The following is a 288,358-nucleotide window of genomic DNA, read 5'->3' as shown; positions in this document are numbered from 1 at the left end:
TGGGCTAAGGCATGCAACATAATGGTCTATTTGTAGAATAGAATCCCGCATCACATACTTGGGATGAGGACACCAGAGGAAGCTTTCTTCGGTAAGAGACCAGATGTGGGTCACTTCAGGATCTTTGGCTCATTGGTATATTGCCATGTTACAAAGGATGTGTGGAAGAAGCTTGATTTGATGACTGAGTTGAGGATATTTGTGGGGTACATTGATACACCTCACAACTATCAAATGTACTTGCCTACCAGTTGGAGGATAGTGGTTTGCAGAGATCTCAAGTTTGATGAGTAGAAGGCCATGCGAGCTTCCCTTGAGAGGGAGCTCCAACTACAGGTTGTGTATGAACAATTGGTTCCTAAGGAGGAGGAGCCTCTGATGCGGAGTAGCCACATGTAGAGGTTCTAGGAGCGGAGACATCCACTCAAGAAGAGTCTTCCAGAGATGGATGGAAGCACACAAGAGAAGCTAACAGATTGTTGGATGATGTGAGAGAGAATTCAGTAGCACCATCTTCTCTGTGCAGATAGAGGAGGTCACCGGAGAGGTACACTAGATACATGGCCCTTGCTGGGGAATGTGTTGAGACCGATCCATCTTCCTTTGAGGAAGTAGTGCAGCAGTCGATTTGGGATAATGCTATAGTGGAGGAGTATGACTCCATATTTTGCAACAATGTTTGGGACATGGTTCCAAGACCGGAGAATAAGTCAGTTGTGAGTTCTCATTGGCTTTACAAGGTAAAGAAAGCTACTGATAGTAGCGTGGAGAAGAATAAGGCAAGATTTGTTGCCCGTGGCTTTTCACAGGTCGAGAGGATCATGTTGTTACAGTATATTTCCACAGAGGAGCAAGATGCTAACATTTTGACAAAGGCATTGTCAAAGTGTAAATTCGAGTTCCATGGAGACAAGATCGGGGTGGAAGATAATCCATTTCTTATTGAGAAGGAGTGTTAAAATATGGCAACAAGAATATTCCAATTTAATTTGTCCTTGAATTAAATTGTGAATTAAAATTGAATTTACTCTTAACAGCAACTTGGAAATAATTAATTAATTTATTTTAAATTAATTCGTTGGAGAATTTCAAGTTAGAAGTATTTCTAAAGTCATGCAAGAGTTATCCCTTAAATTAAAGAGATAAGATTGAGTTATATTTGAGTTGTAATTAGTTAACTTAGTTTACTGAGTTAAGTGTATTTAAATTAGTTCCAAACTGTTTGAGGAACTAATAGTGAGTTAACAGTCAGTTGATGCATTAATGCACTCAACAAGTGCTACTCCAGTTAACTGAAGATTTCCTCATTGGAAACTCATGCATGTCTATTTTGAGAAAGACCCAGTTAAGATTAATGTTTAGGGACAGTGTACTATTAGTTTCATGTGTTTTCTCATGGAGAAAACTCATGCATGCAGTCAAGGATTCATCCCTGAGGATTGTGCAGTTTTGAAGGCTTGATTTTCCAGTTGGTAATAGGCTAATCATCCACAAGGAGTAGCACAAAGAAATAGGAGCTTTGAGGGTAGAGAGGAAGGATGGAGAGAAGCCAAGATTTCCTATGAGCATCTGTGGGGATTGTACTGAGAGCTAGCTAGCTGTGAGAGCTAAGGCTTTGTATAATTCCTATGTATTTCCATAATGGATGATAATACAATAGTGTGGGGTTTTTATTTGATACTTTCCCCAAAGTATTTTCATGTGTATTGTGCCATTGATTCTTCTTCTTCTAGTTATATTGTTCAACTCGATCTTTAAGCTTCTGTAAATTGATAGTAGAAGTAGGTTATAGTATTTTTCTTTGATTTAGCATTATCGGGTAAACCTATCACAAATTTTCTACAAGAAAATGGAGCTTCGTTCCACATGATGGGCGACAAAGAGTTATTTAGTCATCTAGAGGAGAAAGATCTCCAGATGCATATTGAGATGGGTGACAATGAGAAGTATAGTGTTACTGGATTGGGCACGATTACTTTTTAGAGACAGCATGGAGCTCCACTTTACTTGGAGAATGTTATGTATTCATCCGGGATGAAGAAGAACTTGGTATCCGTTGCCATGCTTGAGGATAGAGGCTATGATGTGATCTTATCAAAAGGAAAGGTGTTCCTTTGACACATAGCCACGGGAAAAGTAAATAAGACAGGGATTCACGGGAAGAATCTCTATAAGATGGAGGTAGAGGAGTGTGCTTCTTTGAGCACAAAAGCAGGAAGGGTGTAGAGCCAAGACGTTGGCGAGTTGTGGCACACATGATTGGGCCACTTCCATCAAGGGTATTTTAAGATATTGTAGTAGATATCTACCGATATTCCCAAAGGTATGCTTAAGCAAGTTGATACATGCAATGGGTTTACGTTAGGAAAATACACCAAGTCTTCCTTTCATGACAGAGACAGTCGAGCAGAGGCTATTCTAGAATGAGTCCATTCAGATGTCTGTGGACCATTCTTGACAACAACCACGGCTAAACACGGGTATTATGTTATATTTGTTGATGACTATTCTTGCAAATATGGATATTTTTCATGCAGAAAAAGGATCAAACTTTCACAAATTTTTATGAGTTTAATGCATTGGTGGAGAAAGCATCGGGAAAGAAGGTTAAATATCTATGGAGTGATAACAGTGGTGAGTATGTCTCAAATGATTTTAATAACTTCTATGTAGTGGAAGTGATTAAATGGGAGTTGACGGAACCCCATAACCCTCAATAGAATGAGGTGGTCAAGAGGAAGAACATAAGAATAGTAGGGGAAGCAAGGGTGATGTTGCATGATCAGGGCCTAACACTACAATTGTAGGCTGAGGCATGCAACATAGAATTTTATGTTTAGAATCGTAACCCACATCAGATGCTTGAGCTGAAGACACCAGAGGGGGCTTATTTCAATAAGAGGCCAGATGTTGGTCACCTTAGGACTTTTGGGTCATCGGTATATTTCCATGTGACCAAAGATGCACAGAAGAAGCTTGAGGCTACAACAATGTTGGGGATATTTGTGGGGTACACTGATACACCTCACAACTATTGGGTGTACTTGCCAACCAGCAAGATGATAGTGGTTCGTAGGGATGTCAGATTCAATGAGGAGAAGTCCATGCGAGTTTCCTTTGAGAGGGAGCTTGAGATACATATGGATGAGGATATGTTAGCTCCTAAGACTAAGAAGACTTAGATTGTTGTGGAGTAGCCACATGTAGAGGATCCAAGAGTGGAGACATCCACTCAGGCAAAGTCTTCTATAGAGGGAAGAAAGTGCATCAGAGAGGCTGATAGATTGTTAGATGATGCAAAGGAGAATGTGGGAGCACCCACTTCTTAGCACAGATAAAGGAGGTCACCTTAGAGGTACACTGGACACATTTCTCTTATGGGAGAATCTATTGTGACAGAGCCATGTTTTTTTAAGGAAGTAGTGTAGTAGTCGGTTTGGGTTGATGCCATAGTGGAGAAGTATGACTCCATACTTTGTAACAATGCTTGGGATGTGGTCTAGAGACCAGAGGACAAGTCAGTGGTGAGCTCTCGTTGGCTTTACAAGGTAAAAAAAGATACGTATGGTAGTGTGGAGAAGTGTAAGGCTAGATTTGTGGTCCATGGATTTTCACAGGTAGAGGGGATTGACTATGATGATACCTTTGCTCCTGTTGCAGGGTACTAATCGATCAAATCTATATTGGTGCTATTAGCAAAGATGGTTTGGAAGATACATCAGATGGATGTGAAGACAACCTTCCTTAATGGAATGATTCAGGAAGAGGTGTACATAGAGAAACCTAAAGGTTTTGAGACCTTTGACCCTGAGTTGCATGTGTAATGGCTCAAGAGAGAATTGTATGAGCTGAAGCAAGCACCCTGTGCTTGGTACACCATGATATATAGCTACTTCACTGGGTTGGGCTTCACAAAGAGTGAAGAGAATGTGAACTTGTACCACACAGTGGTGGAAGGTAAGTTGTTGATGATTTTACTTTATGTTCATGATCTCATACTGACAGGTGATGATCAACTGATCAAGTCTTGTAAGGAGGACCTTGCATAAGAGTTTGATATGAAGGACATGGGGCTCATGCATTACTTTCTTAGCATGGAGGTATGGTAGGGAGATGGGGTTTTTTTTGTGTCTGAGGACAAGTATGCCAATGATATACTTGAGAGATTCCGCATGGAGAGAAACAAACCCATGGAGACTCCTCTAGAAGGTAACTGGAGGAAGGAGGATGCTAGTTTGGGAGAAGTAGTTGAAGCTATTGTTTATAGGTAGGTTGTGGGTTCACTCACGTATTTTCTGAACACATGACCAGATATGTGCTATGTAGTTAACCAACTTAGTGAAGTGATGTTTAGGCCTACCATGCTATATTGGAAGGTAGAAAATCACGTTTTGAGATACCTCAGGGGCACTTCTCAGTATGGATTATGGTATAGATATATAGAGGGAGTGAAGCATCAAGGCTTCAGCAATATAGATTGGGTAGGGAGTCCATCTGATAGGAAGAGCACATCAGGAGGTATATTTAGTATTGGGTTAGTGGTAGTTTCTTGGTACAACAGGAAACAAAAATCGGTTGCATTCAGTTTAGCAGAGGCATAGTACATGGTTGTGAGTCAGGCAGCACGTGAGCCCATCTGGATGAGGAAGATCCTGGTTGGTTTGTTTGGTCAGCAGATGGATCCAACTGTGATTTACTATGATAATTTGAGTTGTATCAAACTCTCTGAAAATCCAATTTTTCATGATTGGTCCAAGCATATTGATATCTGATATCATCATCTTAGATATTGTGTATTGAGTCAGATCGTGTTGTTAGAGTACATTCCCACAAAGGAGAAATATGCTAACATTTTGAAAAAGGTATTGTCAAGATGTAAATTTGAGTTTCACAGAGACATGATTGGGGTAGATGATAATCCCTTTCTTGTTGAGAGGGAGTATTGAGAAATGGTAACAAGAAATTCCAGTTTAATTTGTCCTTGAATTAAATTGAGAATTAAAATCGAATTCTATTCTCATAGAAACTTGTAAATATTTAATTATTTTTAATTAAATTAATTAGCTTAGGAATTTTGATTTGGAAGTCTTTTTCTAGTCATGTATATGTTCTCCCTAAGTTTTGGGGTCCAGTATGACTTTGAATTGAGTTGGAAATTAGATCACTCATTTTATTGAGTTAAGTTTAGTTAAATTAGTTCTAAATTATTTTTGGAACTAATAGAGGATTAACAGTCAGTTGGTGCACTAATGCATCCACTAGTGCTACTCCAGTTAACTGAAGATTCCCTCATGAGAAACTCATGGATGTTAATTCAGAGAAAGATCCAGTTGATACTAGAGTGCAGGAACAATGTACTATCAGTGGTATTATTTACTGGAGTGTAAATATCATGCATGCATAATAGATTGATCCTATGTTTGGATTGCACAATTTTGGAATCATGGATTCCCTTTAAATACAAGTTATTCATCCTAGGAATCACACAAGATATTAGGGGATTATATAGTTGTAGAATAGGCTAAGGGTTTGGCTTGAGCTAGCTTGTGAGCTGAGAGAGTTGAGCATACTTTTGTGGAATTGTTCTAGTGAGAACAAACTTTGTATCTTCACTCATATTTTTGATATATGAAATACAAATAGTAGGGTTTTTAGCAGTGGATTTCCCCATATACATCTTGTGTTATGTGCCATTGATTTATCTTCTTCTTGTTCTTCTTGTTTTCATTGATCTATTGGCTTCCCCTGGTTGAAATTAGAAGTAGATTCTTGTCCCGTGCTTTAGTACATTGCATGAGCTTGTGAATCTACAGGATTTTCTACATACTCATGTCTGTAGGTTGAAAAAATCTATATATGGCTTAAAGTAAGCACCTATAGCTAGGTATGCAAGATTGAATGCATACCTATTGAGATTTGGCTTTACCAAGACAACTATAGATCCTAACCTATATATCAGAGTGGTCCAACGGGAACCAATTATCATACTTTTGTATTTGGATGATATAGTAGTCATAGGTGTAGAGCATCGAATTCAGGAATGTAAGAAGCAGTTAGCAGCTAAGTTTGATATGAATGATATTGGGATTATGCATTATTACTTGGGACTAGAGGTATGGTAGAAGCCATGTGAGATATTTGTGAAGGTAAATATGTGATCAAGATACTTCAAAAGTTTGGCATGATGGTTAACAAGCCTATGATGACTCCTACTTGCTACAAATAGTTGATTGGGTCCTTGATGTATCTGGTAAATACGAGACTAGATATTTATTTGTAGTGAATGTCCTTCTTCAGTTTTAGATGGAGCTAAAACATGATCATTGGATTGTAGCCAATCATATCCTAAGATATCTATGTGGAACTATGCATCACTACCTCTGGTATACTAGTAATGAAATCCAACTCATGGGATATATAGATTCATATTGGGGTGGCAATGAGATATATGGAAGAAGCAAAATAGGTGGATGATTCAACCTAGGATCTTCCATGGTCTCATGGATGAGTAGAAAGTGGGATATCATTGCTTTGAGTAGTGTCGAAGCTGAATATGTTACAATAAGTGAAGTTTTTCCGGAAGTTATTTGGCTCAGGAAGTTATTATCATAATTATTTGAAGGACTGCCAAGCCCTATACAGATACATTTTGATAATGAAATTTGCATAATATTGATGGAAGACCCAATGTTTCCTTCTAGGACAAAGCATAAAAATAATAAGTACAACTACATCAAAAGCTTGGTACGAGATTGGGTCGTGGAGCTGCACTATCTACCTAAATATGAATAGGTAGCAGACATATTGACTAAAGAGTTACCAAACAAGAAGCTTGAGTACTTGAGAGGTAAGTTTTTTTGGTGGCCATCTCTTCCCTAATTGAGAGGGAGTGATATTGGATAGTTATTTCCTTTATGGGTCGTGCACTAGACCATGATTAATAGCCATAAATATTAGTGAAGGCCATAAAGAAATAATGGAGTATGGGGGAATGGATAAGCATATTAGATTGATACTTCTTATGGATTATAAAATCCAGGAAAAGATGTTGTTGACCGTGTTATCACAAAATCATGTACTGATGGCTGCTATCAGTTAGACTTTACATAACTACTTCAGACCAGACTCTTGGCTAAGGATTAGCCTCCCTAACCTGAGAGGGCTCTCTCAAAACAAACTACTGATTGTGATTAACACTAAGAGGGCTAACTCTTGAAATGAAAACTTAATAACATGCTGGTTGGATAGACAACATAAGATTTCTTCCATTGGGCTCATGGAGTCAAACACCATTTCAGTAAACCATTCAACTACTCATTCATGGAAGTCAAGGCATGTAATGTTTAAACACTCAAAACATTTTGCAAATGAACCTCAACTCATAAATATACACAGGAAATCTGAGCAACTAGGTGACTTCAGAGTGATTGTATATCTATAGAGCTGTAAAACACAAAGGATAAGACAAAGCCAGATACATCTTGAGCATTTGAACAAAGTATGAATCTTGAGAAGAAAAAGTAGTCTATTATATTCCTGCAACAAGTCTTTTACATAAGCCAATATAAAACTCTGTTTTTTTCCAAAAAACATCCAACCCCTATTACATCCCAGTTTGATTCATATATAGGACTACATGCTTAACCACCTCGAGCTTCCTCCTCCAGCATGAGGGGAGCATCGAAGGTTGCTATTCACTATCCTTATCTACTACATAACTAACTCATTAATTACATGATAACTGAACTGTAATTACAAATGGTCTTCATTTACTCAAAACCCAAAATATGTCCTCCTCGTAGCATGATGTTTTTCTGAGTCTTGACACATGTCCTCTATCTGCTTTGGTTGAGGTATCTTGGAGGAGAAAACACTAAACGAGCTAGCTTTGGATCCTTGTTGCGCACATGGCTCATTAATTGACCAAAAGATGTGCTTTGTTTTTACGGTCTCTGTCTCCCAACATTCTTCATTTCTTAAAGAACATGTCCCCTGCTCTCTAATTCCTCATAAACAATGCATATCACCTTACTCTCCAATGAGTTGGAAGCTTTGTGAGCTGAACAAGTGTACAAACAAAAATCTCCGATAACCTCAACAGAAACCCTAACAATTCGGTCATAAAGTACCTTTAACGAGACTTGAGCTAAAAACAAAACATTTCACCTTTTCAAAATGCACATCTGTCATTCTCTGAATAGTTAGGAGATTCTTTTATGGTTTCCCTTATGTCTTTGAGGCTTTCTCTTCAAAAATTTGCTGACCTCATCATTAAATTCCTTGTTTTTATTATAAAACTGCACCTACAGCAGTTTCGTAGCGCGCTACGAAACTGCTGTTTTTACCAAAACAGAATGCATTTGCACTAAAGCTTCCTTTGCTTGAACTTTTAACTTTTCAAACCTCCTCTACAGGTGCCAAAAACTTAGATGACTTCAAAATAGTGAAACTCAAACAAAATTGACCAAAACTGAAAATATCACCTTTTCCTTAAATCAATGAGCTAGCTGACCTAGCTGCATCTTCAAATTTGAAACCTCCTTCTTTAAAGCTTTGTTTTTAGCTATCAGAGTCAGGTTCATTTGTCTGAGGAGTTTAGCTTGTTTTAGAGCTGGGACAGTCCAAGTATATACATCAGCCACAGAGTCTGTCTGACCCATTAAGTTTCTGCTGCCCTTCAACACAGCTCTTTTATAATTGGCATACCTAACTGCACGCTCCTTAGTCACATTTTTGGCTTTGACAATTTCTTCTTTGGCTGCTCCCACCTGATCTTTCATGGCTGTCTTCACTTGACTCTTTATGGCAATCACATTTCCTCCTTGGGTGATGATAACCTTCTTATTCTTGTCTTTATGTTTGACTGCCTCCACTGTTTTTGTCAATACATCAATTACCTCAGTTTTGGTGACTTTACAGCTTTCTTTGCTTTATGCACTTTCTCCTTTACAGCTTCTTCTTCTTTATTCCCTTTCTCAGCTTCTTTAATTTGTTTCCTCGTAACTGGCCTTCTTGGCTTGAACATAAAGACCTCACTAGGCTCATCAAACCTTAATCTTTTCGAAGCTTTTGACTTCTTAGTGCTCTCAGGAGAAGATTGGGTCAAATCAATATGCATGGGTTCAAGATGCATTAGTTCTCCCTGTTCAAATTCAATAGCCTCAAGTAGGTCACTTAGACTGGCCTTTGAAATTGGACTCTCTTCCACAGCTACTGATTTACCTTTCTCCTTGCTTAGTTGACCCCTAGTTTTAACTCTTGATGCTTTTTCAGATTCAGCTGATCCATGAACCTCCTTCTTTTGCTTGACCTTTTCCTTTGATGATGACTGAGGTGGCTCTTTAATAACCAAGGGTTTGACTGGTTTGTTCAACTGAGATTTAACTTTCTTTTTCTCACTAGCCTCCTTCCTAAGCTCAGCAATAGTGGGTTCCTCCATCAATTCTTCTCTTTCTCTGAGTGGCTGTGGGGTGAGGCCTGTCTTGCTCTAGAACCCGGCCATATAAATGAAAGAATCCCAATCCCTACCAATCTTCTGCAAGCCATCCATCACTAACAGTTTAACTAGGCCATGATGAAACAGTGATGACTCACAATCATCCTTCCTCAATTGAATTTTATCACACATTTTACTGAGGCTTCGAAACAAGTAGAATGGGAGATCTATAGGTGCTTTACCCGTGAAATGCAGCAACAACTTGAAATGATATGAATAAACTTTGTTATACCTACCCTCACAAGTTAAATATTTTTCAATACAAGTAAGAAGCATAGCATAACTCTCCTTAACATAACTTCTAGGTACAGCCTTGGTCAAATCTTCATTCACATAGGCTTCCTTCAAGAATATTTTACAGGGGCTCATATCAAACTTGAAATTTTTGAACCACTCCTGGCCTCCTCTAGGAATCTCAGTTACCCTAGCAATAGCCTCTGGAGATACTAGGAATTCTAACATAGATACTTTGGAACTCAAGCCTGTAAAATTCAATGCAAATTCTTTTGTTACCTGAGTGTGTCCTCCCTTCAGCTTTTCACAAAAACTCCAGCAACCAACGTCTTTGAAGGCCTTTTTAACACCTTCCTCCCTTAATGTCAAGTCTAATCCTTCGAGTTCTGCCCTTTGACACCTTCCTGACCGATGCTCTTTTTTCTCCATTACGCCTTGAAAGCTTTTGCACACAGTAACACCGGCAGCTTCAACTCAACAAGCAACTTGAAACTTTAGAACACGGGCTCCCTTGCAATGCAGCTCTCTTGAAGAAGAAATTCGGGCTCGTTACAATTCAAATAGCTTAACATATAAGCTGGCCGCTTCAAGTAATAATAATAGAACATCATGACACAACCATGCATGACAAGGACATTTAAATGAACTTAATGTGCATGACTCTGAACCTATTGGTGGAATGATGCCTCGTAATTGTTTGGAAGGTACATAAACTGACAACAATCTGACCGGACACAATGACTCATCCCTGGACATGACAATTTAAGAATGTGCGCTGCAAAATCCCGAATCCGCGATTTCGTAGCGCAGACAGTTATAATTCAGTGACATGTGCTGCGAAATGGCTGGCGCTACGAAAAGGCTAAAACATTACTACGCTGCAAAATCAGCCAATCAAACAGTGCTGCGAAACTGCGAAAAGGTGCTGCGAAACTGCGAAAAGGACAAATGACACATACGAGACAAGACATATCTTAATCAATCATGATGAAGGATGACTCATGGTTTTGAAAATGATTCTCAACAATATCATTGAAGAACATGACCCCTAAGTGGTAAGCATAGGAGAACAACCATATAACATTCATTTTTACTCATGAAATTTTGGACTTAACTTATATACATGCAACTGCAGTTCTCAGTGATAACAGACCGATTCTCTTTGAGGATGAGGCAGAGCATCAGAGATAAGAGAGGTTGAAGAGGATCAATATTCTTTGAGGATTAAGGTTTGGAAATCCAAGATAAGAATTGTCCTAAAAGGACATACCCAATGAACATCTTGATGGGGTATGTGCCTTAGAGGTAGTGTGTCATCTCATGTAAAGCCTCCCTACATAATGCTCTCGAATAAGGATGAGCTTGTCTAGTTAAGGCCTTTAAGGAGAATTTTGGTTATGATAAAGATGCTTAACAAAATATTCCTTATTAATCAAACTCTTCCAATGAGAATGCTTCAAGATTGGGATTTCTTGTGCCATGTAATGAAATTATGAATACCTCCCTAGTTAAGAGGGAGTGTTGAAAATTATAACTAGGTTTGGTCTTCATAATGACCTAATTGTAATCATGAAATTGGATATTCTTTATGAAGAAAGAAAAAGAAATTATAATTTATTTTTGAGAATGGGTTTCACACTCAAGTTTGAGTCAAAAGAATGTTCTTCTTTCTTTTAGTTTTTCTATGTGTTTCTAGGTCTTTCTAGAATAATGAATAATATTGGTCATGTGTCATAGTCCCATTTGGACCTATTGTAATAAAGAAAGATATTTATTTTATCAAGAAAAATCCATTTTGTATCCCAAGATAAGCTGACCCAAGAGCAGATCAAGTTGGCCTAAGGAAGGGATATTCCACCCCTCAAAAAGGCTATAAATACAAGGAGATCAACCTCATTTGTAGCACTAACTCAACACAAGTTTGAATTGTAATATCAAAGGAGAAGAAGAGGAAGAAGGACAAGGAAAAGAAGGAAGAACCAAATTTTCTTGGGCTATATTTCTCTCTCTCTCTTTATCTCTATGTCCACATGTGTGAAGCTAGGGTTTATGTGAAGTTGCAATTGCAGGAGGCCAAAATTATAGGACTAAAATTTTGAGGAGTAGTTGCAGGGGAAAAATTTGGAGGTGAAGTTATCGTAGATTGAAATTTCAAAGCTGCCTTGGAGAAGATATTCCTAGGGAATGACTTGGTGCTTGGTAAGATTGTTAGATTTGGTCTTCGGGTGTTGGAAGTCTCTTTGTAAGTAGATTCTAAAGAAGAAAAGAGTCATTTTTTTGGGTTTTCACCTTGGAGGGGTTTTTCCCTAGCTTGGAGCCTATAAGTTGTGTACTTTGACTTGTTGTGATCTTCATTGTTTTGGTAATTGCTTGATGAAAATAGATACAATGAAGTCATAAAAGGCCAACTCATATCACAAGAAATTATCAAGTTAGGGAAAATAATCTATAATACATAATTCTCCTAATTTTCCAACACAAAGTAATCCTTTATGAGAGTTAAGTTCATATGGGGGATATTAACAATAAGTAGTTCCCATATGGAAGTACAAATAATTGACACATCATTGGTAAACCTAAATGGAATCACTCTAAGTTATTACACTTGTATTAACAAAACTTTGGAATCAGGGACCCAAAGCATTGGAAGAAAAATGAATTTACCTATGGGAGGTGGTTTCCTAGAGGTTAAGTCCAAGGTCTATGCATGGAAGTGATGGTCATCCGTAAAGTAAGGATAAATAGAAATGGAAGTACAAATTAATATATAAAAAAAAATTAGGGATTGTTAGTAAAATAGTGCTATAAAAAAAATTACATATAGAAATTGTGAATACTTGGAATAGTGTATGGATGTGGTACTTAAGAGAGTTTAAAAATACCATAGTAAATAATAGAGTGTGGATCAAAAATGCAGACAAACGTAGAAAAAGGATGTTGTCTATAATCCGAAAATAATTCGTGTGTGCCAAAAATTAATCAGTGTAGGGACCCAAACACAAAAAAGTTGAAAAATTGAATCTATCTTATAATTTTTTTATATGGAAGTATGTACATAATGATCATTGTCTTTATTTTTAAAGATTGAGAAGAACCAAAAGGTATTGTATTGTTACTTATGAAATCATTGTGAGCCATAAGGAAGAAATTGATAGATGTATGTTATGGAAGTTAATTATGAATTACAAGAATTCTTGCCTGCATATTCAATAACCCGTTTAAAAGCACTAATGCACCTTAAAAGACTAAGAAAGTTTGGAACCTTCACTATGAATACTCTGGTTTGAGAGTATAAATACATAATAAAATGTATGAAATATGCTCCATAGGGGTGTAAATACTTGTTGAAAAGGGTCAAGAAGAGGGTAGAGAACTCTATATTAGGTAGAATAAAGTATAGCACAAACACAAGAGGTACCCAATGTTAACATGTGCTACAAGTAAACTAGATATACAAAATATCTGCATCAAAGGAAAAACATATAATATCAACATAACTCAAGTATGAGCATGCTAAATGTTGTGACTTATGACTATGACTAAATTTCCATCGCTATCATGAGCATGTTTGGTCTTAAGGACCGATAAGACATTGGAAGAATTAATCATATACTTCCTTAGAAAAGATATTAAAAAATAAATAAATAAATTCCAAAAGAAAATTTGTGTGACCTTATAATTGATTAAGGAATGTCAACAATTGATTTATTTGTAGCCTAAAATTTCAGTTACAGCAATAGGAATAGATTGAAGAATGATGACACAAGCATGACCATTGTCATTTTCATGGAAAAAAGTGCATGAAAAACAAGTTATTGTGGGATGTAGAAGAAATTGTAGTTTAGAAAAATCATATAAAAACTTCAAAGTGTTGGTTATCTAGGGTAAAATATCATGATAATTTATGGGGACAACAGAAAAAAACAAAACAAAACATTTTGAGACTTTCCAATTAAAAGTGAGAGTGAAAATATTATGTTGGTTCCTCCCAGAGATACAAAACCATTAAAGCATGTAGGAATAGTGTGATAAAGATTCAAATGATGTTTATAGCTTTACACAATCATGGGTAAATGTGAAATTGATCAAGACTAGGGTTAATAATGAAAATATGTAGTTTCTTAAAATAAAATTGGAAAGGAACCTAAGAAGGGAAATCAATTTTTGGTCGACCTTGATTTGAAGGATGAACTAGTAATCCAACCTATATGGGAATACAAATTGGTATTGATGATTTATTGAAAAACCATTTTAATTGATTTTTTTATAGTACTGCCATAAAGAGAAGAGGTAAGTTCAACGAGAATCATCATGATTAGGAGTGTTGGATAATTAAAAAATAGTTAACTAAAGATTGAATTGAGTTGATGCCACAAAATAGATTGGTGGATGTTGATCATATTTATGAGAGAAAACCAACAAAATTACAAATTCTTTTGGCTTGCAAACAACTAGCATGGAAGAAAAAGTTTATCACTAAGAGGTATATCCATGAAGAGAAAATCCCTAAGCCTAGCTTTTTATAGTTAAGGTATCATTTTGTTGATTAATATAAATGTTGAAAAGATGTCCTAAATTGATGAGTATAACTATATTGTATTAACATAATGTGTGTGAGACAATCGATATGCATTCAAGCAAAAAAGGTAAAAATAGCATGGCTGTACACGAAAGAAAAGATGCATAGAAATTACATCAACTCCCTGCAATGCAGGATGAAAAAGGGCCAAAATTGAAGGAATGTTGCAATGTGAATTCTTGGTTTTGTGTTAAAAGAGAATAACAAAGTAGCCAAGATGGACTTAGCTAAGTCCACTTGGAAAAAATTGGTAGTATTATAGAAGCCTTGAAAATGACAAGAAAAAGGAGGTTATCCTAAACCTTACTAATGCATGATTAGTGCATATGCAAAAATTGAAATTAAGATAAAATAATAGTAATGCTACCTAGTGTGACAAGCCACTACTTTCTATTTGTTATAAAAGGGAAGAAAAGTAAATGGTTCTTGAAATGTTATTGTCACTATGTAAATGGTGCAAATGGAAATATATTCCCATAGTATGGAATTCACAGTGGAACCATGCGGTAGGGTCCAAGTTAGTTTTATTAGCCATTGGGTAAGTAAAAAATGATTTATTGCTATTATTGATGTGCTTATGTTGATGCTACTAAATTTTATTGAGTGCAGATTGCTAATCCTTGTTGTGTTCATGAATGATAATTGATGGTGCTTGTCTATCATGGATGAGAACATATTGTAAATCGAATGTGAAACTCAGAAAAAGTTCATTTAATCCAAAATTTGAGCTATTGTTCAAAGTAAAGTGCATTAGAAGCACTTTGCTTGAGGAGGCCACCTCGAAAATGGAGGAAGAAGTGATGAATACTTCTCCTATGTAATTCCAAAGAAGAATGGAATTTGAGACACTAAGGATGGTTTCCCTTTTAATGGGAGGGGAGATGTAATACCCTTGGAAACTCTATTTATGACTTTTTTTTTTACCTTTGGTTGAAAAGTAAAGAAAAAAAGAGAGAGAGAAGATAAATGACATATGATAAAATATTGTGTTATTTAAAAAAATGGTAATGAATTAGAACTTATGTTACTATATTAATCCTCTTAGGAAAAAGTTAAAGGCTAACACAAGAGATTAACCCCTAAATGTCCAAAAAAATAGTTGGAGTTGGTTGTGCCTAATGAGGCAAAAATAAAACAAAGAAAATCCTCCTTTTGTCAGCTCTCTCGAAAAAGAAAAAGAAAGAGAGAAGAAAGACATTTTGTTAGTCCATAGAAAAATACATGGCTGGAGATAAATGCCATGGTATGGAATCTGTTGGACTGGGGGTTGTGGGAGATAAAGACTAGTAGAATCCATAAAAGTTAGCAGGATATTGCTAAGGGTTTAAAACCTATAAATATTAGTAGGAAATTTCTTGGGATTTAGGAGGTGAAAATCATAACAATTTTTGTAAGAGTTTTTCCTAAAAATTTGGGGATAGCTCAGGAGGAACCAATGAATGTTGGGTGGATCTTGAAGGTCTATGAATTTTTCCAAAAAATATTTAGGTTATAAGAGTAGGGTAAGTTTATGAGTAGAAATCTCTGCGAATATATGCATTATCTGGAAGGTTTTATTATGTTCACTAACTGTATCTTTTGTGGAAAATGGGTATTCATGGGCACATAATTTTGTGTAGTGGAAGAAGATAGATATGGAATGTTTTGTGGGATTAACTATGTTATTATAATGATATCATGGTTGCAGGTTTCTAGGAGACAAGAGCAGATAAGGAATTAGAAAAAAATGTGTTATTGGTGAAAATAGAAGAAATGGGAATTGGTGTTTATTTCATTAATGAAAATAATAATCTATGTATTAAATAAAATGGATGAAAGGGAATCAGACCCTAGAATACCTACATATTTAAGGAAGCTAGGGAAACAATAGCAAGAAGAAATAATTTTTGCTTGGAAATGAAACATTGTTTAAATGAAAAAGAGTCTTACTCTGTCACTAATTATATAACTAAAATTAAAGTAAAGTTACCGAATAACATATGGTGAGTTTGGGGTTTTGAACCTAGGTTGAGACCTCAAATCCATAAAGGAAAAGATTCAATCAGGGTTTCATGGAGCTGGTCTTGAGTTATGTAGGATAGGTCACAAGAAGCAAATAATTTTCGTTAGTTACAGGTAACCACATTTGTCCTCGACTATGTAATATGTGTAAATATGTGTAAATACATATAAGAATAGTTCATTTGTTTATGTGTGCATATTATAAGAGTAAGTGTGTCAATGGAATTATACAAAAATATCCTTCCCAAATATTGTATGCTTGATAAATAAAAACAATATATTCAATGCTAACTAGTAAACATTAAATTATAACAATCTATCCATGTGTACAGAAAAAAAAAAGAGAGTCTAGTAAGAGACTTATTCATCAGTTCCATTGGTAGGTAAAGTCTACAGTATAAATCGATACCAATATTTGGTTATGTCTTGCAACAAGTACATATGATAGTGAAAAATAAAATAAATAGCCATATGGGTTAAAGTCTAGCCTTCGAGAAGAGGACTTGAGGAAGGGAACCTTAAGCATATACTCAATTAAAAAGCAGTAGAAATATTGAAGAAAAAAAATTGCATTATACACTTTAGTTTGGGGAAGCAAAAACCCATTTTCTTTCCTTCCAAAAGCCCTAAGGGTTGAGAGGACTTTGGCTTCAAAATAAAGTCTATACTGTAAAAAAAATAGGTACAACTTAGAGAGTTTAAATAAGTGACATGTATGGATGTAGAAAGAATTATACAAAAGCTTCAAGATTCTAAAATAAAAGGAAAATTTCCCGAAGTTGATGCCTTATTTGATGAAACCTCCAAAAACCCTAATACTGCGAACAGACCCAGTACAAGAATGGTGAATATTCAGAATGTAGCAGCTTAACCAAGCTTTGATATTGAAAAATATAGCCATCATAAACAACTAGACATAAGAATTTACAAGATTAGAACTTGGAACCAACCTCAATGATCTTGAAGAGAGGAGAAACAACCTCAGTGAATTCCTTTCATTGCATGTAAAGTGACATACCTATAACAAAAAAAAGACAATGAATGGAGGGTTCCAAGTCAAAAGAATCTCTTTACTTATAGACTAATTGGGACTCTGCACTCGTATCCCATTTTACCGTGCAAGAAGGAAAATGAAAAAACAGGACGTGGTAAATCAGGGTAATTAATACACCCAGAAGAAATAATGTATAGTGGTTTTGTGCAAATATATACTTGAACATTTTCCACCTGCGATTTTGGCGTAAGCCATTGATGTCTTGTGAAATAGAGACAAGACATATATGTTGAATGAGGTCACCCAAAATCCCTTGCTCTGACTGGTAAGAAAACCTTTCTAATACATCATGATGATTAATAAATGAAACAAATTCTAATCAAAATGGAAATATAAGTTATAAAGGAATTCCAGTAAGATTTTGTTTGAAGAATCACATTTACCTTCAAGGTCACAACATAATTGAGAATATATGGAATATAAGGTATCCATCGGAAAACCCTTGAGAAACTTGGCAAGGAAAACCATAATGAAAGAGTTGGCGAAGGATTAAATGATAGGGCTTGCAATTGGAGAGTTGAGCTCTCCACCTCTGGAAAGATAAGTGCAAATGATGCAGTGCTGGTAGGAGGGGCGTAGGTCATTACCCTAATCCCTAACCAAAAAAATTTACTTTTTTTTTTATCCATCCTTTAATCCATATCGTTGGATTTTCAACATAAGGCACCGAAACATGGGAAGTGGGTTAAATCCTCCATGTATAAAGGCCATGTGAATTAAGGATGAGCTATAGATAATAGTTTTCACAATTGAAATTATGCATACTCGAATCACTATAACCTTGATGGCGGGTATCAAATGGAAAATACATAAACCATTATACATATAAACAAGAGGGTTGTGAATCAATAATAATACTCATAAGTATATAATTTGAGCCTATGTATAATCATAAACATTTTATGATTGCAAAACAAAAGGTTAATGCATATACTGTTTATGATATACCATTAGGTCTATAAATTAAAAAGAAAAAAAAAACACTATAATTAATTCATAAGTGTGGAGTCTAGTTAATATTTGGAACCATAAATGTGTTTTACAAGTATTGAAAGATAAACTAATTTATGTACACCAATATGAAAGAATATAGGAAGTATAATGGTCATGCATTAAATATCATTAAGCTCCAAATATACCGAAGTCAAGAGGGAGAATTTTGGTGTTTCAAAAAGAAAGAAAAGAGTGCTATTATACTGGAGTATACTTGTGATCAAAATTGTAATTACAAACCTAAGTTGACAAAAGATGTCAGGTTTTCCTTGCAGAAATTAAAAAAAACCTCCTCTATGTGATTGAATTGTTGTTTTTCACACTTATGATTTAGTTGAGCATGTAAAAGATTTAAAAGTTTATTTTTATGCTATGTTAGATATGGTGTCTTCATAAAAAATGTTGATGTTACAAAAATAACCATGTAACTTGCCTTTAAAACATTCAACTCACCGTAGAATTTATGTCCATAATGAATAATGAATAGGTCTAGTTATGGAACTGTAAGAGCATGTCAAGTTACTACAAATACATTGGAAACAACCTTCAAGGATATCTTTCAAGCATAAAGGACATTGATATAATAGAGTAGGTCATTGTATTAATTCTTGCATCAATTTTTCTTGAGTGGTTTTCAAGACTATGAGTGAACAAGTCACTACTTGGTTCAGTACTTTTCAATGACAAGTATGGTTTTGTTACACAAATGCTTGCATCCTAAATCCTAAGACTCCAGGTTACCCAAATGTGACTAGTATCCATAATCATGACTCTAAGGAGGAATAAAAATATTGAATGTAAGATGAACGAAGTCTGGAATTTTACTTATTTTCAAGGATAATTACCATGATGTAAGATCATGCAAAGTTACCCATACTAGTTTTGTTGTCAACCATAGCACAAGCAATTATAGTCTCACCACTGTAATTTGGAACTAGTGTGATGAGAGAGCCTTCAGTCAAATCTCAATTTTTTAAAATTATTAGCACCTTACGAAGACTAATAACTATCTCTAACTAGAACAATCAACACACATACAAAATCAACCTTCCAAAACATGAAAACTATAAGGATTTGCAATCGAGATTCCATTATTATCACAACACCAAGAGTATATATATAGAGTGGAATACTTAACAATGATAGAACAATTATCATTAGATATATTGCATAATTGAAAATGTCACAACAAATACAGGGTACTAGAAACATAAAATTATGTCATCAGACATACAAAATAGTTTCATTAACCAAATAGAGAAGCAAGGATTTATCCCTGCTTGTGAAATAATAAGATGGAATCACAAACCCAAAAACCTAGGAATACTTTACTGGAAAAATTGGGAAGGAAAGCATATGAGGTAACCATGTCAATAAGGCCAGAGAAGAAGAAGTAAACCTTCATTATTCCACTCAGAACATAGGTAGTGCTAGAAATAACTTACAACAATCAAAACAAAAGCATGTCACTGTAATATGAGAGGATTTTCATGCTAGTTACCATTGGAACATAACCAATACAACCACACATTATTGCAATACCTTTAAACTAATGTCAATAACATATTTGTCAGTTATGTAGATGATAAAATCACAAACTTGCCTCATACATCAATAACATCAGTTTAGATGAGTAAATGTAACATATATTCATTTTGTTTGTAGAACATAAGAGTTACTTGTTGGCTTGTTGGGGCTTGACCTAGGTTTGGATTTAATTAGCAAAAAAAAATTTCGGCAATAGTCTGCGGAGTGCGAACTGAGGTCTCACCCGAAGTAGTATGGGGGGTGTTGGAACTAGGTTTCTGCACCCTTGAGATGTCTGAGAGGTTGAACTGGTCCAACTTCACGCAGATTACTTCACACACTTTCTGGGCCTTCGTGCCCTCATATACTCACCTTCGCGTAGCCCTAAATAGGGGTTGTGCTGTTGGAGTAGATCTCTGCATTATTTCCCCAAGTTTCGTTTGCGATGTTACTTATCTTCCTACACCAGTTAGTTATCTTCGCGTAAATGGATGCCTTACATTAGATTTATTTATACATCACATTCATATGAGTTTGCGCAGCAAATAAATAGTACACTTGCAATTTATACCCAAAAATACATTAAACAAGAAAAGGTACATGGAAATATGATGAAACTTCTCTTTATTAATGCTTCCAACTGTTACAGACTCGACCTGCCCTGCACACTTAGCTGCAGGGGTCCATGCACTCTGCTACAGACTACTAGGCCTCTGTGCACTCAGTTGCAGAGCCTTCTCCTACTATACGACCCAAAGACACACTTTTAACTTCAACTTAATCTTTAATACTCATCATGCTTCTATTCTATTTTCTTCCTTAACTATCTTCTACACTTAGAGCCTCGCTTTATTTATACAATCCCATGGTCTACGAACCATGGGTAGGTTTATCAAGCTGACATTACATTACAAAAACAAGGGTGGATAACCCTGTGACTTTGTTATGACTTCGCGCTTCGTGCCCACAAATCGTGGAGCTTTTACAAAGGACTTGGTCAAAACTTGGGCTTTAAGCCTCAAAACATGCCTTGGGGGGGTTCCATGCCCAACAGGCCCCCAACACAAACATCATGACTCGTCCTCGAGTCACTCTATCGGTGTAGAGATCTTCGCATGGAGTCCCTCCAACTATGCTCGAACTGCTGCAAGGTCGGAAGCGCACTAAGCGACTGTCTGTTGAATCTCCTGTACCCATTGTTCTGAGACCACAGTGTCAGAACTACTTCCCTGGACCTGTTCATGTGTCCCCTGCATTTGTCCAAGCTTGCCTTCAATTGCTGTTGTGATAGTGAAGGCCTCATCGATCCAAGGTTGAATGCGTGCCTTCAGGACTGCTTCTTTGTGTCGTGTTGCATCCACCTATTCTTTCAGCACTTTAGCCCATTGCATGCATGTGAGCCTTTGAGTGAGGGCCACCATCTGTGTGTTCCTTTTGACACCTTCATACCATTGTTGGAGCTCACATGCCTCTGTCTCTAAGTGCTAGATGTTGGGGTCCTCCTACAAACTCATGAGGACTTCAAATGACTCCTCCAACATTCTGGTGCAGTCCCTTACTACACTGCCAATCTCGTCTAGCCCTGATGAAATAGAGCTGGTGCGTTGTTCTCTTACTTCCAGAGGGGTGGATGGTTGTGCCTTCAACTGCAGCTCTGCTATTTGAATGTTCAACTCCAGCTGAACCTTGGTCATTTCTTCCCACGCCTCATGCACCACTGCTTCTAGTCTATGGATGTGCACCTCTACTTGTGCGTCTGCTAGGATGGCCAGCTCAAGGACCATCTGACAGGTTTCTTCTAGTACCTATACCATTTTCCTGTTCTACAACACCACTTCGTCGTGCTGCAACCTCAATTGCTCCATGTTGATCTTTTTCTTGCTTAATACTTGTAATGCGTCACTCTCCCTAGCCCGTAGTTCTAGAGTAATCTCATCTTGTAAAATGTATAGCGTCTTTCGTGGGAGCGCAACCATGTTGATCCCAATACCTTTGAGTGAGATAATTGTAAGCTTGTTAGCTTCATTTGTGGTGACCAGTGCCCCTTCTGGCAGCACGATGGTGTTTGCTGTTCGAGCATGCAACATTTTCTCTAGTGTAGTTGTCCCTACTGCGAGGCTAGTTGAGGGGGTACCAACCTGAGGAGTGCCACCTGCAGATCCTACAGCTGTGATCTTAGGGCCCCCAACATAATTTGGTTCTCTTGTGCAAAGTTCTAGAGGGTCTCGGAGGTGATATCACACACCATCTTGCTGATGTCGTGCAAATCACCCTCAGTAAGGGTGATCAGGTCAATAGACAACTTTGATGCCTTGACCTTCTTGCGTGGCCCCATCCACTTGGTTGGGCGCTGACGCTTCAGTTGTGTTGATTGGGTTTGTGGGTCTACGCCATCCTACTCTTCCTCTGCTTCCTGCCCATGCGAAGGCGACTTTTGGCCCTCGTGCGCCTTCTCGGATGCCTCCTATGTTGTTGCTGCTACTGTGGCCTTTTTCTATTCTGCCACTGTCTGTGCAGCATCCCGCACCTCCTGCACTTTTGCTGCCACTGCCACTTGCCTTCTCATCTCTGCCAACTCTGCCATGTGTAGTTTGGCCTCATCTTTCTTTTTTTGTGCCACATACTTCTCCATTGCTACGATGTCTGGGGCGCGCCAATTCAATGGCCATGTCTCCAGTACATCAAAGATTACATTGTCCATGGCTACAAAGGGTATCTCACTCCATTTCTTAGCTAGGTCCTTGCGTGCTCTGATGTATATATTGTGGAGGTATGCTTTAAACTCTGCAAAACTTTACAAACTGTTATAGATAGTGGGTGATAACCACGGCTTGCGGTTAATCCCCATCCTGAGGTTCATTTCCATGAACACCCAGAATATCTTGTTGTCACGGATCCAGTTTGCATCCTTCGTGGCCCAGAGCGAGGTGTACTTCGCGGTCTCTGGAATATCTCTATTAATTGTGGGGAACTGATTGTCCTCCAATAATTCCCCTGCCATGAGCACTATGGACAGTAGAAGCCATGCATAGTGGAATGTTCTGCCTTGTTCCTGGGCCTCGTGACAATTTTCCAGGAACTCCTTACAGAGGAACTCGGACCAGTTAAACTGGACCCCGTCCATGCACTACTCAGCAAGTGCTACCACAGTCGTGGGTACCTCATCCCCACAACACTTATGCATAACTTTACTTGCCAGTATTTGGGTCGCCACTATTACTGATTTGTTGCTGATGTTGGATATGGTGTAGCCCCTTTTCTGCTTCTCCAGTTTACATTTCTTCTTCATGGCCTTTGTGATGGCCAAGTCACTACTCTTCCCCTCCGAGATATCCAAGGGGTTCTCTCCTTTGCATGGGAGCTAGGTGATGTGGTGAGTTAAGTGGTCCATGATGGGGATGAGTTCCTCCAGCTGCAAACACCCACCATGCACTAGGCAAAGCAGCTGCCCGATAACAAAAGATTTTATCGGGGCAAGGTGGAAATGCGGTGCCTAGAGTAGGTTTAGTAGCCCTACCTTTTCCACTCCACACAACCACTTTTGTGGCTCTAATTTGGTAACCCCTGCCATGGTGTTCTGCTTAGGCTTCATGAACTGCATGCTCTCTAGGTGAGGGAACTTCTCATGGTCAGTGAGATCCCAATATTCAAATTTGAAGCTAGGGACCCATCCCAGGTGTGTGCCTTCAAAAATGATGTCATCTGGGAGGAGCAGGGTCTAGAGAGAGCACTTTCTCTCTTCAAGATCCTTGGGCACTTTAGCCTTCCCCTTCCACGGGGGGATATAGGTGGGAAACTTTGTTGGAGGGTGTGTAGGCTTAGTTTCTTCCTCCATGCCTTCGTCTTCGTCTTCTACGATGATAAGGTCCTTCAGGTCTTCCTCCTCCTTGTCGGTTTCTATGTTAACGACTTTCCCTTTCTCCTCCATTGTTAGCCTAGTGCACAACGGGTTTCATAGGGACACACGTACGGGAACCGTCGGCTGTTTGTCTTTCTTTTGCCTTGGCATGTGCGGTGATTTATGGATTTCCGCCACAACCCTACCACCTTCAGGGGCATCCCCCACAGTCAGGGCCAACGCGACCTCTTCGATGGTCATCTTTGCAATTTACATAAATTCCTTAGATGCTGCCATAATGTCCATCCAGAAATTTATCACTTGCGTAATTGGAGTCTCAATCAACACTTTGCACAGGTCAACCAGGGCTTTGCTCAGAATGCTCGGGGTATACAACAGCTCAATTCGCAAATGACCAAGTGTTATTTGTTGGGAAAACCCTTTGTAATTTATAGCGCCTTTTGAATTTGAATTTGACCGCACCCCTCAAATCCGGTTCATTAATGCTCCCTTGGCAGCAAATTTTCCCAAATCTTCCACATAAATCGCATCTTAAATGCCTGCTTCCCACTCCATTTGATCTCAAGTTGAGCATCACATCGTGAATAGTGACTTCAAAGGTCACTTTTTGGCCAACACGTGCAAAAGCGCACCCCCCTTGTGTGGTTGCATACCTTGTGACACCTTACTCCTGTGCACAGCTCCAACATTGCACAGCTCCCTGGCAGAGTAGTTTATAGTCCCGCACCTCCTTTCAACTGCCTGGAGCACTAAGACTGTACTTCCCATGGCTAGTCAGGTGGTCGTGCCATCTGTATAGGGTTTCATCAAGTCATCCATCACTTTTCTCGGAAAATACCCACCTTTTATTATTACTGGCAGTGTCGTGCACTTTATCATCTGCAACTCATCATCATGGTTTATTTGTGTAGTAATATGCAGTCCAAGCCAAGGCATCAGACTGATCAATTCGTGGCGATAGTCCCCAAATTTGTCAGCGTGATCGTGCGCACCCTATTTTATCATCCTGGTCTTCTTATCGAGAAAATATTCCTTTATCTCATCCTCAAGCTTCTTGACTTCCACTTCCACCCGAGCGCTTTTCTCCCTTAATCACACCCTTTCTTTCCCAAGTTCTTGGAGCCTAAAATTACCCTATGGATTTCTTCCTCAGGTCCCAAGCGTTCTACTTCATTCAGCTATGTGATCCCTTCTTCCAAGGCTTTGCGAATCGTCATATCGCGTAGTGCTTCCATGCATGAACTAGGCATTTCATGCTCTATGGAGATTATAGCATTCGCTTCATACTCCAGCCTCAGAGGTGCCTGCATCATTAGTTTCTTGCACGAGGTCTTATAAGCCCATAGAACTGTTGGTACGCACAGGTCCCAATCAGTCCATTACACATTGTGGACCTTGTTCATTGCTTTGCATACTTCTTTAAAGGCTTCTACATGGATAACCATCTGTGAACTTGGTCTCTCCATACTCCATGGTTCCAACCAAAGGGGTTGTTCATGCCATTGCCTTGCCCGTACATGCTTACTGACTGTGTCTCCTAATGCGAGGACTATGTGCATCTGCACAAGTTTTGTACCATATTCCTATATCCATCTAGACAGGTGGGCGCGCAAACCATTTCATCCAGAAATATTGTTTGTTAATCGCATCTGAGGCTTCCCAAACTGCATGCTCATCATACTCCTGTATTCGTGCCAGTCTTCGAAACTTCTTTTGTGCATACCCCACCACTTTTTGGGTGTAGCGCACGGTACCCATTTCAAAGCTTCGAAACGTTGCTGTTTCAACACTTCTATTTCAAATCTGCTTAGGAAGTCATCCACCTCACTTAACCCATCATACGTAGGCAGATCCCTTATCTCCATTGGTATGCAGCACAATGATCTCATCATCATGTTACAGTTCAACGTGGTTACCTCATGTAATTGGTTCGGCAATCATTATATCTCCTCATCTGAATCAAATGTGCAGGAGCTTTCACATTCCCATGAGATTCATCCATCCACAGTTGGGTTTACCCAATCTTTCTCTCGCGCGGTTATCTTGTAGATTCAGTCTAAGTCGTTGTCGCTTTCATAGTCATGCGTTGGCTCTGTGTAGCGCGATCCTTCTGCGGGGTCCACAGGTACAGCTATGCTCAGAGAATTTTCTCAAATATCATCTTGTGATTCTTCATATTTATCACCCCATTCATGTTAGTGGCCCAATCTATTCCTAATAGTGTAGGGTAGGGATTGCTATCATCAACAATCTCTATCATTTCAAAATTTGCTAGCATGCTTACTCCTTCAATATCCGCTATGATTCCCTACAATATTCCCAAAGGTAGGATCTTTTACTGTTTTTCCATTCACAGTTGGATAGGAGACCATTGCAGCGTAGGCCTTCCCATGCACTCCCATGTCTACATCGACAGGACGTTTTCATTCGATCCTAGATCCAGAATCACTTGGTCCATCTCATATTCTCCAATCTACGCAATCAATATCATTTCCCTTCTCGTTCATGTCGTGTTCTTTCCAAGCTTTCAGACTACGTGCGGTTCTCCTGGCGTGGTGTTGGTGCATCTATTTATGAGTTTCTGTAGCCCCTTTATAGCCTTGCTATTGCAGAACAGCTTCATGCATGTTTCCAAGAACATTGTGAGCATCAATGGGTCCATTTCTGGCTTTGGTCTGTCTTTACTTTTTGAAGTAGAGGCATCAACGAAGCTCTTCTTGGATTCCATGAAGGTTTCCTTAGCACGCTCCAAATCAAACTCTAGTTCCTTCGTTGGAGCCTTGTGAACCCAAGTACTTTCTTTAGGCTTCTTTCCTTTGTCATCCCCTATCGTATTTCCACTTCGGAGCACAATATTCACATTAGGGTCTTCCTCGCACGGCTCAAACCTCATCATTTGCAGATTCTGAGGTAGGAGAGGTTGGAGTTCTCCTTTATCCTGCAACCTCGCTATTAGTGTGGAACAATCCTCTGTCTCATGATCAAATAATATACAATAGAAGCATGATGGTTGTGTTGGATTCGTAAAATCGCAGGCATAATGTCTTGGCCCTCCGCAATTATAACATATCAGTTGTCTGCGAGCCCTTCCAGGTCCTCCTCCACCTTGGCCTCGTTCATGCCCTTGAAATCTAGTTCGTGCCAACCCTGCATTCTAGTCAAGGGGTCGCGTTTCAGTTTGAACTCTGTAGGTAGGAGTCTGATCCATCATCAGTTCATAACTTCTATAGGTGCACTCATCATATCCCATTGATATATAGAAATTACAAAACAATTGTTGTGAATTTTGCATGTACTTCTGCAATAAATGACAGTTATCTGTAACATGCTTTCCTCATATCTAACAAATCACACATCATAATGCATGAGCCATGCTCGGTCCTGCTTGTGCCTCTGGTCTTAATGGTATTGGTCCTCCTCCCTTGAGGTAGTGCACGAACACTGGGCATTGGTCCTTTTCATGTCCCTGACCCTTGCACTTTATGCACCATACCTCGTCATGCACTTCTCGGTGAGCCGTCCTATCTTGCTTCAAGCTCTGTAGGTCAAGGCACAAGTTTTTCAACTATGCATGAATCAGTTGAACTCCTAGGTTGGGATCTTGTATCAGGGTCTCGTGCAGTCTCATCACAATGTCCAAGGCCTTCACCTGAGTTTTTACCCTTTGTTGTGATAGCGTGTTCCTTAGATGCGACGTTAACGATGCTACAAACCATTCGCGGTGTTGGCCATCCATAAATGTCTTGTTAGCTTCGCGAATTGTGCACTTCAGTCTCTAATCTAACTGCCAAGGGGTCTCTCCTGGTAGCATTGTGATTTCCTTGAACCTAATAATCGACTGCGCCTCTGACTTCGGCCTACTGAATTCTTTGTTTAGCGCAGTTTGAATATCTACGATCCCTGCATTCAAATTTTCATTGGAATGCTTAATGTACTAGGTCAGCACATGATCCTAGAGCGTGTTGACCAACGTCGCTTTCTCTATATTTTCATCCATAACTCCCTGTGCTTCCCATATATATTTTATCATGAACCAAAACTGGTATGGATCTTCACTTCCTACTCCCTTGAACACTAGCAACTTTATCACGCTTGCCATACTGACTCGTGGTGGTGGTAGAGGTGGTATGGGAGAAGACAAGGGTGAAGATGGTGAAACTGGCTGTGGTGTGGGTGGGGGTGGTATTTGCAAAATCTTCTGCCTTATCAAATTGATCGCACTTCTTGATGAGACATCCACGAGCTCTTCCTCACCCACTCATGGAGGTGAAATCAAGGGACCAGTTTCTAGTTCTTCATTACCTTTGTTTATGTAGATTTCCAACTTCGCATAGCCCCAAACATTGCATGACCTGCTTTTCACACAATAGCATTTTAATCCACGTGTTCAAAAATTTAACGTACTTACCCGCAGTCCTTTGAGGAAGCATCATTCTACTTCATTATAGCTAACTGAACTATCTACCACGAACTTGGTGACAAATCCTCCTATAATTCGATCAAGCCAGTGATCAATAATGCGCGCTATCTTATTCTTCGATGCTTCCAATCTGCACACCAATTGTGGAGTCCACACAATAGGTCTATCGAGTTTACACCTTCCTTGGCTATCTGCTAGCTTCGCGATCCACTCGTATAGCTCAGTAGGGAAATATGTGAAGAAAATTTCATGGATATCTATGTATAAGTATTAGTGTAACCACTCTTCTTTTCATAGTCATGGATTCCTGTTCTCCTGTGCCACGAACTCGTGAATCTTCCTATCCAACCAATCTTCAATTCATTTCTTTATCAGATTCCAGTGATACAACATTAGACATCTCTATGCAGATCCCAGTCTCAGTGACGGAACCATTTGTTGGGTTTTTGGGGCCTGACCCAGGTTCATAGATAATTAGCCAAACAAATCCCTGTACTATTGGCCCTTTCAGAAACAATCCATGGAGCGCGGACTGAGGTCTCACCTGAAGTAGTATGGGGAGTGTTGGAACTAGGTTTCCACACTCTTGAGATGTCTGAATGGTTGAACTGGTCCAAATTCACATAGGTTACTTCACGCACTTTCCGGGCCTTCATGACCTGATATACTCGCCTTCGCGTAGCCCTAACCAGGAGTTGTGCTGCTGGAATAGAGCTCTGCACTGTTTCCCTAAGTTCCACCCGCGAACTTGCTTATCTTCCTACACCAGTTAGTTATCTTCACGTAAATGGATGCCTTACGTTAGATTTATTTATATAGCACATTCATAAGAGTTTGTGCAACAAATAAACAATACACTTTCAATTTATACCCAATAATACATTAAACAGGAAAAGGTACAAAAAAATATGATTAAAATTCTCTTTATTAATTCTTCCAATGGTTACAGATTTGACCTGCACTGCACACTCAACTGCAGACTACTAGGCCTCTGCGCACTTAGTTATAGAGCCTTCTCCTACTCTACGACCCAAAGACACACTTTTCACATCAACTTAATCTCTTAGAATCATCATGCTTCTATTCTATTTTCTTCCTTAACTATCTTCTACACTTAGAGCCTCACTCTATTTATACAATCGCATGGTCTGCGGGCCATGGCTTTATCAAGTCGACATTACATTACAAAAACAAGGGCAGACAACCCTATGACTCTATTATGACTTTGTGCTCTGTGTCCACAAATCGCAGAGCTTTTACAAAGTACTTGGTCAAAACTTGGGCTTTAGGCCCAAAAACATGCCTTGGAGTGATTCCACGCCCAACGTTACTTATCTTAAAAGCTATTGGGAAATTGAGTCTAGGACAACCACTCTCCACCCAACCATAGACAAGTTGCAACTAGTGATCACTTTCACTTTTCACCCCTGATCTATGTTATAGCTCCAAATCTCACTCTTGATGTTTGTGATGCCACACTTCTGGCCTAGGGCAACCCCTCCTTCCAGACCTGGTCCAAATAATTAAAAAACAGTGTTTTACTCCCTATATGCGACATTGCCCTGAGCTAAACACATGTGTACATGGGTCTGTGTATATCCAACCCGTGTATATGTCTTAAAACACTTAAAAATTTCAAATCTCCTTAATTTTGGGCAGAGATCGTGGGTTTTACCTATTGATTACCTATTAGTGCCCGTGGCCCAACTATTCCCAACGAATTCCCAACTAAAAAACTACTTTGGGAGAAGTATAAAAGGCTTCAATGGGAAGGCCTAAAGGAGGATAAGAGAGAGAGAAAGATCACTCTACTCAGATTATCCTTGACCATGTCTGAAGATCCTTGTGCTTCCAACACTTCCCCCATTATAGGAAAACCTTGTTTCCTTGTGTTATGATGTCTTTCTATTACTTGAGATATCTTGGAGTAATTCATGGAAGGAGTTTGTTGAAGGCTTGAGACTGGATGAATCCGGAGGACAGTTCCACTTGGAGCTTGCGAAAGGAAGACTCAGGTGAAATCATTCCTTTCTGTACTTTAGTTATCTATAATAAAAGAAACACTTTTCTTGTTCCTGATACAAATCTTCGTCATGTTTATGATATCAATGTTATGATTCACATATGAATGGTTGTTTTAATTGTATAACTAACTACCTTTCAATATGCAATTAAGATGATTTCTTTATGATGCTTGGTCAATATACTGGTGTAATTTCTGGAATTAACTATTTTGCAGGTTGAAGGACTAAAAGGAACTCCAAGAGTGTTTGGACCCTGGCTGGATCTTCCCAAACGAAGGACCCCCAGGTGCACCTCTCTTCGTGTAGTATGTAATTTGAAAGAATAACTTTGGTGTAAATCACATGTAGACATCCATTTGTTGATGTGTTTCGAACCAACTAGTGTGGTTCATCGTCAGGACAACTTGTCCTGACCATGAACCACACTAGTTGGTTCGAAACGCGTCGACAAATGTATATCTACATGTGATTTATGCCGTAGTTATTCTTTCAAATATTATGGATCACAGAAGCCTCAATTCAACTATAGTTTGTTTATATTAGCGTCATGGTTGTGTGGAATGTGTGTTTTTATTTGTAGATAACCTTCAATCTGTTAGGGTATCAACCCAAGACCCTAGGGGAATTTATCCCTTAACAAAATTGGTGACTCTGCTGGAGAGGCTGACTCAAGCTAACATCCCTTGAACAAAAACATGACTTAATGTGAATATGTGGCAGCATATGATGACTCTGTATAAGTTCGTCATGCAGGAGGCACGAATGAACCCTGAATATGATTGGAAGAGATAACCAATCGGGGGAGAACTGACTCAATAACAAGGTTAAGGCATACCTAAGTCAAACTAAATCCCACCCAAATGGAGGAGACTTTGTTTTGAGCGCTTTGTTCAAGGGCGATATGAATGACTCTAACTACCAACAATAAGTGGAAATATTGTCTCATTCCCGCTCTTTTTGGAATATTTAATTTTTTTGTCTTTTTCTTTAAGATGGAAAAAGAATAAAAGAATTCTATAGTACAGTGGAAAGAATGAGTGTCGGTGAAACAGATGATCTAGTTCCTGGGATTGGAACATTCCTATGCTTAATGCAGGGAGGCAAAAATTGGTCAAAGACACTCAAAGGTGTGTTCCTTCCATGGTTCAAGGTGTACCAAGTTGCAAAAGTCAAGGGCATGCAAGTTTGATTTTGCAGTCGTCATGGTCAAAAGTTGGCTTAAACATGAGTCCAAGTGAAGCCGGCTCAAGGCCAAAAGGTGCAAATGGTCAAAATGCAATGCAGTAGTACAAATCAACACAAAGGAGCCTCTAGGGTATAAGGCCAGAACGAAGCAAAGAAGCAAAGAGGAATGAGTCTTCATCACATAAGTCATGGTGGGACTAAAGAGGACTCCCGAGCCTAGGGACAAAAAATCAGCATGAGTTCCAAGTGACAACAAGGTACTAACTAGGGCACCCATGATAAGGTAGGCTCTACCACACAAGTCATGATACTTCTAAGCAATGAGAAGGTTTTGCACCATAACTTGGTGGGGTCAATCCTAAGGCCAAAATGGGAAAGGAAACTAATAAGTGCACAATGCAGGCAGAAAAACCTAACCTATATGCCAGTTTCGAGAACCAATACCTGTCAGAACAGACCAACCATAAAAATTTCCAAAGGAGAAATCTTCCAAGTTCTGTATACATAAATAGGAACACTAGACAAGAAGTTAATACATCCCACATATAAACTTCATATAAAATCTTGTGTTATAGAATACAAAACTTGAAAATGAGTACCTTATGGTACAGGGAAACACACAACCTTGCAGCTTACGCATAATGGTTCTTCTGAACAAACCCCTTCTAGGGCTCAGGCCAAGGATTCCTTTGGTAGTCAAAACACATGGCTTCAAAGAGTTCCTCCTGTGAAGGCAAAACAAGTTCTGAGAAATCATGAGAACTACAAGGGTAAAAAGAGGGAATTAAAGGGTCCCATATCCCTATAGGAAGAATCTCTCGGTCAACTGCCAGTACCAAGTCCCAAGAAGGAGAATAATAGGTCAAAGGATCCTTCTCAGAAGTGTTTGAACATTGAGGATTCAATGCCACATAATTGACCCATGGCGAGGTAGAGTCTACTTGAACACTTGGAACAAACCAAGGGGTATTTTGCAGTAAGGTCGAATTAGGGTGGTAATTATTAGATGCAATTTGATCAATAGTGACAATATTCCCATTATGAGGAAAGCACATTACTCGAAAGAGTGAAGACACCACAACATTCATAGCATAGACATAATCATGCCCAAGTAGCATATTAAATTCTAAAGGGCTATCAACCACCATCATATCGATTAAGACAGTCTTCCCACCTAAAGTAATAGGCAATTGAGGAATAACACCCATAGATTCACCAGGTCTTCTATCATAGGCTAACAACTGACTCTGAGCTATCAAAAACTTTAGGGAACCCAAAGCTTTCCAAGTCAAGGAGGATATAATACTTGCAAAGGATCCTTCATACACCATACATTGATAGAAATTTGTGGAATTAACTCTGACCTTTATTTGGAAAGGTGTAGCGGAAGGAAGACGAGGCTCGACAAGAATATCCAATCAAAGGAAACACTCTTGGAACTTGGAGGGGGAACATTCGAAGCAACCGGAATGCCCCCTATACCAGAAGACTCTATACTAGAGATCAAACAGATTTGCCAGGGTATCAACCCAAGACCCTAGGGGAATTTATCCCTTAACAATCTAGATTCCAAAGAATGAGGGGTCTTTTGCTTAGGGATCAAACTCATTGCTATTTGAACCAGGGATTCTAGAAGTCCTCCCACCTCCACTTACGAACTGATTTGTAGTCAATAAAATGCACAGTGATTCTAGGGACATGTTGTACCCACATTTCAGATTTCTACACTATGGTTCCACCCCAACTTGGGGATTCCAAAACCCATAGTAAAACCAAGCTATAACTAAGAAGTCTACTAAAATCCCCCAAGAATTTATAGGAAAAATTCCTCCACCCCATGCCTTCGAGAACTTAGATAAAACCCATCTCCTTCTAGTGGATATCATAGAATCAAGAGGTTATTAGTCCCTCACTTGGAGGTGATCTCCTCCCGACTTCTTTCCAACTGATAGTTCACTTTATTTTATACTCTATGTTCCTCTTATCTCTTTTGATTTTTCTCCTTATCCTACTCTCCATTTTTTCCCCTTTTCCAGATCTTTCCTCCACATTGTCCTCTCTCTCCTTGTTTTATTATTCACTATTCAAATGCTTTGTCCCCCTCCTCTTGCGTTGTACCCAAATACTCAAATCATGTTTTCCATACTATTTGAAATGTCTCCTTCAGACAGTGACTTCTTCCAACAAAATATTGTCAACCAATGAGAGAGGTGCCACCTACCTGCATGTTCCCCAAGTTGTTAAATGATAGTTAACTTTTTGCAGTGGATGGCCAACACACTTTACCAGCTAGTGACTTATCCATTATCCTTTTTTTATAATTCAATGTCCCTTTTTCCTTGTATAATTTTCCAAGCAAGCATGGGTTTGCATCCTTCTATTGTTGCTCCTTTAATTCATACATACCAGTCCATTAAACATACCAAATAGCCTTTAATAGATGTCAACAAAATCCAAAATTTTCCTACAACAATTAAACTTGAACATCCCAAGAAAGTAACCATCCTTAGTCCCTGGAATTAGTGTCCCTTGACTCAACACTAATTTTTTTGCTAAATATTTACATAAAATATTACAATGCATTCCACAATGGGAAAAATGAATGCGGAAATCACACAAATAATCCTTCCACTCCATGGCTCGACCAAGATGTTGTCATTATCCTTGGTGTGCAACATCCTCTACCCAGAAATCCCCACAAGTTTCTCTCGAAGTTTGATCTAGATTCTAAACAACTAGTTGAGGATCATATTAAAGCTTTTATACTAGATATTAGACAAACAAGTTTGTTCCACAAGGGTGTTGTTTGTAGGTTATTCCTATACACTTTCAAAGGAAAAGTTTCAACCTGGTACTTTGCGTAGTCCCCTCAAAGAATTACCTCTTGGGTACAATTTGAAACTACATTATTAGAGAAATTTGGAGAAGATAAAACACTAGAAGCCCTAGTCATGGAGTTATCAAATATGAAAATGGAAAATAAGGAAAAGGTAAAATATTTTAATGTAACTTTCCTTTCATTAAAGAACAAAATCCCTAATTATTCTATGCCTGCCCATAATTTAGTAGTTTCCTATTATGTTAAATATTTTCCAACTGAGATTGCTATGGGGGTGAAGAGGGCTGAAAAGGTCACTTTACAAGTAACATTCGATGAAGCTCTCTCTATTGATAAAGATATTCTAATATTGAAACCTAATTCTGACAAACATAGCGACCAAGCCTCATATTCTAGTAAAAAATCTGAATCATCATCCAAACAACCTAGTAAAAGGAAGGAAACATCTCCTTTTAACCTAGAAAGTATTTAGAGAGCTCTTAATAAATTTTCTAATCCTGAGAAAACTTCAACAGAGGGAACTTATAACACTCCAATTTCAAAAATTCTTACAGGAAACCATTTCAAAATAAACCTGATCCCCTAAATGAAGGACTTAATGTTGAAGGCTTATTAGATACAATACAGGGAATTATTGTTGAATCTGTCTATGATGATAATGACATAGAGGAGGATGAAAATGGTAATGAAGAAGATGAAAATCAGCCACCCTCCACCATGGGTCATTCTTTAGACATTTTGTATGAAGATATTCATGATTCAATCATCACAAATCAACACCAATATAACACATGTAGTAAATTCTAGGCTAAAGTCAAGAGCCTTCTCCTTCTGATAAGGTGAAGAACTCTAAAAGAACAGTCAGTGAATACTGAGAAAGATACTATTATAAATTTAAAGTATGATCCAATCAAAGATTTGAAGAAACATAAAGCTAATATCTCAATTTTTGAGCTGCTTAAAATTCCTTTAATACAACAAAGAGTTCGACAACACTTTGCTAGAAATTATGCTAAAAATAAAGTTACTCCTAATGGGAATATAACTAGCTTTGAAAGTACTTCAATTGATCATGTGTAGATTTTAAAATGACCTACAGAAAATTCTCCTTTGTAGAAAAGGAAAGCACCTCCCTTCTTTCTTACATTTGAGATATTTATCATAATGTTCATAATTGAATGATAGATTCAGCAGCCTCATCGAATGCCATGCCTCTCTTTGTATGCAAGAAACTTAATGCCCAAATTTAACCATCGAAGGAAAAGATAGTACAACTTGATAGAACTAATGTAAAAGTGGTAGGAGAAATCACTGATGTGTTGATCATATTGTCCTAAGATCACAGAGTTCACCAAATGGTTGATATAGTCATTGCAAACATTCCAGAAGAATATGGTTTATTCCTAACACATGACTAAATGAAACATTTAAAAGGGTATATGGATACAAATTTAACTCATTTATGGTTACCCTGGTAATGGGAACCCAATAAAATTAGATTTAACAAAAAAAAATACATGAAGCATGTTGTCACTGATATTGATGGTCTGAATGAACTAAGTATGTTCAATGATTCTTTAAATATTGATTTGTTTTTTTAGAAATTTTGTTATTGAGATTTCACCTTCTAAGAAATATGAACTTTTGATTGTTACTAACTTAGTAACAAATCATAAAAAACTTCTTGATGTTAATTCTGATCCAAAATGTGAACTATGGTCATTATATTTTGATGGATCAAAATCCAAAGAAGGTGTAGGTGTAGGATATTTTCTTTTGGATCCAAGAGGCAATAAAGTTTTTATTTTTTGTAGACTATAATTTGAGTGCACTAATAATATTGCAAAATATGAAGCACTCATACATAGACTTAAAAAGGCTATAGACCTTGGAATTAAATGTTTAAAGTTCTACAATGATTTTGAAATAATCATTAAGTAGGTAAGAAATGATATACACTGTGTTTCAACCCACTGTAGAAATTACCAAACCAAGGTATGGGATCTAATTCCAAAATTTTCAACATTTTATATTACTCCTATTCCTAGATCTCATAATCAAGAAGTTTATTTCCTGTAAAATGTAGCATCTAGGATAATTCTTGCTGAAGGATTTTAGTCTGATTCTTTTTATGTTGAAATGATGTCCAAACCATCAATACTTGATAATATCACTAACTAACATGTTTTTTCATCATGATCAATAGATAATTGACTTCCTACATTTTGAAGACAATTTCCATGCCATACTGATTGATGAGGTAACCCATGAAGAGAACCTGCAAAATTTCTCTTAGATTCAAAATCAATAGTTAGTGGAAGAATCAATTGATTTGGTAAACCCTACCCCCAAATCTGTTGTTAGGCTTGAGAAATTTTATGAATTACATGATAGATTAAGAAATTCGTTAATTGTAAAACTAATAGTTCAACTATGTAGTACAAAGTCATAAATTTGGGAACATAAAGTAAACCAAAAAATATTAACTTGGGGACTAATTGTACCTCTCAGGAAAAAGAGATTTGATCCATTTGTTCAGAGAATACAAGGATGTATTCGCATAGATCAATGAGGATGTCAAATTTTTTTACCCAAATGTTGAAGAAAAACTTGGTAAGTTTGAACCCAGAGTAGATGAAGTAATTCTTCTTGGTTATTCATCCAGAAGTAAAGGATACAAATGTTATAATAAAAGACTTCAAAAAATTGTTGAATGCATTGACGTTGTAATTGATGAAGCATACAAAAATCCGGAACACATGAAACCAACATAGGATTATGACAATGAGGGAGACAGTGAATGATTTCTTGTATCAAATCAAAATGATATAGAGGAAGAAACCAATGAAGCACTAGAAGAAGATACAACAGAGAGGGAAAAAACTCCATCTAGGTATGTTCAAAATAATCATCCAGAATCTCAAATTCTAGGAGAAAAAGGGTCTCAAGTACAGACAAGAAGAAATATTACATGGACATCGAGTTATCTTGCATTACTACCCTCCATGGAACCACAAAATGTAAATGAAGTTAGCAAATATGAATGTTGGGTTAAGGCCATGGATGAAGAACTTGACCAAATTGAAAAGAATGACACTTTAGAATTAGTTCCTAGACCTCATGATAAAAATGTTATAGGAACAAAGTGGATATTTAAGAATAAGTTGAATGAAAATTGAGAGGTTATTAGAAACAAGGCAAGACTTGTTTGTAAAGGGTATGCTCAACAAGAAGGTATAGATTTTGAAGAAAATTTTGCACCTGTTGCTATACTTAAAGCCATAAGAATGTTTCTTTCTCTTTCTAGTTTTCGAAAATTCAAAGTATATCAAATGGATGTAAAATCAGCTTTTCTTAATGGAGATTTAGAAGAAGAAGTTTATATATTGAGCAAGCAGAAGGATTCATTCTAGGAAATGATGCAAAACTTGTATGCAAACTCAAAAAGGCTCTTTATGGTCTAAAACAGGCTCCAAGGGCTTGGTATTATCGTCTTGACAAATATCTACAACAACAAGGTTTCACAAAGGTTTTGCAGAAAAAATCTTATATACAAAGATTGAAAATGGTAAATTACTAATTATTGTTGTTTATGTTGATGATATCATCTTTGGTAGTAGTGGAGAATCTATGAGTTAGAACTTTTCTTCGGTTATGCAACAAGAATTTGGAATGTCCTTACTTGGTGAACTTACTTATTTTCTTGGTCTACAAGTACAATAAACAAAAGATGGTATTTTTCTTTCACAAACCAAATATCTCAAATAGATCTTGAAGAAGTACGGAATGGAAGATTCTAAACCAGTATGTACTCCAATGGTAACAAGATGTAGTCTCAGTTCTAATGATGAATCACCAATAGTAAACCAACCAACTTATAGATCTATGATTGGAAGTCTACTTTATCTAACAGGTAACAGACCTGATATCATGCATGCAGTAGGAATAGTTGGAAGGTTCCAATCAAATCCAAAAGAATCACATCTTCAAACAGTAAAAAGAATATTCAAATACCTTCAAGGAACTCAAGACTTTGGTCTATGGTATCCTAAATATACAGATCTTACTCTTCATGCATATATAGATGCATAAAGGGCAGGAAATGTTGATGATTGAAAGAGAACTAGTGGAGGTGCATTCTATATGGGTTCATGGTTAGTGTCTTGGTTCAACAAGAAACAAAATTTGATTGCCTTATCTACAATTGAAGCAGAATATGTAGCTGCTACATCTTGCTGCACACAACTACTTTGGATGATACAAACATTGCAATACATTCAGATCACAAGTACTCCACCCATATCCATTCTATGTGTTAATACAAGTGCCATCAGTATTTCAAAAAATATTGTCATGCACTCCAAGACAAAGCACATACCGATTAAGTACCATTTTCTATGAGAACAAGTGCTTGAAAAAAAGTTTAAATTGGAGTATGTTCCCTCCAAAAAATAGGTTGCTGATATATTCACCAAACTGCTTCCCAGAGAAACATTTAAATATATCAGACCAAAGCTGGGAGTAGTTACTACATCATCTTGATGTTAAATCTAGTTTTTTAGAGGAAGGTTCATATACACGGGTTTCATGAAGGACAATTGTGTATATACATGGGTTTCTGTGGCTACAAAAGCATGTATGCTTTTCTGATAGAAAAACAGTGGGTCAAACTCTGATATGGGTTCTCAGTCTGATAGTGATGACTACAGTTTGATGATATGCTTTCCTCATTGTTTTTTATCTAACTGACGAAGATGCCTTGATGAATGTTTTGTTGACAATGCACAGGTAGCACATGTTCAAGGGGAACATTAGCCTTCTCAAACATTCTGCATTATGGGCATTATGGTTTTTGATTTCAACTCTGGTTTCGGATATTTATATCGATTTATGCATAGGTCATGTAAAAGATCTAGGGGGTAATATGTCTTTCTCTGTCATAGTCTATTTTTGAATGAGTCCTACTGGACATATGATGTAACCTTTTATCCCCACTCTGCAAGGGAAGGATTATGTAATAATTCCTATATTTCAGTTATGTATAAAATATTGGTATATCCCCACTTGGTTGGGTGGATGAGTTAAAATTGATATATCCCCACTTGGTTGGGAGATTGATGTATGTATGAGTCTTTGGTCTTATGGAGGTCATACTCACTCAGTTGAGTTATAGAGTCATGCTATTCTTCTGAAACATATCTCTATAAACTCTGCATGTGCTCAAGGGGAGCATGGACAACATAATGTATAAAAAAGGGGGACATTATCTTGGTCTACCCTTTTCCCTTGATGTCAAAGGGGGAGAGTATTTTGGTGTTGCTTGTTATCTTTAACAGTTTCTACAACTTGCAGTAATCAACACCAACATGGTTACCATCAAGTCCAAAGGGGGAGATTGTTGGCATTATGATACAAGTTTTTTCCTTGATGGCAACTCACTCATAGGTCAGTTCAGTTTTTTATCAAAGGAAACTCATAATGTAACAAATCATTTAAGAGATAACAGGGCATTGGTACAGAAGAACAGGAAGATGGAACTAAGGTCCACAAATCAGAATAAAGAAGTTGAAGGAAAAGTATGGTGTAAAGAAGTTTTGATATGTATATGCAGGTCCACTTTGTCAAATGAGCGTATACACACAGGTTCACAGAACAAAAAGAGCGTATACATATGCATGCACTTTCACAAGAGGAAAAGCATGTATACGTTGGAAAATCAGGAAATTCAAGAGTAAAGAATACCAAGGGTCAATACCATGGTAGTAGCCCACAAGATTGAGCGGAGTAACGATTATTTGATCCCATCCAAGAATACCATAGGTCCTAAGTGTTGTTTTGGTCCGAGGTATTAAGATAGGCCAAAAAATATATAAGGAGGAGAAGATCAAAGGGCCAAGGTGTGAAAGTGAAAGGGTTTCTCAGAAATACTTCAATCTGAAGTATATTTTATGTTGCAGGGGCTATGTTTGTGATATGATCTGAAATAGTTTGTGCATCCTTTATTCAATGTTGGATTAGGATCATGAACCCTGAAATGACTTAACATTGAATGATCTGATTTTGGTTGGGCTAGTTCTGATTGTGTATACCTATTTTATTCTTTAAATGTCATGATCTGGGTATGTCTGAAGTCTGGAATAACAGCAAAGTTATGAGTTAATATTTGTTGATCTATATGCTATTTTTCCTCGGTAAATGCGTGTATACATGTAGGTTCGACTCTTCCAAGTAGTGTATATAAAAGAAAAGCCTATTCTTCAGAAATGACTGATCTATCTGATCAATTTTGTTGTTTTACTTCTACCTATCAATGAAGTCTTTGTAGATCTGAATGTAAATCTGAATGCATAAGGAGTTTTGTGTCTGATTGATTTATTTTTTAAGTGAGAAGGGTTATCTCTACTACTTCTTGTCTAGAGCTTTGGAAATTGACAGTAGATGTTTAGTATATTGCTGGTTGGTACAGACTTGATTTAGAAAGTTCTATGTTCTAGTAGTTTTGAAGGTATATGAAGGTTTGGATAAAGGAAGTAGCATATACACGCATGTTGGGTTTAGTAAAGTAGCATATGGATTCTGATGTATGATTTTTGAGGTTGTAGTTGGTTCTAAACAATGATATAGGTTTCTAGGTTCAGCATAATGTTCAAGTGATAGTGATATGATTGTTCAGATTAACTGATTGTTGGTTGATGCAGTTTGAGTTTCAAAGTTTTTGATGGGTCCAATATGAAAATTTGATGAGACAAAGCCTTAATTTGTATTATTGTGTACCAGGAGCATCCAGTTTGAAAATTAATGAAACATGGTCCCTGGAGGAATAGGTAAGGTTGTAGCCTTCTGTAGACCAGCGCCTACGTACTAGCAAATACATCGGCTAGTGCAAGAGCTAGGGGGTTGTAGCTCCCTTCTAGTAGAAGCTGGAAAATGAGAGAAGGTCGTAGCCATCTGCAAGTGGGTGCCTCCATACTGGTATGAGTCTGCACTAGTACAAGATTGTAAATAAAGTTTCTTTATATTAAAAGAAGACAGAGACGACAATATCAAGGGGTTTTTCTCCCACATTGGGTTTCCACATTAAATCTTGGTGTTCTGTTTGTTTCTTATGTGTGATAGTTTATTATGTCTTTACTGCACATATTTACAGTATAATTAGGTTACTGATGCACTGATTAATGATCTACAAATGATAAATTTACTAAATACTAAGTTCTTTGGATATATGCTAGTTTCTCTAATCACAGTAGCGTGTACACGCAAGTTCACTTCACTGAAGTAGCGTATATAAATCTATTTAGGAAATGAAATATTATTGAACTATAAATACTGATTCAGCCCCCCTCTTGGTATTATTTCCATCAATGTAAAAAAAATTCAGTGTCTTTCTAGCTATTTTTAGATCTACTTTGTTTTCTAGAAAATTCTTGGATTTAGGTGGTTTTCCACATATTTTTGCAGGTCACAGGTACCAACCAAGCAGGAGATGACACAATCTAGGTGAGATCTACTGACTGAAGGTTGCAAGAGAAAAACACACATTTTGGGAACATTTTCGCATTTTGGAACACACATTTTGGCTCTTTTTTTTCATTCCAACTTACTTTTCAGGTCAGAATCCACATTCTATGATTCTTTAGAGTTTTTCAGAATTGTTGAATTTGCTGTGTATATACTGGGAAGGGTTTCTACTCTCTCCTGAGTCACCCCTAAGCCTATATTCTCTTAGTAATTTCTCATTGAGGAAGGAATTATCCCCTTAGGGTTTATAGTACACCTCCATCTTGTAGGAAGATATTGTCTGAGTTGAGGAGTCCAGGGTACAAGATTTTCAGCCGTTATTTTCCAAGGTTTTTTCCACTCTTTTACGACCCTTTTAGATAGGTTTATTCATCATTTTAATCCCTTTAGATTCTAGTGTTTCCTTCCCCCTTAGGATCCCCTTGAGTGCCCTATGTTTTGGAGCTTCTTGCCTATCCTTTGCAACACTTTTCACCTCTAATTTTTGTTGTTTGTCTATGCCATTTACAAAATATTAGTGCCTTTAGATCTCTGTCCCTTAGACATTATGTCCTTTGGCCATTCAGGTGTGTTTCAGTTTCTTATTTTCCATCTCTTTCTCAGCTGCTTGATAGCCTTCTTGGGTGGGGTTTTTTGTGCTTGATTTGTTTTTCATTTTACTATCCATTTTCAACATTTTGACAGTTTTCAACACTTTATTTTTAATAGCACATGGTATCATAAAACATGCTCAGTTAACTCATCCACTTGACACATCATTTTCACACAATCACACCCTAAGCAAATGTGATCTTGGTTAACACCTCCAAGCCAAGACTTGAAACAGTACACCTTAATAACTTAACACATATAGATGAAGCCCACTTGGGCACCAGGGCCAAAAAAATCTATGTAGTTAGGTGTAGGATCAGTGGGATAGGCTACAAATAATACCCACCGATCACTTACATTGTGACATAGAAGTTGGCATATTAGGGAGGTTAAAATACTTCACCATCCCACTGTCCAAAGCCAAATTGCTTCAAAAATCCAATTGAGACGGGGTTAGGCTAGGTCATTGTACAAGTGGTTCTCCTTGGGGCTACCCAACCTATGGTAGGGAATCCCATGAGGTGACTGATCACAAAGAAGATAAATATTTGATCACCTCGATGGGATGAAGGTAACCATGGTGAAAAATCATAAGAAAACATCCTATAGGATTGGCTGTGGGAAGCAGTTGATTCTTTACCACACCATCCTCTGGATAACTTTTCTTGCAGGGATGAGATTGTGTCAAGTAAGAAGTATTTTAGAAGGCCATATAACACAGTAGATTTAAGACAATTTTGAGGATGTAGATCACCTATAGGCTAGAGGTAATTTTTATTTGATATGAAGTGTTTACTTGAATTAGAGTAGCATATTAATATAGTTATTTTACACTTGGCACCATTGCACTAGGTGTTTTCTTGTTGTTTGTTTCTCTTTTGGTCCTACCATCACCCTTTAGTTTATTGTGTCATATTTGTCTAGGCATCATTGCACCCCCTAGGTGTTTATCGAGAAGACTTCATGGCCTTCACCCCCAGATTCCTTTAGGACATCTTACTCCTCCCATTGAGTTTGATTTCATCATGTTAGTCCTCCATTGAGTTCCCATACTGACTCTGGTTCTTCTGATTCCTCTAGTTCTTCCTCTAATTCCACATTCTCCCAACCCCGTAGTGTCACCATGTTAGGAACCAACGTGGGTGTGGTAAACCTATGTGGTAACCCAGGTGACCCCACAGGCGGAACCTCTATTGTTATGGTCACCAACCCTCCATTGCTCCCCTATATGGCTATTTTGACCTTTCCTGATTTTAGCCAACTCATCAATGACCCTCTTCTCCATGACCCCAATTGGCCTGCTATGCCTACCAAACTTCCTTCTGAGATCCCCAAGTTCGAAGGTAATCCTGGAGAGGATCCCATAAATCATGCTCTCTCATTTCATATGTGGCGTTCATGGAATTACTAGAGTTGATGCCAAGTGGTATGTGGACCAACCACATGCCTCCCATTACACCTTTATGACTCTTACCAAATATTTTTTGTCATACTTCCAGTTACCTCTTCGATTTGACACTATTACTGAACTTTTGACCTCTTTTCGTTAAACATCTGCCACCTCCCTATCTGACCATGTTTAAGAATGACATGGAGGATAAGCATGTGTAGATCCCCTGAGTTTGAGGATTGCATCTATAATGATTGTTTCCTTAGATCACTTTTGACCCCCATAGATAAATATGTCACCTCCCACTTCCCCAGTTTGAGGAAGAAGCGCTCTATGTAGATTTGAAATATGACGTCATTTATGCATAGTTAGGATATGTTTATATTGTCCTTATTGATCTGCCTCGACCTAGTTCTGATAATGCACTAGGGGCATCTCATGCCACAAATGGTATTGTTGGATCTATCTCATACCCTTCACCTTCACCATATGCTCGACCTCCAATGAGTTATGGTCAACCCCAGGGGGACCACTTCCTCTTACACGTATCCCCCTCCCAATCCTTCATATGGAAACACTTACCTAGTTATCCCAATGTTGCTACTAATTCTTTCTACCCATATGCACCGCATAGTGCTCCAGCCCCACAAGCACAAATGCCCCAGCAACGCATGCCTCGTCCACCTCTACCACAATAGCAACCACCTCCTCAAGGTCAAGTGTATGTTAAACATAGCAAAACTAATCCCCCCAACCCCAAGTGAAGGAATAAGGGGAAGGTAACTGGAACCAACCATCTCAAGGTAACCAAGGAAACCAAGGTCCACCACCTAATGGCCCTGAAGGGTGACCAACCTAATCGTGCAACCTAGCAATAGGGCAGACAACCCAAACAAAACAAGGTTCTTCTTATGAACAAACCTCGTGCTTGATTGAGAGTATTTGGCTATTATAATCACAAATGTACCCTTTTACTTCAGATGTTCCAAGCATGGGAAGATCAAGAAACTACTTCTGTAGGACCTCAACCCATTGCTCTACCTCCTCCCCCTCCTGCTTCATCACAACTGAATGTTCTTACAAATCCTTTTCCCCATCAGGGATATGTAGCTTCCCAGCCCACACAAGGTAATACAACTCCTCAACTGTCATAATCTAGCCTGAACAATTACAAGATCCTCATGATGAATTCTGACCAAGTCAACACCAAAAAAGTCAACCTTCAAAATCGGTCGCTCCAATATGACAAGCCCCCTACCAAGACAACGATTGATCCCTAACCCACACTTTCCACTAAGCCTATGTCATCACCAAATGACACCTTACAGATCCCTCTACCTAAAGTCAAGGTTCCCCTCAATATCCCCAAAGGTCCATTACATCGAAATACTTCTTCTAAAGTTGCCCATACCTATAGCATAGTATATGACTTGGCACAATCTCTTGTTTCAATGCCAGCACTAGAAGTATTCTAGACGTGACCATCCCAATGGAAAGCTCTTTTATCTTATTTAGACGTTGTGGATCCCTTTGATGATGTCTGATTGTCTTTGATGTTGAAAAAATGGAACATGCTCCTCTTCCTTCATCATTTTCCTTTCAAATACTAGCCTCCATAAAGAATGCCACTATTCAACAGTGTATCATAGATGAAGGCTCCTCCACTTGTGTGATGGCCACTAGTGTTTGGAAACAAATTGGTTCCCCTGACATGTCCCCATCCACCATCACTCTTCATGCTTGGTATGGACATACCTCTCAACCCCTCAGTTTATATTGCAACTCTCCTATCACCGTTGCCGGAAAGACAATCTTGATGGATATCAAAGTCATTGATTACCCCTTAGATTACAACATATTGTTGGGTCGTAGCTACACCTATGCCATGTCTACTTTCACATCTGCTGTCTTTCGCAAGATGTGCTTTCATCACAATGGAAATATTGTCACTATCGATCAGTTGCCTTACTGTTATGAAACCAGCTCAAGAAAAGATAGAAAAGATAGATCAACGCCTTAGAATTCAGCCTCTTCGAGGGGGAAACCTCCTTTACATTACATAAATGAACAATTCTTTGATGATACAAATGAAAAAACCTCCTTTCTATATATAGGAGTCTAAGGGTTCATAACATAATCAGAGCCGACATAACAATAATAATGTAAGGGCATAGTAATAACAATAGTGGGCTTCTATGGGGCACAATAGTAACAATATGGGCACTACATGGGTACATCAATATAATAAATGGGTTCTACTAATAACAATAAGGGGTTACACTAGTAGTATAGGGGCCTAACGTGCCCCTCACCTTCAAAAAGCATTGTTCTCAACGCTTGAGTAGTTCTTGATGCTTCTATATAAAATTCTTGTCCTCCCATGTGGAATCTTTAGCGGGTAAGTTCTTCCACTTGATGAGATACTCTGAAATTGATCGATTTCGTAGCTGTCAGGTTCTTGTTTCTGTGACTGCTCCAGGTTCCAATATTATTTTTCCTTCCTCTTCAATTTCTGGCAATATTGTTTGAATTGGGATCTTTTGCAACTTTTGAATAAGTGGCCATACTTCTTCATCCTTCTTCCATTCATCCCTTGCTTTTTTTATCCAATCTGGTTGGATAATATAAATAGCACAAAACAATGCTTCCACATCCTCATCCTTGAAGAGTCTTCCCCTTCGGTAAGGTCGCCATTTTTTAAGCGCATGTAGTATTGCCAACATTTCCTTCTCATAAATAGCTTGCTTGAGATGTAGCAATAAAAATACCAAATCACCTACATCAGAACATTTTTCACTACGATGTTTATCTACCTATTGTTTCGTTTGATTTTGCACCAAAGTGGTGTTATCCTTTAAAAGTTGGAGAACTTGTTGTTGATGCTCGATGTGATCTTTCACTACTTGAACCTTTTTCTTCTTGATATGTCCTTCTATCTCTAGAGTTTGAGGAGTGGTAATTTCTTCCAATCATTTACAAGATATGGTCAGAATCATTTCTTGATGCTCGATGTGATCTTTCACTTCTTAAACATTTTTCTTTTTGATATGTCCTTCTATCTTGATAGTTTGAGGAGTGGTAATTTCGAACAATGAATTACAAGATATGGTTGGATTCATTTCTTCTTTCTCGATGTGATCTTTCACTTCTTGCACATTTTTCTTCCCGATATGTCCTTCTATCTTGAGAGTTTGAGGAGTGGTAGTTCTTGCCAATGCTTTACAAGATATGGTCTGATTCATTTCTTCTTTTTCTGGGGTGGGGTCCTGGCATATATCTTCTTCTTTTGATGTTTCTTGATCCTTTTCTTCGTCCTCTTCATATTCTATGTAAAATAATTTCTTCTCAGCACACTTATGACCTTTAGTGCATTTGTTATCACAATTGTAACAAAGCCCTTTTTCTCTTTTTTCTTCCAATTGTTGTGGTGTAACCCTTGTAGGTTGTGGAAGGCTAGGAGAAACAACACTTCCATCTTTATAGTTGTGAGGGGTATGCTTCCTGGTTTCCATAATTTTTCTTTCCACTATGTCGCAAAGCCCTTTTACTCTTTCCAATTGTTGTGGTGTTGCTCGAAAGAAGGTGTTGCTCTTTGTACCTCATAATGTGCTATCATTTCCTCCGTGAAAATTGACCACGTAACAAGTTGTTTACGAGAACAAAGCCCTTTGTACCATAAAAATTGATCTGGTTCTAAATATGAAGATGCAATACATACCTTTTGTAACAGTTGTACACCATGTAGATCAAAATATTGCTCCATATGAAGTATCCAATTTACCGGATCCTTGCCATCAAACTTCCTCATCTTGCTTTTTCTTGATTTTAGGAGCTCGGCCTTGAAACGACTGTAACTCTATACTTTCAGATCTTTAAGTTCTAAAATTGTGATCTATAATAGCCCTCTGTGTCCTCTTTCCAATGCCACTAGTCTGATCCAAATTGGATTCTCTAAGAAAGAGTTATGCACAATCTCCCAAGATGACCTGATTATATACCTTTCCAGAAGAGAGAACTTGTATGAAATGCCACGTGTCACTGTTTCGACCTTTGGATCTGAAAAAGATATAAAAAAAACTAAAGACCGTGCTCTTTCTATAACTTCTTACGAAATTTCAATCCGATCCCCAGAGAGAAAGTTATGACGATTTTCCCTAGCTCACCTGTTTGGAATGTAATTCAGGAGTCAGAAAAAAGACCAACTTCCTCAGATCGTATCTCCGCAAATATAGAGCGAAAAGATCTAAAATTCGGACCCGAGGTTCAGAGTGATTTCTTCTCAAATGGGTTTTTTTGTGACTTCTGAAACGTCACAAACGAAACGTCATAGCGAAAATGCCACGATGACCTGTTTGGAGCAGCGAAACCCTAGAATCCAAAGCTCTGATACCAAATGTTATGAAACCAGCTCAAGAAAAGATAGAAAAGATAGATCAATGCCTTAGAATTCAGCCTCTTCAAGGGGGCAACCTCCTTTACATTACATTAATGAAAAATTCTTTGATGATACAAATGAAAAGACCTCCTTTCTATATATAGGAGTCTAAGGGGTCATAACATAATCAGAGCTGACATAACAATAATAATGTAAGGGCACAGTAATAACAATAGTGGGCTTCTATGGGGCACAATAGTAACAATATGGGCACTACATGGGTACATCAATATAATAAGTGGGTTATACTAATAACAATAAGGGGTTACACTAGTAGTATAGGGGCCTAACACTTACTATGACCCTTAGTCTCAAATTTCTCCTCATACCACTATCTCGTTAATGACAGGAAATCATACTATCACTTCCTTTACCGATGTGTCTTTTGGAGTCTATAAAAATTCCACGCCGCTTGGAGATTATTATGGCCCATTGCCTATCCCTTTTGAGACTAGCTCATCTAGTGTTTTCATGCTTCAAGCATCATGGACCACCAACAAGCATTTTGCTACTCCTTCAAAGCAACCAGCCCCTCCACAACCTCCTACTCCCAACTCAACCCATCCTTCAGGTGGAATCCCTTCAGGCCAGTTTTCATCTAATGGTATCTTTCATCGTCCTTTTCAATAGGGAATTATTCCCCTAGGTCTTAACCATCTAGGGGCATTTCCCCCATGCCATTTCCCCTAATAATAGATACATTTCTTATTCCCTCCTCCAAAAGTATTTTTTACCCTTGTTATGGCTACGTTGGGTCTACATGACATTACCTTAGAGATCCCAATTTGGTACATTGATCCTCCTGCAAACACTCCTCCCAATCAACTCAAACCTTACACAGCTTTGACCCCAGTTCAACATGTTTTTTCTTACCCTTCCTTTGCTTCAGTTCCACAACAACCTCAATAGGAATCCACTCCTGTTTTGAAAGCATCAGGTGAGGGGGGTAAATCCTAGAAAAAGGGACCCAAAGACAAGGCATCCAAACCAACTCCCACTCCTTATAAACCACCAAAGGTTTCTCCTCCATGCGCTTTGTGTGATGTTGTTGGAAATTCCAAAAATAATTTTCCTAAGCTCCCTCATATCAATATTTTTGTCTCTGATACCTTGCCTAACTCTAACATCCCTAAGGTCCATGTCACCTTACCCAACTTAGCTAAAAAGAGAAAATATTTATGCATGAATCACCCTTGTGCTTTATGTGATAACTTTGACCATTATTCCCATCACTATCCCTATCTCAAAGAATTTTGTGATACACTTCAAGTGCTTCACGATTTATATGTCACTCGTAGTGATTCCGCTTCACCTCTACCTGTAGATTCTGGTCCCATTGTTGTGCCAGAACAAGAGGTTTCCAAACCCACCATTATGATTCCGCCTCCTGATGTCGAGATGACAAATAGTTTCACTCATATTCTCTACCTATCGTACCCACCATTATGATTCCCCATCCTGATGTCAAGATGAAAAATAGTTTCACCCATATTCTCTACCTATCGTCTTGCATGGGATCGATATATTCAAACTCTCTTGGGGCTTCCTACTATGATTCAGTCGAACCTTCTTTGGAAAACACTTCAGTCTTAATATTGGTAGATGTTACATCTACTAGTCATCCATCACCTCCTTTTGATGATGCGCATGGGCACCTTCTCTCTCATGAATATGCTTCAGGTATCTCCTCTTCATCATGTGGTCTCTCTTCCTCTCATCCTCTCATCTTTCATTCCAATTAAGACATCATGGAAGCCATGACTACCCCTGATTATCCTTGGGATGATATGCACCATTGTGTGTACTTCCTTCCACAACAAACTCATGATCAATATGTTGTGGAGTCCAAACACTTCACCCATGGAGAGGTCGATTGGTTCCCTCCCCCCTTACTTCAAACCCAAGAATTCAAACCACATCCATCTTGTGGCCATTACATTGTCACCCAATGTTTTGGTAGGGGGCATCCACTTTTAGGAGTCTAAGAGGTAATTCTCCCCAACCCTCCTAGTGCATCTGATAGTGTTGACTCCTGTACCATTATTCTTCCCTACCTTGAAGAACCTATTGTAGTGGTTGCAACACCCTCCAAAATTTTGGCTTGCACTTAAATTTTAGAGCCTTCCTTGGTTTTTACTTTATGGTTGCAAACACTTGAGATCATTCCATGAGATCCCTTAAAGTCTTTTCACCCCTTTTGCTTGTTTGACCAACTATTATCTTTTCGCATGTTGATTTCTTTATCATGCTTGCGGTCCTATTCTAGTGATTTCAAAGGTTTTTCTTTGTGTGTTTGGGTTTTCCTAGTTACGTAAACATTGGTCACACTCATACACAAAGTTGTAAGCACTGTCACACAAGTTTCATCACGATTGTCCTTAGGTCTATCTCAAGTGTCGCACTTGTCACTTTTAGTTCTAAACAATCTCACAGAGGGTAATGATTTGTATTGTTGTGCAGGTGGCTTATGTTTTTGTGTCGTCAAAGTATGATAATTGTGTGATCATAATGTCAAGTTCCTCACAAGTTCAGTTGCCTCCCACACTTAGCCATTTTCCTGAAAATCCTTCTGACCAGACAAATCCGCTTCATCAGACCTCAACTAAGATGCACTGCACAATATCAACCATTAGTGATGCTGCTTTGCTACCTGGAACTACATAGTGCACAGAGTCTGTCCTCTATGGTAGTTCTATTGCGTAATCCCAGGGTTGTGAAACCTGCCTTGCATCCAAAAATTGCACAGAAGATGCCTCAAGCCTAAATTGAATTGTGCATTTCTCAGGATTAGTTATCAAACCTCCTCCCTGCATGATGGAACCCATCAATGCGCAAAGAATTGAGCCTGATTTGCCTCCCAGAACTGCGCAGAGGTGTCTCCCAGTGTCCTCCCTCATCCTAGACTCACTTCTCCAAGAAACTATGCATAACTATTCTATATGGTCCCTCTACTGCCCTGTCTTGTCTTCCCTTAGAAAACTGCACAAAACTACCTCCCAGGGTCTCACCTTGCAGCTGCCACTGATGATATCAACTACACATCTTGCCTCCAAGTGGCCTCTGTGCAATTTCTCCTAACAATGAAGAATGTGCTTTGAAGTTCAACAGTCAAGCCTGAGCTATGCACTCCGCAGTATCAATGACCAGTCTCGCTCCCTATCACCTGGAACTACACAATGTGTAGTTCCTGAGCCTTCTTCCTAGCCTGTCACCTGTCACGGGTCTAGTCCATGGTTAACAATGCATGCATATTAGACTAGGAGGTTTTGGATTTGATGTCGTCTCGTCATGAGTGAATTACAGGAATAGGTACATTGTTAGATCATGTCAAAAAGATGAAGGATATGAAGAAGGACTGAACATGCTTGAATATTTTCTTGTATTTGGATGGACAGAAGAAGCTCATCAAGAATGAGCGAAGGGAACACTGCAACCACTTTTCAAGGCTAAGATCATTGAAGACCCCCGAACATCAAGCCATGTAGAGGATAAAATAGATCACATCCAAGAACACATCCATCACTCAGCACCAGTAATAACTTGACATTTCCACCACAACCAACTAGTCCATGTCAACAGTGTCATGTCAAGTTGTTTCATGAGTTGTCAAGTCCACATCACCACTATGGGCCATATCTGTTGTAATTGAATGCAATGTAAAGTGAAATTCTAATGGACACACAAGAATATGAAGAGTCATGTCAGTTGAAAATTCATAGGAAGTTGAATGGTCATTAGGGTAGTCCAAGAGTCACAAGGGTCAAGCATCACCCTTGGTTATATATACCCCTCCCATTATATAAGAAATGACTTTTCACCTTGGCTCCTCCCATGAAGCACTGATAGTTTTCAGTCAGTTCTTTGAGGAGTGAGGATTTGTTCCAATGTCCCCCTACTAGGGCAAGTGATGTGTGGTGTACATATGTGTCTTGGAACTTTTGCTTAATTCAGAAGATTGTTAAGGCCAACACATTTTCATGCATGTTTTGTAGATGTTTGTAATACTATTCTTTCGACATTTCTAATTCATGTTTGTTTCACATGTACTAAGATATTTGAACTATTTCGATTGTTTTAGTACTTACTTTGTTGGGAATGTGTTGTATTGGTTATCACTGTTGTCTCATCCTTGTGGACTACTCCACAGGATACTAGACAGACCTTCCTTGTTTACTGGTTATAAAAAACATCACATCCATTGTGGACTACTCTACTGGATGGTGGACATGTCTTCCCTTGTACTTCAGTTTTAATGACTGTCGCACCCATTATGGACTATTCTACTGGATGCTAGACAAACCCTTCAACTCCGTGTGTGTCTCTTCCTGGGTGGTACTATTACCTGTCACTTAGAGGATCATTTTACTTTCCCCCTTTTGAGAGTAAGAGAACCTAGACACAGTTACATTGTGCACTCACCAGGCACACTCACCTCATTTTTTGAAGACACCAATGTAACACTCTCATATGCTGAAAAAAAAGAGCTAAGGAAAATCTCTAAGTAAATGGAAATTGGGCCATCATATAAGATGAGACTCCTACACCAAATGGTGTGAGGTCTACTTGGGACTTCATGATGGGGAGATCCCCTGAATGTTGGAGGATTTAACACCATCAACATTTCTGGCACTTGGAGGAGGGTCACAATTATTTTATGGCTGATTTTCCCACTGACACCCCTCATCCATCATCTGGTCAAGGGTGTAAAATTCACTCCATCTCCCCTACATGCAATTATGAAGTTGGTCATTTCTCACATCCTAGACCAGAATGTCAGATCCTGTATCATCATATTTGAGTTGTCTGTTCCATCACCTGTCAATCTGCAAAAGCTATTGGACGAATTCTGGGAGTGTACGCTCTTCCATTTTGTGTGTGGAGCATGATTATTCAGAGGTCTTTGTTTCAGCCGGATGTATACTCCAGGAAGTTTGTACACCCCTCCAGGTGGGGGGCGGGGGTCCGGGGCGGACCGATCCCCCCCGGATGGGGGGTCCAGGGGCCAGCAGTCCCCCGGTGGGGGCTTGGGGGCAGTGCCCCCAAAGCTAAAAACAAATGTAAAATTGCCTTGTAAGAGTATAGTAATTTCTAGTCAATCTGGGCCGTTCATTAGGCAGATGATCTGATGGTAGAACTTATGTTTAGTTTAGGGTTTTTTGCCCTAGAAGGCAACCCCTCTCTTTGTATGAGGGAATTGTATTTGAGGTTGTGTAATAGATGTGTATTTTGTGAGCGAGAAATAGAGAGGTGAGACTGACAGAGAAAATAGAGGATATTACAGTGGATCTACTGTAGGTTGTGTCTCTTCATTTTGCTAGATAATATAAAGGAAGGACTGGCTGTTCGAGGTGGACATAGCCCAAACTGGGTGAACCACGTATATCTATGTCTCTCTTGTTTTATGCATTTTCTATGTTTATATTTCTGCAATATTTTATGTGTTCCATTGCTCCGTAATATATAATTTTCTAACAACTAGTATCAGAGCCGAAGGTCTATTTGGCTGATAAACTCGCAGGAAAGAAGGGTTCCTCGCTCGAGTGGGAGCAATGGCAGAAGATGGTAAGTTTAGGGTCAAGAAATTTAATGGCCAAAACTTCTCACTATGGAAGGTGCAGATGGAAGATTATCTGTATCAGAAAGATCTATACTTACCATTGGGTGGAAAAGAAAAGATGCCGACGGGTATGAAAGATGAAGAATGGAACCTTCTCGATAGAAAGGCACTTAGAAAAATACGGTTGTGCCTTGCAGCATCGGTCGCCTTCAACATTTCAAAGGAAACAACAACATAGGGTTTGATTAAGGCGTTGGAAAAACTATATGAAAAACCCTCGGCCTCAAACAAGGTATTTCTTATGAAACAGTTATTTAATATGAAGATGTCGGAAGGTGGATCTGTTGCAGATAATTTAAATGATTTTAATATTGTTACAAGTTAGTATGTTTTGTAGGGGTAAACTTTGATGATGAAGTTAGAGCTCTGTTATTCTTGTGCTCATTGCCAGAAAGTTGGAATGGTTTAGTAATGGTCATTAGTAACTCTGTGTCTGGATCTAGTACTTTAAAGTTTGATGATGTTGTCAGCGCTATGCTTAGTGAGGAAATGCGACGGAAAAGCTCCGGTGAGACATCGGGAAATTATTTGAGTGCAAAGTCTAGGGAAGAAAAATGGAAAGAGGAAAGAGCTCAGGATATCGCAGTAAATCAAGGAAAGGCAGCTCCAAGTCCATATCAGGGATGGTGTGCTAGAAATGCGAAAAGAAAGGACACCTAAAGAAAGACTATAGATCTCGGAAGGGAAAAGAAAGAGATTCACAACAAGAAAATAATCATGAAGCAAATGTGACAGGTGAGGTGTTACAAGATGCTTTGATTCTTTCTTTCGAAAATATTACTGAGTCGTGGGTGGTAGATTCAGGGGCCTCATTCCATGCCAAACCTGATAAGAAATACTTTCATGACTATCTTCAAGGAGATTTTGAACAAGTTTGTTTAGGTGATGATAAACCCTGTAAAATTGTTGGAATGGGTAAGGTTCTTGTAAAATAGCAGAATGGAAACCAATGGCTACTAAAGGAGGTAAGGCATGTTCTAGATCTAAAGAAAAGTCTGATTTCAACAGGGCAGTTAGGCAGTGAAGGTTGTGTGACAACTTTCACAGATAAAGATTGGAAGGTCACCAAAGGAGCCTTGGTAATAGAAAAAGGCGAAAAGGTTGGTACATTGTATTTATGCAATGGTATTTCTAACTCTGTTAATGCTTTAACTTCCAAAGGAGCAGATGCAGCATTATGGCATAATAGGCTCGGACATATGAGTGAAAAGGGGATGAAGATTCTTCACTCAAGGAATTTGTTTCCGGGTTTGAAGAATGTTGATTTGGACTTCTGTGAGAATTGCATTTATGGAAAACAGAAGAGAGTCAAATTTCTCAGAGTTGGGAAAGAAAAGAAGAATGAAAAATTAGAGCTTGTGCACACAGATGTATGGGGACCTGCTCAGGTATCATCTCTTAGTGTCTCTCGTTATTATGAACTTTTATTGATGATGCAACTAGAAAAACTTGGATTTATTGTATTAAGAATAAATCTGATGTATTTGATACTTTCAAGAAATGGAAAGCTTTGGTTGAGATTGAGACAGGAAAGAAATTCAAGTGTCTTAGATCAGACAATGGAAGTGAATATTGCAGCAAAGAGTTTGATAGGTACTATTCAGAGCATGGAATTCACAGAGAGAAGACAATTCGAAGAACACCACAAGAAAATGGTCTGTCAAAAAGGATGAATAGAACAATCATGGCATGCAAGGTGCATGAGATTGCATGCAGGATTTCCTTTACAGTTTTGGGCAGATGCTGTAGATACTGTTGTTTATCTAATAAACAGAGGGCCTTCAAGTTCCTTGGATGGTGGTGCTCCAGAGGAAGCATGGACACATAAAAAGGTAAACTACTCCTTTTTAAAGCCTTTTGGTTGTGAGGCCTTTGTCCATATTGATAAAGAAAATAGAACAAAGCTTGAGGCAAAGTCAAAGAAATGTACCTTTATTGGATATGGTGTTAATGATTTTGGTTATCGCTTATATGATTATGAAAATCACAAAATCATTAGGAGCAGAGATGTAATATTCAATGAAAAGGTCTTGTATAAGAATTAGTTGCAGGAAAAGAAACAGGAAAAAGAAAAAAAAGAATGCGCAGTTCTTGATGAAATCACTGAAAATGTAAACGTGCCTGAAAATAATAATAATCAACAACCACAACAGCAACAGGCACCCCAAACACTGTTGGAAATAATACTGAGAGGGGGGGGGGGGTGAATCAGTATTATCAGATCAGATAAAACTTTTCAATTTCATACTCAGAAACATATACGCGACTTCAGTTAAGTGAACCCGCGTGTACACGTGACTGTGTCTAATGCAACTAGCGTATACTCAGAGATCTTATAATTCAATTAGCTTAATCTTCAGTAAATGCATCAGAACATTATTAAGCAATTTAACAGTAAACAGGTGCAGTATAACAGAACAGAACATCACACAAGAGCCACACACATGAACACCATGATATAAGGTGGAAACCCAATGTGGGTGAAAACCACCTGCTGCAATTCGTCTCTTTCTTCTTTAATGAGAAACTTCTTTTACAATGTACTGGTGCAGTCCTTTACCAGTACGCAGGCTACAACCTGCAAAGGGCTACAACCCTCTCTCGTTTTCCAACTACTTCTGGAAGGGAGCTACAACCCCCTCAGCTCTTGTACTAGCTGATCCATTTACTAGTACGTAGGTGCTGACCCTACATCCTTCAGGGACCACGTTTCATCAATTTTTAGACTGGATCCAAGAGTACAAAACAAACATAACTGCAATACAATCATCAACTTATACTTGCATCATAATTCATTAAACAACCCAATATTGAATCACTGAAACCCTGTCATCAAGAACACAGAACCCAAACCAGAGCCCAGAACTCTGCAACAACCACCAGAATCAGTAGCAACCTGAAATATCAAACCTTATCATGCATACGCTACTTCACTGTACCAAAACCGCATGTATACGCGCTTTCACCAAAGGAAACCCGCGTGCAGATCTAGAAATAGATTCTTATGCCTTCGCTGTCAGATCCGACCCTTGCCAAACGTCCCGAACAGATAACCAGCAATACCAGATCCTCTCACTGCGTCAGACACACAATGCATATCTCTTTGCCTAGTGATCTTCTCCTTATATAGCCTTAGGCCTTGTTCAATACCAAGAGCCAAAACCATAGAAACACAATACCATCAACCTCGAAACTAGGGATCAACACGTCCGTCAAGACATTATGGTCCAAAACCATAGGCACAACTTCCAAGGTCTAACCGCCACGGACCAAAGGTACTTTTCAACATACACGCTCTTTTACTGAAGCCAACCTGCGTGTACACGCTGATTCTCCTTGCTGAACCTGCGTATATCTCTTTCTTGTCCTGCTGTACTGAGATCTGTCCTCTGTGTCCTCTGATTAAGTTTCCATCACCTGTACCAACCTCTGAGCACCTGTACCAACCTCTGAGTGAGTTGCCATCAAGGACAACACTTGAAACATAATGCCAACAATCTCCCCCTTTGGACTTGATGGCAACCACCACACCAAGTCACTCTCCCCCTTTGACATCAAGGGCAAAGGGCATACCAAGATATTCTCTTCTTTGGTATACCTTCTACTGTCCATACTCCCCCTGAGTACATGCTGAAGATTCTGATTTGGCTCCCCCTTTGTATATGCCAAAGTGTACCAATCTATCCATGCTCCCCCTGAGCCGATGCAGGATCTAAGACCAGCCATTCAGATCTGTACCATAAGCATCAACCTGCAATACTATTCCTTTGATCAAACAACAAGATGTATCATTTAGTTTCATCAGCAATCCATAATGCCAACAATGAATTATTTGAAGTATATGCTCCCCCTGAGTGTGAGCCAACCATGACTGAACCATTTCCTGAGTCTGTTCTGCTGCCCCCTGAGCCTGAGCCAACCATGACTGAACCTGGGTTTGTTTTGCTGCCCTTTCTCCATATACGCGACTTTGCAGCCTGTAACTCGCGTATATACGCGACTTGCCTTCATTATATCAGCGTATGCAGGATGGAATACTGAATTTCATCACTTTCAGATTCCCTTGTGTCTGTTATGTCAGCTGACTGAGTTATGCCACACCTTTCTGTCTCTGTCTTCTTCAATTCCTGCAACTGTGATGATGTATGCTCCTCTTGTCTTGAATTTTGAAATCTGCTCCTGCATTCCCTTGCTTTATGCCCATAGTTGTTGCATGTATAACACCTTACATTTTTCATGTTCCTTCTATCACAATCAATTGCTTTGTGTCCATATGCATTGCAGGAAAAGCAATACCCTCTGAAATACCTGGGATGCGATGATCTTTCCTGAACCATTCTACTTCTACATCTGGCTGCAACATGTCCAAGATTATGACATACATAACATTCAACATTATTCAGTGGAGGAAATAACCGTCTATCACGTCCACAGTTAGGAGTAAAGGATCTTCCTTGAGGAATTTCTTTCGTTGGTTGTTCCTTGAGCATTTCAGATTTCTCATTAGAGTTTCTTGCCTCACCTTGTGAACTAGATTCACCTTCAACATATTCATGAAAACCAAGACCAGTCTTGATAGCAGGAGATCTTTGACTATTAAGAATATCATCCAAGACTTTAGAACTATCTTGAAATCGTAAAAGCTTATCCTTTTCTTCTAGTTTACCTTTCAAGATATTTACCTCAACTTGATGTTGTTCTTCCTTTTTCAGATACTGTTTCCTTAGGTCTTCTTCAACTTTTCTCCCTTCTTCCACTTGTCGCTTTAGTTTGATCACTTCATGTTCTTGATCTTCAAGATCTTCTTTTAGAGAGAGGATCTTTGATTCAAGTCTCTGAATAGTTATGCTCTGATATTTTGCTATATCCTGCAATTTCTCCCTTACCCTGGTTTCTGTCTCCAATTGCTCTTTTAATTTGGCAACTTCTTCAGTTTCTGCATTCTTCTTTTCATGTGCCATGAAACTTTTAATATCTTCGCTATTATTGGATGAAGCATTCTTCTTTTCATGTGCCATGAGACTTCTAATATCTTCACTATCATTGAATGAACTTTTAATATGGGTATAATGGCTTCTACCATCTTCTTCAGATATCTTTCCTTTGTTATGAGGGCATGTAGCAGCATAGTGACCAACTCTACCACATAGAAAACATTTGAAAGGTAGCTTACCTTTGAACCATCCAGTTCCCCGTTCAAGATTCTTGACAAAATTTACCTCATCTTCTTCCTCTGACACTTCGAATGCGGCCTCTGGTGGTACCTCTTGTCGCATTTCAAAAGCAGTTAAGATCCCGTGAAGCTGTGACATGGTGATTTTCTGCACATTCTCCTTTTCTTCTATGGCAGATACTTTAGAATCAAATTTATTAGACAGAGATCTCAAAACCTTTTCAACTAAGACGACTTCCTCAAATTCTTCACCCAGATCCCTCATACAATTCACAATCTCATCCATACGCAGGAAATAATTAGCTATGCTTTCATTACTACGCATCTTAAGAGTTTCATACTGGATTCTGAGAGTTTGAAGCTTTGCTCTTTTTACCTGATCATCTCCTTCGTAGCTTGTGACGATTTTGTCCCATATTTCCTTGGCTGATTTGAAATGCATGATCTTCATAAATTTTGATTGAGTCAAACTACTCAATAGGACAGTAACAGCTTTGGCATTGAGCTCATATTGCTTTTTCTCTGCTGGATCTGTAGGAGTTGCTGATGGGAATTTGTATCCTCCTTCTACGATTCCCCAAACTTCTGCTCCAAGTGATTGTAGATATGCAGTGGTTCTTATCTTCCAGTGAGTAAAATTGTTCCCGTCAAAGACTGGTGGCCTGATGTGTGCCTCTCTTTCTGGATTAGCCATTCTGATGGATCTTTTCCTTCAAGCGATCAATCTTCCTCTGAAGAACCTGGCTCTGATACCAATTGTTGGAAATAATACTGAGAGGGGGGGGTGAATCAGTATTATCAGATCAGATAAAACTTTTCAATTTCATACTCAGAAACATATACGTGACTTCAGTTAAGTGAACCTGCGTGTACACGCGACTGTGTCTAATGCAACTAGCGTATACTCAGAGATCTTATAATTCAATTAGCTTAATCTTCAGTAAATGCATCAGAACATTATTAAGCAATTTAACAGTAAACAGGTGCAGTATAACAGAACAGAACATCACACAAGAGCCACACACATGAACACCATGATATAAGGTGGAAACCCAATGTGGGTGAAAACCACCTGCTGCAATTCGTCTCTTTCTTCTTTAATGAGAAACTTCTTTTACAATGTACTGGTGCAGTCCTTTACCAGTACGCAGGCTACAACCTGCAGAGGGCTACAACCCTCTCTCACTTTCCAACTACTTCTGGAAGGGAGCTACAACCCCCTCAGCTCTTGTACTAGTTGATCCATTTACTAGTATGTAGGTGCTGACCCTACATCCTTCAGGGACCACGTTTCATCAATTTTCAGACTGGATCCAAGAGTATAAAACAAACATTACTGCAATACAATCATCAACTTATACTTGCATCATAATTCATTAAACAACCCAATACTGAATCACTGAAACCCTGTCATCAAGAACACAGAACCCAAACCAGAGCCCAGAACTCTGCAACAACCACCAGAATCAGCAGCAACCTGAAATATCAAACCTTATCATGCATACGCTACTTCACTGTACCAAAACCGCGTGTATACGCGCTTTCACCAAAGGAAACTCGCGTGCAGATCTAGAAATAGATTCTTATGCCTTCGCTGTCAGATCCGACCCTTGCCAAACGTCCCGAACAGATAACCAGCAATACCAGATCCTCTCACTGCGTCAGACACACAATGCATATCTCTTTGCCTAGTGATCTTCTCCTTATATAGCCTTAGGCCTTGTTCAATACCAAGAGCCAAAACCATAGAAACACAATACCATCAACCTCGAAACTAGGGATCAACACGTCCGTCGAGACATTATGGTCCAAAACCATAGGCACAACTTCCAAGGTCTAACCGCCACACACCAAAGGTACTTTTCAACATACACGCTCTTTTACTGAAGCCGACCTGCGTGTACACGCTGATTCTCCTTGCTGAACCTGCGTATATCTCTTTCTTGTCCTGCTATACTGAGATTTGTCCTCTGTGTCCTCTGATTAAGTTGCCATCACCTGTACCAACCTCTGAGCACCTGTACCAACCTCTGAGTGAGTTGCCATCAAGGACAACACTTGAAACATAATGCCAACAAACACTTGAAAGTGGTGTTAGAAGATCTACCAGGATAAGTAGACCCCCTGAACGATACTTTCCTTCATTATATTATTTATTATTGACTGATTCCGGTGAACCCGAATGTTATGAAGAAGCAATGCAGGTTGAAAGCAAGAAGAAGTGGGAGGTAGCCATGGAAGAAGAGATGGACTCCTTAATGCATAACCAGACTTGGGACTTAGTTAGGTTGCCTACAGGTAAAACTACATTGTAGAATAAATGGGTTTATAGGTTGAAGGAAGAAGATGGAGGAAAACAGAGGTACAAAGCTAGACTTGTGGTGAAGGGGTTTTCAGAGAAGAAAGTATTGATTTTGATGAAATATTTTCTCCTATTGTTAAAATGACTTCAATCAGAACTATTTTAAGTCTAGTGGTAGTTGAAGATTTGCATCTTGAGCAGTTAGATGTAAAGACAACCTTTCTCCATGGGGATTTGGAGAAAGAGATATATATGCAACAGCCACAAGGATATGAAGTGAAAGGGAAGGAAAAACTAGTGTGCAGGTTGAAGAAGAGCTTGTATGGCTTAAAATAGGCTCCAAGGCAGTGGTATCTAAAATTTAACAAGTTAATTTCTGAACAAGGTTATACTAGATGTCACTCTGATCATTGTGTTTATCTGAAAAAGCAAAATGATGGAAGCTATATTATATTGTTATTGTATGTAGATGACATGCTTGTTGCAGGATCTAACATGCAGGAAATAAATGTGCTCAAAAGAAAATTGGCAAATTCATTTGCAATGAAGGATTTGGGAGCTGCAAAACAAATCCTTGGTATGAGAATAACTAGAGACAGGAAAAATCGCAAATTAACATTGTCTCAGAATGAGTACATACAAAAGGTGTTGAAAATATTTAACATGAACAATGCAAAACTAGCTAGTACACCTTTTGCTAGCCATTTCAAACTTAGTAAGGACATGTGCCCAAAGACCGAAGAAGACATGGATTATATGTCTAAAGTTCCATATGCATCAGCATTTGGAAGCTTAATGTATGCAATGGTCTACACAAGGCCTGATATTGCACATGCAGTGGGAGTTGTAAGCAGGTACATGAACAATCCAGGAAAGGAACATTGGATGGCAGTGAAATGGATTCTTAGATACTTGAAAGGTACCACAAATCAAGCATTATTCTTTGGTGGTTCAAACATTTCCCTATAGGGATATGTTGATGCAGATATCGCAGGTGACAGAGATAACAGGAGGAGCACTATAGGATATGTATTTATTGTTGGTGTAACAACTGTCAGTTGGGTTTCAAAAATCCAAAGTGTTGTTGCACTTTCAACAACAGAAGCAGAGTATGTTGCTGCTACAGAGGCTAGTAAAGAAATGATTTGGTTACAAAGGTTTATGGGTGAATTGGGTAAGGAGCATGATATGGGTACGTTATACAATGATAGCCAAAGTGCCATTCATCTTACAAAGAACTCAGCATTTCATTCTAGGACTAAACACATACAACTCAAGTACCATTTCATATGATCAGTGTTGGAAGATGGAGAGTTGAAGCTGGAAAAGATACACACTAGCCAGAATCCTACAGATATGCTAACAAAAGTTGTAACGAGAGAGAAACTGAGAACATGCTTAGTTTCAATTGGTCTTCAAGGATGACGATGAAGATGAGAAATAACTAGGTCCAAAGAGAAGTCATTGTCCAGCAAATGAAGCAGCAGTGGAAGTTGCTACAATCATTCTCCAAGTGGGAGATTGTTGTGTGTGGAGCATGATTGTTCAGAGGTCTTTGTTTCAGCTGGATGTATACTTCAGGAACTTTGTACACCCCTCCACGTGGGGGGGTGCGAGGGGGACTTGTCCCCCCGGCGGGGGTCCCGGGGGACCAATCCCCCCCAGCTGGGGGGTCCGGGGGCCAGCGGTCCCCCGGCAGGGGTTCAGGGGTAGCACCCCCTAAGCTAATAATAGATGTCAAATTGCCTTGTAAAATTATAGTAATTTCTAGTCAATCTAGGCCATTCATTAGGCGGATGATCTGACGGTAGAACTTATGTTTCGTTTAGGGTATTTTTCCCTAGAAGGAAACCCCTCTCTTTGTATGAGGGCATTGTATTTGAGGCTGTGTAATAGATGTGTATTCTGTGAGCGAGAAACATAGAGGCGAGACTGAGAGAGAAAATAGAGGATATTATAGTGAATTTGTTGTAGGTTGTGTCTCTTAATTTTGCTGGATAATATAAAGGAAGGACTGACTGTTCGGGGTGGACATAGACCAAACTGGGTGAACCATGTATATCTGTGTCTCTCTTGTTCTATGCATTTTCTGTGTTTATATTTCTGCAATATTTTATGTGTTCCATTTCTCCGTAATATATAATTTTCTAACATTCCATATTCTCAGAGGAAGCAAAAGACTACCCCCATAGGAGTGGTAGTTTCATCTATTGAAGAAGCGATCTTCGCCACTCTTGAAGAGCTGGAAAAATATGTGGAGAAATAAGAGGAACCCCCAATATTTCAAAAGGAAGAAGAAGAAAACCTCTTACTCTTGGGCTCAAGTTCCGGTGGAGGAGGCAAAGGAGAAGGAAATGAAGGAGGAGGAGAAGAGGAAGAAAAACCAATAGATTCAGAGGAATAGTCATCAGATTCAGAAGAGGAGGAGAAGGGGGATGAAAAGGACAACATGGCATATCAAAATATGGAATGGATGACTCAGGGCTCATTGGCATTTCTAGGTGTCTTGCACAAGGTGCCGAGACACGTAGAGAATCTTATAACAAAAAATGGCCTTCACAAGACAATGAAGGGAGAAGATCATTTAGACACATTCTACCTACATTTTCAGACAATCGAGGTACGTTAGAATGGCATAGCAGCTATATGGTAACACAACCTTCCACCAAATTCCATCCAAAACTGGGGGGTGTTCAAAAGGATATTTCTTGAAAAAAATTTTGAAGACAAGACCCTCGCCATGTTGCTAAAGGAGTTGGGTAGTTTCAAGATGGATCAAAAAGAGAAGGTTAAAGATTTCAATCAAAGGTTTAACTACATTCTGCACAACTTTTTAGCAGACACTAAACCTCATGACTCCATCACCGTCGACTACTACACGTCTTCACTGTCGACCAATATTTGCGCAGTTCATTAAGTAAGATGTAAGAACAACATTGACAGAAAATTATGAAGAGGCTATTGTCGTAGAGAAAGACCTGCATGCTATTGGAGTTATTGTAGAAGACAAATCCACTAAGGACTCCAAGGAAACAGGAAAGAGGCCTCAGACCTCAACAAGTAAGGCTAAGGAACAGGAAGAAAATGACATTAAGAGCCTTACTCATCTCGTCAAATCCCCGACTACCAAATTTTTTGAACTTAAACAAAGGACAAGCGAGACAACCGTGCACAACATACCTTCCAAGTACCTAACAAAGAATAATGTATCTTCAAGCAACAAAAATAACCAACTGACCAAATATGCACAAAGATCTAATCTAGTTTTTAACCTTGAATAGCTCGCGATAGATTCATATTTCACATTTCACCATGGTAAGCACTCAGAAAGAACGTGCCTGGAATAGAATCGTAGAATGGGCAGCATGCTACACAATTGTCCAACACACTCACAGCTAATGAGCAGGCTGAGCCTAACACTGAAGAAGAATAAGATGCTACATCTGATGAAGCTCCAAGTACTGGGCATGTAGTAAACATGTATTAGTTTACTCGCACAACCTAGAAGACCACCACTGAGTAGGAAATTTTGAGTGACGGTTTGGCCCCAAAGAAAAAAATCGATATAAATTGAGAAGTCAAGGGGTCCCCACTGTGTTTGAGATACTGAGGGATAAATAAGATCAGATATGTTAAGGATAGTAGGTTTTCCAGTCAACTCAAAATAGAACACTCAGGGAAATTTCATGAAGACAACTTTAGTGAAAAGTGTTTCCACAAGCAGCAAAGACAAAAGTAGCCCACTGGAAACCATGAACTTAGTTCCACCCCTGGACACCTCAGTGAGTCTCCCCAATCTAGATTATAACATTGCAAAAGATATGTAGAATAATTGTGAAAATATATCCCCGTATGAGCTCACAAAAATCATGGGTCAATGAGACATTCTGCTACAAGCACTTGGGAAAACCTCTACAGGCGATGCTACCTCTTCTAGCAAGGGATCAAGTACGTCTCCTAACATGCTCACATCTGTGATCAACACATTTTGCATGGAGGAGGTGAACTCACTCTACCCACCATTGCCACTCTCCAATGCTAAGAAGATCAGTTCCCAATGGAGTAAGACAAGTGCGCAGATCATCCAACTAGACATAATATGTGTACCAACAATTGGTGAACTCAGGGATGTGATCATACGGTTATCATTTGACGGACAAGTTCATCAATGCATCAATATTGTAGTTATGAACATATCGGAAGCATATGTGGTATTTCTCAATAGAGACTGGTTAAGGCAAGCTGCAACGATACTTTTCCATGGATTGGTCACACTTATGGATTTCATATAAGGGTAGAAATAACCAGATCTAAGTATTGTCAGAGAGGTACATCAAACACAATGTGACTCCCATGGATGGAAAAAATGAACCCTTGGCTTTCGCGAAACTAATGTTGCACAATTGATCTCTTGAGAAATAGTTGGGATGCTATCTTACAGAGCCAACCCCTATCGCACTAGACACACATTTGGGTCTCCTTCCATGCCCAAATGGCGAGAATGAAACTTGCATAATAGTTTGTAGCAGTAGTAGCATTAGTGACAATAGTACTATTGCAATGAGCGGTCCCTATACAGATGATATGTGGATGATGTAATTTGACACAAGAGGGCTCTAGAGCCGGTTGTTTTTTAACAGACTCACTGTAGAGAAAACACTTAATCTCTAGCCGCTTGGAGATCGAGTGCACAAACAACACCGCCGAGTATGAAGCACTCGTCTTGGGCTTATAGAAAGCCATCAAGCTCAAAGTTGTTGTTCTAAAGTGGTAGGTGATTTAGAGATCATGGTGCGTTAGGTACATAACACTATACACTGTATGTGACCTCATCTTAAAAGTTATCAACAAGAGTTATGGTGAAGCAACTCTTAATTCCAAGCTTTTAACATTATTTCAGTACCACGAAGACGTAGTGTCACTATAGATGCCTTGGAAAACACAGCTGCTAGGATGGCACTGTTAAGGGATAGATTTTCTATTGAGATTTTCTATAAACCATATGTCTTGGATAACATCACTAATTTATATGTTTATGATGATGATCAACATATACTGCATTTCATGGCTAATGTTGATGTCTTCAAGGACATAACGATAGACGAGGACGAGCATGAACAGTCTTTGCAGAACACAACTGATACAAGAAAAGGAAACCTCATCCCCAAGGGTGTGGTATCACTTGAGGAGCTATATGAATTGTAGAACTTCTTTCAGGGACCTATGAATGCCAACACCCATAACTCTATGTTGTTGCATGAACAAATCAATTTGGGAATAGAAAAGGATTTGAAGTTTGTGACTCTTGGTACATGTTTTACATCACAAGAGAGGCAGGCTTTCAATCACCTTTTACCGTGATGTATTCATGTGGATGTACAATGATCTCAATACATATGACACACGAATAATTCAACACGTCATACCATTCAAGGAGAGGGCCAAGCATTTTCAGCAGAAGTCGAAGAAGGTTCGTCCATCACTCGAGCCCCTCATATAGAAAGAACTAACCAAGTTGTTGGATGCTTGTGTCATCTATAAAGTGAGACATTCAACATGGGTGTCCAATTTAGTACCTGCCAGAAAGAAGTCTGGGGAGATCCACCTATGTGTATATTTTCATAATCTCAATCCCGCCTCGGAAAAGGACAACTACCCAATGCCATCCATGGAGCATATACTGCATAAAATATCTAGATAAGAGATGTTTTCTTTTCTTGACAACTTTTCAAGATACAACTAGGTTCTGGTAGTAGATCCTGATAGACTTAAAACAAAATTCCATACCAAGTGGGGTATGTTCACTTTCTTCAAATTCCGTTTGGGTTGGTAAACACAGGTGCAACATTTCACTGCACAATGTGAATTGTCTTCGGTGGGATTATCGAAAAAAGCATGGTGGTCTACCTTGATGATGTAATAGTCTTCTTAAGACAATAGTTAGACCACGTGCCATCTCAAGAAGATCTTTGAGCAATGTCGTAAATACGGGATATCCTTGAATCCTAAGAAGGGAATCTTTGCAGTTTCTAAGGGTAACCTGCTTGGACATATCATTGCAAAAATGAGGATCAAGATAGATCTAGAAAAATTTCAAACCATCACGTAGATTCCCCACCCCATGAACAAGAAAACTATGTCGTCTTTCTTGGGGAAGATCAACTTCCTCAGAAAGTTCATCTCTAACAATGCACATATTGTGGAAGCCATATATGAGATGATCAAGAAGGACATAGTTTACAGTTGGGGGAAGACGAAAAAGGACACATTCACTCATATCAAGCAAGCAATAGCAGAGGCATCACTGCTATACAACCCAAACTTTAGCAAAGCTTTCTTGCTCTATACGTTTTCTTCAGATACTTCACTCAATGTAATGCTCACTCAGAAGGATGAGTTGAAGAATAAGTGATCCATATCCTTCATGAGTATGAACCTGCAAGGACCGGAACTCAAATATCCCGCCATGGAAAAATAGGCTTATGCAGTGTACAAGGTGATGAAGTATTTCAAGCCCTACATGTTGAAAAACCATTGCATTTTCATTGTGCCACACCCAACAGTGAGACCACTACTTGTTCAACAATAGCTGGGTGAGAGAAGGGAAATCTGGATGGCAGGATTACAAGAGTATGATATTTATATCAAACCAGTTCATACTATCAAGGATCATGGTCTTTGTAAACTAGTAGTAGAATCAATTCACACATAAGAGGAAGAAGGAAATATTGTAGGTTGGGAGTAAGAAACAAAGATGTCCAATGTTGAGTCAGCCCCTCCCACTTCACACGGAAACTCTTGCTACACGGAAGTGCACCAGTACCTTGAGCACAACACCATGCCCTCTCATTTTTCTATGAAGCAGAAGAGGGAAATTTGACAGAAAGTTTTATCATACCAACTGGTACATGGGGTGATTTACAGGAAGCACCATAATGGTATCTTGCTCAAGCGCATGGAGGCAAAATATTCAAAAAAGGTTTTACATGATCTCCATGACAGACCAACTGGGGGACACTTCGTGGGTAACACCACAACGCACAAGGTTATGCTGGCCAGTTTCTACTGGCCTGCATTATTCAAGGATGCACATGCTTATGCCTGCAAGTGTTCAGTTTGCCAGAGGTGGGACAACAAAAATTGAAGGTTAGCAGCCCCGCTGCAGCCTGTTGTAGTGGAAGAACCATTCCAACGGTGGGGCTTGTATATCATTGGGGAGATTTTCCTACATTCATAAAAGAAGCACTGCTATATTATGATCGAAATTATTTCACGCAGAGGACAGAGGCAGTTCCACTTAAACCAGTGAATGATTAGGAAGTCATCAACTTCCTACAATATAACATAATTTCCAGGTTTTGTGTTCCTACATCACTTTTTTTGACAATGCAACGTACTTTTCTTCGTTAAACTTTTATGACCTTGCATTAGAAAATGGTATTGTTTTGAAGCATTCTGATAATTACTACCCACAGGGAAATGGTGTTTGTCGAATCTATAAACAAGAACCTCATTTTCATTATCAAAAAGACCATTTACTCTGAGCAATGAAACTGGCACTCTGCTCTGGTGAATTGTTTATGGGCTGACCAAGTCACACGTAAGCCTTCTCTTAATACTTCCCCCTACTTCCTGGTATAACAAAAGGAAGCCATTCTCCCACAAAACATTTACTTGCATGCTTTCCAGTTGTCTCAGGAACCCCAAGGAAAACTATGTCTTTTAGTTTAGCGTAGGATGGACACATTGCACAAGTTAGAGGAAGAAAGGATAAAAGCAAAAGAAAAAAATTCACTCCACCAAAACCATATCAAGAGATGGTTCAATAGAAAGTCTACAGAGAGTACTAGCTTAGTGTGGGTGACATAGTTTTAAAGTGGCACAAAACCCACAAGGACAAAGGCAATCACATGAAGTTTCAATCCATGTGGATTGGTCCTTTCACAATCCATGAGAAGCATGGACAACACATGTATCATCTTCAATCACTTGACGAGAACATTGACTCTCTCCTTGTCAATGCCCAAGACTTAAAATGTTACTTTCAATGATATCGGGGGCCACACCCTATGCTATGTACACAGTCCTTTGTTTGTCTATTGTTTTTGTTTTCATAGCTTTCTATTGTTTTGTTTTTTTATGTGAATAAGTGTTGTTCCTCACTCCGTTTTGGCTTCTGAATGTGTATGTGGCTAAAGTTCAAAGAGTCTTGTGACACTGCAGCCCTTGGCTAGTCCTGTGTCCATATTCTTTGTATTTGGTTGTAACTTTTGGTTGATGAAGTCTTGATGGAAAATACAATCCATCTGTAAGGGGATATTTGGTCAAACCACGAAACTGTGTCCAGTCTGGGAAAGCTCATGCCTATACTCAACTTTTGCTTTGGTGTTTTCAAGCTTATCCAACTAGTAGAAACAAAGAAGGGGAAAATCTAAACAAGCAAACCTGAATCAGAAGTTTTTCTATGCTTCTTTGAAGGAACAATCTCTCAAGATCTCAATATGTCAGTATCCCTCTTCTACCCCAAAAATAAATAAGTGTTTATTCACAATTCTCTTTAAAAAATAAAAAATGAGAAAGAAAAGAAAGGCTTCCTGCGTAGAGAGGTGAAGTAGGAAAATCCATTGGGGTACTATTCGGGCTCATTGGCAGTGGAGCAATGCTTGTGTTCCTATGTGACTCTGCCAGGGTATTATCCTAGTTTTCTGGAAGCGGAGCAACACAAGAGATGAAAAAACTATACTTTGAAAATCTTAAGCTCATGATCTAAAATACCCTTCCCAATTTGAAACACTATGATTTGGATGAATCTTATGTTGTGTTCAACTGAGAAGGTGCAATGCGAACCATGTTTGCCCATGGTGTAAGTGGTGAAACCAAAGTAATCTGTATAGTGAATCAATACTCCCCAAAGGACCAAGGCCCTGCACTAAAAAATGAACCAAAATAGAGAAGTTGGTATTTAACTAGTGTGTCACCAAGTGTTGTAGCGACTGCAACACCCTCCAAAATTTTGTCTTGCGCTCAAATTTCAGAGCCTTCCTTGGATTTTCTTGATGGTTGCAAACACTCAAGCTCATTCCTTGAGCTCCCTTAGAGTATTTTCACCCCTTTTTCTTGTTTGACCATTTGTCGCACTCATGCACAAAGTTGTTAACACTATCACACAAGTGTTGTCACAGTTGTTTTAAGGTCTATCTCAAGTGTCGCACTTGTCACTTTTAGTTCTAGACAGTCTCACAAAGGGTAATGATTTGTATTGTTGTGTCTGTGGTCTATGTTATCGTGTCATTAAAGTATGCTAATTTTGTGATCACAATGTCAAGTTCTTCACAAGTTTACTTTCCTCCCATACTTAGCCATTTTCCTAAAAAATCCTTCCGACAGGAAAAATCTGCTTCACCGGACTCTGAATGAGTTGTAATTCATAGTCTTAGCCCTCAATGATGCTATTCTACTACCTGGAACTGAAAAATATGTAGAGGCTGTCCTCTAGAATAGTTTCACTGCACAATCCTAGGGTTGAGCATCCTACCTTCCTTCCTAGAATTGCACAAAAGATGTCTCAATCCTGACCTAAACTGCAAATTTCTTAGGATCAGTCATCAAGCCTCATCCTTTCCTGCTGAAACCCTACAATGTGAAGAGACTTGAGCCTGATTTACCTCCTATAATTGCGCAAAGGTGTCTCCTAGTGTCCTCCCTCAGTCAGGACTCACTGCTCCCATAAACTGTGCAGAATCGTCCTATTTGGTCCCTCTGCTACCCTGTCTTGTCTTCCCTTAGAAAAATGCACAGACCTACCTCCCAGGGTCTCACCTTGTAGCTGCCACTGATGGTTGCAACTAGAAATTCTGCCTCGCAGTGGCCTTTGCACAATTTCTCTCGACAATGAAGACTGTGAAGACCCCACAACATCAAGCCATGCAGAGGATAAAAGAAAACACATCCAAGAAAACTTCCATCACTCAAAATCAACAACAACTTGAGATTTCCACAACAACCAGCTAGTCCATGTCAGCAGTGTCCTGTCAAGTTGTGTCATGAGCTATCAAGGTCACATCACTACAATGGGCCATATTTGTTGTAAATCGAATGTAATTTAAAGTGAAGTTCTAGTGGACACACAAGAATATGAAGAGTCATGTCATTTGAAAAGTCATAGGAAGTTGAATAGTCATGAGGCTAGTCCAAGAGTCACAAGGGTCAAGCGTCACCCTTGGTTATATATACCCTTCCCATTGTATGAGCAAGGAATTTTCACCTTTGGATCATCCCATGAAGCATTGAGATTTTTTAGTTAGTTCTTTGAGGAGTGAGTAGTGGCTCCAATGTCCCATTATTGAGACTAGTGATGTATGGTGTACATATTTGTCTTGGAACTTTTGTTGAATGCAGAAGCCTATTAAGGCCAACACGTTTTCATGCATGTTTTGTAGATTTTTGTAAGAATATTCTTTCAACATTTGTAATTCATGTTTGTTTCACATGTACAAAGATAGTTTAACTATTTCAGTTGTTTTAGTACTTACCTAGTTGGAACATGTTGTATTGGTTATCACTGTTGTCTCATGCTTGTGGACTACTCCATAAGATACTAGACATACCTTCCTTGTTTACTCTTTATAACAACCGTCACATTCGTTGAGGACTACTCTGCTAGATGGTGGATGGATCTTCCCTTGTACTTTAGTTTTAATGACTTCCACATCTGTTTTGGACTATTCTGTTGGATGCAAGATAAACCCTTTTGGTTCACATGTGTCTCTACTTAGGTGGTACTATTACCTCTCACTTAGAGGCTCATTTTACTTTCCCCCTTTTGCAAGTAAGATAACCTAGACACAGTTACATTACGCACTCACCAGGCACACTCACCTCACTTTTTGGAGACACCAGTGTAACACTCTCATATGCTGAACAAAAAGAGATAATAAAAATATATAAGTAAATGGAAACCGAGCAATCATACCCAATGGGACTCCTACACCAAAAGGTGTGAGGTCTAACTGGGACTTCATACCGAGGAGATCCCCTTAATGTTGGCGGATCCGACACTAACAACAGAACCTCTAGAGTCCCATATCACTCCAGATCACTTGAGGGACGATACACTTAACCAATCCCACATATTACGTCAACAACCCAATCCATTAGACATTGTTGTTGTTCAACCATCGTGTCATCTAGGTGAGCATCAGTTCCTTATATCTGAAGCCACTCTTTGGTATAGTGACACCATGTATGCAAACCCAAAATTTTGTCCATTTGACTCATATATGTAGTTCCAAACAAGATTGGTAATTCACCATTTACTTTCTATTATTGTATCCTTTATCCATTCTTCCCACAAGAAGACATCCATAAAATAAACAAATGGTGAAACACATCCTCAAAATGTGTTTAGAGTCCAATATTATAAATACATTCAACATGTCCATAATATGATATAAACATACATACAAAATGTTGGGGCACCTATGCCCCTACATTTACTCATAATCCTTTAGAGGATCTGATGCTAGTCAAGCTAAATGCTCAAGTCCCTTATTCGAGAACTTGGAACACAATGGCACTCCAAAAAATCCTCTAGCTAGGAGGCATCATTCCCACCTGATCAGTCCCCTCCATCATCATATTTTGTAGGTTAGTATCTCATGCTTGTTGGAATGATGACACCCCTAGCCCCTTTCTCAGTTGATTATCATAAGTCTCGGCTTAGACCCCAATGATCTAAGTATGGTCCATTATCCTTTCATTCCTTGGATATTTTGTCCTACCGAACTTTTCGGCGAGCCATATATACATCACATATCATAGATTTTTGATACGACATCTTCAAATCTTCTACTCTATGTGATATCACACTTACCACCTGGTACCCATGTTTGACTTGGTGCATGAGGATGATCCTAGACCTTATCTAGTAGTTCATTCATGCATTCCTTTCTTACCTTGATTCTTCACGAGAAACCATCCTTCAAAGAATCATTAAGGCCATCTTTAGAAAAGTAAGGTCACCTACTTGAAATTCACAAATATGAATTCCAACGATTAGTTTATCCACTACAATCTCCTTAAGATTTAGGGCCTTCTCCTCCTCTCCAAATTCTCCAATAGCTCACAATGAAAATGGTTTGGATTTGGGGCCAAGAAACCCTTTTATAAGAAAAACCCTAGTTTTTTTATCACCCATTGCAACCAAACCAAAGCTTGGTTTGAAAATCTATCAACACCATTGGAAAACTCTCACCATGTTCTATAATGGGTCTCTATTTTTTTTTGGTAATTTGACACTTCACCAGGAAGCCACTTTTTCCTCAAGGTATCACTTTGTGGCCTATTAAAATCAAATTTCTTCATATGAGTCGTCTGTACTCTGATAGCAATTTACCTCTTCACTGGTAAACTCAAGTGTTGATTTTCATCATGAGTAACCATTACTCACTCATGTTTTATGGTCCCTTTTGGGCCTCCCCCATGTGGTAGCATCATTGAGTCACCCTTTTTCAGAGCATCCGAGATGAGTAACCCTTGCATCTATGGATTTTATTCTGAGTCCCCTTCCATCTTGTTGTAGTATATAATCTTTATTTGTGTCGCATTCATCCCATTGGGCTCATATTTGGCCTCCAGCTATGCTGCTCCATCTTTGAAAAGCCTTAGTCTGAGTAATTGACCATCCCCTCTAGAATCAAGTTAGTTATTACTAGGTCAACCATGAATACCATGCTCTAACAAGGGAAATCTCTATTCCACCTCACATCTTGTATCCTTCCATCATCATCCTTGGTGTCAGTACATCAATCACATTTACTATGACCCTCGTGCCTTTGGTGAGGACTCCTTATTGCCTCACCTTTGGCAGACCCTCTTCTCTCTACATCAACACATTTATTCCAAGAGAATGGTTTAGAGGGTAGTGTACCTTGGTTAGATTTCATCATTGTTTGGTGACTTGGATCAAGTAAAGGGAATCATCATTTCCATTTGACTTGGTTGATTCTCGTATGCTCGAATCAAACTCATTATCGCCTGATCAAGAATCGTATACTTGATGGTCCGGTGAACCAAAAAATTGTACCAGTCTTTCCCCAATATGTGTGAGATATCCTAGACCTCATGAGGGGGTGGCCATTTACGTAGCCCCTCCCCTGACCAGATGTCAACAGATTATGACCCAGCCTTAGATGCAGTTACATAGATTTGATGTGTTTAGTTTCAGTTGCTTGCAGCGCCCACAACATGCATGTCTCCTTCAGATGATCCATTCAGATCTTCAGAGCCCTTTGCATTCAATAGGGATTCTTTGGTTGTGATCCTCATTCACCATGTCAACTTGAGGGGAATTATGTCTCATGTACTCATATGTTATTGTGTTCAGTCTTGGCCTATGTTTTTCCAGGCACATTATGTATATGGGATTCCTTGTATCATTATACTCTATTATGGCCCATTGATGCCAACATATCATGTATCGTGTACTTTATAGCTGAGTCCCACATTGTTGGGCTCACCATTATTATTTGTACTAAGTTATCTCGACAGGTATGGGTATGCCTCCCTCGCCTCATTTGAGATCATGTACTCCAAAATAAAAAGGAGACTTATATCACATTAGTAGGCATTGCTCCCTCCATTCCTCTATCCTTCCTTGCATTGCTTAAACTCTCTCTCTCTCTCTCTCTCTCTCTCTCTCTCTCTCTCTCTCTCTGACTCCCCTTTGGTTTCTCATGGAAGTGTAACCTACAAAGTATTTTGGTCATATGATTTTCTCCTAACACTCATATGTTGGGGGGAAATATGTTATCACCTAAAAAATGATCACTGTTAAATTACGGTATGTTCTATGCTTAGAGAAGTTTACTTATATTTATTTTTATTATCCACAAATTAGAAATCACATGTACATTAAGTAAAGTGTAGATAGAACATTTAAATGATCAACATAAAACAAGCCAAGACAAGAGACAGAAAATGTGGCAACTAGCCAAGGACAAACCCCAATATGGGGAAACCATTTGATGAAATCTTATTTTATTTTCAATGATTCAGGAGAGAGAAATAGTACAAAAGTCCGATTTACATCAGCAACATCAGTTACATCAACCCTAAACTAGGGCAGTCAATATCTGCCAAATCGGTGGTCAAATCACCTTGATTCCTTCACCAAAAAATGTGGCCTTCCAAAGAGAGTTAGCTTCACCTACTGTGCAGTCCAGAGAGACAGAATGTTGGTCAACATTGGTCAAAGTTCCTATCTACAGTTGCAGCCCTAAAAACTGCGTCCCTTTTCCACACGTGTGAGAGATAGAGTTCTTTCTACGCAGGAGAGAGAACAGACTCTTTTTTGCATAGGAGAGAGAGGATGTAAGGAGAAGTGTGTGTCCAAATGAGGAGGAGACATCCTATATTTATATGCAAATTTTGATGTTTGAATCGATGCGTTTTTTGGGCTTCTGAGCCTACATAAGTTGCTGGCCAACTTTGACAATTAGTCCATAATCAAAATAAATTCATATCTCCATAAATACTTATCAAAATTGGATGATATTTAGATCAATCCTACACCTCTCGATGAGAGGAATCCAAGAAAAATATAATCAGCCATGAATAAGGTGATCCACATGAAGTTTGGCCCTAGTTTCCAATTTTAACACTCCCTCTCAACTAGGGAGAACTTCATCTGCAATCTATTGGACTGTCACTATTGTCCATCCATCAAATGCATTGTCTGGTATGGCTTGACCGTTCTTGCTTAGCTCTGCTTTGATTTTCTCTGGTCAATTCTTCTCTGCTTTGTTCAAATTATGAAGAAGAAAAAATGATTGAGGATGTATCATACCATCCTCCACTGACCCGAAGATAGTCTCAGAGTGTGTACCACTCTCACTGGTCCCAGACCAGTATCATTGATCCCAGATCAATGAAGGTTATCCTAGCATAGGGATTATGGTAGAAACAATGATGCATCCATCGATACTACTATGGTCCCTATCCTCATTTCCCTGCTCATGGATCAGATGAGAGGTACTTCCCATGAGTCCCAGACTGTATGGGTAGGATGCCTCGATAGGAGAACTAATCATCATGTCCACAGGAGAGCGAATCATCCTGTCCATAGGAGAAAGAATCATCCTATCCGTAGGAGATCAAATCATCCTATCCATAGGAGAGTGAATCATCATGTCCATAGGAGATTGAATCATCATGTCCAGTGGATGCCACAGAGAACTAATCATCCTGGCCCACAGGAGAATGAATCATCCTATTCCACAATCGTCATGGAAAACACACCATTTAGGTCCATATGAGAACTAATCATCCTATCCATAGCCACCACGGGGTGTCACAAGGGAAGGTTGAACCTTTTTCCCTGTACAAAGTGCACCAATAGGGGATGATGAGTCACCCTGTGGTCATATGTCGCTCCAACAAGTACCCTGCTCCCCCCCTGGAGCTTTCAGAACTCAGTACATCATACTTGACCCTCATCAGAGGGTCTCAAAATGATACCAAGTCATTCTCGGAAAGTGAGAAACTTGACCTTTCTTAGGGGCTTTGTCAGAATGTCGGTGACCTATTCATCTGTACCGATATGTTGGAGCCTTATTGCTCCTCTATGCGCCATATCTCGAATATAGTGGTACCTGATATCGATATGCTTGGAGCAATCATGAAATACATGATTTTTCTAATAAATGGATCTCGCTCTAGTTGTCACATAGAATCACGGTGGTATACAATGTAAATCCAAATAGCTCACTGAAGAGATTTCGCAACCAAATTTCCTCACAGGAGGCCATGCTAGCAACAATGTATTCTACCTCGGTAGTGCTCAGAGACACCGACTTCTGCTTCCTGCTCATCCAAGATATCGAGATATACCCCAAAGAGAAATAGCACCTAGATGTGCTTTTCCGATCCTCCACAATGCCTACCCAATCCACATTAGTATACCCAAGTAGTCTCACATTTCTGGTAGTGTATCTTAATCCATGAGTGATTGTGCCACGAAGATATCTCAGTAGATTCTTGGCACCAATCCAATGTGAGTGATGAGGCTCAACCATATGTTGGCTCAAAGTGTTGATTGCAAAGCATATATCTAGATGGGAGTTCACCAAGAACATCAATGCTCTGACAAGCTTTCGATACTCGATAACATTTCATAAAATAGGTTTGGAAACACTACCACTTAACTTCTTAAAGTTAAGCTCCATCGAGGTAGTTACGAGCTTGCAGTTCACCATGCCAAATCTTTCTAGTATCTTCACCACATACTTTCCTTGAGATAGTAAAATCTCCCTTGGTTTCTGCCAGACTTCAAGTCCTAGGAAATAGTGCATGAGTCTTAGATCTTTCAGCTCAAATTCAGAAGCTAGCTCCCTCTTACATTTCTAAATGAGAGGGTCTGCACCTATTAGAAAGAGGTCATCAACATACAAAACTAGTATGAGAGGTCTATCATCTTCAACCTTAAAGTAAAGGTTAGGATCGGCTTCACTCCTAGTGAATCCTAGCTTCATCAAGTAGCTATCGATCCTCTCATACCATGCTCAAGGTGCTTGCTTCAGCCCATAGAGGGCCTTCTTCAACCTGCACACATGAGATTTTCGATCTTAAATCTCAAATCCTTCGGGTTGCTCCACATATACCTCCTCTTTGATCAAACCATGTAAGAATGTAGTCTTGACATCCATCTGATTTAGGTTCCATCCTTGCAAAGTAGCAAGGGCTATGATCAAGTGGATAGTGGTATATCGGGCAACACGTGCAAATACCTCGTCATAGTCTATACCTTCCTTCTGGGAGAAGCCTCGAGCAACAAAAGTAGCCTTATACTTTTCCGTACTTCCATCAGTTGTGTGATTTATCTTGTAAAGCCATTTAGAAGTGACAACTGCCTTGTCCTGGGGTCTGGGGACCACATCCTAGACATCATTCTTCATAATAGACTCATATTCTTTAGTCATAGCATCCTTCCATACTTGATGTTTGATGGCATTTTTGAATGATGAAGGTTCATTTTGGATGATCGAGATCATGATAGTCGGGTATCCCTGATACCTGTTCAGCTTCTTACTTTCATGGAAGGTTCCACGAGGAGCTGTGTGTCCTTCAGGATCATCAAGTGTCTCCCTAAGCCATGAAGTCCTCTTCCTTGAAGAGGAAGGCTCAGGTGGAGGAGGATCAATAGGGTCCATGGGTTCTTCCACATCGGGCATTATTTCATCATCTTTTTCTTTCGGTTCCCTGGTGTTAGCTTCTTGAGAGCTCCTCATAGTAGGAAGATTGTTCACCTTACTGAGAGCCATATCTTCGTCAGAGTTAACATCATTACTAATCATGACTTCTCTTTGACTGGCTACATAGATTCTATAGCCCTTAGTATTTTCACTATATCCCATGAAGATTCCTTTCTTTCCAGATGCTCCCAAGTTGTTTCTTTTCTCTTTCGGCACATGAAAATATATAGGGCTTCCAAAAATTCTAAAATGAGATACGTCAGGTTTCTTACTAGTGAACATTTCTTCTGGAGTCTTGGAACCCAATGCTTGATGAGGGCATTTGTTTTGTACATATACAACGGTGTTTGCATCTTGGGCCCATAGAAACTTCGGAAGTCTTTGATCATGGAGCATAACATGGACAACTTCCATAATCGTGCAGTTTTTCCTTTCCACCACACCATTCTGCTCAGGAGTATAGGGTGTAGTTGTCTCCCTCTTAATGCTAGCCTCTTTGCAAAAGTCATGAAACTCATTGGATTCATATTCAGTCCCATTTTCAGTCCTTAGGATCTTGATCTTCTTTTCGGTTTGATTCTAGATCAAGGCTTTGAAGTGTCGAAACGAGGAGAACACTTCCTCCTTCTTTTTCAAGAAGTATATCCAAGTCTTACGAGAATAGTCATCTATAAAAGTGAGGTAATATGAATATCCTCCCAAGGAGTTCACAAGCATCATACCAGATATGTCTGAGTGAACTAACTGCAGTATATCAGAGGTCTTGCTTTGGCTTGAAGGGAATGGTCCCCTTTTTAGCTTTCCTTCGGCACATCCGGGACATACATCTTCTTGCTCTAATCTGAACTCGAGCATCTCGGTCACCATTTTTCTTACATCAGGTAGAGCTTTATAATGAAGTTGAGCAAACCTCCGATGCCATAGTTTGGAATGAAGGGATGTGTCACAAGACATGACATCTAGTGGACTTCCTCCGACCTGATATAATGAATCAAGTCAAAACCCAAGAGTGAAGGCATCTTTAATATTTTTTTTCCATACACGTACCTTACCATCACTAAAATCCACCTTGTATCCTTTGTCTTCCATTACCAAAATGGACACTAGGTTCTTTTTGAGATCAGGTACATATAATACATCCTGTAGGTGGATTGTATTACCTTGATTCAATTTTAAGAGAGGCATTACCTACACCTTTCATAGGATATTTCATATTATCTCCAAGGACAATTTCCAAGTTGGTTTCTTTCTCTATCAAATTATGGAGAACTTATTTGTAACCAGTGAAGTGCCTTAAGGCCCCACTATCAATAAGTGAACTTCCCAGCAAGTCCAGAGGAGAAGAGGTAGATAAATTAGTTGGTAGATAATATTCATCCTGCTTATTATCAACAATGTTAGATTCATACCTAGAATTTCTTGCTTTCTTGAATGGTTGTCCTCTTCCTTGATTTACAACACTCCTTTTACTTCGGCGATTTGACTTGCCATTTCTTTGATTGCCTTGAGAGGGATTTTGATCATCATCCTGGTGTGAGTTCCTTTTATCAGGACACTCCCTTGCATAATGACTTGGTTTATTGCAATGGTAACATCATCCTTTTCCACCCTTTGATCCAGTCTTCCTTTCGGATTTAGTCTCAAAATTGTTTCTTCTTTTAACATTAGAAGAAAAGGCAACATGATGACGTTTAAGTGTGGGCATTTCCTGTTCTTCCATTCTTGCTTCTTCTTGAATGCATCTAGCCATTAATTCCTCAAACCCAGGAATTACAATATTGTTGAGGAGAGTAGTCCTGAATATATACCATTCAGATGGTAGTCCTCCAAGAGTTGTGAGTGCCATTTCCCTGTCAGGAATTACTTCCCCAATAGATAGGAGATTGTTATTGATCTCGATGATTCTTAAGAAATATGCTTGCATATTTTCATCTTTGCCCCTCTTAATTTCCTTCAGATTATTTCTAAGAAACAAAACTTGATTTGCATCATTAACTTTAAATAAACTCACCAATCTATTGTAGATTTCCTTGGAGGTGTTTAGCTCAGAAACATAGGCCACCAAGTGCTTTTCAATAGAGTCCCAAATGATATTCTTTGCTTTGACTTCTCCCTTGGTCCATTTGTTCCTGGCAGCAGTGGATTCATTGATGGAGGCTCAAGAACTCTACCTCTCACATGGTCCAGCACTTCTTGTTCTTATAATGTAAGATCAAGAGACATCTTCCATCCATAGTAGTAAAATTTCTCATGGAGCTTGCCTTCAGCAGGGAAGTGTGATGAGGACCCCATAAATTCTTTTAGATAGCCTTTCCAACCTTCTCTTTGGTGATTACTCTTTCTCTTACTTGGGCTTTTTCTTCACCTCAGCTTTGATACCATGTTAAATTATGGTATGTTCTATGCTTAGAGTAGTTTACTTATCTTTCTTTTTATCATCCACATATTAGCAATCACATGTACATTAAGTAAAGTGCAGATAGAACATTTAAACAATAAAAAAAAAACAAGCCAAGACAAGAGAGACATGATGTGGTGGCTAGCTAGGGACAAACCCCAATACGGGGAAACCCTTTCATCAAATATTCTTTTATCTTCAATTATTCAGAAGAGAGAAATAGTACAAAAGTCTAATTTACATCAGTAGCATCAGCGACATCAACCCTAAACTATGGCAGTCAATATTTGCCAAATTGGTGGTAAGATCACCTTGATTCCTTCACCAAAAAAATGTGGCCTTCCAAAGAGAGTCGGCTTCACCTACTGTGCAGTCCAGAGAGATAGAATGTTAGTCAACATTGGTCAAAGTTCCGATCTACAGTTGCAACTCTAGGAACTACATCCCTTTTCCACACGTCTGAGAGATAGAGTCATTTCTGCGCAGGAAAGAGAAGAGACTCATTTTTGCTTTGGAGAGAGAGAGAGATTTGATGAGCAGTGCGTGTCCAAATGAGGAGGAGACATCCTGTATTTATATGCAAATGTTGATGTTTGAATAGAAGTTTCTGTTGGGCTTTTGAGCTTACATAAGTTGCTTGTCGACTCTCACAATTAGTCCATAATAAAAATAAATTCATATCTCCATAAATACTTATCGGAATTGATGATATTTAGATCAATCCTACACCTCTCAATGAGAGGAATCCAATAGAAATATAATCGGCCATGAATAAGGTGACCCACATGAAGTTTGTCCCTAGTTGCCAATTTTAACAATCACCTACCCATTCCTAACTAGGAGGATCGAAATACACCATGTAGGATTAATTTTACTATAGTAAAATCACTTTCACCATAGGAAATGATTTAGCAAACCACTTTTATTAGATTATTTCTAATTAAAATTAGAAAACCCCATGAGAATAATTGAATAAATCATTATTTGTTAAATTTTCTCTAGGAATAATTATTAAGTCATTATTTAATAATTATTCCTTATCACATTTGACTAAATCACCTTGGAATAATTAAATAAATCATGATTTATTTATTATTCCTTCATTTTATTTTTGGAATAATTGTTAAATTACCATTTAATAATTATTTCGAATGCACAGCTTTCTTAATCCTTGAGAAGTGATTAATACATCATTTTACTTTTTAATTACTTCTAAATAAAGATATATAACCATTTTGAATATCTTTTCCCTCTCCAAAAGATATAATAAAGTATTCCTAATGGTTAAGTCTTCATTTGGTCAATAATATTTTATTATTTTCCATTTTCGAATTTAACCCTATACTTTGTTATAAATAAGAGGTTTTTCCATTCATTCTTTACCATGGTCACTATCATCGTCACCACTATCATCTCCTCACATTTGAGCTCCCATTCAAGTTCCATTTTGTTTTGGGTTTTCCACATATTGAGAGAGAGAAATAGATTCTAAAGCACAAGGAAATCAAAGTAACCATGCCACAGAGGGGGGTTTGCAAACCCATGTTTTCGATCTCCTTCATCAAGTGTTTCACAATAAAATTATTCATTCAAAGATTTCTATTGGGTTATCACATTGGTTATTTCTTGTTGTTCTTTGTTTTGGATTGCATACTGTATTTTTACTGCAAGGTTTCATTATTTTTTCATTTCAGATCTAAAGCATAAACAACCATATCTTGTTGTTAGGGTCACTTTTCACCAGTGACTTAAGTGAAGCACTTTTGGTACACACTCTAAGAATTTTCATACTAACACCATTCTAAGTGAATACCCTGAAGTTGATTTCCTGTCATCCATGCATCCAACCCAATCTGAATCTATACAACCAATCAACCTGAAATATTCTATAGATCTATATACCAAACCATAACCAATTGTTCCACACAAATATATTAAAATCCTCTTTGCTGCTTTCCAATGAAATTCCTGGGGTTCAGACATAAATATTGATACTATACTAATTGTCAATGAAATATTCATATGAGTTGTAGTTAAGTAGACCAAATTTCCAACCAATTAACAATACAAAGTAACATCAACTTAATTGGAGTGATCATGTTCGTATAACTTCAACCCAACTTCCAAAGGAGTTGTCGTTGGCTTGCAACTCAACATTATGAACTTATTCAAAATTTCCTAAGAATGCTTAGTTTGTGACATGAAAAGACCATCTTCCTTCTACCACACTTAAATACCCAAGAAATAATGAAGCTCACTAAGATTTGTCATCACAAAATCAACAATCATACGTGAATTAAATATTTGAAATAGCTCATCATTGTTCCCTGTGTAGATAAAATCATCAAAATATAAGACAACTATTAGAATGTCCTATCTTCACTAAAATATATAGATATTGGGATTAGATAAACTTTTAACTAAGCCATGAACCTGAAAATACTTATCAATTCTTGAATATCATTCCCTTGGTGCTTGCTTAAGACCATATAAGGCCTTCTTCAACTTATAAACATCATACTATTTTCCTTGCACTTCAAAACCCTCAAGATGCTCTACATAAATTTCTTCATCTACATAACCTTTCAAAAAAATTGATTTAACATCCACCTGGAAAATAGGCCATTTGTACTGAGAAACTAATGAAAGAACCATGTCGATTGTATCAAAATTTTCCATTTGGGAAAATGTCTCAGTATAATCAATTCCTTCTTTTTGTGCATATCCCTTTGCAAATAAACGATTCTTGTACTTATCAATTGTGCCATTTTATTTATACTTGGTTTTATAAACCCATTTAGTGCCAATTACATATTTTCCTTTTGGTAGTTTGACCAAATCCCATGTATCATTTTTCACCAAGGCATTCAATTCTTCTTCCATAGCTTCATTCCATTATTTCTTTCTTGATGCTTCTTCATAATCCTATGGTTCATCCATTTTCATTACCTATCCCATAAATACATAATTTACCAGAGAACTCTAAGATCTAGTAACCCTTATTTCAAAATTTTTATCCAACATACTGATTTTTGAATGACCCCTTTCAAGCCACTTTGGCTACTTCTTAACTTCATCTATCATTACTAACTTGGAATTGGATTCATCACCAATATTCATTGCATTTTTCCTCAATTCAATTTGTACCTATTCTGGCTAATAGATTCCCTTCTCATCAAACACAACACTGCTGATTATCACCTTCTTTTCTTCAGGATCAAACAACCTATAACTTCTTGTTTCAGTGTCATATCCAAAAAAGATGAACTTCACACTCTTATCATCCAATTTCTTCTTCTTTTCCTCGGGAATATGTGCATATCTAGTACAACCAAAAACTTTCATATGTGCAACTTTTGGTTCATATCTTGACCATGCTTCTTCTGGAGTCAAATTTAACACTACCTTTGCAAGACATCAGTTAAGAGTATAAATTGTTGTGTACTACTTCACGACCAAAAATTGTTTATGAAATACTTAGTTTTTACTATGCTCTTGGCCATTTGAACTATGACCATATTTTCCCTTTCTGTAACTCCATTTTGTTGAGGAGTGTATGAATTGGTAAACTCTCACTTTATTCCATTCTTCCTACAATAATTTAAAAACTCATTTGACTTGTATTCTCCCCCATTATCCGTTCTTAGGGTGAGACTTTCAAATGACTTTTCCTTTCAACTAAAGCCTTAACTCAATAAAATGAGAAAATATTTCAGATTTCTCCTGCAAAAAATACACCCATGTCTTCCTGGAATAATCATCAATGAAAGTGAGAAAATAGCATTCCTTTACAAAAGAGACAGTCTCCATTGGACCACACAAATCTGAATGCACCAATGTTAGACATTCTCAAGCCTTCCACATTCTATTTGAGAAACTTTTCCTGTGTTGTTTCCCAAAAATACACCCTTCACATACTTCATCATCCAACTTAATATAAGGAAGACCATTCACCATGTTCTGCTTTCCTAGCAATGCCAAACTTTGAAAATTTAGATGTCCCATTCTTAAGTGCCAAATCTTACTATTTTCTTATTCTATTGCTTTCAACTCTATGAATTACTTGAATGAAAGGAAATCTTGAAAATGTTGTCTTCAACCATTTTTCCTCTTGCTAGAACTACATTTTGATTCAAATTATCCATGATTAAGCACTCTTTATTATCAACATTCATTGCATCTTTCCTAAATTCAAACTGTGTCTGTTCCAGCTGATAGATTCCCTTCTCATCAAACACAACATCTTTGTTGATTATCACCTTCTTTGCTTCAAGATTAGACAACCTATAACTGATTCCTAGAAATATATATAATTCAACAATTCTCCGTATAAGTGAAAGTGCTTCATTATTTTTCTTCATAATTTCCTTAAGAGATTTATTTTCATCACCACTTAATGCTTTGAATTCATCAGGAGAAGGCATAGTATAATATCTATCAGTTACAAGTTCCAATAAATATTTAGTGACAAATATAGGTTGCATGCATTTTCTCCAATAAAAATAGTTTGTGCCAGCAAGTTTACAAAATACAATAGTGCTTGTTCGCATCCAAAAGAAAAACACTTGACAATGCCCAAACAACAAACTCGCTCACAATTTTTTTTGAATTATTGCAGGTGGTTTATGTTTGGAAGACAGGTCTCCATGCTCCATGTAGGAAAATGAATTTTCTTCTTTCTTGATGCATGAAAATCGGGCAAGCATAGGTCTTCACATTATTCCACACAACCCACAAGTATCCACGACATCTGCAATAGGGATGGGATTAATCTGCATTAAATACTTTGTATTTTTTTTAAATCATAACACTAAAAAATAAATAAATTGTAGTGGTTGGTATAAATAAAATTTCAAATCAACGATTAATCTTTTGGAGGAACGCTTCCAGCAAGATGCTGCTACGACTCCATAATTGCATCCATGCATATTTGTTCTTCATGCACATAAATTCTACAACACAACACACACCAAGATATGATACTAAATGAATAAAAACACCATCACATGAACAAAACAATAAATTCAACAACAATAAAACTCAGCTCTAGAAAATTTCATTAACAAATACATATATTTATACATGAGGAGAGGTCTTGAGATTCTATCATCCCCAAAAATATCTCAATCAATCACTTCACAAATATCTCAAGGCATCTATTACTCAAAATAACATATTCACAAATGAGTTATTATTACAACACAAATTAATAATGATAAACATATGGTTTTGTGCGCAATTTGATACTGGTATCAACAATTTTTGATGTGTTATATGGTGAGATGATATGTGGTGATGGTTGTCAGATCCTATGAGGTTTATTTTGATTAAAATATCTATCATGTTTGGTGACATGGCACAATACACCTAATTTTTTAACTTTGGATTTTGACAATTGTTCACATTATTCACCATTAACATAACTTGAATTGTTCAGATCAAAACTCCTCTCGTTGTGATTATTATTGATTGGTACATTTTGTACAACGTGCGTTAGTTATCCAATATAGGGTATATCATTTTTCCATTAGCATTTTATGAATTTCATTTCTTTGTTTGATTTTTCCATTCCCCTCTCTTAGTAGTTAGGGTTTATGACCTCCATTACACTTGTTTTACATCCAATATAGGTTGAATGCCTACCAAAACTCTACTAGGGTTTCGATCATGCCACCTATGATCATAATTGAGTAAGATGTAAGTGATCTCATCGAAACATATGATGACTATGTGGTATTATTTCAACATGTTGTATGGTGGGAATTTATCCAACTATTTTAGGGTTTCAGTGAGGTATTAGTTAAAGCCTTTGCCTAAGTCTTTAATGGTAACAAGTTGATGGTTGGTGACCTAGAGATTTCAATGGATATTGAATTCATAAATGAGGTGACCCATCTCACTATAGAGGGTGAGAAATGGTCAAAGAACTTCCCTGTATGTGAAATATCTTGGAATAAGTTCCTAGACAACAAGGGTTATGAATATAATGTCAAAGGTATTTCAGTTTCTTTCCTCAAAACTAAGTGGCAAAGTTTGTTTTTTGTGTTACGTTACATAGCATGTGAGGGGAATTATGGATTAGTGTTTATTTATCACATGCTTCTCCTCGGGGTATTATTCGGGTATAAACTTAACGTGACATTTTATTTATATAAAATCTTAGCCAAAATGGACAAGCCATACCAGACCCAATGCAAAAACCATAACTGGTATTTATTTGATCATGAATCTATCTATATTTTGGTGAAGCACCATTTAGCAAAAAATGGAAATGTGTGGGATACTTTCCTCTCTCAAAATAGGTATGAAAAACACTAAGTTTATGAGTAACCAGGTCTTGTAGCTAGGGTTTCTCACAGTCCACCACTAGTTGACCCAGTTCCATCTGAATCCCACACTATAGACAAAGAATACCTTGATGAATATTTCCATGGAGATTAGTTGGATTTTTCTGATGATGATAGGGTTGAAAGCACAAAAGGTGCACCTACTCATGTCCCAAGGAGTATGGAAAAGGATACCAAGTTCCATCATGTTGATTTGAAGCTAGAATTTAAATAGAAATACAAGCTCAAATCCTCAAAAGGTATCCCTTAGTCTAAACCTACGAAAAAAGAGGAAGTTAGCCACTTTGCACATAATCCTTAGTCTAAGGTTAGAGTTAAAAAATTGAATGAAAGATATCAATGGCTCGAAGTAACAGAAAGATGAATGTCCCTATTAAGGAGGTTTTCGTTGATTTGGAAATGCCCTTTGAGCCTTGACCAAAGAAAAATAAGCCTCGTGCTAAGGAAGATTATGGTTTCGAAGAAAATTTTAAATATGTGCATAATGGTAACAGTAACTTAGAAAGACTCATCAGAGCAATTCTGGCTTTGATCCATCCCTACTCAACATGTATTGGCACTAACCATTTCTCATTACAGTGCCTCTCTTTGAGCATTGTATTAAGGAATTGCTACAGGAAAACAACCAACTTAAAGCCCTAAACCAATTAACGGAAAATCAAAACAATTATAAATATGTGGAATATGAAGTCAAAACATAGTTAGGAGATACACATATAATCATTAAGTCATTGAGTGCCAAGGTTGTTATATCTCTAGATTTGAATGTTACTTAACAAAGGCTTTGTATTTATCTATATTTCAGGAGATTTTTGAGATATGTTTTCATTTTGATTTTGTTTACTAAATTTAAAATGTTGCTACAAAATCTTGATTCTATAGAAGCCTTTGTTTAATATCAATATAAGTTGTTAAATTGGTTTTCTTTATTTGCTGATATTTTGTTCTTGTGTACCCAATGATGATCTTGGTTTCAACAAAGAGATTATTGTGGATGCCTTCCAGCTATATCATATTATGCATGGATGACTTGTTAGTTCTTTTATGTATATTTCATTATAGTTAAGATTCAACTGATAGGTCAAAGAAAATGGATGGTAATTTTGTAAAAACATTTTTATTTTACAAATTTAGTTTTGAACATAGGTAGGCACTTGGGCCTGTATATAAGCCTTTGAGTTTGAACAATGAAGGGGAGGGAACATTGAAAAGAAATCCTAGTTACAAATACAACGATTGTGGAACTATGTTAAATGTTTTTGTAAGTGTGTTGATTTGATTTTATTCAATTAAGCAATAATTATCTTAGTTTTATTCTCCATGGTTTCTTTTCTTTAATCATCTTCTTAATTTTCTATAATTTTAGTTCTTATAAATTTTTAGAAGACATAACTCTATAGTTATGTGACTTTGATCCAAAAACAGAGTGGATTTATTGCATTTCTTTTCGTTCATATTAGTTTAAATTATATTTATTTATACTTTATCACTATCATCCTTCAGTGGCTTAGGCCCCAAGGGTGACAAATGAAATGAACATTCCTCTTATCCAAGTTTTTGTGAATTGTTTCTAGGAATTTAGATCATAGAGAAGTGTTGGTTTCTTTATATAAATTGAATTAATATATTTATTATAGCAATTTATAATCTATTCCCTTATTTTGTTATTTATTTATTGAATTTTTTCATTAGTAAGTAATTGAAATATGGTTCAATATATAGGGATTGTTACAATTATATTTCCATTCTCACCTCGCCCGAGAAGAAGTACTTCGGTAGCATTAATTTTTATTTTTCGTATATGATTTATTCTTGATGCCTATTATTAAGACCAACATCTATTATTCTGTGTTAGTTTAAAGGACAAGGAAGTTACATTTTCATAGTTCTTTGTGTTTTACTTATTCACATTAAGGGTTATCATTAATTTTACTTTATAATTGCATATATAAATCAAAATTAGTTTTCATTTCATTATATTGCAACATATATAACCACAATCATTATTTTTCCCAATTATGTTAGTCTCTAGGTGTTTCATAGTGTTGTATTATAATTTATGTATCATTTGTACAATGTTCATTGTATTTTAGTTATTGATGCTAATATGATTTTTGTATCATATTTTGTTAATTATTTAACCTATATATTATATTAATTATTAAATAATAGTTTTATGTATATTAACAATAGTTAGATTTCATTAGTTAACCTTAGGTTCCCTGGTGCCCTTCTTCATAAAACGATGGATCTGAAGGCTAACTGAGCCTTAAAACCCACTGGGTGTTACCATCCCAAACAACTTGGGCTATTTAAAGAGCCCTAGTTTGTCACATCCCCTTTGTTGACTAATATCACTAAACCTACATCAAAAAGAAGTTATATCCTGAAACACAATCAAAGTCTAGAAGACCTATCACATTTGCATTTCCATTATTCTCTAGTTGAGTCAAAGTTTTTCTCTTAGTAGGGAACTCCTTTGTTGCTTATGCAACATGAACACTTCTACTTACAATAGAATTTCTACTTGCATCCTTCTTTTTCTAAGTCAAAATCTTATTTTAATGTGATGCTTTTCCACTAATTCTTGAGACATTATAAAATTATTGAATTCTAGTCAAACTATTTTTCTTCTTTTGTTCCTATGTGAATTTTGTTCCCCATCATGACTTGGTTCAAATATTAACCTACAAATTTGACACTTTCCTCGCACTTATCACTTTAATCCTTATAGCTTGTTGGAATGCAATAATTGACAAATTTTCAATCTAACCCTATTATGCAACCTCCTATCATGTTCTCCTCCCAATATTTCAAGTGCTTCCCCTAAAAGTATAATAGGATTTTTTGGATATTGTTTAACATATGATTTTGAAACTTGATTGTGTCTCAACATATGTTCATGCTATTAGTCATTGGACACATCAGTCAATATATGTGCTTAGATTAATATCCATTCAACTTGTTGTTCTTGAAGTTACCTTAGTGTTGTCACCATCTAGAGCATATGACAACAACATTAGAGAGTATCCCTATGAGATAATGTATTAGAGATATGTGGTAATATGTTGGTTGTAATTATATTATCCTTGTGAAAAAACCCTCTAAATTTTACCTACACTTGAATTTTGGAGCCTACTATGGATCTTGTGATCGATCATTCCATGGTCACTTCGTGATCGGTTGAAGTCACTTGCTCACACATTCCTAGTTCGCAACAATTTCATAAGCGCATTATTTTACACAAGCTTAAAAAATCATAACACAGTCCATCAAGATAGTGCCTATGCAATGTTCAACCCATGTTGATAGTCAGTGCCTGTTGTCATTAAGAGTCTCTCACTTTTGGCTGTGTTTGTACTTCTATTTCAATGAGTTTTTCAAACTATTTCTTTCGCGCACCTTCGCTTTTGCGAGTGTTGCTTTCATGTTTTCGACTATCGATTTCAATTTCTTTAATCTTAATTATTGTCATTTTCATGTTATATTTTCTCTAACATGTGTTTTGTTCACCATCGTTTGCTTATAGCAAGTTTCACTCACAATTTTCTCTTCATATAGCAAATATCGTCTTTTGGCATGGGAAGTGTCGCTTATCATGTAAAGTGGAGTTTTGGCTTGTTTCAAAGGGTAAATTTGGTATTTATGAGTCCCTCTATCCATGTAGATATGTTTTACATTCATTCCCAAAATTTTATCCACTCTCGCACAGGTGTTGTCATTGTCATCGCAATGTGTACCTTTAGTGTCACACTTGGAGAAAGTCATCACACTATCGTCACATTGAGGGAAGTATGTTGTTCGTGTATTATGAGTGATCAATGTTATGTCTTCAACTATTATAATTGTGAGATCATGCTTAAGTTTTTTCCTTATTCATTTTTGTCTCACTAATTCCACACTTAGCCTCATTCAGAAAATCCACTCCCAGGCAACTTGACCTCACTCAACCCTCCTGAACTGTGAATTGTGCAGTATCAGCCCTCAAGCCTAGACCTTGCATCTAGGAATTCTTCACTGTGAATTCATAGTTCCCAACCTTGACCCTTGAGCTCAATAAACGTGCAATCATTTCCTCTTATTTAGACTCAAATGTGCATTGTGTAGTGTCAAGCATCAAGCCTCCAGCTTGACTCCTTGAATTGTGCAATTGCGCAATCACTTTTCCTCTCTCCCTCCTGAATTGCGCAAGGGGAAGCTTCAAGCATCAAGCCTTAAGATTTAGACCTTGAACCCCTCAACTGTGTAATCTACTAGCCTTCTCTCCTATATGAACTGTGCATTGGGAAACTTCAAGCCTCAAGCTTGACCTTTTGGGTTCCTCAATTGCATAGTCACTCAACCCAGGCCTTTATAATTGTGTATTGTTCATTCACAATCCTCAATACTCTAGCTTGATCCCTTGATTCCCTCAACTGTGAAATACTTTGACCCTGGCCATCTTGAACTATGCATTGCGTAGTCTCAAGCCTGAGTCCTAGACCTTGGCCTCTGGAACTACACAATCCCTAAGTCAGCCACTCAACTAGTCTCTTGTTCCAACCCTAACAAGTGATTTCAAGAAGAATCTCAAGCTATGGGTTATCATATAGATTTCATCTTTTCAGGGATGGATTGTAGTCACAGACATTTTATTATGTCATGACAGGATGATGATGAAGGAGATGGAGAAGGAGACTATGCTATAAGACACCTAAGGAGCTGAAGAGATAAGATGATCTTCAGAAAATAAGATGAATGAACAATGGATTATAATAGAAATGGAAGATCAAGAACACATTTAAGACTCCTTATATTCAAGTCATAAGGAGGAGGAAGAAGAAGAAAATGCACCATATTTTCAAGCAGACACAAAGAAGGCAACAACAAAAAGTGGCTTGACATTTCCACGTCACCATGCAGTCCATGTCATTAATGTCATGTCATGAGCCATAATGTGACACATAATTAATGGATTATGTAATTCTATATTGTAAAATGTAATGTGAAGTGGAGGTCCAAGAGTCATCTATGTAATGTGAAAAGTCATGTAGGAAGTCTAAAAGTCATGAGGGTAGTCCAAGAGTCATAAGGGAGGTGAATCATCACTCCATTTGTTATGTATACACCCTCACTATTCATGCAAGGGAATTTTCACCTTGGATTCTCCCATAAGGCATCAGGGAGACAAAGTAAATACTTTTTGGGAGCAAGTCATGGTCCCAATGCTCCACTATTGGAGCTATTGATGTTCATTATATTCATGTATCTTGGGACTTTTACTTAATACTTGAAGTCCGATGGCCATCATGTTTTCATGCACAGATTGTGAATACTTGTAAGATTGTCCTGTGAATGTTTATGATTCATGTTTTCTTTCACCTGTACTAAAGTAGTTGAACTATTTTGGTCATTTTAGTGCTTATCTTATTGAAAATGTGTTGTAATTCTGTTGTGGCCATAACCACCACCATAACAAAATTTGCCTTGGCAACAATTTTGGATGGGTCCACTAGAAGTTAATCTTTCATCTCTCCGAATGATTTGTTTTACCCGAGGGATTTAGCTCTCTGGAGAGCTAAATCTTCCATTCACAAATGGTTAAAGCCTCCTTAATAAATCCCTTGCATATAACCTTGTTTAAGCGCTTCATTCATATGCACATTGGGATTTATTTAACCCACAAAACCTTCCATCGCATCATTATTCCCATCATTCCTCTTTATAGCGGAAATGCTCAAAAACATGGGTAAATCCCCTTCCCCCCTATTGCAATTAACACTAAGACTTAGTGTTCACCATTACCTTCTGGACCCGATGGCAGTATTAACCCAAATTCATATATTTCGGGTGTGGAAGCTATATCGTATATTGCAATCGGTGGGGTCCTGGGGCCTATATGTATATGGCACACCACTATACTCGGTACTTGATGACATTATTAACGGTATTATATATATATCGAGTCTGGAGCTATATCGCATATCGCTATCGGTGAGGCCCAACTCTTATATATATGAAGGTGCACCACCGTTTACTGAACCCGATGGTTTTATTAAACATGATATACATGTTTCGGGTTCGGGATCCCATCACTTATTGCTATCATTGGGGTTCGGGGTCTATATATATGGCGCACTATAGTCACCTGGTCCCGCTAATGATTATAGAGTCGAGCATATAAATTTTCAAGTCTAGCCCAATGGCCAGAATCGAGTTTTACCATGTTTTCCCGTGTTCTTTCATAATATGTTGGGGTTAGGGTTTTTCAAAGAGGAGTCTTATGCAGCAGACCTGAAAGGGTTATGAACCACGACATATATGTATGATGGGTCCAACTAATCGAAAGGGGAAATTAGCATAGATTTAAGCCTAAACACATGGCACCATGCAATGTGATATGGTAGACCCGGTAGAGTATAGGCCCCCCTATATAATATTTCAAGTCTGGATTTTTGATTTAGTTCTGTGTTTTACGATATTTCTAATGAAAACCAAGTTTTTGCTTGTGGGACTTAATCGATGCATGAATTAAAAAAGGGGCCAATTATTTCACATATATTCCTCCTGATGTTATAAACACTTCATGAAGGTAAGATTGGTGTTTTTAAGAATTTTTATCATATTTGTATGAACATGACTAATGTTGATTATCTCTGCAGGTGAATACCGAGAGAAGGCAAGCAAGGTCGAAGGACAGGTGCTTAGGCATCAAGTATGGCTCCAGATGAAAGATGAATAAGCGGATGTGTTCCATTTAAAGAGGTAAACTTTGGAATTCTCAGTCGGTTTCCACACCTTTCCTGTATATTCCGAGAGAGAGGTTGTCCCAGGTTTCATCATGAAGAGGTGACACACAATCATCCTCTTCTGATCAACATCAACTCATTTCCCCAGGGAATGAAATGCTCCAGTGATAGGAAATGCCTTCTACGTGTTAGCAATGAAACCAATGGCTCTACATCTGTGTATTCAAATTGATATATTGAAAATAATAAAGGAAGATGGAGGGTTCAAGCCGAAGGCATAAATATTACTTCCAGATAGGAGAAGAGGGATTTTTGTTTGGAGAAAACAACTTTGATTTATTATGAATAAAGAGGACTGTTTAGTTCAAGAAGGAGCCTATTGATTCAGATTTATTTTCCTTTTCTCTCATATGTTTAGAATCAGTGTGTTGTTGCTGGCATGAAGATAAATGTGATTTTCTTTGTGCATATTGTTAACCACCAATTCATGGTTGTTCCTGGTTATTTGAATGTAATTCAATGGCATTGATAATTCATGAAAGGTCACTGATTCCAGACTTTGTTGAACATCAGTTGCAAGTGTCAATTATATGGAAAGGAATGTATATTCCTGTATAAGTAATTGCATTGCAATTAGGATTTAATACAACCCTTTTCTTATGTGGACCAGCAATTGATTCATTTGGACATGGGATTTATATGTAATGTTTAACTTCCTTTTGTTTTGCTCCTGCAGGATATACTAGGATAGTTAAGACTAGATTAGACTAGATTAGAGTAGCTTAAATAGTTTAGACAGGATTTGATACATATAGGTTAACTGTTTTATTTTGTTGATTTAATTGAAGTCTTCTTCCCAGAAGCAATCTTTCAATGCATTTAACAGTTTATGGGGTCCCTTAAAACCCGTTGGAACTAGACATTCCAAATGAAAGCAGGCCTAATTAGGGTCTATGATCGGTTTAGTTCCCCTTATTAATATAGTGAAAATTCGCCAGTCAACAAATTGGTGCTAGAAGGAGGGCCTAAACCACCGTCCACAACATTTTATGATTTCATACATAAATGTCTGCATGGACTCGAAAATATTAATGCATGGATCTTGAAAGTCACAAAGACCCTTCCACTCATTCGGAAAAGCCTCATTTCGAAGAAGAGACGCTGCGGGAGTATCCTGTCACTCAGGAACAACTAGTCAGAATACTTACTCAGGCTTACATTCGTTCCCTCTCTCAGCTCCCCATCTTTCACTCTTTGCCTCTGACAACTAAAAGAAAGCCAAGGATCTGTTCCATAAATGAAGAGACATCTGCAGCCTTGTCTCTTGAAGATATTGTGCTTGAATCCTTGTAAAGTATTGACACTCCCTGGGAAGAAATTATTGAAGATCCACTCTCTGAAGGTAATCCCTAGCCCGATTTGGGAAGTTGTAATAAAGAAAGCCTTGAAGAAACCTTCAACTAGAACATCCCTATCCTTGATATGGCTAATATTCCTCAACCAGGTGGAAACCAACTCCCACCTCGTCTGGGAGCACTTCCTCCCTGGCTCGCTCATGATGCCGTAGCGGTACCTGGGTGACAGCATCCCTTACCTAGGAATGTACAAAGAGTAATGCCAAAATTTGACCCTGGGAAGGGAGACACCGCTAATAACCATATTCACTCCTTCTTCCTAGCCATGCGCATGTTGGGGGTAGCCGATGAAGATATAATATGTCGCCTATTCCCTTTTACCTTGATTGGTGCAGCTTCCACATGGTACTTTAGCTTGAGAACTAGATTGATCACCTCATGGGTTGTCTTTCAATAAGCCTTTTTAGATAAGTATGGCTATGACAAAACCCTTACGGCCTTAGTTTTAAAACTATCCCATTTGAAAATGGAAACCAAAGAAAAGGTTAAGGATTTTAACATCCGGTTCAACACCTTGTTCAAAAGAATCCCGACCATTGCTAGACCTACTGAGGAGGTGCTCATGGAATTCTACATCACTTCTCTCCCTATCCCTTCTATGATGTGGGTCAAAAGGAGTAATGCACAAACCTTATAAGGTGCTATCGACGAAGCAGTAAAAGTCGAGAATGAAATGCTTAGTCTCACAGCATGCCACCATACAATCGGAGAAAAGAAAGCCTCTCAAGCATCCAAGAAAAATAATGGGAGTGATAACAAAGGGGATGAAACCAAAGAAAAGGATACCACAGATGTAGAAGGTTTACATCGAATCATTAATAAGTTGACAAATATAGTCATCGATATGAAAAGGAATTCTGGAGAGAGTACAAGCAGGAGTGGAGGAGAGTATAACAATAGAAAACCTTTCTATCATAAGAACACATAAGGTGGTCACGGTCCACTTGCACTACCTGCTCCTCCCAATGAAGGCAATTTAAATACAGAAGAGCTGGCTCTTATTGGATCACTCCTTAACCAAGAAGAACCTATAATGGAGCTAGAGCCAGAACAAGAAGATGAGGAAGAGTACTAAGTAGAGGAGCTCCTGGAAGAAGAATCTCAAATCGACGTACTATGGGATTTCTATAGAAATGAGAATGATGATGACCAAGGAGACAGTATGGCAGATATCCACACTAATGAAATCCACACACAAAGAAAGGGGCCACTTGCAAGTGTGATGAAGCCTGTAGATCAGACCAAGAAATATGTCTGCCCTGTGAAGACACCCACTCCCAAATTCCCTGTTGAGAAGAGTAAACCTAGTGGTCAGTCCAAGAATACCCCAGTTGCAAACCATCTAGAGAAAGAAAATACATCTCTCACTGCAACGAAGGCTACTAAGAATGGTAAACTCCCACCTAAGAATGGAAAAACCAGTATGTTTACTCTGCCCTATCGTGTTTATAACATTGATTACAATATCGTGGATGATCTTAAGAAATCTAGGGCTAATATCACATACCTTGATTTGCTGAAATTAACGCAGCAAAGAGATTTTCTCTTGAATGCTATGAATGAGTAGAACTGCAAAACTCCTGCCATTCCAAGTAGCCAAACCCAGAAGTTAGTCTCCAAACCTATTAGTACTCCCAGCATAGCCCAAAAGCCAGCAACCATAGAAGCCACCCTATAAAAAATGAACCGAAACCCCCAAGATATCAGTGCAGCCATGATAGGAAGGAAATCAAAATCCATGACTCCCCCTTTCCTTATCACATTTGAAATCTTCTACTATGATGCCTTACGTTGTTGCTAAAAGACTTCATGCGATACCTGAGAAAACTGGAACTTGAATCATGCAATTAAAAAGGACAAATTTGAAAGTAATTGGGGAATTGAAAGATGTATTGATCCATATGACTGCTAAACCACAATACACACAAGTCATTGATATAGTGGTTATCTATATCCCCGAGGGTTATGGAATGCTGCTTAGTAGTGATTGGTCAGAAAAACTGAATGGATATTTCTCAACTGATTGGTCCCATCTCTTACTTCCTCGGAAGGGGAAGGGTGATATGCTAAGAGTTGATTGTGAAAGATACATGAAGTATGTTGGAGCTAAATAGTCCCAACGAACTTGTAATGTTTACCAACTGTATCCTTGGGAATTATAGTTTCAATGTTTGTGCCGCAAAAACCTGTTTTGGAGAATTCCATGCAGGAACAATTGAAGAAACTACAATAAACACATAGTTGGAAGCTCTCCCCTGTAATCCAACTGATGAACAACCTTGTAATATAGTAGATGATAGAACTAGTTTTGTAGGAAGTAACTCAATTGATGTAACACTAGACTCTATATTTTGGAAACTCTATTTTGATGGCTCTAACTACCTTGAAGGTGCAGGTGTTGGGAGCATTATCATTGACCCACAAGGGAACCAACATTTGATGGCCAACCGGTTGGAGTTCGCATGCACCAACAATACAGTAGAATATGAAGGCTTGCCGCAGGGCCTGAAGAAAGCCATTGATATGAAGGTAAAATATCTTAATGTTTTTTGTGACTCACAGGAAATCGTGGATCAAGTAAGGAAAAGGATACATTGCAATTCACCACACCTGGTAAGGTACCAGCATGAGGTATGGAGCTTAATTGGAAATTTTGATTCTTTTAATATCACATACATACCTTGAGGGAAAAACCAAGATGCTAATCTGATGGCTAGTATGGCTGCTAAACTTTTGCCTAATTCTAGATTGAAGAAAAATAAATGTTCTGTTGAATTGATCTTCAGACTATCCGTGCCTAATAACATCTCAAATTTGCAAGTGTTCGAAGATGAAAAGCAAATCCTTGAGTTCTTGCGTTGTGAGAAGACATTCAAGAATGCAGTCATTAATGAAAAGGAGCATGATAGGCTTATCAACGAGAGGGAAGATGAGGAAAAGGATCATCCCAATGTGATTCCCAAGTAAGCTATTAAGATGGAGCACTTGTATGATTTGCATGATAAATTCAAGAAGCCGGCTGACTACAAAAAACATTGCTCATCCATGAAGTATGAATCGATCAACCTTGGGACCAAAGAAGACCCAAAAAATGTCAATCTAGGCTTGGGGTGCTCTTCACAAGAAAAGGTTGCACTTGTCAAGCTATTTAAAGAATACAAGGACGTCTTTGCTTGGAGATATGGAGACCTAAAAATGTTTGATACTAGTGTTATGCAGCATGTTATTCCTTTAGGAAAGGAGGCTAGGCCCTACCAAAAAAAGCTTTGTAATATGCATCCAAGCCTAGAACCATTGGTGAAGAAAGAATTTAAAAAAATGCTATATGCTAAAGTCATCTTTCCTGTCTGACACACACGCTGGGTAGCCAATCTCATGCCAGTAAGAAAGAAAAATGGAGACATTAGGTTGTGTATTGATTTTAGAAACTTGAACAAAGAATCGCAAAAGGATAACTACCCTGTCCCTTCTATGGAACACATTCTTCAGTGTGTATCTAGGTCTGAAATGTTGTCTTTATTATAAGGATTTTTAGGATAAAATCAAGTGTTAGTATCTAATGGGGATTAGCTTAAGACAACCTTCAACACTAAATCGAGCACTTACACATATCGCAAAATGCCTTTTGGACTTATTAATGCAGGCGCCACATTCCAAATAGCTATGGATATAGATTTTTGAGGGATGATTAATAGATCAGTAGTAGTATACATGGATGACATTACAACGTATTCATATCATAGAAGGGATCATATTTGTCACCTGAAACAAATCTTTGAAAGATGTCGAAGACACGGGATATCGTTGAATCCCAGGAAGAGCGTCTTTGCAGTCACAGAGGGTAAACTACTAGGCCATATCCTCTCTAAAGAAGGGATTGTTATTGATCCTGAAAGAATGGAGACTATCATGAGAATACAACCCCCTGCAAATACAAGAACAATGTAATCTTTCTTTGGGAAGATCAATTTCGTTAGGAAATTTGTCTCAGGTTTCTCTGAGATAGTGCGCCCCATGTAGCTAATGATGAAGAAAGATGTTGTGTATAAGTGGAGCGATGAAGCCAAGAAAGAATTTCAATGAATCAAGGAAGCCATCGCTGAAGCTCCTGCATTGGTCAACCCTGATTTCAGCAAGGAAATATTCTTGTACACTTTTTCTTCTGATGTTTCATATGCCACAATACTCACTCAGAAAAATAACGAAGGAAAAAAAGTCCCTATTTCTTATATGAGCTCTAATCTCCAAGGGGCAGAACTCAACTACCCAGACATTGAGAAACAAGGCTTTGTAGGTTTCAAGGCCATAAAACATTTCCATCCTTATTTACTAAAGGCCACGGCCAAAGTAATTGTTCCCCATCCTACTGTAAGAGCCCTCTTCATGCAGAAAGAAATGGGTGAACAGAGAGGGAATCGGATCACCGCACTTCAAGAATTCGACCTCGAGATCAATCCAGCAAAGATAGTCTGAGGGAAGGGGTTGTGTCGGCTAGTAGCAGAAACCTTGGTGGATAGCAAAGGGGCATCTGAAGAACCAGAAGCACAGAGCATGCAAAACAAACAAGTAGAATGAAAGGAGGAGCCTCTATGGATTAATGAAGTGTTGATATATGAACGCAAAGTGTCATAAGCCCTTTTGGATCCTGAGTCATGGTATTATGACATACGCTTCTATCTCATGCAGGGATCATGTCCTGAACACATGGATGCATCACAAAGGAGAGCACTCAGATTGAAATCTAATCAGTATCACTTGGAAAATGACACATTATATAAAAAAATTATGATGGAATTTGGCTGAGGTGTTTGGAAAAGGATGACGCCAACCATGTATTGAAAGAAATGCACGACGACCCAGCAGGTGGCCACTACAGTGAAGAGACCATTGCTCATAAAATATTAAGAGCTAGATATTATTGGCCCATAGTGTTTAGAGGCTCACATGCCTACACTCGCAAATACAAAGTGTGTCAAACCGCAGCAAGACGAGAAAGAAAACCAATTGTTCCCCTCAAGACCGTTATGATTTATCGTCATTCCAGCAGTGGGGCCTAGATATCATAGGTGAGATCACTCCAAAATCCTCATAACAACATAAGTATATACTCACATCGACTGACTTTTTCACTAGATGGACCGAAGCCAACCCGCTTTGGAAGGTAAACGAAAATGAGGCAATATCATTTATTGAGAAATTCATTATCAATAGGTATGGCATCCTTGACGCTCTCATATTTGATAATGCTTCTTACTTTTCATCATTGAAATTGACTGAATATGCTTTTTATAAATCAATTCACATCAGGTATGCCTCAAACTATTACCCTCAAGGAAATGGAGTTTTCAAAGTCCTCAAATAAGAACCTCATATGCATAATTCGTAAATCTGTCGCTGACAACTACAGGAACTGGCACAACGCTCTAATAAATTCCCTTTGGGCAGATAGGGTCACCCCAATAGTGGCCTTAGGAAACTCCCCATACTTCCTCATCTATGGACGGGAAGCCATCTTGCCTCCAAACGTTACAGTTCCCTCTTTATAGCTCTCCCAAGCCTCAAGAGGGACCCCTTTAGCCTTACTTCAAGAAAGGATCAACCAATTAGTGAGGTTAGAGGAATTGAGAGATAAAGCCAAAAATAAATTCAGAAATCATCAAATGATTGTGAAGAGGTGGTTTGATCACCATCTCGTAGGAGATAAAGATTACCAAATAGGAGAGCTATTCCTGAAATGGGACAAGTTGAATGAGCCAAAAGGTAAGCACACATAATTCCAACACTTATGGCTGGGTCCATTCCAAGTTGTGGAAAAAAATGGTCAAGAAACGTACAGATTGAAAACCTTACAGGGAGAAACTAAAAAACTCCCTGTTGATGGCCAACATCTCAAGAAATAATTCCAGTAGCCACCACATGGTGGTTACCTCCTGAGTAGGTTAGATTTCATTTTATTTTTGCTATTAGTTTAGTTGCATTTCTATCTTTTCCTTTTGTTTTTCTGCCAAGTTTACTTTCCTGCCATTTTGGAATTGTAGTCCTTTTCAGCCAACTGATTTCAGCCCTCCAGTCTTGTTTTTACTTTCAGATTGCCCACATATGCCACCTCCAGCTTTCGCTTCCTTCATTAACCTACTGATAAGTCTGTTGATCCTAAATCCATCATTACCTTTCAAATCAAACAAATTTTCAATCAGCCCATGAGAACTTGAAAATCAGTTGTGGAATTCAAACCAAAGCCACTCATTGGCATCTGTTGGGAACTGGGTGAGATCTATTGATAACTTGGATACCTATAGCATGTAGGGACATCTTTATAAAACAAAAATTTCTAACTACATCTACGCTGGCATGGAGGGACACTACATTTTGAATAAATCCCACTCAGACCTAGCCTATACTTAGCTGTAAAGTTTGCAATCATTCTCCATTGGTTCCATCCACCACACTAAATTGTCCAATACTTGTTATTTACAAGTAAATCTCCTTTCATGGGCTAAACTCACTATCATATACCATGTGGCAAATCCAATTGTTCACTAATCCTTGTGCCTAACACTGGAAGGACTTATTTAAAGAAAATGAAATGTCAAGTCCTTGTGCCAATCTGTAAGGACAGTTTGTTTGGGAAGCCGGTTAGAGTAATGACTATTGCTGGGTTCAGAGTACCAGTTGACATAGCAAGCCCAACCTTTCTTAAATGATTTAAAAATATGGCATGATCCATGACTGCCCCCCATTCAATCATATGAAAATATAGCATTGAAATTTTCATATAAAGTGCAGATAAACATATCTACATCAAGTTTGATGAGAAATAAAGAGATCAGGTACACACCTGAACAGGTATTGACAGACTAGTGATGGCCATGAAAGGATTTTTGAAAGTAGAAAACAAGTAAAGGAAGGTCAATAAACCCCATGATATGACCATTGGAGAATTCCTGTCAAAACCTTACCAGTAAGAAGAAGCTATTTGTCTTTATCTCGCCTGAAACAATTAATGTTGAAGTGGAACCCATGCCTGTTCATATGTACAGTTTGCATTTCAAGTTTATCTTAACACCCTGATGCTTTATTGATCTAAGGTTTATTTGGAAACAGAGACAACTGGTTCACCCAGTGGTTGGCCATTTTTTATGTCCACAACCACCACCCTATCAAAACTTGTCTTGGCAACAATTTTGGATGGATCCCCTAGAAGTTAATCTTGCATCTCTCCAAATGATCTATTTTACTTGACGAATTTAGCTCTCTGGAGAGTCAAATATTCCATTCACAAATGGTTAAATCCCCCTTAATAAATCCCTTGCATATAACCTTGTTTAAGCCCTTCATTCATATGCTCATCAGGATTTATTTAACCCACAAAACCTTCCATCACATCATTATTCCCGTCATAACTCTTTATAGTGGAAATGCTCAAAAGCATGCGTTAATCCCCTTTTCCCCCTAACGCAATTAACACTAATACTTAGTGTTCACTGTTACCTTACATACCCAATGGTAGTATTAACCCAAATTCATATATTTCAAGTCTGGAAGCTATATCGCATATCGTAATCAGTGGGGTCTCGGGGCTTATATGTATATGGTGCACCACTATACTCCGGACCTGACAAAACTATTAATCGTATTCTATATATATCGAGTATAGATCTATATCACATATCTCTATCGGTCAGGCCCAACTCTTATATATATGAAGTCGCACCACTATTTGCCGCACCCAATGGTTTTATTAAACACGATATATATGTTTCGAGTCCGACACCCCATCATTATTGCTATTGGTAGGGTCCGGGGTCTATATATATGGCACACCATAATCACCCAAACCCGCCGATGATTATAGAGCCGGGCATATAAATTTTCAAGTCCGGCCCAATAGCCAGACATGGGTTTTCCCGTGTTTCCCTGTGTTCTTTGATAATATGCTGGGGTCATGGTTTTTCAAAGAGGAGTCTTATGTGGCGGACCCGAAAGGGTTGTGAACCACAACATATATGTATGTCGGGTCTAGCCAATCGAAAGGGGCAATAGGCATAGCTTTAAGCCCAAACACATGGCACGATGGGAAGCGATATGACGGACTTGATAGAGTATAGGCCCCTGTATATAATATTTCAAGTTCGGATTTTCGATTCAGTTCTGTGTTTTACGATGATTTTCAATGAAAATTGAGTTTTGGCTTGCAGGACTAAATCGATGCATTAATTAAGAAAAAGGGGCCAATTCTTTCACATATATTCCTCCTGATGTTATAAATGCTTCATGAAGGCAAGATTGGTGTTTTTTAATCATTTTTTTCATATTCATATGAACATGACTAATGTCGGTTATCTCTGCAGGGGAATACAAAGAGAAGGCAAGCGAGGTCGAAGGACAGGTGCTTAGGCATCAAGTATGGCTCTAGATGAAAGATGCATGAGCAGCTGTGTTCCATTTAAAGAGGAAGCCTTTGGCATTCTAAGTCGGTTTCCATGTGTTGCCTCTATATTCCAAAAGAGAGATTGTCCTAGGTTTCATCATGAAGAGATGACACACAGTCATCCTCTTCTGATTAACATCTATTCATTTCCCCAGGAAATGAAACGCTCCAATGACAGGAAATGCCTTCTACATGTCAGCAATGACACCAATGGCTCCACATCTATGTATTCAGATCGATATATTGAAAATAATAGGGGAAGATAGAGGGTCAGGGCTAGAGGAATAAATATTACTTCCAGATAGGAGAAGAGGGATTTTCACATGGAGAAAACAACTTTGATTTATTGTGAATAAAGAGGACTATTTGGTTCAAGAAGGTGCCTATTGATTAATATGTATTTTCATTTTCTCTCATATGTTTAGAATCAATGTGTTGTTGTTGGCACAAAGATAAATGCGATTTTCTTTGTGCATATTGTTAACCACCAGTTCATGGTCATTCTTGGTTATTTGAATGTAATTCAATAGCATTGATAATTCATGAAAGGTTGCTGATTCCAGACTTTGTTGAACATCAATTGCAAGTGTTATTTGTATGGAAAGGAATGTATATTCCTATATAAGTAATTGCATTGCAATTAGGATTTAATACCGCCCTGTTGTTATGTGGACCAATAATTGATTCATTTGGACTTGGGATTTATATATGATGTTTAACCTCCTTTTGTTTTTCTCCTGCAGGATAGACTAGGATAGTTAAGACTAGATTAAAGTAGCTTAAATAGTTTAGACATGATTTGATATGTATAGGTTATCTATTTTATTTTGTTGCTTTAATTGAAGTTTTCTTCCCAGAAGCAATCTTTCAATGCATTTAACAGTTTACAGGGTCCCTTAAAACCCGTTGGAACTAGCCATTACAAATGAAAGCTGGCCTAATTGGGGTCTATGATCGGGTTAGTTCCCCTTGTAGGTATAGCGAAAATTCGCCATGTCAACAAATTCTTGTAGCAGTTGTCACATCTATGTGGATTATTCTGCTTGATGTTATTAGATTCTCTTTTCGCTTGTGTGCACCTCTAGTAGGGTGGTAATATTACCTCTCTCTTTGATGATCACTTTTCCTCGCTTTGTAGTAGAAGAACCTTGATACACTTGTAACCAAACATTCACCAAGCACACTTACTTTCTTTTTGCAAAGGCATATAGACACCTCTCTCTCTTGCTGATAGCCTAAGTCAAGGTAGATCTATAAGAATATATGGAAATTGAGACGACACTTTGGATGTGGCTCATATTCCAAATGGTGTGAGGTCTAATTGGGACTTCACATCAGGGAGACACCCTTGGTTGACAAATTTCCAACATAATCAACAAATGGCACTAGAAGGATGGCCAAATAACAAGTTGTGCCCATTGAATCTCTTATCTTAAATGGCTAATCTTAAAATCATACTCTCGAGGTGTTTTTCTAACCTATCCCTTGGTAAAATTTCAATCCCCTATGAGCCTCTTTATTACTTTTCCCAATTGAAGTTTGATGGTGAGGATGGAATGTCCATAATCGAGCACATTTCTAATTTTCTTAAATTTTGTGAATATTACGAAATTGATGATGAAGATTTTACATGTGTGACTTTATTCCTCACCTTGAAGGTCATGCTGATCAATGGTGACATACCTTACCATCTTCTTCCCTCCATTCTTTTCATCTTTCCTCTAGGAGCTTTATCAAGCCTTCGATAGGTATGATTACCAAGATGTCCTTAAAATAATTAATCAATTAAGAATGAAGCCTAGTGAGTCAGTCAAATATTTCTCTGATCAATTCCTTAACCTTTTTTGTGCATTTCCTAAAGAAGATACCGATTGGAATTTCTTTAAACAAAATTTTTAGCATTTGGTGCATATCTCTTTGCACGATGAACCTAAACCCCCTAATGTTTCTACTTCCGCAACTCTTGTAAATCATGAGACACCTATAATTTCAGAGGAGGAATTTACTACTCCTTTTGTTCCTTGTCATCCTCCTTTTCCAATTACAATGATGGTACCTTCTGCAATGATAATAAATTTGGGAAATTTTCACATCAAATTCCTAATCCATCTTCTCATTCCCCTTCCACTTTTCACGATTCAAATTCAATAGAGGAAATATCGGAATGGCTCGTGAAGCCTATGGTGAAAAACAATTTTTCCATTCCTCAACATGGTATTAACTTTCATAACTCTATTCTTGAAATTGATTTGGATTCCTATCATCCTCTATCATCTACATGCCATGACTCTTTTTATTATGATTCACTTGATCAATCTGATCCACCAACTAGTTTTTCCCACTCTCCTAATTTTCAAGTTGTTGGTCCAAATTGTTATCACATTCAAGGTAGTCACATTACATAGATAGAGGAGAAATAAGATGAATATGCTTCCAATCTTTCTTCTCTTTTTCAAAATCCTCCATGGGAAGATGGTGTCTCCTCATTCTTGGATGACATTGAATCTAGCTATCTTCGTAGTCAATCAAATGCAATCAATTTGCATAGTTAATCTCAAGTCTTGAGAAAAAAATCATTCCAATGAGGATTACTCCATCAATATATATGATGATGAATTCCCAAGTGCAACAACTGATCTTTTGTTTCCTCAAGAAGATTTTAATTTATAAGTTTTAGAATTGAATCCGATCAAAGGAGATGTTCTTACCGAAAGCTCCTCTTCATCTCAATATCCCTTGTGCCTTACTATTTTTGATGCATCTACTTGTGATGGAGACACTCAATGATCTTCAAGTTCTTCATTCAATGAGTTAATTTTTCAATTTCCACAATGTGGTGAAGGTATCCATGATGAAATAGAAAACAATCAAATCATTGAGTATTTTTTCCATCCCTCATCATCTCTTATTTTTCATGAAAAATTCTTCAAATCAGCTTGCTCATGAAATTTCCCCGATTCATTCATCTTCGGATTTGTGATCATAAGAATCTTTAGACTTGAAGAATCTAGTTGTTGAATTTGTAAAATCCAATCAAATTAGTGAAAGAGATGACCTCCATTTAGTTAGTATCTCTCTTATTGAAATTAGTGGTAGTAGTTATCCTCACACCATGCACGATGTAGTTCCATCTCCCAAATGTGATTTTACAATCCTTGAAAGTTTTGGGAATTGTTAGGGAGTTGGCACTTCAACTTCCATTGATGGTTATGTCAGGCTTTTGTGACTCTAGTAAGGTCCTTGAACTAAGTTAGATCTGTTTTCTCTCACAAAATCCTTCTCTTTGCATGGTTTCTCTGGATGAAAACGTCTTCTTGAAATGTGTTTGGTATTTCGTATGTAGTCTTTCGAGCTTTCAATATTTTGTTCTTGAGAAAATTCATGAATCTTCTTCAGTTGATTCATCTTCATGTAAATCTCTTGTATCAAACACAGGTTTGGAATGTGTATCTCTCATAGAACCATGGAATTGTGAATCTGATCACTTCAAAAATCATCTTTGGCTGACACAATCATGTCTATTAGATTCATTTCAAAAGAGTCAATTCCCAACTTTTATTGTGACTGTTATACGGTTAATCTGTTTCTTCATCACATGTGGAATTCTCTTGAGTTTTAGTGAATGCATGACTTATTGTGCAAATAAATTTCTTCTTTGTTCACTATGTATTGACTAGTCTCATTTATTTTTTACGCTGGCATTCTGTTCAAATTGTTTCAATAATTACGATGCTTATATATTCTATCACCAATTACATGGAAATGGTTTGTCACATTCAACATCTGAGCAGTTAGTTATATCATTTAGAGCATTCGTGTAACTGTTCAAAGTGATTTATCCTTGTTAATTGAAAACTGGAATCCGATGATTTAATCATCCCATATGATCATGTTTCCATCTCTGATGAATGTCATTCAACTAACCATTTTCCCATCAACACATCCATTGAAAGTTGTTTTTCATCCTTTGATATTTACGGTTTATCATATCAATATCTAGATTCTAGATAAGGAGTTGAGGCACTTCAACTTGCGCTAATGGTCATGTTAGGTCCTCACTGTCTTGACATTCTACTGGAATATGATCAAATCCATTTTCCCTCATAAGATTCTCATCCTAACCCTATGATTCTAATTCAAAATTCATCTTTTCAAGAATTAGGGGGTTTTCAATAGGATTGTTTTGAATTTCACGATCCAATCTATGATTCCTTGGAAGCATCTTACTTAGAAATCCCTTTTTCTAATAACAAGTTTTAGTCTTTTCTCATGCTTCCTAAGGATGATGGCACAAATTAAGCTTTCACAGGAAGCTTTCAAAGTTTTTCTATTTATAATTTCCATCAAAAATGTAATATCGCAAGTTAGGTAGAAGTAGTTACTATGAAACATATTTCTACTGACAAGAAAGACCTTCTATTTGTTGTGAAAGTTATTCAAGCTCTTATATTTTCTATTCCACATTACCTTATATCAATTTTGATTGATCGTATCTTTGTGATTACAGGTCGGTGACAACTATCGTGTCTACATTGGAAATTTCATTATATGTGACCTCCACTTTCTAGCTGCTTAGATTAGGAGTAGGTCTAGTTGCATATTAGTTTACCTGTACATTGATCTTACATTCATTTTTTGTAGTTTTTCTTGTGTTTTCTTATTCTAGTTTCGCATACATCTTTTCGGTTAGCCTCCTTTTGTTTTGTACTCTTAATTTTGTTTCCTTGTTGTGTTTTTTGTTTTGTTTAATTAGAATTTTCATTAAGGGTGTCCTATTTGGGCTCGAAAGACAATGTGGCAAAATAGAAAAGGACTTTGTGACATTGCAACATTTTAACTCTCGGTCCTTCTTCCTTGTCCTGGTTACACATTTTGGTTGATGATGTTTCGACAGAAAATGCAATCCCTGTGTAAGGAAAACCTTGTATTGAACCATGATCTCCATTTCTATTTCAAAAACCTCATGCCTACATTTGAGTATTTATGTTTTGGTGTTTTCAGGCTGATCCAATCAAGTAGAGAAGGGAAAGGGGAAAATCTAAATGAGAAAACCAATATCAGAGGTATTATATATGATTATTTGAAGGGAAAACCTCTTCTTCTCTCACTAAGTCAAGATCCCTATTCCTCCCATGAAATAAATAAGTGTTGATGCAAGTCCTATATAAAATAAATAAATAAAGGTGAAAGAAGAGAAAGGATTACTGTGTAGAGAGGTGAAGCAAGCAACTCCATCAGGGTACTGTCCAAGTTTGTTGGCAATGAAGCAATGTTCATGTCCCTAAAGTGACTCCATCAGGTATTGTCCAGGCCTATTGGTAGTGGAGCAACACCAGAGATGGAAAACTATAATACGAAAATATAAAGATCACAAACTTCATTACTATTTCCTAATTCAAAGAATTGTGTGATTGTTGATATTTTTTTTTGTTTAACAGAGTAAAGGAATGAAGGGGACTATGTTTATGCATAGGGTAAGTGGGGAAGCCATGGTAGTTTGAACGATGAATCAATACTCCTTGAAGAAATTGACCCTACATAAAAGAATTGACCATGGAAGAGAAGTTGGGGTTCTACGAGTGTGTTGCCAAGTGTTTTCGCTTCGACAAAAAACCTCCAAAATTTTACCTACACTTTAATTTTGGAGCCTATTGTGGATCTCACGATTGAGTGCTCTATGGTCACTTCAGGATCGATCGAAGTCACTTGATCACACATGCTCCGTTCACAACAAGTTCATGAGCACATTATTTTATGCAAACTTGAACAAGCATAGAATAGTTCATCAAGATAGTTCCTATGCAATTTTCAACCCATGTCAACAGTTAGTGCACACTTCCATTGTCATTCACTCACTTTTGTCTGTGATTGTACTTTTATTTTGGTAAGTTTTTCAAACTATCGCTTTCTTGTAGCTTCTCTTTTGCGAGTGTCACTTTCATGATTTTTACTGTCTCTTTCACTTTCTTTCACCTTAATTAGTTTTTTTTTCTCATTTCATCTTTGTTGTGGCATGTGTTGCTTTCACCGTCATTCACTTATCACGAGTGTCGTTTGCACTTTTCTCTTCATATAGAAAATGTTGTCTTTTGGCATGGGAAGTGTCACTTATCTTGTAATGTGGAGTTCTGGCTTGTTTTAAAGCATAAATTTGGTGTGTATGAGTCCCTATATTCATGTAGACATGTTTTACAATCATTCCCAAAGTTTTATGCATTGTCACACAAGTGTCGTCACTTTTGTCGCAAAGTGTACCTTTAGTGTCACACTTGGATAAAGTCATCGCAATATCGTCGCATTGAGGGAAGTATGTTGTTAATGTATTATGAGTAATCAATGTTGTGTCTACAACTATTATAAGTGCTCAAGTTTTTTCCTTGTTCATTTTAGTCTCACTGATTCCACACTTAGCCTCATCCAGAAAATCCACTCCTAGGCAACATAACCTCACTTAGCCCTCCTAAACTGCGCATTATGTAGTTGCAGTTCTACAAGCTTGACATTTTCTCTAGGAATTACAAACTACGCAATCAGAGTGACCAACCATAACCCTTGAGCTCCAGTACTACACAATCATTGCCTCATGGTCAACCTCAACTGCGCTTTAGGTGGCTTCAAGCCTCAAGCCTCAGGATTGAAGCTTTGAACCCCTCAACTATGCAATATCCCAGCCTACTCTCCTATTTGAACTGTGCATTGGGAAACTTCAAGCCTCAAGCTTGACCTCTTGGGTTCCTCAATTGCGTCGTCACTTAGCCCATTCCTTTAGAACTAAGCTCTACATAGTATGAAGCCTCAAGCCTCTAGCTTGATCCCTTGATTCCCTCAACTACACAATCCTTTGATCCTAGCCGTCATAAACTATGCATTGCGTAGTCTCAAGCCTTAGTCTTGGACCTTCGCCTCTAGAAATCTGTAATCACTTAGTCAGTCACTCAACCAGTCACTAGTTCGATCCCTAACAATTGATTTCATGAAGCATCTAAGGCTAGGGTTTTATCAAACTAAGGTCATTTTTTCATGGGTGGATTGTAGTCACAAGTATTCTATTATGTCATCATAGGATGATGATGAAGGATATGGAGAAGGAGACCATGTTGGAAGAAATCTGAGTTAAGGAGATAATATGATCATCAGGAAAGGAGACAAAAGAACATTAGATTATAACAGAAGATGGAAGTTAAAGACCACATTGAAGACTCCTTATATTCAAGTCATAAGGAGGAGGATGTAGAAGAACTTGCACCATATTTTCAAGAAGACATAAAGAAAACAACAACAAAAAGTGACTTGACATTGCTATGTCATTATGCAATTCATGTCATCAATGTCATGTCATGTCGTGTCATGAGCCATCATGTGGCACACCAATCATGGATTATGTAATTCTATATTGTAAAATGTAATGTAAAGTGGAAGTCCAAGAGTCATCTATGTAATGTGAAAAGTCAAGTATGAAGTCAAAAAGTCATGATAAGTGAAACAGCCACGAGGGTAGTCCATGAGTCATAAGGGAGGTGAAGGATGAACCCATTTGTTATAAATACACCCTCACTATTCATGCAAGGTACTTTCAACCTTGGGTTCTCCCATAAGGAATCACAGAGATGTAGGTTTTAACCCCGTATAGAAATTACCTACATACGAATTCTAAAACACATAAAATAAACAATGCGAGAGCATAACACATAAAACACATATACACAGAGATTTTCCCTTGGATCCCAAAACCGAGACTACCAGCTTGACTTTTCATTATGTTCCTTTCAATGCTATAATATATATTTATACATGCCAAAGCATCCAATACCATGGATCGAAAACCATTGCATCCAAAATCATGTGTGAAAATCATGCATAAAACCATAGGTGGGTTCGCCCAACCTAACATAGGGTCCAAAACCAAAATATTCCAGGGCGTTGCCCCGGACCCCATAAAGTGGGGTTACGGGTATGCCTCAAACCCCCTGTGACCCCGACCGCTACACAATTTGTGCAACGAAGGGGGACTCTGCCCCCCCTCTAACCCCCAGGTTAACTACATGGGCTAGTCGTGGAAAGAATATAACACAACCCAACATTCTCCCACTTGTTGTTTTATTTCCATAGGGGGCCACAAGAGAGCTTAGTCATTTTTCCAGCCCTGAAACACCCATTGTCTCTCTACAGCAAGAGAACTTCTTAGAGCTCACAGATTTTGTCAATGCATCTGCAGTATTCTTCAAAGTGTCCACCTTTACCAGCAACACCTTTTTTTCTTCTATCATATCCCTCACAAAGTGATACTAAACATCAATGTGCTTTGTCTTTGAATGATATGTGGGGTTCTTTGCCAAGAAAATTACACTTTGGCTGTCACAGTCTATCCTTATAGCTCCCTGTACTAACCGCATACTTGAACACAATCGCTGCAACCAAACTTCTTCCTTGCTTGCATGAGTGGCTGCCATGTATTCTACCTCTATAGTTGATTGTGCCACTACAAATTGTTTCTTACTCATCCAACTGACTGCACCTCCAATAGGTTAAACACATACCCATTTGTAGATCTTCTTTGATCCAGATCTCCAGCCTAGTCTGCATCAACAAAGCCTTGAATATCCAACATTCTATCCAATCCTGATCTTCCTTAGTAGCACAAACCATAATCACTAGTGCCATGCAAATACCTGAAAACGCGCTTCACTACTATCTAGTGCTCCTTTCCTGGTTTTGACATAAACCTGCTTAATGCTCCCACTGCATGTGTAATGTCTGGTCTAGTATAGACCATTGCATACATCAGGCTACTGACTACACTTGCATATGGAACATGATACATATCCTCTTCCTCTTCTTGTGTCTTGGGACACTATTCAGCAGATAACCTCACACCTACAGGAATAGGAACCTTCACTGGTTTACTATCTTGCATATTAAGCCTCTGCAGTATTGTCTCGACATACTTCCTTTGGTTTAACCAGAGCTTCCTCTTTTCCCATTCTCTTTTAATTTCCATGCCAAAAATATAGTTTGCAGCACCAAGATCTTTCATGTCGAATTTGGAGGATAATTGGGTCTTCAAATCCTGGATAATTTCTTTGTCATTTCCATCCAACAACATATCATCCACATACAAGACCAGATAAATAACACAGTCACCAATTAATTTAAAATACACATAGTGATATGCTTTTCTTCTGATGAAGCCAAGTCCCCATATAAATGTGTCAAATTTCTGATACCACATCCTTGGTGATTGTTTTAACCCATACAAAGACTTCTTTAACTTGCAAACCAATTCTTTCTTACCCTTCACCGCAAAGCCTTCAGGTTGCTTCATGTATATTTCCTCTTCTGGATCCCCGTGAAGAAATTTTGTCTTCACATCCATCTATTCTACCTCAAAATCAAAAGCAACAGTAACAAATAAAAGTAATCTAATAGAAGTTACCTTGGCAATAGGAGAAAGAATATTACCAAAATCAATCCTTAGCACCTGGGAATAACCTTTTGCTACCAACCGAGCTTTTTATTTCTCCACCTTTCCTTCTACATTTGTCTTCTTCTTGAACACCCATTTGCTGCCAATGGGTTTCCTTCCAACTGGTAACTCCACTAGATCCCAAGCCCCATTTTTGTGCAAAGATTCCATTTCATCAACCATGGCCTCTTTCTAGAGTTTTCCATCCTTTGAATCTACTACTTCCTTCACAGTTCTAGGATCATCGTTAGTAATAGATAAAGAAAAATTTGAACAAAAACTAGATGGAATATACCTTTCTGGCTGCCTTCTTTCTCGAACTGATCTTCTCACACCCATATTTTGTGGCTCTTAATCTTCTGATTCCTCCTCTACTGTGATGTAGAGTCTAATTCTTCCTCATTAACCTCAAATTCTATCTTCTCAGGCTCCTTTTGTTGGATTTCTTGTTTAATAACATCTTTTACCTCTCTCAACACCACATCTCGGCTATACACAACCTTCCGTGTGACTGGGTTCCAAAGCTTATACCCCTTTAAACCATCCTTATACCCAATAAAGATGCACTTTTCAGATTTACTATCCAACTTGGTTCATTTCTCCTTTAGAACATGTACATATGCATCACATCCAAATACCCTTAGATGTGGAAGAGAGGGTTTCTTACTAGTCCATACCTCTTGTGGAGTCTTATCCTCCAACGCTGATGAAGGTGACCTGTTGACTAGGTAACATGCAGTATCCACTGCCTCCGCCCAGAATTATTGTCCTATCCCGACACCATTGAGCATGATTCTTGCCCTTTCCATCAACGTCTTGTTCATTCTTTCTACAAATCCATTTTTCTGAGGTGTATATGGAGTAGTCTTCTATCGTGCTAGACCACACTTCATACAGAATTCTTCAAATTCCTTGCTCCAAAACTCTCCACCATTGTCTGTCCTTAGCACCTTTATCTTCTTCTCTGTCTGATTTTCCATGAGAGCCTTAAATTCTTTAAACCTATCAAAGGCTTCAAATTTCTTCTTAAGGAAATATATCCATGTATTCCTTGAAAAGTCAACTATAAATGATACATATTACATAGAATTACCCAGTGATGGAACCTTCACAAGTCCAAACACATCACTGTGCACAAGCTTTAATATTTGTTTTACCCTCTTACCACCAGAGGGGAAACTCACCTGATTCTACTTCCCATATACACAATTTTCACAGAAATCAAAATCTAGAGAGCTATTACTCATACCTTCTACCATACCTTTACCATGAAGTATTCGAAGGCCTTTCTCTCCAATATGTCCAAGCGTTTGATGCCACAACATGGTATTCTCTCCAGGGACCACTAGATCTTCTGCTCCACTTTCAGGAACCACAGAACTGTTGCACCCATCAACAACTGTGCTACCTTGCAGCTTGTACAGAGTTCCAATCCCAACTCCCCACATCAATACTAGTGCTCCCCAAACCATCTTGCAAGTATCCTTCTCGAACATTGTTTTTACACCTGCATCATCCAACTTTCTTACAGAATTCAGATTTCTGGCCAATGAAGGAATATGCAGAACACCCAGAAGTGTTCTAACCCTTCCACCTTGCAAATTCAAGTTGATTTTTCCATGACCAATGATTCTAACCTTCCTATCATCCCCTAAGAAGACATAACCACCATCATATTTCTCATACTCGTAGAACCACTCTCTATGAGGAGTGAAGTGAAAGGATGCACCTGAGTCAATCAACCATGCCTCATGATCTACATGTGTACTTGAAGAATCCAAGTACACATCCCCTCCTTCATCTAAGGTGGTTTTCGCCTCTGCAGAGGGAGCATCATCAGATCCCTTTCCTTTATCAGGAGCTTTAGATTTACAGTCCCTTTTCTAGTGCCATTCCTTTCCACATTTCTAGCACACCACCTTTACAGGTTTTCTTGGAGATTTAGATCTCCCACTCAATGACTTATTTTTGTTTCTGTTCTGGGACCATCCTCATACAGATAAGGCATCACTGTTTTGGCTCTCTATATTTTTCCATCTCATCTCCTCCGTTAGAAACGATGAGACTATTTCATCAAAATGCAAGGCGGATGCATTGCTACCTATTGCAATAACTAGACTATCCCATGAATCTGGTAGAGAACACAACAAGATTATGCACTTATCCTCATCTGAAATTTTAATATCAACAGATTCTAACTAACTTACCACAATATTAAATGTTTTCAGACGCTCTGTCACTGATTCTCCATCTTTGATCCTTAGGTTATACAGATTTTTCCGCAGGAACAATTTATTCACTAGAGACTTATATTGGTACAAAGTCCCTAACTTGTCCCACAAAGCCTTTGTTGTAGCTTCTCCTGATACATTCAGCAATCCTGAATCTGAGATAGACAATTGTATTGTGTTCTTTGCCTTCTGATCCAACTTTTTCGATTATTCATTGGACACTCCCATTTGTTTAGTACCCCGATCTACCATGATCCACTAATCTTTATCCACCAATAGATCCTCCATCATGAGTTTCCACAACTCAAAACTTTGACCATTAAATTTCTTGATCTCTATCTTTCCACTACTCGCCATGTTCTTTTACCACCAAAATCAATCTCACAGATCTCCCACTGAACAGGGTCTACCACAGGCCCGAGCAAAACCCCTCAGCAACAAAGGCATTCCCTTGAAGGCAAAAACAACTCCGATACCAAATGTAGGTTTTAACCCCGTACAGAAATTACTTGCATATGAATTCTAAAATACATAAAATAAACAATGCCAGAGCATAACACATAGAACACATATACACAAAGATTTTCCCCTGGATCCCAAAACCGGGACTACCAGCTTAATTTTTCATTATGTTCCTTTCAATGTTATAATACATATTTATACATGCCAAAGCATCCAATACTATGGATCGAAAACCATCACGTCCAAAAACATGTGCGAAAATCATGCACAAAACCATAGGTGGGTCTGCCCAACCTAACATAGGGTCCAAAACCAAAATTTTCCAGGGCGTTGCCCTTGACCCCATAAAGTGGGGTTATGGGTACGCCTCAAGCCCCCTGTGACCCCCCCACTACACAATCAGTGCAACGAAGGGGGGCTTTGCCCCCCTCTAACCCCAGGTTAACTACGTGGGCTAGTCGTGGAAAGAATATAACACAACCCAACAATAGAGTGAGTACTTTTGGGGAGGAAGTTATGGCTCCAATGCTCCACTATTGGAGCTAGTGATGTTCGTTGTATTTAAGTATCTTGGGAATTTTACTTAATACTTGAAGCCTGATGGCCAACACATTTTCATGCATGGATTGTGAATATTTGTAAGACTATTCTATGAATTTTTATGATTCATGTTTTCTTTCACATGTACTAAAGTAGTTGAACTATTTCAGTTATTTTAGTGCTTATCTTATTGAAAATGTGTTGTAATGGTTGTAACAATCATCACATCTATGTGGACTATTATTCTTGATGTTAGGTGATTATCTTTTCTCTTGTGTGTGCCTCTACTAGGGTGGTATTATTACCTCTCTCTTAGAGGCTCACTTTTCCTCCCTCTGCAATAGAAGAACCTTGATACACCTGCAACTGAACATTCACTAGGCACACTTGCTTTTTGCAAAGGCACATACAGACCTCTCTCTCTTGCTGATAGCCTAAGCCAAGGAATATATATAATAATATATGGAAATTGGGACGATACTCCGGTTTGGGCTCCTATTCCAAATGATGTGAGGTATAATTGGGACTTCACATCAGGGAGACCCCCGTGGTTGACAAATTTCCTGCACTGTCTACAACAACCCATATTTTGGCACTAGAAACCTTGGATGACAACAACAAAAAATGTGCATAGCCTATTGCAAGAACCCTTGTTTTGAGATACCCAAAAATTAGTCCAATAGAATGATGATGTCTTCAATGGCCTTGTTAAGAGATATGGCATGTCTTCAATGGCCTTGTTAAGAGATATGGCAAGATGGTTTTTTTTTTTTTTTTTTTTTTTTTTTCAGTAAAATTTATTATAGTAGATTTCCCAAAAAAAAATATTACAAAAGATGTCTCATCGATCCCCATTCCCTCATTCTAACCAAAATTGTTGGAATTGGGGGCCTGAGGATGCCAAAAAAAAACTTTTACATGCATTATTTCTTCCAAGCATAGAATCCATACATTCCATAAAGGAGACAAAAAGAAAAAAAGAAAAATAACATTAGCATATCAAGGAGGGGGATGGGGGAGGAGAGTATAGGGGAGCAACAAAATAACCAACACATTCATTCATATAGAATTCAATTTTCTCCACAGAGGCTTCCAAATTGCGAAGATGATCATTCATTCGGTGGTGGTTGTGTCGAAGACTATCCAACTATTCCAAGATCTCGTTCTGACTGAATTCTATGCCATGCATCTATGCAACCAATTCATTGCGGTCTTCATACCTGTGTTCATGAATGATGTCCATATTGGCCTGGATTTCTCTCAGTTGATCTGCTATGGATTCCAATGAGGCTAGAGCAATAACATGATCTTGAGAGTGGTCCGAAGTGTGAGCCACTTCACCCTCACACTACATACTTTTAGAATTTCTAGACGAAGAGTTGTTGCCATGAGTTGGATGACCTGCATTGAAGTGATGACCACCCCCATGGCAAGGCCTCCCTAATTCGACATTTCTCTTGAACCTAAAGAACTAATACTCATTGTCTTCAAGCAACCCATAAATGTCCTACTAGAATAGAAATGAGAACAATGACCAATAGCACAATAGGACTTGCTAGTGCCGAGTATGTAAGAAACCACATCGTGGAGGGTTTAAAACCAGATTGAGATGTCATTGAGGTTCCTAGACCTCCAAATTTTTAATTCCACTACCCAAGTGGGCTGAGATCAAACCCACGAAACATCGACCCCAAAACAACAACGATGCGGAAGATTGGAAGTGCTTAAGGGGGATTTGAATGACCTCTTGGTCAATAAATAAATGTGAATGGCCACCAATGTTATTCTAGAACAAGGGCACCAACAAGAAGTAACCTTGCAAAAACAAGGACTAAAACCAAGACCAGTGACACAATTTAAAAATTTAATACATCAAGACGCAAACCCCATAGCTCAACAGAGTCCCCTTCATAATGCTCCCCTAGTTTACCTAGGGGATAATAAACAAACCACCTAGACCAGTAGAACCAGTGACCTAGATTTACCTTCTCGGTGCCTGAAGAGAAGACCACCATGAAATTTCAAGTCGGAATAGGGTGAGGGAACCTAAGAAACTAGCTTTCCACTGAGCCAAGAACCAGTTTTCCACTCAGATTTGTTCTAGGGTCCCAGGTACTTGTTTGAGAGTCGAACTCGTTCAAAACTACTATGAACAAAACTTCCACTATGCAACACCTATATATCCAACACGCAGATGAACACCCATGGTCCCAATCACACTCCCTGCTATACTCCCTCCTCCTAAAATTCATCGCCTAGACTTCCAAAATTGTAATGACTTTTGTATTCCCTCTTAACATAACTAAAGTACCTTTTCGATTCACCTACCAGCGAGTGTACCTGATGATGGAGCTACTCTTAAATGCTAGCATGTTTGTCACATGGTGGAGGGGGGTAACCCCAAGGGCCTCTAATTTACCATGTTTCTACCCCCATCATGGGGAAGGAATTGTTTTCATACTCTCAATATATTTCACAAAAAAAGTAGAGTGCAATATTTGCTTCACATGGATGACTACACTAAAATTATTTTTTCGATGAGCTAAAGCAAGGAATTTTTCCCAATATAACTCAATATGGAAACTTTGTAGAAGCATCAAAGGCCTTCCGTGTTGTACAAGTTAATGCTTGGGATTCTAATCCATCATAGTAGTTTCAAGGATTTCCCTAACTCTTCAATTCCAAGCCATATTGCCATAAAACGTTTTTCTCAGGAAGGGTGTCAATATAGTTTCAACTTGAGAAGAATGCTAAAATGGCATTAATCTCAAGTAGCTACCATCATAGTTTCCATCTGAAATGATAGGGGGCACATGAAACATCCTTATAACAATTGTAATAGTGATTTTTATTAGATGTACTATAAACTTGGAGAAATTCTCAAGGGAAATTAAAGTCCCTCTCCATCAACATAACATTTTTTAGATGAATGTACCTGTGCTCATTCTGAAGCATCATGATGCCTATAGATTTTTGTGTAGATTTTCACATGATCATAATATTTTGTAAACAATATACATTATTTTTTCAAAACCTTCCTTTCCAAACCACATAAAATAGGGTTCACTGGTTCATCATTCAAGATCAAATCAAGTGATTGTAGATCATAGAGGGTAGGACATGGTACATAGTAAAGAGGATGGATAATGATTGGATGTTAGGAAAATAATGAAAAGGATACAAATAATTGTGCAAATTATGAGATAAAAGAGGATTTAGATCCCAGTTTCTGCTAAATAAAAGCTATTGCAAAAAAGGGATTATCACATAGGATTCATAAGTAATCATGAGTGAAGAAAAATGATGGCATAACAAAGTGAGGGATGAAGCATGCTAAAATTTTGTAGAGAGAAAAGAAATGAAATGATAAGATAGGAATGCAATCTCGAGGTAGTTTAGTATTATTGTTCCCTAAATTTTCAACAAATCATAAAGTTTCAACCTAATTCTTTTTTAAACCTTAGGTTTTACCTCAATATCTTGAAATTTCCATGCATGCCAATGAAGAAACTAAATTTAAGACCTATGTGCCATTGAATTGATCCAAAAAAGGTGTTGAAACAAATGTTGATTACTATTGATCGTGTAGGGTTGATTGATGTGTTGGATTTGAGACCAAGACTGATGAAGGTTACTAATGAATCTGATTTTCAAGGTATATGTGATTGGTTACTAGACTGTATGATGGTTTTAGGAAACTTGTAAGTACATGAACATGGCTACTAGCACTCTTGAAAAATATAAAGGCTAAAATTTTTACTACCTTGATAGTCCAACAATCAATATTCCTCTCTTTCAAAGTAAAAGACCACAACTATTGTTGAATGCTTCACAAAATATTCATTGGATCTCAAAACATTGGTACAACACTTTTCCATGCAAATGAATTTGTTGAAGTTGAGCATGAAAATATTTTACTAGATTAATGGTCATTAACCAATGTTGGATGATTTGCCATTGATGTCAATGACCATCAAGGTACCCTAGTACATCTTGCTAGGTACGAATGAAGGTGTTGAAGTTGAGTCACTTGTAAGATCTGAAAATTAAGGGACTTTGATGTATTGCCACTATCATTTACAAGAGAACTTCCCATTGATGTATGCAAGCCTCAAGGAACTAAAATAAGTTTCTATTCATGAACCCAGATCACGCGCTAAAGTCGATTGGGCAAAACTCATTAGCAGAAGGGCCTTAATATATCCCACATTAGATAACATGAGAATATATGAAAAAAATCGAAGGAGGTTCAACAACATGATGTCTAAGTTATTGAGAACTGTTCCAACCGATAACCTAGTTTTCAAGAAAAGTCCTTGTCTAACTGTGCCAGAATCCTAGTTTTTAGTATTAGTCTTATTTTTGTGTTTACTATTTTATTTATTTGTTCTTCTATGTTATACTAATTATCTTGTGTTGTAGCTCCGATACCAATTGTTATAGCTCTAGTACCACTTGTTGTAGCTCTGATACCACTTGCTATAGATCTAACCCAAAGATATTATGATAATAGAAATAACCCAAGAATAACAAGATAGAAATAGAAATAGATAGAAATGCTTCTTTATTATCAAACCCTTAAGGTAGGGCAACACCATACATTCACTCCTTAAGGAAGGAGAGCACTCCACAAGCCATATGCTTGTTCATACAATAATCCTTGACTATATTCCCTGACTTGGAGTCTCTAGCCTCTATATAGACCTCATACATACAATACCATGGGTCATTACCATGGTTCCCTCATACCATCAACTAATACCATGGGCCCATTACATTATTATTAACTACTTGTGGTCCCTTACATGATATGGGTTAACCACCTTATTTATTACTATGGCCCATCCCATTATTACATTATTACCTTGGGTACCTCCCTTGGTACCCCATATTATCCCCCCTAGGTATATAACATTCCACCCCCCCTAAGCATGTTTCGTCCCCGAAACATGGGAAGAACACAAATAATAAGATCTACTCAAAAGAGTAGTCCACTGGTACCATGAACGTGCATCTAGCCATCCTTACATTATTATTAACTACTTGTGGTCCCTTACATGATATGGGTTAACCACCTTATTTATTACTATGGCCCATCCCATTATTACATTATTACCTTGGGTACCTCCCTTGGTACCCCATATTATCCCCCCTAGGTATATAACATTCCACCCCCCCTAAGCATGTTTCGTCCCCGAAACATGGGAAGAACACAAATAATAAGATCTACTCAAAAGAGTAGCCCACTGGTACCATGAACGTGCATCTAGCCATCCAAGATAAAGGTGAACCCTCGATCTCGCTAGTGCCTCGCTCGCTTGAGATGAAAGTTGACTGTGGCAGCTCTTCTGTGTGTAGTAGGTGGATCGTCGCTCCTCGTTATGCGTCATACGGGGGTTGTTTTCCTTGTGGCTAATTGGTTGCCATCTTGTTGGTTGTTGTCTTGCGGGGTGATGTGGGTGATGATATGTTGAAGTTTTAACCCACAGTGTCTTTTTCTTTAATTCACCCTGTTGTGGTGCCCATTGTGGTGTCTTATTTTCCAATATGACTTCAACCACTGAACCCTCATCAGATGTGTCAGCACCTGTTACCTTTTTGGCTTCAGCCTCTATTTGTGTTTGATTTTCGACCATCAACTACTCATCATCTGATATGTCATTCCCTGGAACATCTTCTGCTTCAGCCTCCTTGGACTCTACCTGTTTATTAATGGAAATATCTTGTAATGTAATTTTCTTCTTTTTATACCAGAGCTTCAGGAATTTCTTCTGTACATTAATATTGATAGTACCCATTGATTCCATCCAAGGGTATCCCAAAAAAACATCCATGTTATCCATATCTGAAGCATAAAAATCACCATGAAAAACATACTTATCCATATAAAGCTTCAAATCCTTATAAATTTGAACATCTTCATCATCAACCTGTGTATTTTCAATTTATTTTGCTGGAACTTGCAATTATTTTGCCAAGTTGACATTTATGAGATTTTTCTTGCAACTCAGATTTATAGACACAATGATTTTCTCCTTCTGAATCAATCCATGAACCTGCAATACAGAAATACCAGTAAAAAATAACCCTTTTGGTTCCTTGGTTTTCTTCTTTCATGTAAAAATAAAATCTTTGCTAGGCTGTGTGTCTGTCTATGTGAGCTTATCCACAAGATTAGATTTACGGTCAAAGCGCTCTATAAGAGCTTTTTTGAAGGCATCCCAAGTCAAAAACCTTCCATTGGAATGTTGATGCTCTTGCCACCATTGTCGTCTTTCATTGTCCAAGTACATGCTTCCCACCATAAGCTAAGTCTCATTATCATAGACGTGATCCAAATATTTCTCCATTTGTGCTATCCATCTAGCTGGATGAGAGCCATCAAATTTATACAAGTCCCTCAATTTCTGATCTAGGGCCGTCATCACAAAAATTTGGCGAAAATTTGAAATGGTCACAATTTCGTCAATATTGCTCAGAATCCCTATTATAACCTGTTTTTAGAAATGGAACAATCATTTTGCATCTACCCATGTGATAGAAATCTTGATCCAGACACTTGGAATTTCATATCTGTGCTGCAACTCTCCCGCCGTCACCAAAATTTTTGCAAAAAAGAGCTGATTTTAAATCAACGATATCTCCCTCATCCGGACTCCGATTCGACTGATTTCTTTTTTTAATTTGGGTATTTTTTCACAAAGAATCCAGATCTACAATTATATTTTGTAGATATTGCACCAGGATGTCCAGATCTGCACCACAAACTCGCTGCCCTGAAAAATTGTCTGCAACCCCACTGATTTTTAGATCAGCGATATCTCCTTCATCCGGACTCCAATTCAACTGATTTTTTTTTTGAAATCGGCTATTTTTTCACAAAGAATACAGATCGGCAATTATATTTTGCATATTTTTCACCAAAACATATACAGATCTGATCTGCAAACTCTCCGCCCCCGAAATCCTGCAAAACATTAAAAAAAATTCTCCACTTTTGTGCCCAAGAAAGTGCTCTGATACCACTTGTTATAGCTCTGATACCAATTGTTATATCTCTGATACCACTTGTTGTAGCTCTGATACCACTTGTTATAGATCTAACCCAAAGATATTATGATAATAGAAATAACCCAAGAATAACAAGATAGAAATAGAAATAGATATAAATGCTTCTTTATTATCAAACCTTTAAGGTAGGGTAACACCATACATTCACTCCTTAAGGAAGGAGAGCACTCCACAAGCCATATGCCTGTTCATACAATAATCCTTCACTCTCTATATTCCCTGACTTGGAGTCTCTAGCCTCTATATAGGCCTCATACATACAATACCATGGGTCATTACCATGGTTCCCTCATACCATCAACTAATACCATGGGCCCATTACATTATTATTAACTACTTGTGGTCCCTTACATGATATGGGTTAACCACCTTATTTATTACTATGGCCCATCCCATTATTACATTATTACCTTGGGTACCTCCCTTGGTACCCCATATTATCCCCTCTAGGTATATTAGGGGGGTGGAATGTTATATACCTAGGGGGGATAATATGGGGTACCAAGGGAGGTACCCAAGATAATAATGTAATAATGTGATGGGCCATAGTAATAAATAAGGTGGTTAACCCATATTATGTAAGGGACCACAAGTAGTTAATAATAATGTAATGGGCCCATGGTATTAGTTTGATGGTATGAGGGAACCACGGTAATCATCCATGGTATTGTATGTATGAGGCCTATATAGAGGCTAGAGACTCCATATGGATATAGTCAAGGATTATTGTATGAACAAGAATATGGCTTGTGGAGTGTTCTCCTTCCTTAAGGAGTGAATGTATGGTGTTGCCCTACCTTAAGGGTTTGATAATAAAGAAGCATTTCTATCTATTTCTATCTTGTTATTTCTTGGGTTTATTTCTATTATCATATACTTTTGGGTTAGATCTATAACATCTTGAAAATGAAAACTTTTATTAAGTGTAGGCATATTTCCAGTGAAACCATCTGTATAATAGAATTAAGATTCTACTCATATTTAAATTTAGGAGATATGATTTGACAAGTATCAAAATATGAGGAACTTGTTACATAGATGGATATGGTGCCAGGATCTGTCAAATGATGGATGAATGTTATGTGTTGAAGATCATATGAAACCAAGCTTCAATATGATTTATATATCCTTGGTATGTTGGTTCATTAAAAATTGTTAGAATATCATCAAATATCATGCCATGTAGATATTCCAAGGTTTTTTTATTTATCCCTTGAGTACATGAAGGATCTAATGATAGGAAAGAAAGAAACTCCCTGATCTCAGGCTCCAGCATATGCTCTCCATTGATTGTTTTCCATGAAGTTTTGGTTTCTTTTGTAGTTTCACAAGGATGATTAAGGAAAATTTCTAGGTTTTACCCTTGATGTTGCTCATGAATTTCTAAATCTGCTTCTTGGCGTTGCTCATGAACTCTTTTCTCTTCTCTTCTTCCTTGAGATGTAATTATGTTCTTTATTTCTATCAAGATTTTTTCTTCTTGAGACACAGACATCCCTTAGATCAAGATTTGAGACATTTCTTAGAGTATCATTTCTTGTCAAAATTTTCAGCATCCTCCTTCTATTGGTTGGTAGGTCCTGTCTTACACAAGGACTAGTATATGGAGGGTTTCTACAACACCTTGTAATATTTTTTTTAAGGAAATAAATGAAATATACTAAAAGAAACAATTTCAATGTAAAATTTATCATGTACTTGGAAACCCTCACATTACTAAGACCTTGCTATCTCCAAGTTGTTTGACACAAGTTAGCTTTTTTCCTTTCCATGAATCAAACTAAAAGAAAACACACTTTCATAAAAGAAATGCATTGTACCAACATGAAAAAGGCTCGTAGAGACTCACCAAAGTGGTTGTGTAGGTTCTTACCTCCTATCTTACCTTCTCACTCCTCCAAGTCTTAAGTGTTGGGGAAATCAAGAAAAACCTTTTGCAAAAAAACTAGACTACTTGTGCCATAACCATTTTATCACCTCCCTAACAATGACACGAAAATGTTGGTCAAGTTTACTTCTTAATAAATCCAACATAAATTATCGATCAAGAGTTCAGAGACTTAAAGATGCTACACTATGAGTGGGAAACAAGTGTTACGTTTATATTATTTGCGAAGGATTTGTAATCCACTAGGGTAAGATATGAATACATTATATTACATTGCAATTTTATGATAAGTTTTTACTATTAAATAATAATTAATAACAATGTGATATTAATTAATAATCAAATAGGATAATAATTAATAATTAATGTTCTTTTACTTAATAACAATGTGATTTTAATGTGAAAAAGGATAGGGATGTTAATAGTTTTTCTCACACACTTAAGAGAATAAGACATAATAACTCTTTAATAATAATAAATAATGACACTTTTTAGAGATTTATATAAATTTGCGTGTCTAATTTAAAAGACCTAAACAATGTATTAAACTAGCCAAATTCCCAATAACATATAAGAGAACTAATGGTATGAAACCCCAAACAATATATATTTGTACTAATATTTCACAAGTTAGAACAATCATTTGTTTGTATATGGGATTTCTTAAATTAAGATTTCTTTCTAAATGAACTTAAGTAAGTAAATTAAAATTTATATACTATATAGATTTATATACATATAGAAAATTTAAATTTGAAATATATTTAAAGAATGTGATTTTAATTTTACAATCGAATAGAAATTGTTTTATATATAACAATTTCTATTCAATTGTAAAATGAAAATCACATTTTATATATATATATATATATATATATATATATATATATATATATATATAGATATATAATTTAATTGTTGAACCATTTCTGGCCATGTTAATGGGCATTTAATTAGTTTCCAAAAGGTTTCTCATCTAAATAACATATTATTATATAGTAATACACCCTAATCATATTTATTAAATCTAAATAAACATTAATTATGTATTATCAAGTGAATATACATCTTAAACTTGAATCCGCATGTTTCAATCAAATTTAAATGTTTTTTTTTAGTTTAATTTTTTAGATGTTGTCATTCATATATATATATATAAACATGATTATTTGAGGAAAGAATCATAATGTTTACCTCTTTTACATAGTGTATATATGTATATATATATATATATATATATATATATATATATATATATATATATATATATATATATATATATATATATATATATATATATACATCTTCACTATACATCTTCACTATGTTGTATCTTGATGAATTGACTATCCACTCAGGAAAGGATACTAACTATCTAGAACATGTTGGTTTTGGAAATATGTGGGGAGCTTGGGATATCCCTCGATCTTGAAATTATTTTCTTTTTAGTGGGAGAAGGAAAATTATTGGGAGATATAGTAGATGCACAATGGTTTAATATTGATCTAGATAGAGTGGAAGAAATAAATACCATCTCCTTTCCTAGGCATAAGAGGGCTCTCCAATAATCTTTTGGGAAGATCAATTTTCTCTGAGGATTCATACCCAAATTTTATAAAATCACTAATAAAATGACTAGAATGTTAGAGAAATAAAATGAGATTAAATGGGATGGTCCATCCATTATTAATAATAAATAAATCCTTGAAATAAACCCTCATGTTAATATGCCTAGACTAGAAAAGGGACTTCTATATTTCTCCCTATTGATAATCATAATATATTTGTAGTCCTCCCATAGAAGAATGATGAGGGACATGATGAACCCATTGCAATTTTTAACACATCCCTTAGATATGTAGAGTTTAAGTAAAAAATCATGGAAAAGTAGGCCTATGTTCTAGCAATTGATCTAAAATATTTTAGAGGACACATATTATAGTCCCAGATAGTTTCATATGTCCCACATATCTCAATAAAGGATAAAATCTACCAATTAGAAGTAGATGGGAAAAAGGGTAAGAGGATTAAAAATAATCAAGAATAAGACATGGTGATCAAGTCCATTAGGGAAATTAAAGCTCAGGGGCTTGCAAAACGTATGGTTAAAATTAACTTGCAAGAAATTGATTCAAATGTAGTGGAATATAAGGACATAGGAGACCCAAAAGGATAAGGTGGATCATAAATTAAGTATTTATATCACCAATCCCTGTGGTGAGAGGATACAAAACATCAATTAGACATTGGTTTTTGTCACCAAGTAATCAACAAATCCTAGAAGAGGTCATTGAGACTTAGATCTACAATTTATAGTGTTTTTGGGGCTCAACTAAATTGGATAAAACCATATGGTCTACTAATTAGATGTATGTTATAATAGGATGAATATTTGTTGATAAGAGACATGCATGAAGGGATACATGGCGACTATTTCACAACCAAAGATACAACTCACAAGATCCCAAGGTTTGAATATTTCTATCCAAACATGTATTTTAGTGATGATAAATTTTTGAGGGTTTCCATGACTGTCAAATGTTTGTTGGAAGAAAACAAATATTTATCATTCCCTTTATTATAGCACAAGTAGAATATCCTTTCCAACAATAGGATATTGATTACATAGGTGAGATACACCATCCATCCAATGGCTATAATAAATGGATCCTCATAGCTACTAATTATTCACCCACATGGGTATAATCCATCATGATCCTTAAAGAAAGAATGTTTTTTAGGTAAAAACACCCCCAAAAAATAATTAGAGATAGCCCTAAGGCCTTTTCTTCATTATGTATAGTATGTTTTTTCCAAAAATAAATAATCATCTTGGGTCATTCATCCACATACTACCCTTAGGGAAATGACCAAGTTGTTAATGAAAATGAACTCCATAGATATCACTGAGAAGATTCATGTAGACAACAAAATATTATGGGGATCCTAACTCATATATGCTTTATGGTAAATATAAATATCACAAAGAGAGTATAGGGAAAGCTCCTTGCTAGCTAGCTTATGGCATAAATGTAGTCTTACATACTAAACTAGGGCATTTTCTGATGAATTTTCCATAGGATATAATACCTAACCTTGACAAGTTCAAGAGAAGGATAAACAAGTTGGTTGAATTCCAAGTGGAAATAACTCATGTACCTGCTAGAATTAAGGAGTATCCAAATAAGATGAAGAAGATATTTAACAAAACGATATACCTAAGAATTTGGTTAAATATGACTTCATTAATTTGGGTAGATTTAGATATGACCACACCCTGAAAATGATACCATAGCACAAGGAGAAGACGTTGTTAACTCCTCATCCGCCTTCAATGTTAGTTACCACATAGAGGCCCATTGTGCTAGAAACTACAAAAAATACACTTGATATGGTATCAACATGGATAACATTCTGTTGGAAAATCAAAAGGCTTATGTATTATAGATGATTTTCCTTAACTTGATAATTACTTGTGATTCATGTTAGAATTTTATTAATTTTATTAGTTCTTGTTCATCAAGAAACTAACAAAACAATGAAGATCACAACAAGACAAAGTACACAAGATATAGGCTCCAAGCTAGGAAAATGTTGGGATGGGGTCCCTTGGGTCAATTTTGGGGCAAAAAGCCCAAGTTTTGTTATATAGAATGTAAAGTCTCTGCAAATTGTGGTCATAGAGTGTGTAAATAGTAAAGGAGCCAAAAAGGGTTTTACCATTCTTTTATGTAAGTTGAGTAAGATTTTGAAGATCTACCCATGGTCCACGAACCATAGGATTGTATAAATAGATGTGTCTTAGGGATGTCTAAGACAGAAAAATGAAATAGTCTATGGAAAGAGTATAAAGGGTTAGAACAGGAGAGTAAGAAGGAAGGATATGTAATTGTGTGTGCAGAGTCCTAGAGTCTAGAGTCTGCAGCTGAGTGCACGGACCCATGCATATGAGTGCCCAGGGAAGTCTTGAGTCTGTAAGCTGAACTAATTATCAATTAAGAAGATTATTATTGAAATTCTTGTGCTTACCCATTTACTTCTGTTATGTATGAATGCACATTATGATGTGATAAATAATGATTGTATGAAATAATGATGTATTGATGCACGAATTTACATGGTTTATATTATTATATGAATGTAAATGGCATTAAGTGTTTATGCAAAGATTATAGTATTACATGTTAAAATTATACAACACTTAAGTAGGTCTGAATAATTGTTGGGTTAAGAATAGACTTAGATGTGTGTAAGTGCCTGATTAGCGTATTCAAGGTTCGCAAAAGCCAGTCTTAGACCTTCGTAGAGGTATAGAGGCCGATTCAAGGAAATTATATTGATAATCCTTAAAGGCTTATTGATTTGTGAAAATGAAGATTTAGGGCATAAAACGACATCATGTTGATCTCTGGGTGCAGAAACTTAGTTCCAGCACCCCCCCATACTACTTTGGGTGAGAATTCAGTCCACGCTCCATGTATTTATGCTGAAAGGGCCAATAGTGTAGGGATTTGTTTGGTGCAGCTAACTCTGAACCTAGGTAAGGACCCACTAAGCCAGTAACTGGTTCTGTTGCCAGGACCAGGATCTGCATAAAGAGATGTGTGATGTCACATCACTGGAATCCAACAAAGAAAGAAATTGAGAAGTGGTTGGATATAGCAATACACGAATTTGGGGCGCAAGAGAACAAAAATCTGCGCCTGACAAAATAATAATGTTTGGATAGATATCTGTACACAGAGATTCATGAAATTTTCTTCTGCACCTTCCTGCTCGAACTATATGAGTGGATCACTAAATTGGCAGAAGACCAAGAAAGGTGGAGACTTCATGGTCCAATAGTGTGGACCCCAGAGCTAGTGCGGAGGTTGGAATCTTTTAAAGATAAGATCACGCGCGTCGTTGATCACTTTTTTTATTGAGTCATCAGAGGATTTGTTACAGAGTTCGTAGTCAAAACCTCAGTTAGTTACAGTGAATCAGAGTGACACTTTTTTCAAGGGACCGCAAGGTAAGTATTTGATATCTTTGAATTCTTGGATTAAAATGCTCTTGTGTGAAAGAGGGTTTTGCCACTACCTTGATGTTTGGATCTACGCGAAGTAGATGATTCTTTAGAAATTAGGAGAGAGCAGGTCCTGAATACAGCCCATTGATAGAACCCCCTTCGAGTGACGATGAGGGAGGGGTACAAGCCTCACAACGAAGTGTTGTACAGTTGATAAACTAGGGTTTTCCACAAATACCTCATTTTCCCACACCACTTCCACCTTCACTTCCACAACATACACCTTCACCCACACCACCACCACCTGCACCATCATTCAATATGTTGAATACCATGAAGTTTCCCATTTTCAAGGGCTTGGGTAGTGAGGACTCGGATTAGTTTTGGTTCGTTACGAAGGTTGTATGGACGGCACAAAATATTACAGATGATCATGTAAAGAAGGCGCAGTTGGTTACTGCTCTACAAGATCGCTCCTTGACAGGGTACATTAAGTACTGCACTGTTAACCCACTGGCATCGTTAGCGGACACTCATATTTCTCTGAATAAGGAATTTGGTAGGCCCAAGTCTAAATCACAATCATTCATTAGATTCAAGGAAATCATGATGAGGACCAACGAAACACCTTGAGAATTAGACCAAAGATTGAAGTGCCAGATCTGTGAAGCTAACATGAATCTCATAGATAATGAGCACCACGAATGGATTGTAGCCTTGCCTCTACCACAGCTAAGGGTTGCTTTATCACAGCAAAAGATAGGGACCTAGGCGAAAGCCTTGGAAATTGTGATGAGATTACATGAAATGCCTATTCAGGATGCTGCTTTGGGAGTTCAGCAAATTCACGTAGATTCTGCTTGGAATTACAAAGCTTGAAAAAAGAGAAAGTGGCTTGGCTGAAGGTGCAAGAAGAAGTTTGGTGCTTCAAATGTAAAATCCAGGGGCATGATAAAGATCACTGCCCTATCTTCGCAAATTATATTATAGGAGGAGGGTTGATACCTCTGAGGTAGGAGATTTCCATAGGACCAAGTACAGGGCCTGCGTTATGGTGCGCTATCTGTCAGGTAGCTAGAAAACATGTAATAGACAATTGTCACTTACTGCAAAAATTTGTACAGACACCACAATATCTATTTGCAATTTCTTTAAATCTGTGGGCCACGATGAGTGTAACTACTATATCTATGAATTAATGATGGAAAGAATGCTCACGTATCAAATGCAAATAGAAACTCGACCTTCGGATCAAGGTGTTGGGGAAGCACACATAGGATATCACAGGCACGAACGAGGTCGTGAAGGGGGAGGACCTGGTAGAGGTCGAGGGCAAGTTATTTTCTACAATTGTGGAGTGCGAAGACACTACACATGGGAGTGTACAAACCAGACATGCTTTTCATGCCGATATTGTACTCAGTTTGACCACGATAAAATAATGCACTATATTGATAGCAAAGATGCAGGAGAAAAAGGTGCAACCTCAGCAACTTATCAAAAATCTACAGATGATGAGGGCCGAGCCCCGCGAGGAGGATCCCAATGTGAATACTATGTTTCAAAGTGGAATGATGATTGGTGATGATAAAGGGAAACTACCTAATGAAAGCAGATGGGTTCGCAAGGCTCTAGAAAAAGAAGTTGGGTTTGAGCTGGAGTGTGAGAAGGAAAAGTTCATGGAAGCAAAGAAAAGTTTTGCTAAGGCCTTGACCTCAGGAAGTCAGGATAAGCTATCGAAAGAGGTTGACCCCTCCATGCTTACTACTTTCTTGGAGACTTGTATGAACCTTTTGTGTGATAACAAGGCCGTGAAAGTGCTACAAGAACTGATAAATAAGTTTCCTGGTAAGGAAGGTGCTCCTGAAGGACATCGCGCAATCAAAAAAATAGGCAAACATAAGACAAGATTAGGGTGCGAGATGAGACTCACCGTGCAATAGGAGACTATGAGATGGACCAAGTTATTTTTGATCTAGGGTTAGATGCGAACATTTTGCTTAAATAAACATGGGAAAGAATGGGGAGACCTGCGCTGCAGTGGTCTCCGATTTAATTAAGGATGGAAAATAAATAGAAGATTATCCCTATGGGGCGACTTCATGGAGTGACCATAGATATATAAGGTGCGAGCGTGCTGGCCGATTTTGAAGTGATAAAGATTGTTGATGACAACAATCCATACCCCATGCTCCTAGGAATTGATTGGGCTATTAACATGAATGGGGTAATCAATTTAAAGAAGCGGATAATTTCATTTGAAATAAAATCACTCTGTGTTGTAGTACCTTTAGACCCTACAGAAGGGTCGTGCTATACTGAACTGGTCCGCGATTGTGAGGAAAGCAATGATGATTTGGATCAGATCTATAAAATAACAGCACGAGATAAATATTGGGTTAATCTGACAGTTGATGGACAAATTGCATGGGACCGTGAAAGTTCCTGTACTTCAAACTTAGATGAGGAATTGGAGCATTGGCAAAATAGGTTGCATGAGGTATCTACGCTACACTGCAATATAATGACTAAGACACTACGCTATGTATCATCAGAGGTAAGAAATTTACCTCATTATGATGGTCTAGCTGATGTAGATAAGTTTTTGGATGCATTTGAAAGAGAAGCATCACTTCCAAGCACTGGATTTGGTGCTACACCTTATGCCCACACGATGGTGGGGTACGCATAGGGACAATTTTGAAGAATGGCATGAGTACTGAAGAATGATGACATTACGATTTGGTTGCCCAAAGGTTTGGCTAACTAAGAAATATGATTGAAGAAATGATCCATGCGATCATTTAGCAAAGTGAACTAATGTTTATGGAACGAAGCCGCAACTATAATGGGTGCATATATTCTATCGCACTTTGGACATCATTCCTATGAATCGGTACCTGGAAACAGAGCTCTACCATGGCATCGTGGAGTGGGATGATTTGAGAGAAGGATTCGTGAGGACCTTCAACTTTGAAGATGGGTTCGAAAGCATTGATGAGGCATTGTAGGAGGTTAAGGAAATGATCTTCCGAATACTGCAAGATCCTTTGGAATTGATTCAACCAGATTGGAGCACCCAACTACACCATGCGTTGGAATGCTATAATGTGACTGCTGAAGGAGATGATGAGGATCCAAGGAATATTAACATTCTAGAAACAGAAGGCCACTGCGAGGTAGAGGGACCGCAGATAAAGAATCTAGACATCACCGTGCCATTGAAAACTAAGCAAGTAAACATTGGCACTGAGGCAGAGTTGAAGTTTGCGAAGATTGGGGATTATTGGGATGATGCCACAGTAGATAAGGTCACTGAGTTGGTTTGTGAATATCATGATTTGTTCCCTAAAAAATTTCAGACCTAAAAGGTATCATAGGAGACTTGGACGTAATGTAGACTACCTTGAAGTCAGAGGTGAAACCTATTAAGCGGAGGCCATACTGCCTTAATCCAAAATACAAGGAAAAGTTTCGCTTAGAGTTGGATAAGATTCTTGAGGAAGGCATTATTGAACCTATGGAGGAATCTGAATGGGTGAGTCCAATGGTAGTTCATGAAAAGAAGTAGAAGGATGAAATAAGGATCTATGTAGATCTTAGGAAGCTTAACGACGCCTGCATTCATGATCCTTTTCCAACACCGTTCACAGATGAGGTACTGGATAATGTTGGAGAATAGGAAGCATATTCATTCACTGATGGGTTCTCGGGTTACCATCAAATTGTTGATCTAAAGAAGATGTGAGGTTGTCATTGATGTCAACCCAAGCAACACCAGGGGCTACCCTAATCTTGCAAGGGAATTCTAACTTGACAACTTACTCTATTTTGAGTCAAGGATCTTCTAGATAGATTCTACTTGTCGAGATGTTTCAGTTGATATATGGCACACCAAGTAATTCTTCACAGTTTGAGAGATATTCATGTTGAAGTTAGTAACCCTAGTTAGTGGGCTAAAACCCTATGGGGTTGTAGCATGGCACTCATAAGTGGTTTTGGTCATTGAATAGTCATTAATTAATATTTTTTTAAGCTCCTAAAATCACTCCAACATTCTCTATAGAAGCCCCTCTTAACTCTATACAAAGAAATCTCACATATCTTCCAAATGGGCTGATCGTGGAATTTTCCCTATCACTTCATTTTTGCAAAAATCTTAGATTCTGAAATTAAAACCCATTTGATTTTCAATCTTGATGAACGTCATGGCCAAATTTGAGATCTTGGTTTGCTATATTTTAAGAGATATGATCTGTGGAAGTTAGGGTTTTTGCAAGCTACCGAATTTCATCTCAAAGAAGTGACGTTGTGAAAATCATTATAACCCTCTCTGAGAAGAGGATTCAAATTCTATAAATAGTGGTGGATAGTGCATGAATTTTAGTTTTTTGTGTATTGATTTCAGAGCTGAAGGAGGAAACAGTGAAACGTGGTACATTGTACAAGTTCTCTCTACTCAACTACTGCATAATTAGGTCATTGTGAGAGACTGGGCATAACTTTGTCTTGAAGAGTCCAAATCGGGTCAGACCTATGGCATTAGAAAGAAGACTCTGAGGGCTTCTATAGGACCAAAGATCACATGTTGGGGATTTGAAATCACAGAGATACGTTAGATTAAATATCATGCTCATAGAAGGCAAGAAAAACTAGATCAAGTGTTGTCAAGGGGTGCAAAGGACTAGACTTTCTAGGGTAGCAAAGAGCAAGGTGCAGCAAAATGATGCAGTAGAGGTAAGATAAAGGTAAGTATATTCTATATATGCATGTTCATATCTTAATTGCATTAGGTTCTTTGTATTCTAATTTGTTGTTTTTGTTTAGCACTAACATATGCTCTGCAGGATGAGGTAAGTTTTGCTATTATCATGTCATGGGTATTTCCTTGAAGACTTTTTACAGGTATTATATATTCATCAAGAGAAGACTCAATGCATAATATAATGTTCTGAAGAATGATAAAGGGTAGCATGAAAAGAGAAGCAATCAAGGTGTAGAACAACAGCAAGAAGTTCACCACATGAAGTATTCAAGTGGGCAGCACTGCATACATACATTGTAAAAGCATCAGTGTACAGAGTCATTCTAAAATCATTTTTGTAAAAGTTGTACAAGTATCTATCTACCAAGATTTGAAGATGCAATGTTGGGAGGTCTAGGATCATCATTAGGTGGTTGTGTCATAGTTGGGGTTATGGTTTATTGTGTTTTCTTCTTCTACATCATTCTATATCATTGTAAAGTGGACCATTTTCCCTGGTATGGGAGTCCATTCTTCTTTTATTCTTCTATAGGGTGGTAGGGTGGTGCTAGGCTGGTGCAAGAAGTCACCAACAGGTTGAAGCCTGTGAAAACATTAGGGTGGCAGGGTGGTGATAGGATGAGTTGTAGCTCATTAGGTGTTGGGGCATCCATTTAGTTGACTAGTGAAGAATCTCAGGCATTGGAGCGTCCATCCGGTGGGAGCCGGAGAAGAATTTTTTTCTAGATTCTAGGAAGTTGGAGCTTTCTTTTCAATTGGAGTTGAAAATTAAAGAATTATTAGAAAAGAGTTTGGTAGTTTTTTACCCAGAGGGGGTTTTCCACCTAAAGTTTTTGTGCCTCCTGTGTTCTTTTATTCACTGTTGTTACTGCATAAACATTAATGATAATTGAAGATTAACTAATGCTCTGAAAAGATTTAAAAGTGATAATTTCTAAGGAATACTTATTCACTCCCCACCCCCCCACCCCCAAGTATTTTCCAACAACTGGTATCAGATCTTGGCTCCTTCAATAGCATTTTAACAACTAGAAGGAGATCATGGAGCATACCAAGAATGTTGTACCTCTATTCGATGAAAATAATTATGCACTATGGAAAGGAAGAATGGAGGTCTTTCTCTTGGCATAAGGTTATGAAGTATGGGACACTGTTCAAAATGGCTTTACACCAACTGCAAATGAACAAGGTAAGATGAATTTGGTAAATGATGCAAAAGAAATGAATATTATTATCAGTGGACTTATTGAATCTAATTATCATAAGGTGTTGGATTGTAAAGCTACTAGAAATGTATGGGACAAGCTTGAGAATATATATGCAGGTGACTCAAATGTCAAAGAAGCAAACATTCAAATCTACAGAGAAAAAATTGAGCAACTCAGAATGAAACAATATGACAACATTGATGCATACTTCCAACACGTTGATGAAATAACCAACACTTTGGAAGGATTGGGAGAGCCTGTTGTTGAGAAGACTATTATACAAAAGATTCTTAGAACGTTACCATGAAGATTCAACCCAAAGGTATCGGTCTTAGAATACATTGCAAATCTGAACAAACTCAACAAAGAGGAATTACATGGAGTTCTCATAGCATATGAAATGATACTTGATGAAGAAGAGGGTACTTCACATCTAGAAACTCTGTTCACTCCATCTAAGAAAACCAATAAGGACAAACAACTTTCGAAGGAAAATATCTGCACCTGCACTTGCAAGTTTGAAGAAAAGGAAGATGATGAAGAAGGTTTTTCAGATGGAGAATATGCTTACCTTAGGAGAAAACTAAAAGTTGGTAAGGGAAAATTCAAAGGTAAACTTCCATTAATATGTTTCGATTGTGGTGAGGTTGGGCATTTCGTAGGAAAATGTCCAAACATAAGTGATGGAAACTAAAAAGGAAAGAAAGGCTTTAAGAAATTCAACAAGCAAGGCAAGAAGAAAGTATTTAAAAGGAACTTTCTTTATAAAGAAGATAGCTCATCATCCAATGAAGACAGTGACAGTGAAGAAGAAGCCAATGAGAAAGTAATTTTTATGGCCAAGAATAATAAACAAGAGGTATCAAACAACGAAGATGAAGGGTTTACCATAGAAGAATTTTCTAAGGAAGAAATCAAGCTTATAAAATAGCTCAAGGCTGAGAAGATACGTTCCAATACTCTTGAAGGACGAGTTCAAGGTCTCAAAATTGAAGTTGAAGAACACAAATGTATTGAAGATTCACTTCAAAAGAAGTTGGAGGAAAGAAATCGAGAAAGGGAAGCATTAGAAGTCGAAGTAGTATTGCTGTGTAAGGAAGTGAAGAAGGGAAAAAATGTCCAAAACTATGCCAATAGCTCAAGGGCGTTGGAAGAAATCATCAACAATCAAAGATCTTACAATGATAGAACTGGCCTCGGTTACAAAGAAGAAGAATTAGGACCTTCTACAACAAAATAAAATGAACTTATGAGATTTGACAGGCGTGTAGACTTCATTGAATAATATTCGCAAGAACAGCCTTAGAAGACAATTCCCCGATGAATATTTCCATCCAGGTACCAACATATTTTTCATGGCTATTGTTATTCATGTGGAAAATTAGGTCATATAACTCTATAATGTAGCACATACCCTAGGAATCAATACAATTCCAGGAGATTTGTCAAATATGAACCTCCGAGGGCTTAATGAAACATCAATAGATTTTGACATTTAAGAAGTAATATTGAATGTTACAAATGTCGAAACTTTGGACACATAGCTAGAGGCTACAGACTTGAAAATCCTCCAGAAGAATATTTGAAGCCGCAGAATGAATGAACATGGAAGAAGAAGAACACTGATAATTGTGCTCTCGCTCTCAAGGCTCAAAACATTAAACATGTGTGGTATGTTGATAGCGGTTGCTCAACGCATATGACTGGAGATAGAAAGAAATTTGTATCTCTAGAAGAGAAGAAGGATGGAACCGTGTCGCTTGGAAATGGTGGATCTTAAAATGTTATAGGATCATGTACCGTCAGTCTTGGAAGCGAAGATGCTCTAGCCAAGAATGTTCTATTGGTTGAAAACATGAATCACAATCTGCTCAGTGTTGGACAAATGTGTGATCAAGGACACACAATTTTATTCAACTCCACAAAATTTGACATTAGAAAAGGCAGGTATGGTAAAATTGTGGCTATAGCAAGTCGAGCTGCAAACGACATATATGTTCTGGATGAAGAAACTAAATCATGTCTACTAGCTAAAGAAGATGAAAGTTGGTTATGGCACAAACGAATGGGTCACATAAAATTTGACAATCTTGTCAGGATAAGCAAAATGGAAGCACTACGAGAAATGTCAAAAATCTCAAAACCTTCCAACACACTATGTGAGGCCTGTCGGCATGGCAAGCAGACAAAATGCGGATTTAAAACAAAGGAACACTTTGCATCACATCCATTGGAATTTATACATATTGATCTATGTGGTCCTATGGGAACAAAAGGCTTAGATGGAGAATTATACTTCATGTTAATGATAGATGACTATACTAGGATGATAGCCGTCAGTTTCCTAAAGAAAAAATCTGAAGCATTTGAGTGATTTAAGATCTACAAGGAGTTGGTCAAAAATGAAACTGATTTAAAAATAAAGTTTCTAAGATCAGATAATGGTGGAGAATTCACTTCCAAATTATTTCAGCAATACTATGACGAAAATGGAATAAAAAGACAATTTTCAACAGCACAAACACCTCAAAATTGGATGAAAAATTATGGGTTCAATCAATTGATACAATAGTCTTCATTATCAATAGAAGTATTCTCAAAAATAATTGCAATAAGACCCCATATGAATTATGGAAAGGAAAACCAGGTAATGTAAAATATTTCAGAATCTTCGAAAGCAAATGTTATATCAAAAGAGAAGATCAAAATTTGGGTAAGTTTGAATCACATGTTGATGAAGGTATCTTTGCTGGTTACTCACACAAAAGAAAGGCCTATAAATGCTATAATCTAAGATTAAAACAGATAGTGGAGAGAATAAATGTTACATCTGATGAAGATAGTGTTCTAACGAATAATGATGAGGATCTAGAATCTTTGAAACTTGAGATAGAGGCTGAAAAAAGTACAGAGAAAATTCTAGAATAAGAAGCAACTGTCAACCAGGAAGAAGTAAATAATGGTCAACAATATATAGAGGAACAACAACAAGAAGCTCCTCCAAAGAGAACAAAATAATGGATTCAAAAGAGCCATCCATCAAATCAAATCATTGGTGACATAAATGAAGGAATTAGAACAAGAAAAGGTCGACAACTTCATTCATCACAACAAGCTCACATTTCTTTTCTAGCAACCTTTGAGCCTAGTAGTTTTGAGGAAGCCAACTAGAATGAACATTGGGTAGCAGCTATGAATGAAGAATTGGATCAAATCGAGAAGAATAACACCTGGGAATTAGTTCCATGAAAAAAAGATAAAAATGTCATTGGGATTAAATGGGTGTTCAAGAACAAATTGAATGAATATGGACAGGTTACCATAAACAAAGCAAGATTGGTTTGAAAAGGCTATGCACAAGTGGAAGGAATTGATTTTGAAGAAACCTTTGAACCAGTTTCCAGAGTGGAAGCCATCCAGATGTTTCTTACCTATGCATGTTCAAGAAAAATAAAAGTCTACCAAATGGATGTTAAGTCAACATTTTTGAATGGAGAATTAGAAGAAGAAGTTTACATCGAACAACCTGAAGGTTTTTTACTATCAGAAAAAGAAGACTATGTTTGTAGGCTCTGTATGGTCTCAAGTAGGCTCCCAGAGCATGGTATGCTCGTCTTGATGGATTTTTATGACAACAAGGGTTCAAGAAAGGACCGTTGATAGAAATACAAATAGATAAGGATAATTTAACAATCGTTTAGGTATATGTGGATGATATAATCTTTGGTAGCGATGATGATCGACTAAGTAAGAACTTTGCTACAAAGATGCAAAGTGAGTTCGAGATGTATTTACTTGGAGTGTTGACATACTTCTTAGGGCTTCAAATATCTCAGCAAGAGAAAGGAATATTTATATGTCAAGCCAAGTACATCAAGGAAATGCTCAAGAAATTCCAAATGGAAGATTTCAAACCCATACTTACTCCGATGGTAATAGGTTGCAAATTGAGCATAGATGACTCATCTAAGGATGTGGATCAGAGGTTGTACATATCTATGATTGGTAGAATTCTATATGTAACAGCCTCCCAACCAGATGTTATGCAAGCAGTTGGACAAGTAGCAAGATTCCAAGCAGTACAAAAAGAATCACATATTATTGTCATCAAAATAATTCTTCGATATCTAAAGGGAACAACAGAATATGGCTTCTGGTATACCAAGGGAAAAAAATCTCATTATTCAAGCCTTTATAGATGCAGATTGGGTAGGAAGCATTGATGATAGTAAGAGTACTAGTGGACCAACATTCTATGTAGGTGGTTGTCTCGTATCATGGTTTAGAAAAAAACAAAACTCAATCTCATTATCTATAGTAGAGGCAGTATACATTGCAACGACAACTTGTTGTACTCAAGTCCTTTGGATGAAACAAACTTTGCAAGATCTTCAAATACAATTCAGTGAGACTATTCTCATCTTCTGTGATAACACCAATGCCATTAGCATCTCCAAGAATCTTGTCATGCATTCAAAAACAAAACACATTTAGATAAATATCATTTTGTTAGAGAAAAAGTCTCTGAAAATAATATCAAACTTGAATATGTTGGTACAAAAGAACAAATCATTGCTATCTTCACTAAACCTTTTTCCTTGTGAAGCATTTGAATATCTTCACCATAAGCTTAGGATTCTCCCAAGTTCTCATTAGATTTTCCTTATTCAAAAAATGAAGGGGGAGTATAAGTGTGTACAGGTCCACAAGATGGTTGTGTGTCAGGGGGAGTTACCCTTTGCCATTAATGTCAAAGGTGGAGAGAAGACAATAGGAAGAGGTTCCTTGATCACAGGGGGAGTACTTGTGTTGCCATCAATGCCAAAGGGGATATTGTTGATCTAAAGAGGATTTGAGGTTGTCATTGATGTCAATGCAAGCAGCACCAGGGGCTACCCTGATCTTGCAAGGGAATTTTGACTTGACAAATTGCTCTATTTTGAGTCAATGATCTTCTATATATATTCTACTCGTCGAGATGTTTCCGTTGATATATGGCACACCAAGTAATTCTTCATGGTTTAAGAGATATTCATGTTTGAAGTTAGTAACTACAGTTAGTTGGCTAAAACCCTATGGGGTTGTGGAATGGCACTCATAGTTGGTTTTGGTCATTTAATAGTCATTAATTAATAATTTTTTAAGCTCCTAAAATCCATCCAACATTATCTATAGAAGCCCCTCTCAATTCTATAAAAAGAAATCTCATATATCCTCCAAATGGAGTGATCGTGGAATTTTCGATATAACTTCATTTCTGTGAAGTCTTAGATTCTGAAATTAAAACCCATTTGATTCGCAATCCTGATGAATGCATGACCAAATTTTAGATCCTAGTTTGCTATATTTTTGGAGATATGATCTGTGGAAGTTAGGGTTTTTGCAGGCTATCGAATTTCATCTCAAAGAAGTGAACATGGGAAAATCGTCAGAACTCTCTCTGAGAAGGGGATTGGAATTTTGTAAAAAGTGGAGGGTAGTGCACAAACTGTAGTTTTCTTTGTATAAATTTCAGAGTCGTAGGAGGAAATAGTGGCACATGGCATGTTGTACAAGTTCACTCTACTAAACCAGTCCATAATTAGGTCATTGTGAGAGATTGGGCACAACTTTGCCTTGAAGAGTCCAAATCGGGTTAGACCTGTGGCATTCGAAAGAAGACTTAGAGGGATTCTAGAAGACTGAATATCACATGTTGGGGATTTGAAATCATAGAGATACATAATATTAAATATCGTTCTCCTATAAGGCAAGAAAAACTAGATCAAGTGTTATCAAGGGGTGGAAAGGACTAGACTTCTAAGGCAGCAAAGAGAAAGGTGCAGCAAAATGATGGAGAAGAGGTAAGCTACAGGTAAGTATCTTATATATATGCGTGTTTATCTCTTAATTTCATTAGGTTCTTTGTATTTTCATTTGTTGTTTTTGTTTAGCACTGAAATATGCTTTGCAGAATGAGGTAAGTTTTTTTATTATCATGTCATGGGTATTTCATTGAAGACTTTTTGCAGGTATTATATATTCATCAAGAGAAGACTCGATGCATAATCTAATTTTCTGAAGAATGAGGAAGGGTAGCATGACAAGAGAAGCAATCAAGGTGCGGAACATTAGCGAGAATTTCACCACATGAATTCTTCAAGTGGGCAACATTGCATAGAGACATTGTAAAAGTATCATTGTACAGAGTTATTGTAAAAGAATCTTTGTAAAAGTTGTACAAGTGTCTATCTACCAAGAGTTGAAGAGGCAGTGTCGAGAGGCTCGGGATCATCACTAGGTGGTTGTTTCATGGTTAGGGTTATGGTCTAGTGTGTCTTCTTCTTCTACATCATTCTATATCATTGTAAAGTGGACCATTTTCCCTGGTATGGGAGTCCATTATTCTTTTATTCTTCTATAGGGTGGTAGGGTGGTGCTAGGGTGAGTTGTAGCTCATTGAGTGTTGGGGCATCCATTTAGTTGACTACTGAAGAATCTTAAGCATTGGAGCATCCATTCAGTGGGAGCTGGAGAAGAATGATTTTCTAGATTCTAGGAAGTTGGAGCTTTCTTTTCAATTGGAGTTGAAGATTAAATAATTATTAGAAAAGTGTTTGATGGTCTTTTCCCTGGAGGGGGTTTTCCAACTAAAATTTTTGTGTCTCCTGTGTTCTTTTATTCACTATTGTTATTGCATAAACATTAATTATAATTGAAGATTAACTAATGCTCTAAAAGGATTTAAAAGCAATAATTGCTAGGGAATACTAATTCACCCCCCCGAGTATTTTCCAACACAGATTAAGATTGCGCCAGAAGATAGGAGTAAGACCACCTTCGCAACAGAATGGGGATGTTTCCAGTATACAGTGATGTCGTTTGGACTTAATAATGCGTTGACAATATTTTCACACATAGTTATTGCGGTGTTCAAGGAATTCATTCACAATTTCTTAGAAGTATATTTCGATGACTAGACAATGTTTGGGCTTGTAAAGCGCCATGTAGCTCGTTTACGCTTGATGTTGGATACATGCCGAAGGTATGATATCATGTTGAACCTGAAGAAATTCTTGTTTTGTGTCCCTTTTGGAATCTTGCTGGGTCATGTCGTATTTAGGCAAGGATTAATGGTGGACCCTGCTAAGATCGTAGTCATAATCAATTTGGAGGTGCCAAGAAGTGTCAAACAGTTGTACGCAACATTGTGTCATACTGGATACTATCAGAAGTTCATCAAGAGTTATGCTCAGATTACCGTGCCAATACAAAATTTTCTAAAGAAGGATGCTACACTATGTTGGAACAAAGAATGTCAGCACAGTTTGGATGTCTTGAAGGAGAAAATGGTTATCGCACAAATCCTGGTATTCCCGGACTAGAATAAGGAATTCCACGTGCATGTAGATGCCTCGTGTATTATGCTAGGAGCAGTGCTGACACAGGCTGGTGAAGGAGAACCAGATCATCCTATAGTGTTTGCAAGCAGGAAGCTGTCAAAAATTGAAAACGTTTATTCGATGATAGAGTGTGGAGGGTTGGATATGGTGTATGCATTCTAGAAATTTAGACATTACTTGCTAGGTGGAGATTTCAACATGTACACAGACCATTCTTCCTTAAGTATCTAGCCAACAAGCCTGTGTTGGGGGGGGATATGTAGATGGCTGCTATTGTTTCAAGAATATGATTTTGAAGTAATTGTGAAGCCAGGAAGATTGAATGTGGGACTAGACCATCTGTTGTGCATTAAAACAAGAGAGGAGCCTGCCAATTTGGAGGAAAGGTTTCCTAACGTGTAGCTCTTCGCAGTGTACGTAGCGGATAATCAATTTGCAAATATTATCCACTTCCTAACTATAAGAATGTAGAAAAGCTATGATAGGTTAACTCATTAATGCAATATAAATCAAAGCAGAATATTATAACCTACTTCTACTATCAATTTGCGGAAGCTTAAAGATCGAGATGAACAATATAACTAGAAGAAGAAGAATCAATGGCACAATACACATGAGAATACTTTGGGGAAAGTCTCATATAAAAACCCCACACTATTGTATTATCATACATGGTGGAAATACATAGGAATTATACAAAGCCTTAGCTATCACAGCTAGCCAACTCTCAGTACAGTCCCCATAGATGCTGACAAGAAATCTTGGCTTCTCTCGAACCTTCCTCTCTTCCCTCCAATCTCATATTTCCTTGCGTTGTTCCTTATGGATGATTAGCCTATTACCAAGTGGAAAAATAAACCTTCAAAACTGCCCAATCCTCAAGGATGAATCCTTGACGGCATGCATGAGTTTTCTCCATGAGAAAACACATGCAACTGATAGTACATTATCCTTGAACATTAATCTCAACTGGATCTTTCTCAAAATATACATGCATGATTTTCTGATGAGTGAATCTTCAGTTAACTGGAGTAACACTAGTTGAGTGCGTTAGTGCATCAACTGACTATTAACTCACTATTAGTTCCTGAAACAGTTTGGAACTAATTTAACTGGACTTAACTCAGTAAATTGAGTTAACTAATTACAACTCACATATAACTCAATCTTATCACCTTAATTTAAGGGATAACTCTTGCATGACTTCAAAAAGACTTCTAACTTGAATTTCTCCAACTAATTAATTTAAAATAAATTAATTAATTATTTCCAAGTAGCTATTAAGACTAAACTCGATTTTAATTCAGAATTTAATTCAAGGAAAAATTAAATTGGAATATTCTTGTTGCAATATTTCAATGCTCCCTCTCAACAAGAAAGGGATTATCTACCACCCCGATCTTGTCACTATGGAACTCAAATTTACACTTTGACAATGCCTTTGTCAAAATGTTAGCATCTTGCTCCTTTGTTGAAATATATTGCATCAAAATGATCCTCTTGACCTGTGAAAAGCCACAAGAAATAAATCTTGCCTTATGCTTCTCCACATTACCATCAGCAACTTGCTTTACCTTGTAAAGCCAATGGGAACTCACAATTGACTTGTTCTCTAGTCTCGGAACCACATCCCAAACACTGTTACGAACTATGGAGTCATACTCCTCCACCATAACATCAACCAAATCGGTTGTTGCATTGCTTCCTCAAAGGAAGATGGCTTGGTCTCAACACATTCCCTAGCAAGGGCCAGCTATCTAGTGTACCTCTCAGGTGACCTCCTATGTCTACGCTGAGGAGATGGTGCTCCCAAATTCTCTCTCACATCCTCCAACAATCTATCAGCCTCTCTTGTGATCTTCCATCCATCTCTAGAAGAATCTACTTGAGTGGATGCATCCACTTCTAAAACCTCTACATACGGCTGCTCTGCATCAGTCTGAGGCTCCTCCTCCTAAGGAAACAACAGTTCCTCCACAACTTGTAGTTGGAGCTCCCTCTCAAGGGAAACTTGCATGGCCTTCTGCTCATCAAACATGAGATCTCTGTGAAACACTGTCCTCCGACTGGTAGGCAAGTACACCCGATAGTTGTGAGGTGTATCAGTATACCCCACGCATATGCCCAAGTTTTTCGTCGGTTCAAGCTTCTTCCATGCATCCTTTGTCACATCACAATATACCGATGAGCCAAAGATCCTGAAGTGACCCACATCTGGTCTCTTATGGAAGAAAGCTTCCTTTGATGTATTCATCCCAAGTATGTGATGCAGGCTTCTATTCTACAAATAGACCATTGTGTTGCATGCCTCAGCCCACAAGTGAAGTGGTAGGCCTTAGTCATGCAGCATTGCCCATGTTGCCCATAAAATAGTTTTGTTCTTCCTCTTAACCACCCCATTTTTTCGTGGGTTATGAGGTGCTGTCAACTCTCATTTAATTCCTTTTGCTGCACAGAAGCCTTTAAACTCTTGAGGGACATATTCTCCACCATTGTCACTCCTCAAGGAATTGATCTTCTTCCCTGACTCTTTCTCAGCCAAAGCTTTGTACTCATAAAACTTTGTGAAAGTTTGGTCCTTCTTCTGCATGAAATAAATCCATCATTTACGAGAATATTCATCAATAAAAATCACATAATACATTTTCTTTTCTATGGATGTCGTCAAGAATGGTCCACACAAATTAGTATGAACTCGCTCTAAGATAGCCTTTACTCGACTATCTTGATCATGAAAGGAAGACTTGGTGTACTTCCCCAATGTATAACCTTTGCATGTGTCAACTTGCTGAAGTTTACCTTTGGGAAGTCCTATAGATATCTATTGCATTATCTTCAAAGCCCCATGATGCAAATGGCCCAACCACCTATGCCACAACTCGCCAATGTCTTGGCTTTGCACCAATTCTACTTTCGTACTCAATGCTACACAATCATCTACCTCTAGTTTATAGATATTCTTCACCCAAATCCCTATCCTCTTGGTCTGACTCATGGTTGTGTCTGAGGAACACCTTTCTGTTACTGAAGACAACATCGTAGCCTTTGTCCTCCAACATCATGATTGATACCAAGTTCTTCTTCAGTCCAGGCACATACATCACATTTATCAAGGTGAGAGGAGCTCCATGCTCCCTCTGAAAAGAAACTGTGCCCACTCATGAAACACTATACCTTCCATTGTCATCCATATCTATGTGCATCTTGAGGTCTTTATCCCCCAAGGCACTGAATAAATTTTTATCACCAGTCATGTGGAATGGGGCTCCACTGTCAAGATATCAGACACAACCCATCATCGATGACACCATGCATGTGATGAGGGTAAAATCCATTTCGAACTAAGAGGCTAATGCCTCACCTTCCGATCCTTCTGAGGATCCCTTCTTAGACTTCTTCGATGCGCAATCAATCACATAATGTCACATCTTGTGACAATTAAAGCATATTACTTTAGACTTGTAACCCTTCTTCCATCCATGAGAAGAATTCGATTTGAAATGGGAAGTCTTCCCCTTCCCTTTCCTTGCCTTACTTGCTAAGGCTAGATTTTTTTCTTCATCATTCTTGAATGAAGAACCATCTCGTGTGCTCCTCCTAATCTCCTCCTGCATAAGATCTTACCACAGTTGTTCCCAATCTGACATTTTCTCCCTTCCATTCATAGAGCCTTGGTAGCTATTCCAAGTCTTTGGAAGGCCAAGGGGAGCAAGGCTCAACATATCATCATCGACAATAGTTATTCCCACATTGCTAAGCTCATCTCTAAGGTGGTGAGCTTGTTTAGATATGTGGAAATAGTATCGCCCTTCTCCATATTGATTCTTCGAGGCTTATTCTTGAGCGCCAATTTCCTCTGGTCATTACTGTTCTGGTAGAGGTCCTTCAATGTATTCCATAATGAAAATGGAGTATCCTTCCCATCAAGACTTGGGACAACATGGTCTCGAACTCCCTCAAGGATGATCCATCTCACCTTCGCCACACACTTCTTCCACTCAGCCAACTCTTGTGCATTAGTTGAAGCTGGCTTTAGGATTTCTTGATCAATGAATTACTTCAAGCCATTGTCTTCTAATATAGTCTCCATTCTATCTTTCCATGCTATGTAATTCGAGCTACCCTCCAAGGCATACATGAGTCTCAATCCATAAACACAATTGGCCAACCTTGAAGTATGATATGGATTCGATTTGCACCTGCAACCCCGAACTTCAAACTTTGAATTCTCTTATTAGTATACTTTTCACAGCTCTGATACCATGTACAAAATCTATGATAGGTTAACCCGATAATGCAATATAAATCAAAGCAGAATACTATAAACTACTTCTACTATCAATTTGCGGAAGCTTAAAGATTGAGCTGAAAAATATAACCAAAAGAAGAAGAATCAATGGCACAATACACATGAAACTACTTTAGGGAAAGTCTCAGATAAAAACCCCACACTATTGTATTATCATACATGGTGTAAATACATAGGAATTATACAAAGCCTTAGCTCTCACAGCTAGCCAGCTCTCAGCAAAATCCTCATAGACACTCACAAGAAATCTTGGCTTCTCTCCAGCCTTCCTCTCTACCCTCCAAGCTCCTATTTCCTTGCGATGTTCCTTGTGGACGATTAGCCTATTACCAAGTGGAAAAACAAACCTTCAAAACTACACAATCCTCAAGGATGAATCCTTGATTGTATGCATGAGTTTTCTCCATGAGAAAACACATGCAACTGAAAGTACACTATCCTTGAACATTAATCTCAACTAGTTCTTTCTTAGAATAGACATGCATGAGTTTCTAATGAGGGAATCTTCAGTTAACTGGAGTAGCACTAGTTGAGTGCATTAATGTATCAATTGACTATTAACTCACTATTAGTTCCTCAAATAGTTTGGAACTAATTTAGCTAGACTTAACTCAGTAAACTGAGTTAACTAATTACAAATAAAATATAACTCAATATTATCACCTTAATTTAAGTGATAACTCTTGCATGACTTCAGAAAGACTTCTAACTTGAATTTCTCCAACTAATTAATTTAAAATAAATTAATTAATTATTTCCAAGTAGTTGTTAAGACTAAATTCGATTTTAATTCACAATTTAATTCAAGGACAAATTAAATTGGAATATTCTTGTTTCCATATTTCAATAAAGAATGACTCCGAAGGGATAGACCTGTCAACATAAGAAATAATTTGTGGTGCACGTGACAAACTTTTCAGTCATTACGGGCCATTTGTATAAGATGGGATCAAATGAAATACTTTGACGTTATGTGCCCAATTTTGAGAGAAATATTATCCTCGCTGAAGCTCATGAAAGATATGTGGGAGGGAATTATGCAGGAAAAGAAACAACACAAAAGATTTTACATGTTCGGTTGTAGTGGCCGATGCTGCATAAAGACTCTAAAGCATATTGTAAGGCATGTGATGCATGTCAGAGAACAAGCAAGCCATCGATGAGGGATGAGCTACCTATGAATCTGTAGGTGTCATTGTAGCCATTTGGGAAATGGGCAATTGATTTTGTAGGACCGATTCAACCTCCATACAAGAAAACTGGTGCACGGTATATCATCATCGCGACTGAATATTTGACCAGATTGGCGGAGGCACAACCTACTAAAGGCTATATAGGGGCAACAACAACAAAGTTTTTGTTTGAATACATGTTGAATAGGTTAGGTTTCCCAAAGTTCTTAAGGAGTGATTGTAGTACACATTTTCTTAATGAAACGATCAATGCACTGACAAAAGAGTTCCAGGTTTAACATCAGAAGAGTGTGTCATATCATCGTCAGGACAATGGAACGGTTGAGGCTTTTAATAAGATACTGGAGAATGCGTTGATGAAGGTTTGCAACATGCAAAAAAATGATTGGGATGTGTGTGTACTAGTAGTGTTATGGGATTACCAAACTACTTGTAAAAAGCTTACAATTCAGACACCTTTTAGGTTGGTCTATGGTGTAGAATATGTAATGCCTATGGAGTACATCATTCCTAGTCTACACATAGCGGCTTTCACAAGAATGGCGAACTTCAGATCCTTAGAAGAGAGGCTCGTGCAACTAATAGAGCTCGAGGTGTTGAAAATGGCAACAAGAAATGGTAAAAATAGAAGTGCTAAAAATAGCACTGCTATAAATAGCATTTCAGGTACCAGTGCTAGATTGAACAACAAGGAATGAAAAATGGAAGTGCTAAAAGTAACATTGCTATTTTTAGTAGTTTGGGATAGATTCCTATTTTAGTTAGTCCCTAAACTAAAATAGTGAAGTAAAATTTGAATTTGATCTTAGCAGTTGTTTGTAAAATAATTAATTAATTCATCTTGAGTTAATTAGTTAAGGAAAATCAAACATGAAGTCTATGTGGGGACATGCAACAGTTTCTCAATTAATTGAGGAATTTATCCATTAGTTAAAGAGATAAGGATGAGTTGTAATATTGAGTTGTAATTAGTTAGTTCAGCTAACTGAGTCAAGTCCAGTTAGATTAATTCAAATAGTTTTTTAAATTAATTGTGAGTTCAGTTATTTAATGCTTGCATGCGTGTAACTGTTGCACTTCAGGTAACTGAATATTCTCTCATAAATAACTCATGCATGTCAATTCAGTCAGAGACCCAGTTGAGATCAGAGGAGGGACAATGTACTATTAGTTGTATGGATTTTTCCTATAAAGGAAACTCATCTATGCAAAAGGATTTATCTCCTTCAGGATTGTGCAGTTACTACTAGGCCAAGTGAGCAACGTGAGGTGGGAATTCACATGTGTGGAAGCACTAGACCCTAAGAAAAACTCCACAAGGAAATAGGAGGCTTGAAGGACAGAGGAGAAGATTTGTGAGAGGCCTTTAATTGTCTATGAGCAGCAGAGGGATTATACTGAGAGCTAGATAGCTTCTGAGCTAATGCTTTGTGTAATTCTGTGACTATTTCCCACTTGTATGATAATACAAAGATTGGGGCTTTACGCTGAGGCTTTCCCTAGGTTATTTATTCTATGTTATGTGTGATTGATTTATCATTCTCAGTTATATGTGTTCTCTTGATATTTATCAATTCGATTAAGCTTCCACAAAGTGTTGTAGAAGTAGATCTTGTATTGTGTTTTAGTATATTACATAATCTGCTGATCTACAATGGGATTTCTACACGAGGAAGATAATTTTTTGGATAGATTCCATCAGCAAGTTCAAAAGGAACACGAAAAAGCTTGGCATGATCGGCACATCAAACTGCACATCTTCAAGGTAAATCATTTGGTTTTATGATATGACAATAAGTTTGCTAATTCTCTAGGAAAATTTCAAATGCACTAGCTGGGACCATACGTTATCAAAGAAATTACAGATGGTGGAGTAGTTCAGCTCACGAAGTTGAATGGAGATCCATTTCTAGGAAGTGTAATGGAAGCTGATTAAATCCATACATAGGGGGTCTGGTCCAATGACTAATGATGTTAGCATAGTCTTAGTGCTCTAGGCAGCTGCAAGGGAGCACATGACTACACTGCCTGGATTGTAGAGCTATGCGACAAGGGGTCTGCACAAGAAAGGGTGATGTCATTGTACCAAAAGAAGCACGAAGGGAGTTACGATATGGATGGTGGTACTGTGAAACACAACCAAAAAATGATCGTTACAGACAATATTCATGATTTGACTGCCAGAAGACGGTTAAGAGGAGCATGGGTGGGGGGAATTTAAGGCTGAAATCTTTGGAGATATGCTACCAAATAAATATTTATGAATATATTTTGGGGGAATGGTCAAATTTGAGTTTGAATTGGCCTATAAATTATGCAAGGCTATCCAACAGAAAACACTTTGCATCCTTAGAGTTTTTATCGAGCTGTGTTGTTGATTGTGTATGAATTACTCGTATTGGGAGGATCTAGTCGTGAGCCCTGCATTTACCAAGTTATCAAAGGTAAAGCAAACATTCATCTTGGAAAAGATGCTAGGAGCAAGCCCTATGAAAACTATGAGTACTGGTGAAAATGTCGCTTCTAAAGGAGTGGTTTCAGAAGTTGTGAGTGTGGAGGCTCTAGTTACTATGCCTACAACGCCGAGGTTGCCTAGGTCGAAACCTACACCAACACAAAAAGTCCCCAAAACCTAATAAATACAAGTAGAAGAAGCCAATGTCGGTGCACGAGTCACCGAGGAAGCATGCTGCTACCTAGGCCCAAAAGAAAGAAAAACAACGGGTGAAGGATAAGGGGAAAGTGGTGGATTTAGAGGGCGAAGACGGCATGAAGGATATAAACACTGAGGGGGTGGATCCTATCTCCAAGTTTCCAGATTATAACCCTCCATGCAAGGAAAAAGTGAAAATCACCAAATATCTAGATGCAAAAAAGTTCTTGATCCACACACCCCTATTACCAGAGAGCATCACTTTTGAAGGTCCACGCTTGGTGCAGATTTCCCATTTAAAGATGGAAGATAGGGATTTGGTAGACCATGAGAGGTTCCCCTAACTTGCAACAAAGAACTACATGAAAAGAGTATTTTACAAGGAATCAGGTTTCACTACGTTGGAGCCTGAGGAGTGAATTCACAGAGTGAATTAGTCAGGGTTGCTGAATCTGTTGCGGGTGCCCCACCACCACTGCTCCAACATCAACCTTATTGTTATCAAGTAGTTGTTGACCTTGGTACATGATAGATGCTTGTGGCTGAGTGTGCCGATCCCTATCACTGATACGCTAATCCATCGGATCACACTGTTGCCACACTTAGGGTTGAATCTGGCCAAGGAGTTTGGCAAAAAGATGAGCAAGCACGACGTCACAGAGAAAATTGAGGAAAAAATGAAGCTTGTGAAGAAGTCGTGCAAGTACTCTGTTACCTCAATCACTGACCCCATGGTAAAAATTTCTATGAAGATCCTTTCTGGAAAAGTCATGAGAAAATTCCACATGGACGACGCTCTCACGCCAGTTATTTCACTAGCTGCACAGTGAGTGGAGGGCATGTAGTTTAATTGGTCATGTTACCTTTGTAGTGAGTTCCTTGTGAACTATCAAGAGGCGCAAGATGAGAGTGAAACATTCCACTATGCATGGCTGTTACTCTCCATTGTATTAATGGCTAGGGATCTGTCGGAGGACAGTCAGTTTCCTCCCATGAACAAGGGATTTCCAGAGGCTCCACAATTTGCATCCCTCTAGGCAACAAAGGACTTCGTGCGTGTCACAGAGACCAAAGTCTTTTGGGTGCTAATGGAGGCAACCCTACGGATGGCCATCAACCAGAAGCCATGGTTGTCACTAACTGTGTTCGACCAACTCTTCGAGTACAAGGAGTTTAAATATGATTTCCACCATGTATATATTAGGGCATGGAAGGATCTGCAACAGAAATGGTTCAACCTCCCTTACTTGGCTACGAATGACATCATTCAAGAAAATAACAAGCACTAGCGGACAGATTGATATTCTCCATTCGAACTGGTTGCAGGCACCAGCAAGTCTGCAGAGAAGAAAATGAAGGAAGAAGCCTAGCAAAAGGTCCAACAGTTGGTCAAGGAGCATAGAAAAGAGGCCAAGGAGAGGGACCAGGTGGAAAATGAGTGTGCTGCAAAGTAGTAGGCTGGACAAGAAGAGTGTGAATCCGAGCATAGTGGTAAGTCTCCTTCACCCCAAACAAAGGAGGAGGATCAATTAGAGAAGGGTAGTGGCAGTCAAGAGGAACATAACACTTCCTTCTGAATAAAAAGATATAGGGATCAATAGAAGGAAGGGTCATGGAAGAAGTCAAAAGCAATAAAGCCATCTTTGGATCCAATGACTCTGATAGAAGGTGACCTTGATGAGATTGGAGACAAGGTATGCAATACCATAATGGAATTGTTGCAATAGTTCAAACAACAACAACAACAGGTGCTAAATACCATTCACAAGGATCTACACGATTTCAGATCCAAACCAGCAGGATCCAGGTGAGTGCAGGGTAGGTAAGCACTCCACAGACAAGTTTGGAACTGGGAACCAGTCAGGCAATAGAGATGGTTAGGTTACTTGATCTCTAGGAAGTTGTACTGCTAGATGGATCCTTGAGTGTGGAGGCGATTGATGAAAGGTGATCGTATGTTCTTTGAAAAACATTAGTCTCAACCTAGCCGTGCTCCCCAATGAGTATCTTCACACGCTATAGGTAGGTGTGATAGCAAATTTCAGAGCTCGGGAGCAACATGCACTAAGCCTAATTAATGAGTATAGGGTGAATAATGATCAGATGTTCACCAAAAGGACAGAAGCATTGAAAGAAAAAGACACAATCCAAGCATAGAGCACTTAGTTAGCAGCTGCGGTGGTACAAGCATGTAGGACAGTGCCAAAATTACATATCCCTGAGGAGGCACCGTTGGAAGAAAAGATTAGAAAACTTGCTACAAGAGTGCATGACACCAAGGTAGAAGTGGCTAGAGTTCAGTTTGAGTTGAACATGAAGATAATAGAACTGGAGATGAATCCACAACCTTCCACCCCATCAGAGGTAAGGGAATAACACGAAGCCACTGTTAAGGATGGAGTTGCTACGGTGGATGACGTGGTGGTGGAATGCACCGCACTATTTGAGCAGGCTATGGAGGTAGTCACAACCCTGTGAGAGGATCCCATCCTATAGGTCTTGAACATATAAGTCCGTGAGCTCTGACAACAATATGATGAAGTAAGGGCAACAACGTGCACCGTTGCTACAGCTCAACACCTCACCAAGCTATAGGAGGCTAAGGAACTTCTTACGCAGGTGGAAGAAAGGCAGAAGAAATAGGCCCTCCTTAAGGCTAGATTGGGGTCTTGGTTGCATGAGGCCTACATCATCTCCACCAATATTCAGGAAAAATTGGCAAACTTGCTCAGTACGCAGCAGAAGATCAAGCAGGACAGTGCAAGACCAGCCATAGAGCAGTTGGTGGAACAGATAAAGTAGGCACCCACACAAAGTGCGACTAAAGTAGCGGTTGCATAAGTGGAGCTGGGGGATCTTTGCAGCAAGATCTCCATGCCATACGAGTGACTCGGGGGTGAGTCACGATCTTTGTGTTGGGGACTTGTTGGGATGGGGTCCCTTGGGTCCATTTTGGGGCAAAATACCCAAGTTTTGTTATATAAAAAGTAAAGTATTTGTAAATTGTGGTCACAGAGCATGTATATAGTAAAAGAGTCAAAAATGGTTTTACCCTTCTTTTATGTAAGTTAGGTCAAATTTTGAAGATCTACAAATGGTCCGTAGACCATGGGATTGTATAAATAGATGTGTCTTAGGGATGTCTAAGAGAGAAAAAGGAAGTAGTCTATGGAAAGAGTTTAAAGGGCTAGTGTAGGAGAGTAAGAAGGAAGGGTCTACAACTGTGTGCACAAAGGCCTAGAGTAGAGTTCACAGCTGAGTGCGCGGACCCCTGCAACTGAGTGCACAGGGAAGTCTTGAGTCTGTAAGCTGAATTGATTATCAATAAAGAAGATTATTACTAAAATTCCTATGTTTACCCATTTACTTCTATTATGTATGAATGCGCTTTATGATGTGATAAATAATTCTTGTATGAAATAATGATGTATTGATGCGCGACTTTACATGATTTATATTGTTATATGAACACAATTCAAATTAAGTGTTTACATGGAGATTATACTATTGCATGTTAAAGTTATCCAACGCTTAAGTAGGTCTGAATAATTGCTAGGTTAAGAATAGCCTTGGATGTGCATAAGCGGCTGATTACCCTATTTAGGGTTTGCAAAATCTAGTCGTAGACCTTCGCGGAGGTCTAGAGGCCATTTCAAGGAAGTTATATTGATAAGCCTTAAAGGCTTATCGATCTACGCAAAGGCAGATTTAGGGCATAAAACGACATCAAGCTGATCTCTAGGTGTGGAAACTTGGTTCCACCATCCCCCCATACTGCTTCAGGTGACACTTCATTCTGTGCTCCACAGATTGATGCCAAAAGGTCCAATAGTGTAGGGATTTGTTTGGCGCAACTAAATCTGAACCAGGGTCAGGACCCACTAAGCCAATAGGAAAAACCCCCTCCAAGGGGAAAAGCTAAGAATAATGATTCTCTTCTTATAGAGACTTCTTACAATGAGACTTCTAAGACCAAAATACCAAAGCCAAAGATCCCCTGCAACACCAATTCAATCCCTCAACAAAGTCTTCTTCAAGGAAATTTCCAAAATTCGACCTACTGCAACATTGTCCCATATTTGTGGCCCTGCAATTGCACTTCAGAATTTTGACCTTACAATTTTGGCCTCTTGCAACTAGAAGCAAAAAAATCCTAGTTTTTCACATGTGTAGAGAGATATATGATCCCAAGAAATTTCAACTTCTTTTTTTCATCCTTTCCAGCTCTTCTTCTCCCTCGCTATTACAAATCAAACTTTTTTGAGATTTGTGTCTCAAATGAGGTCAATATCCTTGTATTTACAACCTTCTTGAGGGGTTGAATAACCCTCCCTTAGGCCGACTTGTTCTTGAATGGGGATGACTTAGTCTAGCTCAACTTCATTTGAGAGCATTATGTTGGGAGGGCTAATGTGAGTTGCCACACTACCTCTAAGGCACATACCCCATTTGGATTTTCACCGGGTATGTCCTTTTAGGACTATTCTTATCTCGGATTTTCAATCCTAAATCCTCTAGTAATTTTTCTCCTCTTCGATTATTCTTATCTTGGATGCCCTACCTTATCCTAAAAGAGTATTAATCAACAACTACTTTTCGTGGATTCTACAATCCATAAGAAGTTCCAATCTCATATGCTTATCCAATCCTCCAGACTCCATTCTTTCTTTATGGTCTTAACAAAGACTTACAACTGTTAGTCTTGGTCTAGTGCATGACCCATAAAGAAAAGAAATATCCAACATCACTGCCTCTCAATTAGGAAGGAGATGTCCACCAAACCAAGATTACCTCTCAAGTACTCAAGCTTCTTGTTAGGCAACTATATCATATATTTTTCTCATCCTTGAGACCATGGAAGATCCTAGGGTAAAGCATCCATTTGTTATGATTCTTCCATCTATCTCACTGCCACCCCAATCTGATTCTATATATCCCATGAGTAGGATTTCATTACCAGTATACCGGAGGTAGTGATGTATGGTTCCACACAAATATCTTAGGATATGCTTGGCTTCAATCCAATGATCACATTTTGGCTCCATCCCAAACTAACATAGGACATTTACTACAAAAAAAATTAAGGTCTTGTATTTAATTGATACATCAAGTACCCAATCAACTATCTGTAGCTAGTAGGATCCACTAGACTACAACATGAACTCCTCAACTTATTTAGATTGGTCATCATAGGAGTCATCAGGGGCTTTCTATCCATCATACCAAATTTTTGAAGAATCTTGATCACATATTTACCTTGACCAAGATATATTTCACCTGGCTTCTACCAAAATTCTAGTTCCATGTAGTAATGCATAATCCCAAGATTGTTAATATCAAACCTAGCTGCTAACTTCTTCTTACATTATTGAATTCAATGCTATACACCTATGACAAGTATATCATCCACATACACGAGTATGATGTCTGGTTCACCCTAGACCACCTTGATGTATAAGTTAGGATCTACATAACTCTTGGTTAAGCCAATCCTCAACATGTATGCATCCATTATTGCATACCAAGCTCTAGATGCTTTCTTTAAGACATACATATATTTCTTCAGCCTGCAAACATGAGTTTCCCTCTGATTTATTTCAAATTCTTGAGGTTGTTCAATGTAAAACTATTCATCAATAGTCCCATTCAAAAAAAAATTCTTAACATCTATTTGATGGATGTTTCATTCCATAATAGCAACCAAAGAAACATGCGATCTTATTGTTGTATGTCTAGTTGTAGGAGCAAAGGTTTCTTCGTAATCAATACTTTCTTTCTATTAGAAGCCTCTTTCTACAAACCTTGATTTGTATTTATCAATGTTCCCATATGAAGTGTGATTTATCTTGTAAATCCATTTTGAAGTTATTATAGATTTGTCTCTTGGCTTAAGGGCAATCTCCCATTTATCCTTCTTCATGATTGATTAGTATTCCTCCTACATTGCATTCTTCCACTATTGATGTTTAGCTACATCTTCATACAAGGAAGGTGCCACTTCAATGATATTTTTTCATATATGCAACATACCCAGAATACCTCTTTGGTATTTTTCTTTCTTTGAAGGTCCCCTTAGTTGCATGTTCTTCTTCTTCATGTAGAGTGGCTTTGAAACAAACAGACCTCTTTAGGATTTTTGGAAAAATTACTTATTGCACAGGTTCACTTGGAACTTCAACATCTTCTTGAGTCGATGTCTGATATTGACCATCATTGTCCCTTGAGATATCCTCAAATATAGGCATCTCTTCTTCATCAAAGTTGACTGGAACATATATTGATTTCCTGTAAGTTGTATTTTCATAAAAGATGACATACATGATTACTTCAATTTGAAAATCCTCCTTAACATAGATTTTGTATGCATTTGATGAAGCATTGTACCCAACAAAGATATTATTAGACTAGTAGGATCCAAATTCTTTATCTTTTCCTTGCGTATATGAATACACACAAGACACCCCAATATTCAAAGATGATCCACACTTGGATTCTTTCCTGTATATGCTTCTTAAAGAGTCATGTTGTTGAAAATATCCTTAGTACTTCTATTCTGCAAGTAAATAGTTGTCACACATGCTTCTCCCCATAGGAATTGAGGGATATCTTGATCATTTTTTTTCCAACGAAAAAAAATCAAATTTCATTAAATAACTTAAGAAAATTACATGTTGTATCTTCAGCATGTATGAGATGCATTCTCTGGTGAAGTAGAACATAGATTGTTCATTACAATATTTATAGATATCATCATAAAATAGCATAAAGTAAATATATAAGCAATATTAACAAGATCCATATAGAGTCCATAAAACCTAAGTAAGACGAAAAGAAAAAAAAAATGGAATAATCATCAAGATTATTCCAAAAAGTTACCATCCATCTCAATGAATGGACGATGAAAAAACTGGAAAATGTGCCCATCTTTGAATCCCTGAATTATCCATTGCCCCCCTGTTCAGCTGCACAACCTCTTTGGAAATACGATCAATGATCTCATTCCTTTCCCTATATATGTGAGAGCATACAATAAAATCAAAATATGATTTTAGAGTAATGATATCATCCAGTGTATCCATGAGTGTGTGCAAGTGATAGTGATAAGCCCCATTGATCCAGTTTATAACAAGTTGTGTATCCCCAAAAATCTAGATCCTGTGATAATTTTGTACTAGAGCAAAAAGGAGGTGTCATAGACTGTTTATCTCATCATAATTATTTGCTCCCCTTCCTAGCCCCACTTTGATTCTGAAAGAAAAGTGCTCGTTTATGTAGAGAACTACTCCCCCACCCCGCAACATCCCATAACCTGTGCCGAGCCATCAAAATAAGCCCAAGGAGAGATTTTATCAATACTTTCAAGTGTGATGACCTAGGCTTGCTAGCAGTCAATATCATCAGGAATTAGGTTGTATATGGAAGCAATGTTGTTACAAGTGACGGACCAATTGATTTGAGCATTTTTGAAGATATGGTGGTTCCTATTTATCCAAATGCCCCAACAAACAATCAAAGGGAGGTTTCTTGCTTTTTGGGAGGGATCCCTAGAACACCAATGCAACCATGCTTCCTCAAAATTTTGTCCCTCCCATTTTTTCTTCAAGTTCAGAGAGTTGGTTATGGAGGACCAAACTTTAAGAATAATGGAACATTGAAGAAATAAATGGTCCATGTCCTCGGGGTTGGAAAGGCAAAGGAAACATCTAGAGGGACCTTGGAAAGCCCGCTTCATAAGGTTTAACTCTATTGGAACCTTGTTCAAGAGAATACACCACATGAACAACCTCATTTTATGGGGGGCTTTTAGTTTCCAAAGGTGGCGCCACCACCAACAAATGATTCCCATGTCCTGTGCATTCATCATTGTCTCATAACCAGCTTTTGGGGAGTACCTTCCATGAGGAGAAGGGGCCCAGATGAGCTTGCCCTCTTGCCCAGATAATTTGATGTTGGCTTCCTCCAGTGCACCAATGAACTGGTGCCAAAATCTACTCCATCTATCTGGGATACCCAGGTTTCTGGAGGCCAACCACTATTGTGTGGCCTAGGGAGGATGCCCTACCTCGGTAATTTGAACAATCTGGGTGATACCAGTGCTTGAAAGAAAAAGTCTCAATGCCCTTAGGAGAATGTGAGCATTGCTGCTACCAAACTACACATCAGTGCCTATTCTAACCTGTTCGCCACTTCTAATCCTCCATGCCAAGCAATCCTTGATTATACTTAAGGATTGGGTAATGGCCTTCCAGATGATGGAAGCACCAGGTAACGACTAGCAAGGTCTGTAAATCCAATCAACTATTGAAAGGGGACGAATATACTTAAAATAGACCACCTCTTTCCACAAGCTATTAGATTTAATGATTTTCCAGCCCATCTTGGTCACCAGAGCCTTTGAAAAGTTGTGGAGGTCCTCTATTCTCCAACCACCCCACTTTTTAGGCTTTACAATCCTGTCCCAATGAACCCAAGCAAACAATTTTGAACCAGCCATAGGAATCTGCAAAAAAATTATTGTATCCTATCGAGAATACCTTTGGGAATCTAGGCCAGAGTCATCCAGTAAACTGGAATGACCTCCAACATCAATTTTATCAACGTAAGCCTGCCAGCTCTGGAGAGCCATCATTGCTGCCAGATGCTTATGCGAATTTCAATTTTTTCAATGATCCAAGACTAGTTTGCAATGTGATACCCATTTGGCTTTAGCTTGAACCCAAGATCTTTTACGCCAGAGTTAAGCTCTTGCCTCACAAAAGAGAAATGTTGTAACACATACTTTTCCTCATTTTTTAGGCAAGAAACACAAATGATGGTGGATTTGTCAAAATTAGGCTCCAAACCTGTAACTTTACAAAACAATGATAGAATGTTCTTGAAACAAGAGGAATCACTGAAATAACCATTTAAAAAAATAAGAACATCATCAATAAACAATAGGTGGGAGAGAGATGTCATGTCTAAAATCATGACTCCCACCAACTTTCCAACATAGCGAGCATTTTTTATCAATCTTCTTAGACCTTCCATGATTAACAAAAAAACTGGGGGGTAGAGGGCATCCCTATCTCAGTCCATGTTCAACATGAAAAAAACCAAACACAACCCCATTGTTGAGAATAATATAGTAAGCATAAGAGAAACAACACATGATCTAGTTAATGAAGGAATGAGGGAAGCCAATATGAGTGAGAATGAGGTGCCGATAGGACCAACTAGCCCGATCATAGGCTTTAGAGATTTAGATCTTGAGAATAATGGATTTTTTGTTTAGTTTCTTTATCGAGTGAAGACCTTCCTGAGTGGTCCCTATGGCTTCATGGATCTGACAGTGCTTGAGGAAAGCAAACTACTCCTTGGAAATCATGTAGCATGGCCTTGAAACACCATTCAATTATTGTATTCTTCCTTTCAACCATGCCATTTTTTTAGGATTATAAGGAACAATTATCTCCCTCTTAATCCCTTCTTCCTTGCAGAATGCTATTATTTCTTTGGTGGTGTATTCTCCACCATTGTCAAACCTCAGATTCTTGATATTTCTCTCGGTTAGATTCTCCACTTCATTCTTGAATAATTGAAACTTCTCAAATACCTCATCCTTTTTATTTGGGAGGTATAACCAAGTTTTACTTGAGAAACCATCAGCGAAGGTCACATAATATTGATTCCCACTAAGATATTTCACTTTCATAGGTCCACATACATATGAGTGTATGAGATCTAAAACTTCCTTACATATGATATCACGTCTTGTAAATGGCTTCTTCACGTTCTTGCATAGAGCACATCCCTTATAGGTCCATTCATGATCTTCCTTTAATTCGAGGATGCCATTGACCATTTGAATTAGGGATGGAAATCATATAGTGGAGGTTTCCATACCTTCTATGCCATAGTTTGGAAGGGCTTACATCCAAGTGGTCTATTAATTTTTATACTAGCCTATGTTGTTTCAATTACTTTAGCAGAAATCAATTGTTCAATTAACAATATTTCAATAGAAATTAATACTTTTCATCAATCAATAGTAGTTACTAAAGATAAAATAGTAATGCAATGAGAAATAGGATACAATCAGCACATCAACAAGAGACACGAGATTTGGTCAATGCCTAGCAAAAAAACCCCACAAGGAGAAAAACCCTTTGTAATTATTCTTCTATTATATTGTCATAAAATGTTTAGCAAAGAGTACAATGAGCCAATATCCAACAATATCAACCAAGAATATCAAAAATATGATCCCAACAACGATACTAATCATATTTATATTTCTCGAACTGCAATCAAATATGGTCAACTATCAAACTAAAACCCTAGATCCCAACTACATGGAGGAAGAGTTATGGATGTAGTTGAGAAGCTTCAACCACCTAGATGAGACTACATGCCTACAATTATAACTGAAAAAATCTTGTGTTAACCTTGGGGCTGGAAACCAAAAACCCTAATTAGACGTGAGAGCTTAAGACCCTACAATTTTGGACTTGTATGAACCAAACTTCAGACGTATATGAACCAATCCAATGAAGAGAGAGATGAAGAAGATGACTGTTGATGATGATCAAATGACCTTGAGGTCACTTGTATTTATAGGCTTCCAAGGGTGTCCAATTTCATGTTAGGGCCGACCTAATAAAATGTGTCATTGTGGGCTTCAATTTAAAAATACACTTTCCCTTGTCCAAATTGAGTGATTCAAAAGTCAAAATTGGTCCCGTCGAAAAGAGGAATCTAGTCCCATGATTGGAATTTTTCACTGAGCTGCCAAATTAACACTCCCTCTCAGCTAGGGAGAAATCATAACTACATCATGTAATCATCATAGGTATCATGTCATCATCTCACTACTACATTTGGGAAGAAATTCGGATGGTAGAATCTGACGAAATGGATAAAATTGGAAAAAGTGTCAGAAGTTAAATTATTTTTTTTATGTTTTTTTTTCTAAAATCTAGACTGCCGTCAAATATCTGACGTTCGTTATTTTACCGTCGGATATCTGATGCTACATAAAGTTATTAAATATATTATTATAAATATAATATATGTGTGTGTGTGTGTGTGTGGAGGCCCTAACATCATATAACTTTGACATAGTTTCTATATATATATATACTAGTTGTGATTGTTTTGAAAGGTTGTTGGCTTATTTTGAGGTTAATTTTTGAACAAAATCATCACTAAAAGTTTGGTGACAAAAAATGTGACATAACATTCATCAAGGAGACTAAGGATACGTGGGATTGACATCGAGGGCTTATGAGGATGGAAAATTTTATTTCCCTTGTAGAAAATGTAATGTCTTGAGGCTGAGGATAATTCTAATAAAATCGGCTAGAAGGTATTGTAGAGACTATGGATGTGCTGAAGGCGGACATGAATATCATCCATTTGTAAATTTTTATATGTATATTGTATTTTAGATTGTATGTCTTTGCATTGTAAATTGTATTATCTTTCTATTGTAAATTTATTTTATAATATTCTTTTGGGAGGTGTTTGAACTATGTTGTCATCTTGATGTGGACTAGAAATATTATTTGATTATTTTCATTAGGGTCATTTAAGGGGTTAGGTCAAGTCAGGGGTTAATTAATTTATGGGATTAGGGGAATGGGGTTAAGGTGTTAGGGGGGTTAATGTAAATTATGTAGGTGGTTAATTTGGACCTAGAGGATTTAGAGGTGAGTTATGGGTTTTTATGGAGCATTATTAATAAGTTTTTAAAGTATATTATGCAAAATATGACATTAAGAAATAATATGGCATTACAATGATGAATGCAAAATAAGATCAATATGTTTTTTATTATGGTTGTGACTATATATCTCATAAAGTGTCTCACTTCCTACATGTCAAGAAAAGTAATATCTTTCTTAGATTTTTCAACATATTCTTAAATATCTTGATAAATTGCACAAGCATCATCGTTAATTTTTTGTCTTTGTTTCTTGGTCTCACCTAAGTTGTCTTTCTCTTTGTCTTTATTGTCTTTGTTTTCCTTATATATTATATTTGTAAATTGTTGTTATATAGATGTTTCAATATTTTCTATATATACTAATATTATTTTATTGATTGTAATTGTATAGTATTGACCCCCTAGGGCATTGCTCAATGAGGAAGAGGTGGTTTTAGTACAAGTGTATGTTCAAGAACATGGAGAAATTAATATTGAGGATCAAGCTAATGATCCTATGGAAGAAGAAAATGATGTTGATAACATAGTTGAAGAGGATGGGACAAATAGATTGGTCTAGGAGACATTTAATATTGTTGGAATGGATGATGATGACAACCAATATGATGACCGTGGTTTTGATTTACATGTACTTGAGATGGAAACCAAACCTCTTTATGAAGGGTAAAAAAAATCTCTTCTCTCTGCTCCATTGTTGTTGGTCAACTTAAAGGTGGTGAATGGTTTTTCAAACACATATGTGACATAAATCCTGAGGAATGTACTATATTTTGTGATATTTAGTACTATATACAAGATAAAGAATTATTTTTTCCGTTGTTTTTAATGTTAGTATGTTGATCTACATCATTTCATTAATTTATAACATTTGGATGCAATATGCATGTTGATCTGCATCATTTCATTAATTTGTAACATTTGGATGCAATATGCATGGTTAATATTGTTTAGTACATTAACCAATACTATTTTTTATGTTGTAGATTATTAGGTGAATTTATGTTACCACTGTCAAATGTTTTACGTTGTACATACTAAGATTTAGATGCCATTATGAAAGATATTGGAATGGAGTATCAAGCTATTCATGCATGCCTAATGATGATATTCTCTATTATAAAGAACATGGGTTGAAATACGAATGCCCAAAATGTGATGAGAGTAGATATCAAACTGATAAAGTAATAAAAAAGGTGCCTCACAAGGTTCTTCATTATATTCCCATAATTCTATGTCTGCAAAAAATTTTATTGTGCAAAAGCATAGCAAAATATATGGATTACCATGCAAGGAATATAAGTGAAGATGGTGTTCTTAGAATGCCTACAGATGGATCTGCATTTAGGAATATAGAGGGAATGTGGCCAAAGTTTAAAGAATAACCCCATAATCTTAGGTTTTCATTAGCAGTTGACAACGTCAATCTATTTGGAGAGGCCAAATCTACTTACTCGGTGTGGCCCATTTTTGTTATCAATAATAACATTCCTCCATGGAAATCATTAAAGAGGGAAAACATAATGTTGACAATGATTGTTCCAGGTATTAATTTGCTTAGAATAATTTTTTTAGCTAATAAAATCTTATTTGTCTTGTTTGTTTCATAATAATGTCCTACATATTTTTTTTAATTTACTCATATATGTTCAATTATGCCTTATAATTATTTCTTATAATTTTTTTTATTTACTTATATATGTAGTAATTATGTATTGTATGTTCAATCAATTAGGTAAGTACTAGGTCCAAGATATGAATGTATATATCAAGCCTCTTATTTATGAGTTAGTGGAATTATGGAACATTGTCACTATGTATGATATCTCTAGACCTTTAGTTTCACAAAGGGAATTTGAATTCCATGAAATTCTTGTATGGTAAATTCACGATTCCCCGGGGCTAACACATTTCTTTGGTACGTTATAAAGTTATCATGCACTTTAATAATGTTTAATTTTATGAAGATCATTTCAAGTATGTTTTTTAAATAGTTCGACCTTCATTGTACTTAAAATAATTTATATAAAAATAATTCCATCTCTTGTAGGTCTTCATACAAAGGGTAAATTTGATTGTCCAGTTTGTGGTCCTAAGATTAAATATCGTTGTTCAAGAAGCTTAGGAAAGGATTTGTTTGATGAGTATATGCACTTCCTTTCTAAGAACCATAGGTAACGAAGTACTGAAAAACATATTTTCAGTGGGAAAGAAGAGACTAGAGTAAGACCACAGAGAATGACACCTCGTGCATGGAAGTTGCAATATAATAGAGTTTCTCAAGGTATGGATCGAATTGTTTATATATCAATATACATTATATGTAGGAATTATTTTATCTTTTTATGGGATTTTTCTTCACTGTACTAATTGATAGGCTCTATTTTTTTTATAATATCTTTATCTATGATTCACGTTGTAGGTCGTGAAGGCATATATAACATGGAACTTCCAGAGGAATGAAAAGTTATCCTAGGTAATTCAATAGACTCCCCTACTATGAGCACCTAGAAAATTTTCATTTATTTGATACAATGCACATCGAGAAGAATGTAACGGAGACCTTATAGTGAATCTTAGATGGAAGGAGTGATAAACAAAAAATTGTCAATATTTGTAATGACCTTAAGGAGGCCAACCGTGCATTGCAAAGTGCGATTCATTCAAATGGAAATGGATACAACCAAAATATAAGCACCCTTCCATGGATATTGACAGAGCAGCAAAGCAAGAATGTTAAAGAGGTCATTGAAAAAATTAAATTTCCAATTGTATTTTCTTCAAACAGAAAGAATATCCTAACAAATAAAGGTGAATTAGGTGGGGTAAAATCTCATGATTGGCATACATTCATTAAGGTACTTATTTTGGTGTATATGTATTTTATAGTTTCGTGAAACACCTTGTTAATTAGTGTTTTTTGTTTATAATAATTTGGGAAAAAATAATGACTAATCATTATTTTTGTTACATTATGTTCTACCTTTATCTCCCCTGGAAAACTTTGACAACGATGTCAAACAAGTTATATATGATATTGGAAAATACATGTGGTAAGTGGAGATTTATGTGCAAAGTGTAATTTGTTCAATAAGTTGTTGTGTCGCATAATTTTCAGTACATGTGTTTTACTTTTCATCATGTACTATATTATTCTTTTTTTGTTGAAACATGTGATTTTCTTGCTTCATTTATAGATGGTTGTAATCTAAAGAAATCGATAAAGAGGACATAAGTATTCGACAAAACAAATTCCTTGTCTAATGTGTGAAATGAAAAAGTATCTACCTCCAACATTTTTCAATGCACAAGAACACTACCTCATACACCAAGTCGAGGAGATTGAAAAGTGTGGACCTGTACACACAAGATCAATGTGGATGGTTGAGAGGAACTTGAAATCACTGAAGGCTTTGGTCAGACAAAGAGCACACCTTGAAGGTTCTATGGTAGAGGGATATATGGTATATCAAACCATGTCTTATATTCATCAATATAGTGATGATATAGGAGAAAGTATTAATGTATTGGATCATATTTGTAATGTCAACTCAGTGGATGATTTTGAAGGGGATCACCTATTTGGGAAAGGTAGAATGAGAAAAGTGAGATGTAAGTAGATAGTGGATATTTATAGCACATGTGACTTATTTGTTTTTATGTATATTGTACTTATTTTATTTTTAGACTTCTTGCATAATCCATTATTATGAAGGTATAACATGGTAACTCATATAATATATGTGAATTGTTTTATTTTAATACAACCATTCGAGAGTAGGATGTAATACATTTATACATTGCGAACAATAAAGATTGGATGAAGGTATGGATTGAATGATGCAAACAAGTTAATAATGGTAGGTTATCATGGTATGTTGTGTCTTCATTGGTCAAAGAAGCTCAACATAGTGGAGATACCAATATTACATAGAGGGAAATTGATTTAGCATATGGTTTAAAAGATTATCAGGAAAGCATATTCACCCATACTAAGTTTTTTTACAATTATATTGATGCAACATATGGCGTATTTTTTTCTTAATTTTCAAAATTTTCAAGTATAAATATGCATGCTTATCAATTGACAATGCATTTTTTTATGTGTTTGATGTATTGTAGTTGAAACAACACAACAAAATGTGGTGCAATGGCCACAAATTTCACATCAAAAGGTTGGATGAAAAGATGAAAACTTTTGATAGTGGGATAATTGTAGTATTTCAAGTTATCAATGTTTCCTCTAGAGGTGAAAAACATCCAGAACTCTCTAAGAATAAATACTATGGATATCTACATGATATACTTGAGTGTGACTTTGAATCCTTCAAAATAGTTTTGTTCAATGTCAAATGGTTTAGGCTACAAATCCATGAACGTGACCCTGATAGAACTATTATTGAGCATGCTAACAGATTTACCATGGTTGATACAAGGAATCTTGAGCCAGGATCAGAGCCATATGTTCTTCCAAGCCAATGTGAATATGTATTTTATGTAGATGTTCTAGGTAAATCAGGTTGGTCATATGTTGTTAGATATGATCCTAGAGTAAGGCTTGTAAAGTATAATGTAGTGAAAGAAGATGAAGAAGATGATGTAGAGGAGCAGGGGGTTCACGTAATGTCAGAGGAAGATGTCGAAGAAGTTCAAGGAATATATGTTAATCAATAAAATGTTAATTTGGATGAACTATATGATATTGACATTGTTTCATAAGACGAACTTGAAGAAATTGAACTAAATGTACAAGAGAATGTTCAAGATGATGATATATATGATGATGATGATGATATGGTGAATCCTTTGTACATGAATTCTAAACTGGATGACATGAATGATGAGATCGATGACGAAGAAGATTAATGATATAAAAATGTTGAAAAGTACAAGATATGCATTTATATCTTTTCAGATGGTTTGTTCTCTTTATTTCACCTTAAATTTTTATTTTCCAAGTTTTTATGTTTGAATGTTACTACATTTCTTTCAAATATATTATAGTAGATAGATTGGGTATGGGGAATTGAGAGTGATGTGGTGGGGGGGGCGGGGGGGGGCGGGGGGGCGGGGGCGGCGGCAGGGCATATGAGATTCCACTTCCACATGGGTAGTCTTGTTAAGTAGAGAATATATTATTCTTGAAACAAAGAGAAGCTCATTTATGTTTATACCATAATTTCCAATTTTCACTTTAATGGTTCATTAAGCAAATGTACCAGACGAGTTGGGTGACGAGTGAACCAGGAAACACGGCAGTTGGGTAGACATGCGAAGTAAGGTCAGCCCATGATTTCCCATGAATTGAGTTCCCACTAGGGTGTATCATAATGATTTTTAGAAAATTGACTAAATTAATGTTTAGGTGTTAAAAGCCAGTTTATAATTGATTCATTATGTAGCATGGACGTACTAACAAATGATAATATTTTGTTGTCATTGATGAGCTAATGATTTTCAAAACACGATGAACGCTTTCACCCTAGACACACTTGTAAGGATGTCAACCTGATAGGGGTTCCCATATGACGAGTTGGTGAGTCGACACAATTTGGAAAGGGGTGTTTGCATAAAAGAAGTAAGGTTGACCCATGACTACCCATGCACAAAGTTCCCACCAAGTGGTCTCATAATGATTTTTATAAAATTGACTAAAGTAATGTTTGGGTGTTAAATGTTAGTTTATAATTGATTGATTATGAAACATGGTACTAACAAATTATAATATTTTGTTGTCGTTGATGAGCAACCAAAGGTGGGGCACCTAGGCGCCCATCGGGGTGTCGCGTGGTGAGCATGCCAAAGAGCACCACGCCCATGAGGGTATTGCATGTTGGGCATGCTAGGGCACCCATTCAATAATTTGGTGGGTTGGCCTGACTTGGAAAGGGGTTCCCACACAAAAGAAGTAATGTTGGCTCATGACTACCCATGAACTGAGTTCCCACAAGGGGGTCTCATATGAATTTTTAGAAAATTAATTAAATTAATGTTTAGGTGTTAAAATCCAATTTATAATTGATTGTTGATCATGCAACATGGAAATAACAAATGATAATATTTTGTTTTCATTAATTATCTAATGATTTATGTTCACTGATTTGCAGAATAGGGAAAATGTCCTCACCCTAGGCGTGCCCACATGAAGGTGGGGTGCTTGAGTGCCCATGGGAGAGTCGCGTATTGGAATTGCCAAGGCACCCGAGACTCATGGGGAATCATGTGCTAGGCACACCAGGGCACCTAGCGCCCATGGGGGCGTTGCGTGATGGGTAGGAAAGGGTGCCTGATGCCCATGGTGGCATCATTTTCTAGGCACACCATGACGCCCGACACCCATGGGGGCATTGTGTACGGGGCACGCCGGCGTGCTTGGCACCCATGGGGGTGTCACGTGCTAGGCACATCAGGGCACTCGATGCCCATGGGGGCATCGCGTACTGGGAAAGAAATAGTGCCCGATGCCAATGGGGGTGTCACATGTTGGGCACACTAGGGTGCTTGATGACCATGGGGGCGTCGTGTGTTAGGCACGCCAAGACACCTGCCTGACAGAAGTGCCAGTGTGATGAGTTGGTGGGTCGACCTGACTTGGAAAGGGGTGACTGGACAAAAGAAGTAATGTCATCCCATGACTTCCCATGAATAGAGTTCCCACAAGGGGGTCTCGTAATGGTTTTTAGAATATTAATTACGTTAATGTTTAGGTGTTAAAAGTTAGTTTATAATTTAATATTGATCATGCAACATGGAAATAAAAAATGATAATATTTTGTTTTGATTGATGAGATAATGATTTTTTCACTGATTTTCACATTAGGGTGAATGCCCACACCCTGGGCACACTTATAAAAAGGCAAGACGCCCAGGCACCCATGGGGGCGTCGTTTGCTGGGCACAAAGGCCACCCATGGGTCATCCCAACTTGGCATGGGGCACCCGCACAAAAGAAGTAATCCTGGCCCATGAATACCCATGAGGCTAGCCAATCCTGATCTGATATTTCCAATCTTGGCTTTATAGGAAAACCTATAAGGTAAGGCTCTGAGCTATGACCTACGAGCTATGTTAGTCTCCTCAATTCCAATCAAAATATCTTGTAGCAAGGATCCTCAAGCTAGGCCTGCTATCTTGGGGTGAATATATCATTATAGAATAGGCCTATAAGGTCTTTTATTCAAGTCGGCCTAGATCCTCTCCTAGGCACCTTCTACTAATTGGGACATAGAATTACATCTATGCACTTGTCCCTTCAATATATCCATAATATGACTTTCAATAATGCCTTATTGTGGACTGTTATTTCCCTTCTAATGATAATGCTATCTTCTTTCACAAGCTTGATACTTATTATAATACTATCTGCAGTAGAAGCTTCCAAGGTTCTAAGTCAAGATGCTCTACTCAAGGTGATAAATTGATCCTCTTCTTGAGTTCAAGTAAGAATTATGTAGTTGCTCAACACTTACATATAATTTCTCCTTTTGCTACCTTTAACAATAGGTCTAGTCCCTTGATATATCTATAGCATTCTAATGCAATTTTGTTCCTCTAGGGATTTCAATAGTCCCAAAAGGATGTGAAATTGATCTCCCTTAAAAGTTTCACAACTCCACAGAGTGAAAGGTTTTGATTTAGCAAGACTTGTATGAATCTCATAATTTTTGAAGATAATTGTGGTCCTTTAGGGTGACTGAGCTTTGTAGTAGACATTCCAAATGAGCCTAAAATGCCTCTATAAATTTTAGTCCAGTTTCTTCTTAAAAGTAGTCTTAGGATGAATGAATGGGAAGTGATAATCTAGGGGAATTTCAACGAGTTTTAGGATGACTGGAAAATTCATTTAAGGGCTCTAGTGCATGGTTTGAGGTCTACTATGTTGATCTTTGCAAGCCAATTTATAGGTTGATAGATCAAATCACAAGACAATACATGAATATTATCATATTATGAGTCATGGATTCTTATGGTTAACTAACGGGTTCTATTGAGTATTGAATGCCATGAATTGACATTATTTATTTCAAGATGCTCTTATACTCACCAAAATATGGATTGAATATGTATTAATGATAGGGATTTAAAAGTTCCTATAACAATTGATAAAATTATCAACTAACGTCTACCTCTACTAATTCAAATTACCTGTTTTTTTTTTAAATGTAACCATTATTGTAAATTGATTATTAATTAATAAAATTAATCACTATTTTCTATCACATAGTTGTTGATTTTATTTTTTTAATATTATTTCATTTTTTAAAATTAACAATTACATTATAAATTATATTATTAAATCAAAAACATATTATATCAATTATTATATTATTAAATCAATTCCATAATATATTAATTATTAAATTATTAAATCAAAACCATATTATACTAATTATTATATTATGAAATTATTATTATTAATTCCTAGCTCATATATATGTTTTTGGAAGTCATTGCATATTGTTTTTGCATAGACTATGAGTTTTCTCAATGGCTACGCTCCCTTATATGTTTTTGGCATGTCATTTCATATGGTTTTCTTATAGGCTGTGATTTTTCTCAATGGCTCCACTCTCTTATACATTTGATAAATTCGATTATTGCAGATTATAGGCTGAGTTTTCTCGGTGGCTCTGCTCCCTTATAGATTGATTCTTCTAGTAGACACGAGGGTTTCTTGGTGGATCTTCTCCCCACATTAGATTCTTGTAGCATACTCAAGGGTCTCATGGTGGCTCCACTCCCCACATTCGATTCTTGTAGAAGACATCAGGGGTTCTCAGTGGCTCCGCTCCTTACTTTTGATTCTTGCAACAAACCTTGGGGTTACTTAGTGGCTCCACTCCCTACATTCGATTCTTATAGCAGAACTAAGGGTTTCTCATTGGCTCCACTCCCCACATTCGATTATTGTAGTAACCTCAAGGTTTCTTGGTGGCTTCACTCCGCACATTTGGTTTTTGTAGTAGACCTCAGGGTTTCTCAGTGGCTCTGCTCCCTACATTCAATTCTTGCATTAGATCTGAGGGTTTCTCAGTGGCTCCTCTCATGACATTCCATTTGATGTTCACTTGAGTGTTTCTTAGTGGCTCCTCCATATATTCGATTCTTGCGGACCGAACAGGGTGATTCTCAATTCCTCCTCCCTACATTTGATTCTACATTCCCTTCCATGTGCATACTCGTTCAAGAACCCATAGTTGTTAGCTAATTCGAGCATCAGGGTTAAGAAATGGTAAGTCCACATTCCTCCTTGAACACTTACAATTCTAGGGTTTTCAAAAAATTGTCACAATAGGCACAATTTAGAACTTTATGCCATAAAAAAAATGTATTTTCTCAATATATGTATTAATAAGAGAGTAGTAGCATGGTTAGAACATAATTTATTTATTCATTCCTTCTTGAGTCCTTTCTTTAGTCATGGGCTCTGACTTATTCATCCATCTATGACTATCTTATTTAGTCATGGGCAGCTAGAGGTGGTGAACCAAGAAACCCATTGGTGATTACATGGGACCAATAAGTTCATACATGTTACCTGGAAGATGATATGTGGCACCTGAAAGGATTCATAAGGAAAGTTAGGGTAAAGAGTCAATATACTAGTGTTGTATCCCTGCTCTAGGTTACATTGAACTATAATTCTGAGTGGGTTTTTTTTTCTTTGCTTTGTCACATCTTAATTGTTCAAGCTCAACCAACAGCTTAGCTTTGTGAAGGCTGTGCCTACTCAGACCCTTGCAAACAATGATATTGTTCCCTTCAAAAGTTCAGTTATTTTGAATGCAAGTATGTGGTTTTGGACTTGAGAATAGGGCTACATATAGTGCCTAGAACTATGATGCAGTTAACAATGAGTTCAATCTTGGGGGGATGGATTTATTGACTATTCAGTCTCTTAAAAATAGGCTTAAGATGCCTATGCTTACTTTTAAATAGGATTGTGCTTTTATTACAATTATAAGGTGTTGGATTTATGCTTAGAACTTATATTGTTACTAAGGTCTCATCTCCATTATCGGCATTGTTGTTCTAAGAACTAATGTACTATGTTATGTGACCTCATTGCATGGTATAATTGGCAGGCATCACACACACACACACACATACATGTATATATGTATATGTATATGTAGCTGGTTCTATATGTATGATGATCTCATTGTAACATAATACAACATTTTTCAACTATACAATCTATTATATTGATATGATATTAGCATGGCATGATTTACACATTGCAATTCAATATTGGTGTGACACTACACATGTGTGAAACACAATAGTATAGCACCATGTAGCAAAGGTATCCATGCTATCATTTCTGAAATTTCAAACCTTAGTGACGATATTGGTATGATAGAGTTGATGATATTATAGTGATGACAATTTAGATATGTCAATGGTTTCAATGTTTCTATGATCAATGTATAGTTGTAACAAGTGTATCTATATGTGAATTCTTTATTTCTTATGTTTGTTTTATTTCCTTTGTATTGTTATTGTTCGTTCTATATCATTGTGCATAATGTTATAATTATGTGGTGTCAGTTCATTATCATTATTATTATGATGCTTTTATCATCAAGACAATGATAATAAAGAAAATCAGAATGCAAACAAGAACACCAGAAACAGGCTCCATGCTAGGGCAAAACCACTGCATATGGGAAAACCCATAATTCTCTTCTTTTAGAAATTCAAGGAATACTTTTAAGACCTTTGATCAAGACAACTCACCAAGTGATAGGAAAACCACCCAAACAACGATGTTTTTTTCTTTAACTCAATCTATTGCTCTTCTTTGGCTCGAAATTTGAACAGAGATAACTTCCTTCCTAAGTATGTGAGCTTTCCAAACAAAGAATTAATGCCCATGTCAAACAAACACACTTATCTTCCTTTCCTCATTATCCTTCTCTTCTCTCTCACTCTAAAATTTTCTCGTACTTATTGAAGAGTGTGAATTTCTTATCTATCTCCAATGAGCTCGAATACCTTTCTTTTGTATAATATTTTGGTAAGGTCTAAGGGCCTCTTATGTGGATGACTTGATGGGATGGCTGAGCCATCACTTGGTAGCTTCTAGATCTCATTTTTATGTTTAAAATATTTATTTTACATCAATTCAAGAGACCTTCAAGGGACTTTACATCATGACCTTGAATTTGACCTTGTCACAACTCTAGAGCACACAAATGGGTGGTAAACCTAAGACAAATAAATAATTTTATTTTTGTAAAAATAAGTTTTTCTTTGCTTTTGTTTTGGCAAGTACGTTGATTACATCAAGTCATGGTAAAAAAAAAATTATGGAGACCGAATCCGAGTATGTACTCACTGAAAATTCCTAACATTTCCACTTACGGATTTGATAGTCTATATCCACCATCATTTAATATTAACAACAGGCCTGAGACCTCTCATGTGGAACTTAATGTGCATGTCTTTGTGGGTATGGGTGTCCATAACATGACATGTAGAACTATGAAAATGGAAGGTGGGTCAAACTATACATTTGGTACTCTTTATCCCTTCCATCCATTGGAGTGGGATTAAGGGTTGAGGAGCATAAAGGTTCATTACTTGTTCCAAAACCAAGCCACAATAGTCATTGGTATAAGACAAGGCTCGTCAACTCCCATGGGAATATTACTTCTCTTCTGGTAGGAAAGAAAATTTCTTTTTATGAAGTTGAGGAATTTTTCAACGAAACATTAGTCAGTAAGTTCTTCAATTGATGTGTTAATATAGGTTATTTTTCTTTTTTATGAAATAATTTGGGTTTCCTTTTCTCATGTTGTTATGCAATTAGATCACAAAATAGAAGAAAATATGGATCAATGACTAAATATTAACCTCTTCGAGGGGGGAATCTCCTTTACGTTACATAAGTGACAATTATTCGATGATACAAATGACAAGACCTCCTTGGTATATATAGGAGTCTAAGGGTTCACAATATAATCAAATCCTACATAACAATATAACAATAGTGGGCTTCTATGGGGCAAAATAATAACAATAGAGGGTTACACTAGTATTATAGGGACCTAACATGCCCCTCTCCTTCAAAAGAGTGTTGTCCTCAACACTTGAGTAATTTTGGATGCCTGTGTATAAAATTCTCATCCTCCCATGTGGAATCTTCAGCAGGTAAGTTCTTCCACTTAATGAGATACTCTGAAATTGATTGATTTCGCCGCTGTTGGGTTATTTTTTCCGTGACTGCTTCTGGATCCAATATGATTTTTCCTTCTTTTTCAAGTTCTAGAAATACTATTTGAACTGGAATCTTGCCACCAATAACCTTGTTTAAGCATGAAACATGGAAAACTGGAAGTACTCTGAAAGTTGCAGGCAACTCTAATTTGTATGCCATAGTACCAATATTTTGCAAAACCTTGTAAGGACCATAGTACTTGGGTGATAATTTATTATCCTTTTTAGCTTGCTTAAGGGAGATTTGTTTATATGGTTGTAGCCTTAAAAATACCCAGTCACCTACATCAAAAATTCTTTCACTGCAATGTTGATCTGTTTGTTGTTTCATTTGAAATTTGCGCCAGAGTGAGGTTACCCTTTAACAGTTGGAGAACTTGTTATTGATGCTCGATGTGATCTTGCACTGCTTGAACCTTAGAGTTTTCTCTGAAATATGATGTAATGGATGGCGTATGATATCCATAAAGTGCCATAAATGGGGTCATTTTTGTTGCAGTATGGAAGTAAGTGCTATACCACCATTCAGACAAAAGTAACCACTTGACCCATTATGTTTGTTTATTAGATACAAAGCAATGAATATATCCTTCCAAACATTTGTTCACCATCTCAGTTTTCTCGTCAGATTGAGGATGATCAAATAAACTATGAGCTAATTGAGTACCAAGACAAGAAAATAATTCCATCCAAAAATTTTCAGTGAAAATGGGATATATGCCGCTTACAATAATCTTTGGGTTTCCACGTAGATTTTGAATTATTTCCATAAATGTAGTAGCAATTGTACTGGATTTAAAAGGATGAGATAATGCACAAAATTGAGCATACTTGGAAATTCTATCAACGACCACCATGATGACACTCTTTCCTTCACACTCAGGTAAACCTATGATAAAATCCATTAAGACCTCCTCCCAATGCTGACATGGAATGGGTAAAGGTTGTAATAGACTCGAGGACTTAATTGTATCAACTTTATTTTTTTGGCAAACGAAACATTCTGCCACGAACTTTTGAATATCAGATATAAGTCCATACCAAAAAAATTCCTTCTTGACCCTATGGTAAGTTTTTTAAATTCCTGAGTGCCCTCCTAAGGGGGAGTTGTGCAATTACAAAAAAATATTTTGTTTGAGTTGGGAATTCTTACAGAGATACAAGTGATATTTTTGTCATAATGAATCATTTTTCCAGATAAGTGTGTCAGACGTACTGGGATCTTACTGCAAATCTTGAATGAGTGTCCACATCCCTTTGTCATTATTCCATTAATCCCTTGCTTCAGTTATCCAATTAGGTTGGATAATAGAAATGGCACAAGGAAATGATTCCACATCCTCATCATTTCTCGAGAGTGCATTTGCAATAACATTTTTCTTCCCTTTTTTGTAAATGATTTCAAAGTCATAACACAACATCTTTGTGACCCATTTTTGTTTCTCTTCTGAAGATAATCTTTGTTCCAAAAAGTATTTAAGACTATTGTGATATGTTTTACCTTGAAGTGTCTTCCCATTAAGTAAGGTCACCATTTCTTTAGTGCATGTAGTATTTCCAACATTTCCTTCTAATAAATAGGTTTGTGTAAATACTTTTCCTTAATTGGAATACTTTCAAAACAAATGGTTCTTCCTTCTTGCATTAAAACAACACCTATTTATTTCCTGAGGTATCACATTCCACAATAAAGGTTTTTGTGATGTCTAGTGTAGCTAAGACTAATGCTTGCCACATTTCCTATTTAAGGTGTTCAAAGGCCTTAGTTGCTTCTGGTGTCCATGAAAATGCATATTTATTCAGTAATGTTGTTAGAGACACTGTTGTTCTCCCAAATTCTTAAAAAACTTGCAATAATACCATGTCAACCTGAGAAATCCTCAAATATGCTTTAGGGTTGTGTGGTTTTTCCATTCCTTAATGGATTTAATTTTGTTAGGGTCTACCTTAACACCGTCATGAGACATAATATGACCCAAATATTCCATCTCTTGTACTCCAAAGAAACATTTGGAGGTTTTCACATTTAATTGTTTCTCCTCCAATAGTTTGAGCACCATGTCAACATGTTGAACATGATGCTTCCAAGACTTGTTGTAGATTAGTATATCATCAAAAAATACTAAAAAAAAATTTCTAAGGGTTTGAAAATGGAATTCATAAAACCTTGAAATGTGGAAGGTGCATTAGTAAGGCAAAAAGGCATGACTGAAAATTCATAATGACCTTCATGAGTTCTAAATGTTGTTTTCATAATGTCTTTAGTCTTCATTCTAATTTGATGATATCCTCAACACAGATTGAGCTTGGTGAAGTAAATTGCTACATGTAATTCATCCAAAAATTAATCAATGTCAGGAATGAGAAAATTATCTTTAATAGTGAGCTTGTTGATCTCCATATAATCTAGACACATACACCATGAACCATCCTTATTTTGCACCAATACTATTGGAGGAGAGAAATAACTTTGACTAGGTTGAATGATAACTTCCTCTAGAATTTATCCAACCATATGTTCAATTTTGGGCATACGGATATTTATAAGGCCTAATATTTAGAGAAACACTTTCTAGAATCAAATGAATAACATGACCATGATCATGAATAGGTGGTAGGCCTTTGGGAGTCTCTAGTACTTTGGAATGATTGTCCAAGATTATTTGGAGATCTAGAGAAATAGATGATTTTGATGTTTGAACATCTAGTGAGAATAATTGTGCAATTATGCCATGTTGTTCTTTTTTCAGAAGATTTTTCACGCCATTAGAGCTTATTATATTCCCTAGTTTCCCTTCAATACCCCTTAACTCAATTTCCTTTCCTTCCCAAAAAAATTTCTTGAAAATTTCTTAAAAATTAAAATTTATTGTCCCCAAAGATTGTAACCATTGGTATCCTAGTACAACATAAGAACCACTCATTGGAATGGAAAGCATTGGACTATTCAATACATATTTCCCCATTGTTAGCTTGATGTTATGGCACTTTTTAGAGAAATTTATAGTTCCTCCATTTGCAACCATCACTTGACACTCTGGTGTTGGATATAGAAATCAATTTAATTCCTTTACTATCTTACAATGAATAAAATTATGGGTACTACCTAAATAAATCAACACTATTACCTTTTCCTTCTTGATATATCCTTCTATCTTAAGAGTTTGAGGAGTGGTAGTTCTTGCCAATGCATTACACGATATGGCCAGATTCATTGCTTATTTTTATGGCGTTGGTTTTTGGTGTATTTCCTCTCTTTTTTATGTTTCTTATTCATTTTATTCCTCCTCTTCACAATATATGTAAAATAATTTCTTCTCGGCACACTTATGACCTTTAGTGTGTTTTCTATTACAACTATAAAAAATCCCTTTTGCTCTTTTTTCCTCCAATTGTTGTGGTGTCAATCGTGTAGGTTGTGGAAGGCTAAGAGAAACAACACTTCCATCTTTATAGTTATGAGTGGTAGAATTACTTGTTGCCATAATTTTTCTTTCAACTTTTCTTGCCACATTGAATGCCTTATCCAATGAATCAGGTTCCCAAAGGTGAACCTCATGTTTGATGTTATACTTTAAAGTCCCTATGAAGACACCAATCCTATGCTCCTTTGGAATATAATTTACATTGATATTCAATATTTGGAAGTCCTCATTGTGCTCCATCATTGAACCCTTTTGTTTGAGATTTATTAATTGGATAAATAAGGTATTTATTTTTGTATCCTCATAATTTGCTACCAACTCTTCCACAAATATTGTCCAAGTTACAATTGATTTACAAGAAAAAATCCATCGATAGTAGATACCACACAAATTGAATTTTTTTTCTAATTATAAATATGGAATGTGTACCTTTTGTGTGTGCAGCACATCATGTAGATCAAATAATTGCTCCATCTATAGTATCTGTGTTACTGAATCCTTTCCATCAAACTTCCTCTTATCAATATTTGTAATGTGGTGGGTCTTAAACCCAATTTTGGAGTCTCTAAAATCATATTTCATATTCCTTTTTTCCTCATCCTGATTTTCATGGAGTACCCTCTCACCACTATGAAGCATTTCTTGTACCAATTTTGTCAAACCTTCCATGTCTTTTTATTCAACCCATCCATCTTAGCTTCTATGCCATACTTCATACCTTCCATGTTTGATTTTATACCATTATTCAAACCATCCATATTAGCTTCCATTTCATCTTTTATTACTCTTTGCGAGAGAGAAATTTGTTGCACTTGGTCTCATAATTTTGATACATCATGTTGCATTTATTCTTCTTGTTCATGCTTCATAGTAGAGCTTTCTAGTTGTTGTAACATCCCTGGTCAAAAATCCATGTAATAAAGTAAATAGAGGAAAAAAATAACCAAGTTCATGGGACACATATTCCAAGCTAAATGTTGGGCAAGAAAATAGTGATGGAGATCACTGATGATTAATTAATGGCTATGGAAATTGGCAAAGGAAATGGAAAAGGATTTGGAAAGGCATGAGGCATTAAGTGACATTTTATTTATGAAAATAATGGAAAATAGGAGAAAAGGAAGGTGAAAGGTCACAAGTTGCGTGTGAGGAGGAAAATGAAGGAAAATAATGGAAAATGAAGAAAATAGACGCCTCATTTGATAACAAGGATTTTGAGGATCAGTTCACAACCTTTTTTTTAGTTTTAGCTTAAAGCTCTCATTCTATTCACACACTTTCATACTCTTGGACACTTAGAGTTTTCTTGGAGCAGTCTTGGAGGAGTGTGGAATACTTGGGATTACGAGAAAGAAGGAAAGGAAAGAGCATGAAAGCATAAGGGGACAACAGGATCAACAACTACATCGAGTTTTTATTGTAGGTACCGAGTTGCATTTATGATTTCCTTACTAGTTTTGGTATGCATGGCATATGCATGTGGTTATTTGGTTATGATTTGTCATTGGCATGGAGGATTTCCTTGATTGATCGTAGCTTTTCCTAGTCTTGCCATTTCCTATATAACCATGGTGTTGTGGGTTTCGCCTTTTCTTTTCTGGTTGGTGTGCATGTTCCTTATGGTTGTGGGTTGAGTTACTAGTTCCTAGAGCCTTGGTTGGAAAATTTCTCTAGAATCCATGTAAAAACTTTGATTGAGTTACTAGTCCTAGAGTCCTTGGTTGGAAAAACACTCTGGAGCCCTTGGCGATTTAATCTACTAGTCTTGGAAGCCCTAGTTGGACAAACACTCTGGAGCCCGTCAGCAACTATGGATTGAGTTACTAGTGCTGTTAGCCTTGGTTGAAACAAACTCTTAGGAGCCTTGGACAAATTGGGTAGAGACTGATTTGATGATGGTTAGGGATTTCCAACCGTGAGGTAGAATAACTAGTTGAGGGTTGAGGTGGTTGGCCTTTGGAGGCCCTGGTTTGGTTTTCTTGGTTTATTCCGTGAGATCCCACATCTATGTTTGGAATATGGCATGAGGTGATTGGCTTAAAGAGAGATTTAGTTCAACTGAATCTATGGTTAGGTGGTATGTGGAAGTCCTTGACTTTCTTGGATTTGCATATGTTAATAAGATATCCTTTTCCTTTAGTATTTTATGAGTAAATTTTCTTGTCATTATATGGCTTTAATGGTTGTTTCATCATTGATATTTCTCTTATTTAAGTTAGTTATAAGCACGTTTTATGACAGTGTTGATTTAGGGATCTCATCATGTTTTAGTTACTATATGAAATGTTAATGAATGGATGGCCTAATAGACAAAAATTCATCTATTGGGAGAAGACAACATGTATTCCTCGACGATTCTTAGATATGTATGAGATCCCTATGCTCAAATATGTTGTTATGACCTATAGATCACATGTTCATGATTTGTTTGACGGAATGTCTTTCATGACTAGTAGGGGGCTTTTCAACACCTTGTTAGACTTTTAAATTTAGTATCATTGTTATGATGTTATTTATCATCTATGAAAGTTTCATGAAGTTCTGGGCAAAGGCCTAAGTCCTAGCCTTGACAAAGTGGCTCAAATTTCAGGGATGCTGGCATGGAACTACCTGGAAAAGGCCACAATCACATGGATACCTTGTTGTGGGAGTGATTGGAGGGTCCCATTCACATGGATTCCTTGTCATGGGAGCAACTAAGGCACTAGTCTAGTGAAAAGTCAAGTTTTCTCATGGGTTGGGCACCTGGAAGGGTTGTTTTCTCCTGAAGGTTTTGCAATTCCTAAGGATGGTCATACTGATCTTGTGATGTTGGTTCCACTTCCTTAATTATACATGGGAGTTTAATCATATCATAGTAACTCTTTGTCACATGTTTACCCCGATGGGCCGATTAGCTTGGGTAAATGTGGGGTGAGGATGTTACAAAGTGGTATCAGAGCATGGTTATGTTCTCTTTTGGAAATGTCTCGTTGTTCTTTGGGTGTTATCTGATACCATAGAGTGGTATGAGAGAATGGTTTCATTCTCCTTGGGTGATGTCTAGTTTTCATTCTCTTTGGATGAAGGTGTTGTCATGTGTACATGTCAGTTGCATACATGCTCATTATGTTTGTGGTGTACGTGTTGTTATGTATGCATGGTAAGGGTCATTGTTTCCGTTGTATTATCTTCCAAAATATGATGAGGTTGTCGTCTGGCTATGTTTGTCACGAAGGTATGTAAATATGTATATGTCATGTTTATGCTTGTGTGTCATACATATATTGGTTATGGATAGTACCTAGTTGGCGTTATAATTGTGGCATCATGCATGGTAATCGGGATCATGTTTGAAATAATGTCTACATACTATTATGATTATGATTATACAAATATTGTGCTAATTTAGTTGACCTTGAAGATGAGATATCCTCCCTTGAGCTATACTGAGGTATGTTGGTTTTTTTATGATTTTGTTTAGCTGACATGATATACCTTGCAACAAGAGAAGAACAAAGATGTCTAGCAAGATGGTAGACTATAATTCACAAGATTTTCCCTATAGATAAGATGAGCAACCATTAGGGGAATTTGGAGGTCTAAAATGGGCCTCCTAAGAAAAATGTACAACCAGAATAAACTTTATAAGAGCCAATAGGATTCAATATGATGATGTCAATCATGGGGGATAATTCACCATTTTTGGAGTAAAAAAGTAAAAGGATTATAAAATAATAAAACTACTTTTTCAACTCGTATTTTCAACTTATCTCCCTAAGGTTTTACTCAAATGTTTAGTCGAAGTACTCGTTGGGTGAAAAATTCAATTCCTCATCCAAGGAGTAGCCATGTTTCATACTTTCGATGGACCTTGCTACACATTTTTCACATATTTTTCATTTTTCGTGTAGTAGGGTCCATCGAAAGTATGAAACATGGGTACTACTTGGATGGAGAACCCAATTATTCATCCAACAAGTACTACCACTTGAAATTTGAGTAAAACATTAGGGATATAAGTTGAAAATACGAGTTGAAAAAGTAGGTCTTTTTTTACCTCTAAAATTTGATTATTTCACCTAATCTTATTTTATTATTTCCACTATTATTTTATAATTTACTTAGGAGGCCCATATTAGACCTCAAAGTTCCCCTAATGATGGTGATGAGTACTCTTCTGATATAGAAAACATATTGAGAAGTTTGAAGGCGGAAATAAGAAGTTGCGAAGAAGATAATGGATTAACCATTCAATCACAAGAGAGACTTGCTAGGGCACAAGAGAAACAAGTAGAGGTCAATGAAATGATTCTTTAGAGATTTTCATACTTGGAGAGACAGGGACCACTTAGAATCAGTCATGGATAGGAGGATAGGACTAATGGAACATATGGTAGGAGGTCACATGGTGGGCATAGGTTGGATAGAGATGACACGGTCAAAATTTGTAGGTTCTTGGATACACCAGATAGATGAGGTAGTGGACATGGGAATTACTCTAGTTCCGATTTAGACAAGTATCATGGTCATCATCATTATCATCCTTGTAGGATGAGTGACAGGGGATATTTTCCAGATGAGTTCAATAAAGAAAAGCCACCTAAATTTGATGAAGAAATGAAGAAGTCACAAGATGCGGAAGCATGGTTACTTGGGATGAGTAAGTTATTCACATTGCATGATTACTCAAAGAACATGAAGTCTAGAATAGCTGTGTTAAGTGTTAAAGGTAAAGCATACATTTGGTGGGAAGATATAAATAACGTCATAGGTATTCACGAAGAGGAGTTGACTTAAAGTGACTTCGAGAGACTTTTCAAGAAGAAGTATCTATCAAAGAGATACTATGATGATAGGGAAAAAGAATTCTATGAGCTAAATATGGGATCCATGACCGATGAGGAGTACACTATAAGATTTTTGGAGTTGTTGAGATATGTTCCTTATCTCAAGGAGAAGAAAGAGATTATTCATAGATTCATTAATGGGTTGCTAATAGCCTTCAAATACCAGATTGAGTTTGATGAGCATAGATCATTGGAGTAAACCATATAAAATCTAAAGCTTTGTTATGAGCAATCGAAGTACAAATATGAGACTAAGCAGGATTGGAAGGGTAATGATAAGAATAAAGGAAAATGGGATAAGAAGCGAACAATAACTCAGGACACTGGTAACAAAGAGAATGAAACATCTCCTAAGAAGTTCAATGCATATGATAAAGGACATGGTTTTTGGCTTGAGGACCATAGCAAGGATGATAGTAGGAAGCCCTTACAGTGTTGGACTTGTGGAGAAGAGACTCACAAGATATATTATCCACAGAATCAGGGTGGTAGATGATAGATCTATAGTTCTCAGGAGGCACAGACAGTGGGGGATGTTGGACAAAGTATTCCTTGGATTTATGCAAAATTGGATAATAGGCAGCAACATCACCATGCATATATTATCGAGATGGACAGTAAGATTTTTGATCAAGTTGTTTCTATTTTTTATTGACCCTGGATCTAATTATAGTTATGTTAATCCTAACTTGGTGGATAAGTGTCATTTGAATAAAGAAGTGCTTGAAGAATCTTGGTTAGTACAATTGGCTACAAGTACCAAGAAGAGATTTCATCATTGGGTAAGAACTTGTGCATTTGAATTGAATGGTATTTCTACATCGACAAATGAATTGAATGGTATGTCTACATTGACACATCTTAATTTACTTTCGTTGGGATTGTACAATATGTGATTGGGTATGGATTGGATATATCTTCATAGGACCAAGGTGGATTGTTATGACAAGGCTATTGAGTGATTAGATGACAATGGGGAATAAAGAATCTTGTAGGGTAAGAAGAAAGCAACGTTAGTCAGAATGCTTACAACTATGTAGGCCAAGCGTAGTCGTAGGAAAGGGTGTGCGTTATTTGTAGTGCATATTTATAGCGATAAAGTTAGGAATGTTGAGGATACAGAGGTGTTGAGCAGGTAACCAGCTTTATACCAGTTTCAAGATTTATTTCCCACAACAATTTCATAGTTTCCACTATTGAAGAAAGTGTAACTAAGTCTTCATACTGACTAAGTAATTATAAATTTATGTAATGAAGAGACAAATATAATAAAATGTATTTTGTAATTCCTAACTCATGGGTTTCATGAGAAAGGATTTTTTAGAGGTCAAGTACTTCTTGATGTCTTTAGGTATTTGTCATCTTATCATAAATATATAATTTAGAGTCATGTATATGAAGTATTGTTACACTTGAAATGGACAATTTATTGAAGTAATTGTAAGATCCAAGACCTTGTCAAGAAGCTCCATAGAAGTCATCTCAAGTATGATTGAATATACTCCTTGATGAAGTAGGCCTACCCAAAGAATTCAAGTCAACCTAGAAGAGGGAGATAGTCCCTATATAAAGAAGGAATTGTGGCCTCTTTTGGAGAGATAAATTTCGTCAAGTTTTGAGATTGAAGTGCGAGGAAAATTCAGCTTTTCGATGTGTAAGGAAGAGGCAATTCAACAAATAACAAAGGGAGTATAGCATAGTAATAAGGGGTCTCTGTTTTGGGTCTATACCTACCTCACATCCCTAAGGTGGGATGAAGGTCACTTCAAGAGAGAACAGTGATATAAAGGACCTGTTATCTAGTGCTGAAAGGTAGTGCAAAGAAGAAGGACCATACAACAGTGAGTAAGGGACTGCAAGGTGTGAACAAGAGAGATGATATTAATCTCTGTATTGATCTCAAATACTTCAGGAAGAAACTAAAAATAGACACAATGTGAAGGAAGGTTTCCACAGTAAGAAAGAGACCTTGACATTGTGCCTCAAGTGTGTGCAAAGAAGGACCGAAAATGAATCTCTATAAGGCTGAGCCTAAATCTAAGGAAGGCTGGAAATAAACTTATTGTAAAGGGATATTAGACTAAGGATCGATTTTCCCTAGTTTTGATGCAAAGCAGTGTGGAAAGGAAGATCAACAGAAGGTGATAAAAAGAACTGTGACAAGGTTTTGGAGGCATAGTAAAGTCAAGGGTCTAGGGTTTGGAATTTGTCAATAAAATCTTCAATAAGATAATTTTGTAGAAGAGTTTTCCTCTCTAGGTTAGAGACTAGGTTTTTTCCCTACCTGAGAGCCAACATCTTGTGTTCTTCTCTCTTTTGTTTTAGTAATTGTTTGATGAAGTAAAAGAACACACACTAATAATAATAAGAGAATATTGCATTATTAAGAAAAGAAAAAAGTACCTCACAAATAGTTATCATCATCAAAAGAATCTCATCGTAAACCAAATGCCCTAGATTCTTCAATAACCACCTCACAAAGAAGTGGATTTTTCTATTGAGTTGGTATCAAGGGAAGCACCAGCATCATAGGCTCCATATAGGATGAGAAAACCAGAGTTAGTGGAATTGAAGTTAGGGTTGAAGGAAATTCTTGATAGGGGGTACATTAGGCCAAGTGTATTGCCTTCGGGTGCACTAGTGTTGTTTGTGAGAAAGAAGGATGGTATCCAGAATAGGATGAGAAAGTTGAACAAGGTGACTATCAAGAATAGGTATCCATTGTTGAAGATCAATGACTTTTTTGATCAATTGAAATGAGAAGCATTTTTCTCAAAGATTGATCTGAGATCCAGATATCACAGGTATGCATTAAAGAAGAGGACATCTACAAGACTACCTTCTGGACTAGGTTTGGCCATTATGATTTTGTTGTAGTTCCTTTCAATTTGATTAATGCTCCAACTACTTTTATGTGCTTGACGAATAGTGTATTGTGCCCTTATTTGGAAAAGTTTCTCATTGTATTCGTTGATGATATATTGATATATTCTAAGAATGAGGAAGAGCATGTCGAAAACTTAGCAATAATATTGAGATTTATAAGAGAGCATCAATTGTATGCTATGTTGAAAAAGAAAAAATAAAATCTAGTTTTGACTTTGCATTAGTCAAACTAGATTGAAATTTCAATTTCAATAAAATAAAATACTTGGAGGTAGTTAACTGAGGTGACATGGAACTTGTCACTCAGTTAACTCAATTAATTCAAGTTGGAGACACTTGAGTTCAATTTAGTATGATTGATTGCTAATTTCTAGCAATCTATTTCAGTTAATTTGAGTTATTGTGAGTTAAACTAGTTCTAACTATTAGAGAACTAGTGCAAGGTCTTGTAGTGGAGTATGTACCCCAGTAATCAACCAGTTAACTCATTAATCAAACCAGAATAATTGATTCATGCAGAGAAATCCAGTTACCCAGTTGAGATTGGAGTTCAAGGGCAGTGTATTATCAGTTGTAGACTATTCTGAAGTGTACAGGTGGTGCATGTAGTCAGAGAAGGGCCTAAAGGAATTGCACAATTCTCAATGAGAAATATCCCTAATTAATAGGGGTTAATTCCTCAAGGAACAATGCAAGGAAATGGGAGCTTGGTAGGTTGATAAATTGGTTAAGTGTTGGCTAGAGTTAGTTTGTGAAGCAATGAGATATACTATACTAGTGTAGAGGTTGCTCATGCTTGAGAAAGCATTGCATTTCTTCTCTATTTTCTAATTAATGCAATACATATAGGAAGGGGTTTTGAGCAGCTGTTTTCCCATAGATGAGCCTTTATGTATGTGTGTTGAATCATGTCACATGTTTATGATTTCCTTTCTCGATCATTAATTGATTTCTGCATATGAGTAGAGTATATTTGAGTCTTATGTTTTAGTAAATTACATGTACAAATTTGAATCTACATAGAATTTTTACATGGTATCGGAGCAGGATTCACACTAGAGAACATAATTTGAAGTTGTATTTACAAAAGGATTGAATTTGTAGGATAAATTCTTCAAAGCTAGTAAGATGTCTTTCTATGAACCAAGACTTGAGTATTGAGGGAAGCTCAAATTATGTTTCTTCGAAGGATACAATGGAGGTAGTGTTCGAAGATAATGGGTTAAAGGAATTCATATATATTGAGATCTCAAAACCACCAACAATTGATGTTCAATATCTAGTAGAATGGAAGAAGTGTGTAGCCAAGGCGAGGAGAATGATATTGGAAGGTGTGAAGGATCACAGTCTCCAATCTCCACAGGAAAGAAACCATGTATGCAATGTGGCAGACACTGACAGATTTTTTCCAGAATAGTAGCAGCCATAAGAACATGGAGCTTGAGGACAAGCTTCTGAATATCAAGATATAGAAGACTAAATCTACTCAACAATACCTTAGCTGGTTCATAAAATTTCATGATGAACTTGGAGGAGTTTTGGTTATAGTTGTGGAGGATAATCTCATGATCCTATCCCTTCTAGGCTTTCCCAAGAACTAACACAACTACCAGGATTTAGTGAATGGGAGGGAGAAGCTACCAAATTCAGAACTCCTTTGGTAGGATTTGGCACAGGAGGAAACAAGGTAGAATACTAGAGATTGGACCTCATCAAAGGTTGAGGATGAGGAGAATTGTGCCTTGACTAGAAAGGAAATGGAATAAATACCAATCCAAACGAGAATATGGTCAATGGGGAAAGAAGAAACACTTTTCCAAAATCAAGTGCTTTCACTATCATGAACTAGGACACTATGCCATGAAGTTTCCACACAAGAAAGGGGGCAAGAAACCCGCAGGGGGAGCAACAGGTGAAGCCTTAGCTTCACAATTTGAGTTTAATTTCACCCTCATCGCATGTATGGTGAGCACGGTGATGGGTAGTGTCTGGTATCTGGAGAGTGGAGCCTTATTCCATATGATGGGTGTAGAGCTATAAAAAGGGTCTCTTTCACCTCTAATTACCTCACATTAATATGTCAATCCGGGAACGTTTGGTTATTTCAAAGAGTGACTCAATCCGAGGCTATTTGTCAGAGTAATGCAAGTAGTACATCGTCCTACAAAATACAAGAGTAAACTGATGCATGTCTATAACTAAGTTCCTTCAAATGACTAAAGCACACACTCTCAAAATATCAGTCAAGGGTTCGACAGCAGTAGTCCATCCCTTTGGAAACTGATGGAAAAGGAAACTAGAGCATGGATCACGGGTCTGGGAGCAAGGCAGTAAATGCAGAGGCTCACTACAGCCATAGATCGTCTCTCACACCAAATGCGAGTAAATGAAACAACAGATATAAATGGAACGACAAATAGGAAATTAAACGGTAATTCTAGAAAGGAACAACAATGCTTAAAATGGAACAGCAATTCTAAAATGGAACAGCAATCACTATAACTAAACCTCGCGAGTAATAATCAAACTTTATCCTATCAACTCAAAAGCTCTTATCGTAATCAAAACTCCAATCTTTCATTCTCCAAGAAAATCACGCAATCCACTAAAGGAACAGTAATAACTCTCAATTATGGAACAGCATGTGAAAGTCATACACACATAATATTCTAAGAAAGTAATCTGAATTTAATCTCAATCATCAACAGGAATTATAATTGTGTTTCCAAATGGAACAGCATGAATTCTGAATCATAAAGAACACACCTTTCAGATAATTACCTTAACACACATACTTAGCATAGAAGCTTCATAACACACGGATAACACTGTTCAGTTGAATCTAATAAGAATTCATTCACTCTGAAAGTATTGATAATATAATGCAGAGTCAATGGAAAGAACATTAATGACGGAATCTTAGCAGAGCATGTGATGTAGCTTATAAAGCATATCAGATTACCAACTAGTGACGATAAGCAAATCACGCAGAAATCAAATTGTAATGATACAGAAGCAAGTGTCCTCCGGGGCCGGGCCCTTAGCTTCAAGGGTACACCTCTTTAAGCTAATCTAGACGCGAAGATGAGATAATCGCCAAGTTTATATTAATGCATAAAACAAAAAGTACAATGAGCCAAGCTCAACGAGACTTGATGATCAAAGTTAAGTCTTTAACAAAAAGTTACATAAAAATGTCTCTCCTCAGACTAACAGTGTCGTCCCTTTATATAAGGGTAACGGCGGGGATGTCTAAGTGATAAGATAAATAAAGCAGCGATCCCTCAGGATCGAAGATCCTGAGGCATTCGAAAAACTGTTAATCCCTAATCACTTCTTTCTCTTCCGCCGAGCTGGTGCCTTTTCTTTCTTTTCCAGACCGGTTTGCTTCAGCTTGCTTTGCCTCATCTACACTCGGTCCTTCGTCAAAGGGACAGCAGTTACCCTGTTCTTATCTTCTTCTTTGGAACAGCAGCTCCTCATTTCTACCCTTTCCTACACAGGAGAATGACAATTATCAGCGGATAAGTCTTTGCATACTAATTCCACGTATTCTACCACAATTCTCTATTGTTTTCCTCATACATGATGTAAAATATTTATAAGTCCTACTGAAAAGCCACTAAAAAGATCATTAAAAACATACCTTTTTAGTACTCCACACACCCCCCTACTTACCCTGTTTCATGCCCTCATGAAAACGTTGTAGTTGACATGCAAAGCAGTGAGAGAGTAGGCTGGAGAAGGAATCTCATGTGGAGGCCTACAGCCATGGTGAGTGACTAAGTAGTCAAGGAACTGGCCTGTTTGACCCTCAGGCATCTCATATAGGGCTTGATATCTGGGTGCAGGATGCCAAATAATTGGACTGCGGAATCTATATCCTAACCAGGATGGTCCTGCCCTCAAGATGCTTTCACTATATACGTTCAAACGATTGGCGGCTAAATGAAAATTCTCATACTTAAATGGCTCCCTGAGTTGGATGTTTGGATTAGAGGTTCGGTACCGGAATTTGGCTGCATCAATGGCGAGGTCTTTGATAGAAACAAAATATTCTAAAATTTGTCAAATGAGTGCCTCGTGCATGGGTCCTAATGTTTCAATGACATCCGGAGTTCTCATAAGGTTTCTATGTGCTCTCCATAGCTGTGTTGGGTCCCTAGGCTCAGCCCTTACCCACAGGTCTAGGCCATTTTCCTATCTCTGAAAAGTGTTATAGGCTTTGAGCCATTTAATCTTATTGACCCCGAATGAGATGAATGCTTGCAATTGAATGTCCCCAACAAAAGGGCCAGGGTTCAACTCAGTTTCCTGATCTAGCACGAGGTTATGCAAATAGAATTCACATAGCAATCTTTGGACCTTCACTCCATAATGTTTACAACAATCTATAAAGTCATTGACAGTATTAATTTGTATCGGGGCACCTGCTTTAACAACCTTTATCTTTAATTGCAAGTATCGTTCCAATAAAAACAAAGCATAGTTTTTGGCAGGGGCCCTACATGCTAAAACGTCATTGTATAAAGAACACAAGGTATCCATCTGTTTGATAACAGTATCTAACCTACGAGTTACCTTTGCAACCTTCTCCTGTTCCTTTTGCCACCCTTCAAAGGCCTGGCTTTCAGATTGATTGACATTCCGTAGCTTTTGTTGGAGTTCTTCATACTTCTCATGAGGGACTGTCTGCTCTCTAAGCCTCTCCATCTCTTGCTGAGCCTCTTTCAATCCTTTGTGCAAGGTCCTTGTCTTTGGATCTCTTTTCCATGCATCAGTGGAGGCTGAGAGTTTTACCTGAACTTTCTTATTTCGTTGCTTTGAGTTCAGAACCCTTATCACCCTTGAGGGTGGTGCCTCTGTTTTAATCTCCTTGTTGTCTTTTTTTTTTCTTTTTTATCATGAATACCGGCTGGTAGCTGTTCCTTTTCAAATGGAACAGTAGTCTGTCCCTCAGCTTCATTTGGAACAGCAGCTGGGCCTTCAGCTTGATTTGGTATGTCAGCTGGGCCTTCAACTTGATTTGGAATGTCAGCTGGGCCTTCGACTTCGTTTGGAACAATAGCTGGGCCTTCATCTTCAATTGGAACAACAGTTGGATTTTGGGCAGGGTTTTGATCAACAGAGCGATTTTTAGTCCTCCGTTGTTTTATCCTGCGGTTTCTTACTGCAGCGGTCATCTTTTTCTTACTGGCGGTCTTTCTTGTCCTCTACCTTGCTTTCAGAATCTTGATCTGCTGGTGGAGCTGGGCTATTATGCTCAATAACCTCCGCTGTTCCTTTCGTAATTCTCTAATTTCCAATGTTTGTTAGAAGGAACAACAGGCTTTTTGCTGCGTTCTGGGCCATGACTAGTCCCTTGATCTTTCTCCTCGGGTACTTCTTCACTATGTTGTGCTGGCTGTCCGGGGTAAGAACCCTAGCTGATTCCGTGGCTTCGCTTTCTATTCTCACTTCTTCTCTTATTTCTTCTAGTGCTGTGGGAACAAATTGTTCCCTCTTAGTATCTCCTATCTCTTTTTCATCATGAACGAGCAAATTTCCTTCCTCTGCCTCTTCTGCATGTGATTTTTCAGGTGCATCTTCTTCCTGGGGTTTGTCGCGGAGGTATGGTGGAGTGGAAGGTTGGCCATACTCACCCATATTGGCCAAGATTGTGACCAATTCCTCTTCTCCTACTGGGTCCTGTGGTGGGCTACCTACCTGCTGTCCCATTTCCTCCTCCTGCCTGGATTGTCCATCTTCTGCCTCAGGATGCTCAATTTCCATTTCAGGGTTCTCGGCTTCTATCTCAGGATGTTCAACTTCTACCTCGGCTACTTCATCGTTTTCTTCTTCGGATCGCTTAGCCTTCTCGGCCTCCCCTTCCTTTTCTCCTTCAACTTGTTCTTCTTCTATCTCTGGTCGTGTGGGTTGTTCATCCTCAATTACCACTGGCTGGCTAGTGCTTTCCTGGATTTTTTCTAGCCTTCCTCTTATTCGGGCTAACCGGACTGATTTTCTGCATTTCTCTGGCTGTTCCGGTGTCTCAGTGTCATGCTTCCGTTTTGCTGACTCCTGGCAAGTTTCTGGTCGTTTGGATGTGCTTGCAACAGATATCTGTTTTCTTAATTCTCTGCATTTTTTCGAACGTTCTGGTGTGCTTAGAGTATGTTTACATTTTGGGGAAGGTGTTGTCGCTCTCCCCTCAATTATTGCAATTAATTCTTTCCAGCTGCTTTGCTGCTAGGTAAGACTATGACTAACTATTAATTGAATTAATCCATGGTGGCTGAAAACTGATTCTACATGCTGTTCCTTTTTCAAGCTTCGTGCGGCGTCATGGAGTAAAGAATTCAAAAGTGCAGGAAGGATTACAGAGCATTTCTGTTTTAAAAAAGCTAAGAGTTTAAGGTGTCGTGGCCTTACCACGTCTTTTCTCCCCTCGCAGGTGATGTAGCTTTGCACTGTTCTCGCTAGTTCTACCCAGGGTTCTCCTAGCGTTGCTGGAAGGACTCCCTTCCCTTTAACTGTTAAGCTCTAGCCTTCGTCCTGGAAAATTTCCATGATCTTTTGGAGTCTTTCCTTCTTCAATGTCCATACAGGTCTGGTGGCTGGTAGTCCCGAGACTTTGGCAATTATGTCGTCGGTGACTGCTATTTGCTTCCCCCGCACTGTGGAGTGATCCTCCTGCAGATTCTACAGAAATTCCATTGCTACTATTTCATTGGACTCCTTCAGGCGGTTGAGATAAGTCAGCCACCCTGCTCTTTCCAGGATCTCCCGAGCAGCAGTGGAGACTGTCAACTTTTGTGGTTCGCTTCGAACTGCCCTGCCTCCCATGGTTTCACTGTGGATTCACAATGGAACAGCAATTGCTTGTGCTGTTTGAAACACAGAGAGAGTAGTGATTGTCGGATTTGGAAAAAACTCAGAGTATGCAACAGAAATGAGTTATGAACAACAACTTGTATAGAAAAAAAAATAGAAATGTCATGCCGTTAAACCGTGCTATTTCGTGGTATGCTATCTTTCCCGAATAATGAGATGACACATAACCCGGGGAATCGTGAGGTGAACCTCCCCCCCGCAATGCGATAGGCTGCCCCAGCCGTCAAAGAAAGGAGCGGCACCCCGATCTATAACCAAGTCATAAAGGAACAACGTATGAAAATATGCCATGTTTAGAAAAACAACGATTTGTCGAAATCGAGGCGTAAAGTTGGATCACATATTACGTAAGAGGCTGTTGTGATATGATGCGAGGCCAGGGATAGGACGTCTGTCGTACTTTCCAAATCTCAAGTGGTCATTGTCACCTCCTCTGCCATGATTGCTGTAATAAATGTCCATGCGGTATATAAGTCGGGAGATAATGTATGATTAGTGCCTAGGATATAAGAAACAAAAGAGTATTAGTATCCTACCTATTGGTGTAATTAATGTGACCTCGATACCATTAACAGTGCTCTGCTGCCGACAAGTGTCCATAACCTTGGCAGAGTTGTTTATTTCACCCACGGAACCATGATCCTTTTTGTGCATATTAAGTAATGCGATGTCAAAGTGTAGGCCATTATGCTGGCTTGGTAACCAGGTAGACATAATGCCATTCACGAGGAGGGGACGAAAAGTGGGCAGGCCGGCTCGTGATGAGACCTCCTGTTCCAAGGTTTTTTTCTTTTACTATAACTTTTGGACCATATCCCTGGTGTGGTGACCATAGTGGGAATGCCACTTCGCTTCCATCCTCATGATCATGGTAGGTTGGCTCTTGATGAGACCCCCTATCCTGCATTTGAAAATTTATAATTCATTTGCTTTCTCTTTCTCTTTTTGATAAAGTACTATTCCTTATATATCCACAAAGGGTGGTTCAACACTCCTTAAGAGTAGGAATGGTGGAAGAAGTCTTATCATCTCAATAGGAGGATATAGACCCTTTACTCTTATTCCTAAACAAAATCAAATAAAAGAATGGCATGATAAAAGATAACCAATCATGGCAAGATTAGTAAGACAATGATAGCAAAAAGATAAGTACATCCTTCCTTCTGTCTTCTTACCAATACATAGCCTCATAAAGATAGAGATTTATAATTGCCTGATTTCAGTATGTTGTGATTTAGATTCATTGCATAAGTGCATTGCTTGTCTCTAAAAGACTTTGAAAGAATAGGGGCAAGAAGCATCCTTACTTGGACCAGCAAGAGGTTAGCTGTGTCACAAAGAGAGAAGAAGTACTAGATGAATAAAGGAGCATGAGTTCAAAAAGTGAAAATGACGTTCCTTTTGGAAAAGGAACAACAGAACAAAGCAATGTCATTCCTTTTGAAAAAGGAACAACAAAAATAAAAATGTGTTGTTCCTTTTGAAAAAAAACAGCAGAAAATCAAAACGTGTTGTTCCTTTTGAAAAGGAACAGCAGAAAATCAAAACGTGTTGTTCCTTTTGAAAAGGAACAACAGAAAATCAAAACATGTTGTTCCTTTTGAAAAGGAACAGCAGAAAATCAAAACGTGTTGTTCCTTTTGAAAAGGAACAACAGAAAATCAAAACGTGTTGTTCCTTTTGAAAAGGAACAGCAGAAAATCAAAACGTGTTGTTCCTTTTGAAAAGGAACAGCAGAAAATAAAAACATGTTGTTCCCTTTGAAAAGGAACAACAGAAAATCAAGAAGTGTTGTTCCTTTTGAAAAGGAACAACAGAAAATCAAGAAGTGTTGTTCCTTTTGAAAAGGAACAGCAGAAAATCAAAAAGTGTTGTTCCTTTTGAAAAGGAACAACAGAAATATGCAAATGCCATTCGTTTCGAGAACGGCAAAAAAAATTGAAATCTATGTATGCACAACAAGTTTGAAAAAAAAATTATGTACAAATTGTGAAAAGAAATGAATTGGTTAATGAATTATGGGTGAGGAAGATTTCTCTTCCTCTCTTAAGATCTCCATATCAGCGTCTCTGCGTAGCTGTTGGCAGAAGGATTCCCAAGTGAGTGGTTTACGATAGAGACGAACCTGGTGGCCATTCACTTTGAAGGTGTATCCAGACCCATCAATGGTAGTTAAAGTGATGGTCCCATTGTCATGTACTTTCTGGATTTCGTATGGTCCTAACCAATGAGTCTGGAGTTTCCCAGGGAAATCCTGAAACCGAAAGTCATATAATAGGGCCCAATCTCCTTCATGAAAGACTTTGCTTTTGATAAGGGCATCATGCCATTTAGCTCGTTGCTGTTGAATCAATGCTATATTTTGTAGTGTGGAGAGCCTGATTTCGTCCAATTCATTGATCTGTTGTAGTCGATTAATCTGTGCCTCAGTTAAATCTAAGCCGACTTCTTGTGTTGTTCGTAATGTTTGGATTTCAAATTCTATAGGGAAAATGGGTTGTTTTCCAAACACTAATTGATAAGGTGAGTAACCAGTGGTGCTTCTCCATGTTGTTCTATAGGCCCAAAGTGCTTCAGGTAGTCGGGCAGCCCAATCACGGCTATGTGAGGCAATGGTTTTTGTTAGGATCGATTCTATTATCTTATTGTTGCTTTCTACTTGTCCGTTGGCCTGTGGGTGATATGGAGTAGTGATTTTGTGCTGGACATGATAATTAGTAAGTGTTGCTGCTAATCTATGGCCAGCAAATTGTGGTCCCCCGTCTGTGATTATTTCCCTTGGAAGGCCATAACGTACAAATAGATGGGAGAGGAACTGTATAATAGAGTCTTTTGTGGCCCTAGGCAATGCTTCTGCTTCAACGCACTTGGTGACATATTCTGTTGCCACCAAGATATATGTTCTCTGATTTGATGAGGGGTTGATGGGTCTAACGAAATCAAGAGCCCGTCGCTCAAATGGTTCAATGACTAATTGAGGTTTAAGGGGCATCTCATCAGCTTGACCAGGACGTCCTGCTCACTGGCAGCTGTCACAGGCTTGGACAAATTTCTTTGCATCTCTGAAAATCGTGGGCCAGTAATAGCCTATTTGTAATACTTTGTGTCCCATTCTACGCTCAGCGAAGTGTCCCCCACATGGTCCTTCGTGACAGGCTCTTAGGATGTCAAAGATTTCATCTTCTCGAACACATCTCCTAATATGCATGTCTGCCCCTGTATGAAACAAATAGCCCCCAATCCAGGAAAATCGAGTACTCTTCTGAACAATCTGTTTTCGCTCATTAGGGGTTAAGTGTTTTGGTAGTTTACCTACAACAAGGTAATTGGCAACATCAGCATATCAGGGTGTTCGAATGGCAACAGAAAACAGATATTTGTCCAGAAATTGATCTTCAACTGCTGCTGCATCAACTGGCTTTGGCATTCTTGAGAGAAAATCGGCTACAAGGTTCTCTTTGCCAGGCCGGTCCTTGATTGTGATATCGAATTCCTGCAATAAAATCAACCATCTAGTTATTTTGGCATTTGTGACAGGCTTATTTGCTAAGTATTTTATGGTGGAATGATCCGTATACAAAATAACAGGATAGCCTGTAATATATTGCCTAAATTTATTGACAGCATGTATTATAGCTAGGAATTTCTTTTCAGTAACAGTGTAATTTAATTCAGTAGGGGATAAATTTTTGCTGATATAATAAATAGCATATGGTTTTTTATCTTCTTCCTGCCCAAGGACTGCGCCAATGGCTGTATCTGAGGCATCAGCTAATATTTGAAATGGCAGGTCCCAGTTTGGTCCTCGCAGGATTGGGGCTGTAGATACAAGCTTCTTTAAATCCTTGAAAGCACGTTCACATTTGTCTGTCCAAAGAAAATCAATGTTACCAGTTAGTGCATATAAAGGTGCAGCAATATGTGAATAATGTTCTATAAATCGTCTATAATATCCAGAAAATCCAAGAAAGCTGCATACCTCTGTTTGAGTAGTAGGAGTGGGAATAAGCAAAAGTATTTGGATTTTGGCTGGGTCTACCTGAATGTCGGCTGCTGAAATATAATTTCCTAGACTAAGTCCTTCAGTCATCATCATGTAACATTTTTCATGACTTAAGCAGAGCCTGGTAGCTATACAACGTTGTAGGACTTTTTCTAGGGTATTCAATGCTGGATCAAAATCATCTCCATAGGGTGTAAAGTCATCCATATAGACTTCAAGTCCATGATTTATTAAATCTGCAAAAATGCTAAGGATAGCCCTTTGGAATGTGGCGGGAGCATTGCATAGGCCAAATGGTAGGACTCGGTAGGAAAATGTCCCCCAAGGACAAGTGAAAGTTGTTTTGTCCTGGTCTTCGGGGGCAATCTGAATCTGATTGTATCCACTGAATCCATCCAGGAAGGAAAAGAATTTTTTCCCTGCCAGAGTATCTAGCACTTGGTCTATGAATGGAAGTGGAAAATGGTATTTTTGTGTTGCTTTATTGAGTTCCCTGTAATCCACACAAATTCTCCATTTCCCATTCTTTTTTGGTACAACCACAAGTGGAGAGACCCATTTGCTGTCAGAAATAGGATAAATAAAATTAACATCTAACAGTTTCTGAAGCTCCGCTTTAACCACATATTTTAAATGAGGATTGAGTCTTCTCTGCGGTTGACGGACAGGTCTAACATCTTTTTCTATATAAATGTGGTGTGTACACAAATGTGGGTCGATTCCTTTCATATTAGGGTAATCCCATGCAAATGCCTATTGATATTTTCTTAATACATGGATGAGCTTAGTTTCTTGTTCAGGTGTGAGGTTGGCATTGATATTTAAAGTTTTTCCCGGTTCAATTTCCACAATTTTACTATTTGCGACAGAAGTAACAGGTATTGTTTGATCATGTGTGTCTTTCAGAGGATCTTCCTCTAATTCATTATCAAATGATGCTTCTATCATGTGACATTGTGTGAAGGATTCAGCTTCAGTTTGACTGATGAAATTATTAATGGCATCATCTTCTGTTTGATCTTTAAAATCAAGTGCGTCTTGCAACTTCAATGGAGATCTAATGTTGTCAGTAAGGTATGATACAGGATACTTGTTAGTTTTAATTATTGTGAGGCTTGGTTGCGCTGGAGGGTATAAAACCAAATTATTAATATCGGGTCCTTTAGTTATGGTCATATTTCCTTACCGGCAACCAATGTAAGCATCGACAGTGGCAAGCCAAGGCCTTCCTAGGATTAGCGGGTGTCCATCAAGTCGGGTTTTTGGATTAATTATCAAGAAATCGGTCGGATATTCCCAGGATTCTACAGAGACCATGACATCGTGTAGAGTACCTTCTGGTCTAATCACAAATCGGTCAGCTAATTCTAAAAAAGTAGAGGTAGGTTCTACAGATGTAATGCCGAGCTTTTGACAGGTGGTGGTTGTTAAAATATTGATTGCAGCTCCTAGATCAACTAAGGCATTAGACAAGGTCTGACCATAAATTTGAACAGTTACAATTGGATTTCATGGGTCTTTATATTTGATGGGTGTTTCTTTCCCGGATAAGAGATCAAATAAAGTGCCGACTACTTGGACTCTTGGATTAGTTGTTATATTCCTTTTTGGTTTCTTTATGCACAATTCTTTAATAGTTTTTGCATATATAGGAATGTCTTGAATGGCTTGGAGGAACGGGATTTTTATGTACAAATTTTGTAATTCACCCAGAATGTCAAAGTCAGGGTACTGTAAAGGTCGAGGTATGACTAATCGTTCTGGGAATGGGGGAGAGGATGTGGTTGCTTGATTATGAGACTGCCGATTATTTACATCCTCTTGTTGCAATTGATGTTCTCTTACTAACTGATCTTCATTATGAACTGTTTTATCCCCCTCATTTTGAATTATACGTCCAGATCGTAATTGAAGATCATTACACTCCCGCAGATCAGGTCCTATTTCTGGTGATTCAATGATTTGAAGAGATTGGACTGGTCTATTATTTGGGTTTGGGTTGGGTTGGGATGGGAGTTGCGGTCTCAAATTAGACTGGGGATTTTGTTGTAGAGCTGGCAGAGTAGGTTGAGGGAGCGGAATAGTTCGTACTGGCTGTTGCATTGGTCTTTGCCAGTTTGTCTGCTAGGATGAACCTTGTGAAGTAGGGTGAGTCCATTGCGGAGCATATGGGCTATTTTGCCAATATGGTGAATTATAAGGGAAATTCGGCCAACTAGATTGATTTGGATTATTTAGCCATGGGTTTGAAGAAGGAAACGGTGGTGGTGACCAATTTGGGAATGGGGGTGGGGGCTGATTTTGCCACATATTATATTGTTGAGCATTATATTGTGGAGGCTAAAAAGAAGAGGTTGGGTCTGAAAACATACCAGATTGTCTTTGCTGCCACTGGCAGCGCTGGTTGATCAAGTACACTGATTCTGGTTCTTCCTCTTCTTCCTTATATATTACCTTTAATCCAGGAAGTGAGGGGCAACTTTCTGTAAGATGATCGTTTGTACAGATGGCATATGTTTGGATTGTATCCAGTGGACACTCCTTGTGGCTATGTTTTTTTCTGCATCGGGGGTAGAAGATTGCCAAATTCTGTTCTGCCTCCATCTGCTTCTGCTTGGCCTGCAAAATATCAAGTTGTGTAGTTATTGTCCCTAGAATATCAGTTTTAAAATTTTCTAATAAATTTCCAATCTCCACACGCGTTACTCCTTCTGTTGCTATCTTATTGTCTCTTGCAAACCGATCATATTCTGCCAGTTTTATTCTTGTGCTGCCTCTCGAACTCCTGATACATAGATCAATAATGTCAGCAAAATTATCTTCATAAATATCCCCTTTTCCCATAATGTTTAATGTTTCGATCCACTGTTCTTTCATGCCCCATATCAATGCAGTTTTTAACACATTATCGAGTAAAGGTAGTGATGCATAAGGAGATCTTTTTAAATTATATTGAAAACGTTCCACATATTCTTCTAATGTTTCGTTTTGTTTGGCTGTCATTTGAAATATTTCATCTTTCAATTCTCTAGACCTACAATAATCCTGGTATTTTTTTAAGAAGGATTCTTTCATCTGATCCCAATTGTTGATGACCCCACCACCTAGTCCCATAAACCATCTTATAGCAGCCCCTTTTAATGTTGAGGGGAATCATTTCAATTTCTGGGGATCGGTGGTGTAATCACATCCCCTACACAACACATCGAATTCGAATAAAAATGCATCCGGATCTTCTGATGTAAGACCGTGAAAGGTTGGGATATGTTGAAGAGGGATAGCTTTCATGGGTGCATTTGCTGCAGAATCCACTATAGGATATTGTAATGTAGAGGTTTGAGTATTTGGCTGATTCTGAGCCATAGGATCAAATATGTGGGATATCTAGGAGGGTATTCCTAGGTTGAGAGGGAACGATTTTAGCAGGGATAGTTTTAATGGCACTTCCTTTATCTGGGATAAGAGGAATACCTGATGTTTGAGGAGATTGAATTCCTTCAACAATGATTTTCGTAGCACTCCCCTTATTTGGGCTGTCTAATGGCTGATCTGTTCCAATGGGAGATTTTGGTTCTTCTGTCTCCCCTGTTTCTCCTTCTCCTTCACAAAAGTTACTGAAATTCCCTTCCTGCAATAGTTCTGGAGTAGAATTTTCAATTTCCTGAAAGTCCTACTCTTCAGTTTGACTATGCACCTCAGCAAAGGCTACAAATGGTGATCCTGCGGCCTGAAGGGAACTAGTAGGCTGCTTAGAAATGGTTTTCCTGAAACCTACTGATGGCTGAGATTTTGTTTTCTTATAGATTTCGTCTATGAAAGTTGTTCGGCCAAGGGTCACTGGCCCCTTAGCTTTTTCAGGTTTGGATGGAAGCTTGATATTCTTTTTTGGTTTTTTCTGCTTAGTCATGCACTCAAATAAACTGCTAAATTCTATTCAATCAAGGCAAAAGCAAATCTGTTAGGAAAGTGGACGATGGAGCAGGGCTTTTACATGCTCCGCACGTAGGTTCTTACCTATCGTTTTTAAAATCCAACTCTTTCCTAGCAGATTCGTACACCACTCTGAAGAAACAAATGGCTACACTCTTTCCCCGGGAACGGCGCCAAAATGTAGAGCTATAAAAAGGGTCTCTTTCACCTCTAATTACCTCACATTAATATGTCAATCCGGGAATGTTTGGTTATTTCAAAGAGTGACTCAATCCGAGGCTATTTGTCAGAGTAATGCAAGTAGTACAACGTCCTACAAAATACAAGAGTAAACTGATGCTTGTCTATAACTAAGTTCCTTCAAATGACTAAAGCACACACTCTCAAAATATCAGTCAAGGGTCCGACAGCAGTAGTCCATCCCTTTGGAAACTGATGGAAAAGGAAACTAGAGCATGGATCACGGGTCTGGGAGCAAGGCAGTAAATGCAGAGGCTCACTACAGCCACAGATCGTCTCTCACACCAAATGCGAGTAAATGAAACAGCAGATAGAAATGGAATGGCAAATAGGAAATTAAACGGTAATTCTAGAAAGGAACAACAATGCTTAAAATGGAACAGCAATTCTGAAATGGAATAGCAATCACTATAACTAAACCTCGTGAGTAATAATCAAACTTTATCCTATCAACTCAAAAGCTCTTATCGTAATCAAAACTCCAATCTTTCATTCTCCAAGCAAATCACACAATCCACTAAAGGAACAGTAATAACTCTCAATTATGGAGCAGCATGTGAAAGTCATACACACATAATATTCTAAGAAAGTAATCTGAATTTAATCTCAATCATCAATAGGAATTATAACTGCGTTTCCAAATGGAACAACATGAATTTTGAATCATAAAGAACACACCTTTCAGATAATTACCTTAACACACATACTTGGCATAGAAGCTTCATAACACACAGATAACACTGTTCAGTCGAATCTAATAAGAATTCATTCACTCTGAAAGTATTGATAATATAATGCAGAGTCAATGGAAAGAACATTAATGAACGAATCTTAGCAGAGCATGTGATGTAACTTATAAAGCATATCAGATTACCAACTAGTGACGATAAGCAAACCATGCAGAAATCAAATCGTAATGATACAGAAGCAAGTGTCCTTTAGGGCCCGGCCCTTAGCCTCAAGGGTACACCGCTTTAAGCTAGTCCAGACGCGAAGATGAGATAAACGCCAAGTTTATATTAATGCATAAAACAGAAAGTACAATGAGCTAAGTTCAACAAGACTCGATGATCAAAGTTAAGTCTTTAACAAAATGTTACATAAAAAAGTCTCTCTTCAGACTAACAGTGCCGTCCCTTTATATAAGGGTAACGGCGGAGATGTCTAAGTGATAAGATAAATAAAGCAGCGATCCCTAATCACTTCTTTCTCTTCCGCCGAGATGGTGCCTTTTCCTTCTTTTCCGAACCGGTTTGCTTCAGCTTGCTTTGCATCATCTGCACTCGTTCCTTCGTCAAAGGGACAGTAGTTACCCTGTTCTTATCTTCTTCTTTGGAACAGCAGCTCCTCATTTCTACCCTTTCCTACACAGGAGAATGACAATTATCAGCGGATAAGTCTTTGCATACTAATTCCACGTATTCTACCACAATTCTCTATTGTTTTCCTCATTCATGATGTAAAATATTCATAAGTCCTACTGAAAAGCCACTAAAATGATCATTAAAAACATACCTTTTTAGTACTCCACAATGGGCAACCAAGAATTCTTTAGCGACTTGGGGAAGAAAGATCTCTAGACGCATATCAAGATGTGTTGGAAATAATACTAGGGGGGGGGGTGAATCAGTATTATCTAATCAATATAACTTTTTCATTTCCAAATTCAGTTTCATATACGGTACTTCAGTTAAGGAAAACCACGTGTATATGCAACTGTGTGAAATGCAACAAGCGTATATCTAGTAAACTTATAATTCAGTTAGTTGCTTATTAATGAGTGCATCAGAACATTATTAACCATATCAACAGTAAATAGGAGCAGTAAAGCAGAACAAATCACAACACACATGAACACTAGGATTGTTATAGACATTTTTGTGCCTTACAGCTCTAAGCATGAAATGTCCATAAACCAAGGGATCCTAAGTACCTAAAAGTTTTGTTCCGACCCCTAAAGGAACAAGGTCAACAAATTACAGGTTCTCCCAGAAGTTCTCCACCAGAAACTGCTCAGAATCAGGATCATTTCAGCTGCTCCACTAGCTAGCTGCGTTGCATAGCACCCAAGTACACTAGCTAGGTGCGTTGCAATGCACCTAAATGCACTACCAGGGTGCGTTGAGCGGGAAATGACAAATGGCAGTGCCATTCCGCGAGGTGGAAAGACAATGGAAGCTTTCAGAATCTTCTCCAATGACACTTGCCTCACTGAGTTCGACCGAGGATGAGTAAGAGGCTCTCAGTCTCCAAGTGGAAGCAAGAACTGACAGAGAGAAGCCACCAATCAAATCATAAGCTGACTCATATTCCTTGCATACATCTATATATGGATCCCTCATCCCAGAGATCCAGAGGCTGGAATTTTGTACATTGCAGATAATTGTTGTTGGTTTTGAGATAGATATCAGAGTATTGGGTGATTTATGCTTTGTTGGAGGTGAAGAGGGGATTCTTTGCTGGGAGGTTGATGCCGGATCAGGAATCATCGGTTGTAACTCCTCCTGGATCTTCTTGTTATATCAATAAAACTATTTGAGTTTCTCCTACATGCTTGTGTATCATTGATGTTTGTTACATTTGTATGTTTAGCTTAAATCTGATCCTAAGCTATTTATGAATATAAATCCATGTCTTTGTGTAGTTTTCTTCTTCTGTGATCTTACAGGAACTTAGTGAAGCTGGGAAAGTAAGGGAGCAGGTAGCTGGAAGCTGTCAAAGAGGAGAGAGATTGGATCAAAGGACTAGCGCAAGACACAGGTTGGTTCATCCTATTCCTCTTCGTTTATAGTTCATAAAGAAGAATACGAAAGTAGTTTTCTCTGTTTGTTTCTAAGGTCACTGTCACACCTTAGTGGGATAGGGTCGTTCAGAATAGACACTTTTCCCGTTAACAAGGATGTAAGGTGGAAACCCAATGTGGGTGAAAACCACCTGCTGCAATTCGTCTCTATCTACTTTTAATTAGAAACTTATTTTTACAATGATTCTGTACTGGTGCAGTCTTATACCAGTACGCCGGCTGCTACTTGCAAAAGGCTACAACCTTCCCTCGTTCTCCGGCTTCTCTTGTAAGGAAGCTACAACCCGCTTAGCTCTTGTACTAGCTGAGGTACTAGTATGTAGGTGCTAACCTACAGAACGCTACAACCTTCTCTATTCTTCCGGGGACCATGTTTCATAAATTTTCAGACTGGATCCATGAATAACATTAATCAAACATCAAGTATATCTGCATCAACCAATATACTTTGCACCAAACAAGCTGAATCAAATAGTCACTTCTCTAAATGTTGTACCCAGAAAATAGTAACAGTAACCAGACACTAATTCTGAGCCTAGAACACTACAATAATAAACAAAAGTAGCTAAAACATATTTCAAGAAAAATACGCTACTTCATTATGCAGAAACCTGCGTGCATACGCTTTTGTATTAAGGCCATCTAGTGTATACTCTGTTTTGATTTATTGAACCAGCGTGTATACACGCCTCAGATGTGTTGAACTTGCGTACAAATCTATAAAAAATAATTCACTCTTTCAAATATTCAGACATTAGTTATACCCAGATTATCAAATTTATAGATCTAGTCATGCGCCAAATATAACAGATCAAAAACACACAAAGATACTACTATTCAAGTCTTGAGTTTTGACCCATCAATAGAACTTATCCATCTTCTTGCGCTCAGGTTCCTCCTTGATTCAGATTTAGCTATGCACCATAAACCAATCACCAATATTCCATGTCTTGCTCTTCATAAGATATTTAATGCTTCAGTCAATCCTTTGCCAAATGATTTCCTCCTTTTTTATATTCTTAGGCCTTACTCAAACCATGGTCCAAAACCATAGAGAACCAATACTAGGGACCCAAAGCTTGGGTTCAATATTTCGGATGTAATACCAAGGTCCAAAACCATAGGTCCAAATACCATGGTCCTAAAAATAAGCTTTCCCACATGTATGTGCTTTTCCGTGCATGAAAGTGCGTGCATACGCATACGCGACTTTTGATCGGCAATCCCACGTGTATATGCGACTTCGTCAAAGGAAACCTGCGTATACCTCTTTTTCTTTCATTCTGAGAGCCTAAACAATGATCTGCCATCTGAGTGAGTTGCCATCAAGGACAACACCTATGCCATAGTGCCAAACCTGTGTCATAATGCCAACAATCTCCCACTTTGGACATGATGGCAACCCTAAATCATTCAAATTCATTCTCCCCCTTTGACATCAAGGGAAAAGGGTTATGCTCCCCCTGAGTACATGCTGAAATCTCTGCTCTGTTGTGCTGTCCATGCTCCCCCTAACTATAGGCAAGGTCTGCAGAAAAATGATCTATAATAAAGAGACCATGACTCAAACATCATAAGTGACCTTCCTATCACCAAAGACTCATACATACATACATCTCCCAACCAAGTGGGGATATACCAAAATTGACTCATCCACCCAACCAAGTGGGGATACACCAAAATATTACACAAGATAAAACAAGAACATTGCATCACCCATCCCAGGCATAGTGGGGAAATCAAAGAAGGCCGTTACATGACCTTGATAAGAAAAGAAATACATGACATAGAGATGAAATATCTATAACTAGACTATGATAGTTATCAACAACTATCATCAGCAGCATCTATCAATCATCCTTTAGACCAGCAACCATGTTCTCCTTCTACACTTGTTCCCCCTAAAACCAAAACACTATGATCTTGAACCAAGATCTTCTTGGATAATGCCAACAATGCATTATTAGAAGAATATATATACTCCCCCTGCATTTGTGCAAGATGGTCTCTGTCAGACCCATATCAGACTCCTTTCATCCTGAGCCTGGCCCACTGTTTGTCTTCAAACCAACATATACATGACTGTACCCACATAAACCGGTGTATGTACGCAGATCCTCCTCATGAAACTTGCATACAATTACTTTTCTCTGAAACAGACAAGTTTCAACAGTAATATGATGCATCGACTACTCCCAGCTTTTGTCTGAGGTATTCAAATGTTTCCCTGGGTAGTGGTTTGGTGAGTATATCAGCAACTTGTTCCTTGGAGGGAACATACTCTAATTTGACCTTTTGTTCAAGCACTTGTTCCCGGAGAAAATGATATTTGATAGGTATGTGCTTGGTCTTTGAATGCATGACGGGATTCTTTGAAATACTGATTGCACTTGTATTATCACAAAAAATGGAGATAGGTGGAGTACAAGTGATTTGCATGTCTTGCAATGTTTGCATCATCCAAAGGATTTGTGTGCAGCAAGATGCAGTAGCTACATATTCTACTTCAGCTATAGATAATGCAATTGAACTCTATTTCTTGCTGAACCAAGATACTAATCTAGGACCCATGAAGAATGCACCACCACTAGTGCTTTTTCTGTCATCCACGCTTCCTGCCCAATCTGCATCTGTATATGCATGAAGTGTGAGATCTATACTTCTAGGATACCATAAGCCATAGTTTCGAGTTCCTTGAAGGTACTTGAAAATTCTCTTAACTGCCTAAAGATGAGTTTCCTTTGGATTTTCCTAAAACCTTCCAACTATTCCCACTGCATGCATAATGTCTGGTCAGGTACCAGTTAGATAGAGTAGACTACCAATCATGGATCTATAGGTTGGTTGATGCACTACTGCTAATTCATCATTTGTGTTGAGGCTGCATCCTGTTACAATAGGGGTACATACTGGTTTCGAATCTTCCATCCCATATTTCTTCAAGATCTACTTGAGATACTTGGTTTGTGATAGAAAAATACGGTCTTTGTTTTGTTGGACTTGTAAACCAAGAAAATTTGTGAGCTCACCAAGCAGGGACATTTCAAATTCTTTTTGCATCACCAAGGCAAAGTTTTGACTCATGTCTTCTTCATTGCTACCAAAGATGATATCATCAACATATACAAAAAGTATTAGCAACTTATCATTATCAATTTTTATATATAGATTGTTGTTTGTTGATCCTTTTGTAAAACCTTGTTGATGAAGATACTTATCCAAATGATAGTACCAAGCCCTTTGAGCCTATTTAAGGCCATAGAGAGCCTTTTTGAGTCTACATACAAGTTTTGGATCATTTCCAAGGATAAACCCATCTGGTTGCTCAATATACACTTCTTCATCCAAGTCTCCATTTAGAAAAGCAGACTTCACATCCATTTGAAATACTTTGAACTTCTGAAAGCTAGAAAGAGCATGGAACATTATTATGGCCTCAAGTCTAGCAACTGGTGCAAAAGTTTCTTCAAATTCTATGCCTTCTTGTTGAGCATACCCTTTACAAACAAGTTTTGCCTTGTTTCTAATAACATCTCCATTTTCATTCAGTTTGTTTTTGAATATCCATTTTGTGCCTATTGCATTTTTATCGTTTGGTCTAGGAACCAACTCCCAAGTGTTATTCTTTTCAATCTGCTCCAGTTCTTCATTCATGGCCTTGACCCAGCATTCATCTTTGCATGCTTCACTTACATTTTGTGGTTCAATGGAGGAGAGAAATGTTAGGTAGCTTGAAGCTTCTAAAATAGTTCTTCTTGTTTCTACACTTGCCTCTTTCTGCCCCAAAATTTGAGTTTCTAGATGATTCTTCTGAACGTACCTGGATGGAGTCTTTTCTTCTATCCTTATTTGTTCTTCTGGTGCCTCATGGGTTTCTTCTTCATTATGAGTATGATTTGTTGAAGGATAGTCCTCATCATCTTCGAAATCTTCAGATTTTACTTGCCTTGGAATGTTTCCTTCTTCATCAACCACTACATCAATACTTTCAACAATTTTTCCAAGTCTTTTATTGTAACACTTATATGCTTTGTTGTGGGGAGAGTAACCAAGAAGAATGCCTTCATTTTCTCTAGGTTCAAACTTACCAAGGTTTTCATCAGTCTTTTTGATGTAACATTTGCTTCCAAAAATTTTGAAGTATTTTACTATGGGAGTCTTACCATACCAAAGTTCATGAGGAGTTTGAGTGTTGTTCACCCGGACGTTTGTCTTGTTGAGAATAGTGACGACAACAAATGCAGCTTCACCCCATAAGGTTGTAGGAGTCCCAGACTCATCAAGCATTTCTCGAGCCATTTGTTGAACTGTTCTGTTCATCCTTTCTACTACTCCATTTTGCTGAGGAGTCCTAGCAGTAGAGAATTCCCTTCTTATTCCATGTTCTTCACAAAAATCAAAAAATTAATTCGAGGTAAATTCCCCACCTCTATCAGACCTAAGGCATTTGATTCTGCAATCTGATTCGTTTTCAACCAAGGCTTCGAATGCTTTGAAATTTTCGAAAGCTTCGTCTTTATGCTTCATAAGTCTTATCCAACACATCATGGAAAACTTGTTAATGAACAGTATAAAGTATTCTTCTCCTCGAGGTGACCTTTTCCTAGATGGACGACATACATCAATATGGACAAGTTCAAGTGGCCTACTAGCTGATCCTTCCTTCTCAGGGAAATTAGTTTTGGTTTGCTTCCCAAACTAACATGATTTGCATATTGTGTTGTCTGGAATTCTGATGTCAGGGAGATCATGAACCGCCTGATATTTACATGCTTTCCTTATTTGAGAGAAACTTAGATGCCCCAATCTTCTATGCCATAGCCAGTGTTCATCATTCTTGCTAAGATAGCATTGTTGTTGTCCTCGCTTGAGTATGTATAAATTATTTGGAGTTCTTATGCCTTTAATCATGGTTTCTCCTATATCAAGCTCACGAAAAATACATCCATTTGATCAAAATATTACCTCATTTCCTTGATCACACATCTAACTAAAACTTCATAGATTATGCTTTAAGCCATCAACATACATAACATTCCCAGCTTTGACCTTTTATTTCAAAAGAATAGAGCCTTTACCTTTTATGAATGCAGGGGTGTCATTTCCAAATGAGACCTTATTTTCCTTTTCTAAGGCACTATATGATTGAAGTTTTTCTTTATCACCTGTCATATGTTTCGAGCATCCACTGTCGATGTACCACTGATTTTCCTGCCCTTCCACATATAAGGCTATGCCACATCTTTCTGGTTGTGGTTCTTTCTTCCTCCATGTTTTGGGGCTCAGTGAAGCATGCTTCTTCTGAGTTGTTTTCCAAAACCTACTCCTGCATTCTAAATCTTCATGACCAAAGTTGTTACAGATAGAACATTCTATTTCATTTTCAAGAGCAGAAAAGTTATTGTAGGTTCTTTTCATGATTCCAGTCAAACTCCTTTGATTTCATGCTTCTCTGGTCATGATGGTCTTGTAGGCAACACATTGAGCTGCTTTATGTCCAAAGTTATGACACGAGAAACACTGGCCATTGAAGAAATTCTTGAGATCATGAAACCTTCCATTGTAATAGCCATTCGTTCTTGAGGTAAATTGAGAATGATTTACATGTGGTTGGTTGTAGCTTTTGTTCATCCTTGAAGTAGATTGCCCTTGATTTACTTGGTTATTTCTATTCATTCTTGAAGTAAATTGTCCCTGATTTACCTGGTGATCTTCATTGTGCCTTTGATGTTGATTATCAACCTGTTCATTTCTCCTTGCAGCTTCAAGATAACTTTTGGAGGTAGATGGCTTATGTGCTTGAGATGTTTCTTCAGTATACCCAAGACCTGTCTTGATTAGAGGAGAATGCTGCACTTTGATAATCTCATCTAAAGTTTCAGATCCTTTAGCAAATCTAAGATTAAGAGCTTTTGTTTTCTCAATGTCCTTTCTAAGTCCCACAATTTCACATTCTAACTTTTCATTGTGTTTCTCCATTTCAGCAAGTTGGAATGTCAGAGTATCTATAATCATATTCTTTTCTTCTAAGCAAATTTTGAGTTTAGAAATTTCTTCATAAAGACCTTCTTCATCTATAGCATCCAAGAAATCATCATCTTCAAAAGCCATCAAAAGTCTATAATCATTACCTTGTTCATCTTCATCACTATTTGAAAATCCATCACTATCTTCATGTGTGTAATAGCTCTTCTTACTTACATTCTGTTTTCTGTTCCATCTAACTAATTCCTTACCTTTGTCAAGCTTATATTTATCAGGACACTTGGCAGCATAGTGACTGACTCTTCCACAAGCAAAACATTTGAAAGGTAGCTTACCTCTGAATCTTCCAGAACCCCGTTGAAGGTTCTTGACAGAATTTGATTCTTCCTCTTCTTCCGACATATGTACTGAGTCATTGTAATCCCCTTTTCTTGAGGCTTTGAATGCAGCTTCTCTCTTGTCTGATGGTACCCCTTTTCTCATTTCATAAGCGGTTAGGATTCCATGTAGCTGTGACATGGTAAGGATCTGTAGATTCTGTTTTTCTTCTATGGCAGAAACTTTTAATTCAAACTTAGAAGACAAAGATCTTAGAACCTTTTCAACCAAAACAACTTCTTTTATTTCTTCACCCAAATTTTTCATACAATTAACAATCTCATCTATACGTAGGAAATAGTTAGCCACACTTTCATCATTGTACATTTTGAGATTTTCATATTGAATTCTGAGAGTTTGTAGTTTTTCTCATTTTACCTGATCATCTCCTTCATAGCTCAGAACGATCTTGTCCCATATTTCTTTTGCAGTTTTGAGCTGCATAACCTTGATGAATTTTGATTGAGATAGACTCCCTAATAGAGTATTGACAGCCTTTGCATTTGTTTCATACTACTTCTTACCAGCCGTATCTGTAGGAGTTGCTAATGGAAATGTGTATCCTATTTCCACAATATCCCAGACTTCTGTACCAAGAGATTGAAGATATGTTGTGATTCTTACCTTCCAATAGAGGAAGTTACTCCCATAAAAAATTGGTGGCCTGATCGATGCTTCTTTCTCGTAATTGCTCATGATGATAGATCTTCCTTCAAGTGATCAAGCTTCTTCTGAAGGACCTGCTCTGATACCAATTGTTAGACATAATACTGGGGGGGGTTGAATCAGTATTATCAAATTAATATAACTTTTTCATTTCCAAATTCAGTTTCATATACTCTACTTCAGTTAAGGAAAACCACGTGTATACGCAACTGTGTGAAATGCCAAAAGCGTATATCTAGTAAACTTATAATTCAGTTAGTTGTGCATAAAAACATTATTAACCATATCAACAGTAAACAAGAGCAGTAAAGCAGAAAAAATCACAACATACATGAACACCAGGATGTAAGGTGGATACCCAATGTGGGTGAAAACCACCTGCTGCAATTCGTCTCTATCTACTTTTAATTAGAAACTTATTTTTACAATGATTCTATACTGGTGTAGTCTTATACCAGCATGCAGGTTGTTACTTGCAGAAGGCTACAACCTTCTCTCATTCTCTAGATTCTCCTAGAAGGAAGCTACAACCCCCTTAGCTCTTGTACTAGCTAAGGTACTAGTACATAGGTGCTGACCTACAAAAGGCTACAACCTTCTCTATTATTCGAGGGACCATGTTTCATAAATTTTCAGACTGGATCCATGAATAACATTAATCAATCATCAAGTATATCTGCATCATCCAATCTACTTTGCACCAAACAAATTGAATCAAATAGTCACTTCTCTGAATGTTGTACCTAGAAAATAGTAACAGTAACCAGACACCAATTCTGAACCCAGAACACTGCAGCAATAAACAAAAGTAGCTAAAACATATTTCAAGAAACATACGCTACTTCATTATGCAGAAACTTGCATGCATATGCTTTTGTATTAAGGCCATCTAGCGTATACGTTGTTTTGATTTACTGAACTAGTGTGTATACATGCCTCTGATTTCTTGAACCTACGTATGGATCTATAAAAGATAATTCACTCTTTCAAATATTCAAACATCAATTATACCCAGATTATTAGATTTATATATCTAGTCATGCGCCAAATATAACAGATCAAAAACACACAAAGGTACTACTATTCAAGTCTTGAGTTTTGACCCATCAATAGAACTTATCCATCTTCTTGTGCTCAGGTTCCTCCTTGATTCAGATTCAACTATGCACCAGTATTCCAGATCTTGCTCTTCATAAGATATTCAATGCTTCAGTCAATCCTTTGCCAAATGATTTCCTCCTTTTTTTTAGTCTTAGGCCTTACTCAAACCATGGTCCAAAACCATAGAGAACCAATACTAGGGACCCAAAACCTTGGTTCAATACTTCGGACACAATACCAAGGTCCAAAACCATAGGTCCAAATACCATGGTCCTAAAAATAAGCTTTCCCACATGTACGCGCTTTTCCATGCATGAAAGTGCGTGCATACGCATATGCGACTTTTGATCGGAAATCCCACATGTATATGTGACTTCGTTAAAGGAAACCTGTGTATACCATTTTTCTTTCATTCTGAGAGCCTAAACAGTGATCTGCCATCTAAGTGAGTTGCCATCAAGGACAACCCCTGTGCCATAGTGCCAAACCTGTGTCATAATGCCAACAAGATGGGATATGATGGAAGGTATAACATGACTCGTATTCGTACATTTACTTTTAAGAGGGAGTCTGGGACCCCTCTCAAACTAAAAGATGTCATGTATGTTTCGAGTCTGAATAAGATCGCATTTCAGTTGCTATGTTGGAAGACCGTGGCTATGATGTGATATTTAGCAAAGGGAAGGCTTTCCTGAGACACATTGCCATGGGAAAAGTGAAGTAGACCAGGGTTCATGTTAAGAACCTCTACAAATTATATGTGAAAGATTGTGAAACATTGAGAACAAAAACATAGAAGTTTTAGAGCCAAGATATCAGTGAACTATGGCATAGAAGACTCAACAATTTGCATCATGGTGCTTTAAATATCATGCAACATATTTCTACAGGACTTCCCAAAGGAGAACTAGAGAAACAAGATACATCAAAAGGGTGTACTTTGGGGAAGTACAGAAAGACCAACTTCAATGATCGGGATAGTAAAGTGCAAGTAGTCCTTGAAAGGATTCACTCTGATGTGTGTGGACCTTTCTCAATAGCCTTGACTTCCAAGCATAGGTATTATGTAATATTTGCAGATGATTTCTCACGAAAGCGTTGGATATTCTTCATGCAGGAGAAAGACCATACATTCTCCAAGTTTGTTAAATTTAAAGCACTTGTTGAGAAATAATCTGGCAAGAAATTGAAGGCTCTCAAGAGTGATAATGGAGGTGAGTATGTGTTGAATGAGTTTAAAAATTTATGTGCACAGGAAGGCATTCGAGGGGAGTTAACAATGCCCCATAACCCACAATAGGATGGGGTGGCTGAGAGGAAGAACATAAGTATTTTGAGAGCAGTAAGGGCAATGTTGTGTGCCAAGGCCTACCACTACGCTTGTGGGTGGAAGCATGCAATACAATGGTCTATTTGTAGAACAAGAGTCCTCATCAAATTCTTGGCATGAGTACACCAAAGGAAGTTTTTCCAGGGAAGAAGTCATATGTGTCACACTTCAGGATCTTTGGATAATTAGTTTACTGTCATGTTTCCAAGGAATTAAGTAAAAATCTAGAGCCAATAGCAGAGTTGGGCATGTTTCTGGGGTACAATAAAAATGCCATAACTATCGTGTGTACTTTCCATCTCTTAGGATGACAGTTGTTTGTAGAGATGTGAAGTTTGATGAGGGGAAGGAAATGAGGTGTTCTCTTGAGAGGGAGATTCATTTGCATTCAGTTGCGGATATTTTGGCTCCAAAAGAAGAACCTCAGGAAGCTGTGGAGTAGAAACAAGAAGAGGAACATAGAGTGGAGACATCCACTAAAGTAGAGACATCTAGAGAAGGAAGGAAATGAACCGGGGAAGCTGACATATTATTGCATGATGCTAGAGAGAATGTGGGAGAACCCACATCACAACACAGGAAGAGGAGGTCACCAGATTGGTAAACTGGCTACATGACTCTCATGAGTGAGCTTGTAGAGAATGAGCCATCCTCATTTGAGGAAGTTGTAGAGAAACCAGTATGGGTTGATGCTATGGTATAGGAATATAATTCAATTATTATAAATAGTGTTTGGGAAGTGGTCCTAAGACTACAGGACAAATTAGTGGTGGGTTTAAGATGGATATACAAGGTGAAGCAAGTAGTAGATGGAAGCATCGAGAAACACAAGGCCAGATTTATGGCCAAGGGGTTCTCTCAGGTGGAGCGAATTGATTATGAGGAGAAATTTTCTCTAGTATTAAGGTATTCTTCAATCATATCAATTCTAGCACTTGCAGTGCAGATGGGATGGAAGATCCAATAGATGAATGTGAAGACAAAATTCCTCAGTGGAGTTATTGAGAATTTGGTGTACATTAAACAACCATAAGGTTTTGAGACCTTTGACAGAGAGTCACATGTGTGTAGACTTAAGCGAGAGTTGTATGGCTTGAAAAAATCACCTTGTGCTTAGTACATCTGGATCGACAGTTATCTCACCGAGTTGGGCTTCACCAAAAGTGAAGCAAATGAAAAAATTTATCATATTATTGTTGAAGGTAAATTATTGATTATTGTTTTATATGTCTATGAATTAAATTTAACCAGTGCTGATAATTTGATCAGCTCTTGCAAAGAGGATCTTGCAAGAGAATTTGAGATGAAGGACATGGGGGTCATGCATTATTTCCTCAGTTTGGAAGTATGGGAAGGAGACAGGGAACTATTTATATCTTAGGGAAAGTATGCCAATGAGATGCTAAAGAAGTTATGCATGGAGTAGCAAACCCATGGACACTCCTCTTGGAGGAAGTTGGAGGAAAGAGAATACCACTTCAAGTGAGGAATTGGAGGCTATCATTTACAGGCAACTTATGGGTTCACTTATGTATTTGGTGAAGACACGAACATACATGTGTTATGCAGTTAAACATCTTAGTCAGGCAAAGGTTAAGTCAACTGAACTATATTGGAAGGAAACAAAGCATTTGTTGAGATACCTCAGAGGCACCACTCAGTTTGGTCTTTGGTATAAAAGGAAAGAGGGAGTGAAGTTGTAAGGCTTCACAGATGCAGATTGGGTGGGGAATCCATCAGACAGGAAGAGCACATTAGGAGGAATTTTTAGTGTTGGGTCAACAACAGTTTCTTCGTATAGAAGGAAGTAGATATCTGTGGCACTCAACTCAGCAGAAGAAAAGTACATGGTTACAAGTCAAGCAACATGTGAGCAATCTGGATGAGAAAAATTCTTGTTTGGTTATTTGGTCAGACATTGGATCCTATTGTGATTTAATATGATAATTAGAATTGTATCAAACTATCAAAGAATCATATATTTCTTGGTTGATCTAAGCATATCGACATCTAGTATCACCATCTACGAGATATGTGCAAAGGCAAATTATGTTGTTGGAGTACATTCCTATAAAGGAAAAAGATGAAAATATTTTGAGAAAGGCTTTGTCAAAGGGAAAATATGAGTCCCATAGAGGTAGGATAGGGGTATCATATAATTCCTTTCTTGTTGATAGGGAGTGTTGAAAATGCAACAAGAAAAATCTAGTTTTGACAGGCCTTGGCCAAACTAGATTAAAATTTAAATTTAAATTTCAGTAAAATACTTGGAGGTAGTTAACTGATCTGGTATGGCACTTGTCACTTAGTTAACTAATTTAATTCAAGTTAGAGACACTTGATTTCAGTTTAGTGTGATTGATTTCTAATTTCTAACAATATGTTTCAGCTAATTTGAGTTATTATAATTAAACTAGTTGTAACTGTTATAGAACTAGTGGAGGCTCCAGTAGTGGGGTGTGTACCTCAGTGACCAACCAATTAGCTCATCAATCAACCAAGAATAATTGATGCATGCATAGAACTCAAGTTACCCAGTTGATATTGGAGTTCAAGGGAAGTGTTCTATCAATTGTATACTATTCCGAAGTGTACATGTGGTGCATGCAACCAGAGAAGGGCCTAAAGGAATTGCACAATTCTCAATAAATTTTTTCCTAATTAATAGGGGATAATTAATCGAGGAACAAAGCAAGGAAATAGGAGCTTTGAAGGTTGATAAATTGGTTAAGTGTTGGCCAGGGTCAATTTGCAATGTAGTGAGATAGAATATACTACTGCAGAGGTTGCTCAAGCTTGAGAAAGCATTGTATTTCTTCTCTATTTTCTGATTAATGCAATACAAATAGGAAGGGGTTTTGAGCAGTTTCTTTCCCCTAGATAAATATCTATGTATGTGTATTGAATCATGTCACATGTTTATGATTTCCTTTCTCGATCATGAATTTATTTCCGCAGATGAGTAGATTATATTTCAGTCTTATGTTTTAGTAAATTACATGATCAGTTTTGAATCTACATAGAACTTCTACATGCTACGCTTAGTAATTTTAGTTTCTTTCAGATAGAGGTACATTACCTGGGGCATGTGGTTTCCAAGGATAGAATAGTAGTGGATCCGGAAAAGATAAGAGATATCATGGACTGGGAAATTACTAGATATGTGGATGAGGTAAAACCATTCATGGGGTTAGCGGGTTATTATTGGAGCTCCATTAGGAACTTCTCTCAGATTTCCTATCCCATTACGTCAATGTAGAGGAAAGGTAGGAATTTTTAATGGACAGAGGAATGTGCAGCCAATTTTGAACAGTTGAAGCACCTACTGAGAAACACTCCAGTTCTAAAGATTGCAGATTCGAACAAAGAGTTTGTTGTATGTATAGATTCTTATAAGAGAGGACTTGGTGGAGTCCTGATGCAGGAATGACAAATGGTATATTATGAGTCACAACAACTGAATGAGCACAAGAAGAATTATCCAATACATGATATTGTGATGGAAGCAACCACCCATGCATTGAAGATTTGGACACACTATCTTCTTGGAAAGAGGTTTTTATTGATGAGCGATCATAGTGGATTAAGGTATCTATTTTACCAACAAAATCTAAATGCCAGGAAATATAGATGGTTGCCCGTGATCAATGAGTTTTACTTTGAGATCAGGTACATTAAAGTTAAATAAAATAGGGTTACAGATGCTCTTAGAAAAAGGGTACAAGTGAATCACATAGAAACTATGAGCTTCTATGGGACAAATCTAGATGTTTGAATCTTGCAGGTAGGACAATAGGGATGAAAAGTATAGGGACCTTTATGCACATGTTACAACATGGTACAGGTGACCAGGATGTGGACTATAATCTCACAGCAGATGGTTTCGTTAGATTTAGGGATAAGATATATCTGTTGGAAAACAGTGAGCTCAAGAAGCTTATCTTGAGGGAATTTCATGCTAAGGCATATTCAGGTCACCCATGATATTATAATACATTGATAGTGGTGAAGAAGTTCTACTATTGGCTAAATTTTAAGAAGGAAGTGGCAGAGTTTATGGCTAGATGCTTGGATTTTCAATGGGTAAAAGTAGAGTGTAAACATATAAGTGGATTAATACAGTTGATTTTGATTCTAGAGAGGAAATGGGAAGTCATTTCCAAGGACATCTAGACAACATGATTTTATCATGGTTATAGTGGACAAGTTGACAAAGGTAGTGCACTTCATTTTAGTGAAGTCTACATATTCAACAAATTTTGTAGTAGAAGCATTCATCATAGATTAATGAGGTTGCATGTTGTACTGAAGAAAATTGTATGAGACAAGGATGCCAATTTCACTTCTAGTTTTTTGAAAGATTTGTTTGCAAGTTTAGGTACAAATTTGGCCTTTGGTACATCTTATCATCCATAGGAATAAGGAAAGATAGATAGGGTCAACAAGATTCTAGAGGATATGATGAGGATGTATGTTATACATCAACAACATAAGTGGGAAGATTATTTTCCACTGGTTGAGTTTTCTTACAACAATGGGTATCAGGAGTCTCTGAGGATGAGTCTGTTTGAGGCACTATATGGGAAGAGTTGTAACACTCCCATTAGTTGGAGTGATCTAGTGAATAAGGTGTTGATTGGACTGTACATGTTGGAATAAATGGAATAGGAAATGCAGGTAATCAAGAAGAATTTAAAGGTAACACAAGACAAGTAGAAGAGTTATGCAGATTGACACATGGTGTTTAAGGAGTTTCAGGTTGGGAAGAGGTGTACCTGTGCATCAAGCCCAAGAAAAGATCCTTGTGTATTGAAACATGTACAAATATGGTGCCTAGGTATTGTGGACCTTTGAATATTCTTGAGAGGATTGTTAAGGCTCGATTTTGCCCAATTTTGACATATTTTCTAGACTTTACTTCTCCCATTTTAAACTATCCTTGACCCCTATTATGCTTAGTTTAGTTATAACATCTAGGTTTTGGCCAAAAGGGTGCTATATGCTTGAGGTATGCAAATTAACATAAAAAAGTGCCTTTTACCTTAATCTTAAGAATTCCTTAAGCTATATGTCTCCTTATTGAATTATCATGCCAACTAATATAAATTTCTTATGTATATTTTTTTTTGGTTCGAAATAGTCCTGCAATTTCCTGCAGTCAGCGCGTGTGATCATATTTCCTGCAGATGTGGACTTCCTGCAACCACCCATATTTTCTACAACAAAATCAGCAGGTATTTATGTTCCACTTATTTCTATATCAAACAAGAACATGGGTTTTGTGGGGAATTCGTCATACATGGATGCTGTCCTATTGGCTATTTCAAATCCACCAACGAAACTACCCAAATTTGCAGACCTCTTATCGTTGGCCGTATGAAGGAAAACTCCAGCTATGTAACAAATTTTTTCTAATCCATGCTTTCAGTCATGGATTAGACTCAATATAGCTAATTTTGACACTTTGTACCAATATTATTAGCTAATAGCCCAGATTAGTAGTTTTCCTTATTTCGAGCCACATACGACCTTTTGCACTTGCATAAATTCGACTCTATTTTATATTCTAAGGGGTTGTTGGGTTGGCTTCGATGATAGCATATATTAGATTGTATGCGACTGTAACATTTTCAGACTAATATAATATTATATGTTCTATATATTTTATTGAGCAAGCTGTTCTAATTTTGAATGGGTTGTGAGGGAGGGCCCCCTTTGCTCACAACTCCCTTAGTATAATGTTTGTGTGTTTTAATTACATGGTTGTTAGGATCTCTGGTAATTGAAATAAGTGTATGGGGTTCCCTTGCTTTATAGGTTATGCAGTAATAACTTGTTCACACAACTAATGTACTCTTTCTGATATATCAGTAGCAAATGATTGAATGATTAAGTTTCATGTTAATATGTATATTCCATTTAATCAAGATTTGAATTACATTGATAAATGATTTCTTTAATTGTTGTAAGTTCGATTTCTTATATTTTCTAATCAACATCAACAATACTAAGAGTTGTAGAGGGATGTTTCAATCCACTCCATAGCCTTTTGATGCTAAATGTTGATGCAGAAAAGAGGCATTAGTTCTGTGTATGGTTGATTGGTTAGATTAGTAAGCACTCAAGGTATTAAGCCTGCATATATTTTGCACAACATCTCACAAGCTTACCTGCCCTAGGTTGATGATTTATGTTGACAAATTATAAGTCTATAATTTGAATCAACAAAGTTTGGACCAGTAGCCTATCAACTCGCACTGCCTACAATAGTGTCATTTCTTAAGAAGTATGTTAAATATCTTTTTCATGTGATTGACTGGTTTGTATTACAGGTGGATCTAGAAGGATAATTCAAGTTGGAACCTCCGTCTATTTTGCAAAAAAATATGCTCATGCTCCAAAATCGAGCAATCAAGAAAATTAAAGTGCAATGGGAGCACTTTAGGCCTGATGAAGCTACATGGGAGATGGTTGATGATATTCGGGCTATGTATCCTTCTCTATTCGCTGGTTGAGAGAATGTATTTTAGTATATGTTTTGGTGTGGTGTTTTGGTTATGTCTATATATGCACATGTATGTAAATACCGCATTGAGTTGTGTTATAAAGCTCCAATAAGTGGTATGGTTGTCATGTTGTGATGTTTTTTCATGTTGGTTGTGATGGTTTTCTTTCAACAGGTTGATCATTGTAAATATTGCATTGATGTAAGTTATAAAGCTCCGTGGGTAGTATGTTTTGTTTTTCAGTTGTCTTACTAGTTGTAGGTGTCATTGAACAATGAGGACAATGTTCCCCTAAGGGGGCAGGTTTCTATGACAACCCTGGTAAAAAATCCATGCCGTCCGTCAAACATTCCATGCCTGGTTTTAAACCATTCTTCAAACCATCCATCTTAGCTTCCATTTCATTTTTGGTTACTCTTTGCAAGATAAAAATTTATTTCACTTGGTATTGTAATTTTGATATATCATGTTGCATTTATTCTTCTTCTTCATGCATCATAGTAGTGCTTTCTGCTTGTTGTAACAACCATGTTCAAAAATCCATGTAATAAAGTCAATAAAAGAAAAAAATAACCAAGGTCATGGGATATGTATTCCAAGATGAATGTTTGGCAAAAGAGTAGTGATGGGGATCAGTGGTGATTAATTAACTGCTATGGAAATTGGAAAAGGCAACGAAAAAGGCTTTGGAAAGGCATGAGGCATTATTTGGCATTTTATTTATGAAAATAATGGAAAATGGGAGAAAAGGAAGGTGAAAGGTCACAAGTTGTAAGCGAGAAGGAAAATGAAGGAAAATAATGGAAAATAAAGAAAATAAAGGCCTCATTTGATAAAAATGATTCTAAGGATCAGTTCACAACCTTTTTTGAATTTCATCTTAGAGCTCTCATTGTATTATCTCTCTCTCTCATACTCTTGGACACTTGGATTTTTCTTGGAACACTCTTGGAAGAGTGTGACATACTTGGGATTTGGATCAAGAAGGCAAAGAAAGAGTAGGAAAGCACAAGGAGACAATAATATCAGAAGCTACAACAAGTTTTTCTTGTAGGTACTAAGTTGCATGTATGATTTCCTTACTAGTTTTGTCATGCATGCCATATTCATGTGGTTATTTGGTTATAATATGTCATTGACATGGAGGATTTCCTAGATTAATAGTGGATTTTCCTAGCCTTTCCATTTTCTAGATAGCCATGGTGTTGTGGGTTTTACACCTTTTTTTCTAGTTGGTGCTCATGTTCCTTAAGGCTGTGGGTTGAGTTACCAATTCTTGGAGCCTTGGTTGGAAAAAAAACTCCATAATCCCTGTAACAACCTGGATTGAGTTACTAATCCTGGAAGCCTTGGTTGGAACAATGCTCTATAGCCCTCAAAAAATTGGGTAGAGACTGATATGGTGATGGCTAGTGATGTCTAACCATGTGGTGGAATCATTGGTTGAGAGTTGTGGTGATTGGCCTTTAGAAGCCCTGGTTTTTTTTCATGGTTTATTCCACGAGATCCCATATTCATGCTTGGAATATGACACAGGGGTGATTGGATGAAAGAGATATTTGGTTCAACCCAATCTATGGTCAGATGGTACATGGAAATCACTGACTTGGTTGGATTTTCATATGTTAATAAGATCTCCTTTTCCTTTGATATTTTATGAGTAAATGTGCTTATCCTTATTTGCCTTTAATGGTTGTTTCATCAATCATTGATATTTCTCTGGTTATATGTTGGTTATAAGCATTTTCTATGACAACGTTGATTTATGGATCTCATCATGTCTTAGGTAGTATATGAAATGTTAATGAATGGATGACCTAATATATAACAATGCAGCTATTGGGAGGAGAGATCAGTCCTCCTTGACAATTCTCATATAAGTATGAGATCCCTATGCTCAGATATATTGTTATGACCTGTAGATTACGGGTTCATGATCTGTTTGAAGAAATGTCTGCCATGACTGGTAGGGATCTGGCCAAGACCTTTTTCATTTTTTTGCATTAGTAGCCTTGTTACAGTGTTATTTATCATTTCTAGAAGTTTCAAGAAGTTCTGGGCAGAGGCCTAAGTCTTAGCCCTAAAAAAGTGGCTCAGACTTTGGGGTTGCTAGCAGAGAACTACCTGAAAAAGGCCACAGTCGCATGGATGCCTTATTGTGGGAGAAATTGGAGGGTCCAAGTCGCATGGATTCCTTGTCATGGGAGCGACTTAGGCTTTACTCCAATGAAAATTCAAGTTGTCTCAGGGGTTGGACACCTAGTGGTTGTCTTTTGAAGGTTCTGTAACTCTTGATGAAGGTCATATTGGTCTTTTCATATGAGTTCCACTACCTTAACTATACATGGGGAGTTGAATCATATCATAATAACTCTTCGTCACATGTTTTCCTCGGTGGGCCAGTTAGCTTGGGTAAATGTGGGAGGAGGGTGTTATAGCTGCTTACTAGGTGTTTCCATTTTCTTACTTGGAGTCATTCTAGAATCAAACAATGATATTTATGCTTCACTATGCCCCTTGCATCACTTCAAACTTATTTTTCAAACAAACTTATGCAAATTTTAAAGAAATACACACATTTTTCTTACTTTTTAGGAGCTCGATATTGAAGTTGTTGTATCTCCGTAACTGTGAATCTCCAAGGTCTGAAATTTTATCTTGTGGTATCCCTCTAAGTCTTATTTCCAACCCCACAATTTGGATTGAGATTGGATTGTTCAAGAAATATTTATGCTCAATATTCAACGATTCCTAGATTATAGACTGGTCTAGTAGAGAAAAATTGTACAGAATGCCACGTGTCATTGTTTCGAACTTTGACTCTGAAAATGATATAAGAAAAACTATAGTTTATGCAATTTCAGTCACTTTTTATGAAATGAAAATCTGATGCTCATAGAGAAAGTTATGACGAGTTTCCCTAGGTCACTTGTTTGAAACGTTCACCAAGATTTCGACTCCACGTGGTCATAATTTCAGCTTCTAAAGCCTTGTAGAAAAAAATTATAGAGAAAATTCTAAGATGAACTATTTGAAGAAGTGAAACCCCTAGTATCCAAAGCTCTGATACCAAATGTTATGCAACCAACTCACAAAATAGAAGAAAATATGGATCAACGACTAAAAATTAGCCTCGTCATGGGGGAAACCTCCTTTACATCACATAAATGACAATTCTTCGATGATAAAAATGACAAGACCTCCTTGGTATATATAGGAGTCTAAGGGGTCACAATATAATCAAAGCCTACATAATAATAATAATAATAGTGGCCTTCTATGGAGCACAACAATAACAATATGGGTGATACATGGGCACAATAATAACAATAAGGTGCTACAATAACAATAATAATAAGGGGGCTACACTAGTATTATAGGGACCTAACACATGTATAATGCCATTAGTCATTTCGCATTGAAAGTGTTATCACTTAAGAAAAAATATTTCAAATTCTGAACATCAATTTTTAAAATTTGTCAAAGGGTTGGTGTCAGTTTTGGGTCTTGTCTTTTCATCTTGTTTTAGAGTCTAAGATTTTGAATAGGAGTCTTGTTAAGAGTCTTGTTGGTATGTCAAAAGGGGTCAATTCTCTACTTTAGTATATCATTGGTCTCATATTTCACATGACCATCATATGTCGAAACTTGTTTCAAAGTCCTTATGTGCTACAAAACTGTCTAGGTGATTTCATAGCGCAAAAACCCAATCTAGGTGATTTTGTAGTGCAAAACCCATATTTTGCACTGGCTGCGCTACGAAATCAAGGATTCGTGTAGATCTGTAAAAAATCTTTTCTAGCTGTCATATCTGTCAAAATCCATTATTCTTACATCATCAGTGGTCAGTCCATACACTTCGCCGATCACATTCAACCGCTTATCCTCATCATTAAGGTTGTTAAATGTCTTGGTACGCTCATATTGCAAGTTTCAAAAAGAGCCAAGTTGTCATACTCATCATTATGATTGGGTTCATGCATGATGAACGAATTGAGCAGCCTTTCAATTTGAATTTCTTAAAGATCAAGCAAGGTAGTTTTCAAGCAAGGCAACTTTCAAGCAAGGCAGTGATCGAAGTGTGAGACAGTGTCAGTCTTTCAAATTTTCATTCTACTGGAGTTTCATGGAGGGTTCTGCAGAGATAAAAGAACATAGGTAAGGTAGGTTCTTGAGGAATGAACCTGAGGGTTTAGACAGCATCCTAAAGAATGACGAAGTTGAACAAGCCTTCAAACAGGTTGGTTGTTGGAGGTTTTGTGAAAAACATCAAGGAGGCCATATGCAAGTCACCAAGGAGTTCACTTTAAATTTCACAGGATTGAATTCAAAGGTTGGGGTACTTGAGTTGCCAATCTCTCCAGAAGTTATATCGACAGTCACTGAGATTCCAAGGGGACAGGAAAAATGGTTTAAAAATTTCAAGTTTGACATGACCCCCTGCAAGTAATTTCAGAAACCGGAGTTCATTGATTCAAACTTAAACAAATCCATTCCCAGAAGTTTTGTCAAAGATTCATACGCTAATTTTCTTACTTGCATACATAGGTACTTCACTTGCAAAGGGAGGTATCATAAGGTGTATCCTTATCACTTAAGGCTGCTACTTCATTTCACTGGAAAGATCTCTATTGATTTACCCTTCTACTTGTTTCGTAGCCTGGGAAAAATGTGTGACAAGGTCCAGTTAAAGAAGGAAGCCTGTGAGACCTCATTGTTTCATCACGGCTTAGTCAAGTTGATCATTTTGCATGAGCTCCAGAAGATAAATAAAGAATGGTCCATGTTCATGTTTATGTCTGGCTTCAAGACTGAAACCGGTCTCAGTCCTCAAGCTACAAAAATTTCTCCACCAGCAATCAGTCATCATGCAGAAACAAGATCAATGAGATTCATAAAATTGAAGGCTAGGAAACAGGTAAAGGAGCCCACCAGACCACTGGTAATCCAAGACACACCCCAACAGTCCCAGAAATAAAAAACTCAGATCAAAGAGGTGTATGTGAATCATCTACAGGTGAAGCAGTCCATAGAAGAATGACCAGGAGTCAATTAGCTAAAGAAAAAGCAAGAGAGTGGTTGCTGAGGAAAGCCCAATTTCAAAGGGAAGTCTGAACGACTTGTTGCAAGCTATTGATATTGAAGAATCTACCTTGGTTCGAGCAGACTTGATAGAATCAGGTAAAAAAAGAACCAAAGGGATCAAAACCTCGAAAAAGCTCAAATTTGATGATCAGGTTTCTAAGTTTGTCTTTAAACCGAGAAGACCTGTGACGAGGCATTCAAAGGAGATACAAGAGGAGCCGCCATAGTCAAGTGAAACAGAGGAGTTAGCTAAAGCTCATGAAGAACCTGTGACTACATTAGAAACACCATCTCAGCTGCAAAAAAACGATAAAGGTAAGGCAATTATCCCTCAAGAGGAACATAGTGTTGAAGAGTTGAAAAAGAAGTTGAAATTAGCAAACCCTGAAATTGCTAAACTGAAGAAAGATTCAAGCAAACATGCAATTAAAGAAGCTCATTTCAACAAAATGGAGGCTCTGTGCGAAGACGAAACAATTACAATACCCGACGTGGTTGACTGTCATGCTCAATACGACACCTGGTCAGTCCCTGCAATAAAGGAAGCAAAATTCATCAGAAAGGTTAATACAAGACTGAGAGCTAGGATCATAATCATGAATAGGAAAATCGAGGACTTGAAGATACAATTAAGCCAGCGGGAAGGATTTCCCTAGCTAAGGAAAATCATGCAGCAAGTAAGGTTAAGTCCTTAAATTTTGATGAATTACCTTTTTGAAGTTTTCCTTGAAGAATGATGTCTCAGAATTTAGTTTTGAAAAATTTTAGGGAAGAGGAAAAGGACATTCCAAGATAAAGAAGCTCAAGACAGTTGAATTTTGGCATTTAAACTATGTTTTTGTGATTACACAGCAGTTTCGTAGCATGCTACGAAACTACTGAAGATAATGCCTAATGCACAACAGTTTCGTAGCGCACTATGAAACTGTTGTAGCTACATATTTTGATTAAGTTGACCAATTTTGAGAGACAAAAGGGAAACCCTTTCAAAAAGTAGTTTATGAAGAAGGATCATTTACACAAGACAGGCATTCAACAAGGGAAAAATGAGCAAAGGAAAAATATATATAAACCATAAGCCATTTGTTATAAAAGTGATCACAGCCAAGTATTATTCATCATACTTCAGGCATAAGTAAACAGGTGTTATCCTCATACACATGCATGGGCAAGGTCTACAGTACATGAAAAACATGATAGTCCAAAAACATTTTTGTGTAATCAAAGAAGAACAGCAAGGATAATCGATTTCGAATATCCTTGTGGAGACCAAAAGCAGAAACATAGGGGCAGTTTCCTACTTTCCAGGAGCATTTGAGAGATGACACATTAAGGGCCAGCAAGCAATTTCAAACATCTACCAAAACTAAACTGAAGAAGGCCATCTGTCAAAAAAATGAATTTGGATTGTATTTAATGCTACTACCAACATGATGAAGAGTTAGAATCTTAATTGTCTTAGGTCTGTAAAACTGCTAGTTAGCAGTCAGTTGTATTTATTAGTTAGTTTTAAATGTTAATAGGTGTCATCATAGGAAGAATTCGAGTTCCCCTCATGCTGGAGGTGGAATCTCAGTTATGTAAAAAGCTCTATATATAGAAGAAGAGCTGATGTACAAAGGGTTGGAAATTTATTGAGGAAAGCTCTAATATTTGGCTTTATGTAAAGACTTTGTTTTTTAGTAATACAACACTTTGGCTTTGCTTCTCAGGAATCAGAAGGAATTCAATGCTTTGAATGTGTTGTATTACTCTCTTCCTATTATCTATAGTGGTCTGAATGTGTGATTACTTAGAAATCACAAGCATTGCTCTAATTTCCTTCATGCATTTGTAAACTGTATTGGCCCTATGTGTTTTTGTTATATTCTACATGCATTGAGTTCTAAATTCCCTGACTTCTATGTAAAGCTAACCTTACTGTCAATACTGAAGCATATATGACTCCATAAGCCCAATGGATACTTTCTAATTGTGTTTCCACCACTTACAATTTTACATTCGTTTCATAAGAGTTAGCCATCTTACTCATAAGAAAAAATCATTAATCCTTTGAGAGAGCCCTCTCAGGTTGAGGAGGCTAAGCCTCAACCAAAAGTAGGTTTGAAACAGTTATTCAAGGTCTTCCTAGTCAGCAGCCTTCCAGGGTCTGATTTTGAGATAACATTTTGATGCATCTGCCTGGAGCCTGAAGTCTATTCATTCCTGAAATTAAGAAGCTAAACTTCTGAAGGTAGCTGGAGCTCAGACATCTTTTTGAGGCTGCAAAACTACCTTGGTGACTTCACACATCAAATAATAAATTGGAAGGTGACTCCACTGCTAGAAGATCAGTAGCTTGATGAAGTTTCAAGATGAGTTCCATTGCAAGAATGAATGCTAGGTATGCCCCAATGAATCGGTCTCATATCCCTGGTTTTCTAAATCCTATGCCAAAGGTTGATTGGTTAGATGATCTTCCAATATTCAAAGATGAAAAGAAGGACAATGTTGCTCTTCATTTGGTTAGGTTCCATATGCATGTATGCACTCTTAAGGTTCATTTCCCTGAAGATTGTCTCATGAAGATATTTATGACCACTTTAGAAGGAAAAGCATGGTCTTGGGATAAAGGTTTGGAAAATGGTTCAATATATTCGCTCGCTAATTTTCATGATGAATTCTATGAGATGTATAAATAATGTCATCCTTCCTTATTGCTGCTCAAAGATTGCTGTAAAAATTCTTTAAGTCTTATTCAGTATTTAGAGGATTGTTATGATGATGATGAATTTATGGATGAAGAAATTTTAGAGGCTCTTCATAACAATGCATTTCAACACCAAGAAGAAAGTATAACATCCCATGAAATGCAACATGAAAATCAGCAGGGGTTTACTTATGAAAACCATGTTACATCCTTTGATATAAATGAGAAGATGCAACAAACTTGCCAAGATTTTGATCACAATGAGTATGAAATTGAATGCAAACACCAAGAAGAAGTACTGGAAGATAGATTTTATAACCCTCAGGCAGAGGAAAAGGTTGTTCATTTTTGTAATTCCTTGCAGAAGCTTGCATCAAAGAATGATCTTTATAATGAAGAAAATTACATTTTTTTGTGGGCATCATTCAGAAAAGCAGTTGGATAGCATATCAAAAGAATTTTGTGTGGCTGAAGACCATTTGTCTGAAGATATAGAATGTTATGATGATCATCAAAATAACCATGTCCTCTTTGACCCTAGAAATGAACACATGGCAAAGTTTTGCACATCAATATTTCATTTTCATTTGCATGATGAAGATCATATACATTATAAATTGATTTGGTCATCTCACTATCATGGTTATTTTGAGGTTGAATGCAGTCAAGAGATTCAAGTGTCAGATCAAATCATTGATTGGCTTTATTGGAAATATCATGTTGCTTGACCTAAAGCAGAAATTGCAGCTGGTAGGTAGGTAGGAAAATGAAAATAATCTCAAGGTTGACTGAGCATTTTTTAGTATATATAGATTTCTTTCTCCTATAGTGATCATCAAGCTTAAGACCGAGGTGAAGGCCCAAGAAGTATAAAGAGGATGCTTGTCAAATAAGTTTTTGTTTACAATAAGAGGAAAAAGCACTGGACCTGTGTGTTCTTAGTGTACCACAAGGGCACACTATCCCAAGTGGAGCCACTGTTATCACTTAAGAAAAAATATTTCAAATTCCGAACATCAATTTTTAAAATTTTTCAAAGGTTTGGTGTCAGTTTTGGGTCTTGTCTTTTCATCTTGTTTTAGAGTCTAAGATTTTGAATAGGAGTCTTGTTAAGAGTGTTGTTGGTATGTCAAAAGGGGTCAATTCTCTGCTTTAGTCTATCATTGGACTTATATTTCACATGAAAATCACATGTCGAAACTTGTTTCAAAGTCCTTATGCGCTACAAAACTGTCTAGGTGATTTCGTAGCACAAAAACCCAGTCTAGGTGATTTCGTAGCACAAAACCTAGATTTTGCACTGACTACGCTATGAAATCGGGGATTCGTGTAGATCCGTAACAAATCTTATCTACCTGTCATATCTGTCAAAATCCGTTATTCTTACATCATCAGAGGTTAGTCCATACACTTCGCCGATCACATTCAACCGCTTATCCTCATCATTAAGGTTGTTAAATCTCTTGGTACGCTCAGATTGCAAGTTTCAAAAAGAGCCAAGTTGTCATACTCATCATTATGATTGGGTTCATGCATGAGGAACGAATTGAGCAGCCTTTCAATTTGAATTCCTTAAAGATCAAGTGAGGCAATTTTCAAGAGAGGCATCCTTCAAGCGAGGCAGTGATCGAAGTGTGAGACAATGCCAGTCTTTCAAATTTTCATTCTGCTGGAGTTTCATGGAGGGGTCTGCAGAGAGAAAAGAACATAGGTCGGGCAAGCGCTTGAGGAATGAACCTAAGGGTTTAGACAACATCCTAAAGAATGACAAAGTTGAACAAGCCTTCAAACAGGTTGGCTGTTGGAGGTTTTGCGAAAAACTTCAAAGAGGCCATATGCAAGTCACCAAGGAGTTTGCTTTAAATTTCACAGGATTGAATTCAAAGGTTAGGGTACTTCAGTTGCCAATCTCTCCAGAAGTTATATCGATAGTCACTGAGATTCCAAGGGGACAAGAAAAATGGTTTAAAAATTTCAAGTTTGACATGACCCCCTGCAAGGAATTTCTGAAACCGGAGTTCATTGATTCAGACTTAAACAAGTCCATGCCCAGAAGTTCTGTCAAAGATTCATATGCTAATTTGCTTACCTGCATACAGAGGTACTTCACTTGCGAAGGGAAGTATCATAAGGTGTATCATTATCACTTCAAGATGCTACTTAATTTCATTGGAAAGATCTCTATTGATTTACCCTTCTACTTGTTTCGTAGCCTAGGAAACATGTGTGACAAGGTCCAGTTAAAGAAGGAAGCCTGTGAGACCTCGTTGTTTCATCACGGCTTAGTCAAGTTGATCATTCTGCATGAGCATCAGAAGATAAAAAAGGAATGGTCCGTGTTCATGTTTATGTCTGGCTTCAAGACTAAAACCGGTCTCAGTCCTCAAGCTACGAAAATTTCTCCACCAGCAATCAGTCTCGTGCAGAAACAAGATCAATGAGATTCATAAAATTGAAGGCTAGGAAACAGGTAAAGGAGCCCACCAGACCACTGGTAATCCAAGACACATCCCAGAAGTCATAGAAACAGAAAACTCAAATCAAAGAGGGTGTACGTGAATCATCTACAGGTGAAGCAGTCCATAGAAGAATGACCAGGAGACAATTAGCTAAAGAAAAAGGCAAGAGAGTGGTTGCTGAGGAAAGCCCAATTGCAAAGGGAAGTCTAAATGACTTGTTGCAAGCTATTGATATTGAAGAATCTACCTTGGTTCGAGCAGACTTAATAGAATCAGGTAAAAACAGAACCAAAGGGATCAAAGCCTCGAAAAAGCTCAAATTTGATGATCAGGTTTCTAAGTTTGTCTTTAAACCAAGAAGACCTGTGACGAGGCATTCAAAGGAGATAAAAGAGGAGTTGCCACAGTCAAGTGAAACAGAGTAGTTAGCCAAAGCTCATGAAGAACCCGTGACTACATCAGAAACACCACCTCAGCTGCATAAAAACGATAAAGGTAAGGCAATTAACCCTCAAGAGGAACATAGTGTTGAAGAGTTGAAAAAGAAGTTGAAATTAGCAAACCTTGAAATTGCTAAACTGAAGAAAGCTTCAAGGAAACATGCAATTAAAGAAGCTTATTTTAACAAAATGGAGGCTCTGTGGGAAGACAAAATAATTACAATACCCGAGGTGGTCGACTGTCATGCTCAATAGTACACCTAGTCAGTCCCTGCAATAAAGGAAGCAAAATTCATTAGAAAGGTTAATACAAGACTGAGAGCTAGGATCAGAATCGTGAAGAGGCAAATCAAGGACTTGAAGATACAATTAAGCTAATGGGAAGGATTTCCCTAGATAAGGGAAATACGCAGCAAGTAAGGTTAAGTCCTTAAATTTTGAGGAATTACCTTTTTGAAGTTTTCCTTGAAGAATGATGTCTCGGAATTTAGTTTTGAAAAACTTTAGGGCAGAGGAAAAGGACATTCCAAGATAAAGAAGCTCAAGACAGTCGAATTTTGGCATTTAAATTGTGTTTTTGTGATTACACAACAATTGCGTAGCATGCTATGAAATTGCTGTAGCTACATATTTTGATTAAGTTGACCAATTTTGAGGGACAAAAGGGAAACCTTTTTTAAAAGGACATTCTGAAGAAGGATCATTTACACAAGACAAGCATTCAACAAGGGAAAAACGAGCAAAGGAAAAGTATATATAAACCATAAGCCATTTGTTATAAAAGTGATCATAGCCAAGTATTTGTTCATCATACTTCAGGCAGAATTAAATAGGTGTTATCCTCATACACGTGCATGGGCAAGGTCTACAATACAAAAAAAACATGATAGTCCAAAAACATTTTTGTGTAATCAAAGAAGAACAACAAGGATAATCAATTTCGAATATCCTTGTGGAGACCAAAATTAGAAAAACAGGGTCAGTTTCCTACTTTCCTGGAGCAGTTGAGAGATGAGACATTAAGGGCTAGCAAGCAGTTTCAAACATCTACCAAAACTAAACTGAAGAAGGCCATCTGTCAAAAAACCGAATTTGGATTGTATTTAATGCTACTACCAACATGATGAAGAGTTACAATCCTAATTGTCTTAGGTCTCTAAAACTACGAGTTAGCAGTCAGTTGTATTTATTAGTTAGTTTTAAATTTTAATAGGTGTGATCATAGGAAGAATTCGAGTTCCCCTCATGCTAGAGGAGGAATCTCAGTTATGTAAAAAGCTCTATATATAGCAGAAGAGATGATGTACAAAGGGTTGGAAATTTATTGAGGAAAGCTCTGATATTTGGCTTTATGTAAAGACTTTGTTTTTTAGTAATACAACACTTTGGCTTTGCTTCTCAGGAATCAGAAGGAATTTGATGCTTTGAATGTGTTGTATTACTCTCTTCCTATTATCTATAGTGGTATGAATGTGTGATTACTTAGAAATCACTAACAGTGCTCTAATTTCCTTCATGCATTTGTACACTGTATTGGCCCTATGTGTTTTTGGTATATTCTACATGCATTGAGTTCTAAATGCCCTGACTTCTATGTAAGGCTAACCTTACTGTCAATACTGAAGCATATCTGACTCCATAAGCCCAATGGATACTTTCTAATTTTGTTTCCACCACTTACACTTTTACATTTGTTTCATAAGAGTTAGCCATCTTACTCATAAGCAAAAATCATTAATCCTTTGAGAGAGCCCTCTCAGTTTGAGGAGGCTAAGCCTCAGCCAAAAGTAGGCTTGAAACAGTTATTCAAGGTCTTGGTCAGTAGCCTTCCAGGGTCTGATTTTGAGATAACAGAAAGGATGGCATGGTTTTATCCTTTGGTATGAGGAGGGAACTTGGAAGATATTGGCCCAAACGTGGCTATTAATGAATCATTGTTTTCTTGGGCTTATACTATGAAACCATTTTTTTGATGTATGGATACGTATAAATCATATAATGTTTTGATTTGGGTAAAATTTCCCAAAATCCCACTTGAACTTTGGAATAATGTAGGTATTAAAGCCATAGGATATGCAATTATTATAGGTGATGATGGGTATGTAGATAATAACTTGTGGATAATGGCCCAGATTCTAGTTGATATCAATGCTAGGTAGGGTTTATATGAATCAATCCAAATTGTTAGTGGTGATATTTCCTATATTCATATTCTTAACTATATGGATGTGTCATTTGTTGTTCTAGATGCCATGTAGTGGTCCACTTAATGGTGGATTGTTCTCTATTTTCCATTACTTGACATCATGGGGTGGGTATGTGTAATGGAGAAGTTCGTCCCAAGGACATGAATGAGGATAATTCACCCAAAGTAGTTCCAGTTGTGGATAGTGGACATCTCATTATTGATCTAGTCAAGGATATGGCTCCTATGACTCATCCTATGAATTTTTTTATTGTGATGCAGCTAGAGGGAGCAGTTCCATATGGTTAAATGCATAGAACTTTCTTCTAACTCACTTGTATTATTATACTGTTCTTGTGGTTTCATTAAGATGTTTCTCAACAACCCTTATGACACTGGCTAATAGTTTATCTCATTTGATGGAGTGCTATAGGACCTTCAACCAAACAAGTATTTTTTAGATCTATATTCGTTGAGTGACAAAAGTTCAGGTAGGATAGAATAAATTGAGAAAACAGTTGCTACATTGTCTAGCAAGCAGAGATCAATAGAGGTGAAATGATTAGAATAAAATTCCATAGATGCATGGAAGTTTTTCGTGCTAAAAGGGGGTGATGTTCTTATGATGATGAGAGCATAGATGAAACAAAGGTGCCCTTGAGGTACAAACATCTAGTGAAAGAATGGGCACCCAAGGATCTTATTGAAATAAACACTGGTTTTTCTGTCAATGAAAGGATATACCGCATTACCCCATCATCATTACGTGGTTTGGGGCTATTTTCCATGGATGGCATAAAGGTATGTCATGGAGGATTAATAGAATTGATGGAGTATGTTAGACCATGTTACAACTAAAATGATTGGGTACGACTAGACCAATATACCAAAAGGATGTGAAGATATGGAGTGGTCACAAATTATATACAACTTAAAGACAATGATGAAAATAAAGCAACAACTATGTATATTGATGGAAGGCCAAAATAAGTAGGGAATATTGCAGGGTTTATAAATTGTACACCACCCGTCACAAAAAATAAGCAACCCAATTGCATATTCAAGGGACATGAAGGAAACCATGTATTCATATGTGCCATTAAATTAATAGATGCAAGGGAAGAGTTGGTCATTGATTATAATTTGAATAGAATAAATACAAATATTTCTTGTATGGGGGTGACATGTATCCAATTTTACCCAACTTGTAAGCAATGTCTATTGTATATTATGATTGTCATTTACTACTTGAAGTTTCTATATACATTTAGGCATATGTCAATAGTGGTTTTATTATTAATATAATGATGATTAATTATGGATGAGTTGCAAATTACACTTATTTGATAAACATGGTGATAAAGTGGAAGACACCATCCATAGAGAATTCCGCATATGCTCGTGAGGAAGAGGTTACCGAAGATACAATATTTTTGTCCATTGATCCAGTGAAAGAAATAAGGAAGCTTAAATTCAAAGAAACCAAGAAACTTAATAATTTAGTTCTAATTGAGCCGTAGAAAAATGATATAAAAGGTGAAATAAAAACCTTGTTGCAACAAGTTCATCAGTATGGGCTGAGAAACTCATTTAATTATCCCAATCATTTTTTATGATTTAGTTATCTCATCCTTTATTAAAAAACTATTTATTTTACAGGAGTTTCTGGCAAAGTTTTACCCTCATGTTACGACTATGGGCCAGGTTGGTGTTGGTAGTAGTTTTTATGCTCCACCTATGAGTGAGTCACCGGTCATTAAGGCCAGTACAATTTCTCAACCACCCACAATAGGATCTGCACCCCCTGAACAATGTACGTCAGGATCTACACATGATGTTGTGGATGCAAAGCATGATACAATTGCACAATTTGAAATGAGATTTCTTGGATCTTCTCGTGTTACTAGCACGAGATCACTATTGATCACATTTTTGGTAGATGATGACAATGTCCCTATGAAAATAAAGAAACTTCTAGGTATTTAAGAAGTGTTTTAAATATTAAGTACAACCTAAATGAAATTATCGTATAGTCTGTGATTATTTTAAACTAATGATAATATCGCTTTGCAGGAAATGATGTATTTTATAAGTGTTTGTATGACATAAACTTGGAAATATTTGGGAAGACCATTTGCACAAATTGGAAATCCTAAAGTTCCAACTTAAAACGATAACTTATTAACAGGATGGTTTGCGTGTTTGGTGACGGTACCTTCAACAAAGATGGAGTTACCTCAAAGGCAGACCTACATTTAAAATATTTGTGGGACCAGTATAGGTCTCAATTGGAAAGGGCCATATCGCATGAGAACCCTCCATTGATTCCAGAGATGGAGTGGAGAGCACTCACGGTATATTCATAAGAGAAGGCACTTTGAAAAGTAGGAAAGACTCCACCAAGACCAGGAAGGTATGAGGCATGTTTAATAATGTAATTATGATGCTTTATCATCATTGTGACATCTAATTAAGTTTTTCAATGTTTTAAATATAGTCTCCTGGATACGTCCAAAGTCACACAGGCTAGAATAGCCAAACATGGGAAACATCATCCTTGCTTGGGTGGTTACTCAAAATTGGCCTAAAAGATTGTAAGTATAAAAATAAATAAATAAAATAAATAAATAAAAAAATCATCCAAATTATAGATTGTGAATAGTTTTAATTTAATATCATAGAAGAAGAAAAAATCATGTTCTAAATCAAAATTGGAGGGGGCATAATTCATAGAAATCCCATGAAGGAAGACCTACAACTTTCTTTGAATAAGTATGGCTATCAAGCCGTGGTTGAATGAAGGACAAGTTTGGCGTCTTCATAGTCTTCTAGCATCAAACATAACGCCCCGGCAAATAAAAGCAATGAATAGTGTTTATAAATCATTACTTGTACAATCTATTGGTTATTATTTTTGGTCATAAAGTAATGTGCTTAATTGTAAAAAGCAGGAAAGAAATGTACATACAACACATGAGCCTACTGATAGTGGAGTGCTTGATCTTGAGACTAATGTTCAGCTCAGTACTAGAGGTATTTCATGTGTTATAAAAAATTTGTAGTATGGAATACAATTAAAAATATTTAAATGAAAATGGTGTATTAATTATAACCTTTCTTGTTTCTACACCAGAGCATGTACAAGATGTGGCCAGAGAAGAGGAGGAACATATGGCCACATCCAAAAGTATTTCGCTTCCCTCCACTATCAAAGTAGGTAAATAACATTATACTACTCTTTTTATTAATAAAACATTTGTAATAATAATAACTATAAATATGAATTTAACATTTCTTTCTTATTGCAGTTGATGCTCAACCCCACTTGCAACAACATAGTCGTAGGACTAGGTCAGCAACAAGACATATTACACTAGATACCACAACAACCAAAGGGGGACAACATCAAGACATCCTAGCTAATTACATGTTAAAAAGGAGAATGAAAGTTGATAAAAAATGACTCAACTTGCTTTTTTAGAGCCTGTTTTTTTTAGTACCACATTTTTTATTAAGAGGTTGAATGCCTCATGTCATGTGCACATGTAAATTTAGACTATCTTAATAAAAAATTGTGCTTTTCCCATTGCAAAAGATTAGAACGATTTTGTTTCGTATTGTGTAAACATAATTTTTGTGATACAAGGAAGGTGCAGAATACCATATATTTGATAAACTCATGGTATAAGTTAGTTAACTCTATTATGAACACAAAGAGCCTATAATCAGATTCCTATGTTAAACTAAGCCTTTACACAATCTGTTCCCATGATAATTCAACCATCAAATAATTTGTATACCTATCCCACTACTCCATACACTACCACACTCCTAATTTAGGTGCTAGCTACTCTTGCTTCAATTCCTAATCACAACAATTTGTGATTATGATGAAAATTTAAGTACATATGTGTGTAATGTCCATGGTTAGACATATGAATTGTCGCCCCCAAATTTCCCATCAATGATTATAATAACCTTGAATGTGTTAGCACTAGTTTGTCATCATCATCTAAAAATGACCCGACATATGAAAAATTTCCACTTTTTTCATCATCACTTCACACTATCTCATGGATGACCCCTTCTATAGATTATATGCATGAATTTATGGAAGGTCATCCCCTCTACCTATCTTATGATTTATTGTGACAAAAATTAATTAAAGGAAAATTGACAGATCTTTGTTGACAATATCTGCTACTTATAAATTGTACTTTGTTCACCTATTCTTACAATCAATCATAGGCTAGGTAGAGGAGACGGTTTGCCAAAAATTCATGCATATAATATATAGAATGGTTCGTCTATGAGACAATGTGAATTGATGATGACAAACATGGTAAATTTTCATTTATCGAGTCATTTTGAGATGGTGATGATAGACCAGTGCTAGCCCATTCAAGGTTATAATAATTGATGGGCAATGTGTGGAGGACAATTCATACCTCTGGTTATCTCCATCTCGTCCAAAATTTCCTTCTGAGGAAAGAGATGATAGGTAAAATCTATAAGGTGGTGAAAGAAGCTTGTTCCCCAATGGTTCATCTCAAATACTATGAATATTGGGTCCATGGAAGAGGAATATTTGCAATAAAATTATATAATTTTAAAGTATCTCGACCAACATTCCAAAGGTTTGATCCATGCCTATAAACTGTGAAGCTCAGAGCTTAGGTCACCCTCCATCCAAATCCACTAACACATAACCTTGACTCTGGCGGCATACATGCGATAGGCTTAATGAAGGAGCAAACCCGCAACTTTGAAATGTCAGCACTTACCCAATGACCATGATCCATTTGAGCACCTAACAAAGAAGGCATCTAATCCATAATGTAGCTCACCATAACGAGGTGGGGACCAATAAACAGGTGGTCTTCTCCCGTTAGATCAACAATGTTTAAGGTATTAGGTATCAGGTAAAAGGAAAAGGGTAATTGTTAAGGTCATGGATAGCTCATCCCTCTACCTAAAATCATCCTCTGTCACCCTGGACAAACCCCCGATCATCAAATGTCTCCCCACACCTAAGTTCATCCTTTGCCACCTAGGCAATTATCCATGTCCTTTGCATAAATCCCTTCAACCCTAAACACACTGCCCGATAGTGATCTTTTAGTCCCAGTCAAAGAACCTCCTACCTGGACTACAGTGTAGGATTCACCTCTCTGCACACTCCCAAAGGTCAAGGACACCTTCCAAGGTCACTTTTAGTCCTCCTCGTGGGCTCCAGGTAACCCGAAACCTTGACCTCATTGTTTGTTACTTTTGTTTTATTCATATGGATGAAGCATGCGGTGATTGTAACACCCAACACCCATGAGGTCAAAATCACCGGTGTCAGGCCTTTAACAGACACTAAGACCCAAATAGACAACCTTATTTGTCCCTTCCCACTCACAGACCTCCACTATGAAATGTTTTCTAACCATGTAAGGAATGAGGACCCATTTTGGGTTGTGAATTCTGGACTGTACGACCAAATTGCTCCTCTAGTTCATCACCTTCTTAAGTTTGTAACTTGGCAAGACGACTTTTATCAAAAGGAGAAGAACCACTTCGTTTCTAATTCAAGGGCTGTAATCCTTAAGATAACCCCTCTCGTAATCCAAAGAGCTCTAAATTTACTTGAATCCTCCACTATTTATACGTTTACTAATGTCGCCCTAGCCAGTCATTTCATAATACTCCCAGCTGGAGAGCAACAATCATTCTTGGGGAAAATCCTTACCCCAGAGGTCAAAACCCTACCCTCAGATATTCGATTTCCACTGACTCTCTTTAGGGCATCTTCTTAACCCGTTTTAGCCATAATTTCTTGTTTAATGGGTGAATACACTGCCCTGAAAATAAACAAGGCCACTTTGGGCTATTTACATAAAATGAAGCAATCTGCATGTCAACTTAATATCCCCGGATATCTTTCAGCTTCTATTTTCTTCCAATTCAAATATTTCAGGGACTCCTCTTATTTCCGCTACTACTCATTGTTGTTCTACTTGTTCCTCTATGCCCACATAGAAGAGTTTCAATACCTTCACCTAGATGTGTTTTCCCCTAATAAAGAGCGAAATTTTGTCTTTGACTGGAATATCTCAGTGAGAAAGAGACATGGTTTGGTCAGGTACTCTCATTTCATTTCATATTTCATGGCCATTGCTTACCAAATCATCCATGGGATCCCACCTCCTAGAATCTTCCCAGAGCAAAAGGAGCTCCTCCATCTCAACGAGGAAGCTTCCTTTAGATACTAGTACCTCTATGAGGATCACATAGAAATTTGGGTTTTTGGATGTGAACTCCCTCCATATCGTCTACCAGTATTTTTGCCTATGAGGATATTCATCCTTGAGTTCATCAAACAAGTCCTCAGTGTAGACCTACTCCACTTTGTATCGGAAAAGAAAGGTTACATTTTTTAAATGGGATGGCTAGTAGGCCCTTTTTTGATAAGTACCAGACATGCCTTCAAAATAGTCAAGGCCCTACTTGAAGCCATGGTGTTTGAAAAGGGAAAAAATTGGCATTATGATCCCTGAGGCATCCTTGCTCAAAGAAGAGAAAAGGTTAAAGCTTCAACTTATGTACTTGATCCTAAGCCCAAGGTTGAATGGAAATCTAACTTTGTTTCCTAGCCTCTTAATACAGAGATGGAGACAGAATCCCTGGTCAGGACGAACAAAGCACAAAAGAGGATTGATGACACTTCAGGGACAACTTTCATGGAAGAGGGACATGTTCATAAAAGAGAAATAATTCGAGGGCATGAACAGGAAGAGGAAGTGGAAGAATAGTGTATTCAACTAGAGACACAAGTGTCAGATAGCCTAGGTTTCCAGATCAATCTAGAAATACCACCAGTTTCTTCGCCTACATCCTCGACCAAGGTAGCTACCCTAGAATCAGAAGATAGCCTCTATGCTGCAAGAACAAGTTTGTTGCAAGGAAGGGTCATCCAAGTGAGAAAAAGGAGAGAAAAAGAAAAGTTGCACCAAGAAATGACCTCTAAGATAACTCCTTGCCACACCAGGGCACTAGCTACGATGGACCTGGAGAAAGAGGAGATGAAGATAAGATTGTAACATCCTTCTATCTAAACCTTGAATTTTGGCTCTTAGTTCTAGGATTTGGATGTATATTTGGATTTAACTAGTGTCCCTTTGGTAGATAAGGTCAATTTACACAGACACATGGCCATCGATCAGGCTCAAACTTATATAGAGAAGATATTTGAAAAGGGAAAGACAGAGAAGATCAAGTCCCAAGCGATTTTTCAACAAAAGGAAGTATATAACAAGCTGATCATGAAGATGGGGGTGTATCCCGAGGATAAGGAAGCAATAGCAACTGTCTTATAGGCCACTCAGAAAGTGAACCAAGAGTTAAGATGACAATTGAATATTCCTAGAGGTGAGCACATTCAAACTCCTAAGTTGATTCAGAGCGAAACGGAGGAGGCCCTAATGCAGGAGCCAACCAAGAGAAAGAACAGGGTTACTTCCTTGGAGATGACAATGTTTGATTTACAAAATAGAATCACTTCTCATGTTTGCATGAAAGTAGTGCATGAAGACCCTCAAAACCCCACTGAATACCTCACTCAGGCATTGACCAAGCTACGATTATCTGAAGGGGAGTTATTGAAGGCTCGAAGTGACTTAGATGCTACCATAGCTCAAGTAGCTCAGAAAGAGAAGCTACTCCAAGCTTCGATTGCAAATACAGAAAATTTCACTAGGGATCTACAGAGTACCACTCAAGAAAACAAGGAACTAAGGACCCGACTCAAAGGAAACCTAGCTCTCATTGAGACTAGGCAACTGGTTTGGGACAAGGTCATTTACGAGATCAACCAAATCTGGGAACAAATAGCCTTGATACAAGATCAAAAGAATCTCAGTGCAAAATCTTCCCCTTCTCTCCTAAATGGAAAACAAGCAAACATCACCAAATCTCAATATTCTAAGAAATACATTCATTTCCTAACTAAGCCAGTCAATTGAGGAGATGAGGCCACTAGATATAGCTAAAAGAATTGTTGCAGTGGCAGAAATTTCAAAGGTTATTTCAAAGGAAGAAGCTAGAGCTAAAGTGGAACAGAGCCTAACAAGGCTACAAAAGGAGGTGGCAGCTTTTAATGACAAGTTCAATAAGCTCCTTGAAGTTGGGCTACTGAATTTTTGGGGGCCAAATAGAGAGTTGCTCATTGAGGAGCTATATAACCGGAAAATGATCAAGATCAAAAGCAGGACTAGAGAAGCCGTCGAGAAAACATCGGTCCTCAAAGGAACAACCATAATGAATTTCCTTGAGAAATAATTTCATCTTCTCGAGATGGTTAAAAGTACCTTTCAGCGCAAATTGGATTATGCAGGGGTGATCCATCTCAGGCTCCATTATAGACAGTTCAACTCTATCCCTCTGCCTCCTCTAGCCATGTGGCAGTGATGCGAACAATTTTCCAACCCCCAGCTACTTCAGATGGTTCATCCTTGGGTTCTAATTGCTTCTCACCAAGAATCAACATCATCTCATCATTCCTGAAATATTATTCTTATTGTGCCAGCTATGGCCTTTTTATTTCACCTTCCAGTTATTTTTACTCTATGTTTTACTATGTATTTGGTAAGACATTTTATTATGATTAGAATGATTGTGATCTCATGCATGCTATACTTTTGATATGCGATTTTTGCAGTCATCGAAAAATCAAGAAAGAATAATTCTTTAACGGCCTATTTTTAAAGGTCTTTGTATATATATGATCTCCATGAATGAATACAAGTTCAAAATTTTGGAAAGAAAACTCTATGTTATTTTTTGGAATGTTTTTGCTTCTTTGAAGGATGTATTACTCAGATTATTAATGAAAAATCAATGGTGATTCCTTCATTCCAGGATTACAATATGTCTTCTCTCTATTGTAATTTCATAATGTTCATGTTCCTCTCAGATTTCATGTTATGTAGCTACCAAATATGTTTCCTTATTTCTTATAGATTCATTTGAGTTAAGATGTTAGCACAAATGCCTATATTAGTCTTTGGAAACTAAATCTTTAATTGTGCTCTGTGAATATTTGCATCCATTCCTTTTGCATATTCATCATGTCTTTATGAATCCAGAGAAGTGTGAAATTATCGATATTTCGATCTCTACATGATGGGTTACTCTCTCTCTCTCTCTCTCTCTGTGTCTCTCTACTTTCGTATTCATTACTAAAGTAATTGATCTGTAATTCCTTGAGCTGTTTGGCCTCCTTGATTTGTCATTTATGCTGTTGGGTATGATGCATATATGAATGTATAAAGAAAACATGGATTATGCCTTTCTTCGATGATTGAACCAACTAAATTATCTCGGTAAGAAAATTCATAAGTGATGTCTCTATTCTTTGAAGAATTATCAGAGACACATCAGATCTAGATGTTCTAGGCATTGGTCTCTCAACAATCAAAGGTTGTCTCTAGAATCGACAACACATCCCATCATGGAGATTACCCTCATGTGTAGTTAAACTGTCATCATAACCACAACCTGTTGTGAGTTGGCAACTAATTTATGTTATATTTTTGTTAGACTAATATAAATTAGAAAATGAAGCCAATATATAGATCAGTTACAATAAATATAGTAGCAATTAATATAGCAATCATTCCAATAGTTTCGACTAGTCTATATTGAGACTAATCTTAATGCTTCATGGGATGGTGTATCAACTCGTCTCATGCTTTATCTAAATAATCATTCAATGCCATAATATTGCTCTGAGGTTCTATTCAAATTTTGGCAATTTATAATACTTGTAGCCTTCCACTATTTGCACGGCTCTATAGATTCAAGTGGTACACTAAGTCTAAGTTAATCAGTATACGTTTAATGAAGGTAGTTTATTGTCCTAAATCCATATTCAAAATATCTTGCAAACATTCTGTCATAAGTATGGGATCTTGTAGGTTATTCATATTCTCTATTTTCTTGATTTGATCGATATTAGAAGTCTCATACTCGTAACAAACATGCATACACATATGCCAATATTTATCCAATATTAATTATTAATATCTATGCATCAAACATAGGTCTCAGCTTCTATAGTTTTGTTAAGACTTTGAATATTATATATGTATGTGCAAGACCACTTTTTCCTGTTCAAGTATTATGACTGTAGTTTTTAGACTAGGTCTGATCTTTTAACAATGTGTTTTCAAACTTAATTTGGATACCCTATTCACAAAGTGAATTTTAGTATTTAATCATGATTAGTATTTGTTTTTGGATTTTTAAAATGGTGCAACGATTCAAGTGCCTAGTTTCAAAAATAATTCTCATGCATTCGGTTTGGATGAGACTTGACCTGTTGAAGGATAAATGTGCAATTAATAATTTTCCAATGCTATTAAATTTCTCATTTTAAGCATCTAAAAACATCATCGACTACACTCTTATCTAAATATTTTATATAAACCCATCTTATATATTCCCCTAAACCCCTAAGTATTTTGTGTCTATGATTAATGAATGAATGTTATATATTAATGAATAATTTCTATATGTCTCTTTACGTACATGACGTTGTTTCATATTATGTGAACATATTTTTTATGATAAACTTTATTGAAATGAAATATTTTGTGGATTTACGAATGAATGAATGAAAGTTACATGTTAATGAATAATTGTTAAATGTCTCTTTACGTACATGGCGTTGTTTCATATTATGTAAACATATTTTTTATGATATAATTTATTGAGATAAAATATTTTGTGGATTTACAAATGAATGAATGAAATAATGTTTGTTATTTTTTTTATGTATCTTAATGTCTTGCTTTCAACTATTTCCTATATAGTATATAGATTGGGTATTGGGGAATTGAGAGTGATGTGGGGGGAATGAGAGGGGGGAATAAGGGATTCCACCTTCACGTGTTTGGCCTTGTTCAGTAGAGAATAAATTAGGATTTGGATAATCTTGGAGAAAAACACCCTCAATCCAACATATCAACAACAAAGTCAATGTTGAATTCACTGCTGCTTCATCGAGTGGAGGGAGGTTTGCTCAACCAAGAATAAACTTCTCCAACAATATATTCTCGAAACCAAGAGGAGCTTATTCAGGTACTCATATTGTCTATATTAGAATGTCCATATTAGAATCTCCATATTTAATTTGTTGTCCTCTTCTTGGAAAATACAATGTTCATCCATTGTAGAATCTCCACAATCCATTAGTGATTTATGTTTAAAAAAGAAATGATAGATGTTAACAAAACCTAGAACTGATATTCAAAACTTTAAAAAAAGAAAACAATTACCACAATAACAAAATGGAAAGGTACAATTTTGTATATATTTCTCAAACAAAGTGTCAATATTGATCAAGAGAGCCAATATTTCCTCCCGTCTTCACTAATAGTGTTTGGGTCATCTATGAATTCCAAACATACTCCTGCATAGATGCCATACATGCTACTGGTGAAGATGGGAGGCAATATTGATTGTCTTGAATGGTGAATATGGGAGGATATGTATGAGAATTATCTACAAAATTACACTTTTATGTTTTGATATTGTGGTAATTGTTTCCTTTTTTAAATTACAATGTTGACTAGTGCACGAGGTAAAGAAAACTCCAATGCTATTTTTATTAATGAATAATAAAAAAAATATCAATTTAACATTTAATTTTTTTACAGTTCATGATCCACCCCTCTTGCGCCAACCTTAACAACACCATGAGTACACAACCAGGCCATCAAAAATAAAGAAAAAGAAAATTAAATTATTGTAATAGTTATATAATTAGAAACATCACCTACCATTTTATGAAAACATATTTCTATGGTAGTTTTTTGAGATGAATTATTTTGTGTCTATGATTAATGAATGAATCAATTAATGTTATATTTTAATGAATAATTGATATAGGTAGCTTTACGTACATGACGTTGTTTCATATTATGTAGACATATTTTTTATGGTAAAATTTATTGAGATGAAATATTTTGTAGATTTATGAATGAATGAATGGATGAATGTTTGTTATTTTTTTTATGTACCTTAATGTCTTGCTTTCAACTATTTCCTATATAGTAGATGGATTGGGTATTGGAGAATTGAGTGTGATGTGAGGGCTGGGGGAGGGGCCATGAAGCTTCCACCTTCACGTGGTTGGCCTTGTTCAATGGAGAATAAATTAGGATTTAGATAATCTTGGAGAAAAACAACCTCAATCCAACATAGTAACAACAAAGTCAATGTTGACTTTGTTGTTGCTTTGTCTAATGAAGGGAGGTTTTCTCCAAGATTATAATACTCCAACAATTTTTTCTCGAAACCAAGAGGAGCTCATTTAAGTATTCATGCATGTCCATATTTTTAATTATTATTTATTCAAGAAATTAATTTTAATATTTGATCAAGTTTGATCTAAGTTTGCCTCATCGGTCTCATGAATATGTGTAGGAAAACTAGTTTCAATTCAGTTGTTGAAGTGGAATAACTATTTGAAGCAAAGAGCTCAAAATGACAAGGGTTAGGTGAGACAAAAAAATTTGTTTGATATTTGTCTTGTATGTCTTGGTCAAGTGGGAGTTACAGAAATTTTTATAAGAAATAACAAACTTTTCCATGAAAACTATTCATGTAGTTTTTGTCTTTCTTTTACTATTGTGTTTTTATTTGAAGGAAAGACCATAAAATGTCATTTTTCATGCATGGAAGTAGGAGAAACTCTTACTCTATTAATTGGGCATAAGGCACTGGTATGATTTTTCTTTTATTTTATTAATTATTTATCGCATATAACTTCTCCTCCTTCCTTTGTTTTGCAGGTACTTTCATTCACATATTTGGATTTGAAATATTAACTACAGTTGGAGTCATATACAAAAAAAAGGCTCATCAAAGTAATCAACTTTATCCCACCAAGCGCTTGACTATCAGGTGCGTGATTTAGTTTTGTGTTGCATTTGATTTCAAGCAATTTTTTATTTCTACATTGCAAATCTTCCAAGACCATAGATGTTGAGAAAAACTAGGGCAAACAAAATTAGGGTTTCTTTTATAATGTTTTCTCTTGTTATATTGACAATTATTGTGATATAATGTTAGTTCATTATCATCATTATTATTTTGTGTTCATCATCAAGACAATGCCAATAAAGAAGATCACAATGCAAACAAGAACACTAAAAATAGGCTCCAGGCCAGGGAAAAACCCCTCCACAAGGGAAAAACCCAAAAACTTCTCTTCTTATAGAAATTCAAGGAATACTTCCAAGACCTTTGATCAAGACAACTCACAAAGTGATAGGCCAACCACCCAAATAACAATGCTTCTCTCTATAACTTGGTATGTTTCTCTTCTCTAGCTCAAAATTTGAATAGAGATAGCTTTCTTCCCATACGTGCGAGCTTTCCAAACAAATAATTGATGCACAAGCCAAACAAATAGAACTTCTTTCTTTCCTCACTATCCTTCACCTCTTTCTCACTCTGAATTTTCCTTAGACTTCTTGAAGAGACCAAATTACTTGTGTGACTCAAATGAGGTCCAATACCTCTCCTTTGTTGAGAAATCTAGAGCATTATGTGAGTTATATTATTCAATTTGATTTCTCTTATCTTGACATTTACTTGTGAAATTATATTTCAATTATGTTAGTGTTCCTTTCATCAAATAAATGCCAACATGAATATCACAAAGACAATAACACAAGATGTAAGCTCACAGTTAGGGAAAAACCCCTATGAAGTTCGATTTGTTACAAGACAATTGCATCCTTCTTCACCATGAACCAATCGTGCAAGTTGATGTGATCCACCAAGTTCTTATGCCTTCTCCTCTCCACATGCTTGGCTATATATATGGGGCGTATAGAGAGAAAATGGTCATGTCCCTTCAAGTCATATGGGGTTGACACACGACACCTGTGCAAGTTGACTCACCAAAATTCTTTGGTCAACAGACATCTCCTCCATGCAATATACATAACCATTTTCTCAAATGTTTGTTGGGGTTTTCCTTTAAATAACTGAACCCACTTGTCACACATGTTAAGTCATGTTCTAAGGTTCTAACCCAAAATACTTGACCAATTCATGATGTGAGGCATGATTATAAATAGTTGTGCTCATACTCAACTCGTCTAAGTGCTCTCTGCACAACAAAATTTTTGCACTAATTTCTCTATGCCTTCTACACACTTTGACCATTCTCCTCTCCACAATTCCAGAAGACTAAATTTTCTCAATCCTTTTTCCTTCAAACTTGGGGACTTTTATATCCACTTCCTCCTTTCTCCTTGTCCACATTTCATAAGGAGAGGGGTCATATGATGCCATCCTCCACTTAGGCTTCCTACTTTGACTTCAATGCTTGTCAGTGTAGGCCAGTACTTCATTAGGCAAATAGTTATGAGAATTAAGGGTGATAATCATGGGCCTTCTCATAACACATCATAGGGAAACCAACCAATATGCAATAGGACTTCAATGTCCATGCAACGACCCACCACAAGCTTTCCCTCTTAGAAATATGGATTTGCATGTCCCTCCATTTAGGTTAGTCATCAATTTATTTTCACAAATATATAATTTACATAACTAGGTTTATATACACGTGTTTTTATAGAAAAAGAGTTGTTACACATTCCCCTACTCTAAAGTATCTTTCCATCACAAAAATACTCTCTCTTTTGATTGTTGTTGATAACCATAACTCTATAAGCCACAATATAGCTTCAACTCTAGGTGATCAACAATGAAGGATGCTATGTGTGGTGACATTCTTATAGTCTTCAAAATAGTACTCTGTGTGTGTGTGTGTGTGTGTGTATACAATTTTAACACATATCTCCATCATCAGTGAACAAACTTGTGTGTGTATATATATATATATATATATAATGGTTTGGTAGTCATATTCTGCTCACATTCACATCAAGTATAGTTTAGGCACCAGATTACATCATTCACTTTGGCCAATATGATCCAATATTAATCAATATTACGTATTGGATAGTTATTAATGTACATTTGGAAATTGTAGCAAACATCGTTTTAGAGGGGGTACATTATCATTGCAATTTGACCACCTTCAACCTTGTTTTTGTTACACATTTTACACATTGTATTACTTCACTAGGCCTTGCGGGTAGTTCAAATTCCAATATCATGATTTGGTTTGAGTGAGTTGGTTTCGGTTATTCTAAAGCTCAATTTTCTAGTGAAGTTGAGACTAACTAGGCTATCATCATCCATATTTTTCAGCGGTCCAATTTTTGTCAAACCTACGTAATATTAGTTGCTGGATCGTTATTGATGTGCATTTGGAAATTGTAAAATGTATTGTTCTATAAATGGCACATTAGGATTACAACGAAGTTACCTCAAAACGAGAACTCTAGCAAAAAAAAACCATGAAAAAACAACCCAAAAATGAAAAGTGTTGATTATGCATCACCATTTTTTTTTCACGGTAAATTTTCTATTGAAATGTGGCAACAAGAATATTCCAACTTTAATTTGTCCTTGAATTAAAATTGTGGATTAAATTCAAATTTAGTCTCACCAGTTGCTTGGAAATAATTAATTAATTCATTATGGATTAATTAGTTGGATAAATTCAAGTTAGAAGTCTTTTTGCAGTCATGCAATAATTATTCCTTAAATTAAGGAGATTATCCCTTAATTAAGGAGATAAGATTGCGTTATATTTGAGTTTTAATTAGTTAGCTTAGTTTACTTAGTTAAGTCTAGTTAAATTAGTTCCAAACCGTTTGAGGAACTAATTGTGAGTTAGCAATAAGTTGATGCATGCATGCACTCAACTAGTGTACTCTAGATAACTGAAGATTCCCTCATCAGTAACTCATATATGTCTATTCTGAGAAAGACCTAGTTGAGCTAAATGTCAAGGACAATGTACTATCAGTTGCATGTGTTTTCTTATAAAGGAAACTCATGCATGCAATCAAGGGAAGGTTCCTTGAGGATTGCGCAGTTATGACAGGGTGTAGGATCAGTGTGAGAGATCAGTCTTCCACTTGGTAACAGGATGACCACTGAGGAGAAATTGCGCAAGGAAATAGGAGCTTGGAGGGCAGAGGAGAAGGCTTGTGAGAAGCTTTGATTTCCTGTGAGCATCCAGGAGGATTGTACTGAGAGCTGGCTAGCTATGAGAGCTAACGCTTTGTATAATTTTGATGTATTTCCACCTTGTATGATAATAGAGATAGTGGGGTTTTTAGCTGAGGCTTTCCCCTGAGTATTTTCTGTGTTTCATGTGCATTGATTCTTCATCTTCTGGTTAGATGTGTTCAGCTAGATCTTACTCAATTTTAAGCTTCCGCAAATTGATAGTAAAAGTAGATTATAGTATTTTGCTTTGGTATATTGCATTATCGGGTTAATCTACAGTCGGATTTTCTACATGATCTTAGAGGTAGATTTGTAGAGAATTTGCAGAATTTCTACATTTTCAACATTTTTTAAAAATGACAGTAAAAGCCAATTTTTTTGGCGCAAAAAAATCCTGAAAATGAAAAGTGTTGATTGTGTAATAACGTATTTTTTTCAAGATAAAATTTCAATATTGCCCCCTTCCCCCTGACCAATCACCTCGACTGGTTCATTCAATAAAACCACAATGACCTCAGAACACTTCTTTCCCTCCTTTTTGATCACATAAATAAAATTTTAAATAATCCCAATTAACTACTTCTTTCTTAAGGTCCAATAGACCATATTAGTCTTAGTGGATATTAATTATCATCATCATCAGCAATGGCATTAAAGATAAAATATCATGACTCTGAAAAACCTTAAAATTCTAACAATTTTTAGGAATGACATTAAAGATAAAATATCATGTCTCTGAAAAGCCTTAAAATTCCAACAATTTTCAGCCATGACGTTAAAGATAAAATAATTATAACTATTTTCAACCATAGCATTAAAGATAAAATATCGTGACTTAGAAAAACCTTAAAATTTTGACAAATCTTCAACCATAGAATTAAAAGAAAATATTACCACTATGAAAAAACTTATGTTTTCAATATATTTCAATCATGACATTATGGAAAAATTATATGACTAAAATAAAATTTTAAAATGAAAGAGTCATTATACAATTTATTTTTATTTTTTTTAATGTTAAAAGTATAGCTATTTTAAAATCTTAGCCTAAGACAGCTTGACACATTGCAACGAAAATATAAAAATCAACCATCAAATTGACATGCAATGTAGGCGAATTCAACATATTACAATGAAATCTTAAAAATCAACTATGAAATTGACACACTGTGGAGGTAAACTTGATCCATTATAACGAAAAAATTAAAATCAACTATCAAATTGACACATAATGAGGTTGGGTCACTAGTTAAGGATCGATACGTTCCCTACAAAAATAAACAAATAAATAATAATAAATGAATGAATGAATGAATAAAAATAAAAATAAAAATAAAAGTTAAATTAAAATATTAAAAAATTAAAAGTAAATAATAATAATAATAATAATAATAATAATAATAATAATAATAATAAATATATCAAAATATAAAAAAAAAATTAAAAAGATAAAACTTATAGAAAAACACCAAACATAAAAAAATATATACAAAATATTTTCCATAGAAATCACAATGTAGGTTAACCGTTTCAAACCACTTAATATGGTTCATCATTGGGACAAAAGTAAAAAACACAAAAAATATATAAAAAACACAAAAAAATGCCAAACATAAAAATTGTTAAAAAAACAAAATTAACTTAAAAGATGCAAAAAAAAAAAATTAAAGTTGTCTTATTCTTCTTTTTCGTCCTAAGATATTTGTTTTTTAAGGGTTTTCCAAAAATTTGTTTTGTGTTTTTCTTTGCAATGTTTTTTTTCATAATGAAAATTTTAATTTTTTTTGCAAAGTTTAAAAAAATAATAACATTAATATGTTTTTTTTTGTAAGCTTGGTAGGACTACATCTTCATCATGTCCATCTTCTCACCCCGATCGAGGGGATAGCACAAGATTTGAACCCATGACTTCCAGTTCGATGAGACTTCATTTCCACGGTCACTGCGAATTGAGCTATCCCAAGCAGAATAACATTAATATTTCGATGTTACGATTTTTTATAAATTTATATATCATTAATTAATACTTCAATACACAAAAAATAATTGTCGCTAAAAAATAACAATTTTAAACACCATAAAAATATATACATTTTGCATATAGATATAATTAAAAAAATACGTATTTCACGACAATTTCGCTAAAAATAACACATTATTTTTTATCAAAAAATTGAATTAAAAAAAATAGAAAAATAAATTTTTTTATGAATTTTATATTCAAAGATGGTGATATTTGACTTTTTTTCCCAAATAAAATGATCCATATAAAATTTTAAGTAAAAAAAAATGTTTAAAAACATACAATTTCAAAAAAACAATAAAATAAAATAAAAAATAATAACCAAATTCCATAAGCTTAAAAATTAAAAAGATAAAGATAAAAAATACAACTAAATTAAAAAAAACATGCACACACATACACACAAAAAAAAACAAACAAACATTAAAAAAAAAAAAACACAGAAAAAAACAAAAAACAAAAACATAAAAACTTAATTTTTTTGAAATAATAAAATAAAACATTAAAATAATAAATAATAAAATTTATTTTAAAAAACACACATTAAAAAGGACTTTAAAAAATAAAAATAAATAAATAAAATTAAAATAAACATTTAAAAAAAAAAAAAAATTAAATATATATATATATATATATATATATATATATATATATATATATATATATATATATATATATATATATATAATAAAAAGATTAAAAAATAAAAAAAATAAAAAATAAAAAATAAATTAATTAAATTATTATTATTATTATTATTAAATTCTGACTCTTTGCTTATCCTTGGCCAGGCAGAGGCCTAAGGGTCGTCAGCCGTGAGACGACCCCCAGGCCCCTACATGACCGAGGGTCGATTTCCAAAATCAACCCCAGGCCAAGTGGGGGCTTGAGGGCCACCTCAAGGCTATTGGAGGGGGACTACAGGCCCCTTCGCCGGTTGTGAGGTGACCCTCAACCCTATGTTTGGCTAAGGGTCGACGGAGAGCTGGAATTAAACAAAATTAATTAGTTAAAAAATAATAATTTAATTAATGTTTTTTAATTTTTTTTATTTATTTTTTTTTTGTAATATATATTTTAATTTTAAATGTTTTTTTTAGTTTTTTTTAAATATTTTTTGTTATTTTGATGTTTTAGTTTATTATTTAAAAAAAATTATGATTTTTTTTAATGCTTTTTTTTTTTTTTTTTATTTCAATTTTATCTCAATCATTTTGTTTGGAAAAAATACATCAAATATCGTCATCTTTGAATATAAATTCATAGAATTTGTTACTTTTGCAACTTTTTTTATTCAATTTTTTGATAAAAATCTTTTATTTAAGAAATATGTATTTTATTTAATTATATTTATTTGCAAGATGTGTATTTTTTATCAAGTGTTTAAAATTATTATTTTTTTAGTGACAATTATTTGTTGTGTATTGAACTATTAATTAATGATATATAAATTTATAAAAATTGACAACCTAAAAATATTAATGTTATTATTTTTTTTAAACTTTGCAAAAGAAATCAAAATTGTCATTATATAAAGAATAAAAAAAAAAAACACAAAACACATGTTTGGGAAACCCTTAAAAAACAAACATTTTAAGACAAAAACAAGAAGAAGAATAAGAAAACTTGAAGAATGGTCAAATAATAGAAGTTTTAAAGAAAATATCCACCTTAATACATTAGAAAATTCAAAGCCTCAAAATTAAACCATCTAAAAAAATGGTGTTGATGTTGAATCAACACTTTTAAAAATTAGCATGAAAATCATTAACATTAAAAAAAAAAATTGTTCATACTTGATACATAAGAAAATTTAATGTGCCAAAAATAAAAAGGTGTATTCTGAATAATCACTTTTCAAAATCGGACAATGTTTTTGCTACCTCAAAAAAACGGGTAATTGATCATTTTTTTTTTTATCAGTAACTATGTTTTACAAGTTGGTCATCCTTAGTCTTGTTCTTGTTGCATATATTTTACATGTTATATTTCCTCACTACGCCTTAGTGGTTGTTCATCTTCCACTTTCTAGTCTCACAATTTAAATTGTGAGAGTTGGCCATGTTCATTTTTCTTTTCTAGTCATTGAATCAATATGTTTGTCTTTGTAAATTATGTTAGTTTTCATAAATGATTTTAGTTTTAGGCTTTAGCTTGACATAATCTTTGTGGTAGTTCATTTTTTTGTTGATATCATAGCAAGATAAAGGACTTTACTGGAATGGGATCTTTAGAAAAACTGAAAATACTGAGCATGAATAACAAAACATTTCCAGTGAAACCAAGTGAATTGTGAACCATGATATGTGATAAAAAATAAAGTTGGAGTACATAAACAAGTACCTCCATTCATGAAAGTCACCAAGGAACTACTTATGTTTGCAAGCTTGCTAAATTTGTTTCATTGTGTTAACAGATTAATGTTCATTTGTGGCTATCATCTATTGACAAAGCTACTTGTCTGCTAAATGAGCCACCTGTCTGGAATCCATGTGGGGTTAGTTTAACCAAATCATGGTCTCTGTGGAGAATAATGGTATACACAAGTGATATTCCACATTTGAAGTCCAACCATTTCTTGAATCTTAATACTTTATTAGGACAACTAGTAAGAAAACTGTGATGTTTTATGGATTTTAGTTTATGTTTGCAATGTTTCATAATACACTTTTGGTACATGAACAACATATTTCATGAAAGCACTTGAACCTTAATACTAGGTTAGGACAAATAGTAACAAAATTGTGATCTTTTATGGATTTTAATTTATGGTTGTAATGTTTTATAGTACACTTTTGGTACATGAACAACATATTTGATGAAACCAACCTAGATTGTGATTATGTTTTTGCTTGGATGTTGTCTTATTAGCAATACTTGGTTATTTGTAATGTGATCTAGCAATGCTTGTAATGTGTGTTTGTATATAGTTCACTTATGATGAAGATGAGATGCTTGATTCTGGTTATTATACTGGAAGACACTTACATACCTAGTCTGTCACTGTGTTAATGTCATTGTTGCCTTTAAAAGGATGTAGGAAACTAGTGTCCAATAGAAGTACCAATGAGAAACCCTCAAATATGATGCAAGAATCAAATGTATAAGAAAAATCACAATCTATAATCTACAAGAATTGAATGTATTGAATGTATAAGGGAGCAGAGCCACCGAGAAAACTCACAGTCTATGAGTATTTTTTTTAAACGTATATAAGCATCAAATATTCAATGAGATATACAGGTAGTTGAACATTTGACCACTTCCAGTCAAGTTATTCGATGACAAAAATGACAGATGGAAGCATCGACGCCTTAACACATGTCGAATAGAACTCTAGCTCGTCACATATCTGACACTTCACCATCAACTTCCAAGGATCGAAGCAACAACACCTCTGCCACATAATATACTTATTTTGCCAATTACCCAAAGCATCAACGTCAGTTTCTTCTGTCAGACAAAACGAACTATCTGTCTCATATCTGACACGTGACCATCAGCTTGAACGTGTCGGTGCGACAACACTTTTATTGCAATATGTAGTTATTTTGTTGATAACCTGACACCTAAATGTTAGTTTTTTCTATCAAACAAAATGACCTACATGCCAAATATCCAATGGGATACTGGTCCATGACCTTCCATATATTTGACATTTGATCAATCATATAACTGATGATTTGTAGCATCGCAAAACCGACTTATCAATGTCAGTATTGTAAGGACCATTTCAGGCTTTTATGTGTCAGATAATCGACATTTCTACCATCACATATCCAACGATAGCTAAAATATCGACTATTCAACTAAATTCCAGCGACGATATAATAAGCACCAATGTGTCAGATAACCAACATTAATAAGACTCATATCTAACTAATCATCATCATATTTTGGCCTCATTTGTACTAGTGTCTCATGACCCCTCTCTTCTCAACTCTATCTGTTGAAACATTTTCGAATATAAAGAAGAAGAATCATCAGGGAGCTACAACTACCACCCTCTCATGATAATGAGGAAGGTCCTATGAGATGCTCTCACCTGATGTCCATGATAGTGAGGAAGGTCCTATGGGAGACTCTCACCCAAGTCATCTATGAGATGCTCTCACCTGATGTCCATGATAGTGAGGAAGGTCCTATGGGAGACTCTCACCCAAGTCATCTCACGGGGGAGAAAACATCTTCCTCCCTATGTCGAGAAATAGGCATCATACGATATCTCATCCATCCTATTTCATCTTAATATTCCCAACAATGACCCTCAAGAGTAATGTGGTAGAGTCCACAATGCATCATAATTCTTGGGTGATATACCCAACTTACCAAATGTAAGGATCACACAGCCCCAAGCCCTCTCAACCCATTGGCCAAACAGGGAGTTATAATCCTAACAAAGCTAGTTTGTGGGTATGATGCAAACAGGGGTATACTCTGCTAGACTAAGATAGGGGATCAACATATTCCACCATATGGGTGACAAATAGGGGTGATACTCTATTGTACAGAGATCCCTCAACCCCTAGATCGCTTCATCTTAATCCCTCACCCTGGGGGCTTAGATAGGGGGGAAGAGATGGCTCAGTTTCCTTGATCAACGATGCCCCTTATCAAGAGGGGTCACATCCATCAATCCAAGATGCTCTTTGAAGACTAAGAACTTCCATTTCAACAAATCCTTAGTGAGAATATATGCAATATGCTCATATGTTGATATGTGATGGATTCTAACAGCTCCTCTCTACACCATGTCTCGAATGTAATAATACCACATCTCTATGTGCTTGGACTTGTCATGAAATACAATATTCTCTGCCAAACATATCCCACTATTTTTGTCAAAATATGTCACTATAATGTCTAGGAATTTTTCAAGCAACTCTCCAAAGACATTTATCAACTAGACTGCTTCGCAGCTAGCCATGCTAGTGGAAAGATACGTTTCCTCTGCGGTACTCAATGTTACAGACTTTTGTTTCCTTCTCATCTAAGATAGCATGGTAGATCCAAGGCTAAAACAACATCCAAAAGTGCTCTTCCTATCAACAACATTTCCTTCCCAGTCAGCATTGGTATATCCATGGAGTCAAACATCTTCGACAAAATATTTCAAACCAAGGGTGATCATCCTATGCAAGTATCTCAAAATGTGTTTGGTAGGAATTCAATGTGCATGGAAAGGCTTGGTGATGAATTGAATAAATGTGTTAACTGCATAGCATCTACCTAGACGAGTGTTCACTAAGAACATTAGAGCCCCAATCAACTATCTACACTCAGATGGATTCACCAAATATGGTCTTGCAACTTCTCAACATAGCTTCTTGAAATTCATTTCCATTGGTGTGGCTAAGGACTTTCATTTCATCATCCCAAATCTTTCCAATAACTTCATGACATATTTTCCTTATGAAAATAATATCTCACTGGACCTTTTCCATACCTCAAGGCCTAGGAAATAGTGCATGAGTCTAAGGTCCTTCATCTCAAATTCAAAGGCTAGCTCCCTCTAACTCTTGATCATCAAGGTCTCACTAACTATCATAAATATATCATCAAGATATGAAACCAAAATTAATGGCATACCTTTGACTTCCTTGAACTAGAGGTTGGGATCAACATTACTTCTTGTGAATCCAAGCTTCATCAGGTAACTATCTATGTAAGTGTACCATGCTCTGGGGGATTGCTTCAAACCATACAATGCCTTCTTCAACCTGCAAACATGTGTCTTTTGATCCTCTACTTAAAATCCTAGTGGTTTCTCAACATAAACTTCTTCTTGTAACATCCCATGAAAGAATGTTGTCTTCACATCCATCTTATGAAAGCTCCATCCTCAACTTGTAGCAAGGAAAACTATCAAATGAATGGTGGTGTATCGAGCCACATGAGAAAATATATATTTGTAATCTTCTCCCTTATTTTAGGAGGATCCTCGAGTCATTATCCTTGCCTTATATTTCTCAATTCTTCCATTGAATCCATCCTTGATCTTGAATAGCCATTTTGAAGTCACCATAGATTTTCCCTTTACTCTCAGCACAACATCCTATACATCATTCTTCATAATTGATTCATACTCTTTGGCCATAGAATCCTTCCAAAATTGTTTTTTCAGATCTTCTTCAAAGGTGTGAGGCTCAACTTGAATCATATTTCTCATAGCTAAAACATATCCTGGGTACTTGCATGGCTTCTTTCTCTCTCTAAAATACCTTACAAGAATGTGTCTTTTGGCATCATGTAATGTATCATGAAGAAAAATTTGCCTCTTCTTGGCAAAAGGATCCAAGGGGTCCATAGTATCCATGAGATCATCGACAATGTTTCTCTCAAATTTAGGCATAGAAGGACCATCTAAAATATCCATATCGTCATCCTTCTTCTTAGGCGTAGGAGGCGGAGGAAGGTCCCTTGCTTTCCCAAGGGAAACATTTTCATCGAATGTTACATCTCGGTTAATTTCAACCTTCCTTTGACCAGGAATATATATTCTAAATGCTTTGGAATGTTCACAATATTTAACAGACATACCTTTTATTCCCATGGTTTCAATCTTGTTCCTTTTGTCCTTATGCATATGAAAATATACAGGGAAACCAAATATACAGATATTACTAACATCGGGCTTGACACCTATGAATAATTATTTGGGAGTCTTGTTTTCCAATTCTTGATGAGGTACCCTATTTTGAACATATACAACTACATTAGATGCTTCCCCCCAAAGGAACTTCAACAACTTTTAATCACAGAACATGGAACGAGTAGCTTCTGTAATAGACCTATTCTTCCTTTCAGCTACTCCATTTTGTTTGGGATTATAGGGAACAATTGTCTCTTTCTTGATACAATTTCCTTCTTGCAAAAATCTATAAATTCATTTAAGTTGTACTCTCCACCATTGTTAGACCTGAAGATCTTAATTTTCTTTCCTGTTTGATTTCGACCAAATCCCTCAAATTATGTAACAAGTCAAAGGCCCCATATTTATGCTTCAAGTAATATATCTATGTTTTCCTTGAGAAATCATCAACGAAGGTAATGTAGTAGAGACGGCCACAAAGAGAGTGTACAAGCAGCGGACCACATATGCCATAATGAATGAGATGGAGGATGTATTCAGTGTTTTTCTCGCTAGAGAAGAATGGTCCACTTGTCTTTTTTCCACTGGCACATCTAGGACATACTCCACCATATTGGGCTTGAATATCGAGAATTCCAAAGACCATTTTCTTCAATTTCAAAAGAGAATCATAATGTAGATGGGCCAATCTTCGGTACCATAAATCTATTTGATGATTAGTATCATGTACTAATGCTAAAATAGGTCTTCCATTGACTCTATAGAGTCCTTCAAATCTAGATCCAAATTTGAATTCATCTTTCATAAGGGTTCCCACCAGCCAAGTAACTACTTTTCCCTTGATGAAGGAAACCCTCATCCCTTTGTCTCGTCGACAACACCGACACATACATCACATTGTGAAGCAAAATAGATTCCCCAGAGTCCAAATGAAATTTAATAGACCCAAAACCTTTCACGAGATGAGTGGAGCTATCTCTGGGAATAATGTTCAAACTTGACTCCATATCTACCAAATTGGAGAGAACTTCCTTATACTTGAAGAAATGATGCGATGCCCCACTATAAACCAACCAACTATCCCAAGTATTTGGAGGAGAGAAACTAGGAAGTGTAGAAACAAAAATATATTCAGATTGATTTGCAGCATTACTTTCATACCCGGGGTTTATATACTTATTTTGAGGACAATGGTCTTCTTCAAGATCAGTTGGAGCATCTCTTCTTCTTCTATTATCTCTTCTATTACGATAATTCCTTCAATCATATCTTCTTATTTGATTATTAAAGCCATTATTGTTGCTTCTAGTGTTGTAGTGTGGACCATTGTTCTTCTTAAGGAAATATTGAGCATAGTGACCTTTCTTGTGACAATTATAATATTCAATGTGTGATGCTTCTCTTTCATTCCTTCCTTTCGAATTTCAAGGAGGAGGCTTCCTTGATTTTGATGGACCTAATTTTCCCTTCTTTTTCTTATTATGAGTGAAAAATGCAGTATGCTCTCCTTCTTCATGCTTTTGTATCCCACCTCTAGAAACCATCCTTGATTCTTCTTGAGTGAGATTTCCAACGAGCTTATCAAATGATGAGACAACAATGTTATTGCTTACATTGGTAATGAAGGTTTCCAAAATAGGAGGGATACCTCTAAGGGTCACAATCACCAATTCCCTTTCTTGTACTCATTCTTGGTAGCAGCAGAAGCATTCTCTGGACACTTAGGTACTTTTTCCTTGTATGTATTCGCAAGCATCATTGCCTTCAACTATGACTTCCAACCTCAGAAGGAGACCTAGTCTTGCTTTATGACTAGGAAGCCAATAAATTAGGAACACGAAAATTTGAACCACTATGGATGGTCCCCTACATTGTCAAGCATTTTTGGCAAAAGGCGCTTAAAAGTTGGTTGGTTATGATGGAATTCCCTTATTTCAACCCTAAAATGGATTTTATCTTAAACGTTATTATGCTTGATTGTGCGTAGTAAAAGCACTATATATATGCTTTGATTGCATGTGTGTGTGACTGTGTGACTTTTAGTGTTTTTATGTGGTTAGTAATTCGCTTTGCATTTGTTGCAGATTTCAGAATCTTTGGAACCATTTGTTGGTTATGCCGATGGTGCTAGTCATAGTACGCATAACCTATCCTCTACAGCATGGGCCATATTCACTCTAAGTGTAAAATTAGTGAGTTTTCAAGGGATTTGTATTGGTTGTTCTATGAACAATATCACTAAGTATAGCACATTGATCGAACTCCTCTCTGATCCCATATCACTTAGCATTCACCGAGTCATCATTAGGCTAGACCCAAAATTTATTGTACTACAAATTATGAATATTTATACCGTTCGAAATCCAACTATTCGTCGTATATTCCTTAGAGTTTGTCGCTTGGAAAGACATTTTGATTACATTCAATATCAACACATTTCTAGAAACTTTAACACATTGACTGATTCTTTAGCGAATTACGTGTTAAACAGACACTTACGACATTTGTAAAGAGTAAATTTTCAATTCACATCAGCAGTTTAATAAGATTAGACATAACCATACAAAAATACTGAAAGTAAAATAGATAGATGTTCAAAGTTTCTACAAAAATTTGCGTCCAAGATATGTTGGTAATCTAACCTCAAAACCTCAAAATGCATACATTAAATCATCCTAAGTATATCTAATGATGCTCATGATAATAGGTCACTACCTAAGCTATCATGTGCAATAGCCTCATCCAACGGCTAGGTACACCAATAGTATGATGTTGTAGTTTCATCAGTAAATCCTCGATCTGAACATCTAGTATATCAAGAGTTAACCCTTCTATATGATGTTGCAACTCCGCCAATGTCTCGATCAGATCTAAATCCCAGAGAAGTGCTCTTCCGACATTTCTCCTCACTAGTTCACCCACCTCCTATTGATGACCCATTGGTCGAACAATGCCAACATATATATACATGAGAACAATTTTAGTTTAGTCTTGGAAACATAAAAAACAAAAAAACATGTAAAAACTCAAAAAATCAAAAATACATGGTCAAAACAATTTACCTATAACACCCCATTGAACACCCACTGGTAATCTCAAATCTCGATCTCTATGGAAATCCATCCTTGCATATGGATGCTCCTCTATGACAATATGTTGTCGATGGAGCCAACTAAAGAATGTGGTAGAAAATGAGATTGATGACTGACCAACACGTCTAGCCATCAACTCTACCCATATCTGCATCTGTCTCTAGGACTAGCTAAACTCAGTGTCACATGTTGAGGTTGCATCAATGGAATTCTCTCCAAAGTAAAATTGATCAAAATTGATCCATAGCTGAAATTTTTTGTCTTACTACTTTTTACTTTAGTAAGCTTCTCTTTCATCAAAGAGAATACTACCTCACACCAGTTGAACATAGTTGGCTCGAGACGCTTGAGCGCATACTGCATGTATGATCTATTCGTGATATGAAGTGTCACGCTACTTGCCAACTTTGTGATAGTAAAGAGGATTGTTTGCAAGGGCATATCATAAACATCCCTGATGTTTATCTTTCCATATTTTCTAGGCTGTGTACTTGGCAAGCAAATTGTTGAGTGTAGTCCCTCACTGATTCACCCCCACAGGCAAAACCTGAAAGAGAAATGGGGGCACCACATCTCTAAAATCCTATGAGAAAGTAAATATCATCGATCAATATAGGCAGAACTTTGTCCCCTATGTGAAAAAATTGTTTTGCTGGATCTCATGAATGAACCAAGAACTGCAATAGTTCTAACTGTTGCCTCATCCCGAATAACTTGAAATATTTGAGTAACCCACAACCTCTGAGGGCCCCAATAGTACTAGGATATTTTAGGGCAACCATATCCTATTTTCGTGTTCTCTTTCATGCCATGTGATAGCCATTCTAATCTGATCAAAGTCTGAAATCACACCATAAGCTTAGTTAGGATCCATTTCATGCAAAAAACTAAAGATACTTTGGGTAGAAATGATGAATCAAATTTCTAAATTACACCCAATGCACCCCTAATCTTTAGACAATGTGATGCAGAGCAGTTTCCCTTCAGTTTGACTACTTTTCAGTGTAGTTTTCGATGCATAACGGTGTGTTGATTCTAGGGCGTAATGTATTTACCCTAGGGAGTGAAGCTTCATGGCTTCACAGAGGCAGCTTGGGAAGGGAGTCCATTAGACCAGAAGAGCACTTCTGGAGGAATCTTCAACCTTGGTTCAATGGTAGTTTCCTGGTGCAGCAAGAAACAGAGGTCAGTTGCACTTAGCTCAACAGAGGGTGAATACATGGCTGCCAATTAGGTAGCATGCAAGGCCATTTGGATGTGGAAGATTCTAGTGGGATTTTTTGATCAGAGGATGGATCCAACTGTGATCTACTGCGATAAATAGAGTTGTATCAAACTCTTTCAGAATCCATTTTTTCATGACAGGTCCAAGCACATTGATATCCGGTATCACCATACTTGAGACTGTGTGGTCAAGAGGATCATGTTCTTGCTGTATGTTTCGACCAAGGAATAGGATGCAGATATTTTGACTAAGGTATTGTCAAAATGCAAGTTCGAGTTCCACAGAGACAGCATTAGGATTAATGATAATCCCTTTCTTGTTGAGAGGTAGTGTTGAAAATAGCAACAAGAAATGCCAAAACTAGAAGTGATAAAATTAGCACTGTTATAAATAGGGGGATACATTCCAATTTTAGTTAGTCCCTAAACTAAAATTGTGAATTAAAATTCGAATTTGATCTTAGTAGTTGTTTGTAAAATAATTAATTAATTCATATTAAGTTAATTAGTTGTAGAAAATCAAACATGAAGTGTATGTGCAGACATGCAACAGTTTCTCCATTGATTGAGGAAGTTATCCCTTGATTAAAGGAGACCAGGATGAGTTGTACTTTGAGTTGTAATTAGTTACCTCAGTTAACTGAGTTCAGTCTAGTTAGATTAGTTCAAATAGTTTGTTGAACTAATTGTGAGTTCAGTTAGTTAATGCATGCATGCATGTAACTACTGCATTTTATATAACTGAATGTTCTCTCATAAATAACTCATGCATGTCAGTTCAAACAGAGACCCAATTGAGATCAGATGATGGGACATTGTACTCTCAGTTGCAGGAATATTCCATGGAGGATATCTCTTGCATGTAGAAGGAATTCATTCCTTGGAGATTGTGCAGTTACTTTTGGGTTTGATGAGTGTGTGATGAGGCCAATTCACACAGGTGGCAGCATTAGACCCCAAGGAAAACTGCACAAGAAAATAGGAGGCTTGGAGGGTTGAGGGAAGGCATATCTTGTGTCTATTTAGTTTGTGAGCTGTATTGTTCAATTTTACTGAGAGCATGATAGCTTGTGAGCTGGTGCTTTATGTAATTTTAACATATTTCCACTTGCATGATAATACAAAGATCAGGGTTTTTAGCTGAGTCTTTCCCTAGAGTATTCTTTTGTGTTCATGTGTGATTGATTTCTCATTCTCGGATATATGTGTTCTATTTGATCTTGCTCAAATTCGATTAAGCTTTTGCAAGTTTGTTGTAGAAGTAGATCTTCTATTTTTCTTTAGTTTATTGCATAATCTGTTGATCTACAGTGGGAAATTCTAAATGGTACCAGAGCAAAGGTGATCAAAGCGAAGAATAGTATATAAAGAAGGGAGAAGTTTGAAGTTTGAAGTTCCTGATTATAGAAATCGAGTTCTTATCACATCTCAATTTCACCAATGGCATTCAGTGGTTTAAGATTCGAGTATGACCTTGATAGTAGCATGAATTATATAGCCTAGAAGGATCACATGGAAGCAGTATTAAAGGACAACAGTCTAAAGGACTTCATTGATCAAGAAGTCCCAAAGCCAGTAGCAGCTAATGCTATAGAATTGGCGGAATGAAAGAAATGTGTGTCTAGAGCATGGAGAATCCTCCTGGAGGGAGTTCAAGACCACATTGTCTCAAGCCTCCATGGGAAGGAGACACCAATTTCAATGTGGAAAACATTGAAAGATCTATATCAGAACATCAACTATCAGAGGAAGCTAGTGTTGAAAGACAAGCTTCGGAAAATCAAGTGTGAAAATGGCGACACGATCTCTACATATCTGAACAAGCTCACCACCTACAGGGATGAGCTTGGAAGTGTAGGGATCATGACAACCGATGATGTCATGGTAAGTCTTTCTCTCCTTAGTCTTCCTAAGAGTTGGAATAGCTACCAAGACTCGATAAATGGAAGAGAGAAACTGCCAGATTGGGAATGACTTTGGTCAGATCTGATGCAGGAGGAGATAAGAAGAAGCACTAGAGATGGATCTTCATCAAAACAAGATGATGAAGAAAATATAGCCTTAGAGAGTAAGGTGAGGAAGGGGAAAGGGAAGGCATCCCATTCCAAATCCAATTCTTCCCATGGTGGGAAGAAGTTTGACAAATCGAAAGTGTGATGCTTTAATTGTCATGAAGTGGGCCATTATGCTACGAATTATCCATAGAAGAAATCCAAGAAGGGATCCTCGAAGGAATCAGATGGTGATACACTGGCCTCATAGTTCAAGTTGGATTTCTCTCTCATCACATGGATTGTTTCATCCATGGTGGGATGTGTTTGGTACTTTGACAATGGAGCCTCTTTCCACATGTCCGACAACAAGAATATTTTCAGTACCTTGGAGGAGAAGGATCTCCAGATGCAGATCGAGATGGGCGATGATGGAAAGTACTATGTTTCAGGTGAAGGTATGGTTGTGTTTCAGAGGGAGCATGGAGCTCCTCTCACCCTGACTGAAGTAAAGTATGTACCAGGTTTGAAGAAGAATCTTGTGTCTATCGCTATGCTAGAAGATAAAGGCTATGATGTAGTCTTTAGTAAAGAAAAGGTATTCCTGAGGCATATCATTGTTGGACAGACCAAGAGGATTGGGATTCATGTAAAGAATCTATATAAGCTGGAGGTAGATGATTGTGTTGCATTGAGTTCCAAAGCAGAGGTGGTAAAAAGCCAAGATGTTGGCGAGCTATGGCATAGAATATTGGGCCAATTGCATCATGGAGCCTTGAAGATCGTATAGCAGATTTCTACCGGACTTCCCAAGAGAAAACTAGAGCAAACGGATACACGCAAAGGTTGTATCTTGGGTAAGTATGTCAAATCTTCCTTTCAGGATTGAGACAGTAGAGGTGGAGAAATCTTGGAGCAAGTTCACACAGATGTTTGTGGACCATTCTCTACAGCCTCCACTACTAAAGAAAGGTACTATGTTATTTTTATTGATGATTTTTCTCGTAGATACTGGATCTACTTTATGCAAAAGAAGGATCAAACCTTCTTGAGGTTATGTGAGTTTAAAACCTTGGCAGAGAAATAATATGGAAATAAAATAAAATCCTTGCATAGTAACAATGGTGGAGAGTATGTCTCCCAATAGTTTAAGGACTTATGCACTATAGAAGGAATTAAACAGGAGTTTACGACACCCCATAACCCATAGCAGAATGGGGTAGCTGAAAGGAAGAACAGATCGATTGTGGGAGCAACTCGAGCGATGTTGCATGACCAAAGCCTACCACTTCATTTGTGGGCTGAGGCATGCAATACAACAGTATACTTACAAAACAAAAGTCTGCACTGTACACTGGGAATGAAGACACCTATGGAGGCCTTTTTCGTGAAGCGACCAGATGTGAGTCAGTTCAGGATATTTGGATCATTGGTTTATTTCCATGTGACCAAAGATTCCCAGAAGGAGCTAGATCTAATAGCTAAGTTGGGGATAATTGTGGAGTACATTGATACACCCCACAACTAACGGGTGTACCTGCCTACTAGTTAGAGGACAGTTGTACGTAGAGATCTGAAGTTCAATGAGCAGAAGGCCATGCGAGTATCACTTGAGAGGGAGCTCAAGTTGCATGTAGAGGAGGAACTTTCAGTTACTAAGGAGGAGGAGCCTCAGATTGATGCGGAGCAGTCGCATGCAAAGGATCCAGGAGTGGAGACATCCACTTATGCTAAGTCTTCCAGAGATTGGCGTAAACGCTCAAGGGAAGCTGACAGTTTCATGATGGATGCGTGAGAGAATGTGGGACAACCATCTTCTCAGCGCAGATAGAGGAGGTCACCCGAGCGGTACACTGGTTACATGGCCCTGGTTAGGGAGTGTGTAGAGTCCGAACCTTCTTCATTCGAGGAGGCAATGTAGCAACCAGTCTGGGTTGATGCAATGGTATAGGAGTACGACTCTATCATTTGGAACAGTGTGTGGGATGTTGTCCCAAGACCTCAGGACAAGTCAATAGTGAGTTCCAAATGGCTTTACAAGGTAAAGCAGGTAGCTGATGGTAGTGTTGAGAAACATAAGGCAAGGTTTGTTGCTCGTAGTTTCTCACAGGTCGAAGAGATCAACTACGATGAGACCTTTGCTCCTGTAGCAAGGTACTCATCTATCAGATCAATGTTGGCACTATCAGGTTAGATGGGTTGGAATATCCATCAAATGGATGTGAAGACAATGTTCCTCAATGGGAAGATTGAGCAAGAGGTGTACATTGAGCAGCCGGAAGGTTTTGAGACCTTCGATCGTGAGTCGCATGCATGCCAACTCAAGAGGGCTTTGTATGGGCTGAAGCAAGCGCCTTGTGCTTGGCACACCAAGATTGACAGCTATTTTAGCGGGTTGGGCTTCACCAAGAGTGAAGAAGATGTGAACCTTTATCACATCATGGTAGAAGGTAAGCCATTAATCATTGTTCTTTATGTCAATGATCTGATTTTGATAGGGGATGATCAATTGATCATGTCTTGTAAGGAGGACCTTGCAAAAGAGTTTGAGATGAAAGACATGGGTCTTATGCACTACTTTCTAGGCATGGAGGCATGGTAGAGAGATGGGGAAGTATTTTTTTCTCAAGGCAAGTATGCCAATGAGATACTCAGGCGCTTCTGCATGGAGAAGTGCAAGCCCATGTAGATTCCTCTAGCTATGAATTGGAGGAAGGAGGATGCTACTTCAGGTGAGGTAGTAGCTTCTATTGTTTATCGACGGCTTGTGGGTTCACTTATATATCTAGTGAAAACACGACCAAACTTATGCTTTGCGGTGAACCAGCTGAGTCAAGCTATGGTTCAGCCTACCAAGATGTTTTGGAAGGTAGCAAAGCATGTGTTGAGATAGCTCAGAGGCACAACTCAGTATGGATTGTGGTACAGATAAACAGAGGGAGTGAAGCTTCAAGGCTTCACAGATGTAGATTGGGTAGGGAGTCCATTAGACCAGAAGAGCACTTCTGGAGGAATCTTCAACCTTGGTTCAATGATAGTTTCTTGTTACAACAGGAAACTGAGGTCAGTTTCACTTAGCTCAACAGAGGCTAAATACATGGCTGCTAGTTAGGCAGCATGCAAGGCCATTTGGATGTGGAAGATTCTAGTGGGATTGTTTGGTCAGAGGATGGATCCAACTGTGATCTACTACAATAATCAAAGTTGTATCAAACTCTCTGAGAATCCAGTTTTTCATGATAGGTCCAAGCACATTGATATCTGGTATCACCATCTTCGAGATTGTGTGGTCAATAGCATCATGTTGTTGCTGTATGTTTCGAATGAGGAACAAGATGCAGATATTTTGACTAAGGTATTGTCAAAATTCAAGTTTGAGTTCCACAGAGACAGGATTGGGGTTACCGATAATCCCTTTCTTGTTGAGAGGAAGTGTTGAAAATAGCAACAAGAAATGCTAAAAATAGAAGTGCTAAAATTAGCACTGCTATAAATAGAATATTGGGATATATTCCAATTTTAGTTAGTCCCTAAACTAAAATTGTGAATTAAAATTCGAATTTGATCTTAGCAGTTGTTTGTAAAATAAGTAATTAATTCATATTGAGTTAATTAGTTGTAGAAAATCAAACATGAAGTCTATGTGAAGACATGCAACAGTTTCTCCATTGATTGAGGAAGTTATCCCTTGATTAAAAGAGATCAAGATGAGTTGTACTTTGAGTTGTAATTAGTTAGCTCAGTTAACTGAGTTAAGTCCAGTTAGATTAGTTCAAATAGTTTGTTGAACTAATTCCGAGTTCAGTTAGTTAATGCATGCATGCATGTAACTGCTGCACTTCAGATAACTGAATATTCTCTCATAAATAACTCATGCATGTTAGTTCAGAGAGAGACCCAGTTGAGATCAGATGATGGGACAGTGTACTATTAGTTGCAGGAATATTCCATGGAGGATATCTCTTACATGCAAAAGGAATTCATTCCTTGGAGATTGCATAGTTACTTTTGGGTTTGACAAGTGTGTGCTGAGGCCAATTCACACAGGTGGCAGCATTGGACCCCAAGGAAAACTGTGCAAGGAAATAGGAGGCTTGGAGGGCTGAGTGAAGGCATATCTTGTGTCTATTCGGTTTGTGAGTTGTATTGTTCGATTGTAATGAGAGCAAGATAGCTTGAGTTGATGCTTTTTGTAATCTGAACATATTTCCACTTGTATGATAATATAGAGATCGGGGTTTTTAGCTAAGGATTTCCCCAGAGTATTCTTCTATGTTCATGTGTGTTTGATTTCTCATTCTCAGTTATATGTGTAATATTTGATCTTGCTCAAATTCGATTAAGCTTCCGCAATTTTGTTATAGAAGTAGATCTTGTATTTTTCTTTAGTATATTGCATAATATGTTGATCTACAGTGGGAAATTCTACAGTCTAAGAAATCCCTCAAGGACTGAAATATGTATATTCCTCATATGGAATATAAATATATTTCTCATGTATTAAAAGAAAGGGAGGATATGAGATGAATGATATAATTACAAAGCCATGTGATGGTGTACTTAGGATTGAATAGTCACAATGGTTGAGAGGTTAGTCATGTACTTTAGTTAATATGTGTCAATTCATTTATTGTTTTAATTGTTATATTATAATTATTGTGTGTTTATTACAACTTGGTACCAACACACATAATTTTGGTAAGGCAATGTGTGGTCTAGTTCCAAGTTAGAGTGTTTGTCATTTTGCCCATGAGATAATATTCACCCCTAAAATTTTCTATGGCTATAAATTATCAATCCAATAAACACAACAGGTTCAAGTATTAGCAAGCTATCAACTACGTTGCCTAGGGTGTGCAATATTACAAGGGCATGTGGCCTCTTAGATGTAGCCACAATTTGTGCCTAGCATTATTGTTGCCTTGTTATAGCATGCAGGAAATTAATACATAATTTTCATTGACCTACCTAGTACCACTAGTCCTTGCTCGGATCTCAGGGTTTACCTTTCATATCTTCCTAAAGTTAGATTGCTTGGAAAGAACAATTTGTACCAAGAATTGTTGTTGCCTTGATGTAGCATGCAAGAAATTAATACATAATTTACATTGACCTACCTCGTACCACTAGACCTTGCTCATATCTTAGGGTTTACCCTTTATATCTTCCTAAACTCACACTACTTGGAAATATTACTTCAATGCCCTCCTCTCCCCCACAATTCAAGGGTCAGGGTTCAACAAATATACAACACAACAGGTTCAAATATCGACAAGCTATCAACTACCTTGCATGGGGTCTGCCATATTATAGGGGCATGTGGCCTCTCATATGTAGCCACAATTTTTTCCAAGCATTATTGTTGCCTTGCTATAGCATGCAAGAAATTAATACATAATTTGCATTGACCTACCTAGGATCTCAAGGTTTACCTTTCATATCTTTCAGAACTTAGACTGCTTGCAAAGAAAAAATTGTACCAAGCATTGTTGTTGCCTTGTTGTAGGCTATAAGTAGTTAATAATAATTTGCATTGACCTAACTAATACCACTAGTCCTTGCTTAGATCTCAGGGTTTACCCTCTATATCTTCCTGAAGAAACCTTGCTTGGAAAGAATACTTCAATGCCCTCCTACCCCATAATAAAAGGGCTAGGATTCAATAGATATATGACACAACATGTTCAAATATTGGCAAGCTATCAACTACCCTGCATGGGGTCTGCCATATTACAGGGGCATGTGGCCTCTCAAATCAACTTGAAGAATAGGATCAAGCTGAATGTTTTCGCCGAGAATACACTCATTGACATAAATGTTAAATATGGGAATATGAAATTTGTACATTGATAATTGTTTGACAAATAGTTACACATAGATGTGACATCATGGACTACCATAATTAAAGGGTACAACATGTAGGGTAATGGAAAGGATTTATATATAGATATATCTCCAAAATGTTAACCCCAAGGGTTGGCTCGGTGGTCTAGAGTAGAGTTAGACATGTCACATGAATTTATTTACTATTGTTGCTAGTTGTTTTTGATTCGACTCTCTTCGATTCCCTTGGGATGAGACCCCATGATCAGGGCCAATGGTTTTCATAGTTTACCATCCACAAAATGTGGGTAAGTACTCTAGGGTTGCCATACTTTCATTCCAAGTAAAGAAAAATGAAATATATATCTAAAAAAAAATTGATTATTGTTCCCTTTCTTATATGTGAAATACCATTTCCCAAGGTCATATAGATGTGGATTCGTGGAAGTACTCCATGGTTTTCCATGCTTTTATTCCAGGTAAAAAAAAAATATCCCTCTCATATATGTGTAATACCATTTCCCTTGGTTATATAGATGCGTATTCATGGCCTCTTTTTGTAGGTGATTCATATTGTTTTCCTTCCTACTATGGTGGAAGTCAAAAACCAAACTAAACCTATTTACACAAGAAGGTTACTATAGAAGTCGCCATATTTCTTATTTTTTTAGGGTTATTGCAGATTGATGGTTTGCCAAAAATAAAATCCAACTAGTTTGTTTTGATGGATTGAATATAAATTATCAATTATTACTGCAAGGATTTTGAAATATAAGCTAACTTTTCTAATAAAAAATAAAAAATTGTGGTGACCCCTTTTAATATTCAGTGTATAATTTGTTTTAAGGAAATTCAAATATTTATAGTCAATGATGAAATTGACTTGTGCATCTAAAGTGATTGACTTGTGAATAATTGATTCAATGGGAGCAAGGGGGAAATGGAAATTTTATAGAATCAAGGGAAGTATTGTAAAATATACAAATTTGTTGAATATTGTTGAATTCGTTTTTTAGTAGTGAAGGGAATGCATTCCACATGTGGGAAATCATTGTTACTAGCAATTATGTACTTATTACACTTTCTCTTTCAATGTTTCTTCTCTTTGAGCATTTTTTAGCTTACAAGAATCTTGATTTGAATCATTTTCCTCATTAGCGAAACTTGTAATTGATGTTGATGTCGAAATCCAACAGAACTGTTATGAGTCCTTTTCCATGTATTGTTTTGGAGGATATCTTGTAGCTTGCTTGGGTGGGGATGAAAGAACTATTGAGTTCATGAAGAGGCAGGGGCATTAAAATGCCAAAACATCCCTATTGGAACATTTTTGTGAAAAGGGATTTAATTTAAAACAACCCTTCCCTTCCCTCTAAATTATTTCTTTAGGCCATTGAGGATTGGGAAGTGGTTCTTCCAAGTTGTTAAATTTGGCATTGTTCAATATATGATAGTAAAGAATATTTCTACAATTATAGCAGTGATGATTGACTCATTTGGTGTTTATGGGGAAGGAGAGTTCAAGTGGTATTACAGGTACAATTGAAGGTGGCACTAGGGACTTTGACAGATACCTCACAAATTCAAGGCTAATAAAACATATAAGAAATTTTAGTGTTTAATAAAACATATCAGAAATTTTCCTTTTTGCATTGGCAATTTTGTATAGTTGGTACATTGACAATAATGTAGTATCTAATAAAACATATTATAAATATGTTATATTTTATGGAACAAAAGACACATGAAAAGACAATAAGGCCATATTCATTATGGTAAAAACCATTCATAGAAATAAGATTAACCAATTCTGTCATCAACTAAGTACAAGGCCATTTCCTTAGTGATAACGAACACTACTACATCACCACCATTAAGACACACAAGAGAATCTAAATATCCTCTCCCAACATATAGTGGTCTAAACAGAATGTCAAGCTATGAAAATCTTAAAAAAAACATAGTTGAAACTGTTGTATTTCTTTAAAGCTTCTACTGCAATCTATATGGATATTTGTTTTTGCTTTTGTATAGAGTACACCACTTAATACATATAGAGAAGTCAATCAAAGAATGCACACCAAATATTTCTTATGTCACTAGGTTTCCACTCACATTTGTTCAAATATGGAGATGGATATTTAGTAAGAGAAACCTATATCATTAGCATCACAGTAGCCTAGTTAAAAACATTACAATTAGTTGAATTTGTAACATTTATTACTAGAATTCACTCTAGTTGCAACTCCCTTGCTGGTATAGTATAAAGCATTATTCATGTCTAAAGAAATTTACAGAATGATCATTAATCAGTCCTGCAGCTTGCATGAAGGAGTACATGATTGTTGGGCCAATAAATTGAAAATTTTGCTCCACTAGACCCATGCTAATAGTTTTTTCTTTAGATGACTTCACAAGAATGGTACTTGCATACTTGTGTTTGTTCACAATGGGCTTGAAATTCATGAACTCCCATGTGTATCTGTCAAATGAGACGAATTCTTGTTCAATCTGAACAGAGCCAAAAGAAACCATGTCAACCTATAGAACTCATAGAAAGGCAAACCTTAGGAAATAGTTTAAGAAACAAAACAAGATCAATAAGAAGAAGAAAATAGAATTTTGAATGCAGGAGAGAAAAATGAAAGTTTATATGGAAAAAAGACAAACAACATAAAGGGGATATCTAAATGCCAGTTTTGAAAAGATATAAAAAACCATGGAAGGCTAATGCAGATGGAATTTTATAGGAAAATAAGTAAAACAATGCAAAGAGGATGTCTAATGCCAATCCCAAAAATATGTAAGAAACCATCAGAGCTTTCAGAGCTTTATAATATGGACATACATTGCTAATTGCAATACCTTAATATCCCTACAATACCAACTTCTCTCTTTTCAAAAGCATGAAACAATCTTGAGCTAGAGGTAAGAGTTACCTCAAGAATGTGTTTGGAATTCTCAACTATCCCTCTGATTTTGGCTACATCCATGATATCATGTTGTGCACTGATTGATGCAATTTTCCTCTCATTGAAGGTTTCCACAATGGTGGGATCAAACCTAACAAATTCATCTCTGACAAATTTGTTCGAACTAAGATCAACAAGAACAACAAAAGGAAGGTAATTGTCATCAATAAAGCAGTCTGGGATTGTGCTAAAGAATTATAATTAACCAATGAATAAACATCGGTTACTAAGCCCATGATCTAGTGAAAGAGAAATCGTTCTTTGAGACGAAGTCTATGGACGTTGTGGGAAACCCAACATTGCACTCAACAACCATCCAATGAATCCACAAGTCAAAGAAAAAGGTAACAAGTTGTGGGTAATTGAATTGTGAATGGATAAAGTGCAATTGAAAGCTTCCATATGTAAATGACACCACACACAACAATTCATACTCTCAGTGATCTAACTCACTGGAAATTGGCTTCAAAACCTACACCAACACTCAATAAACGAAGATTCTATTGATAATGTAATTTAACTCTTATAATCCACACCAGTGAATACTAAATGGTTATCACATCTATGAATTATTTAAACTAGAACAATAGATTAAACGAGAATTGTCACAATCATACCGAAGAATAACTAAAGCATTCACACCATCACAAAATATATTTTTACCCTATAAACCAAAATGGGTAAAACCAATTTTGAATGGTATAGCCAAGGCTTGATTTTCTCAGCTATTTGTAAAATTACAATAGGCTTAAAAGAAATACTAAAGGTACATTACTCACTAAACTTCTCATGATTACCTTTGTAGTTAATTATTATAATATGGGCTGAATAGGGACCTTGAAATGAATACATTTAGGGAGGTGTAGACCAAAATCCTAACCATAGGTCATTTGGGTAAGTTGTAACCACACAAAAATCATTAATAATAGAATCAGACTCAGTAGCTCACTGCATTGCACATATAATTTTTGTGAGATCCTTCTAAAAAAATGTTTCACACTGAAACCTTTTTCTTTGCTCTATCTAATTTCCACACAATGAAACTCTCACAAATTTGACTTGTGGGTTGATAGGAACATCATGTATTGATAATATTTTACAATGACAAACAACAATCCACTCTAGCTCATATCACCTACCTTCCTATGCAAGAGGATCTCCAATCTAGCTCATATCACATAACTTCCTACACAAGAGTATGCAATTTTCATGTGTTGGGTAACCTATAAAGTTAACACTAATCCTAAAGGTAGATGATTGGATCCAAAGGATCTAATAAAACCTAATAGATGTAAGAGTAAATGTCAGGAATCAACACAAAAGATGAAATGTAATATATACAATAACTTCATTAAACCCAATTTCTTACATCTTGTTCTAACCAAGTCATGGAATCATTTGTTGGCCTGTCTCAACCAAATTTGAACTTCAATTGAATTAGACTCATGAGTCCAGGTAGACTACGATCGAATCCAGTAAGCATGTTTCCCATAACTTAGAATTGTGTATCTTTTATGTACTTCTGGGTCCCCATGCATGTTATTTCAATGTAAATTGTAGCTGTGCAAAACTTGAATCTCAACATGTAAATTGTAGCTATGAAAAACTTGAATATTGGCTGGGCATATATGCAAGTGGTAGGTAATGATTGTAAAACAAGATCTACATTGTAGATCAGGAAGAGGTTAAGGAATACACGCTCAATGATACTTTACAACTTATGAAGATAAAAACTAGAATGCCTATCTGGTTTTGAAAAAGATTTCATTTATGTAGTGACACCCATAGTGGCAAGTTAATCTCCAAAATGTTCACTCGAGAAATTATTGCAAGGGAGCAACCCTTTCCATCATTTCAAAGGTGAATCTACTTTTTTGTAGACTGGTACCCTCAATTCTGTTGGGTATTAAACGAGGAGCCCTGAAGCAAAAACCATTTTTTTCCTTGCAAGATTTGTAGCCTTTAGAGGTTAGGATGCCCAATTTGGTGCCTTATTTTTCCACTTGCAAAAAGATCGTTTGAATATTGTATGTGGAGCATTGACATTTGAAGGGCCATTGGTGGTTGGATGCTTTGCATTGAATATGGGAATATGCCACTGGAAACTAATATCTCGATCAATATAATCAATATACAAAGATAGGTCACATATCCACACCATGTAAATGGTCAAAAGAAAGAGGGGTTCCATGCACTAACAAGATAAACACAACAATTTGAAACAAAACATGGAAACAGATCTAATCACTGCTAAATGGACCAGAAATAGTTGAGATAATTTTTGAAAGAAAATGTAAAAGATCCAATGTCAATGTTCCCTCAAGTATGAAAAAGGAACACCATACAACTTTATCTTTTGTTAGATCTAATACTTTTGTGATCCATAATGTAGATAGATGTCTTTTATTTATTTGCAGATGGACAAAGTATGTTGCTAGTTGTTCCTGAAGAGCTAGTTTTTTTTGCAAAAGTGACTGTTGCTCAATGCCCATGGGAATGTCAACCACGGAAAGCATGTTAGCAACAACATGCACTATCTCTGATGTTAACACTCCTGTTACAGTGGGATCATATTTTTCCTAATTACAACAAAGCACCATTAGCACAACAATATGTATACAATCAAATTACTATGTGAATAATGCCACTGCATTGCACGAAAAGGCAGATAGCTCACACAATTTTGAATGTTGGCCTTAACATCTTTGGCATTAGCCTTTCTAATACCTTGAACCCTCTGTATATGTTGGTTTCCAGATCTGCTGAAAGCTTCCCTATTTTCAACACCCATACAAGAAGAACTTCCTGCTTCTGCACTCCTAAATTAAAGGACATTAGATAACAAAAGAATTCCAAAATTTTCCTAGAGTTGTTTCTATTTTAAGTCTATACAATGCTTGACTAGATGATCGTCACACATCCTATAGCACTTTAGGATACTTGAGCTTTAATCCTTCTTCACTGTCTGAACGCCATGCAATAACTTCCCCAGCATAAAATGGTCTCAGGGGACGAAGTTGTACTTGAATGGCATCTAATGGTATTAGTTCCTAACCTATTAAAATACCTTGGTGCAGAGCACTTTTGCAACGACACAATGCATTCCTATTGAGAGTTGATAATATAAGAAGATCCAAAGCCCTTACTTCCATGAAAATTGGCACATTAAATAAGGTACTAATTGGCAGACATAATGGTGAATGTAAGAGTCAACTCACAACAATGGAAAGAATATTTGAGACAGATATTGCATCTGGAGGGTCTCCAACCAAGATAATTTTCTTAGAGTGGTCCACAAATTGGAGGACTCGATGCCCAACTTCATTTCTTCATTCTTCAAAGAGTCCTTGTTTCATGTTGGTAACATTCAAACTTATATCAACTGATGATGGGAACATTATAAAACATCTATAAAAAAACATACAAAATGGAACTTTTCTGCAGGAGATTATAGGACTTTGGTAACTTCATCATTGGTTAAATATCTTAAAGCAGGGACATGCTCCTTAAACTTATAAATATCCATCCAACTGCACTTTGGAATGGATGACTGAGCATCTTGTTGGCAACCATTTTCAGAAAAAATGAACCCATAGTTGCTAGCATTTACAAAGGCCGACTCTGATCAAGTTCCTATTATAAAAATCCAACATGTAACTTAATTGCTTAACTATGATGGTTTAATATTTAAATTAACTAGACTCTTCAAACTGTAGTTTCTTATATTGGATGTAAAATGTTCCAATATCAACAAAAGGTAACATATACCAAATCTTACCTGAACAACAACATCTTATAACATTTTGACTCTAATTTGTACACAAAGTTCTTCATAAAGTTGTGGATTAACAAATCGTAACCTGGACGTGTCAATTTCACTTAAAAGACAAGATCCACTAGGATCAATATAGACACAAGCTCTAGCATGTACCAATCTACATCCTTCATCGAGAAAAACTGCATCATGTGTTGGGAAGAGAGTTCCACCTTATTGTGATTTCTTTCCTTTGTCACATATAAAATGTAAATGTAGTAAAATTGAATGCAATTCATTGGGATTGAGATGTTGATAACCACTTGCCTACTAGATTTTTACTAAGAGGTTCCTTGCACTGCCAAAAGTTGGAGTTTCCTGCAGTCCAATCTCTCTTAAAATCATGACATATGGAAGATACAAACTTGGGAGCTCAAAGGAAAATGGGGCCAAGTTCACTCCAAGCTGCACATAAAGAGCACTTGTTGTAACAAGTCGAGTTCCATTTGCAACTGATATAAATGACACCTTTTGTAATTCCATGATATCTGCAAATAACAGATAAATATTCTAAGGATAAAGATAAAGATAAAGATACTTTTTCCATTTGCACACTCATACACACCTCTTTAAATATCAGAACATGATATTCTACAAGAAACCCACCTCATTACCTTTCAATTCATGTATATGGAATTGTCACAATCAATAAAGACAATTTTTAAGTTTAAATAATGATATTTTCCATTTCAAATACTAAATTATGAATGGAAAGTGGAATAGTTATTTTACATCTATTATATCAAAGGATTTAGGAGCTCTGAAAGCATTATCAAAGATTTTAAAGGTAAGATCATTACTTAATGTTTTCATGATCCCATTGACCTATACCAACTAAATGGATACAAATTTGCAGGAAATGAACATAAGAATAAATTAAGTACCTGTAAAGGGAAACTACAATGGAAAACCCTACAATCCCACCACCCACAGTTACTAAGACTTCACATTTCTCATTGCTAATACTATTGTTGTTGCAGTCTACTTATCTTCCTACCTCCTCAAACTTCAATCTAATTGGGTGTTTGAAAGGTGGGTATGAGTAGGGATAATCCTAGGACTTCCTAGGAATTCCATAAAATAAATTGTTGTTAAAAGGCATAAAATAAATTTTTGTTAAATGTCTCCTGTACTAGTCATATTTGATGAACAGAAAATCTAGTTATAACATTGGGTTACAAGCATAACATCTTAACTACTTAACCCTGCATCAATTGGTAATCAAGGTTGTGGAACTTTCATTCACTCTCTATGGTGTTTTTCTACAGAATCCTTCTTGATGACATATAATTTTATCCTAGGTGATCTTCACAACTAGAGTGGCAATTTTGTTCACAATATAAAATTTTTGAACATGTGATATTTTCTAGAAGAGAAATATTGAAGCAATGCTTGTAATAACTTCAAAAAATAATGTTTATGCATTTATATTAGTAACTATTAGTATGAGAACGCCACCTCTGCTCCCAGGAGCTATGACACATGTGAAGCAAGATGCATATTTTCAATCAAACAAAGGTAGAGGACTAAATTTCAAAAAATGACAAAAGGTTTCAAAGTTAGCAATTGACAAGGTTATTCCTAACACAAAACCTTAAGAGGTAGCAAGTAAAAATATCAATCCCATATTGGAGATTTTAACATCATTGGCTAGATATTCAATCAACCTATCTAGACTCTATTTTACAAGAGTCACCATATCAATAATGTTTATCAACATTTAAGTATGTTCTAATGATCAAATCTAAAGGCAGGAAAGGAATCAATGAAATTGATAGAAAATGGTCTCAAGTATACATGACAAAGGGAAACATGGGAATATTTTTAGCATACAACCTATGAACCCTTCTAGATCATAGAAAATCTCTTTAAATGATCAAGTTCCTAGAAATATGGCTAAATTTTCAAATAAGGGTTATGTTCATTACAATTCATTGTAGGATGAATTCACTCATTGTTATGGAGAACCCAAAAGTATAGAGCCATCAAGATCAGACAAACCACAAGTCAATGGTTTAGTGCAACAAGATATCTTTACTGCCCCTTTCTCTCCATTGGGAGGAAATGCAAGTACAAGCTTCCTTTGTAAAACACTAATCAATTCCTATTACAAATCTTAGAGCCAGTGGTACCCATAAAGTCAAGAGAATCAATTGGACATGAAGAAATTATATAATATGTCATGTAATATGGCTCATTAGAAATGTGGTTCACAACTTCCTTAGAAATCTAGTCTTCAACAAGCACAAAAAAAAAATTGGTTCAAAATATAAAAGTATAATGCTTGGAGTAGACAGAGGGAATATTATTAATGTTGAATGATTCATAAGAAAAGGTATCAGACCTATACAAACATAAATACCCATTGGTGTCCAATATCAATGCTCTTCAAGTGACTTCAACTTTAAACCAACACCCCACCAATTGTGTTCTAAGAATGGTATGGTAGGTGTGCAATCAAATATGTCTTCAAGGGCAGTGTTGATATGAAATATGTTGTTGTGGGAAAAGAACCAATTTTAATGAGTTGTAATGGACACTTTCAATAATTTGTACTCCCTATAGTGCTTAACATACATGAGGCCTTGGAAAAGGAAAACCTTGCTAGCAATACTTACTGATATAAGGAAGTTTAATGAGGTAGTTCAACCATGCAATAGAAAGTTGCTACAAAAATGGTAGTTGTTATGTTTGATCCTAATGAAGAAATGGATGATTGACATGTCTTAGTTGCTCATAGGAACCAATTTTTCTCCTGAGACTTACAACCAACTACACCATGGAATTTACAAATAAAGACCTCTAGCTATTAAGGTGATAAGCCTGTGATTTCAAGTTGCTTGTTACCAGTAAGAGGAGGGACTCTTTAACCATTGTTTTAGGGATCTACTTTCTCACCTTTGTCTCAGCTAATCATAATGGTACATGCTCAATTGATCATTTCTCTCCTTCAAGCTATGAGGAGATTAATAAATAGGATCAAATTAAGTGATGTTATGGCCATACCATTGTATCTACTGATGCTTTGAGTGAAGAGAATCAACAACATCAAGAACATAGAGTTCCCTCCAAGCATTGGTAATCAGAGCCAATGTAGTCCTTGTGGTTTGTAGAGAGTTTTCTCGCTCTAACATCAAGCTCTTCAAACCAACATTGCACAAGATCATTAAAAATGTAAAAAATCAGCATGACACAAATTTGGTAGTCAATATGACCAAAATAAGAACTAGTTCAAAAAAATTTCACAATCCTGCTTTTGAAACCAAAATTTGAATCTCCTTAGCATTATGATCAACTGCTACTGTTTTCCCTTGGTCAGCGAACTTAACTCCACCTTGGCATCAAAAGTGTAATTTCATAAAAGGAATGTTGGTCTCATGCCAATAGGTCTCTTACGAGGAACGTGTAGGAACCTATTACATGGACCATTGTTCTCTTCGCTTAGCTACTGAGGGATTATTTCCCTTTCCAAATATCAATAATTATTTTCCAAGAAATTATACAATAAGAATAATATTTTACTATATTCTAAAAGGTGAAGATGTTGAAATCATGCCACAAATTGAAAGGAAATAAAATATTTTTCCTTAAGCCACAAAATATATAATGAAAACAATAATAATTATAAAAATAAAACTAGATCTATTGATCTATGCATGAAATGAGAACTATAAGCATTCAAGGGACTAAAAAATCTTTGACCAAAACAAACCAAAATTTTCAAACTTGACAAAATCCTCTAAACAAGTAGCAAACAAACCACTAAAAATTTCTAAGATATTAGAGCTACACATCAACACAATTTCATGTACTTGAATAATCCAATTGTTGCTTAGCATTAGACTTCTTAAATTAGTTATTTATCATTTAATACTAGGACACTATCTATGTGAAAAGAAATAGGTCTTAACTTCATCAAATCCAACTCCATTTCCAATCAAATATCAAATCCATCTTCATTTCCAGTACCAATATAAAATCACACCCTTTATAAATATTAACACCTAACCACTTAGACCCCTCATATAATCCTTTTCATAGCCCAACAAAAGGATATCCCTCACAAAAATTGAAATTTTCAAAAATATAACATGATCATGTAAGACATTAAATACTAAATATGAACACTACTAAATAGAAAACAATTCAATGTCATTCCATCAACCTTCATGCAATGAAGAAAAATCACTAACTCCTTTTGTAATATTGAATGCCACATTCTTGTAATCAATAATTATGCTGACACTTGAGTTTCTAGTGTTGTGTCAAAGTAACCATTTCTCACTACCTACAAATGTTGAAATACAAGATGGTGCTAAAGTTAAAGACACAAAATAACAAAAAAAAAAGATATGACAAAAAATAGACCTGCAAGACTATATTGGTTGAGTGTGACAAGGACACCAATAAATGAGACTAGAGAGATTTATAGAATGTGGTAGTTACTAGTGTGTGTCTATTGTGCGATTAGTGGTATGGTGGAGAGACCTACCAAGAAGGGATGTTTGTCTTGGGAAAGTATAGTAGGGAGATCCATAGAGAATTTATGTAAAAGGAAGATGAGAAGTGTTGTCTTCAAGTTGAGTTATGTTATGGTAGAATTTTGTTAGTGATAAGTGGTAACAAAGCACTTACAACAATAGGTAAAAAGTAGATTCGGGGTAGAATTGAACTGAATCATGTTATCTCACCCCTTAATGGTCCGAAGGACATGTGCGGACCTGAAAAACTTAGAACCTCAAAGACTTGAAAGAATGGATGACAAATGACTAAAAATACTATAAAAAATAATGTTGGTCTTATGTCAATAGGTCTCCTATGATGAATACACAAGAACCTAGTACATAAACCATTTTTCTCTTTGCTTAGCTACCCATGGCTCATTTCCCTTTCCAAATATCAATAATTATTTTCCCAGAAAATATAAAATAAGCATAGTAGTCTACTAGATTCTAAAAGTGAAGATGTTAAAATCATGCCATAAAGTGAAAGGAAATAAAAACAACTTTATTCAAACCACCAAATATAGAAACAGAACAATAATAATTATAAAACTAGATCTATGAATTTAAGCATGAAGTAAGAACTAAAATCATTCAATGGATTAACATAATCTTTGACCAAAGCAAAACTCAAAACTCAACAAAATGCCCCATAAACAAGCAACATATAAACCATTAAAAATTTCCAAGATATCTGAGTTAGACTTCAAGGTAGTTTCATGTACTTGAATGAGCCCATTGATTCTTTGTGTCAGTATTGTTAATTTAGTTCTTTATCATTTAATACTAGGAAGACACTATCTATGTGAAAATAAATAGGTCCCAATCTCATCAAATCTAGCTTCATTTCCTGTCATAGATAAGAAATAAACAATGTAATGATTAAATATGAAACATCAATCTTAAAATAACATGCATCAACGAAATGTAGTTGCAATTTCACAATGAAAAATACAAAATATAGAACCTAATTTTACCTGAATTTGACATACAGTCATCTTGCATGATCAACGGAACATGTATGCCAAAATAAGAGTCATGGGGTATTTCAATTTCCCAGTTCTAATCTTGGTCCTCATTTTCTACATTTTGAACATGATCTTCTACAAATGAACTATCATTATGAGCCTCCAAAACATTATGTTATGTATCAAATTCATTAGAGAAATTTGTTATATTGTTTTCTCCACTTCTATCACAATCTGATCGCCAAAGAGCTAGTGCTTTTTCATATGGAACATTTTTAATGCCATACTTCATTACATATAATCTTAAACATGTATCCACATGTTTATCAAGCGTGTTCCTCAACTTTGACTTCAAGAATGATAATGCACTAAACATTCCCTCATCCTCCACTAATGCCAAAATCATGGTTTGACACACATTAGAGGAATTTTGAGGTCTAAAATGGGCCTCTTAAGAAAAATGTACAACCAAAATAAACTTTCTAAGAACCAATAAGATTCCAGATGATGATATCAACCATGGGGGATGATTCACCTTTTTTGGAGTAAAAAAGTAAAAATATTAAAAAATAATAAAATAATAAAACTACTTTTTTAACTCTTATTTTCAACTTATCTCCCTAATGTTTTACTCAAATTTTAAGTGGGAGTACTAGTTGGATGCATAATTTAATTCCTCATCCAAAGAGTACCCATGTCACAATATTATCAAATTGGTCTCTTGACACGGGGCAATCTTTGGTGATTTGTCTCGTCTTACTAATATAATGAAAGGGAACCATATACCCATGCATTGCGATACATAGTATCCATTTTTCATCAAATGTTAAAAAAAATTCAGTGTTTTCTATATCGATGATCTTAGTCCAACTTGTAAACTTTGGACCAATAAAAGAGTGGCATCATATACAAATTATCTAATGTAAGGCATGTTGACTTTCTTGCATTTTTGTATTCTACAATATACATTGTGAAATTTTTAGACATTTTCACGTCGACATTCATTTCATATAGAATAGGAATAATTTTAGCCAATGTCAATAATGCCTCTGTATCAATTAGTCAAAGATTAAGATCTTGAGCTTTGTCTACATTGTAGCGATTTTCATACATCAACCCTACCAAAGATTTGAACTCACTAAATAGTCTTTGATTTGTTCCATTTAATGAGATCCATCTTATATCAACATCTTTCAGTAGTTTTTCTTCCATCTGTAATACCATCTACACATTTTTGAAACTCTAAATATCGTTTGTTACTACAAGAAAAGTATGCACGAGTCTCACATACAAGATCTTCAACTTTTGAAAATGATGGAAACTTTCTTATTATTTTAAATATGAGATTCATCCCATGGGCCATACAATGAATATTAAGCATAAATGGGGAATTTGATCGTTGTAATCTAACATAAAGGCCATTCATTTGTCCTTGCATTACTGATGATCCATATGCTCCAACACATACCAACTTTTTTGCAATCATTTAATGATCCATGCCACTTTCCTTAAAACTATTAAGAACAACTTCATAAATATTTCAGCTATAGAAGTATCTCTCATCATTTTAATCCCAAGTAGATAGGAATGCCTAATATGGTTATTAACCATATAAATTCTCATGCATATCCATGACGTATTATCTATAGGCGTAACCTCATCCAAAGACAATGCCAAAAACCTAGCATTTGCAATCTTCTCTTTCAATTCATCATTTTCTACTTTAGCTAAATATATTGCCCATTCCCTACAACTGGTTAGAGACCAATGAGAAGATAGAAAGTTTTATAGTTGAAGAAAATAAAGAAATCTCATGTGATCTGGATAATCTTTCAAGGATGACCTTTAGATAAGATGTGAAATATAGTTCTCAACAGTATCGGCTTGGATAACAAAGTTATTTCCATTGTCATTTCAAATATAGATATGACGGTTCCTCCCCTTGCCTCAAGTTTCCTCTAACTTGTTAAATATTTTTTGTATTATTCTGTATATTCGATATGTCGACATTCCTTAGAATATTTCCATCTAACAATATATTTCTATTTACCATTTACAATTTTCTTTTCATACACCTTTCCTGCATGCTTTTGTACTGTATCTAGCTTCATCTGAAATTTTAGTACCTTTCGAGTTTTCAAACTACACATATTACTTCTAACTTCTTGTGAAACCTTGTTCTCATTTGTAGGAGGTATTGCTTCAATAAATGGAAAATTTGAGACCTAATCTCCCTAGAATTGTCTTCCTATGGTCCATTGGACCTTTTCGTTTTCTGTGAATGGATTGTGTCACCTTCCAAGGAAAAATCTTTAACATTTTCATCACCAATTTCTGTTGAAACTGCATTTATCTCATTCATATCACTTAAGGAACCTATTCTTTCATCCACCATATGGATATCAAATGCATTTCCACAAGAGTTAACATCTCTCTCAATAACAGATTGTTTAAAGGATCTTGAAGCATGAAGATAATGTGTATTTTTGGATGGAGCCTTTTGAAAGTATGATAATACATCCATTTGCCTTGATGGTTTCTTCCCACGATTATCTTTTGACATCTCACTGAATATTCCACAAGTAAAATTTCAAATCGATCTACAAACTTGCATCAATAGTTTCCAAGAGTTGAGAATTACTAGATTTGTGGGTAGTATTCAAAGTATACTATATGGCATAGTTCAAAACTAAATATAAATAAAAAAGGATTTCATCATACCATGTAAAAATAAACAAGAATTAAAGATCCAATATACATTCTATGCCCTATTTTCTTTTTTGTCTTGAGCTCACTTATGGTACAAAAATGTTTTACTATTTCAAATATTTTAGAGAAAAATATTTACATTTTCCTTTCATAATTATGTGTACCCATTTGTACCCAAATTTCTTCAATGAGATATGCTTCATATAAATTCACTTGTTCATAGAAAATAGAATTGTACTTTGCAAAAGAATTGTTGAGTAAACATTGAAAGAACATATATCAGAAATTGAATTTTTGAGCAAAATGGAATTTCACAAAAAAAAATTGTTTAAAATGGTAATGGGAAACTATTAAGACATAAAATATAATAATTCATTTGTATAACATTAAAACAACATCAACCTTGTAGGTCTATCTTAGTCCTTTTTGTTTACTAGTTTGGCTTCAATCAATATCCATGCTAGATATCTATGGATGGGCTTTGAATCATTCCCATTCCCATGCAATAAGTTTTTTAGACAAATTCTATTAGAAATATTAGTGACTCTTTGAATTATGTGCATAAAATAGAATATTAATCCTCATATATTTGAATGTAGGCATGTCCTAGCATCAAATCCACTGTTAAATGGGTAAATTTCATATGGATTTGTTGTAGAATTCCCTTGTTGTTTTACATTTGTGTAGACATCTAGCATGCTAAGAAGTGGGTGAATCAATGAAATTTTCATGTGTTAAATAGGAATTATATGTGAGCTTTTGTAATTCCATCTGCAATTTTCATTAGAATTTTATTGAATGTTGTTAAACAACCCCAAATTTGTTCATAACTGGGAATCCTCACCAGATCTTGAGGAAATTCTTGAGATAAGGTGAAGTGGATATCTATTTACCATTGTGGGAGAAAGGTTGGGAGCACCATTTGGGAGTAAAAAGTTGAAAATTTCATCTCCCAAAGAGTAAAAAAGAAAATCTAGACATAGAAGATCCATAAGAAACCCTAATTATTGTAGGTTTCTAATTATAAGTACATTCTCAAAGTAGGAATTGATTTTAAGTAAAAGGAATAGTCACTTTCGTCCTTGAAGCCAAAAACTGCAATGTCCACTTTCAGAGCTTGTCTCCCAATGTCTCTTTGAGAATGGCCCGAGCTGATGGTTCCGCTGGGGAGTGATTCGTGGTAGTATTTCAATGTTTCCACTAAGGTTTGAAGAAGAGACTAGAGCTAAAGTGATGCTAGGGTGAAATCTCTCCTAGCTTCAGAGGACAATGGATACTTGGTAGTAGAGAATAAATTGGTGATCAGTTTAACTCAGGGGTCGGGTGGAGCATGTGGCGTTAGGATATCATTAGAAAAAGGACTTCAATATGTGAAAATCACCTCAAGAGCTACATATTAATTCCCTAGAGATTGTTGAAGGAATTTTCAGCTCATATTTATTTATCTATTTATTTTTCATTATATATTCCATACAATTTTTGAAATGTACTTGAAGAAGAAGATTGATTTGAGAGGAAACACATTCATGTTTACATTCATTTTATCACTTAATAGACTTAACATCAATAGTAAAGTAAACATCAAAGGATGAAAATAAATCAAAGAGATGAAAATGTAAATAAGCACTGCCCATCCTTAAATATAGTTTTCCTGTACTATAGTTTCTTTTATATCTCAATCCCCAACCCCCATAAGAAATATTCTCCCAAGAGTCAACTACTGTAGTGTGTTTAAAAACCAACATATTTCCCTTTACTTCTATCATGCAATGAAGGGGATCATTGAAGAGAGTTATGAGAAAGTTAATGTTGAAGGGCACACCTTTCTCCTTTCTCTATCCTCTATCATCTACATTTGTTTTTACTCCTAGATCTTAGCATTTCACTCACAGAAAGTTGTTAACTAAAATTATATTCATGCATATAATTTAGATCCCACTACCTCCATAAAGGAAAGATGCAACCACATATATTGTAGGAACAATATTTTTAGCTACAACAAGTCAGCCCATGGATTCATTACTATAACTCCAAGTATGGAATGGGTATGTTTCAAGTGAAGAGGCATAGTATAGGAAAATTAGACTTGATATGGTTGAACCCCAAGCTTCAAACGTCACAGTGTTGCATGTCCTCAGGAATGCACAAAGACACAATGTTTCAAGAAGGTCCTTTGCTTGTCTTGCAAACTCCTTAATGGAAGCAAAGATTTCCCATATTCACTAATGGTTATTCAAAAGGTTGCAATAAATGCAAAACATAATGACAAAGTAGGTCACTCCTATATCATGAATAGTTGTATCCCATATTTGTTGAATCCTTCATTTTCACCCTTTCAATATTGGTATTGCAAGTTATGTTTGAAAACTATGACTTACAAGCTCAAAATTAAGATCTATAATGATCTCACAAGGTGTTGTAGAATCCCTTATTGGCCTTGAAAGCTTCTTAATTTAACAATGGTTATTAAAAATGTTAAATTACTTGAACAAAATTGTGACAAATCATGTTATATGTCACTCCTATATCATGAATACCTATATCCAAAATTTTCTCACAATTATCTATTTAGTCATCATATGCTAACTAGGGTTATTACCATGGTAGTGTACTAATATCAAGCATCAAATGTAACTGTGAAAACCATCACTAGCATATTTCTAAGCAGATCTACAGCTGGAATCTCAGACACAAATATAGAAGAAAAATTCTCCTTAACAGAAGACTAAAATCATTGGTTTCAGCTAGAGGTTCAAAATAGAGGAAATATAAATATGGG

The sequence above is a fragment of the Pinus tabuliformis genome, chromosome 9 (assembly GCF_031772625.1).
Source record: "Pinus tabuliformis cultivar Carrire ecotype Pingquan chromosome 9, CPIR1, whole genome shotgun sequence".
In the NCBI taxonomy this organism is placed as follows: domain Eukaryota; kingdom Viridiplantae; phylum Streptophyta; class Pinopsida; order Pinales; family Pinaceae; genus Pinus; species Pinus tabuliformis.
This window is presented reverse-complemented; position numbering follows the sequence as displayed.